Genomic DNA, 260,241 nt, shown 5'->3' with positions numbered 1-260,241 from the left:
CAGGGCACAATCATTTCTCACCCCCAAAGCAACCCCTCACCCCTGTGTGTGCATCTTGTTAACCAAATGAAGTAGACCAGGAAGGCGCTTGGGCAGCAGAATTCCTAGTTCCGTAGAGAATCACTGTGCAGACAGAGATGCTGGGGTGTGTGTGTGCGTGCGTGTGTGTGTGTGTGTGTGTATGCGCATCAAGCCAAACTGCGGAGAGGAGCATAGCTTTACCGACAGCAAGAGGAGCCTTCAGAATGCGAGTGAGCCCCGGGCTGCACCTGCCACACCTGGGCTGAGGTGTGACGCTGGCCCTCGTCCCCAGCTCCCCACAGTGGAGGCAGGGGGCCCTGGACGGTGCCCCTGCTCTGTCTGGGTCCCAGCGTCAAGGGCAAAGATGAGTGAGGGAGGCAACAGGTCAGAATGACTGGAATTTTCCATCTCGATTTGCTTTGACCACATGCATTGAGCCACCGCCTCTGATACTAGATCACGTTTCCAAAATGGTACCGATTGGGATGGGAGGGGAACGGAGCCGCAGCGGTGCCCACCGGCACCTGCCCGTGACTTAGGACACTCTGGATGGAAGACTCACTCCCCAGGATGAGGGAGGGAAGAGGAGACCAGGTGATGCTCCGTCACCAGTCCAAGGGACATGGCTCCCTCCCCACGGTCATCTCGTCTAGATCTTTCTCTACCAGGTCATCTCAGCTCAGTGACCCTATGAAAGTCCTGGTCTGTTGTGTCCCTTCACTGTACGGTTTCTGTAATAAAAAGTGTTAATCCACGTTAATCTTTGTGAAAATTATTGAGTGTGACAGTATTTTCTCGTGTGCCTCTTTCTCCTGTGCGACTTGTCCCTCTCTGCTTTTTATTTATAAATGTACTTTTTTTAATGACGAGCCAGTGTGTCGTAGACCTCTATGTAACCGACTCCTTAGTCTCATATTATAGGTATGTTATAAGAATGGATATTTTACTTGGCTTTAGAATGTTTTACAAGAAAAATCTTAACTGATCGAGTCCTTGCTACTAAAATGCTTGTGTTTTTTCATCATGACGTCGTGTGCTTCTAAATTAATAATCATTTTCGTTGTAGAAAAATGGAGTGAATTTATATTAGTCTTGGAAACTAATAATAGCATTGTAAATTTATGAGATGATTTTAACAGAAAAAAAATTATAGAAGAATATAGTTATTTTAATTGTAATATTACTAACTGTAGGGTGAGAAGGGGGGTCCCGTGTGGTGAACTATGTTATAGCTTGTTACTCACAGTTTCTTTTTGATCATTTTTTCGGTCTCTGAGGTGAAACGAGTTATTATTAAAATTTGTAAACTCACATATGCATATTGTATATGTGTGGCAGTGCGATCACGCTTTGTCTTGGAATTACATTAAACTGTCTGGAATCCCTGTGCATTCGCCCGGCTCTTTTGTTCCAGCACCTGACCGGGTACGGGACCAAAGAGGTTATCGTTCCGAGTAGCATCTTACGGTTACTGAGCCCTTCAGAAATGATTCCCAAGGTCTGCAACCCACCGCTGCGAGCCAGCCGAGATGCCCGAGGCGCTGGCTGTCGCTGCAGAGGGGGCTTGGTGGCCTCCCAGCCCCTCCCCCTCCCACCCGCTGCCCAACTCCGGCTCTGAGGCCTGAGCCTGGCTGTCGTCTGCCTACAGGAGCTTCCCAGCATGCGCTCGGACCTGGGTGCGAGGTGCGGCCTTCCTCTGCCCCAGTCCTGCCCCTCACCGGGCTTCCGGCTCCCTGGGACCCCCGCCCCCGCTTGAGCCGTGAGCTCCACAGCACCCCGCCCGAGCCCCCACCCACAGCCGCCACCTCCCCGCGGCTTCCCAGCTCTCTTTACAGTAACAGACATTACAGGAGATGGATCCTTTTAGCCGCTGTAAAGTGTACAGTTGGTGGCTAAACCTTTCAGTGCTGTGCGACCATCACCACTATTTCTAGAACTTTCATGGTCCCAGACAGAAGCTTCGGGCCCACTGAACAGTAACTCCCCTTCCCAGCCCTTGGCGGACACCTTTCTGTTTTCTGTGTCTGCATTGGCCTGTTCCGGCCACTCATGTACGTGGAATGGTGCACGCTGCCCTTTGCTGGCTTATTCCACTGACCAGTGTCTCACGTTCATCTGTGTTACAGCCTGTATCAGAGTTTCCTTTTTAAGACTGAATAACCCCTGGCTGGTGTGGCTCAGTTGTATGAATGTCGTCCTGTGCACCAAAAGGTCGCTGGTTCTCTTCCCCGTCAGGTCACATGTCCAGGTTGCAGGTTCGATCCCAGTCGGGGCACATGCGGGAGGCAACCAATCAATGTTTCTCTCTCTCTAAAAATCAATAAAAACCTATTTTAAGAAAACAAAGACTGAGGAGCATTCCGTTGTGTGTCTAGACCACATTTTGTTTATCCGTTCATCTGTTGATGGGTAAGTTAGTCTCTACCTTTTGGCTTGTGCGAATAAGGCGCTGTGAACACTGGTGTACAAGGACCCAAGTCCTTGCCTCCAGTTCGTTCAATCACATACAGGAGTGGAATTGCTGGATTACAGGAGCCGCCAGACTTCCCCACAGCTCTGCACCATTTTCCATTCCCCCCAGCAGCACCCAAGGGCTCCTCACCCCACACTCACCACGGCTCCCAGTGCCAGTGTTCCGGGGCCTCAGGACCGCCAGGCTCCTGGTCTCATGCTTCCCAGCCAGCCTAAAGCCCACCCACCTTCTCACCTGGACCCTCAGCTCCCGGCTGTACCCACCTGCTGTGGATGGAGTCAGCCACCTACATCTCTGCTCCCACACCAAGCTCCCGGGCATCTGGAGGCCTCCCAGCCCTGTGGACCTGGGCCAGCCTTTCTCCTGCTCCTCGGCTCCCTCTGTGGCTCAGGAGAAATCAGGTCCCCGCAGAGCTCCCGCAACCCCACGCCCTCCCACAAAGCTGTCTGCCTCGCGTGTCTCTCCCTTCAGCCTCAGGAAGGAGGACCCCATGCCCACCTCGTGCCTTCCTGTCCAGAGCTCGCTCTTGTCTAGCTCCTCTCCTTGTTTTGGACCCTCAGGCTTGCTCACGCCTATGCCCTACAGGAACCAACCTGCGTCGTCTCCCGGAAGCTTACCCTCCTGCTCCCGAGGAGGTAGGTGTCCTTTGTCCCGGGTCCTAACTCCTCATGCAGGATTGTCATCATCCTTCCCCGCAAAACCAAAAAATCCTTGCAGGTAAGGATTTCTCTTTCGTCTCTGTTTCTAGGGCATCTACTACAATGCCAGGCACAGAGTGGGTGATGAATAAATATTTGGATAAGTGGACAAACTTCTCAGCCTGTTTTCATCACCCAATCAACCCCTGTTTCTACTCTCCACATTCTGTGTCTCTCAGCGTTCAGGTAAGACCAATGAAATCCTAAACATGGGCAATACTCGAACGTGGGTTAAAATCAACTGAGCCAAAATTCAAGTTCCATAAAAATCCATGCAAAAGGTTTGGATAAAACTGTTCTATCATACTTCTTTTTATTTTATTTTATTTTATTTTTCTTTAGTGATTTTAGAGAGGGAGAGAGAGAAACATCGATGAGAGAGAACATCGATTGGCCACCTTCTGCATGCCCCCCACTGGGGATCAGGCCCACAACCTGGGCATGTGCCCTGCCCGGGAATCGAACCAGCGACCTCTTGGTGCATGGGTCGACGCTCAACCACTGAGCCACATTGGCCGGGCATATCATATTTCTTTTTCTTTTAATCCTCACCAGAGGATATTTTTCTGATTATCTTTAGATAGAGTGGGAGGGAGGGAGAGAGAGAGAAACATCGACGTGAGAGGGACACATCTATAGGTTGCCTCCTGCACGACCCCGATCAGGGCCGGGGACAAACTGCAACCGAGGCACATGCCCTTGGCTGGAATCGAACCTGTGACTCATTGGTCCACAGGCTGACCCTCTAACCGCTGAGCCAAACTGGCCAGGGCTCATACTTCTTTTTAAATTATAAATGTACTTCTGGGGATCAGCCCATGGTACCCTTGTAAAGAAACCACTAACATCCACTTTTTGTCTTTTTATGTTCTGTTTCAATGTCTGCTTACATTTTATTGCACCAGCTCTCTCAGAATCTTTAGTCGTGGCAGACCAAGCCCATGGATGGGGCTGCTTGGCAGACAATGAATTACCCATTGGTGGACAAAGGGCCAAAACCAGAGGAAAGAATGGATGCTTGGAGGAGGGCTTTCTGAGGGGGGAAGACTGTCGTGGACAGTGAGGCAGGAAAGAAGGGAAGTTCAGAGCTGGGCTTGGAAGTCAGCCATGTTCCAGTTCAGTCCCAGGAACCGAACTGTGAAAAGTGGGAAGTCGCTTAACCTCCCAAGCCTCAGCTTTCTTATCTGTGAAATGGCAAAAACTAGCTGGATATTCCCCAAAGTCATCTCCTCTAGCACACAGCAAGCTTATATTTCCTAGATTTCTTTGCAGATAAATATGGCCAGAGCCGACCCCTAAAAAAACTGTCGCGTACTGACCCTCTCGTTCCTCGATTTCTAGCCAGATGTGGAAAATCCGAAGAACTCAGAGCCTAGAGAACGGAGGGGCCCCCAGATGGCAGAAGCCCAGGTCACTGAATGACTGACTTCCTGTCTCCTAATAAAACCACACTGGACAAAAACCACAAAAGAGCAAGAGGTAAACCTTTCTATTATATTTAAGCCACTGTAATGTTGGGATTGTTTACTGTAGCAGTGAGCCCATCTTATTATTCGTTTCTTTGACGCTGATGTAGGCGGGCCGGGCATTGGAGTATGCTGGCTTCTGGAGCAGAGCCCACGTTCCCGAGGCTCTGGCCCCGCACCGAGGGCTGCAGGTCGGGGATGGGCCAGCGGGGCCCCGTCCAGGGCTCCGAACGGGAGGCGTCCACAGAACGTGGCTCGGGACTACCGTGCACCCCGATTTTTTCACTTTTTACTTCCGGCACACGGAAGGACTGCATTTCCTGGTCTCCTGGAAGCGCCGTGTTCAGTGACTTGCTTTAACCAAGGAAAGGTTTCCCGAGGCATTTCCAGGTGAAAGCACATGGGGCGCATGCTCGCTCCGTGTGTTCCCGCCCCGCATCGTGATTGGTGGGATCGGAGGACCGCGTCCTGACCGCTCCCGCCCCGCATCGTGATTGGTGGGATCGGAGGACCGCGTCCTGACCGCTCCCGCCCCGCATCGTGATTGGTGGGATCAGAGGACCGCCTGACGGCTCCCGCCCCGCATCGTGATTGGTGGGATCGGAGGACCGCGTCCTGACCGCTCCCGCCCCGCATCGTGATTGGTGGGATCAGAGGATCGTGTCCTGACCGCTCCTGCCCTGCATCGTGATTGGTGGGATCGGAGGACCGCGTCCTGACCGCTCCCGACCTGCATCGTGATTGGTGGGATCAGAGGATCGTGTCCTGACCGCTCCTGCCCTGCATCGTGATTGGTGGGATCGGAGGACCGCGTCCTGACCGCTCCCGCCCCGCATCGTGATTGGTGGGATCGGAGGACCGCGTCCTGACCGCTCCCGCCCCGCATCATGATTGGTGGGATCAGAAGACCACATCCTGACCACTCCCGACCTGCATCGTGATTGGTGGGATCAGAGGATCGTGTCCTAACCGCTCCTGCCCTGCATCGTGATTGGTGGGATCAGAGGACCGCGTCCTGACCGCTCTGCTGGGAGCCAGGCCGGTTCCCTGGGCGCCTTCTGAATGCAGCTCACAGAGCGGGCAAGAAATCAGCCTCGAGAACGTGATTTCTGTTCAGCACTTATGAGGACCAGGCACTGTGCTAAGTGAGCACCCCGTTGTGAACCACACGGCGCAGTGCCCGGCCCTCACAGGCCCTTTTCAGTGTTCATTGTCATTGTTCCCCTTTTGCCTTAGAAGTGTATGTATTTGCTCAGATAGGTCCTGTGCTCTAGACGACGATTCCCCAATGGATGTCACCAGACTGGTGAGCATCTTGTTTACTTTTTTCTCGAAAACACCTGGAAGTTTTCATAGTCTGTGGGCAGCTGAACTGGAAATGGAATTCCAGGACCAAAGGCAGCATGGTGTGGAGGAGAGAGCACTTGAACTAGGAGTCGAGATCACTTTAGTTCAGCACACATTTATTGAGCACCTTCTGCATGTACCAGGCGCTAGAGAAACCAGTGTGTGCGGGGATCCCGGCCCTCTAGGAGCTTACATTTCCACAGGGCTGGCGCACAAGTAAACAAAGCATGATCCGTGCAGTAATAAGAGAATAAACAGGAGAGCCAGAGCTCTGTGACCACTAGCTGTGTGACCTTGGACATGTTACTTAACCTCTCTGGGCCTCATGGGGAGTGAAAATGGGGTCACTCATTTCTAACCCCTGAAATGCTAACATCTACAATTCTCAAAACCCTGTTAGGTTCTACGTTACAGAGGTGAAGCCTGGGGTGAGAGAGGTTCAGCACAGCAGGCTGAGCTACACAACTGCTTGTTGGGAAGAGCTAGCCCCCAACTAGCCCAGGGCAGGTCTTTGGAGTCAGGCTGCCTTAGCAGAGAGATGGGATCTCGGATGGGGTGGCAGGAGGCTTCCTGGATGCCCCTGTTTCAGTCTCATACTCACTCCCAGCTTGGGGCTGGCTACAGACCAGGAAGAGGAAAGAGGCAGCTACCTCCTCCACCTCCACCCCTCCTGCTGTAAGCACTCAGCAGACGGTGGGCATTTCTGGAAACCAGGCCTCGGCTGTCACGAAACAACACAGTGATGTTAGCATAACCCTGGGATCCCAGGACCCTTCAGCAGCCAGCCCCATTCACTGGTGGAAACCCTCCCTGAGCCTGGTTCCCACTCACAGCCGTCTCCTCATCAGCTGGGCTGCGTGGATGATGCAGAGGATGTTTTGGAGATGGAGGCAGCTCGCCCTTATCACCTTTGTTCTTCCAGGCCATCCCCACCCAGCCGCCCAGTATGTGCATGAGCTCATTTAATTGAAGCAGAACAAATTCAAGAGTTTATCTTTACTGTACCTCTAAAAATCAGGCCATGCCCACCAAGGCCAAAAAGAAAAGTCTTCTGACGATGGCGTCCACCACGCTCTCCCACTGTGACAAACGGTGACGTTCTGTGCAATCTCATTGTCACGTACAACGATCTTTGAGTGCGTGTTGTGTGCCCAAGAGGCCAACAACACACCATCCCTGCTCACCAGGGGTTTATAATCAGATGACAGGCGCGGTCAGGTGACATGAAGAAACCAGTCACAGGTGACAGACGGGCCATGTGAAAGGCTCAGTGTTAAGTGCCGGAGGTGCTGGGGAAAGAGTGGTCACTGAGGGCTGCTGCTGTCCCGAAGGCATTGCAGGGAGGCTCCAGCTGGGTCCTGAAGGGACAGAAAGACAGAAGTCACGACTAGCAATACCTGCTCTGCGGGTAATTCACGTGAAACCATAGGAAGAAGATAAGTGTCCAGAAAAAGAATCGCCTGTGGGCATGCAGAGGTCCTTCCCAGGGCGGCCCTTCTCCGTCACGGCACACATGGACACCCTCCCCTCCCTCTTCGGAGCTGGCCGGGGAGGGGGCTGGGTTCAAACTCTGACTCCACCACCTCCAAGCTGTGTGCTATGGAGTAAGTCCCTTAACCTCTCTGAGCCTGTCTCCTCATCTGTAAGAACAGCGGATGGCGCTGACTTTTCAGGGTTGTGGATCAACGAAGCAAACACTAATTAACTCACTAGCACAGCACCAACCACTACCGCCCCAATGTGCCCTCCTTACAAAGTCCTCCCTGTCACCCTCCATCTTCACAAAGGATGTCTGAGGATGGCCTGCTCCATCCTTCCCCAGGCACCCTGCCGGCTCCAAGGGTTACACCACCGCAGAACTGGACTTCAGGTTCAAACTGCACCCTGGGAGGACACGGCAGCCTGGGCTTCCAGCTAACCGTGCTCAGTGCTTCCCCCTGTGGCTGCGGAGAGCACAGCACCCGGCTCCGCAGCCCAGCAGCCCAGCGGACCCAGCCCACGTGAGAGAGGGGATGCTTGGCTGGTTTACAACCTTTGGCAGGATTTTCTACAGTTCTGAAGATTGACGTGCCAGTGTTTTGTTTCTGCCTTGTGTTTCCTCCCCCCTGTAGGAACCAGACAGGAAAACTTAAAACACTGGTGACCCCGAGTCAGGGTTCCTGTACTAAACTGATTAAACTCGTCCTGTGTTCCCAGACAGACCCGAGCCCACGTCACGGGTGTGCCTCGAAAGCTCCAGGCCTCGGAGAGTGAATAGAAATAAGATCTGAATGGGCTCACGGGTCTCTGTCACACTGCTTCCTTCCCAGCTCCCCTGTGGCTGCTTCTCTGAGTCGGAACCCTCAGGGCAGGACGAGAGCACCCCTCAACTCTTCCTCCTGGCCCTGGGACCCTGCCAAGGCACAGCTTGGTCCCCTGTGGAGCATCACCTGCCTCGGGCATTTCTGTGAGTTAAATGAAGAGCCACACCTAAGGCAAGACTGTGGCTTTTCAGCCTCACTGTCCCTGCAGGGAGGACATGTGAGAGCCCGCGGGCCTGAGATAACAGGTGTGAGTGAGGGCTCCGCCCACTCAGCCCCACCCCACCCCAGAGCAGCTGGCCCTTCCTCAGCCCCCAGCCTCTCCACACACTTCCCCGGGTGCTGGGAGGGTGCTGGGCTTCCTGCCACCCCCACAGGCCCAGCACCACCACACTGAATTCCCTGGCCCCCCTCTGGCGCCCCAGTAAAGACAAGGTTAAGAAACTACAACATACCCATATTTTACTAAAAGTCTAGAAAGCATGCAAAAAGGGCACCAAAACCAAGTTGACAGTTTTGTCTGAAACCCAAGCGAGCAGAGCAGAGCAGAGCTGGACCTGGTTTCCCTCTGACCTATTTTCTGAAAATGGGCCAGGACCCAAATTCACACAGGGAGCTCCCAGGCAGGCTGCCCACAGGACACCCAGCCGGCCCGAGGGGAGGCTGGGCGGGCCTGGGCTGTGTGCTGATGGGGTGGGGCACCTGCTCAGGCCCAGGGGTACTGCCACACCCCTCTCCCCCCTCGGGCAGACCAAGGGCCCTGGGAAGAGGCCCTAGGACCAGCACAAACATGGTCTCTTCCCCATGGCTAACCTCCCCTGAGGCAGAATAAACCACCCTCGGCTATGTTCCAGAACATTCTCTGCTTTCCAAGCTGTTTCCTCTGCTCCCTGTGTGCTCCTTGGGGGATAAAGCTGTTGATCCCGTGCCTGGCATGGTGTCTGGCGCATGGCGGGTGTGAATAAACGTTTGAATAAACATTTGAGTTGAATGGTAATGAAGGAGCCAGATGGAACACACCCCCTAGACATCTAAGAATAACTCGGGGCCTAGCAAAGTTCAGTGGTGCCCTGAGGCCACAGAATGTGTTTTTGTCCTGGGTTCCTGCATTCTGCCACCTGCCAAGCTAGATCAAGTAGGTCTTGGGGTGCCCCTCACAGACTGGCACCCAGAGTTATGCCCCTGGAACAGATGGCAGCCAGCTTCTCTGGATGCCTCCTCTCTCTTCCATCAGTAACCAACCCAACAGCACGGGCCCCGAAAGCCCCCGCCCAGGAGGGCAGATGTGGGGGTCCAGGTAAGGGGAAGCCTTGCTCCCTGCCTCCCAGCAACCGGGAGAGAAGGGACGGGGGTGGGCTGTGTGCCACCAGTAATGCCATGTCTGTCAGTACCAGGGCCGCATGAGGAAGGGATGCTCCAGCACGGGACTTCAGGTGGCTAACCGTGGGCTGTGTGTGCATGTGCATGTGCATGTGTTGGGGGCCAGGCGCCTACCCTGCTGAGCCGCAGGACCTGCTGGGCCGAGGAGACCAGGACCCGGGGCTGATGGGCCTGCGGGAAGCCTGGGGCAGGCAGGTCTGGCCAGCGGCCGCGCCTGGCCGACTCACCTCACGTGTAGGCCATCTTGCTGCACACCCACGGCCGGGTCATCAGACACTCCGTGGACACCAGCCTGGTGGGCTCCACGAACACGCACTCGCCCAGGCCCGCGACGGAGAATCTGTGGCCGCGAGAGGAGAGATCAGGCCCTCAGGCCCTGTGGTGACTGCCCCTCCCTCAGGGTCACCTTCCAGGACATTCGGCCCCAAGACCTTTGTGACAGGACTTCCCACTGCCTCCCTTCTGCACCGCGGCCCCAGCCACCCCGCAGGTGCCTGTGTCTGTCTGTCCCCAGCCCCCGGCAGCCAGCGCCTGGACACCGGGCTCCCCCATGGCACGGTGACTGGCACGGGAGGGGCTGCATTAAATGGCCTCACAGATGAGGTGTGGGCCTGAACGACCCAATGCTTCGCACTGGGACTGTGTGGCCCAGGACACCACTGACGTCATTCACGGACCTGCGGGGGAAGGGTTCTCCGTGCCTAAAATCCGGCCTTTGGAGTCTCACGGTTTCTTCTGTTCACCTTGATCTGAGGCCCCTGCCAAGGCCAGAGCTGGGGTCTCATAAGAGTCAGCATCAGAATGACCCCGAGAGGGAGTGTGGGGACAGGACCACCTCAGTGTCAGGAAAACACCTGGTTGCCAGGTGGTCAGCACAATGGGGACCCCAGTCTCCAGGGCCCTCCCGGGCTCTGGGAGCAGGAAGCTTCCAGAAGGGGGGAAAAGGGGAGAGAAAGTGCAAGACTTCCTCAGCCACGCTAAGAACTGATCTGAGATGGGAGCAGGAAGGGGGAAGAGGCAGTGGGGAGGGGGAGAGAAGTGTAAAAACGGGAAGGAGAGGGGAGGGACTGTCCGCTGGGCTGCTTGCCCCCTGGAGGCTGCTGGGGACACAGGGGACCTAACTGAGCCTGGGTGGGAAGGAGGGCTGGTGGCCCTAGGGACAGGCATGGTCCCCATCAGGTCAGCAGCGGTGCCCTGCCCACCTCCTGGCCGGTTCTTCCAGCCACAGCGCCTGGACTGAAAGCCCAGGTTCATTCCCTGCATTCCTCTAACCTAGACCGCCCCCGACACCTATCACCACCCCCACTGCCACCATCGCCTCCCACAAACCAGTCCCTGGCACCGCACAGCCGCCACTCCCTTGGCACGCTCACTTCCACAACGTGGGTCTCACAAATAATACCCCCAGCAGAGGTTCTCTGACGCTCATGGTGCCAGGGCTCAGATCCCATGTCCTCACAGTACCAGTGTTTAGGGGGCACGTGTCTGCCTGGCATAGAGGCCCCATCTCCTCCCTCCCTTGTGGCCAGGTGTCCCGTGGCTGTGCTCTGGCCAACGCACAGGGGCGGCACAGACCTTTCCCTCTTGCCCCGTGACTGAGCCACACTGAGCCACGCAGACAGGCCACTGTGCAGACAGAGGAGTCACAGGATGGAAAGAGCCTGGGCCCTGGCAGCAGGAAGCTCTGATGACATGGGGCGGAGCCACCAAACCAGGGAGACCAAAGTAACACCACTGTCATGGATGGGTCCGCTGAGCCTAGGGGCTGAAGCTCTCGCTAGCACAGAGCCAGGCGGCTCCCGGGAGGTGTCGGGCGGCTAGGCCTTGCCCTGTCTAAGCTGGTGGCCAGAAGAGGAAGCCTCAGCTCACGTGTCCGGGTCAAACGGTTCCCCGTTGACCCAGTGGAATTCGTCTCCCACTCTGCGCAGGCCAATCCAGGGCTCCCTCCGCGTGAACTTGAACAAAAATTCCTGCGCCAAGAAAGAGGGAAGGCTGATCAGACGTGGTCCCCTGACCACTGGCACTTCCCAGACCCTCAGCTTGGAGGATCAGCTCCCAAACTACACCCCATAAGTGAGGCGCGGGGTCCCAGAGTGCCCTGCACTCACACTGACCGCCCAGCAGTCGCCTGCAATGGCCCCGAAGGGACCCGGCTCTGGGTTTGTGCCCCTGGCCCAGCAGCCCTGATTCACAGGAAGCCTGGGTTCGCCTGCTTGGTAGACGACCTGGGACAACTCTCAACGTGGAGGTTGACAGTCCCTCCGCCTACATACTTCTGGGCCTTTCTCTGAAGAAGGGGCGATGACACTGTGTATCAGAGACAGAAGTGACTGCTACATTGTCTGCCGGTTCCATTGCCACTCTGTAAGCAGCAGCAGCAGACTCTGCTTCCGTCCCATTTCTGTGGATGTTACACGCGCGCTCGCGTCCTGGCTGGGAGAGGGCGCCAGTGTGTTTTCACATCTCCCGAGGGCACCGGTCATTTGTGATTCTTACACGGGGCAAAACCGAGCTGAGCTCAGCTGACCAGCCTGGAACGACAGCCGTGGAAACGGCCACGGGTGGGCCCGCTCGGACCCCGAGGGACCCACCTGCACACGTGGCTGTGCGTGTGCAGTGGCTGCCCCGGAAACACGAGGCGGGGGCACGGGCCCCGGGGTGGGCTCCCTGGAGAGGCCCGCGGGCACTCACCAGCTCCTTGGGGCTCTGAATCACGGCCAGGGCGGCCTCGTGGCTGTAGCAGTACTGCCGGCCCGTGTTCCAGTCCCTCGGCTCCTCGGAGAAGTAGTAGCACGTCCTCCCGTAGAGCAGCCAGTCCTCGGGGCAGGGCGCTTCGCACTTGATGCAGCCCTTGGAGGCTGCAGGGAGGGGGCCCAGCATCACGGGGCGCCCGGCCCCACCACCCCGCGCTGCCCTCGGCCGCTCTGCCCTGCCCTTCCCTTCATGCGCCGCCTTGTCAGGTGAGCCCTTCTCAAGGGCTGGGCAGGTAGAGGGTGGGGACTGGACGCACCCGCAGGAGGAATGCGGGGGGCTCGCAGAGGCACCAGGGCACGGGGCAGGTTAGCCGCTGGGTTAAGATCTCTCCCTCCGAACTCTTCAAGGCATGGAACCCCAGAAACTCGGATCTGGAAGGGACTCTCCAGCCAGGGTGGGACCCTTCTGCAGGCTCAATGGGCCCACTCTCGCTGGCCACGCCCCACTGGCTGATAAGGCAGCCACCCCACCACTGAACCGCTGGAAGATCCTTTTCAGTTCCGAGTTCCAGTGTGCCCTCCTGGCCTGGACCTGCTGCCCCGGGACAGCCACTAGAGTGACCCAGAGCAAATCCAGTCTGCCCTCTAGCGCCTGCTTGAGGAAGGACAACAGCCCACCCCCTACCCCCACCTTATCCAGGCTTAAACAGTCTCTTTCATGATTCCTAAGGGGTTGCTCTCCAGACCCTTCTCCAGCCTGCGTGGCTCACTGCAGGGTGCCCTCATCACCACGACAACCCTGCCACCAATCAGCCACCGGCAGATGGGGCCCAGCAGCAGCAGCAGGGGTCACACACCACCTTCCAGCGACTATGGGCTTCCCAGCCTGCAGGCATCAGAGTCTCAGAGGGCCTCCTTCTGAAAGGAATTCAGCCACACTCTTCCACATGACCTCTCTCCACGCCAGGTCTCCCCCGCGGCCAAAGCATGTATACATCAATTTCAAATCCAAATGAAGGATCTTATATTTATTTCTTCCACATTTATCTCCATCATGTTGGCTCATCTGAGTTGTTAAAGATACATTTTCATCTTGATTTTATTTTCATCAGTCACATTAAACATCCCTCTTTGGGGGATACTTCTTGTCTGTTTCTATACATGTGATTGATTAAATGGAGACCAGGACAGAGCCAAGAACAGGCCCCGTAAGGACCCCCAGCCATACTGACACCAATGAATAGGTAGACACTGTGCGTATCTGTTCAACAAGCTATAGATCCACTTGGCAGTCTCGATGTGGTGTGGCTACATTTCAACTGCTTTTCCATAAGGATCTCCGAGGACACTGCTGTCCTTGACTGAAGTCACAATACGCTACCTTTACACACATTGTCCTGACCTCCCAGCCTAGCAACAGACAAAGGAAACCGATCTCATTCGTGGTAATTATTCTCGGTGAACCCAAGCTGGCGCCATTGGTCACTAGGTTTTTCTCTAAACACTCAAACTCCCTGTAGGTGAGGCCTTGGCAGGGACTGATATTATCAGTGGACTTTTTGCCCATTTGGAGGTGCCCAGCTCTGGTCTTAAGGCGCTTCTCAAAGATTAAAGACAGAGGCTCTGAAATCACTTTGCAGACCCTTCGGATCCCACGACATACTCTGCCTTCAATCCATCCAAAGCAGCCAAACTCCCCAGTGACTGCCCTTAGTGATGATGTCCTCCAATGTCATTCCTCCCCTCTTCCAGGCCCTCCTCGCTCTCCCTGTCACTCAGACCCCGCCCTTTGGACTGTTCCACTCCCTCTGCTTCCTGGTCTCCAGGAAGCTCCTATTCATTCTTCAGAGCCTGGCACCTGTGTCTCCCTCGGGAGCCCAGCGGGGCAGCACACCTCCCTATGTCACACCTGTCTTCTCTCTCTTTTTTTTTTTCTTTACTGATTTTAGAGAGAGAGGAAGGGAGAGGGAAAGAGAGATAGAAACATCTATGAGAGAGAACATCGATTGGCCGCCTCCTGCATGCCCCCCACTGGGGATCGGGCCCACAACCTGGGCATGTTCCCTGACCAGGAATCGAACCGGCGACCTCTTGATGCATGGGTTGATGCTCAACCACTGAGCCACACCAGCCGGACCCACCTGTCTTTTTTTACTTTTTAAATCCTTAGCCCAGGGCCTAACACACAGCAGGCCTCAGTAACTACTTGTTGAATGGATGGATGTGATCCTAAATGCCCACATCCCAGACTCATCTCCTCTGGGAAGCGGTGTCTGCCTGACCTGCCTGGAGTCCGTTCTGAGCTCTCATGGCCTCTCTGTAGGAGGACCAAAGCCCCATTTCCAGTCTCCCTGCACAGCTCAGTAAAGGGGACTTGGAGAGTTGATGTGTGGAAAGATTATTTTAAGCTAAAACCTCCTCTGGAACTAATACAGAATCCGTGGCGCGTCTGGAACTCTTCTTGACCTAATTCGACAAGGTGGTACACGCTGAACTACGTAAACAGTCTGACATCCATGCTCACCCAAGATGCTCATCACCACCAGGATGGCGAACAGAAGGACGGCAATGGCCCCGAGCAGGAGACGGGTGGTGGTGTCTGAGGAGAAGAGAAACGGTTCAATTCCTGGCCACCCACCCACCACCAATACCCACAGCCAGCCCCACATCCCAGTCAGGAAAGACTCTGGGGTGGGGCCGGCCGTCTGCGTTGTAACAAGAGCTGGGAGTCGCTGTACCAGAGCACACACCTGATTCTGAGGTCCCTGCTCCATCACCTCCCCTCCAGGGCTACACACGTGTCCTCCTGTGGCCCAGAACCCCCTCTTTAACCTCCTGCGGCTTCTCTGCCTGTGTGGTTCAGCCACACAGACTCTTGAAACAGCCCAGCCCACCCCCAGCCCTGCGGCTGGATCTCTGCTCCCAAAGCTCTGCTCCCCGACGCTGCCTCTGGAAATCCGCCGCGTCTGTACCCGCCACCCTTTCATGAGACCTTCCCTGATCCTCTGGCTTCTCTCTTCTTTATAATTTTTTTTTTTGTTACCAGTTAAATTTTTGTTTTATATTTAATAAAAGAACCATTTTAGACTTTAGACATTGGGTCATTTGAAGTTTTTTTTATTGTGATAAGAAATATAAAAATTGCCATTTTAACCATTTTTAAGTGTGCAATTAGTGGCATTAATTACATACCCAATATTGTGCAACCATCCCCACTGTCAGTTTGTAAAACTTCATCACCCCAAACAGAAACTCTGCTCCAATAAGTATTTGCTCCCCTTTCCCACCTCCCCCCAGCGCCTGGTAACCCCTAACTTTCCATCTCTATGAATTTGCCTCCTCTAGATATTTCATACAAAGGGAAACACGCAATCCTAGTCTTTTTGTGTCCGATTTATTTCACGCAATATAATGTTTTCAAGATTCATCCGTGTGTAGAATGTATCAGAATTCCATTCCTTTCATGGCTGAATACTTTTCTATTGTATGAATATATACACTTTGTTTATCCATTCCTGCTGATGGACGGTTGGGTGGTGTCCCCTTTGTGGCTATGATGAATAATGCTGCAGGTTGGCATACAGGTGTCTGTCTGAGTCCCTGTTTTCAGTTCTTTGGGGTAAATACCTAGGAGCGGAATTGCCAGCTATCACGGTGAATTTATGATTCACTTTTTGAGGACCCGCCACACTGTTTTCCACAGCGGCTGCACCCTCCGACATCCCCTCCAGCAGCCACAAGTGTTCTCGTTTCTCCGCCACCTTGCCGATACTTTTTAGTGTCCACCATTTATCACAGCCATCTCGTAGTGGACATTCCCTTCTCTAAGTCCCTTTTTGAAAACGAAGTTATGCATGAACATAGATGGAAGCAGCCCCTCCACAGGCCGGGGCTGGGCTGTGCATGAGCCCCAACACTGAGGAGGGATCCACAAGTGCACCGCAGTTCATCATGCGTGACATCCAAGTGCACGGTGGTGCTTCTAGCAATTCGCTTGTATTGTCCTTTACAAAGGATTGGGAAGTGCTGGCCCTCTTAGATTGGTCCTCCGATTGGTTCTCTATCCCTTACCCAATATCTCTTTGCCTTCTTGCCTTATTTCCTGGAAGATTTTTTCAACTTTACCTTCTTACCCTTCTGTTGAATTTTTCATTTCTATGATTATTTTCTATCTCCAAGGTTTTTTTGTTTGTTTTGTTTTGTTTTGTTTTAGCTCAGTGGCTGCTATTCTCTGAATAGTCCCCCTTATTTTAATAATGTAATCCTTCTTCTCATCTGTCTGAGGGTATTACTGATAGTTTTGGGGGGAGGGGGACAGAAAGTTTATTCCTCCCTGTACAGTCTCTGTATCCTCCAACTTGTTTTTTTTCTGTTCCTTTGTTTGGGTCTCTAACTTCCAATAGTAGAGACTTTCCTTGGATTCTGGAGAGCCTTGGTCACTCGGTCCTGATTAAGCCAGGACCACAGAGTTCACCGGGGTCTCTGAGACCCTGGGAGGGGCTGGTTAACGCTGGGGGCAGGGGTCACAGCAGACTGACCCAGCTGGGCTGACCCTCCGGATCTCTGCGTGTTGACCTCCTTGGGCTTTTTCTCTCTTGGGTGCGTCAGTCCCTGGAGAAGGCTCTTCCGTTCCCTCTCCTGGAGAGGCTTGGCCAGGAGGCGAGGGGAGGCCACCTTCAGCAGCTGATATGTAAATGTCACCATAACTGCTTATTCTCTAACACATTGGTGTCAAGAGGCCCTCTTCCCCAGATTCCCCCTCGGGCTCCTGCAGGCCTGGGAAGAAGCTGTACAGAAGGGGCCAGGATCTGGGGTCTGAATCTTCTTAAGAAATGTCCGACCAGTCCTCTTGTTTCAACTGTCACGATGACCCGTGCCCCCGCCCTGTGCCGCCAGGGGAGGTCCTCTGTTGGTGGAGTCAGTTACCTCCCACTGCTCCCTAGTTCCCAACTGAGTGCTGCTGTTGCCTCTCCTGTTCTTGGGGTCCATGTGGCCCTTTAAATGCCCCCTTCCTGCTGTATTAGTGGGCTTCGGAAGGGAAAGAGAATAATTGCAAGCGTTCAGTCTGCCACCTTTCCTGAAAGTCCGACCCACAAACATTTTGGAGTCCATCCTGGGAGCAAGTTTGATGCCAGCAGGTGACCAGGAGCCCAGAGGCGGGCGGCTCCAGACTGAGTAGGAGCAGAGGCTCACACCTGCCCTCCGAGGCTGGGCTCTCTGTCTGCTGTCCCCGCTGGCCAGCTGTCGTGGGCGCATCCCCTGAGAGGCCAACTGCCGGCTGCAGCCAGGCTGCTGGATGTCTCCCGCTGCCTTCCTCCCTCGCCTCGCCATCCTCGTCTGCCGCACGCTCTGCAGCCCTTGCGTGTGGAGGACAAGAGCGTAGTGTCTTAACCCGCCTCGCCCGGGTTCGAATTCCAGCTCTGCCACTTTCCAGACGACTTGGTTGGCAAAGTCACTTAGCTTCTATTTTATTTCATTTTCCTCTTCTTTAAAATGAAGTAATAGTAGTATCTGCCTCTTAAAATTTAATGAAAATTCAATGTATGGTACTTAGACCAGTGTCTGGTATGGACATTTTACTTCGGTGTTAAGAGATATAATGATGATGATGATCATGATCATAATCATGACGATAATGATGGCGATGATGGTGATGGTTGTGGTGGTGATGGTGATTGATGGTGGTTGATGGTGGTGATGATGATAGTAGTGATGGTGATGATGGTGATGGTGATGATGGGGATGACAGTGATAATGATGATGGTAATGATGGTGATGGTGATGGTGATGGTGATGATGATGGTGATAATGATGGTGATGGTGTTGATGGTGGTGATGGTGATGACAATGGTGATGGTGATGGTGGTGATGATGATGGTGATGATGGTGGTGATGATGGTGATGGTGATGATGACAATGGCAATGATGATGATGATGGTGATGATGGTGGTGATGATGGTGATGGTGATGATGACAATGACAGTGATGATGATGATGGTGGTGGTGATGGTAATGACAGTGATGATGATGGTGATAATGATGGTGATGGTGACGATGATGGTGATGGTGGTGGTGGTGACGATGATAGTGACAGTGGTGGTGGTGATGATGATGGTGATGATGGTGGTGACGATGATGGTGACAATGACAGTGATGATGATGGTGGTGATGGTGGTGGTACTAAGCCCACAGGTGCCTTTATGGTAAGAGCCATGCTCTACTCACCTATGGAGCCCCTGTGACAGGGCTAAGCCACTGCCTTGCCTGCCACAGAGCACCCACTGGCACTAAAAACACAGGGGACTTAGCTACACTGAATGACAATGTCCTTGGTCAGCCTTAAACTGAACTGAGCTTGTAGGAAAGGGCACTTGGGTACATCTGCTCTCCGGGTAAAGAGGCATTGGTGTGTGTCTCCAACATCACCAGAACCGAGAGGCCCCTTCATTCTCTCACGGGGATAACCGCTCTGACGCTGCACTGGGAAGACAGAGGACAAGCGAGGGAACCCAGTCATTGTTCACCGCCTGCCCTCACACAGGACGGCTGTGGGCTGGACAATCCAAAACAATGCTGTGTTCATTTCCTACGGCTGGTGTCACAAAGTACCAAACACTAGGTGGCTTAAAACACCAGAAAGGTATTGTGGCACAGTCCTAGAGGCAGAAGCCCACAGTCAAGGTGTCTTCAGGGCCACGCTCCCTCTGAAACCCACAGGAAACCCTTCTTTGCTTCGCCTTGTTTTGGGGGCTCGCTGGTGGCCTGGTGTTCCCTGGCTTGTAGATGGGTGTCTCCCATCTCTGCCTTCACTGTCACATGGCCTTCTCCAGTTGTGTCTTTGTCTTCATGTGACTGTCTTCTTAGAAATACACCTGTCATATTAGATTAGGAGACTACCCTGGCCCAGTATGTGCCATGTTTTTTGTTTGTTTGTTTGTTAATCCTCACCTGAGGGCTTTGGCTGGTTTGGCTCAGCGGTTAGAGCCTCGGCCTGTGGACCAAAGAGTCACGGGTTCGATTCTGGTCAAGGGCACATTCCTTGGTTGCAGTTCAGCCCCTAGCCCTGGGCGGGGTCGTGTGGGAGGCAACCAGTCGATGTGACTCTCTCATGTAGATGTTTCTCTATATATCTATCTTTCCCTCCCACGTTATCTGAAAATAAATGGAGAAAAAATATCCTTGAGTGAGGGTTTAAAAAAAAAAATCCTCACCTGGGGGGGGTATTTTATCCATTGATTTTTTTGGAGAGTGTGGAAGAGAGGGAGAGGAGAGAGGAAAAGAGAGAGAGAGAGAAACATCCATGTGAGAGAGACACATCGATTGACTGCCTCTTGCACGTGCCCCAACCAGGGCAAGGGATCGAACCTGCAACCCAGGTACCTTCAGCAGGAATCAAAACCACAACCCTTTAGCTTATGGACTGATGCTCTAACCACTGAGAAACACTGGCCAGGGCTTTTATGCCCTCTTCTTATCTAATTACATCTGCAATGCCCATATTTCCAAATAAAGTCATATTCTGAGGTTCTGGGGGATTAGATGGTAATATATCTCTTTTTTTTTTTAATCCTCACCTGAGGATATTTTTCCATTTATCTTTAGAGAGAGCAGGAGGGAGAGAGGAACAAAGAGAGAGAGAGAGAGAAACATTGATGTGAGAGAGACACATCAACTGGTTGCCACCCACAGGACTCCAACCAGGGCCAGGGACGAAACGCAACCAAGGTCCATGCCCTTGGCCGGAATCAAACTGGGACTCCTTGGTCCGCAGGCTGACACTCTAACCGCTGAGCCAAACCAGCCAGGGCAGTAACATCTCTCTTTAGGGGGACACAATTCAAGTCATAAACAAATGTCTAAGTCGGCAATCCTTCCTTTTATGCAGTGGTCTTAATTAGGGTGCAGTTTATCTACATTTATGAATGTCTATGACTTAGCCTAATGTTAAAGGAACAGCTGATAAAGCTGGCCCCCAAGCCCAGACAATCTCCCGTCCCCCTCATACCCACAGCCCCAAAGAGACTCACAGCGACATCTCGAGTGGCCAGGCCACAGCCTGGAGCGCATCATCTGCCCTGTGCAAAACTATCCACCGCAGAGTCTGGTCATTTTTTAAGTTTTTAAGAGGCTTTGCTAAATGCATGTGTGGTTTTGATCAGGAAGTTGTGGGTTTATGCCTCATCAAGGAACTTTCAACATTAAAAATTCAGAATCGGTGAGGACTGAAAAATCTATAGCCTGAGATACGCAGAATCACGCTGCCCCTCTCCCATGCTCTCAGGTTCCTTTCCCCACTGCCCCCCAAAGCCAGAAACATCCCATCTCAAATCACCTCGTCCTTCCAGAACCCGGCAGGCGTTCTGGGTCACCTCCAGCCTCCCCCCGAGGCCGGTGTGGAAGGACAAGTTAACGTCCACGGGGAGACAAGACGATCTAGAAGTTCTGACTGGCTTTCTATTTATAAAGCTAATCGTTGGTCTAAGGAAAGTCTTAAAGACCTGGGCTCTATTCCCGGCTGGGTGATTTAAGCAGCTCTCCGTGTCACTTAACCCGTCTGTGCTGGGGGTGGCAGGGTTGTCTGAGGAGCATGAGGAGGACAGTGACCTGCACCCAAAGCACAGCTCAGCCTGTCCGTTCGCCTCACCAAGCCCGAGATCCCCCGTCCACGCGGGACAGTAAGAGCTTTCACTGGGTCAAAGGGCCCTGCAGCAACCCCAACAGGTGTGTCCTTGGGCAGGACACTCAGCCTCTCCGAGTCTCAGTCTCCTCCTCTATAAACGACACAACACTCACCGACCCCTGCGAGGGCAGATGTGAGGACTGAGCGAGGCAGCTGCTGGGCGAGCCCCCGGCACGGGTCCAGCACACAGCAGGTGCGTGTGATCGATGTTTAGCTCGTGGTGACAGAGGAGCACAGGCCCCCTGAGTGTTCAGCTTGGTCAAGTCAAAGTCTCCTGTTTCTCTCCAGACGTGCTTGGCTACGGAGAGGATGCAAACCCCTTGGCCCCCCGCAGGGGCAGCCCGTCATCCACCATGGTGTCCTCAGTGTCCATGGCGGGCCCATCACAGGGACTCCAGTTGGCAGTGAGGAGTGGACTCAAGGTAGGCAGACCGGCAGTCAAAGGATTTCACCTGAGCTCCCCCGTCAGGAGGAGGCCACGCTTAGGGAGCAGGGGAGGAGTCACCCACACAGCCCCACCCCAGCATCTGTCGGTGTGCTGAGGCAGAAACTCATCTAGCGTGGCAGATGAGGAAACGGGGGCTCACACGAGTTCAAAAACCCGGTAACTTAGGGCTGGGTTTACCCAGCTCCAGACTCATCGGGCTGCCTCAGCCCCGTCCTGTGACTGTTCAAGGGCAGGGGTGTTCCCAGTGCCCAGGGCTGTGTCTGGACAAGGCGGCACCCCCTCAATGCAAGGAGAGGAAGAGGGCATGGATGTGGGAGAGCAGCCCAAAGGCTGGCCCTGGGCCCGCTCAGCAACACCCTGGAGAGCACCCATCCTGACCCGCCAGCTCCCCTCTTCTGACAGAAGATGGGTGCCCAGGGGACACCCAGGGGACACTCAGGGGACTGGCAGAGGGGCGGCCTCTCACAGGGACTCAGACAGCAGACCCTAAGACACCTGTGGGGAAAGCCCATAGGCCCCAGACGCTGAGCTCCCAAGGACCACAGGCCCCGAGGCTGGGACTGAGGCCAGGTGAACCCGCAGAGCCACAGGGAGCAGGAGACAGAGAGGCCAGGCAGGGACCCGGACACGGAGACAGGCTGGGCCAGACGTAAGGCACTAAGCAGAGTGGTCTCTCCAGGGGCTGGAAGACCCAGTGTCCCAAGGGAGACCCGGGCCATCTCCTGCCTCACTCAGGGTGGCTGGCCCAGCCATGCCTGGAGTAGGAAACAAGTAACCTGGACGCTCTGAAAGAGACCACACTACCCTAAACATCAGGGTTAGAGTCAGCTCCCTGCAGACCCTGCAGAAATCTTACAAAGGAATGAGTGAGTGAATGAAGAAATGCAGGGAAGAGGAGTAAACACCTTCAGGAAATAACGTGAGCAGGAGGGAAGCGGGCGGGGGGAGGGCAACGGGAAATCCCGCAATGCACCTGGAGAGTGTGGGAGAGTCGGGGGCTGGTCTGCCCTTTTCCACTCAACTCTTCTCATCCTGGGGCCCCTCAGCAGGCTCTCTGCCCAAGATCCAACATCTTTGCCTCCTTTGTCTTAAGTCACCACCCAGGCATCCGACCTCCCCTCGAGTCCACACAGGCCCCCTCAGGCAGCCCACACTCCTGGCCCACCAGCCTTCAGGCCAAATCCTGACATGCTGGTCCCCACCTCTCTCTCCTCCGCAAGGTTCCTGCCCTGCCAGGGCTGCTTCTATCCCTCGCTGACCACTGCCCCACCTTCCTCACTGACCTGCCTCGGTGTGACTCCTGCAAGCCCACCACTTTTCCGAGGACAAACCCACTGTCTCATTCTACGCTTCAGATCTCAGTGACTCCTTCAGACAAAGGCCAAACTCTTTGGCAAGGCCTGGGGGCCATCCGCCAGGGGCCCTCCAGACTCACCAATCCCCCCACCCCCCGATCCTTGTATCAAGTTCGGTTCTCCACAAGGGACAGGCTGGCTCTGGCCACTTAACCCCTAAACATCACTCCTTAAGCCTGGTGCATCCTTCCTCTCCTCTCCAAGTCTACGAAGAGGTCACCTATTCCAGGAAGTCCTCCTTTTCTGACACGCCCTCCCTAGGAGCTGGGTGATCCAGACTCTGGGCTTCCCTAGATTATGCTGCCCCGGTCCTTGGCCTTTGGACTGGGGGTGCCAGGACTATAGAGAAGCCTCCAGAGGACTGGCCCTCTGTGCTGCCAACTCCAGCATCTCTCACGCCACACGCCACCAGTGGCCAACACAAGTTTTCCAAAAGAACTCATGAACTTGACATCTGTTTTCCACTTTGCTTACTGCCCCCTTGGCCAGCCAGGGGTCGTCGCCTCTCCCCTAAGCGGCCCCATCCCCACCAGGTGCCCCCATCCCCTTCTCCTGCACACTGGTAACCTCGGTCTACAGCTTTCCGCACTTTGCCCAACGCATTTCTGCTGCCACAACGAGTCCCGCCAGCCCTCAGCACGCCCATCGGTGAGCATCAGACAGTAACTGTCCCCTCCGCTCCTGAGGAAACTGAGCTCAGGGTGTGGAACCTGCTCCCAAGGTCAGAGTGAATTAGCTGCAGAGGTAGGGCCAAGGCTGTAACTATACGTGGTCCCCAGTTACATCCTTCTGCCCCCAAAGGTGTCATCTAATTACCCTGAAATCAATCCTCCGGATTCCAGAGCCGCGCTCCCCGCCCTCCCCTCCGGGAGACGGGCCAAGGTGACTCTGACCCGCCTCCCGGTCCCGGGCCGGAGAACGGAGGGCCGCTCCAGCTTACCCTCCAAGGCCGCCTTCCAGCTGGTGCTGCCCTCGTAGCCGGAGCCCGACCGCCGCAGCAGCCCCTCGGGGCCGCGGGCCTCCGCCTCCGCGGGCGAGCGCGGCCTGGGCGCGGCGGGGGCGGCGGCGGGCGCGGGGCGGGCGGCGGGCGGCGGCGGCCGGACCCGCGCGGGGGGCTCTCGGGCCGGCTCCATGCCCGGCGCTCAGCCGCGCCCGCGCTCCTGCCGGATGCAGGGCCCGGCGCCACGCGCACTGGGCGCTCCGCGCGCCCGGCGCACCCCAGGCCGAGCTGGTGGGCGAGCCCCGCGGCTCACGCAGGCCCGGGCTGAGCCCGGCTCCCCGCGCCCGACCGCTGCGCCCGGTCGCCGCCGCCTCGCGCGCCACGCCTGCCCGGCCTCGCCGCAGCCCGGGGAGGAGCCGGGCGGGCGGGCGGGGCGGAGGAGGCGCCGGGGCGCGGTGACACGCACGGTGACACGCGGCGGGGGCCGGACGCTGCAGAGCGAGGAGCGCGGTCGGGGCCCAGGACACCTGGCTCCCGAGCCAGCCCCACCTCCCCGCCTCCGGTGCGGCTCCGTTCACAGGAAACCAAGTTTCCCCCGCGCTCCTGCGCCAGGGCAGAGCTCCGGGGCTGGGACTTGGCCCCCAGCGTGCAGGGCTCTGGGGGGACGCGTGGAGCACATTTTGGATTCAGTTAACACTGCACATCCGCCAAGCGCCGGGGACGTTGGTATATCAGCTGACACCAGCTGCAGCTGGGGTTGAGAGCTGGAATTAACGAGGTCAAGGGCAGTTCTGAAGGCGGCACCATCAACTGAGTGCTGGCCGGGGTCCGACTCCAGGCCGGGGCTCGGTCCGTGGCCCGCACCCGCCTGCACGCTTTCTTTCCCCAGCTGACCTGGTCACCCCAAGCTCCAGGTGTCCGGCCCTGAACTTCTCACCTGTTTCCAGTCTCACCTCTGGCTCCTCCGCCTCAGCTCCTCCTGCTCTGTCCCCCCACAGCCAATCGCCATCCACCCCTAAGAATTGTCCCTTTTAAAGTCTGGGTCTCTGCCCCACCGGTATGGCTCAGTGGTTGAGTGTCGACCTATGACCTATGGCCACCAGTTTGATTCCCAGTCAGGGCACACGCCTCAATAGGGGGCGTGCAGGAGGCAGCCAATGGCCAATGACCTCGATATTCTCTCTCCTTCTCCCTTCCTGTCTCTCTAAAAATCAATAAAAGTATATTTTTAAAAAATAAAAATAAGGTCTGGATCTGGGTCTGGCCTGTTTGTCTAAACAGTTAGTGCATTGGTGTGTGGACCCAAGGGCTGTGGGTTCGATTCCTGGGCTGCAGGTCCGATCCCCAGCCCAGCTGGGGTCATGCGGAAGGCCAGCCAATTGATGTATCTCTCTCACATCTCACATCTCTCTCTCTCTCTCTCTCTCTCTCTCTCTCTCTCTCTCTCTGTCTCCCCCTCTCTCCCCCCACCCTGCCTCCCTCCCTTCCACTCTAAAAAAATCAATGGAAAATGGAAAAATGTCCTCCCGTGAGGATGAACAACAAGCAAGTCTGGGTCTGCCCATTTCTCTCTGTTCCTATGGCCACTGACCAAGCACAGACCAGTTTCATCTCTCTTCTGATCACAGTGGCAGCCTCATGAGGTCCCAGCAACTCTTTTTCCATTAAATCCAGCCCCTCTGTCTCGCACCAGAGGCTTCTTCCTCAAGAGAAACCTCACCAGTGGCCCAGGGCTCCTGTGGGTTAAGTGCAGCGTTTTCACCAGCTCTTATTTCAGGCTTCATCCCCTCTACCCCGCTCTGCTGGCCCCAGACACACTCATCTCTGCCTGTCTTTCCTCCAGGCCTTGGAACACTCTCTCCTCTCTGCCTGACACACGTTTCATCCTTGGCCTTTTTTTTAAAAGATTTTTAAAGAGAGAAACATCAATGTGAGAGCAATACGTCGGTCAGCTGCCTCCTGCACACCCCCTGCTGGGGACCAAGCCGGCCACCCTGGCATGTGCCCTTGACTGGAATCAAACCAGCAAGCTTTCAGCGCATGGGCCGATGCCCAACCAATGAGCCACACCAGCCGGGGCCTCCGCAGCCTTTCGAGCCCTCCTTGCAGCCCCCTGCAGCACCAGTTTGCCCATCGAACTGCTAATGCTTCCGCTGCACACCCTCTGGGCACTGCATTCGTTCAGATTAGGTTCGGCAGACAGTAAGAGAAAACCCCAATAACAGTGGCTTAAAGTTCAAAGAAGTGTATTTTTTCTCTTATTAAAGAAGTCTGGAGGTGGTCAGTCCAGGGCTGGGTTGAGAGCTCCAAGGTCTTCGGAGACCCAGGCTCCTTCTCTTTGTGGCCGCCACGTGACCATCTCCAGGAGGCTGGCATGGAGTGGTGTGGGCTCTGCTGCCCCTGAGGAGCCCGCAGACCTCTCTGCCCTTCCCAGGCAGGTCACCCTCTCACCTCCTCATTTCCCCCAGGCCCTCTCCCATCTCCCTCTGTCTCCAGGACACCCTGTCATGTCTTCAGTGGCCTTCGGTTTTTAGTCGAGGTCAGCTCCATGTTCAGGCCGCTGTGCTCCCCGCCCCACCAAAGTCCTTTCGGCGAGGTGAGCTGCTTACAGCTAGGAAATATGTAGAGAGACAAACCCAAATTTTATGACAATACATTATCCTGCCACCTGCCGGAGTCTGATGGGTAGACCCAACTTCTTCGTCTTTTCCAGATGGGCCCTGAGCAATTCCGGAAGGTTGGTGTAACCTGAACTTGGAGGGCGCAGAGTTGCGTTGCGAACTCGGGGCTCCAGGGACCGGCAGGTCACAGGAAGGCGTGAATCCCACGAGTGGGGGCTGTGGCGGAGCCCTCACTGAGGTCGGCGTCACGCCGAGTGGGGTGCCGCTCCACCCTTAGCAGCACTTCCTCGTTTTCCAAAGGAGTTACAAACCTGCGTCATATGAAACTTTGTAATATTTAACCCTGGCAAAATAATTCGCTTTTGTTTGTTTGTTCATCCTCACCGGGGGATATTTTTTCCATTAATTTTTAGAGAGAGTGGAAAGAGGCAGGGAGAGAGAGAGAAGCATCGATGTGAGAGAGACACATCGATTGGCTGCCTCCCGCACACACCCCAACTGGGGCAGGAATCGAACCTGCAACCCAGATATGTGCCCTTGACGGAAATCAAGCCTGTAAGCCTCTGGTGCCAGTACCAAGGCTCCAACCACTGGGCCATGCCAGCCAGGCCTAATTCACATTTTTAATAGAAAACACCATGTAACACCCCAAAAAAGCAACAACCACACATGCAGCTACCTGCATGGTTTATTCCGTCTCTGAGTTACCAGCTAAGAACACATTTGATGCCAGAGTGTTGGGGACCCAGCACAGCACAAGATGTCACAAGCCCTTAGGAAAAATGATCCTATTTCCCCCACCTGGAGGGAGGCTGTCTCACTGCTTATTAGGGGGGGGAGGGGGGTTGTTCTGGTGATGAGCAGGCGCTGAGCTGGGAGGGTATCAGGAAAGGTATTTCCATATGGATGAGGGCTTAACCCACATACGGTTTAGACGTTTCTCAGTTTATTCCTTTGGACTGGGCTTAAGAAGTCACATTGCCTCATACTGGCACATACCGGCACACCCCCAGAAATCAATGACATCACCTGAAATCTGCAACCAGCCTGCTCATGACCGTGGGGCACCAGGAGGTCTTAGCTCTTGGCAGAAGAGGGCTAGAAACAGATCGTTTGTAATAACAACGATAAATAATTTATTTTACTGCCTATAAGTTAATAAAGTAGAAAAATTATGAAACCAAAGCAAGGAGAAGAAAACCTGGGTACTGGTAGTAGAACATATTTTATTACATAGTCGTAGTTTGGCATAGTCTCCTTCACAGAGCCTATTATTGGCTTTCTTTTTTTTTTTTTTTATCCTCACCCGAGGACATTTTTCCATTTTTTGTTCAGATAGAGTGGGAGGGAGAGAGAGGAAGGGAGGGAGAGAGAGAAACATCGATGTGAAAGGGACACATCGAGTGGTTGCCATCCACACAACCCAACCAGAACCGGGGACAAATCACAACCAAGGTACGTGCCCTTAGCGGGAACCGAACCCGGGTCTCCCCGGCAGGTAGGACCATTTCTCTGTCCTGTCCCTTTGCCACGCGTTCCTGGTGGTGTGATACGCCCTCTGCTGGTCCCTATCAGCCCCTTCTGGGGCCAGGTGATGACAGTCTTTCTCACGCACAGCCTGACCTTAATACACAGCCCATATTTGCGACCCCAAGTAGCGCACACAATTAGATTGTTCACAGCAGAAATAGGGAGTATCATCAAAGACCTTGGCCAAGAGATGGTCCGTCTCAGAGCCAACCGTGAGACTCGCTGCCACTAACACTGGGAGATGAGCAGGGCTTGGTCCATTCCCGGACTTGTGCACATCAAAAGAGGACTGTGTAGTCCGGCTGGTGTGGCTCAGTGGTTGAGCAATGACCCATGCACCAAGAGGTCACCGGTTTGATTCCTGGTCAGGGCACATGCCCAGGTCGTGGGCCAATTCCCAGGAGGCGGCCAATTGATGTTTTCTCTCATCGAAGTTTCTATCTCTCCCTCTCACTTCCTCTCTCTCTAAAATCAATAAAGGAAAAAAAGAGGATTGTGGTGAATAAATCTTCAAAGCAGCAAATAGTTTTGCATAGCCAGTGGTTTCTCCAAACTGCTTCAAAGATTGTCCTTGAGAAGGGAGTGCATGGGAGTTAAAGGATGAGAGCCTTGGCTGGTTTGGCTCAGTGGTTAGAGCGTCGGCCCTTGGACCAGAGTCCCGGGTTCAATTCCGGCCAAGGGCACGTACCTTGGTTGCAGTTTGGTCCCCGGCTCCCGTTGGGGTCATGTAGGAGGCAACAATTGATGTGTCTCTCGCATCAATGTTTTGCTCCCTCTCTCCCTCCCGCTCTATCTGAAAAGAAACAGAAAAATATCCTTGGTGAGAATTAAAAAAAAAATGAGAGAGTGAAGATACGGGAGTGCGAGGTGGCAGCTTTTAAATCCCCATGTGCACTCCCTGCACCCGGCTCGGAGGCACAGCCCACGCCTGGTTGGCGCAGCGGAATCTCTGGGTGACGGCACCAGCCCTGGGAGCCCGATGCCCGCGTCTCTAACTGCACAGTTCCCTTAGGGTTCCAGGGGGGCGTCCAAGGTTTTTGCTCCCCGATGCAGTGGCCCAGTAACAAAGCCAATGACTGCCCAGGTCACAGTCCTGGCCGTGCCCCTCACTTCGTCAGGGTTTAGTTAAGTAACTTCCCAGGCCTTTCTTTTCATGCGTGAATCAGCACCTTCCTCAGAGGGTGTCAGGAGTGGATAAGCTCGTATAGGGAGAGTTCCGACATGGAGAACATTGTCCTCCTGAGTTCCCACTTTCTCTCTCGCTGGTTTCTGCCCCTCAGCCTTTGCTCACAGGAACTTGAGCTCATTGAAGATAATTCAGCTTTTACAGGACCTCTTTTTTTTTTTTTTAAGTGAAAATTAAGTTTGGTTTTGTGTTTTTTTTTGCAATTTTGATTAATTTATTTTTGTTACACATGTTTCTTCTCCCCACCCCCGACACCCTCCTCCCGATCCTGCCACACACTAGCACTGCTGTCCATGTCCACGGTTGCGCACACATGCATGTAAGTTCTGTGGTTTACCGCATCCCTCCCCCTCCCGCCCCTCCTCTGAGGTTTGTCCATCTGAACCGTACTCCTTTCTATGTCTCTGGGTCTACTTTGTTCATCAGCTTATTTTGTTCACTATATTCCACAGATAAGTGAGGTCATGTGGTATTTGTCTGTCTCTGATTGGCTTATTTCACTTAGCATAATCCTCTCCAGGTGCCTCCACGTCATCTCAAAGGATATGAGATCTTTCAGAAAAGACATCTCTTAATAAAGCTATATTTTCTTCCTTCTGTGTGTGGTGCTTTTTATTTTTTATTTTATTTAAAAAATTTTTTTTTCTTTATTGATTTTACAGAGAGAGGAAGTGAGAGGGAGAGAGAGATAGAAACATCGATGAGAGAGAATATCGACTGGCTGCCTCCTGCATGCTCCCCACTGGGGATTGGACCCACAATCTGGGCATGTGTCCTGACCAGGGATCGAACCGGCGACCTCTTGGTGCATGGGTTGATGCTCAACCACTGAGCCACACTGGCCAGTCTGTGTGGTGCTTTTTAAATTGTGGGAAGTTATACAAACCATAAAATTTACCACCTTAACCATGTTTAAGTGTACAGTTCAGTGGTACTCAGTACAGTCACATTGTTGTACAACCATCACCACCATCCATCTCCTGAACTTTCCTCTTGCAAACAGAAACTCATTAAACAACAACTCCCTATTCCCGCCTCCCCCAGCCCCTGGCCACCACTGCCCTACTTTTCCCCCTATGAATTTGACTGGTACCACATATAAGTAGAATAATCCAGTATTTGTCTTCTTGTGACTGACTTATTTCACTTAGCATAATGTCTTCAAGTTCCACCCACATCACAGGGTGTGTCAGAATCTCCCGTAGGTTTGTTTCTTTCCTGCACGATCTTACTGAAAATGGCAGGAAGAGCTCATCACCTTTTACTGAGGCCCTTCATTCCCCGCATGGTAAACGCCTAGTCGGAGAAACAATATAATTAGTTGCTTCAATACTGCATAACAAGAATGGCCAACTTGTAGCCAAGAAGAGACAGGACTCCACCTTGACTTGGCTCAGTCAAATTTTTTTAATTGATTTGAGAGAGAGAGAGAGAGAAGTGTCGCTCCACTTATTTATGCGTGCACTGGTTGATTCTTGTATGTGCCCTGACCGGGTTCCTGACCCTGGTTCCTGACCGGGGATTGAACCTGCAGCCTTGGTGTATGGGGATGACGCTCTTCAGTCAATTCTGCATTCCATCGTCACTAACCATCCCCCATTCTTGATGCCAGTTTCTATAGCAGGACTCTTCCCAAGGTACTGACAGAAAGCCCTACCCACACGGGCTCAGGCAAAAACAGAAATCTGCTGGATCATGTCACTGAAAATCCAGGGTGGAGAGGGGGGGCTCCAGGTACAACCTGAACTGGACTCAAACTATGTCATCAAGACAGGCACCAGCTCTCTCGTATTTTGTCTCTGTTCTCCAATTTGGCTTTATTCTCGGGCTCCAGAAACGGAAAGTGCCCAGGACTACACCTTCCCACAAGCAAGGCCAGCAGAGAAAAGAGCTTCCCTTCCCTTAATAGTTCAGATAAGTCCTGGCCCTGACTGGCATTGTCCCCGCCCCATTCATGTGTCTACCCCTGAACCAGGGACTGTGATAAAGGTCTGGGTCGTATGTCCATGCCTGGAGGTGGCTCAGGGTCCCCCCCGCCCCCAAATCATGGGAATGTGAGTGGAGAAGAGACAAAGAAAATATAGGCTACTGCCCTGGCTGGTTGCTCAGGGTCTTGGGTTCAATTCCTGGTCAAGAGCACATACCTGGGTTGCAGGTTTGATCCCTGGCCCTGGTCAGGGTCACACGGGAGGAAATGTTGCCATTTAAAAACAATAAGATAGCCCTGGCTGGAGTGGCTCAGTGGCTGGGCATTGTACCCTGCACCAAAAGTTTGCTGGTTCCATTCCTGGTCAGGACACATGCCGGGGTTGCGAGCTCCATCCCCAGTAGGGGGCATGCAGGAGGCAGCCAATCAATGTTCTTCTGCTCTCACATCAATGTCTCTCTCTCTCTAAAAAATCAATAAAAATAATATATTTTAAAATAAAAAGAATAAGGTAAATGCGTACCTGCTGATTTGGAACACCTCCAGGATACATGAATCAGGAAGAAAGCAAGGTGCCAAAGGGGTGCAGAGTGCGCCTGTAGTGTCTACCAAAGGTGTGCATGGAGGCGGAGCCTTTGGTGGCCCCTCTTTCCCTGTAGAAGTCCCTGCGTGTGGGACCACAAAGGTGAGTGCCTGGGCACCAGCTCTGAGTGCAAGGGCAACCATGGTTAGCTGTCCTGATGGAACAAAACCCGCAGTCAGGAAAAGCCTGTCCCGGCCAAAAGACTGGCTTTAGATGAGAATGACGGCTCAACACGAACCCTGCCAAAACCACCGTCTCCTGCATTAGCCCTCTCCCTGAAGGGTAACAGGACCTGCAAAAAAAACTCAGCTCACAGCCGCGGAGGAAAAAACCCAAATAGACAGAAATACACACGGGTTGTTCTTATTACAAAACGAATGCATAGGCTGTTTTCATGCAAACAATATATACATTGTAAAAGCAACTCTTCTTTAGAATTCGTTACACTGTATGTGCTTCCAAGAACTTTTAAAGTATAATCAAAGACTTATTTTTGTCAACAAAAGTGGAGTTAATACATGGAATTCAATAGGTGTCCAATGTTGTAAGAATAAGCACTGTTTCCTGTAGGACTAAAGCAATTTTCACTGTGAAGGGAATAGAAATGCAGCCTTTTGAAACATCCTTCTGTCCCCTTGGTTTGGCTTCGGAAGCGACAGGCGTGCGGTGGGGCGGGGGCTCTCTGGGTCCCCGCCCTCATTCCCTCGCGGTCCGCACCCCACAGGTGACCCCGACGGCCCCCCTGACGTCCTGGGCACACGCCGAGCACCTGAGCCGCATCCTCGCCGGCCGAGCGCACGACAGCAGCCTGAGGCCGTCGCGTGGCCGCGAATCCGCTCGCAAGGCGCGTTGGGGCCCCCGCAGGCTCGGAACCGTGGGTGCTGGAGCCGTGACGCGCAGGACTGGGAAGCAATTCCACGAGCTCCCCAACACGTCGCAGAGCTGCCGCCGTGGTGGTGGCGACATTGTACAAGCTGTGACCACACCGAGACACTGGTTTTTGGTCAAGACACTGAACTGCGGGTCGGATTGCGCGTGCGGCGGGCGCGCTGCCCCCCGCGCCCCGGCGCCACCTCGGCGGTGGCCATGAGCCCGGGGCCTGTGCTCCGAGGTCCCGAGCCTCCGGAGCGCGTCCTCGCCCCTCCCTTAGGGCTGGCGTCCGCGCCCTGGTAGTGCTTCACCCAAAACAGAATCGGGGCGGGGTAGTCCCGTGGCGAAGTGCCCCTCGCCCTGCGCACAGCCCGGGCCCAGGGAGGCTGCCCGGTGGCTGCCCGGTGGCTGCCCGCGGCCAGGGGAGAGCTGCCCCCCAGAACCGCGCTCCCAGGGCCTGGGGGAAAGCAGCGCCTCCTTTACCCAGCTCGCCAGCCCTGAGCCCCTCGAGGGACCCCCCCCCGGGGGGAGAAGGTCCGGGGTTCCCCTTCGGCCTCCGGCCGGCTGACTCGCTGCCGGCGGCCCGTTGCTCTACCTGTACACAGGTCGCCATCTAGCGACAAGGACAGACTGCAACGTTCTGACAAGAAGGCATCGGGCGCAGAAGACTCTGGTTGGGGTGGAGGGGCTCTATGGTGGGAAGTGGACCCCAGACCCTGTCCAGGGAGGGGGTGGTGGCGGCCCTCCACGCCCTTGGGGCCATGGCCACAGAGTTAGGGCGTTCTGGTCCAAACCTCAAGTTAGAACTCCTGTTGACAGTCCCCTCGTTCTCTCAAAGGGGGAGGCCTGCAGCCCCCCGAGGTTGGTTCTGGGAGCCCCCACTAGCCTAAGACCTGTCTGGAAGGAGTGCTGGCTTAGGAAACCCCACTATTTGCGGGGGTCGGAAAGGTGTCTGGGAGGCAAGGGTGTCAGAAAGAGCTCCACCACAGAGCCCAGAGCGGGCCTGCCTCCTGCCCTGTGGGGTGCACCTGTTACAGCCTCTGAAGACTCCCGGGTTCTGCACAGTCTCCCCAAGCCCTGCCCCCACTCCCACTAGCTCCAGACATAGACCCAAGGAGCAGGTACGTCCTGCAGCTCCGCGAACGTTCTGGAGGGGTGAGACTCCACTCTCCTTTCTAGACAGCCCTCACCTTTGCTAGGGGGTTTCTTGAAGCCCCCACATTAGCTTCATGGAGGGAAAGCATCCACCCCTTCTAAGGGGATAACGTCTCCCCACAAGCACTAGACTGCCAAAGGCTGGTGACCTCTTTCCTCCTGAGGTGTGACACTGAGGTGGGGGAGGCAATGGATGTGAACAACGCTCCGTAAGCCCTGGGCTAGGCGGGCCTGCATGCTCTGCTCCTCCTGAGAATGGGGGCACTCAGCACCTCTCAGCCGCAGCTCTGGGCCTTCGCTGCCATTCCTGGGCCACAGGACAAATCCGCCAGCCATACGGGTAAGAGTGTTAATAGAGGCAGAAGCAGATGCGTCTGAGGACAGAGAGAACATCAAAGCTGCCCTGTGTGTTTGCGGGAGTCGCTCACTGCCCAGGGATCTGGAACTCAACCCTTGCCTGATCACAAAGCCACGCCACCTGGCACGGGGCTGTGTCTGCTGGAGGAAGGGACACATTTTTCTTTTTAATGTTTTTTCTTTATTGATTTTAGAGAGAGAAGTGAGAGGGAGAGAGAGATAGAAACATCAATAAGTGAGAACATCAATTGGCTGCCTCCTGCATGCTCCCCACTGGGGATCAGACCCACAACCTGGGCAGGTGCCCTGACCGGGAATCGAACCTGTGATCTCTTGATGCATGGGGTCAATGCTCAACCACTGAGCCATGCCAGCCGGGCAGGGGCATGCCTTTCAAATTCACCTGCTCTCTATGAGCCGGGCCATGAGTCCCGCGGGCCATGCCTGTGTACGGAGGCTCCCTTTCCTGGCTGCTCAGAGGCACAGATGAGGGCCGGTTGCTGCCTGTGGGGAGTTAGCGGACTCTCCCGGAGAAAAGGCCCCTGCACACAGCCCAGCCCAGCCCAGCACTCCCCCACCCCCCGCCTCTGGGGGCCCTGACTCACCTCTGTGTTCCTTTGCTCAGTTGCTGAAGCACAGTGCCACCAACTCGGGGCTCAAACAGCAGAAGTGTATCGTCCCACAGTTCTGGAGTCTGAGGTTCAGGCCCAGGCAGAACTGACTGCTCCCCAAGCTTCTGGTAGTCGAGGGGCCATCTTTGGAGTTCTTTGTCTTGCAGACACATCACCCCAATCTGCCTTCATTCACATGGTGTTCTCCCTGTGTGTGTCTAAATTTCTCCTTTGTATACGGACCCAGTTATGTTGGATTAGGGCCCACCCTAATGACCTCACCTTAATGAATTACATCTGCAAATGTAATGATCCTATCGCCAAATAAGGTCGCGTTCTTGGGTGCTAAGGGTTCAGACGTCAACGTATAAATGGGGAGGGAGTTACAAAATTCAACCTACACCAAAAGATCCCCAAACACGATAGCACTAAAACCCTCATCTGCCCTGGCCGGTTTGCTCAGTGGTTAGAGCATTGGCCGGGGGTCCAAAGAGACCTGGGTTTGGTTCCCGCTAAGGGCATGTAACTCAATTGCAGTTTGTCCCCGGCCCTGGTTGGGTCGTGCGGGTGGCAGCCACTCAATGTGTCCCTTCCGTGTCGATGTTTCTCTCTCTCTTCCTCTCTCTCCCTCCCACTCTATCTGAACAAAAAAAACAAAAACAAAAAAATGTCCTTGGGTGAGGTTAAAAAAATAAATAAATAAAACCCTCATCTTCGACCCACTGCATGGTGACCAGAGGAGATGCGGGAGGGACGGGGAAGTTCAGCTCATACATGTTATTAGAAAGCATTTTTTTCTGTGTCAGGTTTGTCTCAGGACTGTGTCTGATCCCCAGATAACCAGTAAAATCTCTGCGAGACAAACAAGCCAGACCGTCCTGATGTATGCGCCCCCAGACCACAAAGGAGAGGGGGGTTTCAATAGCCCAAACAGACCCTGAGATACCTCAGGGGCCAGAGAAACACGGCCGACCCCTGTAGAAAGCCTGGCCGACCCCCTGAGCATGAGCCACAGACCTGGCAGGAGGTTGCCCTTCAGCTTTGAAATTATAAGCTTTCGCCATCATCATGGTGAAAGTCTCCTTAAAATTAACAATCGCTTCAACGCCTGTTTTAGTCGATATATTTTACTTGCAGGAATGTCATAGCTCTGGCTGAAAATCAATGTTTAATTCTGGAGCAACATGGCCAGAGGGTTCTCGTGCTATTTGAGCCATGGCGTTTAAATCTGTTGCATATAACCGTCTTCCAGAATCCCAGTTCGGGGACCAGACGAGACAGGTGGAAACCTGCCCTTGAATGGCCTGTAAGGCTTCGTGGACAAAAGCGCAGTGGAATCAATGAGCCAGCTGGTCAGAGCCTCCCCTGTAGACCAGGAATCTGTGACCCTCTAACCTGAAATCTGCGAAGGTGTGTCTTTCACTAGGGAGAGGGCTGCCTGCTTCCACCGGAGTCACAAAGGGATCTATACACACAACAGTTACGAATCACTACCCTGAAAACTCCCATCCACTCACGCGTTCTTATAGTCAAACAGTTAATTCAATATTCTTCCAAAGTGTAGAAGTTCATCATGAAATTTAGAATTGGTAGCAATGGGAACAAGACCTTGCAACTTGACAATGGTTAATCTCCCAATCTTGACCTTGACACTCCCATCAAGGTTATGTATGTGGATTTTTTTTTTCTTTTCTTTTCTTTTCTTTTTTTTCTTATCCTCACCCGAGGACATTTTTGCATTTATTTTCAGATAGAGCAGGAGGGGAGAGGGAGGAAGAGAGAGAGAGAGAAACATTGACTGGCTGCCACCCACATGACCCCACCTGGGGCCGGGGACAAACTGCAACCGAGGTACGTGCCCTTAGCGGGAGCGGAACCAGAAACTCTCTGGTCCACGGGCTGACGTTCTAACCACTGAGCCAAACTGGCCAAGGCTGTATGTGGATTTTTTATTGAGAATGTGCAGACTAGGTTCTCATGGTCACAAAAGAGCATATAATGTGGTCTCTGGTGGCCTGGGGTCTCTAAATAGAGGCCCCCGGGATTAGAAGTGTCTATTTCTTTATGGAGAAGGACGGACCTTGATGGAGTCCATGAACTTGGTGCAAGATTGTAAGAGATGTAAGACTCTTCCTCCGGAGTTTGCCTTTACAGAGGTTTTTGTTTTGGCAGCCAGAGCTGAGTGGCAGACAACTTCCACTTGACTTCCACTTGGCCAAAGGATACACAATGTGTATAATTAGGACAAAAATTGATCCAACTCACTCTCCCCCCCCCCCCCATTCTCCTATCTGTTTGGCCCTCCTCCACCGGGGTCCTGCAGGCGACACCTGACCAGGGTATGCACTCAGTAGTGTAGGCTGCAAACTGCTGAGCCCAAGGAGTGCCATTCACCGAGGCTCTGGGCGCTGAGCGTCCCTGAGCAGAGCACCGCACCATCCCTCGCCTGACAGCAGTAAAGTAACAAACTGGATGTGTAGGATTACTCTGATTTAAAGTTAAGCCTCTTTATGACATGATACTACACTCGGAGAATCCTAAAGATTGCACCAAAAAGTACTAAAATGAATAAATGAATTCAGTAAAGTACCAGGATACAAAATTAATATTCAGAAATTGGTTGCATTTTTATACATCAATAATGAACTACCAGAAAGAGAAATTTTTTTAAAAATCCCATTTACAATTGCATCAGAAAAATGAAATACCTAGGAATAAATTTAACCAAGGAGGAAAAAGACCTGTCCTCAGAAAATTATAAAACATTGAAAAAAGAAACTGAAGAAGATACAAACAAATGGAAGTATATACCAGGAAGAATTAACATCGTTAAAGTGTCAGCACTATTCAAAGCAATCTATAGATTCAATGCAATCCCTATGACAATGCAATGTCATTTTCTACAGAACTACAACAAATAATCCTAAAATGTATATGGAACCACAAAAGACCATGAATTGCCCCAGCAATCTTGAGAAAGAAGAACAAAGTTGGAAGTATCATGCTACCTGATATCAAGCTACGGTACAAGGCTATCATAATCAAAACAGCATGGTGCCGGCATAAAAACAGACACATAGATCAATGGAGTAGAATAGAGTCCAGAAATAAACCCACACCTATATGATCAATTACTATATGACCAATAAGGCAAGAATATACACTGGGGTAAAGACAGTCTGTTCAATAAATAGTGTTGGGAAAATTGGACAGATACATTAAAAAAAAAAAGAGAAGAAACGAAACTAGACCACCTTCTTACATCACATACAATAAACTCAAATGGATTAAAGGCTTACATGTAAGACCTGAAACCATAAAACTCCTAGAAGAAAACATAAGCAGTAAACTCTGTGACACTTCTCTTAGTAATAATTTTTCTGATACATCTCCTCAGGCAAGGGAAACAAGAAAAAAATAAATAAATGGGACTACAGCAAACTAAAAAGTTTTTGCACAGCAAAGGAAACTATCAACAATATGAAAAGACAGCCTACAGAATGGGAGAAGATATTTACTAATGAAAAGGGGTTAATGCCCAAAGTTTTTAAAGAATTCATGTAACTCAATACCAAAAAAAATCCAATTAAAAATTGAGATGATGCTCAGTGTCACTAGTCATTGAGAAATGCATTAAAACTGCAATGAGGTACAGTCTCATACCTGTTGATGCCTATCACCAATAAATCAACAAACAAGTGTTGCAGAGGATGTGAAGAAATGGGAACCCGTGTGCTCTGTTGGTGGGATTGCAAATTGATGCACCACTGTGAAAAACGGTACGAAGTTTCCTCAAAAAATTAAAAATAAAACTACCTAATGACTCAGCAATTTCACATCTGGGTATATATCCAAAGAAATCCAAAACACTCATTCAAAAAGATACATGCACCCATGTACATTGCCGCGTTATTTACAACAGCCAAGACATAAAAGCAATGGGAGTGGCCATCCCTAGACGACTGAATAAAGAAGATGTGGTACATATATACAATGGAATATTACTTGGCCATAATAAGATAAAATTTTACCATTTGCAATAACATAGATGGACCTAGAGGGTACTATGCTAAGTGAAATAAGTCACACAAAGACAAATCTTATATTATTTTATTTATATGTGGAATCAAAAGAACAAAATAAACAAAACAGAAACAGACTCATGGACACAGAGAACATACTGAGGGTTGCCAGAGAGAGGGTGGGGGGGCTGGTTGAAAAAGGTGAAATGAATAAGAAGTACAGATCGGTAGTTACAGAACAGTCACAGGGATATAAAGTGCAGCACAGAGAATATAGTCAATAATATTGTAACAATTAACTATGGGGCCAGCTGGGCACCAGACTTACTGGGGGGATCACTTTGTAAATTATATAATTGTCTGATTATTATGTTGTACACATGAAACTAATATAAAATAATATTGAATGTCAATCGTAATTGAAAAAGAAAAATAAATATAGAAACAAGCCAAAAAAAAAAAAAAAGGTAGTTAGCCATCTTGCTTTCCTGTAAACTCATTACCACAAAAAGAGAGGTATTTTCTGCTTCTTCCTCTCTAGAGGACAGTTGGACCTTTTGTCCTGAAAACCGAAGTGTTTCTAGCCCCAGGAGAGAGTTGAGTGTTTTATTTTTAAAAGCCTAGACTCATCAAATAATCATATACAGGAAGTCGGGGGTAGCCCACGTGTTACTGTGTCAGCCGGGCAATCTGTTCACTCTCGGTAGTTACACTCACAACCCTAGCACACTGCAGTCCGCAGGAACTATTCTAGGGGTGGGGCTCCCCGCCAGGGGGATCTGTGTTTTGACTTGCAGAGAGCAAGTAGCTGATGACTCAGGGAGATGTTTTTCTGCTCTGTTCCTTACTCCTTCCTGGGTGAATGTTTCTCCATCCCTGTCGCAGCCTTACCTACAGCCCTGACAAAAGCCACCGCTGAAGCCGCTTGTCCCCCCTGCGAGTGGGTCCTCCCCTAACTAAGCGAAGCAGAAACAGGACCCCGGTTCACTCCCCATCCCTGGCGAACGTCTCAGGAAGCAGCAGGGCTAAGGTTGGGGGAGGGTGGGTGTGGCTGAAGAAACTTGAAAGTGAAGCCCAGTTGGCTGGGTAACCGGGGTGGCACCTTCACCTTGGCCCCAGCCCATGGCCTGCATGGACCAGACCAGCCAGAATCTGGGACTGAGACCCCCAGGAACCAAGATGCAGGAAAGGCGGAGAAAAGGTGTTTGGGAGTCAGAGACACCGGAGGGCATCTTGACTTTCCCACCTTGGAGTCACCTGAGCCGCCCAGTCCCGCTGCCTCCCTGGCTCACTTTCATCACCTGCAACGTAGGCGTTTTCGTGCCTCCCTCCCAATTACTAGGAAAAGGGAACAGACGTGACAGCCAAATGCAGTGCGAGAAAAAGAATTGCGGAACTTTAAATATGACCTCTATATATCATCTAGCATGGAGTAATTGTTCGTTCCTGGGTGTGAGGAGGACACTGTACTTGGGTAGATACAAGTACTCATAGGATATACATGCTGAGTATTTAAGGGTGAAGTTTCTCCAGGTCTTCAGTCCACGACACTGTTTTATGGAGATAACCACAAAAGTATGTTTTTGTGGAGATAAAGACAAAGGAAATACGGTGAAATGCTAACTGCTGAATCTAGGTCGAAGGCATTCAAGTGTTCTCTATTTTCATTTTACTCAATGCTTACAATCTGTTCAATAAAAATTGAGGGAGAAAAATAAGAAGGAGAAGGTATGTCAAGCACCCCTATAGTGCCCTGTTCAGCAGTTTTTATTTCACGAATATCCTCTAAACCGCTGGGGGTGGTATCAGCCCAGAACCAGGGATGGGTATGCCAGAGACGGCTGTTAATGATTTCTAGAGGCCGGAGGAGAACATTGAACAAGACAAGTATGTGAACAGGTTGGCCAAAAACAAAGCTCAGTGCTCCGAAGACAGTCCACGGGTGAGGCGCGGGGAGCTGGCGGGAGAGTGCCACCCTGGCTTGGGTGCCCCTGAGCCTCTGAGCAGGTGGAATGTGAGCTGAGGATGAACCGGCTGTGCCAGGGAGCTGGCCATGCGGAAACCCCCCTCCTCCCCTCATCTGCATGTCCAGGTGCCCTAGAAGGACCCAAGATGCCAGACGGGTGACATCAGTGGGGAGCCAGGGGTGGGCATGTTTGTTTCCTCTTTGGAGAACCCAGCCATGCTTTCATTTATGCTCGTAAAACTCTCTGGTCTGTTTAGACCGGCCAGATACCATCAGCCTCCCTGAGCCAGTGAACTCGGGTTCCTACTGAACCGCTCCTTGGAACCCGCTGGGGCGCCGGAGCACAGACCCTGAGAACGGCAAAGAGCCTGCTCACAACACCATTTACAAGGGAAAAGACTTTACAACTAAACAAATGCAAGCCGAAATGGCATATTTTCACCCAGCGGGTTGGTAAAGACGAGGAGATGGATAATTTCAGGTGCTTGAGGCCGTGGGCACCACCCCCTCACCCACTGCCCGTTTGGCTTTAGCGTCGGTGAGCAATTGGGTCGCTGTGGCACTCCATCAGGGCAGCCTGCGGCGCAGCAGCTCCATTTTAATGATCTATGCTGAAAATATCATCAGAGATGTGCTTTTTTAAAAACAGTGTGCAGGATGGTCATCGAATTATAACTGTGGCTTTTTCGGCATTGCAGTAAGTATGTCACCCACGTGGAAATGACTTGAATGTGCGCCAGAAGGAGGCAGCTTAAATGAATTAGGTATAGGTTACATTTAATGATAAGCAAGGTTTTGGAAATAAAAAATATATACATATCATAACAAAGGAGTTTAGGGTATGCATAGAAAGAAAGCCAGAAGAGTGTATACCTAAATGTTAATAACGGAGATCTCTGGGCATGAAATCCTGGGGACTTTTACTTTCTACAGTACGCATTTCTGTAATATTTAAATTTTATATCACAAGCATGCATCGCTGTTGTAAATAGAAAAAAAAAAAGATTTTACAGCCAGAGAGAAGGATGGAAGAAAGGACAGCAGTACATACTTGTTTCTTTTGGCCAGCCAGGATCTGAGCCTGCTTGAAACATTTGGGTAATTCACCTGCCATAGGGTTTTCCACAAGGGAAGTTGTAAATGGCCTTTTGATGCCAGGGCCACTGTGACTCTGCCATGGAAAGCAATGGAGACTGCTCCAAAGCCTGGTGCTCACCCTGAGAGCCCCACGGAGCCCCAGGCAGTCCTGGGTTGGACTTGGGTTTCTTTTCCACTAGCAATCAGAGTGGTGAATGTCATGCTAACTTAAAGCACAAAAGCCCTGGTTGGGTAGTTCATTTGGTTCCAATATACCAAGGTTGCAGGTTCGATCCCTGGTCAGGGCATACACAAAAATAAACCAATAAATGCATAAATAAGTGGAACGACAAATTGATGTCTCTGTTTCTTTCTCTCTCTCTAAAAATCAATCAATAAAGAAAAAAAAGAGGTAGAGAAGGTGGGGTCCCAGAAATCTACAGACTTGAACAAGCAAGCTTTAGGAAACTTCAGAGGAACTCCAGGCACCTGAAGACAGTTTTTGGGTCACCTCTCTAGAGAGCTGTCCTATTGAGAGTTGTGACAACTCCCACCTCTGGGTATCTCGGATGAAGTGCCAAATTCTCATGAGGCAGAATCTGAACGGCCCAGCTGAGTCAGTGATGGTGAAGGGTGGGTGTGCAGAGACCACCGAGTCTGGAGAGTGGTCCCCAGGGCAGGCAGCCATCTGGACAGGAGACTTGTGTTGATTTGCTAGGGCTCCCATAACAAAGTACCACAAACTGAATGACTTAAAAGATGGAAATCTATTTTCTGACAGTGCTGGAGGCCGGAAGTCCAAAACCAAGGTGTTGGCAGGATTGTTCTTTCTGAGGGCTGTGAGGAAGAATCAGTTCCATGCCCCTCCGCTCCACTCCAGCAGAGGCTCCTGGGGTAGAGTTAGCAAATAAAAATACAGGCCCTGGCCCGTCTTCTCGGTGGTTAGAGCACCAGCCCTCAGACCAGAGAGACCGGGTTCGGTTCCTGCTAGGGGCGCATATGCCTGGTTGCAGTTTGTCCCCGGCTCTGGTTGGGGTCGTGTGGGTGGCAACCAGTCAATGTGTCTCTCTCACATCCATGTTTCTCTCTCTCTCCCTCCCTCTCTCCCTCCCGCTCCATCTGAAGATAGGTGCAAAAATGTCCTCGGGTGAAGATAAAAAATATCTGTATCTATATCATCTATATCTATATCTATATCTATATCTATATCTATATCTATATCTATATCTATATCTATATCTATATAGCGGGTTAAATTCTAGATGACAAGTTTAAAATATAAGTATATTCCACACAACACTTAGGATATACTTACACCAAAAAACACACCTCTCTTGTTTACTTGAAATTCAGATTTAAGGGATTGGTCTGTATTTTATCTGCCAATCCTAGCGCAGGAATTTGTTTTGTTGTTGTTTTGTTTTTGCTTGTTTTATTTTAAATCTTCATCTGAGGATTTTTTTCCCATTGATTTTTACATAGAGTGAAAGGGAAGGAGAGAGAGAAACATCCACAGTGTGTCTCTCACATCAACTGGTTGCCACCCTCGCACCCCCAACCGGAGCCAGGGATTTTATCTGCAACCCAGGTATGCAACCTTGACCAGGAATCGGACCTGCGACCCTTCGGGCCGCGGGTACACGCTTTAACCGCTGAGCCACAGGGCATGTATATTTCTTTTAATGGCATCCGGTTCACTGACCAAGGTTGGGAAACCTATATTCCAGTACACCAAGCTGGCTGGGGACCAGGCTCCTGTCACCACGAAAAGAGACATTTTCAAGTTTTTTCACCTCTCGGTCTTTAACGAGCTAGGCTAGTAGGAGTCAGGCCTCCAGAGTAGCTGGGTTTGGGGAGTCCTCGCAGGGGTGGCGCCCCTTTTCCCACTCCATTGCCGGAACAACCTGCTCTGCTACTCTCCCGCCGGCCGCCCCGTTTCTTTCGGACCCACTGGTTTTTCTGAGGTCCAAGGATCTCTACAAGACTTGGCCCACCGCTCTCCGCCAAGCTGTAACCCTCCCAACTAGCCCAGGGGCAGAGGGCTTGGGAGGGAGGGAAAGTGAGTGGGACCAGGGACAAAGAAGAGGGAAGAGTCAGGCCCGGCGCTGGGTTCTCCCTTGTGCTGTTTTTCTGGGTAACCACTCATCCAGGACCTTCCGCTCTTCTTGTCCCCCGGTGCCCTGCGAAGGCTGGGCTGGGGGCCTGAAGGGGCGTGGCCAACCCTAGCTACAGCCAATCCCAGCGAGGAACTTGTTTGGAGGGTGGGGCACCACGTAGAGGGGCGTGGCCCGACGACATCAGCAGCCTCGCTGGACCAATTCCGGCCCCAGAGGCGAAGCTGACTCCCTACCTGGGCCCAGGTGAGCTCCCCTCTGCATCTCTCGGTTGCTCCTCGCCCGGGATGGAGAGGGCCCGGGCGGAATCCAGGGAAGACCTAGCCGGGCCCGAGTTGCCAACGCAGGACTTGGAAAACCAGGTCCCGGGAGTGGAGCAGCCGCAGGCCCCTGCGGAGGAGCAACGACCTGACAGTCCCGAGAGCGGCCCGGCGGCAGCCGTGCCGGAGGCGACCGGCGCGGGCCCGGACCTCTCCGGCGAAAAGAAGCTGCCGTCGCCTGCCTCGGTGCGCCTGCGAGTGCTGCCACCCAGCCTGGGCTATGGCGCCTTCCGCCGCCAGGCGTCCTCCGGCCCCGAGCCGCCGTCGCCGGGCCCCGCGGCGGCCGAGCAGTCCCGGGACGGCGAGGCGGAGGGGGCCGAGCTGGTGCCCGGGGCCGAGCCGAGGGAGCCGCCGCCCGGCACCTGGGCGCCCGTGGGACTGCAGGTGGACGTGCGCGTGAAGCCCGTGAGCGCGGCCGGCAGCAGCGGCGCGCCCTCGCCCGCGCCCTCCAGGCGCTTCATCACCGTGCCGGTGCCCGAGTCCCCGGCCTCCTCCCGCCACGCCTCCCCGGTGTTCCCGCTCCTGCCGCGGACCGCGTCCTTGGGCAGCACGTGGGGCCGGGGCTCGCCGCTGGCTGCAGCCCGGGCGGAGCACGGCCTCGATGCCGAGGAGGGCGTGGAGCCCCCGGGGTCCCCCCGCTGCCGCTGCCGCTGCCAGGAGCAGGCGCGGGAGAAGGAGGACGCCGTGCTGCTGCGCCGCGCCCAGGCGGACGGCTACGAGAAGCTGCACCCGGCCACGAAGCTCCTAGGTAAGCGCGCGCCGCCCGGGCGGGGCCGGGCAGCCTGAGGTCCCCCAACACCCGCGCAGCCCTGGGCCTCTGTTCTGGAGGGACTAGGGGACCCAGACGACCACCCCAATGTCCGATCCCACCTGCGCTCTCTCTGGCTTGGAGCTAATAGCATTCTGCTCCACGAAACTGATTCATATGGTTTGCGATGGAAGAGTAAAACCACTCCTCCCCGCTGCGCTCTCCCGACAACTTTCGCGTTCCTCTTAGTGTGCGCAGCAGCTCTGAGATTCCTTCGCGGTGGAAGGAATTCCCGAGTGAGGGGAAGCCTTTCAGGATCACGTGACGGTGGTGGCAGCCCGGCGGGAACGCGGGTCCCGGGACTCCTGGCTCCAAGCCCGCCGGGACCGCCACGCTGTGCTGAGCCAACCTCTCGCAGGCTCAGGCTCTGTCCTGCTCCATATATGGAGGAACATTTGGCCCCGCACGCTCATCCATCAGCGGCTTCTGAGGACTACAGGCCAGACTGCTAGGGTGTGTGTGGATTTTTCTTGGGGGTGGGGCGCGATTGGGAGGGAAGAAGAAAGAGCCTGAAAAAATACAAACAATTAAGCTATCCTGCACAGGGAACCAGGAGGGTGTGGTTGGTGACCTTGGAGTCATGGGAAAGGTTTCTGGAGCTAAGCCTTGAAAGATAAGTAGGAGTTGAGGGGAAGGGGAAGCTTCTTTTCTTTTTTCTTTTTTTTTTTTACAAGGAGAATCTATTTGTTACTTGTATGATTAAGAATTGCTTTCTAGCCCCGCCAGTGTGGCTCAGTGGTTGAGCATTGACCCATGCACCAGGAGGTAGCAGGTTGGATTCCAGGTCAGGGCACATGCCCAGGCTGTGGGCCCCATCCCCAGTGGGAGGCAGCCAGTCGATGTTCTCTCTCATCGAAGTTTCTATCTCTCTCTCCCTCTCCCTTCCTCTTTCTCTAAAATCAATAAGGAAAAATATATTTCAAAAAAGGAAAAAAAAAAAAAAAAAAAGCTGTATCTTCTAGCTATCAGCCCCAGCCACTAGTCTACTTTCTGTCTTGATGGGTTTGCCTATTTTGGATATTTCATTAAAATGGACTCATAATACATGTCCTTTTGTGTCTGGCCTCTTTCACTTAGCATAGTGTTTTCAAGGTCATCCACGCTGCAGCAGGTGTCAGTATTTAATTCCTCCTGTCTTCAGAGTTCCTCATCCCTCTGCAACCCTATCCCAGCCATCTGGTCCCCAGGTCCTGAGCTGCTGACATCTCACACTTCTATAGCCTGCAAAATGCTCTCTGGACCCAAGATGCTTCCTTGGCGGCCTCCAGACCTGGCGAGATTAAAGAAGCAGGTGTGATTTCAGTGTTAAAACCAGGAAACATTCAGAACACTTGAGTCAGAACTTGAACCCAGGTCTGTTGAACTCCAAATCTAGTCTTCGTTCCTCTCTTGTTTGCAGTTTGATCTTCTGCTGCCTTTGCCCAATCTGTTAGCTGCTTGAGTGCAGGGGCCTTACCCAATCTTGGCATGTTTGTACCCTGTGTCTGATCGATTTATTTATTTATTTATTTTTAATTGTTTTAGAGCAATAGGTAGGGGGAAAGAGAGAGGCATCAATTTGTTGTTGTTCCATTTATTTATGCATTCACTGGTTGACTCCTGTACACTGACGGGGCCTGGAGCCCTCACCCTTGACCTTGGCATATCGGGACAATGCTCTAACCAGCTGAGCTACCCTGGCCGGGGCTTGTTCTCTTTCTTGAATAGAATCTTCGGGCTTGCAGTTATTTAAGAAGTAAAACATCTAGCATCTCTCTCTCAAATAGGAAGTTCTAACCTAAATCGAGTGGTTTATCCTGATGTCTGGACCCAGGAGGTGGGTGCTGGCATGGTGTGATGCTGTATGTTAGTGGTTCTAACCTGTCTGTCCTGGTTGTCCCCTTCCCTCCCCAGGGCTGCCCATGTACATGAAGTCCCTGCGCTGGGCCCTGGTGGTCATGGCCGTGCTCCTGGCGGTGTCCACGGTCGCCAATGTGGTCCTGGCCTCCAGAACAGGTATGGTGCCTCCTCCCAGCAGGTTCTGACAAGCAGTTGGTGTCAGCCCCCGCCTGGGGGGCTTTGTGCCTGCACAAACTGTGCAGCTTTCCGGGGTGCCACCCCCCCCCCCCCGGCTTGCTGCTCAAAGGCCTGCCAGTTCCATGCTCTAGGTTTGCCCCTCAGTCGAGGCGCGGCCAAGTTTGACTTTTTAATGAACATGCCTTCAGCTCATTACAGTTGACCCTGCCACTCACCCACGGTCTGTGCTTGCAGGGGCGGGGTGCCAGCCATGCCCCGAGGGCTGGCTGTGGTCCGGGGAAAACTGTTACTTCCTCTCAGCCGAAGCTCAAGCCTGGGAGGCCAGCCAGGCTTTCTGTTCAGCCCACCATGCCACCCTCCCCCTGCTGAGCCACACCCAGGTGAGAAGGGAAGGAGGGTGGGCACGGACGGGTGTGCAGATCATTACAGGTCACAGGTTGCTGGCTCAAAGGAATCACAAGGATGTGGTCTAACTCCACATTACAGAAAAGGTCACCAAGGCTTGAAGAGATAAAACAACATGCAGGGGGACTAGAGCTCAGGTCGCCAAGGTCTTCGATTTGCTCGTCATTCTAAGAAGTGGAGGTGAAGCTGCATGGCTGGAGCAGGGCTTCTCCCGTCCAGCCTGGTGGCCACGCAGTTAACAGGGATCTCAGGAGCAGGTCTGTGCTGGCAGGTCTGTGGGGGAGACACACGTTTACTCTTGGAGGGTCATATGGAAAATAAACTGCATTTAGTGGGTACGCTAGTCAGGTCTTGCTATAACAATGCAGGGTGACCACTCACTGCTCAAGTCAGTGACGTAAGACCGCAAGCATTTCTTTCTTGATCTGTGGGAGGACTGTCGATAGGCTGATCTTGGCTGGGTTTGGCAGACAGCTCAGCTTCAGGATGCAGACTGGCTTAAGCCTATGGGCTGGGTTTACTCTGTGAGTCTCTGGTCCTCCTACTTGAGAGAAAGTCTTCATAAGAAAAATGGCAGATGGGCAAGAATCAAGCACCATTTAAGGCTTCTGCTAACATTCCAGTGGCCAAAGCAAATAACACGGCCACGCCCGACATCAAGGGGACAGGATAGTATCCTCCATCCCCAGGGGAGGGGGAGAAAAGAGTGACAATTTGCTGAATAAAAATCCAACCAATGGGTTTGAGAGTGGCCACAAAAGAGGACCTTGACTTGATTTTATCTAATTTAGGGCAGGTGCCAAGAATTTATGTTAGCGGTTCTGATACGCATAAAAATGCAGCATTCCTTTAGATAGTGCTTTAATAAATCTTTATTGAGCACTTTCTCTATGTGGGGATGCTGAGCCTGAATAGCACAGCCTCCACCTTTAACAACTGAGAGAGCGGTGAGTGAGGCAGACATTATTCAAGAAATTTTACTTAAGATTTTTGCATACATGAAATTTTGTTTTCTTGAATAGCTCCTGTCCAGTCCTGAAATAAAGGAATTCTTTTTTTTCCTCTCTCCAATTTTTATTAATTTATTTTTGTTACAGATGTTTCTCCTCCCCTCCCCAGACCCCCTCCTCCCCATCACACCCCCCCCCCCCAGCAATGTGAAATGAAGGAATTCTGCCCCATACAACAGAGAGGGCAATTTCTGTCTTTTTCTTTTCTCTGGAAGAGCTCCTAGAAGTAGACATAAAAATCTGCTAGAGAAAATGTTTTACAGTGAACATGGATTATTATATTAGTAGGAATAACATTTATTTTTCAAAAACACATTGGGAACTAAAGAAGGTACAATGGAGACTAAAAAAAAAAAATCAAATCTGTGGTCCCAATATGGTAAATATATGTGTGAAGAAAAAACAATAATATTTTAATGGTGGTTACCGTGTGGAGGCAAGATTTTTCTTTCAAGTTTTTAAAAATTCTCCTAACATTCTACAAATACTACGAGCTAGGATTTGGGGAAACAGCAGAAGAAAGGTAGCCCGTGGAGGCAAGAGATGGGTGTGTAGCAGTGTCGCCCGGGGCCTGGGCTGGGCCCTGGGTTTTTCTCTTTGCGAGAAGAGATTACACTGGGCAGAGAAACCAGGCCCTGGCATCGCGAACCTGCCCCATCACATCTGCAAATTGAAGACGGGGGAACCCAGCTGGGTGCCCACAGAGTGCTTGAGGCTGGGGAGGGGACTAGCGGGGCTGGGACCTAGCAGCCCAGCCTAATCTTACCATTTCCTGAGACCGACCCACTGAGCACAGGGCATCAGAAAGCCAGTGATAAAGGGTCCCTGCCTCCCAACCCCTCATCAGACAGTTTCAATCCAGAATGACCTTGGACCTTGGACCTCGGCAGAGCAAATGGCCCCCTCCTGGCTGGTGGGTCCTCAAAAGGAGAGCCCGGTTTAACTATCCGAATTGCAAATGAAGCTCGAGATCAAGATAAAAAAAAAAAACAACTAAGCGCACAGGATCAACCAACTGAAACACAAGTTAATATTCAGCAAACATATCGCAGAGCCTGGATAAGCTCTTTCCACAAAAGGAGCTTCTGCCCCTGACTGGTGTGGTTCAGTGGTTAGAGCGCTGGGCCGAGGACCACAGGGTCTCGGGTTTGATTCGCAGTCAAGGGCATGTACCTGGGCTGCAGGTTCAATCCCTGGCCCCAGTCAGTGTGTCTCTCTTTCTCTCTCTCTCCCCCTCCCCCTCCCTTCTACCCTCTCTAAAAATCAATGGAGCCCTGGCCGGTTTGGCTCAGCAGTTGGAGCATCGGCCTGCAGACCAGAGAGTCCCAGGTTCGGTTCCCGCTAAGGGCACGTACCAAAAAAAATAAATAGATAAATGAAAAAAATATCCTCTGGTGAGCATTAACAACAACAAAAAGCTTCTTAAGAGCTCCTTGCAAAAAGACCCAAGCGAAGATTTGGGTCCCAGACAGTTAAAGCCGGCATATGACGGCTGTGGAGCTCTGGAATCCTCCCCAGGCCTGGACCAGGGAGCTCCAGGAGGCGCCAGGCCAGGGGTGGGGACAGGACAGGTGCGCGGACCCCAGGGACATCCACGGTGCAGGGAGCGCGGCGGCAGGAGAAACTGCTCGTCCTCGGGAACTGGCCTGGCTCTCAGGGAGGAGAGGAGGGAAGGTGGAGGACCACCGGTGCCATCTCAGAGTCACTCGCCATCGGTGCAGTAGCCACTTTTTGCAGGGCGGAGGGAAGAAGCTCCCTCACATGTATCCATCGACTGTACATTTTACCCCAACTTAGAAAAACATATGAAGGCATAGAAAATAATCTGCCTGGCTTTTAGAATGTAAAATAGAAGATTCAAGTAAAATGCTGCTCAGGATTAGAATTTCCCTCCCCACGCTGGTGGGAAAGTCAGAGACGCACCCTCACCCTCAAGAGGAGGTGAGGCCCCGAGATCACTGTGTGGTCATTACAGAGCTGTCCTTTCCATTGGAAGTTTCTGGAATTTATTTATAACTTTTATTTTTTCCATCCTCACCCACGTACATTTTTTGCATTTCTCTTCAGATAGAGCAGGAGGGAGAGAAGGGGGAAGAGAGAGAGAGAGAGACACCGATGTGAGAGAGAGACATCGATTAGCTGCCACCCACACGACCCCAACCAGGGCCGGGGACAAACTGCAACCGAGGTACATGCCCTTAGCGGGAACCGAACTGGAACTCTGGTCCGCAGGCCGACGCTCTAACCGCTGAGCTGAACCGGCCAGGGCTATGATAACTCTTGACAATGTTTTTCTCACACCATCATTTTTGCTAACAGTGAGAACCGGTTAATGGGGTCTACAGGTTAATGAAGAGCCGAACGAAGTGGGTATTGCTGGGTGGGGACAGGCCATGACTCCTGTCACCAGGAGGCTCAGAGGGCTAGGACAGAAAGGACAGGGTCCTCTTGGCATTGCCATAAGCATCAGATGAGGTCGTGTGGGGGCAGGGCACAAAGCTTTGCACACCACCCAGCAGAGACGGGCTTTCTCAGCCCACGGGCTACTTAATGAGTGTGTACTCTATGCCCCGGGCTTTATACACACTATCTCAAACCTCATTACAAATGTCCCCATTTTCCAGAGGACCATGCTGAAGCTCTGAAGGTTGGGTAATCGGACTTAGGTCATAGACCTTATAAGTTACAGAACCAGAATTTGAATATGGGGCAGCCTGGCCCCAAAGCTCTATTCTCTGCAGGGACAGCCCCCCTCTGAGCCCTGGTGCACCTCCCCCAGCCAGCAGCTGATGGCTCCCAGGAGGACGGTGCACGGCCAGATCCATGCGCCCATGCAGCGGTCTGACTCACACGTCAGGGCCAGCCCAGGTTCCTTCTCGCCTCCAGCGCGTCCCACCCAGCCCTGCCCGCCGGCACCGGCCAGTGGCATGGAGCCAGAGAGAACATGGCCACCACTCTCCGCTTTCATATGCAGTCTGATCTTTGGGCTCTCAGAAGGGTAAGGTTAGCAAGGTTACTTGGAGGTTGCTTCTGGCTTCTTTCAGCTGTTGACTGTCTGGTGCTTCCCTGGGGAGAAGATGGATGTGTGCTCACACCGCTGGGGCGCATGGCTGGCACGGTGGCCCCAATGTTACCCGGGGCCCTTGGTGGTTACTGGCAGGATCACAGGGAGGCAGTTTCGCTGAGCTGGCCCACCGTGTGCTGGGCTCTCGTGGTCCATGTGAATAAGTCTGGCTTACCAAGTTCACAGTGTCCCCACAGGAAAGGACCTTTGGGAGTGGCACCAAGGGATGGTCATCACTCCAGTGCTTACTTGCTAATTCCCAGGGTTAAATACAGAGGTTTTGTCTTTTATCATTTTCCTTAAATTCATGTATACCATCCCGCTGCACTGACGTGAATACAGGCCTCTTGGCATTGTGAACGAGGTGCACTTGCTGTGATCTGCCTTTTTTACTTGGCGTGATTTTGTATGTGCATCTTCTTGCATAACTACATTTTCTATGTACTTGTCATCTTTAACAGCCCTGCACTTTCCCATCCTGTTCATATCCCATCATTGGTCTAGGTACTTCCTGACTGCTGGGCGTGTGAGTGACTTCCGCTTTTTCTTTATGAATGGTACTGTGTTACCTTTGAGTAAATTCCCCACCCCACCCCCATGCTCTTGGATTTACTCCCCAGAGTGGAATCACCCATCCAAGGGACAGGACCAGTGTCATTACGTTGCAGTAAGACTAGCGGGTGTGGACTGGCTGCATCGCACCGGGAGTTACAATGTTGAAACACCTTTTAAACACACTTGAGCTGCCCTGGCCGGTTTGGCTCAGCGGTTGGAGCATCAGCATGCAGATCAGATAGTCCCAGATTCAGTTCCCGCTAGGGGCACGTACCAAAAAAGAAAAAAAAAAAATACATTTGAACTGCAATTTATTTTGTTTTATTTTTCTTTGAACTGGCTGTATTTATTTATTTGCAATTTTTATTAATTTATTTTTGTTACAGATGCCCCCCCCCACCCGCTGTGAACTGCAACTTAAAAACAAGTTGAAATTTTTAAAATACTTTTTGCTTTACTTCATTGTTTAAAAGATGACATCAAGGATACATAGTTAAAAGAAATAATCATCCTAAAAGCTAACACACTTGTTTTCATTCCGGCTGTTCTTCATGCTTGTGTACATGTACGTACATATTTTTTCATTATTATAATCAAGCCACAACCGTGATTCAGCTTTTCCACTTACTGTGACCCTGCACATACTACCTTCACGGGCTATAGCTTTCCCCCACAGTGCTCCACGGCTTCCTACTTTTTTTCTAATGGCCTTAATAATATTGCACTGAACTGATACAATGTAACTGAGGCTCTTGCTGGCAATTGTGTTGTTGACCATCTGCTCCCAGGCGGCCCCTGCAGCCTAATCCACACTCCCCGCCTCCGCACTGGCTGCTCTCTGTGCAGCCTCCCAGCCTTGCGCATGCCGCCCCCCCTCCTTGAACCCTCTTTGTTCCTCTGTCCACTCCATACCGATACCCACCGCGCTTGCTCCATGGGGATTGGCATTCACATCGCCTTGCCTTGAGGGCTGAGAACGGATCGCCCCGTTTCTGGTCCCCACCCTGAGCGCAGTGCCTGGCAGCCAGCAAGCATCTGATGGCGTTTGGGCGAGCTGGGTTGAGTGGAGTTGCTTCTCTGGCCTAGCGAGCTGGGAACTTGAAGAAGCCCAGGTGAGGCGAGCCAGGGTCCAGAGAAGAGTGACCAGCTGCTTCTCCCCTCAGGACTTCCTGGGTAGATACCCCATCACCAAGCACTCCTGGGTGGGGGCCCGGCAAGACCCCCAGGGCTGGCGCTGGATCGACGGGGCCCCCCTGCCATCCCAGCTGTGAGTGACTGTGGGCCTGGGTGGGTGGGGTCCCCTTCTGTCCCCAGTATGACCAGAGTGACATCTCAGCAGGGACCAGAGCAGGGCTAGAGGCCTTCCCCCCGTAGATGCCCCCCCCCCACCGCTGTCCTGGACCCACCATCTCCCCAAACTCAGTCCCCTGCTCCACCCCAGCCTGGGCACCTCGCGGCTGACCCCACCCCCATGCGCGGCCTGGTTTTGTTTAGTCCCTGTCACCCCGTCCCTTGTTTGGGAGCCCTAGCACATTCACCCAAGCAGGACTGTCACCCCATTCTACAGACAGGGGATGTGCCACTCAGAGAGGTTTGGTGGTTCACCCACTGCTACACAGCTGACGAGCCAGGGGCATCCATACGACTCCTGCCCCAGGGCTCTTGCCAGACCCTGGGCCTGGCCAGTGGGTAGCCGAAGCCAGTCACCCTGAGCACCTCTCCTTCTGTCGTCCTTCCCCAGACTCCTAGAGGAAGACAAGGACCAGCCAGGTTTCAAGTGCGGGGGCCTGGAAGGAGGCAAGCTCGTGGCTTTGGACTGCACCTCTTCACGACCCTGGGTCTGTGCCAAGGGGACCAAGTGACAGGTTCTGCCCATTCTGAGCCTGTTGGGGACATGCAGCCGTCCCCGCTCCCCAGAAGAGGCCAAGGGGGAGCTGGGGCAGCCTCTTTCTGGGTGCTCCCTGCTGCAGGCGCCCTGCCTGAGTGGACCTGGAGCTGGACCTGTCGTGGGAAGATCACTCTGGGGGACAGGCCTTTTGTGGCCCATTTTCATCTCCGGCTGCTGAAGAGGACTTATTGAGACCTTGAGGTTTTGTTTCTGTTTCAGCATTTCTGAGCCTCGGTCTCTCCCTTCTTGAAATGGCCCTCTGCCATTCTATCCCCTTCCTGCAGTCACAACGCACCCCTGCCCTAGAGGAGCGGAAAGGGTTAGTGGTCACGGGTGAGCCCTACCTGGGTTCTCATCCAGCCACGAAGTGACTGTCCCCCTGTTTTGGGGCCAGAGGGTTTGTCAGCAGTGACATCATTGCCACAAGTGCCGTTTCCAGGCAGCTGGGCACACAGCCAGCAGGCTGACCAGTGCCACAGCAGTGAGGCGGGGCCCGGGGGAGAGGGAGGCTGCACTGACGGCCGTGGCTGGGACGATGCAGAGAGGCCGCCGTGGTGCGTGGAGGTTCCTGCAAAGCCTGGGGTCCGAGTGAGAAAGGTCGGAGAAACGCGGGGAGGTTTGGGGCAGCTCTCCCACGGCTGTGGGGGTGCCAGCCTGTGCTGAGTCCAGTGAAGACCTCTCCAACGACAGACTACCTGCGTCTCACCTTGGTGCTGAGCATTCAGCACAACTGTCCTATGCAAAGCAACTTCCCTTTCTAAAGCCAAACCATGCCGCCAAATCCCCCTTGGAGAAACCTGTCCAGTCCATTTAAAACAGGAGCCTGTGCACACGGGCGTCGGGGAGAGAGATGGAGAGTCCTAAAGGGTGCACACCTGACAAGTAATAAAAGTCCCAGAAGCACTCTCTTCTCGTGGCTTCTCATTCCAACTGCAGATGAGCCCAGAGCTTGATAGCGTGTTTGACTGTAACCTACTCCAAAGCCCTCAGCAGACGTCCTGTGCCTGGTGCGTCAGGCTGGCTTAACATCAGGAGTGCTCGGGCGCCTCCCAGCTGCAGGGTCAAGCACCATGGCGTGGGGATCCTGGAGGTGCCCAGAGTGGTGGTGAGGGGTGGACATCAGCAAGTTACTTAGCTTTTCTTGGTGAAGAAGGGAAAAGGAGAGTGAAGTTATTAGAACGTTACTAGCTACTGTCCAAAGTTGGCAAACCAAAAATTCCAAGTGTAAGCTTACTGTTTAGAAATAACGAGATAAGTACCAGAAGAAACAGCAAAAATAATTATAAATGGTGGCCTTAAAACTAATCGATGGTGACGCAAGTCAGAATAGTGACCAATGACTGGGAAGGGGCTCCAGGGAACATCTAGGTGCTGGAAATAGTCTAGATCTTGATCTGGGTGGGGCTGAGTATACCCAGGTAAAAAGTCACTGACCTGTTGAAACGTAACCTGTCTCCAAAGAAAAGGAATCAAGTTGTCAGGTGACTGATTTTTTTTTCTTTATTGGTTTTGAGAGAGAGGAAGGGAGAGAGAGGTAGAAACATCGATGAGAGAGAACATCAATTGGCCACTTGCATGCCCCCCACTGGGGATCTGGCCCCAAACCTGGGCATGTGCCCTGATCGGGAATGGAACCAACGACCTTCTGGTGCATGCGTTGACGCTCAACCACTGAGCCACACCAGCTAGGTGGGAAGACTGGTTTTTTTAAATAATTGATTCTTTGAGAGGAAGGGAGAAGGAAACATCAATGAGAGAAACATGGATCGGCGCCTCCAGCACGCCCCCTACTGGAGATCAAGTCGGCAACCCGGGCATGTGCCCTGACCGGGAACTGAACCAGCAACCTTTCCGCGCATGGAAGTATGCCCAACCGAGCCACACAGGTCAGGGCAGGGCTGACCTTTTAAACGAAAACTGGTCACTGGGTATGCAGTAATCAGGGGGCTAATGGGTTATCTGGGGGCTGTATTAGGAAACGCTGGCCTCCCCTTCAGAGCGTGTCTTTCCCTCGCTATGAAACAGAAGCTGGAAAAGTTACACAGCAGGTTGGTCTGCACGGAATTCCTCTGAGTAATTCCTCTAGTCTCCTTCCCCACGGGGCACTGCCAGCTGCTATGGTTTGAAAGTCACATCTAGTAATGTTGCCACCAGCACTGGCTCGTTCCGCAGAGCTTTGGAGACCAGACTCCGACACGGCCGGCCCAGAGCCCGCGGCAGCCCCCGGGGACACAGCCGACCCAGAGCCCGCGGCGGCCCCCGGGGACACAGCCGGCCCAGAGCCCGCGGCAGCCCCCGGGGACACGGCCGGCCCAGAGCCCGCGGCGGCCTCCAGGGACACGGCCGGCCCAGAGCCCGCGGCGGCCCCCGGGGACACGGCCGACCCAGAGCCCGCGGCGGCCTCCGAGGAACAGCCCTGGACATCTGGTCTGTCGGGGTCACCCGTACAGAGCACGTGGAACTCACTGCCCCCTGCCCCCAAGTACTGAGTTTCTGATTCAGTGGGTCAGGGCCTCCACGTGAGTTTCTTGGTGATGCTCACGCAGAGGGGCCAGAGACCACCTTTTGAGAAATCCTGTCTAAAAGAGCCCATCCTGTGACTAAAATAAAAAAGTATCGATATTTTGTAATTTGCACCAAAGAAAGTGTACCCATCTCAGGAGTACCTGTTGACAAATGTAGGCACTTGTGTAACCATTGCCCATCAAGATACGGAATAGCGCCAACACTCTAAAGGTCCCCTCGTTTCCCTTTGCAGCCAACCCTCTCTCCTCCCGCACCCGCGACCCCGAGCAAATCTGCATTGTCTCTCCAGGTTGTTTAGCTTGTTCTAGGATTTAATATAAAAGAGAACCACACAGCACATACTCTGGTATCTGCTTTTCAGCTGAGTGTAAGGTTTTAAAGACTTATCCATGTTGCTGCATTTATGGTAGGTCTTTGCTTTGTAGTGACGCATCAGGATTTGTTCATCTTCTCTCTAGTTGGTGATATTAGTCATCTCCAGTTTGGGGCTGTTACGAATATAGCTGCTTTGAACGTTTCAATACAAGTTTTTGTGTGGACATAGGTTTTCATTTCTTTTCGGTACCTTGGGGGTAGCATTACCTTGGGGTTGTATGGTACAGATATGTTTAAGCTGTAAGAAACTGCCAACCTGTTTTCTGGAACAGCCATTGTACAGTGCCGCCAGAATGCAAGCATTGCAGCGGCTCTGGGTCCTCATCAGCACTGGGTGCTGCCCGTCTTCCGCTCAGCGGTCCTGGTCACTGTCGTGGGATCTGTGTGGTTTTCATTTGCATTTTCCTGATGACTGATAATGTTGAGCTTCTTGCAGAACTCACAGACCATTCGTGTATTTTCTTTTGTGATTCTGACACCAATGGTCCACAGACTGTATTCAGAGAAACCCCACCTAAAACACCCATGCCCGTAGGGCGGATTTTTTTTTTCCTTTATTGATTTTGAAAGAGAGAGGAAAGGAGAGGGAGAGAGAGAAACAACAATGAGAGAGAGCATCGACTGGCCCCAAAACCTGGGCATGTGTCCTGACTGGGAATTGAACCGGTGACCTCTTGGTGCATGGGTCATTGCTCAACCACTGAGCCACACTGGCTGGGCCCAGGACAGACTATTTTTTAAGTGATGATTTAAATGGAAAAATCTATCTCCCAACTTTGTGAAACAGGGTGTTTCAATATACAGAATTTATAAAGTGATGCAACACCCATCCGCTCTCTACTAGGATCCAACAACTGTTAACCTTTTGCCACATTTATTCTACTTACGTGTAAATATCAAGTTGGACCATTTCAAATGCTACCGACATCAAGACATTTCACCCGTAAATACCTAACAAGCATCTCCTCAAAATAAGGATATTCTACGAGACTGCAATTCCACCATTACACTTAGTAAATTAGCATTAACTTTATTTTCAATCCGTGTTCCAACTCCCTGTTGTTCTGCTATTTTAAATTAAGTCAGGGTTTAAGCATTGTTATTGGTTCTTTCATGTCTTTTTTTTTTTTTTTTTTTTTATCCTCACCAGAGGATATTTTCCCATTTTTTGTACAGATAGAGTGGGAGGGAGAGAGAGAGAGAAACATCGACGTGAAGGGACACATTGAGTGGCTGCCACCCGTACGACCAACCAGGGCCGGGGACAAACTGCAACCGAAGTACGTGCCCTTAGCGGGAACCGAACCCGGGTCTCTCCGGACCGCAGGCCGACGCTCTAACCGCTGAGCCAAACTGGCCAGGGCGGTTCTTTCATGTCTTTTAACTTAGAACTTTTTTCTGTAACATTTATTTTTTAATCCTCACCCAAGAATATGTTTTTAGTGATTTGAGAGAGGAGAGAAACATCAATGAGAGAAATGGCTTTGGGTTGCCTCCCGTATGCACCCCAACAGGGGATCCAACCTGCAACCCTGATATATGCCCTGACCAGGAATCAAACCCAGGACCCTTCAGTGCAAGAGCCAATGCTCTAAACCACTGTGCAACTTTGGCACTGGCTATAACACTCCCCCCCCTTTTTCCCTCACCCAAGGACATTTTTCCTTTGTTGTTGTTGTTGTTGTTGAGATAGAGTCGGAGGGAGAGAGACGGAGAGAGAGAAACATTGACATGAAAGGGACACATGGAGTGGCTGCTACCCACACGACCAACCAGGGCCGGGGACAAACTGCAACCGAGGTACGCGCCCTTAGCGGGAACTGAACCCGGGTCTCTCTGGACCGCAGGCCGATGCTCTAACCGCTGAGGCAAACCGGCCAGGGCAACACTCCCTTTTTGAAGAGACCAGGACGGCTGTCTTGTAGAAGCACAATTATGCTGGGCTTGCCTCATCTCCTGGAAACTGGAAGTCAGACTTGATTCAGTTAAACCTTTTTGACAGGAATACTTCATGACACCGGATACTTCATATTTTATCACCTCATACATTTGAACATTGGTTTCAAGTAAGTTGTATCAAACTCTCTAAAAGAAAAATCAGCCCTGGCCGGTTAGAGCTTCGGCCTGCAGATGAAAGGGCCAAAAATTTGATTCCCAGTCAAAGGCATGTACCTGGGTTGCAGGTTCAATCCCTGGCTGGGCTTGTGCAGGAGGCAACCAATCCATGAGGATTAACAAAAATAAAGAAAAGCCAAGGAACTAAAACATGTAATTCATATATCCCAGTTTGGGTAAATACGGGCTTTTTATCTGTTATTCTCTGCCTCAGAGGCAGAGGACAAGTGAGGCTATGTGGTACAGTGCTATGTAGTGACCATTCCACCTTCACTTGGGCCTTCTTTGTTCCCTCCTCTTGGGACATTCCTGTCTGTCCCATCTCATCTCTCCCAGCCCAGGACACACCTGTCACACTGTTATGCCAGAAAGAGCCTCAGGCTCAGAATCAAAAAGATGTTGGCCACCCTGGCCGGTTTGGCTCAGCGGTTAGAGTGTCAGCCTGCGGTAGAGAGAGACCCAGGTTCGGTTCCCGCTAAGGGCACGTACCTCGGTTGTAGTTTGTCCCTGGCCCTGGATGGTCGTGCGGGTGGCAGCCCCTCAATGTGTCCCTTCACGTCGATGTTTCTCTCTCTCCCTCCCGCTCTATCTGAACAAAAAATGGAAGAATGTCCTCGGGTGAGGATTAAAAAAAAAAAAAAAAATGTTGGCCAACTCTGTTGTGAGTTTGATCAATACTCTCGGCTCCCTCCCGTGTACAATGGGTGTGAAATAGGAATCGAATGAGATCACGTAGATGAATGCACACAGGAAACAATGAGGCACTTCAGTAACTCATTCCATAGTTGTTGAACACAGGCCGTTTCCACACCAAGCTCCTACTCATAGGATGCAGAAAACAAGGCCCGGTCTCCACCCCAGCACTCGGCCTAGCTCCCAACATTCAAGTGTGTCCAGGCAAAGGAATCCCTGGGGACACTGGGGTTCTCTCCCTCATCTGCCCCACCATCCTGCCTCCAACCCGTGGAGCAGCCATGTGGTCTGGTCGTGGCCTGTTTGGGGCTGTGGATGAGCACCTGACACACCGAAGCCAATCGGGCCAATCTTGCAATCTGAGCCTCCTGGGTCAATGTTTGGTTCAGGGGCCCAGGCCTGAGCCAATCAGGAATGTCATTACTCTGCCCACTTTAGCTGGTTCCCAAGTGAGAGCAAAACCAAATTTGGGTCACAGAGATGTGAGAACAAGGTTGCCAGAGGCCTTGCTCTTTAGACACACAGTATACAAACAATGCTAAAAGTTTCCAATCATGTCTTGGGAGTCTGGTATCTAACTTAGATATATCACTAGCCATAATGGGTCAGGTCCCAGACAGTCTTTCTTGAACCTACCAACTTAAACTTGATCTTACTCCACATCCCAAGGTACTAAATCCAACGTGCTTGTAAGGATTTAAAAGAACAGTGCAGACCACTAGGAACAAAGTAGATACAAAACAATTCCTCAGCAATCAATGATGCAAACAGGTCTCAGATGTACATTCGATAAATTCATTGTGAGGCCCACGGTCCTCTGGAACATCCACCTGTCACACTTAGGGGAACAAATGAAGACTAATTCTTGAAAGGTGGTCTTAGTTAACTATACTCACAGACACTAAACTTCCTTATTTAATGTATTTTTGTTCCTCAGACTTTCTAGAATCACAAGTGATACCTATTTAAATTGTAATGGGTATATATAGCTTGTTTGTTTATTGGTTAACCCTCATCTGAAGATATTTTTTCCATTGATTTTTGGAGAGAAGGGAGGAAGAAAGAAAGGGAGGGAGAGGCAGAGAGAAACATGGATGTGAAGGAAGCAATCAATCAATTGGTTGCCTCTTGCAAGCACCCCAACCAGGGCCAGGGATCAAACCTGCAACCCCGGTACATGACTCTGACTGGGAAGCGAACCCGAGACGCTTCGATTCTTGGGTCTGTGCTATAATCACTGAGCCACACTGGCCAGGGCTATATAAGCTTTTCAATGCAGAAATCGTTAGTCTCATTACATTGGTTATACCATGTTTTTATTTCAGTTTGCTGAATGAGAAGAAATACAAAACAAAAACAAATGAAAACCCCAATTTCTTCTGGAGGTCCAGTCCGTCTCGATAGCGGTTGTTATAGGCAGCCCTGAAGCAGCTGGAATACAGTCAGCAAGGACCCAGGTAGAACAGTTCATCTTGAATCTTCGCAAGTATATACTGATTTCCTTTGGTGCCTTGCACAGTAAGGCACTATTAATGATATAACAGAATAGAAGAAATGCCCACAGCAAATAGTTTTAGTGACAATTTACTAGACAAGTTACAGTTTAATGATGGTGGTGGTGATTGTTTCTTTCATTTTATTATTATTTTTTACAATAAGGGTGTAGCCTTTATATTCCACACACACAAAATAAAACAAGAAGTGCTTATGAAAAAGTCCCTGCCCCCACCCCCTTTTCAAAACACCCTGAACGCAGCAATTCAATACAACAGAAAAATCAAGACTTGTTTGATTTCAAATTGTCAATAAAAAAGCAAAGTATGTAATGCAACAGCTGTTCAACTTTCAACTCTAAAACAAACAAAAACCCACCCAGTATTTAAATTTCTCCAGCACACATTCCAGTATAAATGCTCTGAACTGTAATCAGCTAGTAATTAATGGGAACAGAACCTTAGAACAGAAGTTATATCGCCCCCCCACACTTCTCTTATAATTAGAGAATGGGAGATATTAGGGGATACAAAAGTCAGAGGAAGAAGAATTAAAAAGGAAAACTCCCAAAGCTGCGCTGTTTGGACTAGAAAGGAAGACAGCATTTTACAAATGTTCAAAAAACCCAAGGCAAATTACACAATCCGTCCACTATCACTCCTACTAATAAGAATAAAGACGTTCGCATCTTATATAAAACTGTACTTTCAGAATTGTATCACAGGTTCACCAGAAACTATGGATGTAGTCTAGGCTTCATCAAGGAAAACCAGTTCGGTTCAGATCAAGTTAGATCCTGTACATCTAGCCTAGCTGGATCGGTGTCTGGAACTGCTCCCTGTGTCACCCCGAACAGCTGTAAACTAAACAACAGTATGTAACTCCATAGGAAGCTTAAGGATTGAGGATATGTACACAGCTAATTATATCTCCCCTGCTTCGTGCTCTTCAGAGCTCCTCCTGTCTTCTGATCTGCCATTAGCGCTCTCATAGGACCGCTTCTTATCTTTTCGATCTCTGTCACGAGGTGATCTGTCTCTTGAATTCCTGTCTCTGTCACGTGATGCTAAGTCTTGGTCTCTGAATCTTTCTTTTGAGGATCTGAAAAATATTAATTTGAGGAGCAAAATGTGTTGGGAAACCCAAAATCCAAGTGAAAGAATCGGATCAATATTAAGGTATTGATAGCTGAAGATATACAGAATACACCCAAGAAAGACAGGAGTCAGTTTTCTGACAGAAAAGAGCACTACCATATTTGATAAGGGTCTAAAACAAGGACATGGGTGAAAACAAACAGCTAAGGGTCAAAAAACCATATGCTACAATAATAATGATGATTACTTCTCACTGTCTCAGAAGTAACCAGGGAAGCTTCTCCAATTCATAGCAATGCATTTAATGTAAGAATTATAGACAATACCTTAAACAAGCAAAAGGTATTATCTAATTTTAAAATAGAAATGTAGATCCCAAATAGGATGAAAAATCAATGTCTTAAACAGGGGGTCTGCAAACTGTTTTTTTTGCTGTCTGGTCAGAGAATAAATATTTTAGGTGCTGAGGTCACATACAGTCTCTGTGGTATATTCTTCTTCCTTTTCTTTTTATCAACCCTCTATCAATGTAAAAACCACCCATAGCTTGATGCCTAAACAAAAACAGGCTAAGGGTCCAGATTTGGCGGGCAGGCAACTTAGATAAGAGAACTACTCATTTAATAACATAGTAACCATTTATTATTTTAAAAATATGCTTCACTCCTCCTGAGTTAGCTCATTCAACCAACAGAAAAAAATCAGAATGGAAGACAGAGGAAGATAATCACACTATAGTAAGTCTTGATTAACCATGATTGTTTCTTAATACCGCCTCTCTGTTCCCACACCCAACTTCAGTAAGGTAAATAATAACAAAACAAGTTCATATCAGAGATTCAGTAGCAGAAAAACCAAAGAACATTACGGAATCAGACTTAATATGAAATATTCTATACTTTCAACATCTAGAATGAATCAGTAACACATATTATGTTTATTTTATTCTTTACAGGTGACATGATACTTTTACATCAATTATCTCACTTAACCCATGTTCAGAATTTGGATCTGAGGCCTGATTAATACTTTCAACTTCTAAGGCAGGAAAAATTTACTGCTTTACTTGGTTTTAGAGATATAGTTTAGGAGGATTAAACCAAAAAGATTAAAAGATAGAGTAATGTCAACTTTGAGCATTCTGCTTAATTAAGGTTTTAATAAGCTAAATTTAAAAATGATGTGTTTAAAAAAAAAAAGTAAACACCACACAGTGCACATCTGGTTACACTAATCCTATCTATAAATCTTTGTAAGAATGGACTATGAAGAGAGATGATGACGAAGAGGTCAGTAATAATAACTGAAAATCAACTATGAGATGAGCATAAACTAATGCTTTGTGAGACTACAATGTCTATACACAATCAGTTTCATTCACTATTTCACTAAAACTACCAATAATCCTAATAAAGCAGGTACTCTTACTATTTCTACCTAGTAGATGGGGAAAGAAAAGTAGGATAATCAGATTACGTGGCCCAGGCCACTGAACCCAAGTAGCCTGACTCTGGGATCTGCACTATCTGTTAGAAAAGAGCAGGAAGCTAAAATAATGATATAGGACATAAAATGCAAATTGTATAGGACATAGAAAACAAATGGCCCTCATTTGCCAAGGGTAACTGTTGCAAGGGAAAGGTCACAAACAGAATCCTCTCATGCCAGAGACCAGTACTTCGGCAGGGGCAGGAGAACAACTAATCATTAAAGACTCTTAACTGAGACTTTTACCTTGAAAATTCAACTCAAATATGTAGCAATAACCTTGTTATCATATATATAACAACATGTAGGTTTTAATAACAACTGTCTGATCATTTTTGGTAAAAACAAAGACTGTTGCTTTGAAAGAGTGTAATCTGAATTTCAAGATTTGAAGTGCTCTAGAGAAAAACAAAACTTTTAATAGTTTTACAAAAATAATCTTCTTCAGGAACATGCTGAAAATGTAGTAGAGGTATCATGTACATGGTGGGAAATTTTCCTATACAACCTCACAAATGCAGGAAGCATTAGGGACTAGGACAACAATCTCAGATGAGTGTCCCTTCCATCCCCACCGCCAGTAAAGACATTTAAGAGGTGAGAGACACCAGAAACAATAAAAGGTGAGCAGGCTCTCCAGAGAAATTTTCTAGACCTTCCATCAACCAGCAGAATGACTCCCAAAATTTACAGTGCAGTTAAGACTCATGGAAAAAAAATTTTAAATGCATTTTTCTGGGTATTGCACTGTTCCTACAGTTTTAAGAATCTGAGATAAGAGGCTATAAATTACACTATCAGGAATTGTCCCTCATAAATTCCCTGCTCATTCTCTGCATTTGCCTGATATTGTATACTCCATCTTTTTCCTACCTGGTTTAATCTATTCAAATGATACCCACTTTATTCCAGTTTTATCCACTACCTGAAGCCATTTTTTATTGCTCTGGAACTTCCCACATCTAAACTCCTGTATTAGTTACTCTGTGATATACAGTTTAGCACTTGGTGAGGGACAACTGTATGCTAGGTTTTATATCAGACTATTGTCGAAGATGTTAGTTCTGTGTTCTAACTCACTTGAATAAAGTTGCTCAATTACCTTGTATTCATTTTACTAGACCTGCAGTAGAAAGTATATAATTCTTCCTAATTAAAATCACCTTAAGAACTGCTTGGTTTGCTAAGAGAGTAGAACTTAAATGTTCTCACACAAACACACACAGAGAGAGAAATATGTGAGGTGATGAAATTAACTAATGGTGGGAATCCTTTCATAATGTATATGTACATCAAATCACCACATTGTACGCTTGAAATATCTCAGAATTTTATTTGTCAATTATACCTCCATAAAGCTTGGGGGAAAGACCTACTTGGAACAAGGCAAGAACATAATAAATATTGATTGATAGCCTATTAACTAATTCAGCTTGTGAGTGGATCCAGGGAATGGCTGGTTATGGGGATTAAAATCAAAAACAAAAAAACCCCAGAAAGTTTAAACAGTTTGCTGTGGATTGTGTTATGGGCTTTATGTGAAGTAATCCATACACAATTTAAGACTAGTAAGGGCCCAGCCAGTGTGGCTCCGTGGTTGAGTGTCAACCCATGCATCAAGAGGTCGCCAGTTCGATTCCCGGTCAGGGCATATGCCCAGTTGTGGGCCCAATCCCCAGTGGGGGGCATGCAGGAGGTGGCTGATCGATGTTCTCTCTCTCCCTATCTCTTCCCCTCTCTAAAAATCAAAAGAGAAAAAAAAAAGACTAGACTAGCAAGGACTAGGCACTCAAAAAATCATATATATACTTAAGAAGAGTCGTCAAGAAAAAAAAACAACCTGAAACATGGTTTATGTTCCATAGAAATTAACTAGCTTAAGGGCCATCATTTGACCTGAGAGGCTTTGGGAGTTTGGTCTACAAAGACTTGAGTGCTAAGGCTCCACTCACTACATTCTAATTATTTGTCCCAATTAACTATCCAGGTCCTTAAACTTACTTTACCTGGGTCTGCAGTCCTTGTACCTTTTGAATTTTCATGCCAAGAAGTCTTAAATTCCTTAAGATTCTGAATCTGCCCTGTCAAACTAACGGTACATAACAATGCATACCTATTGTGCAGATTAAAGAAGAATACATTAGAAATGTGTCTGCTCTGCAGAAGTGCACCAGCTCAAAGAAGTATGGAAAAGAATGTAAAACAAAGCTGAACAACTCTTAATTAAAGGACTTCTCAGAGCCCCCAATTCATCAATACATACAGAAAAATTCTAAGACTCTTGGTACCTAAAATTATTTGCCCATAAAGTACTTTCCCCCCGCCCCCACAAGACACACTACGCAGAGAAAAGCAATAACCTCTGCACATATTTGTTCCAAATTTCTTACTCTGGCTCATCAGTATATTCTTTCTGAACTACCCATACAATCAGGGGAAAAACTGTTACACACCCACACACAAATGTGTACATATTACCAGATGCAAGTTTCAATCCAATAGTATTCCAATTCTAAACCATAAAGGTAGTTAGTTCCATGTCCTCTTATGGACACCTCAGTACCTCCTCCTGGATCGCTCTCTGCTCCTGTCTCTAGAACTGTGCCCACTTCTCTGGTGGCTGCGGCTGCGGCTTCGGCTGCTTGAGCGAGATCTGTGGCGATGGCGTTTCTCCCGAGATTTGGATCGAGTTCTCCTCTTCCGTTCCCGTGACATGGAGCGAGATCGATGTCGGCGATGCTCTCTGGACCTGGATCTACAAAAAACATTTGATTTAGTTTCTAGCTTTGTCAACACTACATTGCTCATTCACTAAAACCTCTTCTTTTTTTATTTTTTTAAACCCTCGTCTTTAAACAGAAACTATCCCTCATTAGCTTTGCTTGATGCCAATTCTATTTCAAGTCACCTAAATCTACACTGAAATAAACTGGCATATTAAATAACTACACACTAAAGTTTCATAACAAAAATTAATAGCTCTCAGAGGTCAATCAAGATTGTAAAATTTACATCAGAAATATAAAAAAGGAAGGAAACAATCTATACCACTACCACTCACCAGGGATTTTATTATCTAGATTCTTTATGGAATTAATTTTATTTAAATTTCTAAGACCTTAGTATATTTTAGACAAAATGTACCTGATGGACATGGATAGAAGGGAGGAGAGGCATAAAAAATAATATTGTTTAGAGTAAGTTACAACTCTGAATTAGAGAGCTTTTATATGACCATCAAAATAAGTTTGAACGTCCACTATATGCCTAGTCACAGCCTAATCAAAACCCCGTAAGTCAGTTCTCTATTCAAGTAATAAGTACATAATTTAGTTGGAAGAAAAAACATGCAAAAATAATTAGACAACTTAAAATTGCAAAAAGAAACGTATTTACAAGTATATGAGTATAGAGAAAGAAAAACATTTTGAAGCTAGAAGTAAAAACATTTCTGTAGCCTCCACTGGGTCACAAAACGAGGTGTTGTGTGTGGTGAGGGCGGGAATGGCATACGCAGAAGACAGAGAACTGAGGGAAAACAATAAAGGTATGCAACTTAATTTGATAGAGTGAGTTCAAAAGCACATTATTCAGGTGATACACTCTACAAACTGAGTTTATTTTCAAAGTATTGCTTTGTTAAGTTTAAAAGTATTCAGTGCATGTCAACATTACAGTCAAAGAAAGGCATGTACTGTGAACATAACATCAACCACAGCTGAATAGAATATTTCCACAAATGAAAAAATATTTCTGATAAGAAGGAAACAAAATTCATTCAATACAAGCTTTACCAAGTGATATTATGTTTAATTACTCATTTTGAGCTATTATAATAAATCTATTTCTTCCAATGTGTAATTTCATTTCTCTTTTCTTTTTTTTTTTTTTGTTTTTTTTTTTTATCCTCACCCGAGGACATTTTTCCACTTTTTGTTCAGGTAGAGTGGGAGGGAGAGAGAGGAACAGAAAGAGAGAGAGAGAAACATCTATGTGAAAGGAACACATCGAGTGGCTGCCACCCACACAACCGACCAGGGCCGGGGACAAACTGCAACCGAGGTACATGCCCTTAGCGGGAACCGAACCCGGGTCTCTCAGGACCGCAGGCCGACGCTCTAACCGCTGAGCCAAACCGGCCAGGGCTCATTTCTCTTTTCAAAGTTATCCATTCAGCACTGCTCGGTTTGGATCAGTGGTCAGAGTATCGGCCCTTGGACTGAATGAAGTGTTGCAGATTTGATTCCTGGTCAAGGGCATGTACCTGGGTTGCAGGTTCAATACTGGGTCCTGATTGGGATCATTCGAGAGGCAACCAATCGATGTGTCTCTCTCTCTCTCCCCACCCCACCCCTCCCTTCAACTTTAAAAAAGTCAATGGAAAAATATCCTCAGGTGAGGATTAACAAAGAATAAATAAACAAATAAATAAAAGTTATCCATTCATTCAAAAAAATATTTACTGGGTACCTACTGCACTGTTCTGGGTAGTGGTGAGATTTAGCAGTAATTCAACTCCTTAACCAAATGGAGCATACGGGGTGGGCAAGAGTAGGTTTACAGTTGTGAGTACAGGAAACACAGTTTATTCTTCTATTACTATTTACTGTGTTTTCCATACAAACAACAGTAAACCTACTTTTGCCTACCCCATATACTCCAGAAAGATGTCTATACAGATTGGTAGCCAGTAAATAAAAATAGGTTAGGTAGTAAAAAAAGACTTGTAGTCCTTTGGAGGACTTGAACAAAACTGACATGATTTATTTCACTTTCTAAAAAGCTCAAAAGCTCATTTTGGTTGACATGTGAAAAACAGACTGATGTAGAGAGGTAGAGTAGGCAAGAATAGAAATTAGAGACCAGTTAAGATGCTATCATAATACCAAGTTAAGAAGTGGCTTAAACTAGAGTGGTAAAAATTAAATTTCTGGTCTGCATATCTATTTTTTTTTCCCCTCATCTGAGGATATTTTTCCATTTATCATCAGACAGAGTGAGAGGGACGGGGGAGGGGGGGGCGGAGAGAGAAACATTAATGAGAGAGCGCCACATCGACTGGTTGCCTCCCATATGACCTGACTGGGAATAAACCGCAACCAAAGTACATGCCCTAGACTGAAATTGAAACCGAGACTCATTGGTCCACGGGCCGACGCTCTAAATACTGAGCCAAACCGGCCAGGGCTGGTCTGCATATCTAAAGATGTACTATATGCAGCCCTAGCCAATGTGGCTCATTTGACTGAGCATTGTCCCGTTCAATGAAAGGTCGCTGGTTCCATTCCCAGTCAGGGCACATGCCTAGGTTGTGGGTTCAATCCCTGGTTGGGGTGTATGCGAGAGGCAGCCAAGTGATGTTTCTCTCTTACTCGCTCCCTCTCCCTTCCCCTAAGATCAATTAATAAAAATAAAAAAAAGATACTATAAACAAACAGTTTAAATATCTTTATCAACAAGGGTAACCAGCTTGCATAATTAATCAGTAAACAGAACTGTATCATCATTTAATGTTTATACTTCTCATTCTGGATTTGAGAAACTCAATATAAATTAGCTAACCCAATTGGTACTGTTTTTTAGTGTTTTAAGCAGAAAAATGTAAGATTCTAAAAAGCACTATGGGACACCTAACAGAAACATAAGGTTTGTCTTTTATAATGACAAATGCTCCACTTTACAGGGAAAAGTTCTTGGGAAATGGTTACTTTTCAGAGTTAAGACTACTCAGAATGCTTCAAAGATGTGGTCCACACAAAGAGGAATAGTAAGATTTGGAAAATAACAAGAAAGGGTATTCTAAGAGAAAACAGATTTATGAGAAAGGTTCAAGGACAAGAATGAGAATGGCAGTGAAGATTTAAGAATGAAATACACCATGTTTTCTACCTTTTTCAGATAGACGAAAATTACCAGTACCTAGTAAAAATTATTTTTAAAAGGCTTCAAAAAAGCCCCCAAATATGAAATCCAAAAGTCGAAGAAAAGTATATCATGTCCTGTTTCTTTTTAAGGCTGGAAGTGCCCTTTAAAGCTTTTTGTGATCAGTTACAAAGGGAAAGTAAAAACTCATATAAAGTCAAAATGGAGGCATAAACTAAACATCTTGTTTATTTTTAATGTGTTTTTGATTTTTTTAGAGAGAGACGAAGGAAGAGGGGGAGAAAAAATCATCAATGTGAGATAGAATCATTGATCAGCTGCTTCCCACACCGCAACAGGGAATCAAATGTACAACCTGGGTATGTGCCCTGACCAGGAATTGAACTGTCAACCTTTTGGTGCATGGGCCAACACCCAACCAACCGAGTCACACTGGCCAAGGCTAAACTATTTTCATTTCCCTTACTAACCCACCATGAACCCCTCATTCAAAAATGTATCCAACCCTGGCCAATTGGCTCAGCAGTTAAGAGTGTCTTCCCTGAGACCAAAGGGTCTTGGGTTTGATTCAGTCAAGGACACGAACCTCAGTTGTGGTGCAATCCCTGGCCCTGGCTGGGGTCATGTGGGAGGCAAACAATTTGTCTTTCTCTCACATCAATGTGTCTCTCTCACATTAATGTTTTTCTCCTGCGACCCCTCCTTCCTCCCTCCCACTCTGTCTGAAAAAAAACAAAACAAAAAACAATGGAAAAATATCCTCAGATGAAGATTAAAAAAAACATTAACACCATGTCTGACAAGTGTTCAGTAAATATTAAAAAATGTATCCAACTATTTAACCTACTTACATTTTTAACAGGTATACCTCGTAGAATGTGTTCCTTTCCACACACATTCACCCTGAGCCTCTAAAGATTTTAAAGAAATATTCTGAAATATATTTAGCTTTCCCTCCAACTCCAGGGCACTGTATATAATGTTACTCTGACAAAACTAAACTAGCCCTGGCCGGTTTGGCTCAGCGGTTGCAGTGTTGGCCTGCGAACCAGAGTCCCGGGTTCGGTTTCCGCTAGGGGCACATACCAAAAAAAGAAAAAAAAAACAAAAAACTAAACTATAGTGCATGAGTATTCTCAAAAAATATGGCTCAAACATGAACTACAAAAAATTTAAATGTACTAATCTATTAATTCTCATTCATTTAAAAAAGATATTTATTTAATCTATAACAACTATCTGAAAAACAAAGCTTTATTACTTAAACTTGTATTATACCTACCTTTTGGGATTCTTGCTATGTGATCGAGACCTAAAAAAAAGAAATCTATTTTTAGAAGAGTAACTATAAATGATAGCAATTGCACTGTGTTGTTAAAATTACATTCCTCCTGATTTCTAATTTTTATATTAATCTTATAAATATAAAGCATGTGTGCATACACACTACAGACTTCCCCACCTTGGCATATGAACTCTCTTAACTAGGATATCTGGCTCTTAAAAACATAGTACATTACAATCTACTAATTCTCCAGAAACTACTCTCCAACCCTGGAAAAAATACTTTGTTATTTTTATCTCTGTCATTTCTTCTTTCCCTCTGGGAACAGAGTAAAATTTCTATGATCTGAGATGTGTACACTTTGGATCTACAACCTCATACTATAATCCCTAGAATGCCCAAATCAATCTTACAACGTGTTTCTTCATTTCTTTCTTTTTTTAAAATTCTTACACCCGAGGATATGTTTTACTGATTTTTTAGAGAGGAAGGGGGAGAGGAGAGAGAGAGAATGGGAGAGAAACATCAATGAGAGAGAAACACTGATTGGCAGCCACCTGCACACACCCTGACCAGGATTAAACCTGAAACCTTTGGTGTATGGGATGACACTCCAACCAAGCACCCCGACCAGGGCATGTTTCTTAACATGACAACTGACACATAAAACACTCTGCATTTCCTAGCACACAATTAACAATAGATACTAATAGGCAATATTATGATTACTAGGAAGCCATAGGGATGTTTTTGTGGAGACTATATAGATGGCTGAAGCATGGTTTTGGGTGTAGCCTGATGTAAGCCTCAACTCTGATTCCATCCCCCACCATTTGTGTAATGTTGGCAGATAATATATATTCCCCTTCAGCTTAGTCTGTCATTTGTGAAAGAGGAATAGTAATTAATATAAATGCCACAGGGGGGTTGTTAAGGATTACATGAACTACTAGAGGTAAGTTCTTAGCAGTGCCTGGGAAACAGCACTCGATAAGTGATCATTTTTATCATTACCCTTTTTTAATACCATAGCTGGAATCCTATCTTGTGTAGCTTAAAACAAAAAATTTTTTTTTCCTTACTGATTTGAGAGAAAGAGGGAGAGGGAGGGAGAGAGAGAAACATCGATGTGAGAGAGAACATCGATTGACTGCCTCCTGCATGCCTCCCACTGGGGATTTGGCCCACAACTTGGGCATGTGCCCTGACCAGGAATCAAACTGGTGACCTCTTCTTGGTGCATGGGTCAATGCTCAACCACTGATCCATTTTTTTTAAAAAATCCTCACCTGAGGATATTTGTCCATTTATTTTCAGATAGAATGGGATGGAGAAGAGGGACTGGGGGTGGAGAAACATCAATGTGAGAAAAACACATTGATCGGTTGCCTCCTGAATGACCCTGACCAGGGTTGGGGACCGAACCCCAACTGAGGTACGTGCCCTTGACCGGAATCGAACCTGTGACTCTAGTCTGAAGGCCGACACTCTAACTGCTGGGCTAAACCAGCCAGGGCCCTATCTTGTGTAATTTTGAACTCACTTGAAATCTCCTCATCTTCCATACTTACAATATTTCTTCAATTCACATATAGATTAAAAAAAATTTTTTAAACATTACTAAAATACATTACATTTTATAAAAATTTGCCAGGCAGCAACAAAGATGTGATGTACTTTCTTGTCATCTACAAATGTGAAGTTAGTCCTGCAAAGCATTTTTTTCTCATTTGACTTACCTCAGTTGAATCATTTACATTAGTGGCACTACATTCAGTTGAACTTTGAGATTTCAATATAAACATTTATATTGTTTTAAATATTACAATATTGGGTAATATCACCATCTGAGTGTACACACAAGAGAACACATGAAGTTCTGGGTTGAAATTTATGGTAAATGAAGAACAAAAACATCAATGGAGGAAGGACAGCATTTCCCTAGAGAGGAAGCTGTCCACAAGACACAGCTATGTTTCATTTTGTCAGTCAGTGCTGTAAGCCAGGAAATACAGATGAAGTCAGTTCAAACGTTTTGAAATGACTGAGTATATAATGCTCAAAGCTTGGAGGAAGTTGACATAACCTATCACATCTAATAAAGGGTGATCCAGAACATTTAAACATTGTAAATATAAACATTTTTTATTCTATAAACTCATAAATACCAGTATAAAAATAACTATATATTTATCTACTATTAAATAAAAATGTTAATAGTTTATAGGTCCCAGAATTGAAGAAATATTGAACAAAAGTACAATACAATCAATAAAACAAAAAACCCAAACCTTTTATCAAGTATAGAATATTAAAAAAATAAATAGAGTTCTGTCCTGGCCAGTTTGGCTCAGTGGTTGAGTGTCGGCCTGCAGACCAGAGTCCCAGGTTCAGTTCCTGCAACGGGCATGCACCACAAAAAAAAAAAAAAAAAAAGAAAAAAAAAGAGTTCTGGCCCAGCTGGTGTGGCTCAGTGGTTGAATGTCAACCCATGCACCAAGAGGCAACGATATGATTCCCAGTTGGGGCACTTGCCCAGGTTGCAGGCTGGATCTCCAGAAGGGGGCATACAGGAGGCAGCCAACTGATGTTCTGCTCTCATATCAATGTTTCTCTCTCTCCCCCTCTCTAAACATCGATTAAAATATGTATTTTTTTAATTGTTGAAAAAAATTAAAAAGTTCTGTGCTAACCTGGTACACATCTAGCTCATTATGAAAATCAGAGGGCTAAAAAAGGTTTTTATATAGCTTACAAAACAAAGATGCAAGGCACTCTGCATTACCTCCTCAATACATTTTGAAGGAAAAAACTTCGACTTAAATGACCATTAAGTAACATACTTGCATAACTACTGTTTTGCAGAGTAACATTTTAAAGAGTAAACAAAAATTTTACATGTCCATATTTGTTAACAAATAAAATCTTGTACCAATCACATCTCCCTGTAGAACCAGGGATATTCAACTTCAGATACTTGGACTATTCGATTCATTACTCCATACCTCCTCAACTTCTCCCTTTCTTCTCTCTCTCTTTCTTCTCTTCGCTTCAGGCGTTCCTGGTTTCTTTTCTCCTGCTTTTCAGCTACAACTCTCTTAAAAAAAAAAAAAAAGAAAGAAAAGAAAGCAATGAGAGTTTAAATAGAATAAATGAGGAATGTTATTTACTGGGTCCATTCTTAGTAATAAGCATCATCCTAAACTTTATCATATCTGGTTTCCAATATTTATAAGTAACATCAAAATCTGATAATAATAATTCAATTTGGTAAGTAAAGTCATTAGTCTTACAAGTCTGGTTTCCAAATTCTTTCCTTTTTTTGTAAAATTTCATAGTCCTCCATGATTTCTATTTTTTAAAAAAATTTAGTTATTGCTTTTTTAGAGAAAGAGAAGAGAAAGGGAGGGAAAGAGAAATATCAATAGTGATTGCCCTTTTTAAAAAAATAGGTTTTATTCTAACTCCTTTCTGCAATGGGGGCAGGAGTGTAACATAAAACTAGAGGTCCTGCAGGCTTGCTATCTAGTGAATAACTGCAAAATATTTCAAATAAACATTGAATTCATTTTCTCAAACTTCTTTTAAATATTGTATTATTAATTTCATAAAAAACAAAAGAAGACCTTAGGGGACTTCTATAAAATAATTAGTTTAGAACCAGTTTGCAAGATTACTACTTCAATGCCATATTCAACTACTACCTCCAAGAATAAGGACAGTATTTAAAGGCCTCTCTCTCAAACATTATCCATTAAGTCAGCTGTTATCTCCATATAAAATCCTACACTATTCAGTATGAATTGTTAAGAGAATCACAGTCAAGAATACTATACAAAAAGACAACTAAGATAAAACGAATGAGTGGCTAAATAGGATCAAGTGAAAGATATTAATTTACCAATATACCTTTAATTCTTCAAGCTTCTCTCTTATTTCAATAAATCCCAGATGCAGTTTACCCCCAAAATGATCAGCCAATCGTCTGTCATTATCATGAAGACCTAAATAGGCAGAGCAGACTTCACAGACTCGAAGTTTCTGCTGTTGGAAACTGGAAGCTGGCATAGAATTCCGATAAACTTCCTAAACAAAAGTGAAAAACAATGTTCATATTAACTTATTGGATGTCATAAAATTAAAATATATTTTTCTAATGAACAGAATGTTTTCTAATGCATACACAAAAGCATGGCAAATTTGTTAAGAAAATTATAGATTCCCCTTTACCCCATCCTCTATACTGGAGATAAAAAAATTAGAGTCCGGCTGGTGTGGCTCAGTGGTTGAGCGTCAACCATGCACGAAGAGGTTGCCAGTTTGATTCCCAATTGGGACACATGCCCAGGTTGTGGGCCTGATCCCCATTGGGGGGCATGCAGGAGCCGGCCAATTGATGTTCTCTCTCATCGATGTTTCTGTCTCTCTCTCCCTCTCCCTTCTTCTTTCTCTAAAATCAATGAAGGAAATAAATAAATAAAAAAAGAAACCAGCACATTTCTTTAATAAAAAAAAAAAAGAGGAGCCACAAATACTTTTTTGCCAAAAACTACCATGTATCTATCATAAGAACACAACTTTCTGAAAAGGTTTTGCTCAGCGTTTTCTATAATTTTTTATTTTTTTTCTTTATTGATGTAAGGGGGAGGGGGGATAGAAGCATTGATGAGACAGAACAATGACTGGCAGTCTCCTGCATGCCTCCCACTGAGGATTGGGCCGAAAACCTGGGCATATGCCCTGACTGGGAATCAAACCAGCACCTCTTGGTACATAGGTCGTTGCTCAACCACTCAACCACTGTGCCACACTGGTCGAGCTCTATTAATTTTTGTTTAAAATGAGACGTAGCAACCCCAAAATGATGTATCAGTGAAGGTCAAGGAAGTAGAAGTTGCTTTTGCTTGCAGAGAAGGAATGCACATCTTCTGTATCGTTACAGCTTCCTTCAATTACCTTCTTTGCTACAGATCATTTTCCCCCTTTGGATATGTGGATGGGGCATACAAATAATAAACTTCCAACTAAAAGTAGTACTTCTATAAGACAAGAGATGAAAGGTGTCTTACTGAAATGTAGATGTCTTGCACTGAACCATTTTACTTATATTAAGTTCATTAATGAAATAATTAGTGGGTTTGTATATCTACTGTATCCTTTTTTTCTTTACTGACAGAATTCTGGTTTTTATTTGAGGTAGCAGCATACACAGCTAAAAACATTACCTTTCCAAGCTTCTGTGTAGCTTTGGCTAAGGAGATATAGATATAAGTGGATACTGCTGGATAGAATCTATAGGAAAGTTCTTTAAAATGGAGTCAATAGATTCAAACAAAAGTCACCAATAACCTGTGAATCAAAAAGTGACAGTTTCAAAAGTGTCAATATCGAAATATTTATTAACCCAGTAACATCACAGTTATGGGACAAACCACTAACATGTGCATTCTGACAGGATGTAACATTACTTCAGGGGTATTCCTGACAAACATCTAAAAAAAAAAAAAATCAAACAAACCCAAACTGAAGAATGTTTTACAAAACAAATGCCTGAGTTGTCCCTCCAGTACACTGGGTATCACAGTCAAGTGATCTCTTGAGGTCCTTGTGTATTTTTCACTGTGTTTAGTGCAATACCATAACCCTTAAATAACACCAGGGCATCCATACAAAGTGCCACTAGAGATGCAGGCAGTGCCCCGAAAAAGCAGAGAAAATTCATGTCTTTACAAGAAAAAGTTGAAGTGCTCGACATGTGTTGTAGACTGAGGTCTGCAGCTGTGGGAATCTGTCATTTTGAGGTAAATGAATTCAGTGTAAGATCCAGTTTTATTTTGTTTTTGTTTTTTTGTTGTTGTTTTTTTTTTATCCTCATCCAAGGACATTTTTCCATTTTCTACTCAGATAGAGCGGGAAGGAGAGAGAGGAAGAGAGAGAAACATCGATGTGAAAGGGACACATCGAGTGGCTGCCACCCACACGACCCAACCAGGGCCAGGGACAAACTGCAGCCGAGGTACATGCCCTTAGCGGGAACCGAACCCGGGTCTCTCTGGACCACAGGCTGATGCTCTAACCGCTAAGCCAAACCGGCCAGGGCTGTTTTTGTTTTTTTTATCCTCACCCGAGGACATTTTTCCATTTTTTGTTCAGATAGAGCGGGAGGGAGAGAGAGGAAGAGAGAGAGAGAGAAACATCGATGTGAAGGGACATATCGAGTGGCTGCCACCCTCATGAGCAACCAGGGCCGGGGACAAACTGCAACCGAGGTATGTGCCCTTAGCGGGAACCGAACCCAGGTCTCTCTGGACCACAGGCCGACGCTCCAACCGCTGAGCCAAACCGGCCAGGGCTGTTTTTGTTTTTTAAAGAAATTCATGAAGCTGTCACTGCAGCTACACCAGCAAAAACCTTGAGCTTTTTATAAAATACCTTTTTTTTCCCCCTCACGCGAGGACATTTTTTCATATTTTGTTCAGATAGAGTGGGAGGGAGAGAGAGAGACAGAGAGAGAAACATCTACATGAAAGAAACACATCGAATGGCTGCCACCCGCATGACCCAACCAGGGCCGGAGACAAACTGCAACCAAGGCGCGTGCCCTTAGGGGGAACTGAACCCGGGTCTCTCTGGACCACAGGCCAATGCTCTAACTGCTGACCCAAACCGGCCAGGGCAAAATACCTTTTTATCTCACACTGAAAAAGCAGCTTTTATGTGGGTACAGGGTTGCTATAAGAAAGGCATACCTATAGACTCTAATGATTCAAGAAAAAGCAAAGTCATTATATGACAACATAAAGCAAAAGAAAGGTGAAAGATGTCATACTGGAGAATTTAATACCAACAAAAAATAGTTTTAAAAGTTTAAAAAGAGGCCTGGCTTTAAAAAATGTCAAGAGACAGTCCGGCCAGTGTAGTTCAGTGGTTGAGCGTCAACCTGTGCACCAAGAGGTCACCGGTTCTATTGTCAGGACACATGCCCAGGTTGTGGGCCAAATCCCCAGGGGGAGGCATGCAGGAGGCAGCCAACAGATGTTCTCTCTCGTTGATGTTTTTCTCTCCCTCTCCCTTAATTCAAGATAACAGAATCAGCCCTGGCCAGTTTTGCTCAGTGGTTAGAGTGTCAGCCCGCGGACTGGAGAGTCCCTGGTTTGGTTCCCATAAGGGCACGCACGTACCTTGGTTGCAGTTTGTCACCTTCCCTGGTTGGGATCATGTGGGTGGCAACCACTTGATGGGTCTCTCACATCAATGTTTCTCTCCCTCCCTCCCTTTCTCCCTCCCACTCTACCTGTGGATAAATGCAAAAATATTCTCGGGTTAGGATTAAAAATAAAAAAGATAACAGAATCAGGTTCTACTGACCAAGAGGCAACAGCCAAATTCCTAAAGGCCATTAAGAAAATCATTGAAGAGCAAGGATATCTGCCTGAACAAGTTTTTAATGCACACAAAAGTTCCCTATTCTGGGGGAAAATGCCACAAAGGACATTTGTTAGTAAGGCAGAGAAGCAAACACCAGGATTTAAGGTAGTAAGTGGTAGGTTAACTCTATTGTTTTGTACAAATGCAATCAAGTATATGATCAGGAATGCCCTTAACTACAAAGCTGCTAATCCAGAGCCTTTAAGGGAAAAGACAAATACCAGCTGCCAGTGATTTAGTTGTTCACTGAGGCCTGGACAATGAGAACCCCTTAAAAAGGATTGGTATTGTACAGAAAGAGTTTTAGAGAAATGAAAATGTAAAAAAGCCAGATAGAAATTACGATGTATTTCAATAAAGTTACACTGAGGGTGCCTGCCTCTCCTTCCATCTCTTCTACCTCTGCAACTCCTGAGAAAGCAAGACTGACTCCTCCTCTTCTCTTCCTCCTACTCAGTGTGAAGGTGATGAGGATTAAGGACTCTTAATAATCCACTTCCATTTATGAATAGTAAATAATCCTCATGCCGTACAGTCAATAAACTTCTCTGCTGTCTTCATGTGAAAAATCTAATATATGTACAACCAATATGGCAGTATGAAACATTTTTGTGTTGTGATCATTGTGTAGGACATTGTGCACAAGACTTGCATGGAAGTGAATAGCCTATTCTTACATAGGCATAAAGTGAGTGATGTTTAACATAAAATTAATGTTAGTTTTGTTGCTGTTTTATAATTACGCTTTCAAGGAATTACATTATTGTACAGTATTCCTCTTTCATAATTAAAGAAACTGCATTTTAGACTACCATCACAGGTTAAGTTGTTCTTTTCAATATATAACAATGTTGCCAATACTGTATTATGAAGATTAATAGAATACTGTATGCCATTAAAATTTTATGATGATTCATTAGTGTATAGGCTAGGCTAATGTGAAGTAATCTTACTGATTACACTAAGCCAGTAATTTTCAACCCATTTTAGGAGAATTTTTAAAACATGCAACACCTGACTAAGATGGGGCACTTTCCTCTTTTGCCTTAAATTATCAAATAAAAATTGACAACAGCCCTGCTGGTGTGGCTCAATGGATTGAGTGTCCTACCATGGACTGAGAGGTCCTGGTTCGATTCCCAGTCAGGGCAAATGCTTGGGTTGCAGGCTCGATCCCCAGTAGGGAGCATGCAGGAGGCACTCAATTGACATATCTCTGTATCTCTCTCACACTGATGTTTCTCTCCCTAAAAAAATCAATAAAAACGTAAAAAAAAAAAAAAAAAAAAAAAAGAGCCCAGCCAGTGTTGCTCAGTGGTTGAGTGTTGACCCATGCACCAAGAGGTCATTGGTTCGATTCCTGATCTAGGCCCAATCTCCAGTGGGGGCATGCAGGAGGCAGCCAATCAATGTTCTCTCTCTCTCTCTCTCTCTCTCTCTCTCTCTCTCTCTCTCTCAAATCAATTAAAAACAATTATTAAAAAAAGAAAAAATGAAACAGCCCTGGCAGGTGTTGCTCTGTTGTCTGGAGTGTTGTGTCATTTACCAAAAGATGGTGGGTTCGATTCCTGGTCAGGGCACATAGCCAGGTTGGGGGTTTGATCCCCAGTTGGGGCACATACAGGAGGCAACTGGTCACATCAATGTTTCTCTCTCTCCCGCTCACTTCTTCTCTCTTAAAAAAAAAAAAAAAAAAAGCCCTGGCCGGTTTGGCTCAGCGGTTAGAGCGTCGACCTGCGGTCCTGAGAGACCCGGGTTCGGTTCCCGCTAAGGGCACGTACCTCGGTGGTAGTTTGTCCCCGGCCCTGGTTGGTTGTGCGGGTGGCAGCCACTCGATGTGTTCCTTTCACATCGATGTTTTTCTCTCTCTCTCTGTTCCTCTCTCTCCCTCCCACTCTACCTGAACAAAAAATGGAAAAATGTCCTCTGGTGAGGATAAAAAAGAAAAGCAACAGCCCTGGCTGGTTTGGCTGAGCGGTTAGAACATTGGCCTACGGACCAAGGAGTCCCGGGTTGAATTCCGGCCAAGGGCACATATCTCAGTTGTGGTTCATCCCTGCCCCGGTTGGGGTTGTGTGAGTGACAATCAATCAATGTGTCTCTCTCACATCGATGTTTCTCTCTCTCCTTCCCTCCCACTTTGTCCAAAGATAAATGTAAAAAAATAAAAAATATCCTCAGGTGAGAATTAAAAACAAAACAAAACAATAAGAGACTTTAAAAAATAGAGCCAACACAAAAGCTATTCAGTGTGAATAAACTGAAATTATGCCTATTTTTAATTTTGTCAGATGAACAAAAAACATATTTCTGGGGGCACTGTAGAATTTTAGTAATTAGTTTGTGTGTCATGAGATGAAACAGGTTGAAAATAGATAACTAGGAAGCTATCATAAAACAATCATATTACCACTTCATTTTTAGCATGAACTGTTATATCTACAAGGAAATACAAATTTTTTTTCACATTCTCTTTTCATTGTTATCTAGTATTAGTGATATGTTAAACATCTATAGTGTTGTGTATCATAAGACAGTATTGATGTAGGTACTGAAGATGGTTCACATTATAAACAGATGTCAAACTTATAATATCAATACAGTATATCACTATAAATGTATTTTCATTTCCCCAGCTTGCTTTATTGTAAGAATACCATATATAATACATATAAACATATAAAATCTGTGTTAATCAACTGTTTTATGTTACCAGTAAAACTTCCAGTCAACAGTAGGCTACTTGTAATTAAGTTTTTGGGGATTCAAAAATTATAAGCAGCCCTGGCCGGTTTGGCTCAGCGGTTAGAGCGTCGGCCTGCGGTCCTGTGAGACCCGGGTTCGGTTCCCGCTAAGGGCGCGTACCTTGGTTGCAGTTTGTCTGCGGCCCTGGTCGGTTGTGCGGGTGGCAGCCACTCGATGTGTCCCTTTCACATCGATGTTTCTCTCTCTCTCTCTGTTCCTCTCTCTCCCTCCCACTCTACCTGAACAAAAAATGGAAAAATGTCCTCGGGTGAGGATTAAAAAAAAAAAAAAAAAAATTATAAGCAGATTATTTTGTTCAGACAGAGTGGGAGGGAGAGAGAGGAAGAGAGAGAGAGAGAGAGAGAGAGAGAGAGAGAGAGAGAGAGAGAGAGAGAACCATTGACGTGAAAGGGACACATCGAGAGGCTGCCACCCGCACGATCCAACTGGGGCCGGGGACAAACTGAGGTACAAAATACAACCGAGGTACGTGCCCCCAGCGGGAACCAAACCGGGGTCTCTCCAGACCGCAGGCCAATGCTCTAACTGCTGAGCCAAACAGGCCAGGGCATAAGCAGATTTTTTTACTGCGTTGTTCAAGGGTCAACTATAAATCTTCAGATATATATATATGGTTTTATGAAAACTGCAAAAACAGTCACACAATGCATGACGTTTTGGTCAGTGATGGACCACATATATAGTGGTAGTCCCATAAGCTTATAATGGAGCTAAAAAAACTCCTATTGTGTAACACATTACACAAATACCACTGTGTTACAATTTCCTACAGTATTCGGTACAGTAACATGCTGTACAGGTTTGTAGCCTAGGAGCTGTAGGGGAACAGACTTGTCGCCCCCAATATATGTGTATTTCACATAAGGATTATTTTAGGCTGGATACTTTTAAGAAACAGCAGACATGGGAAAAGCTCTAAAAACCAATTAGAAGTCACGCTTTTGTAAAGACATATTTGTGAGGGAAATCTCCACTTACAAGGGTGTACCAGGAAGAGGAGGATGACCTTAGTAACCTTACATCTAGAACTCAATGCAAAAGAGGACTTAAATCTGCATAACAACCTTGCCCTTGTTTACTGTGCTTTTCCTGGTAACCTCCCATAACTGACTCCCCCCAATCCAACATCTACCTTCATTTGTCTTCAGCTGAGTGGCTTCAGCCATTTTGAGTTACTCAGTTTTCCTAGGACTCTCCCACGTATACAGGAGGTACACATGCTACTAAACTTCTGTTTGTTTTTTGCTGGTGAGCTGGACCCCTTGGCTAAGGCATCTAAGTGACTCCCATTCTTATCTAGGTCCCTTAGCTAAGGCGACTGAGGACTAGGCAATTCCATCCTTATCTAGACCCTAGGCTAAGGTGACTAAGCAACGCCATCTTTTTCGGCAGTGGACCTTCCTTAGTATTTTTCCAGTAATAGGTTAATTACCCCTAAAAGTAAAGAAACTTTGCCTAAGGTTATGGTTGCCCTACTTAACGGGATGTATCTTGCAGTTTCTGAGTATCAGGAACTGAAAATCATGAGCCCAGTGACTAATGCTTATTTTGACTTCTGTTATAACCGCTTTTGCACCTACTATTGTACTGGCTGCCTGAGGGGGAACAAAAAGGGAATGTGGCTTCTGTCTTTAAAAGCAGATGAGCAAGAACAATGGGGCTGTTGATTTGGGAAGACTATGCCCCCCACTGCCCGCTGGTGAATAAAGCGCTCCTTTCATTTACAATTTGGCTGTGCATCTCTGGTTGTCTCGTTGACACGTCATAACACTGGTTAATCTGTCTTTTATTACAAGGATATCTCAGCCAAAAACCCAGTAGGGATGAGGAAAAATTATTTCTTCCCCTACAAAGCAAAAGGCTATACTATATAGCCTAGATGTGCAGTAGGCTTTACCATCTAGGTTTGTTTCAGTGTACTCTATGATATTCACAGAGTAATGAAATCACCTAACAAACATCTCAGAAAACACCCACATTGTTAAGCAAGTGTATACAAAGGAAAGCAAAAATGCTCACTGGCTTCATTACCCAATTTATTTGGGGAAATTAACTATAAAATACTTCACATTTTAAAATTCATAATCTTTAATTTCTGGATTGATAAATTACATTTAAAGGTATCCTAAACATTTAGACATTAAAATGATCAAGAATGGCTACACAATATATATTTTTCCACACTATTACCTTTAATCTGTGTCTTTATATTTAAAGTAGATTTCTTAGAACTAGCATATAATATAACCAAATTCTGCTTTTAAAAAAAATTCAGTCTCACAATCTCTACCTTTTAAATGGAATGTTTAGACCATTTACAGTTAATGTAATTAATGGTACACCAGGTTTAAATTTCCCGTCCTCTGTATTTTCTGTATGTCCAATCTGTTTGTTCCTTTCTTCCTGTCTTCTTTTTGGTTAAGTATTTTTTAGGATTCCATTTTATTTCTATGAGTTATACCTTTTTTTCTCTAGTGGTTTCTCTAGGGTCACAGTATATAACTTTCACTTAAAATCTAGAGTGGTTTTATTAATATCAGACTAAGAAAATATCAGAATAAGGGGTATTATCAGGAATAAGAAATAACATTTCAAAACATAAATAAATAAAGGGTTTGCCCTGGCTGTTTTTGTTCAGCGGTTAGAGCCTCAGCTCATGGACTGAAGAGTCACAGGTTCAATTCCGGTCAAGGGCACGTACTTCGGTTGTGGTTCATCCCTGGCCCTAGTTGGGGTCTAGTGGGAGGCAGCCAATCGATATGGCTCTCTCACACTGATGTTTCTTTCTCTCTCTCTGTCTCTTTCCCTCTCTCCCACTCTATCTGAAGATAAATGGAAAAATATCCTTAAGAGAGGATTAAAACACAAGAATAATAAAAGAGTTCAATTGATAAAAAAGACATAATAATCCTAAATGTATATTAACCCAACATCAGCTTCAAAATACACGAAACAAAAAATTGACAACATGGAAAGCACAAAATCCACAATTATAGTCGGGATACTCCAACACTAGTCAGTAAATAAAACAAGTAGACAGAAAATCAATTGGATACAGAAAACTTGAACAAATCAATCAACTATTTTGACTCAACTGACAATTACAGACATTTAGCAAGGTAGAATATCTTTTTTTTCAAGTGCAGATGAAATATTCACCAGACAGACCATATGCAGGACCATAAAACAAGCACAGTAAATCCTCAATTTTGGAAACTTTCATTTAACAGAATTTGGATTTAAGGACAAAATTTCCAGTCTGTATGTCATATGTGAAAATTAACACCCTGTTATTTTAAAATGCTCTTAACCAAGATTTGCTTATAATTAAACTAACAGGTTTGTGTGTGTGTGTGTGTGTGTGTGTTTAAATTCACTGTTAAACAGATTTTAATGAATAGGCCATATGTTGGAAAAACACTGTGGTAATTCCACTGACATAAATATTACATATCTACAATGTTCAGCAAATGATTAGCACGTGATCATACTGCACTGTGTGGTAACTGGTTCTGTTGTTGAACGGCGTGACTTTCTGCAGCAGTTATAATGCTTGCCTGCAATATTCCAATGTTCTGACATGCGCTGAGCCACACCCCAGCCATCACATTCGTTTACCGGTGGTGACTGGTGAACGCACAAATTTACTAGACCTAATTCAGTATAAATTTAATTTTTTTTTCTTTATTGATTTGAGAGAGAGAGGAAAAGACAGTGAGAGAGGGATGGAAACAATGATGAGAAAGAACAACTGGCCACCTTCTGCATGCCCCTGACCCTGGGGATTTGGCCCACAACCTGGGCATGTGCCCTGACCAGGAATCGAACTGGCGACCTCTTGGTGCATGGGTCAACACTCAACCACTGAGTCATATCGGCCAGGCTCAGTATAAATTTAAAATTAAAGTAACACATACAAAAAACTTTTCTGTGAAATTAAACTTTTCATACATACTTAATTTTAATTACATAAACATGTCTACTAAGTAAAAACAGGTAAACTAATCTGTCAATTTTTTAACATATGCGTTAGAAAAACCTATTTTATTATATAATGGACTTTCGGCTTTAACAGACACCCCTTGCCTGAATTAGGCCGTAATATTGACGTTATACTGTGTCAACATATTTAAGATGACATATTTAAAAGAACTGAAATCACACAAATGTTCTCTAACCATAATAAAATTAAAGTCAGTAACAGAACAAAATATGGAAAAAACACCAAAAATATAAAAACTAAACATACTCCTAAATAAACCACAGGTCAAAGAAAAAATCACAAGCAATACTAGCAAATACTTTGAATTGGATTAAAATGAAAACACAACAGGAAAATCCGTGGGATGCAGCTATAGTTGTGCTTCGAAAAAGGAAACTTGTAACATTAAATGGTCTAAAATCAATTACCTAAAAGCTTCTGCCTTAAGGCCATAATAATAAATTAAACCCAAGTGTGATTCAGTTAGAAGCAATGGAGACTACTGCAAAAGTGGAGAATATAATCCCATATGAAGGTATTCAATTTTCTAAAAAACAAAATACAATTTTGGCCAAATAAAATAGAGCTCTAGCCCTGGCCAATTTGACTCAGCGGTTAGAGCGTTGGCCCGTGGACCAGAGAGTCCTGGGTTCGGTTCCCACTAGGGGCACATACCTCGGTTGCAGTTTGTCCCCGGCCCTGGTCGGTCGTGTGGGTGGCAGCCACTCGATGTGTCCCTTTCACATCAATGTTTCTCTCTCTCTCTCTCTCTCCCTCCCATTCTACCTGAATAAAAAATGGAAAAATGTCCTCGGGTGAGGATAAAAAAAATAAATAAATAAACTCTATTTGTAGGATATCAGATTTTAACCTGTGCTGTAGAGGAAGAGAGGAGGCTCCCAAGGTGCTAGCAGACTGTACTGAGGTGGGAAGAGAAGGGAGAATGCTATAGTTGCATGGGTGCAGAACGGGGGACAGGGTATGCTGTGTGTGTGTTGTATGACTAGCTAGCTTAATTAATTTTATGTTATACATTTCATCATATCAATGGTTCTAAATTCTAAAATCCACTAATTTTGATACATAACCCATTAATATGCCTGGACTAATTAAATATTTTAAACTTATGTAACTTCCTCTTAGTAGTAATAACTTTCCAATAATTTCATCAAATATATGTTCTTTAAAAAGTACAGACACTATGGCTCTACAAACCAACAATTAAGAATTTAGTTACCTCTGCTTCTCTTTTCTTTGCTCGTGCTTTCTCTACTTCATCCATTACTTTCTGGGATTCTTCCACATTCCCTTCAGCTCCTAGTTGTTCCACCTTAGCCAACAATTTACCAATTTCTTCATTTAACTCATGAACACGTTCCGCCTAGAAAGAAACAGAAAAGATCATGAAAAAAAAGCAGATAAAGTATCAAGTTCAAATTATTTCAGAAATGCTCAGCAAATACTTGAAGTTATCTAAGGCAATATGAGTATAAAGAATGCTTCCTGAGCACATCATAAATGAATTGATGAAGTATTAGGAAGTTTTGAGCTTACCTGCATTCACTTCAGTGAGATCAGGGATACATCTGATCTCTATATAATTATTACTTCCCAAACTCTGCTTTGGTAGTGTATTCCAAGTATAAAATACCTTTTCTTGCCCTGGCCTGTTTAGCTCAGCGGTTGAGCATCGGCCCATGGACCAGAGTCTCGGGTTCGATTCCAGTCAGCTGCGGCTCAGTCCCCGGCCTTGGTCGGGGCCATGCAGGAGCCAGCCAGTAGATGGGTCTCTCTCACATCAATGTTTCTCCCACCCCACCCCCACCCTCCCACTCCATCTGAAGCTAAACAGAATATCCTTGGATGAGGATTTAAAAAACAAAATCTATAGTTATATTTTATTTCCCAAACTTGCCATGTTGCTTTCTGCCTCTGTTCCCTCTTCCTGGGATGTCATCCCTTACCTCCCTTGTGAATGTCTATTCAGTCAACAAAATCCAATTTGACTCTATTTTGTAAAGCGTTCTTAATCAATCATCCTATTTAACCTCCACTTAAAGAGAAAAGCAGGGAGAGCCATACACTCAGATTGCTATCTGCATTTCCCATCTTTGTATTTCCAATGCCCAACAAACAGCATAAGCTCAAATAAGAGTTGAAATAAATTGCTGAATACTTTTTCAAGCAAAGCTATGGCTTTAGAGATCTGGGTTATGGCCAAACCAGTTAACCAGATGTGCAATTCTGGCCACATTACTTCACCTGAATCTACTTCCTTATGTGAGGAGAAATTAATGTCTCACAAAGCTGTGAGAAATGAGAAAATGTGCCTTGTACGTACACTGCGCAGCACATTGATTTTTAGTATATTAGTGTGTCAACCCTTCTCCCTTAGATCCTGTCTTTCTACTGGAATTCTTGCCTTGGGATTTGATATGCCTCAGCAGCAGCAGCACCACTATCACCATCCTGGGAATCAATCTCATTCCTTTTCTTTTAATGGCACTTGATACATATAAATGGTCTTTATTTTGGTCACAATTAAGTAATTATCCTGTATGGCCAATTATATTAGCAAAGAAGGTTCTAATTTGATACGGATATCTAGTCCCAACAAACTAGTGTGCCAATAATCTTTACTTCTCAGATGTCCCCCAATCTAAGATATTTCTCGTCAAAGAAATTCCCAACCCTATTATCATTACCTGTAACAAAATGGTATTTTTCTTTAAATATCTGTCATGGAATGATTGCATTAATGCCCAAATCTCTTCACTCTTCCCTGTATCCATGCACTTTGCTATTATACTGAGTATCATTTTACTCTGAATCTGAACTTGGCCACATAAACGGCTCTGGTTAATAGGACAGTAGCAAACATGATACAAGGGCTGGCTTGAAAAGTGCTTATATGACTGAGATTGACTGCTTTTGCACCTCTACTACCACCATGAGGTATTAGTTCAGTAATCTGCACCTGACTGGAAGACCCGGGAGTGAGCCCAACTGAGGCAGGAATAACTGCCCAGTCAAGTACAACCTAAATCACTGACTGTAGACTCATGAGGTAAATAAACACTTACTGTTTTCAGTCCTTGAGTTTTGAGATAGTCTGTTAAACAGCATTTTTGTAGTGATTTATAACCAATAGTTTGAGGTCTAGCCAGCACTTGTAGATTCCTTTCAACCATGAGACAGTAGATCCCTTGTACTTTAGGATGCCCATTTTTATAATCCCCACCTTCAGAGAACTTTTCAGGAAAAGTTGGGTTAAGTAACCTTTTCTCAAATAAGGGCACCCATTTCCTTTTGTATGTATGTATCTAAGCACTACAGTATAAAAAGGAGTAGCTCAGCCAGTGTGGCTCAGTGGTTGAGTGTCAACCCACACACCAAGAGGTAACCGGTTCAATTCCTGGTCAGGACACATGCCCAAGTTGTAGGCCAAATCTCCACTGGGTGGCATGCAGGAGGCGGCCCATCCATGTTCTCTCTCATCAATGTTTCTATCTCTTTCTCCCTCTCCCTTCCTCTCTCTCTAAAAATCAATAAAGAAATAAAAATAAAAAAAGTAGTGAGTAAAGCAGACAAAACACAACATTTACAAAATGAACATTCCATTTGGAAAATGAGCCTAAGACACACACAGATATTTCACTAAAGAGGATGTACAGATGGCAAATAACCATATGAAAAAAATGCTCAAAGTCATTACACTCATTAGGGAAATGCGAATTGAAACCACAAAGAGATAAAACAACACACCTCTCAGAATAGATAAAATAAAAGTGACATCATCAAATGTGTAACATATTGCTGGTAGGAACATAAAATGGTTCAGCCACTCTAGGAAAAAGTCTGGCACTTTGATTTCAAAAACAAAAATGGCCTAGCCCTGGCCGGTTTTTCTGAGTGGTTAGAGCATCGGCCTGCGGTCCGGAGAGAGCCAGGATCGGTTCCCGCTAAGGGCATGTACCTCGGTTGCAGTTTGTCCCCGGCCCTAGTTGGTTGTGCGGGTGGCAGTCACTAGATGTGTCCCTTTCACGTCGATGTTTTTCTCTCTCTCTTCCTTTCTCTCCCTCCCACTCTATCTGAACAGAAAATGGAAAAATGTCCTCGGGTGAGGATTAAAAACAAAAATGGCCTAGCAACTGCACTCTTGGGTATTTATCCCAGAGAAATAAAAACTTATGTCCACCCAAAAATCTGTATACAAATGCAGCTTTATTGGTATTAGCCAATAAACAACACAACCCAATATTCCCTTCAGTATATGAATGGTTCAATTGTGGTATATTCACACCATGGAATACGAGTCAGAAATAAAAAGAAATGCCCTACAGGTACAACGACTTGTATGAATGTCAAGTTGTACTGAGTAAAAAAAGCCAATCTTAGAAGGATACATACTTGTGGGGGTTGAGGAGGATGGGTTGTTGTGGAAGAAGGTATAGAGGGGATAAGTAGTGATGGAATAAATTTTTTTTAAAAAGGATACATACCGCATGATTCCATTTATGTCATTTAGGTGAAATAATGTAATTATAAAGATAGAAAATAGATTAGTGGTTGCCAGGGGCTAGGGGAAAGGAGGGTGTAGCTATAAGAAAGATAACATGAGGGAGTCCTGTGATGATGCTACAGTTATTACGGTAGTAGTTATCCAAGTTACATGTGATAAAATTACAGAGCTACACACATACACACATGGGCGCACACATAAGTGCACATATATGGTGAAATCTGAATAAAATGCAAGGACTGGACCAATATTAATTTCTTGGCTTCGATACCATACTCTAGTTGTGTAAGAGATGTTAACATAAGGAGGAGCTAAAGGAACAGCACATACAATTCCCTGTGTGTCTTTGCAAGCTCTTGTGAATGTAAGTTTTCAAAATAAAAAAGTAAAAGTAAGTTGAAACGATATTTTGTACTACTGGAAAAACTGAAATTCTTACCTTTGCTGCCACTTCAGCACTAATCTCTTTTTGAGTTTCTGCTAATCTTTTCTTAGCCACTTCTGTTCTTCTATCACAATCTGCAATGAATGACTGAAGATGATCCATAGCCTACAAAGTTTAATTAAAAGACAATTATTGCCAGAAAAATCAACTTTCTTCAGAAATATCTTTACTCAAAAATTACACTTTTTAAAAATGCTTCTATGGAAGTAAAAATATAGTAAAAGCAGGTTTAATTATAAATCAAAAATACTATTCATCAACTATCAAATTGGGAAAGAGTAAACGAAAATAATTCTCAAGAAAGGTAAGACTATAAGGAAACTGCCACTCTCATACTCACTAAAGGAAACACAAACCAGTGCAGTCCTCATAAAAAGGCAATGCGGTAATTGGTATAAAATGCCTTAAAAATGTCCCCCAATTGAACAATTTTACTTCCAGAAACTAGTTTTAAGAAACTAATCAGAGATATATGCAAAAATTAATATTCAGCCCTGGCCGGTTTGGCTCAGCGGTTAGAGCGTCGGCCTGCGGTCCGGAGAGACCCGGGTTCGGTTCCCACTAAGGGCACGTACTTCGGTTGCAGTTTGTCGCCGGCCCTGGTTGGTCGTGCGGGTGGCAGCCACTCGATGTGTCCCTTTCACGTCGATGTTTCTCTCTCTCTCTCCCTTCCTCTCTCTCCCTCCCACTCTATCTGTACAAAAAATGGAAAAATATCCTTGGGTGAGGATAAAAAAAAATATATATATATATATTCAAAGATGCTCTTCAGTGTTACTTTTAAAGGTCCCAGAAGTTGTAATTACCCTAAATATCCAAATAACATGTAAAAATTTTAATCTTTAGCCATTAAAGAAAGGTGGTTTTTTTTTAATCCGCACCCAAGGACATTTTTTTTTTTTTTGCATTTATCTTCAGATAGAGCGTGGTGGGGGGGGAGGAAAACATCAATGTGAGAAAGACACATCAAGTGGTTGCCACCCACAAGACCCCAACTGGGGCAAGGGACAAACTGCAACCAAGGTAAGTGCCCTTAGCGGGAACCAAACCCAGGTTTCTGCGGTCGGCGGGCCAATGCTCTAACTGCTGAGCCAAACGGGCCAGGGCTAAATAAAGGTTTTAATAAAACATTGTAGGGCACAAGAAAATGTTCATGATTCAGTTATAAAGAGTTACAAAATATTATATGTAGTAAGATCCCAACTTTATAAAATAAAGACTAAAAAGTGAAAGAACACACGTTAATAATTATTTCTGAAGATATGGGTACTTAATACTTTTTCTAAATGTTCACAATGTAAGTGTTACAAGAAAGCCCTGGCCAGTGTGGCTCAGCTGGCTGGGCATTGTCCCACAAACCAGGAGGTTGCCAGTTCCATTCCTGGTCAAGGGTACATGCCCAGGAAATTTTGTTACATTTCCAGTAACAAAAAAAGTTACAGGAACACTTGCCCTTTCTTCAAATAAACAATTAAGAATTTTAACAGTGTCTTCATTGCAAAAATCCAATTCAATATTTATATAAAATTCATTGATACATTTGTCAGGCATATATTAATATGTCTATTATTAAATAATAGTCCATTTAAAAGAAACTTAAGATTTATTCCCAAGTAAAGTAATTTGGACTTTCATCTTACTGTACAAAAATATAGCTAATTTGGCCCTGGTTGAGTGGCTCAGTAGGTTGAAGCATCATCCCGAACACCAAAAGGTTTCAGGCAGTTCCAGGTCAGGACATATACCCAGGGTGTAGGTTTGATCCCCAGTTGGGGTGCGTGAGGGGGGCACATGGGGCAACAATCCATGTCTCTCTTGCTCCCTCTTCCTCTCTTAAAAAACACACACACACACAAAAAAAACAAGAATTTCATTTCCTTCCCTTTTCAGCTGACAGCTAGGGCTGATATTTCCATTCCAAAAAATATATATATATAAAAAACTTAAAACATGTTTTAATTAAAAATATAAATTTTTGCCCTGGCTGGTTTGGTTCAATGGTTAGAGAATCAGCCCACGACCGAAGGGTCTCAGGTTCAATTTTGGTCAAGTGCACATGCCTGGGTTGTAGGTTAACCTGACCAGGCTGTGTGGGAGGCAACCAATCGATCTCTCTCAACGTTGATGTCTTTCTCTCTCTCTGGCTCCCTCCCTTCCATTCTAAAATATAAAAAGTTAATGGGGAAAAAAAAATTTTTAAATACAAATTTACTAAGCACATACTGAATTCTAGAAATGGTTGGCTAACCCAAGAATTTCTTGAAAATGAAAAGCAGAAAAGCTCATTTAGAGGTTTTTATTTGTGATAATGATAATAATAAAAGCTACTAAACTCTTTTAATTAAAATTTTATCTTTAAAATTACAACAGAAATCTATGAAAATTTCCTTATAGGAAGATATAAAAGTGGCATCTCAAAGAACTGACAGAGTAAAAATGGACTAATCAAAAAAGATACTGGGTCAAATAAGTAGCTATCTGGAAAAAGAAAGCTGGATCTATACTGCAATTCCTTAGACCAGAATAAATTGAAGTTGGATCAAAGATTTATGTGTATAAAATGAAGCCATAAAAATAACAGAATAAACCATAGGAAAGAAATCATCACCCCAGAACAGGAAAAGCGTTTCAAATTAATCCAACAGAGATTTTTAAGATTAATAAATTAGACAACAATAAAAATATTCTGCAAGGCCCATAGCCACCATAAGAAAAATGGGGGGGTGGGGGGGGATGCAAAGTATTATCTGAGGGAAGGGACTAACTTTCATAATATGTAAAGTTAGTACAAATCAACTAGAAAAATGTTAGCATCCAAAAATAACAGTCAAAAAATAATTGTATACTGATAGTTTCATTGAAAAGGAACTATAAACAGATCTTAAATATATGAAATGTTCAAACTCACATAGAAGAGAAATGCAAATTAAAACTACACTTATATTCCACATTTCATCTACCAAAGTTGCAAAGAAATCTTGACAACACACTATATGGCCATATGGAAAATATATAATCTCATATATTACTGGTGGGAGTATAAATTGATAATTCTGATGGAGAGCAATTTGGCAAAATTACTCTTTTACTCAGCTATTTATTTCTAGAAACGTATCCTATACACTTATGTAAAAATACATTATCATACTAGAATTTAAAAAGGCTAAAAATAACCTAAATACCCATACCTTACATCTCTAGACAATAGTAAATTTCTGTTGTATTTTATGCCCAGTGTATATAAACCATAATCCAATAACTTAAAGTGTTTTCCCCCAATTGTTCCAATCCCATGTTAAATTACACTTACATAGATGGCTTTCATTTCCATTAACGGAAATTCACAGAAGTAGATTGGGGGTGGGGGGGTGATTGCTTCTTTATCTCGCAAGCCAAATAAAACACCTATTACTTCACTGATAAAAAGCAGCATATGCCTGGCCAGTGTAGCTCAGTGGATGAGCGTCGACCCATGCACCAAGAGGGCACCGGTTTTGTTCCCGATCAGGACACATGCCCAGGTTGTGGGCCAGATCCCCAGTGGGGGGCATGCAGGAGGCAGCTGATCGATGTTCTCTCTCATTGATGTTTCTATCTTTCTCTCCCTCTCTAGAGTCAATAAAGGAAAAAAGGGGAAAAAAAGGCAGCATATGCTTTATGCTCATCATGCCGTGGCCCATGTGGCCCAGTAGATTAGAGCATCGGCCCATGCACCAAGTAGTCTTGGGTTAGAGTCCCAATCAAGTGCAGGTACCTGGACAGCAGGTTCAATTGAGTGCCCAAGTCAGGGCCTGTGGGGAAGACAACCAATCGATGTCTCTTTCACACGACGATGTTTCTTTCTACCCCCCCTTCCTTCTCCCTTCTACTCTCTCTTAAAAAAAAAAAAATCAATAGAAAAATTATCCTTGGGTGAGGATTAAAAACAACAAAAAGATTTATGATCACCAGTATGTTATATATAATGTTGACTTGTGTATTTTATGTAAATATAAAAAATAGTTTTTTATTTTAATACAGTTCTCATGTTTGTATTAAAAAAATAGTGCTCACTTTAACAGTCCATATACTATAACTGGAACAATACAGAGAAGATTAGCATGACCCTGTGCAAAGATGACACACAAATTCATGAAGTGTTCCATATTTTTAAAAAAGAAAAAAGATTGCCCGGCTGGTGTGGCTCTGTGGATTGAGCATTGTCCCATAAACTGAGAGGTCCTAGTTTGATTCCCAGTCAAGGCACATGCCCCAGTTGAAGGCTTGATCCCCAGTGGGGGGCATGTAGGAGGCAGTCAATCGATGTTTCTCTCTGACATCGATGTTTCAATCTCGCTCTCTCTAAAGAAATCAATAAAAATATTCTTTTAAAAAACAATATATTTTCTCTAATATTTCTTCTGTTAGTTTAACATAAAAAACAACACTGCCCTTAATATCCTTCCTATGTGTATATTTACAGAAACAAAAATATGAGTGTAAAAATTAAGTACATTATTTTTAAAAGGCCTTGCGTGCACTAAAAACTGGTTGTTTATATCTCTTTAAATTGATGTGCTCTAGCCCTGGCCGGTTTGGCTCAGCGGTTAGAGCGTCCGCCTGCAGTCCGGAGAGACCCAGGTTCCGTTCCCGCTGGCATGTACCTCGGTTGCAGTTTGTCCCCGGCCCTGGTTGGTTGTGCGGGTGGCAGCCACTCGATGTTTCCCTCTCTCTCTTCCTCTCTCTCCCTCCCACTCTGTCTGTACCAAAAAAAAAAAAAAGGAAAAATGTCCTCGGATGAGGATTAAAAAAATAAATAAATTGATGTGCTCTTAATCATTAATACTTTATTGAGAAAAATATGCTTTTCGCCTAGCTGGTGTGGCTCAGTGGACTGAGCGTCATGCCCACTCGATCTGCAGTAGGGGGCGTGCAGGAGGCAGCCAATCAATGTTTCTCACATAGATGTTTCTCTCTAATCAATAAAAAATATATATTTAAAAAATGAGAAAAATATGCTTTTCAAAATAATATACTGCATTACTTTTAGATATTAAAATACCTAGTTACACGTTATATTCTCCAAAAATGTTAATCAAGAAGTACATGATCTTACTTAAGTTTAGTACTACCCTTCATATAACCACAGAGTATTTTCCTATTAAAGAGAAATTGATCCATATTCAAAATGTTTTACTGTGAAAGATAATCTAACCCATTAAAGCAAAATCACGTACATCAAGTTCAAAGAAAAAATCTTGTTCTTTGGATGCAATTTCATAATCCGCTCTTAAAGCCAGGTCATGGACTTTCAGACATTCTCCAAGATCCATTCTCTATGAGGGAAAAAAAAGGGCACATATTAAACAGAAAATACATTTTTCAAAAATTCATTAATTACCACAGTACTCTCCAGAATATATAGTTAGTCATACAGATGGTTCATTTATAAACTTTCAAATTACAAAATTTCACAACTTTTAAAACTTGGTGCCAGAAAAAGCAGCATCAAATCTATCTACAAACAGACAAGGAAAAGCCTGTCAGAATCTGAACAAAGCTGGAATAAAAGCTCCTAGAAACACATGCATATGTATATAGCAAAGGATACAATCATCAATTCTGTACACTATCTCTTACTAAAAGGGATAGTGAACACTGGATTAAGATTCACAAAGACTGATAAAACCAGACAAAAAGAAATATGAAGTCCTATAGTTATATCTAAGACAAATTTATAAATAACTAGGTATGAGCAGAAAATAAAACAAGTTTTAAAATTTACTTATCAAGAGTTAGGGTTGCAGTATGGCAATGAGATAAATTAACTTACAGGGTATATAGTAGGAACAAAGTGACAAATCTTACTAAAGGCTGGTTTTAAAAGCAAACCCCTTCTCCTCCAAAAGATATATTCTTACTAACTCATTTCAAAATAAATATAAATAAACCAGACAAAATGTCTCAAAACCAAGCTATACAAAAAGCCGGAGAACAGAAGTAATCAGCGAGAAGAATCAAGATGTGAAGAATTTTTCAATATGAAATAGAAACAGATTTTATTATGGCCCCAAGGGACTCCAAGAGTCAGATTTTTAACTCTCTCAATGTAAGAAAACACTTTCCAATGAATGATCAGAGCTTTCCAAAGATGAAATAAGCTTCCTCAGGAGTTATTGAGTTACCAAATAAATGAGAGATTCAAACACAGTTTAGACAACCATTTTTCTAGGATACTCAGGAGAGAATTCAACTATCAGGTAGCTTCTATTTTTTTAACTCTGAGATTTTTATGGCTATATTTTTAAAAAGTGGCTTTGGCACGTTTGGCTCAGCGGTTAGAGCATTGGCCCGTGGTCCAGAGAGATCAGGGTTTGGTTCCCGCTAAGGGCACATACCTTGGTTGCAGTTTGTACCTGGCCCTGACTGGGTCGTGTAAGTGGCAACCACTCGATGTGTCCCCCTCACGTTGATGTTTCTCTCTCTCCCTCCCACTCTATCTGAACAATAACAACAACAAAAATGGAAGAAAAAAAAAGTGGCTCTGTAGCCCTGGTTGTTTGACTCAGCAGTTAGAGCGCTGGTCTGTGGATCAAAGAGTCATGGGTTCGATTCTGGTCAAGGGCACATGCTTCAGTTGCAGTTCTGTCCCCTGTCCTGGCCTGGTTGTGCAAAGAGGCAACCAGTAGATAGGTCTCCCTCCCACTCTACCTGAAAATAAATGAAAAAATATTCTCAGGTGAAGATTAAAAAAAAAAAAGTAGCTCTGTAGAACTATGTATCGTAGTTGTTAATCACATAAAGGAACAAAAGTGAAAACATAAGTAAAAAATGTCCTCAAAATTATCCTTTGGGAAATTGTAAGGAATATTCCCCATATCAAAGAAGTCCTCATCACAATAATGCCTCTACAAATTGTGTTGATGAGCATTTGGTGTTTTCCAGGCCCCACTGCTTAGTCTATAGGTTAACATACTAAAGAGTTTTCCAGTATCAAAAAACAGCAACGAAAACTTCCTATAGACATGTAGAAATTCAAAGCTGCTTATTAAGCAACATTTATTAAGAAAACGCTGTAGAAGAAAAGTTTAATACTCTTTTAAAAATGAAGGAAAATAAGACAGGAATGAAAGAGATTAATAGCAAAAGAAATGTCATTACCATCTTCGCTACAACGGCTAATAGATTTTGTAATTAATATCTTAACATTAGTCACTCCAAAAACTCCCTTTGCATCTATCTGTATGTATTTCCACAGCTATAGTTACTCAGGAGAGGCTATATTCATTTCATAAAAGGTTAAGATGTCACAGTTGGAAATGCCTTTGATCCAGTGCAGTGATTTTCAACATGGACCCAGGGGCTTTTAAATAATACTGATAAAAGCTTCTGAAAAGAAGCCCAAGCCCTACTTTCCCTAAAGACTGAATTGTAAAAGCCTCAGTGCACTTATTAGAAAATCTGGTTAGGCTGATTTCTAGTCCAATAGCCACCCTTCCACTTTATCATGCAAATTCCAATTATTTCACTAGCACATCTTTTACTGATTTTAGATAACAATTATCCCATGTCTACAAGAGCTCTGCATACAGCAGATATTCTCAAAGCACCTGTCTACTGCCCCTCCTCCAGCTATCTCCCATATCTTTATCCTCTAACTGTATTTCCAATCTGTTCTCAACAAAAATGTAAAAGTACCATACATATTTTGCCTCACTGCGTTTAACTTAAAATTTTCTGTTGCCTACCGATACTACCCTTTGGCAGGAATTCTAGGCTTTCCCCTCCACTTTCTTTTTTATAAATGTGATTTTAATGATTTTCTAGAGAGAGGAAGGGGGAGAAACATCAATGTGAGAGAGAAACTTCAATCGGCCATCTCTTGCATGTCCCCTACTGGGAATCGAGCCCACAACCTGGGCATGTGCCCTGACCAGGACCTCTCAGTCCATGGAACGACACTCAATCCACTGAGTCACACCTGCCAGGCTCCCCAACTTTATCTTTAAATTTACATCACATACCAACCAAAAGAAGAAAAGCAACTATGTGGGTCAAGAACAAAATTATACCACTGTGATAAGAGTCAAATTTTGCTTTGAGGAGTTAAAGCAAATGTATATGCTGGGGGAAGGGGGTGTTATAGAAGGGGGAAAGATATATTAACTGACTAGAATGTGAACTCCACAAGGACAAGAATTTTGTTTTGTTTTATCCATTACATGCATATGCCTGGTATAGAAGAATACTTAATATTTGTTGAATGAACCAATCTGGGAAAAGAGGACTGAAAAGAAAACTGGCACAGGGGACCCTGGGCTTAGTAAGCAAGGGTGGTCAGGATGCACCCACCCCAGGACAAAGCTGGTCTGAGTTCTAGAAGGTCTTCTCATCTTGGGTTATCTCCTTTGTTTAGACGACTTTCCTTAAGTGTTCCCAGCTACTTCCTTTCCCCCCAAGTGCACCTTGGGCTTTTCACGTTTCTGGGCCATGAGCAACTGTAACTTGACAGTCTCGCCTGGCTCACCACACTAGATTTTGGGGCTGAAGTCCTAGAATAAAAGAGCCTACCTATAATAAAGTTTCTTTTTTTGGGGGGGGGGGAGCTTGGAACAGCCCCAGTGCTTATTTTTCAGAGCAAGCAGGATAAGTGTAGCAAGGGAGATTTTCAGAATTCTAGATATTAGTCATTTATTTTCCCCGTCCATTCTGTTACAACTAAGTATCTACTGTGGTACTGTGCCATGCACACCAGAAATATTTAAAATAAAAAACAGCCCTAGCCGATTTGGCTAAACGATTAGAGCATCAGCCTTTGAACGAATGAGTCCCAGGTTCAGTTCCAGTCAAGGGCACATACCTTGGTTGTTGTTCGTCCCCGGCCCTGGTCAGGGTTATGTGGGAGACAACCAGTCGATGCCCCCCCTCCCACTCTATCTGAAGACGAATGGAAAAATATCCTAGGGTTAGGATTAAATAAAATAAAAAAACAGCTCTGGCCAGTATTGCTCAGTGGTTGGGACATCAGCCCATGGACCAAAAGATCTCGGGTTCGATTCCATTCAAGGTTGTGCAAGTATCTCGTTGCAGTTCGGTCCCCAGCCCTGGTCATGGTCATGAGGCAACCGATTGATGTGTCTCTCTCCCTCCCTCCAACTGTATCTGAAGATAAATGGAAAATATCCTAGGGTGAGGATTTAAAACAAACAAACCAGGCAAATAAAACCCAAAAATTACCTGCCATTATAAAAGTAAAAGTGAGTGAAGGAACATATGCCTATGTTAATGCGCTCCACGACATTAGTCATCTAATTTAAAAGCCATCAGAGAGGAAGTCATGATAGAACCACACCAGGACTAACTCTGGACCTCTCCAATACCAAATCAATTCTGACTTCATCACTGATGTGCAACAATGCTTTTCAACACTAAGTGCACAGATATTTGCTGCTCTTCTGAAATAAGTAAACTTCAAACTGAACAAAATAAAATGTCTGGTTATTTTCACCTAAATTGTCTTCGTGATAAAAGCCACATGAAGATTTTTATATTTCTAAATTTAACAAGTAATTTACTTTATAATTAAGTTCTTTCCATAAGTTTATTCTTGGTGTTTTATTTTTTAATCCTCACCTGAGGACATTTTTCCATTTATCTTCAGATAGAGAAGGAGGGAGAGAGAGAGAAATATCGACGTGATTAAGACATGTTGACTGGTTGCCTCAGGCCTGATCCCAACCAGGGCAGGGGAAGAACCACAACCGAGGTATGCACCCCTTGACCAAAATCTCACTCAAGACTCTTTGGTCCAAGGGCCGACACGCTGAGCCAAACCAGCCAGGGTTAAAAAAATGTGTTGTTGTTGTTTTTACACTAAGTCTATATAACGGCTTGCCTCATGGAAGAGAGAGCATTGCAATAGGTTAGACTTTGTTGCTATAGCAAGCTCAGATTGTGTCAGACAGTTTTGATTATCTGCCACAGAGTGTTGCTTGCACAAAATGTGTTTTCTTAAATTAATTTTTGTTACAGATGTTTCTCCTTTTTCCCCCATTGACACCCTCCTCCCTGCTTCCACTCTCTCCCTTCACAGTACTGTCTATGTCTATTGGTTATGCATATATGTATATAAGTTCTTTGGTTTACCTGTTCCCACACCCTCCCCCACCAAAATGATTATTTTTAAATGGATAAATTCCATTCTGCATTTTTTTAAAATCCTCACCTGAGGACATTTTTGCATTTATCTTCAGACAGAGCAGGAGGGAGAGAGGGGGAAGAAAGAGGGAGAGAGGGGGAAGAGAGAGAGAGAGAACCATCGACGTGAGAGAGACACATCGACTGGCTGCCACCCACACAACCCAAACCAGGGCCGGGGACAAACTGCAACTGAGGTACATGTTCTTAGTGGGAACCGAACCTGGGACTCTGGTCCGTGGGCCGACGCTCTACCGCTGAGCCAAAATGGCCAGGGCCATTCTGCATTTTAAATCCATTTCCTTAAGTCTTGACCAACTAGTTATACCTGATACTGATAACTTCTAACTTTACAGCACTTTAACTGTTTTAAACAGTTGATTCTGTTAAGTGATTTTTAATTATTCTTTTGAAATTCCAAAAGTGAATGAATGTTATCTCCCCAAATGACTCTAAACTTTCTGAAAGAAAATGTTTCTCTTTTACCACCCTACATTAAAGACTGGGTTTTGCACAACCTATGATTATTAAAGAAACATGGCAATTTGACTAAAGAACTGTCCTTCTAAGAACGTGAGGAAACAAAATAAGTATAGACAAACAGACAATAAAATTTAACAATGGTGTTTTTGGTCTAAAAAATCAGAAACATGTAACAGCCTAGCAACAGGGTTTTGACTAACTGAATTATGAAATAGCCTTATGAGCCCTGGCTGGTTTGGCTCAGCGGTTAGAGCGTCGGCCTGTGGTGCGGAGAGACCCGGGTTCGGTTCCCACTAAGGGCACGTACCTTGGTTGCAGTTTGTCCCCAGCCCTGGGTGGCAAACCACTCGATGTGTCCCTTTCACCTCCATGTTTTTCTCTCTCTCCCCCCCACCCCACTCTATCTAAACAAAATGTCGAAAAATGTCCTCGGGTGAGGATAAAAAAAGAAAGAAAGAAATAGCCTTATGACACATTATATAGCCATTAGAAAAGTGTTCCTGATGCAAAGAGGAAAAAAGATGGCAGCCCTGGCCAGTTTGGCTCAGCGGTTAGAGCGTCGGCCTGCAGTCCAGAGAGAACGTTCAGTTCCCGCTAAGGGCATGTACCTCGGTTGTAGTTTGTCCCCGGCCCTGGTTGGGTTGTGCGGGTGGCAACCACTTGACGTGTCCCTTTCACGTTGATGTTTCTCTCTCTCTCCCTCTCTCCCTCCCACTCTATCTGAACAAAAAATGAAAAAATGTCCTCAGGTGAGGATAAAAAAAAGAAAAAAGATGGCAAAGACAGAAAATTTTTAAATGCCATTTTTGTAAATTCAGATACAGACACTGCTACGAGGTTGGTTTGTATGAATTTTTAATAGTGGTTGAATTAAATGCAGTGAGCATGTATTATTCTTATAGTCAGAAAGCCAAGCCCTAGCCAGTTTAGGCTCAGCAGTTAGAGCATCAGCTCGCGGACCAGAGACCCGGGTTCAGTTCCTGCTAAGGGCACGCACCTTGGATGCAATCTGTCCCTGGCCCCAGTTGGGATCATGTGGGTGGAAGCCAGTCGATGTGTCTTTCTCACATCAATGCTTCTCTCTCTCTTCCTCCCTCTCTCCCTCCTGCTCTATCTAAGGATAAATGAAAAAATGTCCTCAGGTGAGGATAAAAAAAAAAGAGAGAGCCAATAAAACCACTTTAATTTGGGAGAAAAATATTGAAGTAACAGGAACAGAGGCATGTGAAAATTATACATTCAATCAACAACAAAAAATCTCAGTAGAGCAAATCAAAGGATTGACTTACGTGTTTGAGCATACTGCCAAGTGTAAACAATGGCAGTAATATGTCAATGAATGTACCAGTGATAGAAACCAGACATAGTAATAGTTCCGAGTATTTGCAAATACTCCTACTTTGTTACATGTTAATACATTTGCATGGTTCTATAAGCTAAATCCTACATGGAATAATACAGTATGAGAATATAATACCTATATCAAGAAAATTATATTCTCAATAAAAAAGATATTAAACTTAATTCACAGTTGCAAATGTACACAAAAACATACACACAAGGACTTCATTGCAACACTGTACACCAAAAACAGATGCAAACAATATTAACATATTAATAGTCATTGAATAAATAATTTAGGGAACAGCCATCTTATGAAATTTTATGCAGGCATTTTTAAAAACATATAGACTAATGATAGAGAAACTTCTCTAACACAACTGAGAATAATTCAAACAATATAATGCCTTTTGTTAAAATATACACATGCACACCTGCAAATGCACACAAAAAAGTGAAAGATGTACATTAATTGTTGACAAAGCATAGGTCTGGGTAAGGGGATGATATTAATAGGAAATATTCATGTTTTATGCTTTATCTTTTTATACTTAAAGATTATACAGCCTAAGCTCAGTTGGTTAGAGCATCATCCTGATACACCAAGGTTGTGGGTTTTTATCTCTGGTCAGGACACATACCAGAGTCAACCAATTAATGCATAGATAAGTGAAACACCACACTGATGTTTCTTTCTCTCCCTTTTTCTCAAAAAAAAAAAAAAAAAAAGCCTATATTGCCTAATAAACAAAAAAGACTGGACACTGACATACTTAGAAGACTCCTCCATTACCTATTTTTTTAAGTTAAATTAGGGTAACACTGGTTAATAATACTATAACAATTTCAGGTGTACAACTTTACAATACATACTGTGCATTCACAACCCACAATCTAGTCTCCTTCTGTCACCTTGTATTTGACCCCCTTGAACCTCTTCATCCTCCCTGCCCATTACCCTTTGGTAACCACCATTCTGTTGTCTGTATTACAAGTTTTTTGTTTCATTTCTTGCTTAACTGTTTTATATCCCACGAGTAAAATCATATGATTCTTATCATTTTCCATCTGACTTATCTCACTTAAAAAACAAAACAAAAATAGCCCTGTCAGGTTTTCTCAGTGGTTAGAGCATCAGCCCGAGGACCAATGAGTCTAGGTGGGGTTCAATTCCAGTCAAGGGCGCGTATCTCAGTTGCGGTTCGTCCCCAGCCCTGGTCGGGGTGGTGTGGAAGGCAACCAGTCGATATGTCTCTCTCACATTGATGTTTCTCTCACTCTCCCTTTCTCTCCCTCTCTCTCTCCACCACTCTATCTGAAGATAAATAGAAAAATATCCTTGGGTGAGGATTAAAAGAAAAAGAAGTCACTGGTTCGATTCCTGGTCAGGGCACATGTCCGGGTTTGGGGCTCAATCCCTGGTAGGGGGTGTGCAGGAGGCAGCTATTAATGTTTCTTTCTCACTGCTGTTTTTTATCTCTCTCTCCTTCTCCCTTCCTCTCTCTTAAAAATCAATAAAAATAATAAATAAATGAATGGAAGTACATCAAACTTAATGTTTCTGCACAGAAAAAGAAACCATCAACAAAACAAAAATGAACCAATCAAATAGAAAAAGATTTGCAAGCGATACTTCTGACAGGGAGCTAATATCCAAAATACATAAAGAAATCATACAACTCAACTACCAAAAAAAAATCCAATTAAAAAATGGGTAGAGAACCTGAATAAATAAGTTTCCAAAGAGGACAGGAGATACATGAAAAGATGCTCAAGAGAAATAGTTATAAGAGAAATACAAACCAAAAAAATCTGAGACACCACCTAATAGCTGTTAGAAAGGCTATTATCAATAAGACAAGAAATGACAGTCCAGCCAGTGTGGCTCAGTGGACTGAGAATTGTCCCATGGACTGAGAGGTCCTGATTCAATTCCTGATTAGGGCATATGCCCAGGTTGGGGTTCGATTCCCAGCAGGGGGTGTGCAGGAGGCAGCCGATTGAAGTTTCTCTCTCATATCAATGTTTCTATCTCTCTCTCTAAAAAAAAAAAATCAATAAAAACATTAAAAAAAAAGATATAACAAATGTTGGAGAGGATGTGGAGAAAAAGGACCCCTTGTACACTGCTGGTGGGAATGTAAATTCATACAGCCACCACAGAACACAGTATGGAGGTGCCTTTAAAAATTAAAAATAGAACCCTGGCCAGTTTGGCTCAGCAGTTAGAGCATCGGCCCGCAGACCAATGAGTCACAGGTTCGATTCCAGCCAGGGGCATGTACCTCGGTTGCATTCCACCCCCAGCTCTGCTCAGGTCGTGCGGGAGGCAGACAGTCAGTGTGACTTTATCACATCGATGTTTCTCTGTGTGTCTCTCTCTCCTCCCTCCCACTCTATCCTCCACTCTATCTGATGCTAAATGGAAAAGTATCCTGGGGCGAGGAATAAAAAAAAAAAAAAAAATGGAGCAAACAAATGACCCAGCAACCACTCTTCTGTGCATCTACCTGAATAATTTAAAAATACTTATTCATAAATATACATGTATCCTTATGTTCACTGCAACATTATTCACGGTGGCCAAGACATGGAAACAACCGAAGAGTCCTTCAACAGATGACTGACAAAAAAAATGACTTGGTACCTATATACAATGAAATACTACTCAGCCATATAAGATAAAATACCACCATTTGAGACAACATGGATGGATCTTGAAAGTATTATTCTAAGTAAAATAAGTCAATGAAAAAGAACTTAGACTTTTTTTTTTTAATCCTCACCCGAGGATATTTTTACATTTATCTTCAGACAGAGTGGGAGAGAGGGAGGGGGGAGAAAGAGAGAAACATAATGTGAGAGAGACACACCAACTGGCTGCCACCCACATGAACCCAACTGGGGCCGGGGACTAATTGCAACCGAGGTATGTGCCCTTGGCCAGAATCAAACCCAGGACTCCCTGGGCCGCAGGTCGACACTCTAACTGCTAAGCCAAACTGGCCAGGGCAAACTTTTACTTATTATCAATTTAACTCTGAGATATCCATTTAATCTCCCAGAACATCTGTTTTCCCAAGTACTTCAGGACTGCTGCATGAAATGGATCGCATTACAGACTCTGACTAGATTGTGGAAGATTTTGAGTGTGCATCAACACGTGCAGAATTTATTTTATTTTATTTATTTATTTTTTGGTACATGCCCTTAGCGGAAACTGAACCCGGGACTCTGGTCCGCAGGCCAACAACGCTCCAACCGCTGAGCCAAACCGGCCAGGGCAACACGTGCAGAATTTAAACAAAGAAAAATACTTGCCTACTTGCACAGAACGACAAATGTTATGGCATAATAAAAATCTGTTTTAGAATTATTAACACCATACTACTGAATGGACTGATAAAAAGAAACAGACCAAGGGCAGAAGAGGCTATTATGATAAACCAGAACTAAAACCGTAAGAGTCAAATTAGAAGAGGAAAGAAAAACAGAGTGATGAAGGAAAAATACTGCCAAAAGCATTTTGAAGATGGGAAGGATCTCTGAAATTATCAATTCCATCACCACCTTCCTATAAATATGGAAATTGAGGCTCAGAGAAGTCACAAAATTATAAGTTAGTAGTGAGAGCACAGTAAAAATCTGCATCCAGTATTAATATAGCTCAATCCTCTTTCAATAACACAATGATGCCCTGGCCGGTTTGGCTCAGCGGTTAGAGCATCGGCCCACAGACTAGAGGGTACCGGGTTTGGTTCCCACTAAGGGCACATACCTCGGTTGCAGTTTGTCCCTGGCCATGGTTGGGGTAGTGTGGGTGGCAACCACTCGATGTGTCTCTCTCATATCGATGTTTCTCTCTCTCTCCCTTCTACTCTATCTGAAGATAAATGCAAGAATGGCCTCAGGTGAGGATAAAAAAATAACACTTTCAATCAACAAGTTTTAACTAAATGAAAATAAAGTGGGGAGAAAAAGGTCAAGAGTGTTATCAAGACTTCAAGTATTTCAAATATAAGCAAACAATGATGCCACCAAGTGAACTGATTTAATCAAATGGGAGATTTGATCTATGAAGTAAAATGTTTGATTTTGGACATGTTAAATTTGATGTAACATATTCCTCCTTGGAATTGCAGCTCATGTATTTTTCTACGAGATCCTCATTGACAAATCATATAAGAACCCCAACTTTTACCTCCCTCATCAATTTATTAACAATGGAGATACTGAAAAGTATTTTGAAAGAACGGTATCACATGCAAGATCACAGTACATCACCAAAGAAAAATAATGGGTGAAAAGGTAAGAAAGAATGGGAGTAACAGTATAAATTTCCATAAAATGTGTCTTAACAATATAAGAATTTATAGCATACTTAAGATTTTATTTTTTAATCCTCATCCAAGGATATTTTTCCATTTATTTTCAAATAGAGAGAGAGAGCGCGCGCGCTCACACAAGCGAGAAACATCTACTGGTTGCCTCCTGCACTACCCCAATCAGGGCTGAGGACTGTGCCCTTGACCAGAATCGAACCTGCCACTCATTGGTTCCCGGGCCGACGCTCTAACCACTTAGCAAACTGGCCAGGGCATCATACTGTTGATTTTAAAACAAATCTCATTCTCCTTGGTAATTTTATTTAACAACATTTTTTAAAAACCACCTTCATTAGAGCAATAGTTGTCTTTTTACCTAAGCTGACTTTAATTCTTCCATTTATGTACTCTTTACTTTGTTTCAAGTAACAATTCTTCCCATTTGTCTTTTTATTACTTTCCTTACATTTACTTGAAGAGACTCAAGTAAAAGAAAACAGTGAAGGACAAAAAAATATGAAATATGATAATTTTGATACAGTAGAAAGACAGCAAGGAATATAAAAAAGATAGTAATATTAATAAAGTACTAAAAGGAATACATACTAACTGGAGAAAAAGTGAAACAAAACTATGACACAGAAAGTACAAATCCCTGGCCTAGCATCTGCATCCTTCCATATACACTCCAATGCCAATGCTATTCTCTAAAACACAATAATCTCTATACTTTAATCTACACTTTTTTTTGTTTGTTAATCCTCAGCCAAGGACATGTTTTCCATTGAGTTTTAAACACTGGATGGCACTGGAGGGGGCAGAGAAAGAAACATCGATTGGCTGCCTCCCACACGTGCCCTGACTGGGGCCAGGACCCAACCTGCAACCCAGGTATGTGCCCTTGATCTGGAATTGAACCCTCAACCCTTCAGTACATAGGCTGATGCTCTATCTACTGAGTTACACTGGCCAGGGCGTATCTTCACTTCTTGAATCCTCATACTTGTAAAATCTCTTTTCTATATAGGTTATTATTTTTTTTCTCTTTTTGATTTTAGAGAGGGAGGGAGAGAAATACTGATGAGAGAGAACCTGAACTGGTTGCCTCCTGCATGCCCCCCACTGGGGATTTGGCCCACAACCCAGGCATGTGCCCTGATAGGGAATCAAACCAGTGACCTCCTCCTAGTGCATGGGTTGATGCTCAACCACTGAGCCACACCAGCCAGGCACTCAATGCTTGCTTTAAAACCCAGCCCAAGAACAACAGAAAGCCTAGTATAATGTGAGAAAAGCCTTGAAAGGAGTTTCAGCCATGCCGCTATGGTCTTAGAATAGAAATTAAGATTTTTCTTTCTAATTACAATCCTAATGCTCAAAACAAGTCAAACATGATGCATGAAGAGGAATGAGGCACCTATGCATGCAGACAGTAGTTCCTGCTTTTCTACCACTTCCCAAATTTTTAACTGCTCATTCTCAAGTGTATTTTCCAACCCAACTCCATTTCCCCTGGGTGGATAAAGAAAAATAAAGTTTTGTTTGCTTTTTTTAATCCTCACCCGAGGACATTTTTCCATTTTTTTATTTAGAGCAAGAGGGAGAGAGAGGAAGAAAGAGAGAGACATTGACGTGAAAGAAACACATCGAGTGGCTGCCACCCGCACGACCCAACCAGGGCCAGGGACAAACATGCAACTGAGGTACATGCCCTTGGCGAAAACCGAATCCGGGACTCTCTGGACCGCAGGCCAATGCTCTAACTGCTGAGCCAAACCGGCCAGGCCTTCTATTTTTTATTAACATATGTATCTTTTTAATATAGCAGGGAAAACCTCGTACACTGTTGGTGGAATGAAGATTGGTGTAGCCACTGTAGAAAACTGTATGGAGTTTCCTCAAAAAATAAAAAATGGAATTGTCTTATGACCCAGCCAATTCCACCTCTGGGAATATATCCAAAGAAACCCAAAACACTACTTCGAAAGAACATATGCACCTCTTTGCTCACTGCAGCATTACTTACAATAGCCAAGATTTGGAAGCAGCGCAAGTACCCATCAGTGGATGAGTGGATAAAAGAGCTGTGGTACATCTACATAACAGAGTACTAACTACTTGGCCATGGAAAAGAAGGAAATCTTACTTTTGTGAAAGCATGGATGGATCTAGAGAGTATTATGCTAAGTGAAATAAGCCAGTCGTAGAACGACAAATACCACATGATTTCACTTATATGTGGAACCTAATAAACAAAATAAACAAAATAGAAAAGAACACAATAGGAAATGCTTTGTTATTCATTTCAAGCCCTGGATATGCAAAGATATATAGATAAAATTAAAATAAAAGGCCTTGCCATGGCCATTTTGGCTCAGCAGTTAGAGCGTTAGCCTGCGGACCAATGAGTTGCTGGTTCAATTCTGGTCAAGGGCATGTACCTTGGTTGGGCTTGGAGGCAGCCAGTCGATGCATCTCTTTCACATCAACTTACTTTCTTTCTTTCTCTCTCTCTCTCTCTCTCTCTCTCTCTTCCCCTCTCTCCCTCCCTCCCTATCTGAGGGTAAATAGAAAAATATCCTTAGGTGAGGATTAAAAATAAATAAGTAAATAAATAAAATAAAAGGCCTGGCCTCACAAAGATTATACTATCTGAGGGGAGAGAGAGAGAGAGAGAGAGACAGACAGACAGACAGACAGACAGACACATACATAAACAAAATAAAGTAACAAGTGCCTATTCAGTTATTATGAAGAGCAGGTGCTACACTGGGTTTCAGAGGCTAAAAACTGATGTAGGCTCTGATGATTATGTGCAGTAAGCCAGACAGGAGTTACATCTGTAGAGAAGATAGTGTATTCCAGGCAGAGATAAAGAGGTAGGCAAAAATGAGAAACGTGTTGGGGAAGGAAAGTAGTGAGACAACAAGAAATATTTCAGTCTGATCAAAAGAGAGGACCAAACTGATTTATTCATTCAAGACAGAGGAAGACTGGGCTAAAGGTTTTAGATTTTTTTTTATCCTATATATAAAATAAGAAACCACCAAAAATTTCTATGGGGAAGCAAAATATGGTAAATTCATTCCCACTCAGGAATGACATGCTTCTTTTAACATTTAGACCTCTTTAAATAACATTTTTATTTTTTTTTCTTTATTGATTTGAGAGGAAGGGAGAGGGAGAGAGAGAAAAACATCGATGAGAGAGAACATTGACTGGCTGCCTCCAGCATGCCCTCCACTAGGGATTTGGCCCACAACCTGGGCATGTGCCCTGACCAGGAATCAAACCAGCAACCTCTTGATGCATGGGTTGACGCTCAACCACTGAGCCACACAAGCTGGGCTCTTTATATAACATTTTATCACAAGTTCTCTCCAACCACCCTGTTAAGGTAGCTGCTTGCCCACTGTCTCAAACAATCTAAATTACCCAGCCATGCTTTTTTGTCATAACTAAATTCACATTATTTTTTCTCACACTTGGTTGTATATCTCTCACATCCTTGGACTGAGAGGTCCCAGTTCGATGCCCGGTCAGGGCACATGCCTGGGTTGCAGGCTCGATCCCCAGTAGGGGGTGCAGGGGCAGCCGATTGATGTTTCTCTCACATCAATGTTTCTTTTTTTTTTTTTATCATCCTCACCCGAGGACATATTTCCATTCTTTGTTCAGATAGAGTGGGAGGGAGAGAGAGGAACAGAGAGAGAGAAACATCGATGTGAAAGGGACACATCGAGTGGTCGCCACCCGCACAACCAACCAGGGCAGGGGAGAAACTGCAACCGAGGTACGTGCCCTTAGCGGGAACCGAACCCGGGTCTTTCCGGACCGCAGGCCGATGCTCTAACCGCTGAGCCAAACCGGCCAGGGCCACATCAATGTTTCTATCTCTCTACAATAATCAATAAAAACATTTAAAAAAATAAAGAAAAAAAAAGAATGTAAGCTCCCATCACTAACACAGAAACCTGTGTCCATTTCTGTATTCCCAGCATAGCACATGGGACAAGCATTCATTCATCATATTTCCTTGAGAAGTACTTGAGTGAATGAATGAATGAATGCTGATAGCACCAATCAGCACCGCTCCCAGACAAATGAAAAAATAAATCATTTCTTGAAGGGCAATTTTTTTGTTCATTTTTACTGTGAATTCTCTTTACTTTCTCCATCCAACCCTCATTAAATTAACATTTCTCTCACCCTTTTCTATTTCTTCCTGTTTAATTCCAGTATTACTTAAATTTAATTACTCCAAATACTATTAAACTAACAGTATAAAAACCTATCTAAATTTGGCAAATTTACAAATTATATTATCTAAGTATATCAACATATATATCTATATTTTTTATGTTACAGACCTAAAAATGTCTATGGGATGGTATATAATTCAATATGTTTTATTCTATATAGAGCAAAGTAAAACACCAAATGTTTTTTAAAGTTCCCTTAATGAGTAAAAATCATTAAACTAGAGAGGATTATACTAGGTCATTTGGTCTTGTCACCTACACATCAGAGACGAACTCATCACCCTAAAAAAATTTCCAGTCACAGAGAATCCATGTTTGTACAATAAAAATATTTGTTTCAAGTTTTCATTTATTACCATGTGCTTGCTCTTCCCTGTGGTCATTATCTACATCTCCAATAGATGCATTTGTAACTCCAATCTCCCTTTTCAATGAATAACCTTAGAGAACACACTAGTTTCTTCAGACTTGTTAAAATACAGTTTACAAAACTGTACATTTCCCTATAAAAGATCTGAAGCATTCAGAGAATACTAAAAGGGTGACTCTTGATTCTCAGGTAACAAATACTTACTGAAAATCATAAAAACAAATGTGACAGTGAAATATGTTAACCAACTACCAAACTATGAGAAGCAATCTACTTCAACAATGACTTCCAGACCTCATTCTACTTGCCTGGGAATAAGTTGGTCTTTGCTGCTCTATATTATTTCAAGAGTCATCGTAAATGATAGGACCAAGATTTTTTTAAGTGTTTTTATTGATTATGGGGGAGGGGGGGCATTGATGAGAAACATCTATCAGCTGCCTCCTGCACACCCTCTAATGGGCATTGAGCCCACCACCAGGGCACGTGCCCTGACTGGAAATCAACCAGGACCGAATGGGTCAAGATTTTTAAAAAAAATTTTTTTAGAGAGAGAAACATCTATGTGAGAGTTAAACATCAATCAGGTGTCTCCTGCACACTCCCTGCTGGGGATCGAGCCTGAAACTGGGGCATGTGCCCTGACCAGGAATTGAACCGGGACCTCTTAGTCCACGGGACAATGCTCAATCCACTGAGCCACAATGGCTGGGCTTAAGGGGTTATTATTATCTTTTCTTTATTGATTTGAGAGAGAGGAAAGGAGAAAGACATATGAGAGAAAGAACATCGACTGACAGCCTCCTGCATGCCCCACACTGGGGATTGGACCCACAACCTGGGCATGTGCTGAGACCCAGAATCGAACGAGTGACCACTTGGTGCATGGGTCAATGCTCAACCAGTGAGCCACACCAGCCGGGTTTAAAGGGTTGTCTTTAATCCTCACTCAAGAATATTTTTTTCATTGATTTTTTTAGACAGAGTGGAGGGGAGCGAAGGAGGGAGAGAGAGAAACATTAATGTGAGAGATACTCCTACACAACACTGACAGGGGCTGGGGATGAACAAGGTTCATGCCCTTAACCAGGAATCGAACCCCCAACTCTTTGGTCCATGGGCCGATGCTCTAACCACTGAGCAAAACTGGCCAGGGCAAAGATTTAATATTTACTTCTAGAAACAAACAAAAGAATGAAAAGAACATAAGTGATTACAAATGAAATAAGGTAGCTATGTTTAAAATATTTACTGAAGTTGATGTGTGGGTACACAAAGGTCATTATACAATTTCTCACTTTTATTTACAGTTGAAATTTTCTGTTGAAGAAGTTAAAAAAGATTCTTCCCTCAGACTGACTCTTTAATAATAAAATATATTATAGAATACTATATTATGGAATAAAAATTTTAAATAAAATTAATTTGTATTCGACTTATAAAGAATGGACAATCAGCACTACAGTTCATCATATCTATATGCATATATATTTTTATTTAACCATTAAGCCAAGTAATAAACAAATATGCTGATCAACACAAGATTCTAAAATTCATGGTCTCTGGGACACCTTAAAAAAAAAAAAAAAAAAAAATCACCCATCTACGTCTGAAGTATACTAAGTCATCGTAAGTATATAAAATGAATGATAGCAAGAATGTCCAGAATGATAGAAAAAGGTTATTTCAGAAGAGCATATATGTACCCCAAGCTAACAGTTCAGGGCATTAATGTACCAATTTCCCAACAATGCTCCAAACTATATTCAGGAGTTGGTGTTTCAAGTTTAACAGTAGTTTTAATTATTCACTGGGAAGCTTTTATTGCACCTCTGATTTTCTAGGCATTAAATGTGATTTTAATTTAGGCAATCTCTAGAAATATTTGTTAAATAAATACATATTTTTGTAAAAGACTGAGAAGAATAAAATACAAATAGCAAAACTGCTTAATATAAGAACATAATACATTTCAAAAGCCAAATCTTATAAAACCTGGGTTAACTGGTATTATGCAGATTGGGAAACTCCAGAAATTGGTTCTGATATCAATATTTTTTTTAAAAATCATTCCGGTGATTTGGGGTAATGTAGCCCTGGCCAGTGCGGCTCAGTTTTGGAGGGTCATCCCATAAACCAAAAGGTTGTGGGGTTAAGTTCCCAGTCAGTGCACATGCCTAGGTTGCATGTACTAGAGGCAACCTGTCAATGTTTCTCTCTCTCAATGATGTTTCTCTCTCTATCTGTCCCTTCTTCTATCTCTAAAATCAATCAAAATATCCTCGGGTGAGGATTAAAAAAACAAAGTGGCCCAAAACAAACTATTTCTGAGGAAGAGAAAGTTTAAAACATCTACAGACTAATTTTTTCACATCTGCTTGTGAAAACACTGCAGTCATAATTTGATAAGCAACTCAATAAAACAAAAATACTCTCCAGCTCCTTATCTGTTAAAAGGTAACACATTTCCCACTAACAGTGATCAATTTTTGAAACTCAAAGTTAGTTTTTGAAACAGATTTATTTATTGAGCATTCTACTTTTGGGTGGATCGATTATTCATTCAACACAATGGAGGGACACTGTTCTATATGCTGGGGATATAGCACTGAACAAAACAATGTCCCTGCCCTTATAATGAAACTTACATTCTAGTGGCTGGTTGAGAAAATTTTGTGCAGGTTTACTTCTTATCACTTATTCTGCTTCTCCATACTTTCATGGCTCTTTTACATATGTACTATCAAAGAGACTTCAGCAGTTTTAAAGTTCAGGTTTGAATGCACCCAAGTAACTGATTTTAGACCAGGCCTTAAAAGAAAGAGTTAGAGAAGCAATAAAGGAGTTTCAATTAGTAAAAATTGCACTTCAGATAAAACCCACAACCTATTAGGGCACCATAAAATGAACTCAATCAGAATTTTTGACAATAACTCTCATCCAATCACTTCAAAAAGGCAGATTAAATTTTACTTTATCCCTGTCCTTAAGTATTTCTCAATATCAGTTCTTTAAATTTAAATTCTATTTCTGAGCAGAATTTATGTATTTAAACAAAATTTCAAGAAAATTTTCTATATTTAAAATGTGAAAAATTCTACTTGAAATAGGAAAGACTGGCCTATGCCCATATCCTTAGTACATGCAAAGCCTCCAAGGACATTTCAAAAACACCTAAAAGTCACGACGCTAGGTAACTTTGTTATCTAAAAACACTAACAACAAAAAACATTTTTAAAAGTATTTAAATTACTCTGAGATTCCCATGTGGCATAATATACTGTGATTCTTTAATTAAGAGACATCTGGCTAGCACTTCTCTGAGCCTTAATTTTTTCCCACCTAGGAAATGACCTTATGCAAGAAGATATGATGAACTGTCAACACTAAAATTATACTATGATGAAGGCTATAATAAAATCAGTAGTGGCATTTCTGAACTTAGGCCAGGTACATTATGAGAGTATACATTCCCATCTCTGCAGATCTTAACTTCAAGCCCTTGTTACTATCTCTGCTTTAGATTTAATACCTTCTGTAAATTATTACTATCACATACCTTTTTCTCAGATCACTAGAAACCAAATGGGAAGATTAAAAAAAAAACAAAAAAAAAAAACACTTCAATATATACTTATCTTTCCTCAGGGAAGCTATGTACCAGAATTAATGTGCTGGGGGCAGGGGAGGACAACTCTGCTTTGGTGTTTTGTTTTGCCTAAATCTGAAGGAGGATGAACAGAACAGGGAGAAACCAAGTGTGCCAAGGGGAAGAAAGAACTAAAACAAGAAAATATTCTAGATGAATAGGAAAACAACCCAAGCCTTTGGAAAACAATAACTTCCTAAGTTATAAGAAATATTCATGCTCCTTATAAAAATCATAATCCAAAGATACACACACACACACACACACACACACACACAAATTGTTTTCTTTGCTCTACATTTTTCCTCCTCTGAATAATTAGCTAAAGAATTAGTTGTAACAGAGTATCAGATTAATCAAAGGTAAAATGTTACGGGGGCATTTTCATCAAACTGAATTCCAAAAATATTCCATACTAATAGTCAGTTGAGTACATTTTTAGAAATCACACTCTCCATCTCCAAGTGTTTGATATAAAGTTCAACCGCTTATAATGAATAAAGCCAGAGAATACATTTCTATGTATTCTTCTGCTAAATAATACAAAATATTGGTGAATCATATTCTGTTGGAAGTGACAGATCTGAGGAACAAGGTCATGAAAACTAAAGGGCATCCTTTAGTTATACAAGAAAGAAAAGGCATTATAAAAATCAACAGTTACAATTCCTTTCTTTGCATTCTTTATCTAATTATGTAAAGAAAAAAAAAGGAATAAACACCTTCAACATAAAGAAGTATGAACTGTGCCAGAAAAGCATTTGTTCTACCGAGGTGGGTTGTTAAAGAAGTTATAGCTCTGTAATTACAAACCATTTCTACATAGGATGAACTGTTACAAATAGCCCCTTTTAGTAATAAGGGTCATGGGAAAGTCACACTATAGATGGTTTTAAGTTCTCAAGGACACTACGCTAGGACAACTCTGGAATTTCACAAAGTCCTATATAGCCAATCCTTAAAACTGTTTAAATTCTGAAAGAGGTTCACAACTACTAAACCACATTCCTACATATGACAATATCTTCTATATTTCACTGACAAAAGGAAAACATTTCTTGTCCAGAGTTTCACTGGCAAGTGCCTTTAGGAGGGCTTTCCTTAGTAACTGTTTTTCATATAATCCAAGATATCAATTTTAAGCCTCATCCTTAAATTCTGCACTGGAAAAAAAGTTAAAAAATAAAAATAAATAAATAAATTCTGCACTGTGAGGAAAATGTTACCAATTAAGATAGTATTTTTCTTCCAACAACTTTGAGATGCATTATTTCAGAGATGTTAAATTTTGGAAAAACTGTGCATCTTATACATCCAACAGAAAGAATTTTATAAGAAAAGTCCAAGACCAACCACTCACCCTTTTTATTTAACATGATGAAGAACATTCCCTACAAAATAGAAAACATGTTGAATAAGACTACACCTCAGAAAATTTGGGTTTGGTCCCATTGTACTTTAAATCAATAGAACTGAATGATTTTGAATAAGTAGATCATATACCTCACAGAATTGTTTTAAGAAATAAATGAGCATAACTACAATATGTACACCTAAAATGTAAAGCACAACTGTGGTGTCACATTTTATTCATGCCATACTTGAAGAATATAATATGTCAAAGTCTTGCAATGGTTGGTCTTTATTAAAAAACAAACAAAAAAACCCCACAAAATTCTGCTACTTTGTTAATTTTGTTCTCAAAATTTAGTTGAAGTGATAATTGAGCCAGTAAATAAAATGGCTTTAACTGTTGATTTTAATAGTAAATGTGCAGAATCAAAGTATACTACAGATAATTATAGATTTTATAGATTTCTATTATAACACAGTACAAAATACTTTATGGAAATTCTGAAGAGTAGATACCAGGGTTAATTATCTGTCATAGCACCAACTCTAGTGCTCAGAAACTGGCTTTCATTGTGGTATTCTCCTTTTTAAAAAATTAGTATTATGCCCTGGCCGGTTTGGCTCAGCGGTTAGAGCGTCAGCCTGCGGTCCAGAGAGACCCGGGTTCGGTTCCCGCTAAGGGCGCATACCTTGGTTGCAGTTTGTCCCCGGCCCTGGTTGGGTCGTGTGGGTGGCAGCCACTCGATGTGTCGCTTTCATGTCGATGTTTCTCTCTCTCTCTCTCCCTCCCACTCTATCTGAACAAAATATCGAAGAATGTCCTCGGGTGAGGATAAAAAATAAAAAAAATAAAAAATTAGTATTATATACACATTTCTTTAATGTAAGCTCCCCTTTTTTTTTCATTTTAGCATAATACAATTTCAGTAATCTTTCCTACTGAAAAAAGAGGTGCTTCCTAGTTTATATGCCTCGATACCTATCTGTTTGGGCATTTAACTCTTTCTATCATGAATTAACCACTCATCTGGACATTTTTAAGGGAATTCATCACTTCTGAAAATCTAAGTCAGAAATCTATTCATTTCAGTCATTTCTGGCAAATGAGAAATAAAATCAACTAAATGTTCAGCCCCACTAGTCTTCCCCCACCATCAGATGCAGCCTGTTCAGGGAAGCTCTTGCAGTGAGTAAGTATTTCAAACAAATAAAAACCAAAGGGAATCAAATCCTTTGTCCCATTTAAATAAGTCCATCATCGCCCTGGCCGGCTTGGCTTAGCGGTTAGAGCATCAGCCTGCGGTCCAGGGAAACCGGGGTTCGGTTCCCGCTAAGGGCATGTACCTCGGTTGCAATTTGTCCCCGGCCCTGGTTGGGTTGTGTGGGTGGCAACCACTCGATGTGTCCCTTTCAGGGTGATGTTTCTCTCTCTCCCCGACTCTATCTGAACAAAAAATGGATCCTCGGGTGAGGATAAAAATAAATAAATGGATCCAAAGTCTTTCTCATTTAAATAAATAAATAAATAAATAAATAAGTTCATCATCATGTGGATTGTCTTCGAAATTAAAATGATGATACTCTAAGATCTACCAACATCATTACACATAGAACCTAAATTAAGTAACTGAGTCAGCAATATAAATGAAGTTTAAGTGACAACACTAATTACAATTAAGCTATGTGAATTTATTTACTAATATATTTTCCCCACAATAATTTCCACAATATAAATATGCACAAATTTTAATAAAAATATATGGTGTTTTGTATAAAAGTCTACTCTGCTCAAGAGTAAAGAAAACTAATAAAATCATTTGTATTATTTCTGAACTAAAATTGCAACTGCTATTTAACAAGTGTGTCTGCATTTTCAAAAAGAAATAATTTTTTAAAAACCTGCCCTGAGGAATGGAAAAAATTATAAACCAAAGCATAGTAATTAATTTTGTGAGAAATACCATTATTGCAAATTAAATCACTAACCTAAATAAATACGGGATGAAAATCCCACCTTTAACAGCAGTATGTGTTTTTTTAAATCATGTATAATAATTCAACAAGGAATTAACTTTATTAAGTAGTAAAGTAAAAAAAGAAAAAACAAAAAGATTAAGAAAAAAAACTTTATCAAGTAGTTCAATTTTTAGAATGCAATTATCAAATAATAGATTTGATAAATACGTACAGTCCCAGAGAGGACATCATGGGGGCAACAGTTGAGAAGGTGACTCTTGCATACTCTGTCATCACTGAATTTGATTCGTTGACGAGTAGTATCTCCTGTAATATAGGAAAGTTAATAACATTCAAGGTTAGACATCTGGAAAATGTTTATTATCTGAAAGCCCTACTATCACTAGCTTTTAATGTGTGGCTAGACACACATTTATAAATCAGCTCAAGAGGGATTAGTTTTTTATATAATATCTTACAGAAAAACTATTTTAGACAACATGCAGTTGCAGTATGTGTACTGCACATGTAATTCAAATAGTCAAAGTGGGAAAGCAATGCATTCTGTTAAAGTAATTCAGAAAAGCATAGGATTTAGAGCAGGAATGGACCTTAACAATTATTGAGTCCAACTCCTTCACACTGCAGATGAGAAACTGTGGCCTGGAGAGGTTAAGCGACTTGCAGCAGACCCACTAGGAGAGTTCTATTGGTATACAATGTTCCCTACTTGATACTAAGCATTGATTTATTTTGTAATTATTTACATTAATTGAAAAACATAAAAAGTAATCTTGCAAACATTGCATACACACTGCGAATCCCCACTGAACCCCAGACGCCATTTCTTCCACTATTTTGTTCCAGCTGAAGTGTCTCCCTTTTGCTGCTGGGAGGAGTTAGAGAGGGTAGAATAACGTGTTTAAGAGCGTACAAACCTGGAAGAAGGACTTACACACCAGTCAAACAAAGGCACATTGCCTAAATGAAAAGTTAACTGTAATGCCTCCAAAGGTCCCACACCTCCAAGTTTTATGTAGCCTGTGCTATATATGGCCTAACTGGGTACATTTAAATTTACTCTGTCTTCATATAACACAATACAACTCCTAAGCAACAGAAGCATCCAACCTACTAATGATGCCTATCCACTAAAAAGTTTACAGATTCTAAGAAAAAAATGGTAACTAACTCTAATAACAAAATATAGATGACAGTTACTTTTTTTTTTTTTTGCTTAGAATCTATTTGGGGGGAAAAAAGAAAAAAACTCTTAATGACGATTCCTTTATGTAGAGTGATAGCCCTAAAAAATGTAGTGCTTTTATTTTAGCCTTAAATTGATATCATCATTGATGAATGAAAACCTACTGGTGAATTACTGAAGCGAGAACTGTTGGTACCAAAATAGATTGTAAATACTGCTGTACTTCACATGATGCCTGGAGCACTCCAGAAACTTTCACCTAGGAAGTAATCCAAATATTTGAATTTCTATTTTTTCACATGTGAATTACAAAAAAGGTTAAAACATTACCCCTTTTACATGGTTTTATTTTGAAGAGCTTAACTCAAAGTCAACTAAACACTATCATTTTTAGGTGGGGTAAGATTTTGTTCAAATTGTTTTAATGTAGTCAAAAAGATTTAAAGAACGTTCTGATTTGTAACCAGGATATATTTTTAAGAACAGTAATTTAGAGCTAAAATAATAGCTTCAGAGCATTTCAACAATAGGTTTTCTAGAAGCTAGTCTCTAGTTAAAGTAGGTTATTTTTGACACCACAATTTGGGATAATTCATTTAGTGTTCACGCCTGCTACTATAATAAAGGTAATTTTGATGATCCTTTTTTCCTTTTAAACACAACTGCTTTTGTTCCACATTCATTAACACATCTGAAAAGTTAGCAATAACTCACGGCTCGGCGAATGCGGGGCCTTTCTGACACTCCCTTGCAGATTGAAGTAGGCAGGCATAGATACATTGAACCTTTACAAATAAAACAAGGGGCCAGATTGTTCAGTTTGTATAGAATAGACTCTGCCAGCAATTTCAATACAGCATCTAGAGTACACGTTGACTGTAAAGATTCTTGTATATGAAAACAAAAGTGAACAAAATCAGGGTGTTTTATTTTTTTAAATATTGACTTAACAAGTGTGTAACCCTAGAAAAGAATATGACCAACGATAGGTAAAAGTCCAAGGCTGGAGCTCTTGAAAGTGGTCGTTGGGCCAACTGGGGTTTTAAAAATGTTTTTTTAAAACGTATATTTCATTCAGACTTTAGTGAGGGACTTAAGCTCCTGTAAAAATGATACTATGATAGGCACACACCAGAATGGCAATGAATTAGAGGCTGTTTGCTTCTTGGCATATAAAAAAAGAAAGTTTTATTTTAAATCTGTACCCAAATTATGCTAAGAAATTTAAAGATGATGTGCGTATTTTTAAGCAGAGAAAAAAAGTATCTTCCATAACTAGGAGTCCCCCTGCTACAAGTATCTGAGCTTTTCAGTAATACAACAGCAGTATCTTTTCTGTGCTCTGTCAAACTAATGGCTCAAGACTATAAGCCAGGCCTTAGAATGAAATCAAAATTCACAGTTTTACCAATCAGACATTTCATCAAGTAGGGCGACTGTTTTTGCTTCAGAAATCACAACATTAAATCTAATGTTAAGACATGTGTGTCCTGAAGACACAGCTGTCAGATAAAATATAAACAATTCCAAATATCAATTTAGCAAACATCCCTGATGAGCTTTAAAAGAAATCAGTTTCTATAAATGCCAGAAAGTATATAAGATACCTTCTCACTGTATATAAATGGTTGCTCTATATACATTTGATAACTGTAGTAAACACAATATACACAGCTATCAAAAATCAGCCTATACTTTATAGAAACTTTTAAAACAATGAAATAAGAAAACCCCTAATAATTTGTGATACAGAAATACCCTGAGAGGGACTAACAACTGAGTATCTGCTTACTGGTATTTTTTAAGTTTTATACTTCAGAGAGAAAGAAAATAATTGTCTACATTACCATGTCCATGTAGCATTTAATAAATTTGGGCTTATGCCATGTTAGTATAATTTGACTAAACCAACAAAAAAATTTTAAATAAAAATACCGGTAAATTTGGTTTCTGTCAAGATATCTGGCCCAAACCATGTTTTTCAAAACTAGGTAAAACAGCGCCCATTTGAAAAAAAAAGGGGGGGGGGCAGGGGAATTACAGTCCAGAGGGAATATAAACCAAATCTTCTTATAATACAAGGAATTATTTCATACATTCAATGTACTTTATCTTTGTGTTTTTTGGGCATATATTCATATAAAAATAACCTAAATTAATAAAAACAATTGCCCTGTTACACTAACACTGGATGGAAATCATCGAATCAAACCCATGAGTGAACACATCCTCTGTGGTAAACAATGAGGTTACAAAGAGGCATAGAAGATAAGCTCTCCACCCTCAAGAAGCCCGTGATTTTGCTAGAAAAATAGGACATTCAAATGAAGTAGCAAGTAATAATACAATGTAGCATGATCCAAGTGCCAAATGGATGTTTCAAATAGTAGTACTTACAAATTCTAAGAGGAGAATGACCACCAAGGACTGGAAGGGTTAGAAAAGGCGTCATATAAGTAAGTACAAGCCAAAATTTGAAGGAAAGATAGGACTTAGACCAAAGGAGAAAAAAGAATATTCCAAACAGGAGTAGTATCTTTGACAAAGTTTATAGAGGTAGGAAGTTTTGAGGAATAGTAAGTAAATCATATTTGGCTTTGGCAAATGGCTTCATGTAGGGGAAACAGCAAAGTTGGAGCTAGAATATTTTACGGATAAAATCTGATTAATTCAATAATTTTTCCATTTTTTTCTTCAATCCAGATTTTGGGTGTAAACAAAGTAAAAAAAAAAAAATTAAAGTTAAAAAAGTAATGGGGCAAAGATTAGGCTAAGTTATTTGAGTTAACAACAACAAAATGTCCTACCCATAAAAACATGAATGTCTCTCTGCCCTATAACCTCCACAATAATTTATCACAGACTGTACATAACTACAATGTCAAGTTTTTAGAATTAGAAACTTGATTTAGAACTTTGGCAGGCAAAGTGTTCTTCATTTAAATGGAAGCATCAAATTTTCTATTTTTATTTTCTACCAAGCAGCTCACTGTAGAGTAACAACTCTCTTCATCTCTATCTTTTTATTTAACCCCTTCATGAGTTTCATGAATTATAACTTCTATTTGGGAACACCTGAATCACAGGTGTACAATAAAAACTGGAATGCATATTATTCCTCTCGAGGTCTTTCAGTAATGCAACAGAGCCTAAGGTGGTACTGAGGCAGTTTCACTCAGGGAATATGAACACTCTAAAAAAAAAAAAAGTCCTGTCCAAACTGTACTCAAATACTGCTATTCTCCAATTCCCTTCAATCGGTTGGGAGGGAAAATTTAAGCACACTATAAATCTCAACAACCATTTTATGGTCCTGCCTTTTCTGAAACTGACTTAGTATGAAACTATAGTAGTAACACTTAAAACCTCAGCCTAGATGGTATGCAACATCATTTTACATGGTGCATGCTATTTTCCCAATATCCACCCCCAGCCCTCTAGTGCCACCACCCTCTCCCACCCATACAAACAATAATTCAAATCAACTTTCACAGATTTAGGTGCTATTTTAAAAACATCAAAATTTTACTTTACCCATTCTCTCCGATGCTCCCTGTATTTTTTTAAGCTGTGAGTGGATGACCATGCTATGTGATCAACAACTGTGAAGGCTAAGCAAAAGTGAACTGAGTTTAGTATTATAATTTCAAAAGAACCTTAAAGTTTGTAATATTTGACATACATAATGGTATGCAGAAACCTTATTTTACTGCGTATTATCAGGCATTAATCGCAAGCAATTTATAAAAACAACTAATTAGTATTTCTTTTGTACAGAATTAGCTTAGAGCTTAGCTTAGGGAAAATAGGAGAAAACCCAACAGCACAGCACATAAAGCAAATAGACGCAACCCCTAGTTTATAAATGGGGGGAAGCCCTCCCATATTCTCCAATGTGCCAACCAAAGCTTTCCCCACAGGTATACTTGTTAGGGGCCATGTATCACTGTTGACTTGGGATACAATACGCACATTTCCTCTAAAATAAAATCCATACTCCTTCAGTGAAAGAAAAGCCAGAGCTAGAAAGAGAGGTATCTAACTAAAAGCTTGAAGTTTCTCATTTCCCTTTGCCCCTGAGTCCCCAAATGCAGAGAAGTGTTCCACCCTCTTATGAGCATTTCTTACAATAAGCTACTGATCCACATGAGGTGAGGACTACGTAAAGACCCATGGCCAATTTCTAGTCTGGTACAGGGCAGGGCAGAAGACCTGCCCTGTACTAGTAAACCCTTGTCTTCATGTGGAACCAAGGTAGAAGCAGGTGGCTACGACTGCACAGTGACTACTAAAGAACCAATTTGATCACTTTTACATCCTCCTCAAATTTCCTCACCAACTCTAACTTCACCCACCTACCTTTATTGTTCCTTTAGAATTCAACCTAAAATTCACTTATACGAACCCTTTTGTAATTAACCTAAAAAAAAAAAAAAATTACCCCATGTTCCCTTGTTAATACATTCATTGCATATTTATTTTTTATTAATAAATTAAATAAATTTAATTTATTGCATATTTGTACAAAGTATATGATTCATTAATAAAAGGACTCACTACCATGTCTTAACTTAAAATGATTATAAATGTTTTGAAAACAATGTAACTCAATACATGTCAAACTTTTCAGGAATATGTTTATTACGTAAGGAAAGGAAAGGAAGTGTACTCAGCCAAAGACGGCAGTGGGAAACACCAGTTATGGCATTCTCCCTTCCTAATGTAACAGCAAGTCACTTCTTCCTAATACAACTTATAATCATACTGGGGAGTAGTAGCAGCTCTTCTTTAATCCAGAAAAATGCAAAAATAAGGGTACTAATACAGTTCAGAAAGGCTATCCCTCCTTAATACTTTTATACGGTCCTATAGGTTTATAATTACAAACAGGTACTAATAACACCCCCAACCACAATCTCTATGACAAGCCCAACATTTTAAAAATGCAATGCCCAATGCAGAAGAAATTTTCAGAACAAATTCATTCTTGCTGAATATGATCATAATTAATAATGCTAAGATAATTTTTTAAATCTATCAGCCTTCTTGTCTATGAAAATCCAAATAACAGTATTGTAAGGAATGAGAGTAGGAAACAGCCTGGGTAGTAGGAGAAAGAGCTTATAGAATCTTTAAGTGCTAACAGAATGGTAATGTAAATGTGGGAACAAAATAGCTACATTCAAAGGGCTTTTTTCCACCCCTTGCCACAATCTTCTCTTCTCTCATTATACAAACATTAAATCTTGGCCACTGGCAGGAATTAATGCCATCACATTTCTAGGATGATACATACTTTAGGATATCTATCTACATATTTCTCCTTTTAGATTTAAGAAATACATTAGAAAAGTGTAAACAGTTTCCTAAAAATTAAGTTCTAAAAGTGAATTATATAGATTTTGTTTTATGGATATACACCATAAAGTCAGTCATTAAAAAGTTGCAGCCTGCTAAATTTATATTTTGATACTTACTTGCAAAGCTGCAATTCTGATTCAGTAACACTTGTACTCTGGATACCTGGTGCCTCTATCATCCAGAACTTTCTATACATAAAATTAGAAGTAGCAAAAGCTATATCTAGCTATGAAGAAATAGCTGATAAAACACAAGGAAAAGGCGACTGGCTGATTTATCTATTAAAAAGAGAAGTTCTGCTCTTGCTGGTGTGGCTCAGTTGGTTAAGCACCATTCCATGTTCCGAAAGGTCACCAGTTTGATTCCCAGTCAGGGCATATGCCCAAATTGCAGGCTCAATCTCTGGTAGGGGTGCGTGCAGAAGGCAAACTATCAATGTTTTTCTCTAACATCAATGTTTGTTTATCTCTCTCTCTAAAAATCAATTAGAACTTATTTTTTTAAAAAAAGACAAGTTCTCATTGGTTGATGATAGCTATAAAAGCGAAGCAGAGGCTCCTCAAATCTAAAATCAATGACAAAAATAAAAAGGGTAAAGAAATGTGAATATGAAAGGACAGAAGACAGGCAACTCAATGACAAAAGAAGTTAAAATGAAAACAGATAATCATGAAGGAGACTGAGCCTTAAAACTACTGAAACATAGCAGAAATAATGTGTTAAATATACACCAAATATGTTCTTTAAATTAAGTATTACAAATGAAGTCCCTGATGTTCCCCTACATAGTCCCCCACACTGCGTAGGGGAAAATACACAAAATAATATCTGTTCATTCTTAAAGGTATCTGATTGTCTTTGTATTTTTTAAACACTTTTTTCAAAATTAGACACCTATACTCAATATCACAGAATTCATCACTTAAAAATAAACACAATTGTTCATGGGTAAATTCTTCACTCCCCAATGGACTTTCAGTTCCCCTAGGATTAGAGTCCTATTACCACTACTTTACTGCAGAGTCAAAAAACAATAAAAACAAATATATCCATAATCTCTAAGGAAAAGAAAAGAAGAAATAACTACAGCAACTCAGCAATCTGGGGATACTCAGGAAAAGTAAGATTATATTACTGTTAGCAATTACAATAAGCTAAAGCATGTCAGCCAATAAATATGCAGAAGACCATGTCTGGGGAAGTATCCCCTGTAACATTATTAGGCAAATTAAACTGTAACAAACTAACTTCTCAAAATACAAATACATGGTTTCTAGAATGTGAGGTGGATCAACTGTTTACCTAGTAAGCATGCCCTGCTATTTCCCGTTCATAATGTAGAATCACAACCACTCCTGCCCCCTCCCCCACCGGTTTCTAGGCCAGGGGTTATCTTTGATAAGCAGCTTTTCCCATAACCAGACACCTTTCCACAGTCCTACTATGGGAACAGGTTGGTGAAATCCTCCAGAACTGCTGACCACCACACCAAAACACTAATAGAGAGGTGAAAAATCAAGCTGAGAAGTAACTTCACCCAAGAAGTTTAGATGGACCTAGGGACTCCTAGAGCTCTCCATCTCACAGGTGTATGTTTCTAGCCTCATTTCTACTTAAGGGCTTTATTATACACAGTTCAAGCAACTTTCCTTTCACATGAATAAACCAGTATTTTTCAAGTATGAGATGTGTCCAAAGGATGATTTTAGGTGTTACTTGATTTCAACCAACATGACATTTTAAACACTACTCAATCACTTAGCAGCGATTATTTGTTATAAGTCAAGAAAAAAAGCTTCCATTGGTGTTCAGTATGTGCTTAACACATTTTAAAATTTCTGATTTTTAGCACAGGGTGAGTAACAACAGAGTCTAGTTATTTCTTATAACACCACGTTGTTTTCACTGTATTTATTTTTCTGGGGGCATAAACTTTAAAATTAAATTTTTAGAAAGTGAGTTGATATAAAGAAAAAAGTATCAAACAGAAAACAGGGTAAAAAACAATAAATGTGTTATGTGTGACTAACATTTGGGAAACATTTACATAGAACAAGGTTTCTCAAACTTTTAATGTGTATCAAAGTCATATGAAAGGCTTCTTAAAACAGATTGCTGGCCCCACCCCCCAAATTTCTGAGGCCTGGGGTGGGACCAAGAATTTACGCTTTTAACAAGTTCCCATGTGATGCTAAGGTGGTTGGTCTGAGGATCACACTTTGAGAACCACTGATCTAGAGCAATGATCAAAAAGTTCATTCTTAAAGAACAAGACAGCAAATATTTTAAGCTCACCAGCCATAAAGTCTGTTGCAACTACTCAACTCTGCTGTTGTAAGGCAAAGCAGCCATAGACATTTTGTACAAAAATGGGCATGATTATATTCCAATAAAACTTTTTTGCAAAAGCAGGTGGGCTGTAATGCCATCCCTGACCTAAAATATATCCTCAAGTAATTGAAAAGGGTATATGTGTAACCTAATAGTTGGACAGAATACAGAGGCAGCTGAACAGCTAGATATACTATAGATAACATCCAATAAATATCCAACCTATTTTATTGAAAGGCAAAGCTTTGAAAAGTTTAACTTTCAAAGAGAACACAGCTCTGGGCAGTTTAGCTCAGCGGTTAGAGCATCACCCTCCAGACCAAAAAGTCGCCGGTTTGATTCTGGTCAAGGGTACCTTGGTTGTGGTTTGGTCCCCGGCCCTGATCGGGGTTGTGCGGGTTGTGCGGAAGGCAACTAGTCAATGTGTCTCTTTCACACTGATTTTTTTTTTTTTCTCTCTCTCTCTTCCCCCTCCCTGCCACTCTGTCTGAAAACAGGTGAAAAAATATCCTCAAGTGAGAATTAAAAATATATATACATATATATAAAAGAAGACAGGTCTGTAGAAAACTGAGGTCTTTAAAAGATAGCAATTTACCATGCATTCAGGAGACAAAAAACTTAGCAAGGGTAACTGGTTAAATTATTTTCATGTTGAACCACACAGATCAAACATCATTGCAGAGGATTCACAACTACATTAGAATGTATGAATCAATAGCTAGAGTGTTTTTATAGGGGAAAAAAAAAATCAGACCCTTTTCTCAAGCCCATTTTAAATAGCAAAATATGACATTCAGTTGACTGAGCTACATGTTACTTAATGGTAGTGGCTTTGACATTTTGAAGTCATAAGTTATTCCGTTAGAACAAAAACACTGAAGCTGTAGCCAATTTCAGAGTTTTTACAAACTACTTTTCTTTACAGCCTCAATAACCTTACAAAATTGATAAACTCTATTTTGTTCTTGTCTTCCAATTTCTGCCCTAGTGCTGCTAGTGCCTGAGACTTTTTTTTAATCCTCACCTGAGGATATTTTTACATTTATCTTTAGACAGAGTTGGGGGCTGGGGAAGAAAAACATCCATGTGAGAAAGACACATTGATTGGTTGCCACCCACACGACCCCAACCAGGGCTGGAGGAACCGCAACTGAGGCACATGCTCTTGGCCAGAATCAAACCTGGGACTCCTTGGTCCGCAGGCTGATTCTCTAATCAACGAGCCAAACCGGCCAGGGCATGCCTGATTCTTTAATCCAAAAAGGGATCAGAATGACTTTTCTGCAGGTACTGAACCCACAAGACCTCCTCTCTCAGAAACATACCCTCTCTCTTGCTCCCTTATTCTTTCTCCAGCAAAATGTTTCAACTTTTCTCATCTTCTTAGTCTACAGTTTCTTAGTAGTTAGTTGAGCAACAGAATTACTTATGTTTCTACTATAGTAACAGCTCTAGGCTTTTAGGATTCAGTCCATTTCAAGCACCTTCCTGGAATTCCATTCTTGAAGAGCATCTGCCTATTTCTGCAACCCCACTGCTTGTCTGAACCCTTAGCAACTTCAAGCTTTACACCTGGTACTGAACACTATCTGCCTCACCAAACTTAACTGTGATCCATGATACCTATTTGCCCTTGAGTTCCAGATACTCATCTTGAACATGCAGCTTACTACTATTTATGCTTATTTCATATTTTACCCAGACCAAATCAAAGCATTTATTTGCTGCTTATAGAGCTTATGCAATGACAAACAAAATGATTTTTCTTTAGTTTCAATTTATTTTAACTAAAGTAAAATGTCTCAAAATCATAAGGCTTTCTTGAGAAGAGCTAAACAACTCTTCCAAGGACAGTCCAGCCAGTGTGGATTAGTGGTTGAGCGTTGACCCATGCACCAAGAGGTCGCTGGTTTGATTCCTGGTCAGAACACATGGCCAAGTTGTGGGCCCAGTCCCCAGTGGGGGGCATGCAGAAGGCAGCCAATCAATATTCTCTCCCTTTGATGTTTCTGTCTCTCTCTCCCTCTCCCTTCCTCATTCTCTAAAATCAATAAAAGAAAAAAAAATTTTTTAAAGAATCCAAGGATAATTCAGGGTTATGTGAGGTAATACTATTATTGTTTTCTGGCTGTTCTGTATGAACAGTATTCAGAATTCAAAATGCAAAATGGGTTAGTAGTTTTGTTTTTTTAATAAATTTACTATGTGGGTGTCAACAAAGCTTTCAGTGTTTTGTTATGCCTGGACCTCTAATTAAGTCAAATATTTACTAAAACTCTGTTAAACCTTTTTATGTTTAACTACTGTTCAGCCTTATGTTTGCTAAAATTTCTCATAGTGTTAAAGAATTTACAAGATCTAGAGTAAGAAATACCCTATTATTATTATTTTTAAATGTTTGTACATTAAAGGCTACGCCTCCTTCACTTAAAATGAACAACTCAAGTGGAATACAAAAATGGCTTACAACTGACCAAGAAATAAGTATGGTTCATTATGTTAATGAAAAAAATAAATAAATAAAATGCTCTCAATGTTGATGACAAGTCAAGGAACACAGATTACAATAGAGATGATTTTATGAAGAAAATCTGTCCTATAGGTTCAACAGTTATGTATCACTAACTTAGATTAGGAACAAGTAAATGATACTCTGAACTGTATTTTCCTGGGTATGTCCTAGGATAAGTATCCTTTAATTTTATATCCCATAAACTATAACTACCATACAATACACAGATCAACAAAAATATTAATTCTGATCAATGTACTGTATTATTAACTAAGGAAGTACAGAATCATATGTTTAGGGAAAATGACCACCAAAAGTTAAAGAGTATTTAACTTGCTCCAAATACTCACTAACCATAACAAACAACTAATGATGTTATAAAATTCTATTCTATATGCTACATTCTATTAGTCTACTGGTTATTTTTCAGGACAGATTTTCATTCCTGGGCTATTTTAACCTTCAGAGATGGTCTCTGATTCCATTTAAAGGTTATAACAACTAAGAGGTATGAAATCCTCAAAACTACCTTCTGTCACTTCCTTAGTTTCTAAACTAAGAATGTAATCTAGCCAGGCCGGTGTGGCTCAGTGGTTAAGCGTCAATCCATGCACTATGAGGTCACCAGTTTGATTCCCTGTCAGGGCACATGCCCAGGTTGTGGGCCCAATCCCCAGTAGGGGACATACAGGGGGGCAGTCAATCAATGTCCTCTCTCATCGATGTTTCTCTCTCTCTCTCCCTCTCCCTTCCTCTCTAAAATGAATAAAGAAAAAATATTTTTTTTAAAAAGAACGTAATCTAAATTCACACCCTCAATTTTGTTTAATCTCTATCCCTGCACCCTGCCAGGCCAGTCTGGGATCAGAACCAGAGACTTAATCATAACCAAACTGTATCTGTTGGCAAAAGGGCTTTAACTAAGGGACATCCTTGCAGCTAACCCAACTCAGCACAAATGACCATAGTCTGTGTGAGGACACTGGGTTCCTCCAAGTGTCACATAGACAAGTCTCAAACTGCTGCTTGAATTTTCCTGGGCTGCTTTCCTGCTCCTTGCTTTGTAATGGAATATGTTTCAGACAAAGAAGTTATCCCTCTTCCTTATTTTAATGCTAACAACTAAAAAAAAATATTTATAAAATTTAACATATTTTACACTTTAGATAAAATGATACTGACATATATCTACTTATGGTTCCTCCCTTCTAAAAAACTTTAAATATATTTTTCCAACATTTTTTAGTATAACACAGGAAATTGTTCGGTTTCCCACTTAACAAATTATAGATTTAACTTGAGGCAAAAAAGGTTAAGTGACTTACCCAAGGTTACAATTAGAGGTACAGCTGGGGCTAGAAACCAGGTCTCCTGAGTCTCAGCCCAGTGCTCTTTTCCTTAGCCCATGATTCCTTATCAGAAAAATCCAAATACAGTCAGACCCCCAGTTACATGGGTATGAGTTACACTGATTCACATATACAAACTTTATATAGTGTGACCAATGTTTCAACTCACGCGGTACCCTGCTTCCATTTATGCAGTATGCCAGGCATCGGCACGATTTTCAGTGGCACACAGGCGGTTGCCACCACCAGGGCCCTAGGCAAAATTGCAAAGAAAGCAAAGTTTGTCTTTGGCCCTCCCACCTCCCTTATACATTCCTTTCCCACCTCCTGGTCATCCCCCTGCCCAGCCTCCCAGCGCCATCATGCTGCCCTCTGGTTGTCCAAAGCCCCCCACTGCCACCACTCACCCAGGACTGTCCTTTCTGGAAGTGCCCAGTGATGAAAAATTAGCTCTCCATTTTCCTGCCACTAAAATTCCTATTCTTGATTATTTCAGTGAAATTTATTTTTTTTATCATCTAAATTATTAATTTATTTAAGTAATTCAAAATACAGTACATTTAACAGACTTAAATCTCCAAGGACTTTAAAAAGGAACTAATTAAAAAGATTTGGGGGGACAGCACGAAGGAATAAATCTATTTTGGGGGGAGGGGGAGGTGCAAGGTATTCTCAGTGCCCTGAGACTTCTATGCCACTTCAGATTCCCTCACAGACAGGACACTAAGGGTTGAGGGAGTTATTGTCACCTTGAGTCCCACTATCCTAGAAGACAGTGGTTGCTTTATAGTCTTTAAGATTAAAAGAAATTAAAAAACAAAAAACAAAAAATGAACAGGGCTGCCTTAAATACCTCCTACCTACCTTTTCCATCTCTCTCCCACCTCTTGGATCCCCAATTCCACCTCTTAGTGCCAAAGACAATCAACAGCAGTCCCTGTAAGCTGTTCCTGTGTCCAATACAAAGCTTCCCATTCATTATACGGTTTCAAATTACATGGTGTTATTGAGGAACGTATACATGTTTCCCTATTCCTGGATAACTTAAGTTGACTATACACTCTAAAAAAAGAACAATCCTAATTATTTAAAGATCCTGAATCATAAAATAAAATATGTAAACTCATTAACTATCTGGTATCTGGTAAGAAGGAAAAGAATGTTCTAATTATCTTGTACACATGAAAAGAACTTATGTATCTAAAAAAAAACATTCTTTTCCTTGAAAGTAGTATATTTCTTGCTTCTAGCCCAACACAGCAGTGAATATCCAGTCATTTCAGCTAAATAATATTGTGGACTCATAAACATGAATTCATTGGTAAATCCTCTTAGTCTGGAGGCAAAAATAAAAAATAAAAAAAAAAATCCCGTAATACACACAAAAAAATATAAATTTATTTGTATACGAACAGAATGGATTTTAAGAAATTTCTATTATACTGACTACATACACAGGAAAAAATAATACATATTTTTGGTTTAGCTTTACAATACTAGATTAGCTGCCTAGTTCAGAAATTTATCAGGTGATAGTAATGTACTTTGATAGTAATGTAGTTGTACCCTCCCAGTAAAATTAGGAAATTCAATCCATGCAGAAGGTACCAAAAAATGGTATCCATCTAGGATTAAAAAGATCATGTAAAGTAAATCTTTAAAAATCTCTATAATTTTATTACAAAGATTATTCTGTCAGCTAAAATCCTGGATTAAGTCCCTTCACAATCCTGTCTTCATAATGAAAAAGGAGCAATGTTAAGACATGCTGCAGATATAAAATGACCATTCTTATCTAAAGGTGAAATATAACATATAAGTTTCCCCAGTGGCATTTTAAATTAATGTTAACTTTCAAGGGTTTACTACACAAATAAAATTCATTTCCTTCCCAATCTTCCCCTCCTCTCTACACAACCACAAATATGTTTGCCATCTACACCTATTTGTCTATGTGTTCTACAAAGAAAAGTTCCCAATATGGGTTTTTATTAAAATTGAACTGTGAATACTGAAAAGCCATTCTAAATATGCATTGCCAAAAATATTTGAATTCAAATTTTTTTAAATCTACTCACATATTTTGCTGCAAAGCACTCAAGAAAATTATAAGAACGACTGAAAAATTTAGAAGTGTCTTTTCTCTTATGTCAAGCAATTTAAATAACTTGTTAAGAAAAAAAAGCATTTCTTCAACGGCTAAGAAACTATGTGCCAGGACAAGCAACATATGAAAATAAACAAGTGTTTTATTTTTAATAAATTATTGAACTACACCTTTCCTCCACATTAGCATGGATTTGTGCTGAATTTGAAAGAGTACATTACTAATTATCATCAACAAAAAAAGCAACAGCATTTCATCTTTTTATTCAGAATTCTCTTTATGACAGAAATATCCAGCAATTAGTGGTTTTCTATACAAAATTTACCCTAAATACCTAAAAGAATCGTTTCCTTCAATTCTACTTCACTGGGCACCACATTTTCAAAATGGCTCTATTTGGGGCACATGCAAGATTTGTCAATATTTACTGAACAAAGCCTCTATTAAATTGTCTAACAAAATGGAGGTCTTTCGGAAAAAACAGGCCATAACATTTTTTTCACAAAATGGGGCCAAACACACCCACTCAAAAAAACATGGTTTGGGTCAGATTTTTCCATAAGAATGGTTGTTTCTGCGGGGGTCGAGAGTGCATTTCTGGGACTGGGTTCACAGTAAAGGTTTCCTTCAGACCCAGGTAAAAGGGGTGGAAGGGGTGGCGGGGGGCAGTTCTCTCTGGATGCTCTGGAGGGCGACGGCGAGGGATGATCATGATCCCACAACTCTGGGTTAGGGATTAGTTCAAGGGGCGGAAGCTCTAGCGGTCCGCAGGTACCTAATTCGACCACAAAACGGACCGCCCGACTACGCAAGAGAGACGTGGGCTCTCTTGTCCCAGCCAAGTCAACACTGAATGCTCAAACTCTCCTTTCAGCCTCCAGGCCCCGCCTGACCCCATTGGCAGCAGTTCCCGCCAATCCGCTCGGACACCGCCCCCCCAGCCCGCCTGCCCAGCCCTGATTGGATGGGACCGGAGCCGGGACCTCGTGTTACCAATCTGGGAGCCCCTTACTCAGCCACACACACAAGCCCAGGTGCGCCCGCAGAGCCCCTTTCCCTCGCCTTTCCCATCCCCTCCCCCACCCCCAGGGCACTGGCAGAGACTTACCGTCCCGGGAGGTGCCCATCAACTGGTCCAGCATCGCGCGCATCTGGGCCTGCGCCGACATGGCGGCGGCGTAGCGGGCGGGCGGACAGGCGGGGGTGGGGCGCAGATCGGGCCCTTTCGGGCGGGGGGGACAAGGGGAAGGGCTGAGGGAAGGTGAGACGCTCTCTCGGTTGCCGCCGCCGCCACCGCCGCCTCGAGGCGTGCGGGAAAGGAGCCGCAGTGTTTACAGCAGAGTCCGGGCTGCGCTCCTGACGACGTCGCGTACGCGGAAGGCAGCAGCCCCCGAAAGCGACCCTCGTTCCCTCACTCTCTGTCCGAGTCCTGGGACAGAAGCGATAAGGGCTAAGCAAGCTCTCGCCTTCAACACCGCCACCCGCCAGCAGTCGTCAGCCCCCCCTTCAAGCTCTGACGCCGCTCGCCACCGCCGTCGCTACGACGTGAGCGCGCACGCTGCTCGCGCCTAGTCGTTTTCTGCGGGGACTCCACCAACTGGCGTCCAACCGTACTTGCTCCGCCCGCGCCGCCTAGGAGGGGTTCCACCCTAACGGCTCTCGTGCGCGTGCACGCGAGTTCTCCCTTCCCGGCCCCTCCTCCAAATATCGCGAGACTGGTGTTTCCACAGCCCCTCGGAGCGGCTTACGCCTGAGGCGCCAAACCTTAGGCTCCCGGCTACGGGTCGAATAGGGCTGGGCGGCACCATGTGCTGGGAGTCCAAACCCAGATTAGTAAATGTGTCCGAGGGCTAGCCCGAATCCGGAGGGAGCAGAGGCCATGCGAGTCGGTCCGACTGAGGTTACCAGTCCGAATGGCTACTATGGGCGTATTCCTGACGAATACTTAGGATTAACTCGTTCTCAGGGGCCCACCCGGAGTCGTGTGGACTCAACCTTGTTCTCACTGCTGCCCAGCCCCCTACAAAAGAAGCCCTGCGCTCCTGACATCTGGATCCTTTTCCTTCATTTTCATGGAGACCAAGCCGCCCGAACTGGAATAAGTCAAATTCAGGAAATAACACCTGAAATTAATACACTAGGAAACAGATGTAGCCCATTTCGGATTCATCGTCATTACGTACAGTAACAGCAGGAAGCTGTTATTCCAAATTAGGAACCATAAAGATTAAGCAGTCTTCTGAGAAAGGGGAAGAAGTGCTCTTGCAGAGAATTTCTTTCCTGCTTGAGAGAGAGCTGAAGGGTGCGGCCTTTCTTTCCATTGTGTCTGCAGGGACGGAAACGAGCCTGTGGGTTCCCAGCGTGCTGTCACCTTGGAGTCAGATCCCTCGGTGGGACCTTCAGCAACTTCTTTCTTAACCTCGTGTTTAATGAGATAGACGCCTCAAAGCTCTGTTGTGAGGGCGAAATGAGCTCACCGAAAATGCTCAGCCCAGAGCCTTGCCCCGATGCACTAACTTTTTTATGTAAAAACAGTAATTCCGTAAGACATAGGTACTTCTAGATACTTTGAAAGAAAAGAATGGAAAATAAAAATAAGAAAGAAAAGAATGGTCAAATTTTGTTTCTTTAAAATTGTATATGGCCCTGGCCGGTGTGCGCAGCGGTTAGAGCGTGGGCCGGTGGACAGAGACCGGTTCGGTCCGCTAAGGGCGCGTACCTCCGTGGCAGTTTGTCCCCGGCCCTATTTGTCTCTCTCCCATTGACGTTTCTCTCTCTTTCTTTTCCTCCCGTGCTCCCTCCCACTCTATCTGAAGATAAAATTCAAAAAAATGTTCTCAGATGAGGATAAAAAAAATTGTCTATGCAACGACTTGGAACTTAATTAGTACGAGCAATAAAAAATTAACATGAAATAGTGATCATAGTCCCTGGATCCTTTTAAATGCGTATTGGGCCAACAAAAATTTTAGAATCTCATTGCCTTTAGTGATTCACAAAATATTTTTTTCCATTCAGTTATTCAGATAACTAAAAATTCAAACAACTCCAAATAGTAGGAACATCATCTTTTGAAAACTATTTACAATAAAAGTGTTCAAGTTGCCCTGGCCAGTTTGGCTCAGCGGTTAGAGCGTCGGCCTGCGGTCCGGAGAGACCCTGGTTCGGTTCCCGCTAAGGGCACGTACTTCGGTTGCAGTTTGTCCCCGGCCCTGGTTGGTCGTGCGGGTGGCAGCCACTCGATGTGTCCCTTCACGTCGATGTTTCTCTCTCTCTCTCCCTTCCTCTCCCTCCCTCCCACTCTATCTGTACAAAATATGGAAAAATATCCTCAGGTGAGGATTAAAAAAATAAAATAAAATAAAAAATAAAAATTCAAACAACTCCAAATAGTAGGAACATCATCTTTTGAAAACTATTTACAATAAAAGTGTTCAAGTTGCCCTGGCCAGTTTGGCTCAGCGGTTAGAGCGTGGGCCTGCGGTCTTGAGAGACCCGGGTTCGGTTCCTGCTAAGGGCACGTACCTCGGTTGCAGTTTGTCCCCGGCCCTGGTCGGTTGTGCGGGTGGCAGCCTCTCGATGTGTTCCTTTCACATCGATATTTCTCTCTCTCTCTGTTCCTCTCTCTCCCTCCCACTCTACCTGAACAAAAAATGGAAAAATGTCCTCTGGTGAGGATTAAAAAAAAAAAAAAAGTGTTCAAGTTAATATCTCCTAAAGGGATGCATATATACATATACATATACATATACATATACATATACATATACATATACATACATATATTCCTTAGGAAGGAAATAGCACTAAAATGTTGAATAATTATGTTACTAAAGAGATTTTAGTCTTAATTTTGTCTACCTTTCTGTTTGGTTACATCTCTTATAAACAGCATCTAGTTTGTTTGGTACATGCCCCTAGCGGAAACCGAACCCAGGACTCTGGTCTGCAGGCTGATGCTCCAACTGCTGACCAAACCTGCCAGGGCTATTCTCTGTCTTTTCATTGAAGCATTTAATCATAATCATTTATATTTATGTAATTAGTCATATTTTGGTTTTAAATCTCTAATTTTGTCTGTCTCGAATGATTTGTTTGCTTTTTCTCTTCTTTCTTGCTTGTCTTTGTTGTTGTTAATCCTCAGCAGAGGATTTTTTTTTTCCATTGATTTTTATGGAGTGGAAAGGAAGGAAAGTGGGGAAGAGAGAAACATCAATGTGTCTCTCACATGCGCCCCAACCAGGCCGGGGATTGAACCTGAAACCCAGGTATGTGCCCTTGACCTGGAATCGAACCGGAGAAGCTTTGGTGCACAGCTGATACTTTAACCACTGAACCACACTGGCCAGGGCTTGCTTGCATTTTAATCATTTCATTGTTTCCCTTTCTCGTAGTTTGGAAGTTTTATTCTGTTTTTATTCTTTTAATGGTTAACCTAGAAGATATTTATAACAGGCATCTTTAACTTATCAAAGTCTAATTTCATCAATACCTTTACACTTTTTAAAAATGTTTTTTATTGATTTTTTGAGAGGGAGAGAGGAAGGGAGAGATAGAAACACTGATTTGAGAGAGAAAACATCGATTGCCTGCCTCCTGCATGCCCCCTGCTGGGGATGGAGCCCAAAACCCAGGCATGTGCCCTGATCAGAAATGGAACCAGGACCTCTCAATGTGTGGGTGGATGTTCAGTCCACTGAACCACACCAGCCAGGCCACTTACCCCAATTTCATCAATACCTTTACCCTTTCCCCAGAGAGATAACACAAGAGCCTAGAAAACCAACTCCATTTAACTTCTTGTTATATGCTCTTATTATCATATCTTTTAGTTCTATGTTGTTGTTTTTTAAAACAAAGTTTCATATAATTGATGTTTATTTACCACTCTGCTCTTCCTTCCTTCTGGAATCTCTGCCTTTCCATCTGGGATCAGTTCCCTTTGGTCTGAAGTTTAAACTTTAGGACAGGAGTCAGCAATCTACAGTCCACAGGCCAAATCTAGCCTACTGCCTATTTTTGTGAATAGTTTCATTGGAATACTGCCAGACTCATTCATCTACTATTGTCTATGGTTTTTTTTTCTCTACAACAGCAGAGTTGAGTGGTTGTGACAGATACCATACCGTATGGTCTGCAAGACTAAAATATGTCCTACTTGGCTCTTTACAGAAGTTTGCTTACCTTGCTTGTTTGCTTTTGTGCTTGTTTGTGAGAAACTCTCCCATTTTTGTTTTGATCTGAAGAGATCTTTTTTTTGCCTTTCTTAATTCCAGATAAATATTTTTATTGGATATAGAAGTCTTAGTTGGAAGTTACTTTCTTTTGAGACACAGATTCTATCTTTCTTGATGCCTTTTACCTTCCAGTCCCTCCTTTGAAGGTAGCTGGCTGCTTTCCAATTCTTTTCTTTTTGCCCTTGGTTTTCTATAATTTACTGTGATGTATCTAGGTGTGGATTTTTTAATTTATTGTGCTTGAAATTCATTGAGCCTTTGGAATCTGTGAACTGACGTCCCTTCAGCTGTGTCTAATCTTCTGTTAAATCCATCAATTGAATTCTTTCTTGTTTCAATTCTAGAATCTTTATTGGCTTTTCAAATATACTGTTATTTTTCTAGTTTCTGGTCCTTTGATGAAATTCCCAACTTTGGCTGTTCTTTGACCCCAGTGAACATAATTGTTTTGTAATCTGAGTTGCTAGTAGTAATATCTGAAGTTTTTTTGTGGTTGTTTCCAGTATCTGTTGTTTGCTGGTTTTTACTTATGAGGTCTTATGTGTCTAGTTATCTTTGTGTGCTGAACATGTATTTGAAAAGATACGTAGAGAAATTATACTTACATATGTATATAATTTATACATTCTAGAAACTAGGTAATTAAAAATTAGAATAGGCCCTGGCTGGGTAGCTCAGTTGTTTACAGCATCATCCCAATACCCCAAGGTTGTGGGTTTGATCTCCTGTCAGGGCACATACAAGAATCAACCAATGGCCCTGGCCAGTTTGGCTTAGCGGTTAGAGTGTCGGCCTGTGGTTCAGAGACCTGGGTTCGGTTCCCGCTAAGGGCACATACCTCGGGTGCAGTTTGTCCCTGGCCCTGGTTGGGTCGTGCGGGTGCCAACCATTCGATGTGTCCCTTTCACATCAATGTTTCTCTCTCTCTCTCTCCCTTCCTCCCTCGCTCTCCCTCCCACTCTATCTGAACAAAAAATGGAAAAGATGTCCTTGGGTGAGGATTGATTAAATAAATAAATATCAACGGCAAAAATATCCTCCAGTGAGGATTAACAAAAACACAAACCAAAAAATAAAATAGGTACAAGTAATATATAGTTTGCTAGGCATCCAGAGCAGACAATTCTTCATTTTATTGTAATTTATTTTATTTTTTATTTTAGAGAGGAAAGGAGACGGATAAAGAGAAACATCAATGTGAAAGAGAAACATCAGCTGCATCCCACACGCCCCCTACTGGAATAAGCCCCCAAATGGTGACCTTTTGGTGCACAGGACAACACTTAACTAACTGAGTCACACCACTGGCCAGGGCCATTTTATTGTAATTTATAAACTAAATATAGTAAATAATTAAAGGCTGTATATTAATTTAATATTGTAGTTCTTCCTGGGCATCAGTACATATCTACTATCAAATTTTATAGCCTGGCTGGTGTGGCTCAGTGGTTGAGAGTCAACCAATGCACCAAGAGGTTGCCGGTTTGATTCCCGGTCAGGGCACATACCTATGTTGAGGGTCAAATCCCCAATGGGGGGCATGCAGGAGGTGGCCAGTCAATGTTCTCTCTCATCGATGTTTCCATCTCTCTCTCTCCCTCTTCCTTCCTGTCTCTGTAAACAAGAAAAAAAATTTTTTTTTAAGTTTATAAACATGTTTCCTATTAATTTAAATGTAGATTTAAAAATTCAAATTCTGTGTAAATCATGTCTCTTAGTTAAGTGAATTAAAAACTTACAAATAGAATGTGCTTTGAATTAGCTCACCTTTAGTTCGAAACTACAGATTACACACACACATAATCCTAATATGGGAATCTTTTATTCTTTTTTTGTTGTTGTTAAACCTTACCTGAGGATATATTTTTCCATTGAGTTTTTAGATAGAGTGGAAGGGAAGGAGGTAGAGAGAGACAGAAACATCAATGTGAGGAGACAACACATTAATTGGTTGCCCTCTGCATGACCCTGACTGGGGCTGGGGGTTAAACCCTCAACCCAGGTAAATGCCCTTGATCAAGAATCGAACCCACAACCCCTAGGTCTAACCGCTGAACCAAACTGGCTAGGGCAGAACCTTTTATTCTTATCATCATTTCTGTATTTGTATCTGTAACACTTACCCAGACATGGGATAAGCAAAGTACTAATAACTCAATACCTTATAGCCAGAAACAGTTCTAGTCAAAATGCATAAACATCGTAAGGATATGGTGAGGAGAAATAGCAAGAGCCAAACCTGAACTGAGAGCTAGTCTATTAAAGACAGTGAAATTCAAAGCAATAAGCATAGTTTTGGCCGTGTAGCTCAACGGTTAGAGCGTCAGCTCATGCACCAAAGGGTCACAGGTTCAATTCCCAGTCAAGGGCATATACGTGGGTTGCAGGTTTGATCCTCAGCCCTGGTCAGGTCGCGTGCGAGAGGCAACCAGTTGACATGTCTCTCTCACGTGGATGTTTCTCTCTCTCTATTCCTCCCTTGCACTCTCCAAAAATCAATGGGGAAAAAATATCCTCGGGTCCTTGCTGGTTTGGCTCAGCAGTAGAGCATCAGCCTGTGGACCAATGAGTCCCAGGTTTGATTCCAGCCAAGGGCACATACCTCAGTTGCAATTCATCACTGGCCCTGGTCGGCGTCGTGGGGGAGGCAACTAGTCAATGTGTCCCTCTCACGTCGATGTTTCTCTTCCCCTTTCGCTTTCTCTCTACCTGCATCTAAATAGAAAAATATCCTTGGGTGAGGATTTAAAAAACAAAAATCCTCAGGTGAGGATTGACAACCAACTAAAAAGCAATAAGCATAGCCCTGGCCAGTTTGGCTCTGGTTAGAACGTCAGCCTGCGGTCCAGGGAGACCCGGGTTTGGTTCCCGCTAAGGGCACGTACCTCGGTTGCAGTTTGTCTCCGGCCCTGGTTGGGTGGCCCTGGTTGGGTGGTGTGGGTGGTCACCACTCGATGTGTCCCTTTCACATCGATGTTTCTCTCTCTCCCTCCCCCTCCCACTCTGAACAAAATATCGAAAAGTGTCCTCGGGTGAGGATTAAAAAAAAAAGCAATAAGCATATATAAACCTATTGCTTGAAAAAGGGCACCTTCTTTTTTTTAATATTTTTCCTTTATTGATTTTTTTGGAGAGAGAGAAACATCGATGAGAGAGAACATCGATTGGCCGCCTCCTGCATGCCCCCCACTGGGGATCAGGCCCACAACCTGGGCATGTGCCCTGACCGGAAATTGAACCTCTTGGTGCATGGGTCGACACTCAACCACTGAGCCACACTGGCTGGGCAGCACCTTCATCTTTTAAGAGTAAAAATGATACCTAAGCCAGTGTGAAACACATAGAAAGCATTCAAAAATGCTTCTTGAAAAAAAACAAAAAAAATGCTTGTTGAAGGAAGAAATAGGGAAAGTGAAATTTAACTTGAGATCTGAAGAATGAATAGGAAGTAGCTAGTAAGGGGGTTATGATTAAGGGAAAGAGCTTTCCATGAACAAGGAACAGTGAAATGTTGAAAGACCATAGTTCCTAGAACTGGATTTCAGTATGACTAGGCTGTCATTTATAAGAATAGAGATGAGGCTGAAGAAATTTGGCAATGGCCAGATCCTGGAGGCCCTTTTTAAAGTTTAACTTGAAGGGTTGTAAGCCAGAGGGGTAAGATGAGGTCTGTGCATAATGGAAAATGGATTGATTGAGGAGAGCAGTTTGGAGTTAGAGACCAAGTAGGGAGGGCAGTGGTTCAAGGAAGAGATTTGAGAATAAAAGGTCTGGACAAGTGTAGTAAAAGAGATTCAAGAGACTCTTAGGAGGTAGAATCTAATTAATGATTTCTTAACTGGGATGTGAAGGAAAGACACAGTCTATAAGAACTTAAGATTTCTGGGGTGGGCCCTGGCCGGTATGGTTCAGCGGTTAGAGCGTCGGCCTGCGGTCCTGAGAGACCTGGGTTCGGTTCCCGCTAAGGGCACATACCACGGTTGCAGTTTGTCCCCGGCCCTGGTCGGTTGTGCGGGTGGCAGCCACTCGATGTGTTCCTTTCACATCGATGTTTCTCTCTCTCTCTGTTTCTCTCTCCCCCTCCCACTCTACCTGAACAAAAAATGGAAAAATGTCCTCGGGTGAGGATAAAAAAAAAAAAAAGATTTCTGGGGTGGGAGGGGAGAGATAAACCACAGAACTTACATGCATGTATGCATGAACAATGGACATGGACAACAAAGCTGGAGACAGGGTGGGGAGGGAGGGGGCGGGGGGTATCAATGGAAAAAGGAGAAACATCTGTAACAAAAAATTAATTAATGCCCTGGCCAGTTTGGCTCAGCGGTTAGAGCGTCGGCCTGCGGTCCGGAGAGACCCGGGTTCGGTTCCCGCTAAGGGCACGTACTTCGGTTGCAGTTTGTCCCCGGCCCTGGTTGGTCGTGCGGGTGGCAGCCACTCGATGTGTCCCTTCACGTCGATGTTTCTGTCTGTCTCTCCCTTCCTCTCCCTCCCTCCCACTCTATCTGTACAAAAAATGGAAAAATATCCTCGGGTGAGGATTAAAAAAAAAAAAATTAATTAATTAATTAAATAAAATTTAAAAAAAAAAAATTTCTGACCCGAGTGACTGAGTGAAAGTGTCCATGAACTGATAGAGAACACCAGAGAGGAGATTAGGAAGAGAAGATGATAAGGTTCCATTTTGGAAGCACTGAATTTGAGATGCTTTTGAGGCATCTGTGGTGCTGTCTGCTGGGCCGCTGGACATACAGGTTTACAGCTTGGCAGGGGGGCCTGGACTGGAGTTAGCCTGTTGATGATAATTGAAGCCTTGGGAGAGGTGATCACCCAGGGAAAGCACATAAAGTATAAGGTAAGAACTTAGGTCCAAACCCGAGGAACACCAACATGTAAGGGACACATAGAAGAGGAAAATGAAGACAAATGGCCAGAGTGACAGAAGAAAACAGAGGAATGTGGTATCATGAAAGCTAAGGGAAAAGGAAAGAATGGTCACTAGTGCCTAACACCATCTAGAGATCAAACAAGATAAGTAGTTATCCACTGGGTTTAGTGGCCTAAAGGTTACTTGTAACCTTGTAAGACAGTTCTGTTAGAGCAGAGGGGCAGAAACCAGGCCTCAGCGGATTGAGGATAAATGGGCAATGAAAAATACAGAAAATGGATATATGCAACAACATGGATTATTAACCTCAAAATCAGTATGCTGAGCAAAAGAAGCCAACTCAAAAGAGCACATACTGTATGACTGCATTAGGATGAAATACTTGAACAGGCCAAACAGGTCAGTGGTTGCCTGGGACTAGGTGAAGAGAACTTTTGGGGGCAGTGGAAATGTTCTATAGCTTTATTGGGGTGGTTATTACACAGGTGCATTCATTGACTTGTATACTTAAAATGGGATAATTATTATATCTAAATTATACCTCAATACAACTTATAAGTTTAAAAAACATAGAAAAATGGAAATAATTCATTCAATTCACTGAATTGACACATTCATTCATCTGTGAAGAGGAATGAGAAGATAGCTGAAAGGTATTTGAGTTAGAGGCTAAGTTGTTGTTTTTAGATGGAAGAACCTTGAGTTATGCTAAATATGAATTCTCTATGCTAAATGCTAATAGAAATCTGTGAGAGGAAGCAGTTGAAGATAACAGAGAAAAGGTAAGAGACAATGAAGACAAAGAATGTGGTAAAGTAGGTACTACATCAAAAACTCAAGTAGTAAGTTAATACTGTGCCAAAACCTCAGAATTCCCTAGTTCTGGGACCTTCCCAGTATGAAAGACTATCACTAAAACAGTTCAAGTTCCAGAATCAATTCCTTTTATTCCTAACACCGAGTTCAGCTAATTCTTGATAAGAGGTACAGATTGATTGCATCTAAATAGAAATGTCCTGAGTAGATTTTTTTTTCCTTTATTGATTTTAGAGAGAAAGGAAGGGAGAGGGAGACATAAAAACATTGATGAGGAAGAACACTGATTGGCTGTCTCCTACATGCCCCCCCACCACCACACACACACACTGGGGATTGGGCCCACAACCTGGGCATGTGCCCTGACCAGGAATCAAACCAGCGACCTCATGGGTTGACCCTCAGCTACTGAGGCACACTGGTCAGGCCTGAGTGAATTTTTTAAATCATAAGAAATAACTTGTCTATACTCCAGAAGACCGGTGGCTATAGGACTTAGAGAAGAGTTCATGATAAAAGAGAGACAGTGTAGTAAAAAGATGAAAATAAGATATTCTTTTGGTCAGGCACTCATACACTGTGCAAATGTTGTTTTTCTCCCTCACTGGTACTGTGCAAATGTGTTATTTAAACATTATTCTCATTTATTACAACCACCTTGTTGGCATTTCCATTTTACAAAAGAGGGAACAAGCTCAAGTCAACTAACCTGCCCAGGATTACACAGCTGGTAAATTATAAAGGTGAAATTAGGCCTAGGTCTCAATGAGTTCAAACCCATAATAAGTATTTCTTACCTTGTTAGGCAGTTCAATTTTCTTTCTATAAAATATGATTGTGTATATAATATCTTAACAAAAGAAATCAAAACATCAACCTATCCTAATCCTTTTGCTTCCTTCTTTTTATTTTAGGCAAATTTATATTTATTGTTGAAAATATTACAGATGTTCCCTTTTTTTCGCCATTGACACCTTCCTTCCCACTCCCACCCCCCTCCTGCCTTCCCCAGCCTAGTGTCCTTGTGGATTAGTTGTGCATATATGCATATAAGTTCTTTGGTTTATCTCTTCCGTCTCCTCCCACCCCCATCTCTCTGAGTTTTATCAGTCTGTTCCCTGCTTCCATGATTCTTGATCTCTTTTGGTTGATAGTCTATTTTGCTTATTATTACCACAAATAAGTGAGATCATGTACTTGTGGTACTAGTCTTTCTCTGATTGGCTTATTTTGCTTAGCATTAATACTCTCCAGGTCCCACCATGTCATTTCAAAGGGTAAGAGATCTTTCTTTCTTATAGCTGCATAGTATTCCATTGTGTAAATGTACCACAGCTTTTTTATCCACTCATCTATTGATGGGCACTTGGGCTGTTTCTAGATCTTAGCTATTGTAAATAGCACTGCTATGAACATAGGGGTGCATGTATTCTTTCTGATAAGTATTTTATTTTATTTTAAATTTTTCTTTATTGATTTGCGAGAGAGAGGAAGGGAGAGGGAGAGAGAGATACAAACATCAATTGGCTGCCTCCTGCATGCCCTCCACTGGGGATCGGGCCCACAACCTGGGCATGTGCCCTGACCGGAAATTGAACCAGCGACTTCTTGGTGCATGGGTCAATGCTCAACCACTGAGCCACATTTGCTGGGTGAGTGTTCTATTTTTTAAAATATGTTTTTAGCCCAGCTGGTGTGGCTAAGTGGATTGAGTGTTGTCCCATGGACTGAGAGAACTGGGTTCAATTCCTGGTCAGGGCACATGTCCAGGTTGCAGGCTTGATCTCCAGTAGGGGGCATGCAGGAGGTAGCCAATCCATATTTCTCTCACGTCGATATTTCTATCTCTTTCTAAAAAAAAAATCAGTTAAGAAAAACACACGTGTTAAATATGTTTTTATTGATTTTCTTAGAGAGAGAGAGGAAAGGGAGGGGGAGAGAGAGAAACACCCTTGGCTGCCTCCTACACACCTCCTACTGGGGACTGAGCCTGAAACCCAGGAATGTGCCCTACTCAGGAATAGAACAGATGACCTCTTGGTGCATGGGAAGACGCTCAACTGAACCACAGGAACCAGGGCTTGCTGCTGCTGCTGCTGCTGCTGCTGCTTCTTTTTTTTTTTTTTTTGGCACATGCCCCTAGCAGGAACTGAACCCAGGACTCTCTGGTCCAAAGGCCAATGCTACAACTGCTGAGCCAAACTGGCCAGGGCTTGCTTTTTTCTTTTTAGCAAAACATCTTTAGATAATATACCCATGTCAGAAAACAAAGCAGGGGGTAGAAAAGTATGTTAAACATTTCCAGTGTTTGATCTGTTCAATTGAATAAATGCTGTTTGATCTTTTAACACGATTATTTTTTAATATTAATTTTTTTTATTTATTTATTTATTTTTTTATCCTCACCCGAGGACATTTTTCCATTTTTTACTCAGATAGAGCAGGAAGGAGAGAGAGAAACATCGATGTGAAAGGGACACATCGAGTGGCCGCCACCCACACGACCCAACCAGGGCCGGGGACAAACTGCAGCCAAGGTACGTGCCCTTAGCGGGAACCGAACCCGGGTCTCTGTGGACCGCAGGCTGATGCTCTAACCGCTGAGCCAAACCGGCCAGGGCTTTTAATATTAATTTAGAAGAGATAGTGCAATGCTTTATAAATAGTTCTGTTCAGCCCTGGCCAGTTTGGCTTAGCAGTTGAGCGTCGGCCTGCACACCTGAGAGTCCTGGGTTCGATTCCCACTAGGGGCATGTACCACAAAAAAAAGAAACTAACAGAATATAGTTCTGTTCAGATTGTATTCATAGTGAACGGAGCTGAATCATGCATTCAAAACACTGATTAAATAATGCTATGTGTAAGTCACTGTGGAAGGTGCTTTCAAGACAACAAAAAATGGCCCTGGCCGGTTTGGCTCAGCGGTTAGAGCGTGGGCCTGTGGACCACAGAGTACTAGGTTCGGCTTATGCTAACGGCACCTACTTTGGTTGCGGTTTGTCCCCGGTCCCGGTTGGGGTCATGTGGGTGGCAACCAGTTGATGCATCTCTCTCATGTCGATGTTTCTCTCTCTCTCCCCCCCCCCCTCTCCCTCCTGCTCTATCTGAAGATAAATGCAAAAAAATGTCCTCGGGTGAGGATAAAAAAAAAAAGACAACAAAAAATAAATGACACATGATCCTCACTCTTTTTTATTTATTTATTTATTTGTTCTGGTACGTGCCCCTAGCGGGAACAGAACCCAGGTCTCTCTGGACCACAGGCCAATGCTCTAACTGCTGAGCCAAACTGGCCAGGGCTGATCCTCACTTTTAAGGACCTTAAAGTCTAGGGAGGGAAAAAGAGGTTATAAGATATGTCTACAGTTATATAATACCAGAAGAAACTGACATATACCACAAATAGCACTGATAAAGAACTGTTGATAGCCCTGGCCGGTTTGGCTCAGTGGTTAGAGCGTCCACCTGCGGTCCGGAGAGACCCGGGTTTGGTTCCCACTAAGGGCATGTACCTCAGTTGCAGTTTGTCCCCGGCCCTTGTTGGTCGTGCGGGTGGCAGCCACTCGATGTGTCCCTTTCACATCGATGTTTCCCTCTCTCTCTCTTCCTCCCACTCTGTCTGTACAAAAAATGGAAAAATGTCCTCGAATGAGAAAAAAAAAAAAAAAGAACTGTTGATAGTTCACAGAAAGAATAATTTTTTATTTGAGAAGTTTAGGATGTAAGAAGCAAGGGGGCCATATAGGAGACTAGTTTAATAGTTCAACCAAAAGATTTATCAGTGCTTGAACTAGGACAGAGGCAGTGATGACTGAGGGGAGAAGGGGGTTACAGCCATTGCAGAAATTGCTGACTGATCAGATGAGGAGAGAGGAATGCAGAATGAAGCCCCAAATTTATAACTTGGTTGGTCAAGTGCACTGTGGAGCCCTTCACCCTGATAGAGAATTCAGGAGGAAGAGCCATTTGACATGAAGATTAGAAGGCAGAAGGAGAGCGAAGTCAGTGCATTCCTTCTCCCTCTCTCTGGTTTTCCTCCCTGAGGCCTGTAGTTGAGTGGTGGCCATGTTCTTATACCTAAGGGTCACCTCTGTCTGGCCTAGGGAGGTAATACAGGGGTTGGGAAAACAGGTTTCCAGTTGTGAGTATGCAAAACAGTTTATTTCTGTATTATTATTTATTAATTCTTATATTATTTATTATTATCCACCTACTTTTTGCCCATCCCATAATGACACCACACTGTTGTTAGCCCATCCTGTTGACCTTAATTCAGGCCATGTCTTTTTTTTTTTTTATCCTCACCTGAGGACATTTTTTCTTTTTCTTTTTTTGTTCAGATAGAGTGGGAAGGAGAGAAAGGAAGAGAGAGAGAGAAACACCGATACGAAAGGGACACATCGAGTGGCCGCCACCCGCATGACCAACCAGGGCCGGGGACAAACCACAACAGAGGTACATGCCCTTAGCGGGAACTGAACCTGGGTCTTTCTGGACCACAGGCCGACACTCTAACCGCTGAGCCAAACCAGCCAGGGCCAGGCCATGTCTTTTTATATCTCTTCATTAACTCTCCTATTTGAGTGTGCCATCTGTTTCCTACCAGGATATGAACACATGATATTTATATATTTTTTCAAAAGTTTATATGTGTAATTATATGTTTGTATATGTATAAAAAATATCTGGAAAGATGCACAATAAACTATTAGTAATAGACACCACCTGGAGTGGGCATGGGAGAAGTGAGGAGCAAAGGGGAAAAAAAGAAGGCTTTTATTTTGTCTGTAACATTTGACTTTCTTAACAATAGGCTTGTATTACTTTAAAATAAAAATGCTAATAAAGAGTTTTAGAAGTAAATCCAGAACATCAATCAGTCTAGTGTACGAAGTTCAATAAATTCACTGAGAGTAAAGAAACCTCCCTAAGAAACACTTGGCCAATAAAATTAGAGAAAACCCCTAAACTTTAAATAAAATTTAATGATAAATACATATCGACAGAAATAATTAAATTCTTGTATGAAGGCAGCATCAAAGGAATCTCCTTTTTCATGGCTCCCAGCCCTTCCCTCCGGGCTGATGGGGCAACTTGAGACCCACTAGGCCAGCTGACTCCTCCACTGAGCGCTCACCCTTGCCATGAAATTCCTGATGAAGGGCCACGTGTTCACGGACGCTGCGGAGGAGGCAGAGATAGGTGGCAGCTTGGAAATGAAGCTCATGTTGGGCTCTGCACAGCTTCTCACTGGTCACCTAGAGAAGTAGCAAAGTAACAATAGCTCAGCTAAAGGCCACAGGGTAAGATTTAATAAACATTCTCTAGAATGTTTCTAGTAGGAAAATTGCATAGAGGAAACAGAAACATATATTTGTGTATACTTAATACATATATAGAGGAACTCTGTAATTGTTGACGATTAGGAAAGCTGACCTCCAGTTAACTGGAGTTTTTACACCTGGCAGCTTAGTTGGTTAGAGCATCACCCCAATATGCCAAGATTTCGGGTTTGATCCCCGGGCAGGGCACATATAAGAAACAGCCAATGAATACATAAATAAGTGGATATTTCTCTCTAAAATCAATAAATACAAATTTTTAAAAGGTGGAAAAAAAAGTTTTACAAAGTTTCACTGGGGTGTTTCACTGAGTGACCACACATTTTAATACTGGAAGAAAGTCATCTGGTTTCAACTCTCATTTTACAAACGAGGAAACTAAAGCCTAGAGAGGCTGGGTGGTTGGCTAATGGCAGAAGTGGGGAGCCATAATCAGATCACTGATCATTAAGGTCACCTCAGAAATATAATGTTGAACTTTCTCCTTCAAACAAATGAAGGGCTGCTTCGTATGACTGTGGACTTTGGTTAATATGTCATATGCCTTTCATTTCAATGAAAATTTAAAACTTGTCTGTAAAATAATAGCTTTGTCCTCAATAGTAATAGTAAATGTTTTCCATATAAAATATGCATATATTCATATTACTTATACTCACTCTTACGATTTACTTATCCATCTGAAAAATCTGCATTCTGATAACCTTAATAAGCTGGAAACTTTATAGCCATTCTGAAGTCCTCGGTAACTCTAAACCATTTTTTCTTCATCATAATTAATTTCCAGATGAAGGAAGTTAGTTCACTGTTCTTCACTTGATTAGGTTTGTGTTCTGAGGTTGTGAGAAAGGAGCAGGAAGGTTGAGATAGAGATGTGTACACAGCCTCAAGGGACTTAAGGAGCCCTGTCGTGTGGGTTAATTCTGGCACCACTGTCTATAGAATCCCCTTTTTTTGACCTTTTTTTATTTAAATATCTAGGGTTGGAATCTGAAAACTAGAGTGTGGTTCAAGATCTGCAAATCACATATGTGAAAATGCCACTCATTCATAAGCTGCTCAAAAATATGACTCATTTGCTTTAGTCAACTTATTTTTTTAATTTTAGAGAGGGAGAAAGGGAGAGAAACATTGATGTGAGAGAGAAACATCAATTGGTTCATCCCGTACACACCCCAACATGGGATTGAACCTGCCACCTAGGTATGTGTCCTGACTGGGAATCAAACCCTCGACCTTCCAGTGCACTGGCCGATGCTCCAACCAACTAAGCCACACCAGCCAGGGAAATCAATTTAATTTTTTATAATTAAAAATTTATGAGATCAATACCAATGTCAAACATCAGTAAAAGGTAATATCCACTTGTATAAACCTAACTTGATAGGATTTGAAACAGAAATTCTATGTTAGCATAGGGAACAAGAGAAGACTGACTTGATTTAACTAGATCTAAACCATGAGGAGTCTGGAGAGAAGGATCAATCAAGAATATATTGCCCGGCCGGTGTGGCTCAGTGGTTGAGTATTGACCTATGCATCAAGAAGAGGTCACTGGTTCGATTCCCGGTCAGGGCACATGCCCAGGTTGTGGGCCAAACCCCCAGTGAGGGGCATACAGGAGGCGGCCAACTGATGTTCTCTCTCATCAATGTTTCTATCTCTCTCTCCCTCTCCCTTCCTCTCTAAAAATCAATAAAGAAAAAAAAAATTTTTTTTAAAGAATATAATATAGTAGCCCCGGCCAGTTTGGCTTAGCAGTTAGTGCATCAGCCCTTTGACCAAAGGGTCTCAGTTTGATTCCCAGCCAAAGGCACATACCTGGGGCTACAGGTTTGATCCCCAGCTCTGGTAGGCGACCAATCAATGTGTCTCTATCACATCGATGTTCCTCTCTCTACCCCTCCCTTCCTTCCATGCTATCTAAAAATCAATGGAAAAATATCCTCGGGTGAGGACTAACAACAACAAAAATAATATAACATAGTAAATGAATCACAAGAGACCAAAAGAGATAAAATAAAATAGAATACTGTACTTTCCCGAAGGAGAAAGAGGTTCCTCCTTAATTGAACCCCTTCAGCCTAGGAAAAGGATAGAGAAATGGGCAGAGATGATTACTGAATTAGCTCTGAGCCAGCAAGAAATAGAAACCATTCCCCATATCCTTATGTGCACTCCACAGAGTGCTGTTTCTGGAATCTATAGCATGAATTTCTGACTTACTGCTGAGGAATTTTATAGCCATTACCAAGCCTCTCTTAAGGACAATAATATTGCTTCCAAAAGGAATAATTATAAACATGTCACCTTCTTAAAAATCTTAGAATGACCTCCCAAAAATTTACAATAACCATTAAATTCCTATCTACTACCCCGAAGGTGTGGCTCAGTGGTTGAGCATGGACCTATACACCAGGTCAGCAGTGTGGGGCATGCAGGAGGCAGTCTATTGATGACTGATGTTGATATTTCTCTCTCATCAATGTTTCTCCCTCTCCCTCCCTCTCTCTATAAAATCAATACAAACATATATATTTTTATTTTTTTGCATTTATCTACAGATAGAGTGGGAGGGAGGGAGGGAGGAAGAGAGAGAAACATTGATGCGAGAGACTCACATCGACTGGTTGCCACCCACACGACCCCAACCAGGGCCCAGGACAAACTGCAACCCTAGTGGGTCTCTCTGGTCCGCGGGCCAACGCACTAACCTCTGAGCCAAACTGGCCAGGGCCAAACATATATTTTTTTAAATTATCTTTAAAAAAAAAATTCCTATCTACCATCTACCGCATCTTCCACTTCATTCCCCACATGCTAGGTTTGAACCATTGTCAGCTGCCAGTTCTCACCTCTGGGCTTTTGGTTGTGCAGCTTCTTTACTTGGACATCATCTGCCCCAGACCCCATTGTTTGCTAACAACAAATTATCCCAAGTCCCTGCTTAATGAATTTCCTCCTGAAAGCCTACCCCTTCTTTATATTAGGAATCCCTGTTGTCTACTCCACAGCACTTATTTATTCTAAGTGCTTGGTCACATGTATGACCCTCAGGCAGACTGTAAACTTCTTATAAGACAGGACCCATCTGCATCTCATTTGTTGTTTCTAGCCAAGTACCTAGATGTCCCTAATATTGTGGCCATTTACTATTTTTTGTTGTTGTTGTTGTTTTTTCTTTTCTTTATTGATTTTAGAGAGAGAGAGGAAGGGACAGGGAGAGACAGTAACATCGATGAGAGAGAACATTGATTGGCTGCCTCCTGCATGCCCCTCACTGGGGATTTAGCTCACAACCAGGGCATGTGCCCTGACCAGAAATTGAACTGGCGACCTCTTGGTGCATGGGTCCACACTCAGCCACTGAGCCACACTCTGTACCGCAGGCCGACACTCTAACCGCTGAGCCAAACTGGCCAGGGCTGAGCCACACTCACTGGGCCTAATATTGTGGCCTTTTAACAACTAGCTAAATTTTAGTTCCAACATTTTACAGTCTAACTTGCACGGCTCAGAAATTCAACATTTAGGTTAATGGTCTCCCTTTCCCCACATTGTTCAAAGGATGATGGTAAGTTTCCTTCTGTAGAGCCCAAGCTGACTCCAATTTATTACTTCTGAGATAGGCTGCAACCTCGCTCCCAGCTAGACCCATACCTTCAAAGGCGGTAATTAATGGAAGGCTCTTACTTGGGAACTAGGTAACCAAGATTTTAGTTATTCTTATACATGGGGTTGAAAGGGTCACTATCCCTGAGTCTCAGCTGCCTCCTTTGAAAAATGAAACGATCTTCCATTGCTCTTGCCTGAAGGGGACATGGAGTGTGGCTTTCACAAAGGAATTTCTCAAGTATGTGTTCCCAAGGGTTCATAATGATCAGCTACAGAAGAAAAAATGTACCTGGTCATGTATCGCGTTAGTGTCCTAACCGAGCACAAGCTCTTCACAAGTTTCCAGCTCCGCTCTACACGGCATCATTTGTCTAAGTGGTGTGGGGGATACGGCGTAAGGGAAACAGTCCTGCCCTTCAGGACGCTCCGTGTTCCACACTCGTTTCCCTCTGTGCCTCAGGAGCTGCTTCTGAGGACAGCTTTACCAGGGAGCGGGAGGGCAGCGGCCGGACGCTGTGGCCAGTGACCCTACATCTGCACCGCTACACCCTCTGTCCCCTGCATTTCCTCCTGCCGCCTCCCTCGGCCTTGCTCCTCCGTTCAGGCACAAGGCAGCCAATGAGATCCTCGGGCCGGCTCCACCCCGGGCGACTCGGCCCTCGCGCGGTCCCGGGTCCGTGGGCTTAGGACACTGACCAGAGCCTAGGGAGGGCCTGGGGTGTTTTGGCCGGAACCCGGCCTGGGTGGGAGGGTCGAGCTCAGCAGCGCAGACGCTCGGGCCCGGTGCTCCCCCCGCCCGCCTAGACCCTCTCCCTCCCACCCCGGGAAGGGACGCGGAGCACGCGGACACGGGCTTCCGTACCCGATGTGCCCGGAAAGCTTTCACGAGGTACCGATAGGCCGCGGTGTCGCGATAGGAGCGGCCAGTGCCCGCGTTCATGTAGCGCAACTCCCGGAGAAGACCTCGGAAGGTGCGCGCCGGGGACCCGAGGGCGGCCATTTTCCCGTCCTCCGAGCCCGGTGCCCCGCGGCGCCCTGCGCCCCGCTCACCGCCGCACCCCCAGCCCGCCGCTGGATGGTACGGTCCGCCCACACTGCCGGCTCCCCTCCTCCACGGCCGAGCAGTGGGCTGTCTCGCTTCCCTGCCCTGCGGAGCCTTACTAATCGAACGTCGAGCGGCGCCCTCGGGAGCTAAGGGTCAAGCAAAGAAGGCCGAGTAACCGACGAGCTAGGAGAAAAGCCGGGCGAGGGAAGAGCCCTTCCCTGACTGCGGCTTTGGAGATGCAGTCGCTAACCGACCTCCTGAGCCTCGAGAAAATGGAAGCCTGGCGGGAACGAGTGCCGATTGAAACAGAACACGCTGAGAAGATACTATTTGTAGAGGGGATGACAAAAGTCAGTGTATTGACTTTCCAAAATCAGAGGAAGAAAATGGGAGTATGCTGATTCTCGAAGGCAATAACCTAACACCTACGAAAACTACAATACGTTTCTCATTTTTTAAAAGTAAAATTTGCAAGCTTCGGTTAAGGGCCAAAAAGAGCCTCGTCACCCCAGATGGGACTCGAACCCACAATCCCTGGCTTAGGAGGCCAATGCCTTATCCATTAGGCCACTGGGGCTCCTGTGAGTGACGCCCTGAAAAAACGTATTCAATGTTTTTTTTTCTTCGGTACGTCATTATCACTTAGGTTTCTTTTTAACCTATCCTGGGAGACCACACCTAGTACCAATATGAAGGGCGAGGCATGCCGGGAGTTGTAGTTAAGAGAATAAATGGCCGCGTTACGGCTCCAAGAGTTTTACCCCCGAAACAGCACCGTTGCGCCCAACGGAAGACGGGCACGCGCACGGTTTTTGCCTACGCGTTTCCTGCGTAATAGTCCCCGCGCCTGCGCAGAAGCCGGCTTGCGACGTCGCGCAGCCGAGCACGCTGAGCACACTGGCCGAATCTCGGAGAATCCCCCTTTTAGCCCAGGCTCCGCGGGGCTTTTACCGGAAACAACTGGCCCCTTCCGGTGTGGGCGGCTTTCCCGACTTACTTTGCCGCGAGCCCACCGTTAGGGGGCGTTCGAAGCGGTCATTTTGTGTTTCCGGTTGAAGGGCTGAGGCCATTTCCGTGCGGGGTTAGACATGTGTACCTTTTCTTCTGAATTGGCTGCTCAGTGATAAATATGGGACAGCGGAAAATTAGTTCTTAATGCATTCGGAATCAGTTAGTTAGAGATAATTAGGAGCTAGTTCATTTTCTGGTTCTGTCCCTAATTGTATAACTTGGACGAGTCACTTCTCTGAGTCTTGGTGACCTTAACCCTTGATTACAGTCTTGCAGGCTTCCTAAGGCCATTAAATAAAGTTTAGACTACTGGACCCTGCCTAAATTGACACTTATTTCAACCTTAATATCTGTTATGTTTCCTCTTACCCTCTGAGCCAGGTATCTGAACTTCTCATTGTCTGCCTCTCCACCCATCATTCTTTCTGCCTGAAACTTGACAGTTTGTATTAATATTCCTATTTATCGGTATTTTGGGCTTCAAGTTTCTTTGGGAAGTCTTCGTCAGACCCTTCTCTAGGCCCTTGTAGTCAATATGGCAAGCTTAAAATTATTCACTTCACCTCTGGGCTCCTAGATTACCTATGTAATTTATTTTATTATTTTATTTTATATTTTATTTTATTTTATTTTATTTTACAATTAGGTTACCTATGTCTCAGCTCCATCACCTTCCACATGAGCCAAGATGCAATTCCTCAGACTCAGGGATTCCCACTCTAACAGGTCTCTCCTAGGTCCCTGTTCACCGCTCCAGCTGTGGCTGTTATGTAACCTTTCATATTTTGGCTGGAATTCGGACACTTCCAGAATCAACAGATGAAACTGGTATGACTTAATATGAATGAATGAATCTCTCCCTGTTGCACTAATAAAGCTTTCATTTTGTCAACTTGTAATTCACAAGTATCTGATTTTTAAAGGCAAATATGCATGCAGGAGGGGTTAGGGAGAATGCAATCATGTATTATTCTCCTAATACAAATTTGTTAGAAATGGATTTGATGAATTGAAGCTAGCTCTGAGTGTGAGAATTTATAGGAAGTAGGTCTTCAAAAACTGTTGATCTGTTGTAGTAAGAGGCAATTAGAACTAATTTTGAATTCCTTTTTACTGAGCTGCCAAAAGACTTTTCTTCCACCCTAAGACATTCTTACACTAAGGTAAATACTCTTAAAATGTTAACTCTAAAAATAAAAAGTTAGCTCTGTGTAGCCAATACTCTCCATAGATGCCTCCCCCCTCCCCCACATTCTCCTCTGTGAGTGTGTGTATTGTTCCTTTTATCAAGGGTAGACACTTATTTCGCATCCCACCCTTCCCCCCTTCTTTTGAGTCTCAGGCCAGGCTTGTGACTAGCTTTGACCAGCAGAATGTAGCAAAAGTGACATTCTGAAACTTCTCTGGAATGCCAGGCCTTAAAACTGGCAACTGCACTTCCTGCTTCTTATCTAGTTACCATGCTGTGAAAGAAGCCTCAAGGCACAGTGGAGTACTGAGACAGGCCCAGCTGAACCCTCGGCTGACAGCACCAGCTACCCTCCTCCATGTGAGTGAGCCATCTTAAACGTCCCAGTCCACGGGCACCTCCAGATGACCACAGTCTCAGTCAACATTATATGGAGCAGAGAACTGCCCAGCTAAACCTAGTCAATTAAAATAAAAAAAAATTTTTTTAAAGATAATAAAATGGGCCCTGGCCAGTTTGGCTCAGCAGTCGGAGTGTCGGCCTGCAGACCAGAGAGTCCCGGGGTCAGTTCCTGCTAAGGGCATGTACCCCAGTTGCAGTTTGTCCCCGGCCCTGGTTGGGGTCGTGTGGGTGGCAACCACTCCATGTGTCTCTCTCACGTGGATGTTTCTCTCTCTCTCCCCCTCCCTCTCCTGCTCCCCCTCTATCTGAAGATAAATGAAAAAAAAAAAAAAAAAGTCCTTGGGTGAGGATTAAAATAAATAAATAAAATAAAGATAATAAAATGGTCCGGCCAGTGTGGCTCAGTGGTTGAGCGTCTACCAGTGCACCAAGAGGTCCCCAGTAAGATTCCGGGTCAGAGCACATGCCCAGGTGGTGGGCCTGATCCCCAGTGGAGGGCATGCAGGAGGTGACCAATCAATGTTCTCTCTCATCAATGTTTCTATCTCTCCCTCTCACTTCCTATCAATCAATAAAAAATAAATAAAGATAATAAAATGGCTGTTGTTTAGGAATAATCCCACCATGTTTTGGAATTACTGTGCAGCAATCGAAAAACAAATCAGTCTGAAAAGTTCTTAAGAGACAATTTAGCCAAACTTTTAAATTTTGAAGCTTTAGAAAATCTTTAAATTCCTAGTACAGGGCTACAAACTCAAACCCTACAGCAGGGACCAGGCAGGTAACAGTGAATCTGGCAGACCAAATGGGTTCCTACCTCCTCCACAGGAGTAGACAGCTTCATGGCAATCTCATTGTGTTGCAAAGTAGGAGTGTGTTCTCAGTGTTGCCAGAGCTTCTGTTTTTTTCAAGAGAAATCGTAAATCCAGAATTTTTATGAAATGCTATAACTTTTCAATGTTAGCAGCGTTAAAAACAACAGTTTGTCAAAACACTTCTGTAGGCCGTAAATAACCTAGGGGGGCTGCAAGTGTGGGAACTGTTTGTCCCAGAACTTTTTACAGGTAATGTCTCATTTGACCTCACCACAATCCTATGAGGTAGTACTCTGATTTTACCCACTTACAAATGAGGGAACAATCTCAGAGAAGCTTCATGGTTTAGCCAACTGGTCAATAGTGCAGCTGCATTTGACCCAATACAATCTAACTAAAACCCCCCCCCCCTTTTTTTTCTTCAAATTATAAGTTTGTTTAGAAAGTCACAGAGGTAGAAAAGGTGAGCCAGCTGGGTTGCATGGGATCAGGAAATGGGTTACAGAGGCAAAAGAAGGGCCCTTGGAGTTTAGAAAAAAGAGAATATGTCTGGGGGGAAGAAAGGAGGAAAAGTGTCAGCGTGCTCCGAGAGAGAAAAAAAAGCATGCTCAAAGCTTTTTTTTTTAATGTTAAAATTTTATAGCAGAGCCAGGGCTGGTGTGGCTCAGTGGTTGAGCATCGACCCATGTACTAAGAGGTCACTGGTTTGATTCCTGGTCAGGGCACATGCCCAGGTTGTAGGCACAATCCCTAGTGGGGGGCATGCAGGAGGCGGCCAATCGATGTTCTCTCTCATAGATGTTTCTCTCTCTCTCTCCGTCTCCCTTCCACTCTAAAATCAATAAAGAAAAAAAATAAAATTTTATAGCAGAGCCCAGCCAGTGTGGCTCAGTGAATTGGGTATCATCCCATGCACCAAGGAGTCACCAGTTTGATTCCCATTTGGGGCACATGCCTGGGTTTTGGGCTTGATCCCCATTGGGGGAGTGTTGGGGGCATCTGATTGATGATTTTCACATTGATGTTTTTCTCTCTCCCTCCCTCTCCTTCTAAAAAAAAAAAATCAATAAAAATATATTTTTAGCCCTGGCCAGTTTGGCTCAGCGGTTAGAGCATCGGCCTGAGGTCCGGAGAGACCCGGGTTCGGTTCCCGCTAAGGGCACGTACTTCGGTTGCAGTTTGTCCCCGGCCCTGGTTGGTCGTGCGGGTGGCAGCACGTGTCCCTTCACGTCGATGCTTCTCTCTCTCTCTCCCTTCCTCTCTCCCCCTCCCACTCTATCTGTACAAAAAATGGAAAAATATCCTCAGGTGAGGATAAAATATATATATATATATATATATATATATATATATATATATATATATTTTTTTTTTTTTTTTTTTTTTTTAAATTTATAGCAGAGTCCAGCCGGTGTGGCTCACTGGTTGAGCATCGACCCATGCACCAAGAGGTCGCCAGTTCAATTCCCAGTCAGGACACGTGCCCAGGTTGTAGGCCTGATCCCCAGTGGGGGGCATGCCGGAGGCAGCCAATCGATGTTCTCTCTCATTGATGTTTCTATTTCTCTCTCCCTCTCACTTCCTCTCTCTCTAAAATCAATAAAAGAAAAAAAAATTTATAGCAGAAAAGGAATTTTAATTTAAAAGATGCTGGATGAGCCCTGGGCGGTTTGACTCAGTGCTAAGAGTGTCAGCCCGAGGACTGAAGGGTCTCAAGTTTGATTGTCAGTCAAGGGCAAGTACCTGGGTTGCAGGTTTGATCCCCAGCTCTGGTCCTGGTCAGGGTCATGTGGGAGGGAACAGATTGATGTGTCTGTCTCACAGCGATGTTTCTCTCTCTCCCTTCCACTCAGGTGAGGATTAACAAAAAAAAAAGAAGGTGCTGGGTGATTCTCAGAATGTCCTGGTAAAGTTAGAGATCAGGCTTGGAATCTACACAGCCAGAACCTCACTTAAAATCCTGCCCCAGATCTGCTCCAGGGAAAACACTACCAGGCACAGTCACTACAGTTTGCAAGGCTGACACAGTGACACTGGACAGGGACTGGACACCAACACCAAAGCTGCTACTCCAGGACACTGCCTATAGCTGTGCCCGAATGGATTAAGTCATTACCTAAGACTCATGTTCTGGGGTGAGTACTTCTAATTAGCATGGCCTGGGCCATGCAATAGTCAAGGGAGGCTGAGAAAGCAAATATTTTATCATTCAGGGAATTTTTAATTGGTCATCTGCTGTGAGTCAGGCACTCTTCAATATGCTAGGGAGACAAAAGCAAGCAGAGTAGGTGAAACTTCCTATACTCATGAAACTTCCATTCTAGGAAGGTGGACAGACAATATTCAAATAAGCAAGTTAAACATAACATTTGTCAAATGGTGATGAGTGCTACAGAGAAAAAGAAGGGGGCAGGGAATTGAGACCTGCTGTTTTGTCATGTCTTCAGGGAGGTCCTTACTGATAAGGTGACGTTTGAGCAGAGACCCAAATGATGTGAAGGCATCTTCAGCTTATGTGTGTGCAAGTGTCGAGGTGGGGCAATGCCCATACCTTTAAGTAGAAAGACCGTACCTCCATTCCCCAGCCATTGTGAGGCCACCATTATGCCACCATTATTTTGTCCTTTAAGCTGTCTGAGGGGAAAGTTGTTGTTTTGGGACAAGTTTTCTATGCCCAGTGAAACTGGGGGAACAGACCTCCGGGGATCCAGTCTTAACTCTGCAACGACAACAGTGACTGGCTACCTGGCCATGCAGATAAGAATTTGGGGGAGATTTTGGTGGGAAAGAGCCAGGACTAATCAAAGAGGGTATATCTGGGAGAGTATAATTCTGTAGGCACTCATTTCCATCAACTGTGACACTACAGATGTGTGTCCTAGAGCACTGATTTTGTAGCTCAGAGCAAATCAATGTTCAGTAATCGGCGAAAGTGTTGTCCTTATCTCGATATTGCACAGCCATCCTTGCAAAATGGTAGCCAATCCCACTGGAGGCCAGAAGACTGACACAAGTGATGGCATCTTAGGGTCTTCTCGCAGGGGTTTTCTGGGCTCCTTCCTTCGTTGATGGGCTTTTGGGTCTGTGCAGTGATTCCTGTCTGGGCACTGGTTGTTGGGTTTTTGACTCTATTGTGGCAGTTCATTTTATGCCTTTGTTCTTAAGAAATAGGGGCTTTTGCACAGCCGGTGTGGCTCAGTGGTTGAGCATCGACCCATGCACCAAGAGGTTGCCGGTTCAGTTCCTGATCAGGGCACATGCCCAGGTTGTGGGCCAAATCCCCAGTGAGGGGCATGCAGGAGGTGGCCAATCGATGTTCTCTCTCATCGATGTTTCTATTTCTCTCTCCTTCTCCCTTCCTCTCTAAAATCAATAAAGAGAAAAAAAAAATAGGGGCTTTTCTTGTTTTGTTCTTTTTTTTTTTCATTATTGATATTTAGAGAGGGGGGGGAGGGAAAGGGAGAGATAGAAATATCCATGGGAGAAAACATCGATTGGCCGCCTCCTGCATGGCCCCCCACTGGGGATTGGGCCCATAAGCTGGGCATGTGCCCTGAATGGGAATCGAACTGGTGACCTCTTGGTGTGTGGGTTAATGCTCAACCACTGAGCCACACCGGCTGGGCCTCTTGTTCTGTTCTTATTTATTTTTGTTTAGTTTTTATATCAAAAGGGATCTTAGTGGATTGCTCCTGTGTTTTTGTGCTGAGGATCCAAGGATCAGTTAGCACTGTCAAAGATCACCCTGTTATGAATCATAAGTAATTGTACTGCCCTGATTACCTATTACCATAACCATGTCTTCCTTGTCTCGTTTTTAAAAACAACTAATTTTCCTTTTTATTGAATACATTGGGGTGACTGTTTAACAAAATTATACAGGGTTCTGGTGCATGATTCTACAACACGTCATCTGTACACTGTGTTGTGTTCACCACCCCAAGCCTCGATCCATCACCATTAATCTAAACCAATGATTTGCAAACTTTTTTTTTTTGTAAACTTTTTGATTGTATGTATTCATTGCAGTAAACATCTTGTGCCTCTGTCATAATCTTTGTATCTATTCTTTTTTTGGTATGTGCCCCTAGCAGGAACCGAACCCAGGACTCACTGGTCCGCAGGCCGATGCTCCAACCGCTGAGCCAAACCGGCCAGGGCTTTGTATCTGTTTTTAAATCACATACATGTACTACTGGATCAATGTGGCATAAATATTTAAAACATACACAAAATAGAAATAATTATGTTTTTAAAATGAAACAAACAGTTCAAATCCCAGACAAGCCCCCCCAAAACAAACAAAAAATAAAATAAACAATATTTTGAAAATATTTTTATTTTCTTTTTTAACAGTAAAAATGTCCTAATTTCTCTCAGTAAAGAAAGATGATTATTGTTTATTTTAATGAAAACAATGTAACTCAGTGTTTCATTCTTTTTAAAATCTCAGTTTAACACATTATTTTGAGCAACAAAATCACATAGTGATAAACATTTCTAAACATTCATTTTCAAATTTATCTCTTCATCACATGAGTTTCTTTTAAAAAGGCAGTTAATGCCTCACTTACAGATTTTAAAAATTACTTTTAACTTAAAGAGACCCATTAAGTATGTCCATTTCTTTCCAAGTATCAGCAGGCAGCTGTATCCATCAGGGCTCAGTCAGAAAGAGAAACCACTGGAGGCTTTTCAGGCCGGAAAGGGTTGACTGCAGGGCACTGAGGTGCTCATGGTACTCTCAGAAGGACTTGCAGGAGTTAGGGGACGTTGCCATTAACGTTCAGAAATTCAGAGTACCAGGAGGTTTCTGCTGTTACCCAGATCAGAAAAATGCAGGGAACCCCCAACGCCGAGCAGAGCTGCCCCCAAGTACTGAAACGGGGGCTGACAGGTCACCTGGAGGCTACGGCAGAATTTTACGTCTACCGTGGCCTGTGTTTTGCTAGGTGCTGCCAGAGAGAAAGTAATGCCACTTTTTCCTCCCACCTAGGAAAATCACATCCAGAAGGAAATCACATCCAGACCCGTGAAGGCAAAGGCGTTTGGGAAACGCGGTTTCCATCATTCTAGTCCCTGTAACACAGAGAAGCATGGAGAGATGTGGGAATGAGTGCTGGCTGCCACAGAGCAGACTCCATCGCACACTGCATCCTCCCCGTAGCCTCTTGTCATCACAGAGGAGGGCGGACAAGGAGAAACACTTGCCTGCTTTGTATAAGAAAAACAGGTGATTAATTTTTAAGTGTGACAACTCTTGTAAATACTTTCTGGCAATATAATCACTCAATCTCTGTGGTTTACAGGATTTCCATGGGTACTTCCCATTACATAGTAGTTCCTACTATGTAAAGGTCTTACTTTTAATCGCATTAACCTTATTCACAACATCTGTAGCATACAAACTGCAGTACATTGTAATACTCGGAAGTAAACGTGACTATTAACAAACAAGCTGGACTTGGTGGATGCAAGCAGAGAGCAATTTCTTCTCCTCACCACGGCTGCTTGCAAACCTGTTCTTTCTCTCAAACGTGAAACTGGGGGTGGTCCACGAAGCGTTTCCAGGAAATAAGAGGACAAGTAGTAGCCTTTTTTCTTTGGTTTTAAAAAAAATTCCAGTCTGTATAACAGTAAAACTCCAAACTTCATCCATAAAACGTCTCCCCGTGGTCAGCAGAGGCTGGTGGCCAGGGGGGAATGGGCGGGGCGGGCTGGAGGACACCGCCAACCTCTCCACTGCCCTCATCTGCTCTTCCGCCCTCCAAAGGCAACCTGCTTGTGGAACAAGCTAGGCTTGTGAGGTATGAACAGAAAGCAACTTCGTTTTCTCATGAGTGCCCCCTAGAAACCTGCTATAGTGACTTGTTCTTAATTCTGGATGACATTGGTAGCTTTTCCAGTCTCTTTCAGGTAACAAACAGGATAAAATCATCATCATCATCATCATCATCATCATCATATTTTAAATAGTATTTTTTTTTTTTCTAGTTATTAACAAGTCTCATCAGTGTCATATCAAAACTTCAAATGTCAGTTCATTAAAAGCTTCTCCCCTCCTCCAGCCTGGAAATCTGAACAGAATGGGGTCCCAGTCCCGGTCAGTTCTGTGTGTCACGCACCACCTCCTCCCGCGTCAGCCGCTGTCCTGGCACAGCAAGGGGAGGAGGGAAGGTCGTACTTGATGGGCAGAGCTGTGAACTGGCGTCAGTGTCCTCTGGGAGGAGCAGGTTCCAGCGCTGCTTCGTTTCTCACAGGTGCCTGCCTGGGTCCTGCGTCGCAGGCTCTCTCACCTATGGTGCCCGCTAGGCCGTGCCTTCTCTAGTCATGTAGGGTTCCTGCCCCAGCCCTAGTTTCCAGCAGCCTCCCCTCCACTGAGGTCACTTCATCCCTCTGGGTGTTCCCTTGGCTGGATTCCTTCTTAAACTGACCCAGTCTGGCTCCCTTTCTTGAGAACCACATTGGGCCCACAGGAACTCAGGAACATGAGCGCAAGCCGTTCCGAACGCAGACTTCTCTCTTCTGTCTTCCCCAGGAGCTAGCCACCTCTAATTTGTCTTTAGACTTTTAGGAGTGAGTCAGACACCAGTCCCGGTGTCCCTCAAACTCCACAGGACGTGTCAAGCTCTCCAAATGGTCCTCTTGAAGTGCCCCCCTCATTTGGCATGAGGCGAAGAGGAAGCACCCCCTCTCCTGCTTGGGGAGAAGGGACATGTCCAGCATACTCTTACATAGCCTGGAGGTGGCAGCCGAGCTAATCCTTCCCAGTCTGAAGCTAGTGCTTCCCAGGCTCACAATCTCTTACATGCTGTGCATAGGTGATCTAGCTCCTCCTCCCTTTAGACTGTGGATGGACTCGGCACCTACTGTTTTGTTCTCAGCCTTTGGGGTTTCTGGTGAAACTGACACAGAAAGAGTCCCATTTTAGTGAATGAAATTACCATTGTCAACCCCTCCTCCTTATGGAACTCCTGTTCTTCATCAGGACACCTGATGCCCTGGAGGTGACATGGGACAGCCTGACTTGTGAATTGGATGGAGTGAATATATACGGTTAATACAGCACTATTACATATTTACATATCAATGATAATTCTAGTTTCACAGTAATTACCTTAATACTTATGTATTACCTGTGTTCAGATGTAATTGTTTTTACACAAAAATATATAGGACTTTTGTTTCTGGCATTGTGGAAGGTTAGATGGACAGAGAAATCTCTCTCAATATATAAAACACCTCTGAGCCCGACTGGTGTGGCTCAGTGATTGAGCGTCAACCCAAGCACCAAGAGGTCGCCAGTTCGATTCCAGGTCAGGGCACATGCCCAGGTTGTGGGCCCGATCCCTAGTGTGGGGCATGCAGGAGGTGGCCAATCGATGTTCTCTCTCTCTCATCGATGTTTCTATCTCTCCCCCTCTCTCTTATTCTCTCTCTAAAATCAATAAATAAAATAAAATAAAATAATAAAATAAAAAACACCTTAGAGTGCTGGGCGAAATTTTAGCAAATACACGAAAGTACTTTTTCAAAGCATGACTGAGCTGCCAGGAAAGTAAAGGAGCCAGAATAACAAGTCAGAGAGGAGGAGGAACGGCTAGGACAGCACTAAACACGTTTGCTGTGAGGACATCTGTGGATTCCTGGCGGCCTTGAGTCTGGATTTTCATTTGCAGTCGTAAGGAAAGAAAGCCTGAGGAGCATGGTCGGAGGTCAGGTCACAAACTCTTGCAAAATAATGGAATGCCCGATGACTGGCCTCATGGCTGGGAATGAAAAAAATAGATATCCTTGACCTCACCAGGAAGAGACTTTTCTAAGCCAACCTCAGCTCAGGCTGGGTGGCCGTTGGGGAACCTTCTACAGGAGTTCTTCACCACCAGCAATAACCACTCCCATGTATTTGTGGCTCAAATTCATCCTATCTCTGTGGCCCCGAAATCCTTAAGCTGAACATTTAGTTTGAATTGGTCCTGGTTGGTAACATTTCTGAGAGTCTGGAAGAAGCAAACTCAAATGCTCTTTAGAGAAAAATACTTTAAATCCAGGTCTCAAAGAATGTCCACAGCTAAAGTTTCCAAGTGCAGGGATATCATAAAGAAACCACCAAGTGATTTTTTTAATTATATAGAAATGAGAAATAAGCCACTGTGAGCAAGTGAGTGGAAAACAAGAAGCTGCAGGACTGGACGTACAGTTTGGTTCAAGGTCTGAGTCTGGGGCCGGGGGCCTCACGATGGGAAATGCCCCCTGACACCAGAGTCCTTGGCCTCTCCTCGTAGTGTACATCACCAGCTGAGAAAGCTGGTAACCTCAGGAAAACACAGTTCACAGGTGAAAATAATCAGATATATGAGCAGTACCGTCACAGTCAGAGACAGTGAATGGAACAAACTGTACTAGACAAACCAGATGGAACAAGACAGATCAAGAACTCTAGCACAGTAAAGATCCTCAGAGATAAGAGGATAAAAACAGGGAACGCGCTGTTAGACAGAACCCAATGGAAATACTGGGTATGAAACATGGACCAGTGTAACAAAACTCATAGATTGAATTAACAAAAGACTGGCTACACGGCTGCGAAATGAATAACGATCTGGATCTGTTCAAGGAATTTCCCAGAAGGTACTACTAGAAAGAGAAAATATGAACATATAACAAATAATAATAATAATAATAATGTCAAGACCTATAACTATGAACCCCAGAAAGAGAAAATGGATTTAGGGAAGAGAATATTTAAAGAAAATGTAAGTAAGGAACTTCCAAAAATTAAAGATTAAAGGACTCCAGAGTTCAAAGGTCTCATGGATATAGTAAATGCAAAACTTTGACCCATTATAGTGAAATTTAAGTTCATTAAATACAAAATGAAATTCTAAAAGCTTCTAGAGAGAAGAGGCAGTCCACAGAAGAATAAGAATTACATTGAAATTAGTTTTCCTAATAGAAACACCTGAGACCAAAAAAACCAATGAAGTTTATTTTCTAAAGAAAAGTAACTTAGAATATTATATCCAGCCCTGGCTGGTTTGGCTCAGCGGCTGGAGCGTTGGCCTGTGGACCAGAGAGTCCCGGGTTCGGTTCCTGCTAAGGGCATATACAAAAAAATAAAATAAAATCAATAAAATCAATAAAAAAGTTAAAAAAAAAAAAAAAGAATATTATATCCAGATAAACTAGTATTTAAATGTGAAGAATCAAAGATGATATGTTCAGACATGCAAAGCCTTAGAAAGTTTACAGCACAAAGAGTCTCTTTGAAAATTCTCCTGAAAGAAGTTCTTTTAAACTTATACTAATATAAGTAAATTATACTTACTATACTAAGCATTTAACATGCACATGGAAACATGTCTCAATACTATTAGTGGTTTACACCTACCAGGACAGCTGCTGATAAAAAACATGGAACCTGGTCAGTGTGGCTCAGTGGACTAAGCATCGTCCCATGGACTGAGGTGTCTGGGTTCGATTCCCAGTCAGGACATATGTTTGGGTTTCAGGCTCGATCCCCAGTAGGGGGCGTGTAGGAGGCAGCCAATTAATGTTTCTCTCACATCGATGTTTCTCTCTCTCTCTCTCCCTCTAAAAAAATCAAAAACATATTAAAAAAAAAATAAAAAATTTTTAAATGGAAAATAGTACATTGGTGAGAATGTTAAATGGTTCATTTACTGTGGGAAACAATTTGATGCTTCCTCTAACATTAATCATAGTTACCATAGAGATACAGCAATTCCACCCCTAGGCATATACCCAAGAGAACTGAAAACATACATTCACACAAAAATTTGTACACAAATGTTCATAGCAGCATTATCCATAGTACAGAGGTGAGCAAAAGTAGGTTTACACTTATAATACAATAATAAATAATACAAGAATAAACCGTTTCATGTACTCACAACTGTAGACCTATTTTTGCCCACCCATGTATTCAGTGGTAACAGCCCAAGTGTCTATCAGCTGATAAATGGGTAAATAAAAATGCGATATATTCATACAATAAAATCTTATTCAGGATATAGACAGCTGGGATATCAAATGTATTATAAATTTATCATAAAGAATATCATAAAGAAAAATGAGGAACATTATAATAGTTAAAAATAGGTCAAAATATATAACTACGATGAACATATATGTACCAAATAAAATTCATGGTTCCTTGAGAAATTAATAAGAACAAATCTCTGACAAATATCACATGATTTCACTCATATGTGGAATCTAATGAACAAAATAAACTGACAAACAAACAGGTTCAGAGGCATGGACGCAGGGAACAGATGGACAGATCTCAGAGGGATGGAGGAGCGGGAGGGGATTAACCAAAGAATTTACTGCATATATGCATAGTAAATAGAAAAAGAAAAAGAAAAACACTATGATACTGGCATGAATACTGGAATGACCCAGCCAGTGTGGCTCAGTGGATTGAGCGTTGTCCCATGGATTGAGAGGTCCTGGTTCGATTCCCGGTCAGGGCACATGCCCGGGTTGCGGGCTCGATCCCCAGTAGGGGGTGTACAGGAGGCAGCTGATCAATGTTTCCCTCACATTGATGTTTCTACCTCTCTCTCCCTTCCTCTTGTTCTAAAAATTCAATAAAAACATATTTAAAAAAAGACAGAAAAGAACAATGGAACAGAATAAAGCTCAGAAATAGACCCCTGCATATATGAGCGCTTGACATATGATGAAAATTAATGGAGAAGTACTGGCTTACTAGATGGCGCTGGGAAAACTGCCTCACCGAATGAAGAAAAATAGAGCTGGACCCTGTGTTACACCACATACAAAGGGGGACAAGAGCTGGATCCTAAGGGAAAAAGTGAAAGGCAAACCTAGAAGGCCAACAGACGAAAATGTAGGGGTATATCTTTGTGACCTACAGGTAGGCAACTATTTCAGAATAAACCTTTCAAAACATAAATGTAGAAAAAAAGTAGATTGATTTGACCATTAAAAAAGTAAGGTTTTCGGTTCAATAAAGGATGCCATAGACAAAGTTAGAAGACAGGTGACACTCTAAAATATCGGACACATCTAAAACTGGTAAGATGTCATCTGTAACAAAAAGATGGAAATGTAATTGAATGACGAGCCCAGATGAACAGGCACTTCACGGAAGACCAGAGCCTTTCTAGTGGTAATAAGGAATTGGAGGCAACCTAGGTACCCGCCTCTAGGGGGCAGATATGTAGAATGTGGTGGATGCAGTGTGGAATACGAGGCAGAGATAAGTAACACACAGGATGGGACATACAGCATCACGGATACATTTAAGAAAAGCGAGAAAGGCAGGAAAAAGCAAAATTTATTGCACAGGACCATGTGTATAACTTTGAACTGCATACACATACAATGACACTACTTACTTTAGAAGAATGCATACATAACAAGGGGCACCTACTGAAAGAGTAAGAGTGGGCGCCTATGGGACTGGGAGTGGACACTAAGAAAGGAGATACCTAACTGATAGTAAAAAGAGGGAATGAGTCCTTGTACTGAGTGATGATGACCATGTCCTATGAATTGAAGCACATGATTCATCCATTGCTTTCCATTTCAGGTACAATAAAGCAAAAATACACCAGTACAACACATACAAACAGTTTGTAATTGTATCGGCCATTTGGCGATGAAGGGAGAGCCTGAAGTTGTCAGAGGGCTACCTGTGAAACCTGACACTCTGGATGCCAGAGACACAGGGCAGGATCTTGGCGACATTAAGTCACTGGATAAAGATTTACCTGAACTAGGTTTACCACGAGACTACTCAGTTACATGAACCGAAAGATTCCCTTTACCATTTTGTTTAATAAACTACTTTTTAGGGTGGTTTCCTTTTACTTTGATACCTGCAGTAAAACAATTTTCATTCCCATATATCCATGCCTGTACTTTAAATATATAAAAAACAGATTTTAAAAAACACTGTGGCTTCTCTTAGACATGTGGGAAATTAGGAGAGCAAGAGGAAGCACAGATTTAAGAAGAAGGCAGAAGAGAGAAGAGCAGTAGCCACCATTTATTATTAGCTCTATGTGCTAGGCACTATGCTAGGTGCTTTCCATACATCTCTAATTCAACAACAAACCCCGCCATTGAGTATTATCCCTGCAGAAATGAGGAAACAGGCTGACACCTTGTCTAAAGTGCCACAGCATCATGTGAACTCGTCTTTAATGTCAGCCTATTCTCCTTCACGCCATGCACCCTACTGGAAAAGACAATGGGGAAACGGTGGAGGGACAGACACAGGGACGCAGCAGAGGTAAATAGAGACAGAAAAAGCAAGCCATGTCAAGGCACAAATTGATGAGGAAGAGCAATTGTTTTTGAGGTAAGGACACTCATGCCATACCAGGGTCTACCTGTCACTGTCCTTTGTGAAGCTTATGATCTCCATGTATAACCAATGGACACCAACAACAGTGCGGTGCTGAAGGTGGGGCAGGGGCGGGAGGGGATATCAATGGGGGAAAAACAGAGGGACACCTGTAATCTTTCAACAATAATGAAATAAAGCTTAATTTAAGACTTGCCGAGCAAAAAAAAAGGAAAAGCTCATGATCTCAGTTGCTCTTATGCTTTATTTCCAATTCTCAAAATTCTCTTAAATAAAAGATTTATTTTCTCATATATTTCTCAAAGCTTTTAGAGATATGAAGCAATCACAGATTCTAGATGGACTTTCAAATCTATAATGTTAGGTCATTATTATCTATGCCAAAACGAACTTTTGACTGTCCGCTTGATAAGCATTCAGATTGTAAATACGTCAAGGATATTAGTTTGGCCCGTGAGAGTAATCTAAATGGACGTCAATGAAGAATGAATACAATAAATCGTCATGACACCTCAACCATGGAATACCATGAGCTGTAAAAGAGGACCGACTTCTATGTGCTGATGTGGAATAATCTCCAAGAAAACCGGAAGAATTTTCTAGGTATAGTACAGCAGATATGTATACAAATTTATGTTAAAAAGTCACATACATATTTATACTTAGAAATGGAGAAGGTGGTAACTGGTGGCTCTGGGGAGAGAAAACTGGGACCATGGGTAGGAAAGAGAGGCTTTGTATTCACTGCCCATGGACTTGGTACGTTTTTAAAAAACCAAATGCGAGAATCATCTTTTGCAAAAATTCAATATTTTATTTACTTGTTTTGGGTGGTACGTGCCCCTAGCGGGAACTGAACCCAGGACTCTCTGGTCCGCAGGCCAATGCTCCAACCGCTGAGCCAAACCGACCAGGGCCAAAAATTCAGTATTTTAAATCAAGCAGTTCATTGTGTCTTCCCTCCAAGCCAGATCCAACTTTGGGATCCAGTAGGGCCTGAGTGGAACAAATACTTTCTTCCCTTCTCCCAGTGATGAGACAAGAATTTCCTTCCCATTTCTTTCTCCCCTTCTTCAACCAAATCCACCTGTCTCTTAAACACACAAAAAACCCCGAAGAACTTACTCATGGTGCCCACATTCACTGGAAACACATTTAAGTAAAAGAATAAAGAAAAAGCACTCCTAATACAACTGTATTTTGGAGTCTATGCTCTAAATATTTTCTTGTGCCTAGGTGCATTTCCACTTCTAACTGCTCTTTAGTATGTGTACATCTTGGTCATACCTTTTAACATTTTTATTTAGTATTATTTTTACTCACTTAACCAATCCCTTCTAATATGGCATGAGATTGTTTCAAATTTTTACCATGAGGAGCAACACCGAGATGAATATCCTTATACAGAAACCCCTGTGCAAGTCCGTTTTCCCCTTAGAATAACTTGTGAAAGCAAAGCAGCCACATCACTCTGTTAATTTTGCTTTCATCTCCGTCTGTACAGTTGCTGCTCCACCCACCCTTTGTGTCACCAGCCCCAGACACTTCCCTGTGCTGCAGCTCAGGTCTGAGACCATTTGCTGCCTGTGTGGTCAAGTGTAAAACATACTTCCTACTTCATGTATTTTTCTATACTCCCTTCAACAGCTCCACCTTTTGGACACGTGACTCTCCTTCAACTCTATAGAATTGGGTGCATTTCTCTACCTGCTTACTTCTTGAAACCCGTAACTCCTTGGGCCATGGTTTTCCTCTTAAAAACTTCTTTTAAAATGAATATAATAAAACAGAACTAGTATGGGTGATAATAACAAAACATCCCAGGGTTAAATAAAGAAAAATTATGTGTTTAAAAAAATCTTGTTTACCAATGGCTCCTTTAAAATGTTAATATACATTTACAAGATGGCGACACCATAGTTAAGTGTAGTCAAATTATTTAAGCACACTTTTCTTTAGGGGCTACGACTCCTGAGAATACACTTACGCAAAAGTGTCCTATGTTATTAGTTTTTCTAATAAAGGTCTCGGTAGTCTAGCCTTTTCCCCCATGCACGAGGACCATGCCTTTCCAAAATTCTTCCTCTTCATGCCAAAGCACTGAAAATACACTTACATCAAAGGAAAAATAAAAAGCACACGTAGCACCACATTATATTTGGGGGCATGTCCTTTTCTATGTACACTTATAAATGACAGACTGTTCCATTTCTGACCAGCTGCTTTCTAGCTCTTCGTCCTCTTCCCATTCCCTACTTAGATTTCTAAGGTTGAGTTCTCTTTCTATTCTTTTCTCTTCATAAGACTTTTCCTAGAAGTGCTCTACAAGTAAGGCATTAAAAGGTCACTTCTGCAGCTAGTTCCTGTGTCCACATTCCAAACACTGACCCTGGCAGCACCCTGGAGTACACACACACAACCTGTAACTCGAAGGAAGAACAGTGACCTGCATTCCACGACACCCACTACCTGGCTTCTGCTAATCCCTATGCACACCTCGCACAGTCTGGTCTGCCTCCTGCTTCATCCTTGCACTCAGGACACTCCCTTTTCCTCCTTCCTCGCCAAGCCCCACCATCTTTGGAGGCCCAGCCCCACTGCCATCCACCTGACAAAGTCTCTTCAGATATCTCCAGTCTCATTTCTCTGTTGCTCTGAACTAATGGCAGGTGGCAATGGACCACACCTTTGCGACACATTTTGAACGGTTATCTTTTAACCTGTTATGTGATTGCAAACTGTTTGTCAATATACTGAGGGTGAGGACTGTGTCCTTTGCTTCTGTATCCCACAGTGCCTAGCGCAGTGAGACACAGACAACACTCAACCACTAGAGAAAGAAGGAGATGTTAAAATCCAAGGTAACCCAATAATACAACAGACACGAGAATAATATGTACATTCCTCTTTATTTAATACAACAAACACGTAACACATACAAAAAGAAAAAAAACACTCATGTAAAAGGCCCTGTCACAAAGAATAGACAGGAAACACCTACACTAAATCAAATAAGGCTCCTGCTCTAAAACGGAGGTTCGCTCACTACACTCGGAATATGAGCAAGGCTGTTGCAAAAAAAGAAAACAAAAGAAGAAAATTCCCTGCACTGAAGGAGTGTATCCACGGGGTTAGTTACCAAATTCACAGATCCACATTTAGGAATGTTTAAGCCCTCTCACAGATCCAAAATTCATCAAGGTTTTAGAAAAATGTGTGATTTTGGTTAAAAAATTTACCTGTCCTTCTTTCTTCTTAGAAAATCATGACCAGAGTCCTCTAAAAACTACAGCCCAGCGAACCACCCAAAGATGGGAAAACTTTACCATCAAACGTCAAAGGGTGTGCAGAACTCAGAACACAAAAGCAAGATGGCAGTGGGAAGGATTTAAGTTCGTAACCATTCCCTGGTGGCTGGTGTTTCATCAACCACTGGGAAAGACAAAAGGAAACACCTCGGCTCAGTGCAGGGCACAGTAGCAGCAGTTTGTCCATATTCCTGCTCTGATTAGAGCCAGAAATTAAACAAGCACCAGTTCATCTCAAAGAGCCTTATACAAACACACACATACATACCCACACCCATTCACATGTCATCACCACCCCCTTTTATTTAAATTTATTATTATTTTTTTTACTAAAATAATACAAAAAAGGGAGACAGGTATATTTACAAAAATCCATGGCTGGTACAGTACATAATTTTTAAGACACACTAAATGCTACAATCTTTCAGGTCCTGAGATTATTACAAATATTAACTCAAAGCTGTGTTCAGGTCCAGTTTAAAGGAAGAAAAATAATCCCAAATATTAAGTCACACACTTATTTAAAATACAGTATATCCCTTCAAGTTGGCATGAACGCACCTCCCTATAAATAAATGCGAGCCAGTAGCAGTGCCTGTCACCCAGAGGAGACCATCACTCAGGCCCTTCCTTCAAGATCAGCTGTGAAACGTGCTGGCATCTCCGACAAGTGGGGAGGTGGCTACAGTAAGAGGAGGATGTGTAACTGGAGGGAAGTTCCTCTACAGAGTGAACACTGTATAAATAAGTCCTGTTTTTCCTTCTGTTACCAAAGAAAAGTCTTTTCCTTATCAAGTTTATACTGGAAAGGTCGGAAATATGTGCTTAGCCAGAATGAAAATCAGAATCCTTATTTCCAATCACTTACAGCAAATAGGTCTGCAGTCCCACAATAATTTTTACAACTGCAAATAAACTTTCTTGCTTGTAAAAAGGGGAGAAAACACCCATCACTTATTTACCTTGGTAGACTTTGGTTAACATTACATGGGGCACAAATTTGTCGCCCACCAGACATTTCTTTTCCTCTTCTTTTAAGCTTGACAATGTTTAGCAAGCAAAACACAGTGGCAAGCCTCAGATTTGCCTAGTCTCCTTAAGAACAATTTGTATTTTTGGCAGTTTACTTTTTATAAAAACCTTTTCAGTGACTGCCAACAAAGGGCAGTACAAAGCTTGAGTCTTTCTCTGGAGGCTGGCCATGGAACCCACCTCCACTGGTGGAAGAGCCCCTTGTTTATCTGAAGGTCTCAGAAGGTATATGCAATTATGTAGGCAGAGCCAGGACTTTAAAGGTTGGTCGAAGTTGGCCAACTTTCCAACTAACTATATAAAACAGTAATACCTTTGTTAATGTTAATTGAGAATAACTTCTTTCTCTTTTACTGCCTCTAGCCCAAAGTGGGGTGATCCTTGGTAATTCTGCAAGTATGAGAAAGAAAAACTCCATGTGCTGGCAGAGAGCACACTAACCTTGCGAGCAGCAGAAATAAGCAAAAAACGAGGAAAGGTTATGGCTACAAGGACAGAAAATACAAGACAGCTGAGGCCTGACAAATTAAGGGCAGGTTGTCATAGAGAAAAACATGCCAACTAGCTGGTCTTGGTTACTGCTAACTCCTAAATGTGCTCAGAGGCTAACGGAGCTGTTGACTTCAAAAATAGAAGTATTTCCAAGTATCTTGGGTAATAGTCATCTTGTTGGAATTTAACTAAGTTTCCATTAGTGATCCATTATAAAATATTTTAAAATCAGATTTAAGATAAAATAGAATTATATTATTAGAAAAAAGGGAGCCAATAATGTCCAGAGAGTTTTTTGAGAAATGTAAAATTGATACTAAGGATTCAAATGGCCTGTTTGACTTAAACCTTTGCAAAGCAGGTTTTTCCAGGGAAGTATGAAGAAGAGCAAATAGAGAATTATGAGCCACACGAGTCCCTAACGAAAGCCTGCGCCTCTTCTGAACAACCTCGAAAGCATTAAGGGGAGGCCATGAGAAGCAGCTACTACATGACATAGTAGAGAAATCTAATTTTTAATACAAAGGAGAAAAAAAAAATCTGGTCACCAGTGATGATTCTAAGTCCTAGAAATATAGACCCTGTTAATCATACTAGTGAAATTTCTGAAAGTATTCTTGACCTGTTTGGTTAACAGTTCGGAAAAGTGTCAGAAACTTTATTAACCTGCTATGAACTGAAAATATGTAAGAAAGACTGACAGGTAGAAGTATTTCAGTACAAAAAAAAAAGATCACAAATAGCTACTTTCAAGCAAATGGTATTTTGGGAGTATCTCAGAAGAAACAACAACAATTTAATATCAAGTTATTCAAAGGCAGTCTGATGGAAACCCTAGAGTCCCTCTGAGTCTGCGCTGGGCAGGGAACAGTCTCCTGGAACATGATCCTAGTCTTTACTAGCGAATTCAGTGGGACACAGGATGGATGGCCAAGAGGTGGGAAAAGGAGGTGAAGAACAGGTTAAACTTTCCTCCCCAGACTCTTTGCAACACACAACTTACATTCCAGTGTAGCAACTGGTTGACGAAATGGTTAACTTAAGAGCTCAAATTACAGGGAAGAAGAATGAAAACTACGGGAATAAAGAAGAATTCAACATTAATATTCAAAGCTATTTTTGCTCAGTCGGACAATGTGTTCAGCTTTACAAACCTGAACACTGTGCCACAGAATCTAAAACTTGCTCAGAATTGAGCACAGGGATGAATGTATCTTAACAACCCATGAGATTCCACGATGCTGACGACAGTTCTGCACCAGTGAAAGGTCTGCACTTTATTCTCAAATAGAAGGTTCACATTTCAGGGTAGAAGAACACATAAGATATCTCTATTTTATGCTTCTGTTCATTTTCCCTAGAGGAACAGACACACATTTATGCCTTATTTCTTTGGGTAGAAGTCTTAACATCTGCTATTTAAAGAATGGAAAAGAAAGAAAAATGTGGAAAATAAAGAGTATACCTATCTGCATAGTTGATACTTAGAGGCTACTAACTAAGGCCTTATCTGGAAAAAGTAATTAAAAAAACAAAAAGTGATTTTTTAAAAAAATCTTTATTGTTGAATGTATTAAAAAAGTGATTTTTAAGAAAAAAACGTCTTATCACTAGAGACTAAACGAACCTTGGCCAATTCTGGGCATTAGCCAATGCTCTGTCTGCTTGGGCCTGCTGCCTTCTCCTGACTCATTTGAGCTGATGATTTGTTCCTCAACCTACATGTTCTTTCCTGATCCTCACTGTGCTACCATCAAAATCTGCACTCAGCCCCTAACAACTGCTGCTAAGCATTTGCTCCTAATTGGAATGCAGCATCCGTTTTTCCCTTTTTGTTGTTTCAAAAGACAAGTGGGAAGTTCTATGCATTACCACCAAATACGCTGGGATGGAAGGTGGAACAAAATGATCTTCCTTTCCTCCTCAAAGCTGAGCAAACCACGTTTCCTTCTGCCCTCAGCCTCCCCAGCCCTGCCCAAGAGAGGGAGTGATCCTGCCCCTCCTCCCACTCTCCTACAACCTGAGCAGTTGACGGCTCCGACTCTTTCATGGGTCAGAGAAGCAGAAATTACACAGGTATACTGGCTGGAAGGGTACCTTGCGACTGTGCATATGCTAGCTCCTGTGCTGCAAAGATGGATAAACCTATAGTTATAGGAGTAGTACACAAACTCCAATTTATAAGAATGAGGAGATTCCCATTCTTTCTTGTTAAAAGTTTAGCTATCCATCACCAAACAACAAATTCAAGAAAATTAGATGGAGACGATGGAAAAGTGAGGCAGATAAAACTTTTGGGATCATTAATCAATTCCAATGACCAACCATCATCCAAACTTTACCTAGCTTCAGCCCTGCAACCATGGCAAAAATCACACCTGTAATAAGTAACACCAGAAAAGGATAAAAAAAAAAAAAATCTATGTATGATTAAGAAACGCCATGTTACTTCCCCCCTCCTACTTATTAATCTGAAAGTAACCATTTTACCCCACCACAAATATAATATGCTTAAATAACAAATATGTATCTCAATTAGAATTCCAGTGATTGTTTTTAAACTAAAAAAAATCATATGGTGCTTTTTATACCCATTCTTTAGCCTCTGCAGGACGATGATAATACTTTTTAAACTATATAGGACATTTTAGAAAAACTCGAAGATTTTTGAAATAGTAAAGTCTCTGATATCCCTGGGAGGTAGGTGAATGTTATACCCAACATGTTAATGGGTAGTCTGAGGCACGAAGGTTAAATGATATCCCCCGAATAGAGAAATCCAAGAGTGGCGACTGCACGCGGCTGCCCAACAGCGGGGCTCAGGCATCAGACCAGCAGTCTCTGCTTCCTCCTTCTCGCCACCAGTCTCCTCTTCCCTATTAAAATGTATTTAAAAGGGGGCACTTACTAGATATTTGTATTGAAATTTGAGGATTGGTTTAATTTAGTCTCCCTTAACATGTCACATCTGTTTTCAACAAAAAAAGGATGACTCTTAAATACTGAAAATTATGTTATTTTGCTCAAGGGAGGAATCTAAATAACCATAAAAGCAGATTAAGCCAAATGTAATTATTTGGCAATGAAAACTGAAGATCTCTCAATAATGCTATAGGTTATATGAGTGTTTTCCCTAGTATCTGAAGTCTTTCCACTTCTAAATTTATTAACCTTTGACGGCTATGAAATGCAGCCATATGAATTCTCCAAAAATCATTTCCCCTCCCAAAACATGATGCATTTTCAATGCTGACAAAGTTGCTAGCTTCCTTGAAAAAGTATTCAGATACAATACCATGACTCTAACTCCAGCTCCCCCGTGTCTGCCTGCCCGCCGTAGTGCACCTTATTGACCTGACCCACAAACGACTTGTTATTCCAGCGCTTTCCCCAGTATTACTCACGCCCAGTCTGAAGGGCACAGAGCAATGGGTTAAATCCAGGAATTGTCAACGAGTCTGCTAAATTTATTTTGCTCGTAACAGGTGACTTATTTTTTATATATAGTTTGTTAACGTCTCCAGACAGACATTCCGGGGGTTGGGTGGGTGGGGGGACACAATTTCCCAGGCCATCCATTTGAATTGATTAAAAGCAGTGGAATCAACAAGGCAGAAGCCTTACAAACACTGACAGGGGAGTGTTCAGAAAGGATGCAATGGTATAGCAGCTACTAGTTTTATATATATATTACATATGTATACATGTATATGTATACATATATGTATGTATGTATCTTACACATATATCCATATACATATATAAAAAAAGAATATTACAGCATGACATGACGTTGGCAAGTTTGAGATTCTTCCTCCTGAATCCCCTGACTTATTAGCCTGTACTTCAGGATATCTGAGAACAGTTTCAAAAGAGGGGGGAAAAGAAAGAAAAAAGGCACTTAAAAAAGACAAAGGCCTGAATTGAGCATGTTTTAGAGGAGCAATATAAGCATTTTACCAGAGCTAAGAAATGATTTACAGAGAGTTAAACTTTTCCCCTTAGATTTTATAAAATAAAATTGCATAAGATGTTTGTAATCAGTCATTGACCTACTACTGCATTTTCCTTCTGCTTCATTATTACAAAAACAAAAGCCCCCAAAAGCAAAATAAGGAGTGAAACAAATACAATCACACGTGCACAATCCAAAGGGAAAGTGCCCACCTGAGAATGCGGGTGGGCAGACGACAGTGCTGCAGCACAGGGACATTCCCCAGCTGGGCCTGATTACAGGTTTTCTCCCTCTATTTCTAATTCAAAACAAAACGAAACAAATCCCAACCAACAAAACAAGCAAACACAAACTCAAAAACTAAACGAAGATATAAAGAATACAGGGACCAGTGTGCTTTTATGGTACACTCCTAAAATAAAGTATCACAATTCTATACATGGGTCAAGTGATATGACAAAACCTTCTAGAAATAAAGAACTGTAAATTAGGTTCAAGTCGACCAATACAGGCAAAGTTCATTTTACAAATGTAGCAGCAAATATGATAGATAACTGGAGTTCTAAGAGATGATCCCAAGGGACAAAGAGTTCTCATAATCAATGGCAGTTTGAAAAACAGTAGAATTTCCATTTCAGAAAATGTCTGGAACCAAGTAGAGGTGGAAAGGGGTGTGGTAGAGGGCAACCAGAGGAGAAAGACTAGAGGTGTCTGCCCTTTCCAACCCTGGGTAGTAAACAATTTAGATCTGCTTTGGGGGAAAAAAAATTCTGGGTTAAAAACATTTTCCAATAAGTTGTTTTCAAACAGATGTCAAACCCACAGTATTCAAACATGTACATGCCCGGTTCTTCATCCTGCCTTGGTGATACAGTAAATCCTATTCAACTTCTATGATACAAAATGTTATTTGGGCTAACAACATCCATCAGAGGGGTGTGGTAGGCATGAAAGAATGTACTGACACAATCTTTGGATTTCCTCAGAATATCAGGACTCTGTGACTTCAAATTAACCCCACACTTCTTTTCCCAAAACCTTTTCCTTCAGACTGTTTAAAACCATTTCTTTTACCCTCTGATCTCAGAAGCTCAGGAGAAAGAATTCTAATCGACTTGTAATGGAATTATTGCTTGCATTGATTTTGGAGGCTCTGAATGAGCTTGACACTTTGCTCCCAAACAGTCTCCAACTGGGGCTCAGCACTGCTATCTCTGAAGACAACTCTGCCGACCATTATTGCTTGTGAATACTGAGGATTAACTTGTATGTACAGTAACAGCTTATACATCAGTGAAGGCAATTTAAAATACAAGACAGTTGAAAACAAAGCTTAATTCTCCTGAATCAAGAATCCCGCTGAATGGGATGTAATTAAATGTGCTGATTATTTTTGCATTGGGATGTTAATGCTCTTCAGAAATACACATTGCTCTTTATCCTTTTCAATTACTCACCATTTTAAAAAATAAGTGCAAAAATACAGTATGAGTCACAAGTCTCTGTACTAAAAAATAACCAATTTATATGTTTGTTTTTAAGTAAGAAAAAATGTAAAGATAGGTGACCATAAAGTATGGACATCATTTTCAATGTTATGATCTAGAAAAGCAATAGTTCTGTATTTACATGTAGGAATTTGCTGATCATACTTATCTATTAAGAAATATAAGAATGTTTGTTTCATTTATGTATAACATAAAAAAGGATAGTCTTAACTGAAATGGATGTAATTAGTGAAAATGTGGTGGTGTGGGGTTGAGGTGGGGATCTGGCAGCAGTTCCCAAGGTATCAAGACTGAAGGAAACAGAACACAATCTCTACGTATATGAACTTCTCAGCGTCAAGGTCCTTCAGATTACTTGTTATGTTTTTTTTGTTTTGTTTTGTTTTTTTGGTACGTGCCCCTAGTGGGAACCGAACCCGGGACTCTCTGGTCCACAGGCCGACGCTCCAACCGCTGAGCCAAACTGGCCAGGGCCAGATTACTTTTAATGGTTAGTTATAAAGTGATACCAGGGGAAGAACTGATAATCCTGTTCTTCTCTAAAGACCTGCAGAACACTAGGGATCTTCACATGGCATGATTCTGAACTGATGGACTTATTAAAAATTAAAACTATTATCCCTTGATTTAAACTAGTACTGAAGTTATATATGAATAAATATATGTATACACACACACACACACACACAAATACATGCACAATTATCAGCAGGAAGAGATTAACATGCACTCTGACTTTTCTCCTGGTATGGGAAGTAAAACAAATGCTAGCTTCCCAAAGGAAAACTCCTACATAGCATTAGCAAAGACTCCCCCCGCCCCCAAATTAGATAAAAGCAAGAGGTATGCTACTGGAATAATTCAAGAATTGGGTAAGCTTGCCTAATTAAAAAACCTGAACACTCAATTCAAGTCAAACCTCTTTATAACATCCCAATATCCTACCCCCAAAATCTACCAGGGTCAATGCAATATTCTTATTTGTTTTACTGGTAATCTAAATTCTTAGCGGCTAGTAATTATATCAATGATTCCTTTGAAATAATCTTCTGCCCTTACTGTGAAGTTTTGGGAACTACAGTTTCAGTTATCTATTCACTTTGCTATGAAACAAGCCAACGTGACTTTGAAGTCCAAGTACAGGTCTACAGATCCCAACAGATCTGTGTAGTTTATTCACAGTCCTACAGGCTACTCGGGACTTTTTCTTATAAAAGAAAAAAAGGGCCTGGTTAATACTCTTATTTGAATCAACTTAAGGGTATAGGGGGATCTGTAAGATCTGTAAGGGTGATCTGATAGAAATCTTGCATCTATCAATCTAATGCAGTTTTTTAGGTTAGTTTGTCATTATAAATGAACCAAGCTTACACCATTCTTGGGTACAATTTGAAAACATTCAGAAGCCTAAAAAGGAAGGGATTAAAAAAAAAAAGAGAAAGACTAGACTCATGAGGTGTAAAAAAAAAAAATGTATCCAGACAAAACCATAAGTTTCTCCCCTAATATCCTTTGTTGAATATCTTATTTGCATAAGGAAGCCCTAATAACTAAGGAGTCTTATCTACAGGTTTACTCACTCATCAATATTCTGAGTAAATAACAGGAAATGTTCCAAATCAGTTTCACTACACTGGATATAGGGAGTAAAAATACACTGTTTTTTATAAAAAATAATCCCTTGTACACATCATGATTCTAATGTAATTTCTCCCTTTAAAATATTATCTTGAAAATTCCAAAAATATATATATGTATATATATATGCTATTTGAACGACCAATGCAGAAGCATATGTAGTACACACTTATACCTGTTTATATCAATATTTACTGGTCACCTGAAGTGCCACTAGCCAACAGAACAGAAGTTGTGAACTGAGGTGAAGCTGGGTAAAGTTAGTTCATAGTGTCGGCCTGCAAGGGCTAAGAGCACCAAAGCTGCAGCCCTACATCAAAGATCCCCACTTCTCGAGAGAAAATGTGAACACAGTCACACTGCAACATCAAGAATGGAAATGAGAATTAACCAGTCAATTCCAGATGCACAAATCACCTGAAGAAGAGAGTTAAATACCTGCTTCTGAATGGAAGATGAAATTGACCCTTTTACAAAAAGGGGACATCTACGTTTTGTCTGTTAAGAGCAAATAGGCTCAATTTCTTGACTTTTAAAAACCCCAATGACTTACTAATACATATCACTGTGCTAAAATAACTTTCCTGAAGCATCTTTAGTCCACTAATTCACATGGGAAGTTGCTACACAGTGGGGAAGATTCAAGTTTGTTCAGGATTTTTGAGGGTATGGTATTTTCTCAGGTATGGTCTGTATCAGACATTGAGTCCTTAATTTTTTTGTAGCAAATTTGCTCCACAGTCCACTCAAATAGACATGATCCTTATTCCTGACAAACTGGCCTACTTCCAGATATACTGCCTTTTATTATGCAATTCTGTCTACACATGTTCAAATCCAACACCCAGGATGGATGGAGTTTACCCAAATCCTCAATTTCCTTCTTCCTGCCCGGGGGGGGGGAAAAAAACCAAATTTGTACTTCTGTGGGTTTGACAACTGAGTCTCTTTCAAGTCAGTTAATATGGTAACTTTGTCTTTCTTTAGAAGAGACCAAAGGTCACTAACTTTGCAAGAAAGCATTTCTTACTCCTGCACCTGGCTTTAACTCAAGTAATGTTTTCTTTCCTTTTTCCTCCTCACCACAGTGCTTGGGACGAGAGAATGTAAACATCGACAGAACAGCAGCCCTATGACCACATGAGTACTTTCCCATCAGGTAGATTCCATCAGCCAGCTGAGTGTCTCATCTCCTTTGCTTGTTGGGAAGTCACTGAGATTTCCGTGGTAATTTAGTGTCCCCTTTACTTTGGCCTCCATCTAAGAAAAGAGATGTTTAATTGGTATGGGAAGGCATGGTATAAAAAAAAAAAAAAGATTTAAAAAGCAAAGCAAAAAGAATAATTAACTTAATTTTCATATGGATGACATTGCTAAAGAGATAACCTTTAATATCTAACACGCTATATATAGCATTATAGGGGTTGAGAAAACATGAAAGAGATAAAAACTCAACAAGAATGATTCTCTTATCTCAAATGACTATGGTTCAATTGGTTTTCAGTGTCCCACAAATACTACTTCAACAAGAATTTATTAGATCTAACTCATAGCCAATTATGCTAAATGCTGTGAGGATTATAAAGGAACATAAAAGACATAATCCCTACCTTCAAGGGATGTACCACATCTTTTGATTCCTTTAGAAGACAAGGTCAATTTCATTCTTTTGCAAGTAAAATTAAATTTCTTGCCATGACATAGCATTTGACAATTAATTCTGTTATTTATGTCAATGAATGGGGCACACTGGTAGTGGAAAATCTAGCTAAGCCTTTGCTTTGGTCTTAAACTGCAAAAATTTAAGTGACAGGAAAGGCTGCTGCTAGAAACAAGGGTTTCTAGTTCTACACATGGCTACTTAACTTTTACTAGAAAAATGTCACTCACTCTGTTTAAGCTGGGCAAGAGTTGAGACCCAGTGACTCTGAAAGCCAAAAAAATATAGGAGGGAGTCCCTAATGGGCCATTGCCTTAACAAGGAACACAAGCCCCCACCCACCTGGCAGCCAGGTCTAACAGAAAAAGATGGGGAGGCATGGTAGAAACACCTAAGTGAAAAGAACAAAATATTGTACTACAATAACAACCCTAAGGCTGGAGGAAAGCACAAAGGTCACACTGCTAGGTCTGATACTCATGTAATGATACCTAAATTACTCTGGTAAAAAATAAACAAAAAACTGCCTCTACTAAAGAAAAGATTTATTAACGAAATCGGATGAATGTTTTAAAAAGCTGTATAAACAGAATATTATTAAGATAAGTTTGGTGACAACATCTAAGGAAGTAGCTTTTCCATTGATAATAAGATATTATATACTTGCATTTGTAAAAAGAAATGATTCAACTTGAGGCATAATTCAATTTATAAAATGGCAAGGTAGAATTTTGCTCAAAGTAGCTTTGGTTAATTCTCAAAATAAAATACTCATATTAAGTGGACTGTGAGAATCTTTAGACCAAGGTCTGCCCCAAAGACCCAATCTGGCCATCTCTTTTTTATAAATAAAGTTTTATTGGAACTTAGCCATATTCATGTTACATATTATTAATTGGTATTTTCATTACACTACAGAGACAGAGTTGAGTAGTAGTGATAGAATTTAAATGACAGCAAAGCCTAAAATATTTACTATTTGGGCTTTTTATAGAAAAAGTTTACTGACCTCTGTCTTTAGATAAAGTCAGAGAATAACATTAATTGAACTCTTACTATGTATGAGGCACCATGCTAGAAGTTTTAAATAAATTATTTTCATTAAATTCGCCTAAGAATCCTATTAAAAACACCTGGTTGTCCTAAGTTACAAGCAAGAGAAAGTGATGGTCAAACAAAGTAAGAAATTTGCTCCAAGTGGCAGTCTTGGAATTTGAAAAGCCTAATTCTTAAATGCGGTGTCTTATACTTTTAAATGTCTTTAAAATTAAAAACAAAATTTTTCATTTCAACTACTTGGAAAATACTGAAAGTCATAGTTCCTTTCTCCCTCTGGAACAACAGTGCTGTCCAGACAACAGAGTTATACAACAGCTGGACTACTGGGGTCATGCTGAACCACAAGATTCCCACTGGTCTCATTCCTTACAGGTCCACCCCAGCCCGCCCATGAGCACACATTCCTAAGCCAGCAACTGCCTCAATCACAGGGCCATTTTCCTTAAGCATTAAAACCTATTTCAGGAAGATTAGGACTGATGACATTTGTGTCTACTTTGTGTCCCCCATTTGCACAACTGGTTTTATATTTATTCTTACCACTTAGGTCTGTTACAGGATTCATTACAACTTGTTGCCTCGAGATTACTACATAGCTCCCATTTCCTCATAGTGGCCAACTATAAACGTGTTCAAAGGTAATTTGAAATGCAGTGGCCAAAAAGAACAGTGAGGCCCCAGTCAACTTCCAAAGTTAAGAAGGCAGATGAGCAGTTATTTCTGCTCAAAAGATCCTGAAAATGGCCTTTGGAATACTATTAGCAGTCTACTGAGGTCGAATCCTGGTGAGAGCCAGCAGAACCTGGAGGCTGATGTGCATGTCCAGTGTCCACTATCTAATTTCAGAGAGATGTGCCTGGGCTGCAAGTATATAATGTATAGAGTTTAGATGATACTAATGTAATGACTGCAAAGTTTAATGGTTAAGCCTGGCTGGTGTGGTTCAGTGGTTAAGCGTCGACCCATGCACCAAGAAGTTGCCGGTTCGATTCCTGGTCAGGGCACATGCCCAGGTTGTGGGTCCGATCCCCAGTGGGAAGCATGCAGGAGGCAGCCAATCAATGTTCTCTCTCATCACTGTTTCTATCTCTTGCCCTCTCCTTTCCTTTCTAAAATCAACAAAGGGGGAAAAAAAGTTTAATGGTTAAGAATATAGTCTGTGGAGTCAGACTTCCTGGGTCTGTACCTCAGATGGAACACATTAGTGTACCATCTTGGGCAAGCTGCTTGCCTCTGGTTCAGTTTCCTGATCTATACCATGGGGATTATTATCTCATTCACAGGCTTGTTGTAAAGGTTAAATTAGTTAATACCTGTAACTAGCCAGAAGACTATCTGGCACTTAGTAAGCTTTCCATAAACAAACTATTACAATTACTGGATATGACTTCTGTGCTTTGCCTTATGAATCCTCTCCTTTGTCTTCACTTCCATATAACACTTCAAAACCACTCTCTTCACATGTAACAAAAGATTTCATTTTACCTATTTCCTTTCTCTTAAAAGGAGTTTGCTGCTAACGAGGATTTAGGCATATAAAAACCTGTTTTTCCCAACCTTTGTCATTATTCACACTGTTTTCAGAAGACATTTCCAGTCTGATCTATACAGCCATATAACGACAGAGAGATGAAGAAAGAGGGCTTTCTTACCATTAAATGTCTGCGGTAAATGTGTAGGCAGAAGTGAGTGGGAAAGTGTTGCTGCATGCCGAGCTCCTGGCTGTAAACCCTTTAGTAAATCTGAGAGGAAAACAGACTTGTCAGTGATCTTGTTAAACCTGGTTTGAGCCCTCTGAGATAAAAAATGAAAATAGTTTAATTCATCTAATGCAAGCACAGACCCTGACTTTAAAGACCTTCTTAAACTAGAGTACATACATGTTTAAAAATTTACATATATAAATGTATATGTGTATTCAAATACTCAGTAAATCTGACTTCCTCTTATTATAAATTTCATTTAGAAACGTGGTATAATGGTTCATTTGAAAATTATATATAAAATCTCCTAGTCCTGTAATTTGACTACATACATAGACAAAATAAATTGCATTTAAAAAAAAAATTCTATAACCTGCACAAGTCCAACTGGACTACTTTCAATTAGTATAAATGTTGTTTCCTGTTCTGTCAAACTAGGTAGCCAAGCAAATAAAGGTGCCCCACTTACTCTGAGTTAGGCTATGGTGGAAAGCGGCTGAGGTAGATCCCGAGGTGGTTGTCACTCCAGCTGTGTCCGTTCCAAAGCCAAGTAGCTCCAAGGGAAACTGGAAGGGCATGGTCACTGGAACAAGGCCACCCAGCATCCCAAAAGGAGTCACATTTTGATTTGTTACAGACAAAGGTGATGTCATGAGAGTCAGAGGTGAGGCATTAGCCAATAATGATGCTCCTGCTGTGGACTGCAGAAACCAGGGGTCAAAATACATCAGAAATCAAATCTTTAACCTGAATTGATTTATTTAATATCCTCATGGGCACAAGACTGTGTTTTGTATTTGCTCTAACAGAAACTTTGAGATAGAAATGCAGACGGAGGTAAACAATATATTTCAAAGAGCTACCAATATTAGTTTGGGAGACAATTCTGTACTCAGCTCTTTATCACATGTTTAGACTCTTCCTTAACTTATTTTATTGCCTATATTAACACCCATCCACCCTCTTAATCCACTCATTTCTAACTTTAGATTCCCATGTTTGCTCCTAACCCCTAGATCTGAACCACTAGTAATTAATCCCATACAATTTCAATGTGGTCTCTGAAAATGTTCGGTCACTCTTTCCTGGCACAGTCCCTGCACTTGTTGCTCCAGATTGTCACTCTCTCAGAGCCCCTAACTCAGTGTCCTTTACTTTCACAAAACACCTTAAAGAGGAGAGGCTACAGGGATGTTCCTCATCAACATCAGCCTTACCTGCCTCTTCTCCAAAAGCTACAACCTATCACCTGGCCTATGCCATGAGTCCCATCTATGTAGAACTTACTGGTACTTTTCCCATGTTTCCTCTGTCTTCTCACATACAGAAAGCTCACCTCTTTTTACCACCTGCTATCCCTAGCTATTACTCAACCTCTAGAAACCAACTTAACTTACTTGTATTCCTTTTATCCTCAAACTTACAGAATGATGGCCCCCTTTTCCACATTATCTGGTCTGTCTTTAACCCCTGAAAGCTGGTTTCCATTTCTCCTATTTTTCTGAACTTAGACTCCCAAAGGTAAAGGTAAATTAGAGGGTGTTTTGACACACTCCATTACCTGGGGGTTTTTTTTTTGGTACATGCCCCTAGCGGGAACTGAACCTGGGACTCTCTGGTCCGCAGGCTGACGCTCCAACCACTGACCCAAACCAGCCAGGGCCATTACCTGGGTTTTAATGTTATGTTTACAAATAAAAACAATGAAATCAGAAATATGCCAATACTGATCAACTTTAATTGAGAAATTACTTAAACATACTTCATGAAGCTAATTTAACTACTTGAACGATATTCTATAGAGCAATTAAATAGTTTTTCCCATTTTGACTTATTTCTCCTCTATGTTAATTTATCAACAAAGATTACAACAAGCTTTCCTCAGTGTTAGATATTATCTATTATCGTTTCTGCAACTGTTGAGTTTTCTTTTGTAGCCTTATCTTACCAACTTTAAATTTCCCTGGCCAAAAATATTACATATTAGCTACTGTCAGGCTTATTTTGTGTGTTGATTATTTGACCAGTAAACACTGTTAGTTAATAAAGGGTGATCAATTACTTAGTTAATGTATAAGAAGAATGTAGGTGATCTTCCTATCTATATATGACACATTACATATTATATACTTAGTGGTCCATGCGGAACAAAAACTGAAGAACATCTTCAAGAAGCTTTCCACTCTCTCTCACAGCCTCCCCTCCTATTATCTGCTTTATTTTTATTAAAAAAAATTTTTTTTATTGATTTTAGAGAAAGAGAAGGAAGAGGGAGAGAGAGACAGAAACACTGATTGGCCGCCTCCTGCACGCCCCCCACTGGGGATTTGGTCCACAACCTGGGCATGTGCTCTGACCAGGAATCAAACCGGCAACCTCTTGGTGCCTGGGTTGATGCTCAACCACTGAGCCACACCGGCCGGGCTCTCTGCTTTATTTTTAATCTCTCAAATTTATATCCACACTCCTGACCTCTCATTTCAGCTTCAATCCTGTATCTCTAGAAGTTCAGCGAGGAACCTGACTTAGATGGATATCTACACTCATCTATCTGGCACGTCCACAACTGAACTCATCATCTCTGGCAATGTTAATTGCTATCATCAACAGGCTGGTCCTTACCTGCCACTCAGGCTTGACACCTTAGTTTTTAAGCATCAAAAAGTGAAGAACAAGGTGGGCTCATGGGCAACATACCCAATTCTTTCTCTTTTTACCACAACTTCCTCCAACACTTAAGTATACATCTTTATCACTTTATGCTTGGACTTGACTATTTTTCTTATTTTCCAGGCTTTCTCTCTATTGTGCCAATGTGATATATAAAATGGGTGCATTAAGGAAAGAATTACTAAGTTAAAAAATAATAATGCATTTAAGCTATTTGGATAGAAAGAATCCCGCATCAATTTGAGAATTAACAAGAGTTCTTTCTTCCTTTTAATCATAATTCTACTGTAGTCTCAGGATAATATGAGGCACACACTAAATAGAGCCCCCCTAGTGAGAAACAGTAAAGACTGCTAATAAGGAGAACTCTTTTCTGGAGAAGGCTAATCGAAATGTTAAAATAGATAGTAAATGCCTTGGCCAGTGTGGCTCAGTTAGTTGGAGCATCGTTCCATATACCAAAAGACTGCAGGTTTGATTCCTTGTTGGGGCACATACTTAGGTTGTGGGTTAGATACCCAGTTGGGTACATATGGTAGACAACTGATCGATGTTTCTCTCATTCATGCTCTTTCTCTCTCTTAAAAAACAAAATATTAATAAACATAGATAGAAAATGTAAATTACGGCAACTTCCAAAATTAAGTAACTGAATTTAGCAAAAAAAGTGGCATCATGCCATACGTGTCTATCTAATGTTTTTGTACTGTCAAAATTTTGTACTGTCTATCTAATTTTGTTTATAAAACTAAAATATCAGATTATCTATATGTTACACGGGTATAAACTTCTCTCTCCTGGAAGATGGAGACCTTTCAAAAGTGGGCATCCCACCATTAATATCATTCAGAAGCATACAGGAAACGCTGTCAACATGAAGTAGACAAAGAGCACAGGATAATGCCCCCTAATCAAAAATACTTTCTATGACCTCTATATTTCATTCCCATGGGACAACATGAAGGGAATCCTTGCTCTCTCTTCCTGTGGTTGGCATTACTTTATTTATTTTTATCCTCACCCGAGGATATTTTTCCATTTTTTGTACAGATAGAGTGGGAGGGAGAGAGAGGAAGGGAGAGAGAGACAGAAACATCGATGTGAAGGGACACATCGAGAGGCTGCCACCCGCACGACCAACCAGGGCCGGGGACAAACTGCAACCGAAGTACATGCCCTTAGAGGGAACCGAACCCGGGTCTCTCCGGACCGCAGGCCGACGCTCTAACCGCTGAGCCAAACCAGCCAGGGCACATTACTTTATTTTTTTAAACCATGTTTTATTTTGGTGAGTGCATCTGTCCCCCACCCCCAACATCCAGAGTGATCTTTAGAAATATCAATCAGACCATATCACTCCCCTGTAAAAGACCCGCCAATAGCTCCCTACTGCACAGAGAATAAATACCCAAGCCTTTAATCATGGCCCAGAAGGTCCTTCATCACATGGTACTGGTTGAGCTCTGACCTCACCATCTACCCATCTCTCCCCTAGTCTCTCCACAAAGGTCTACACATCAGGCTCCTTCCTGTTTACACACCCACCATCCATTTGGCCTCAATCGTTTGCTCCCTCTTATTTCCAAAGGCTGGATCCTGCTCACTCAATTCTTAGCTTAAATGCTGCCTCCTCAAAGAGGCCTCCCCAACTCCCTAATCTATGTTAGCAACAATCATACATTATCATATTAATTTTATTTGTTCATAGCACTTAACACACTTTTAAATTTTGTGTTTTGCTTATCTTCCTACCTAAAATATATGCTCCATAAGAGGAGGGAGCTTGACTGTGATGTTCACCCTATTTCCCCAGCACCTAGAACAGTGCCTGGCACATAGTAAACACTTAATAAACATTTGCTTAATAAGTAAATTATTTTTGGAATTATAAAGTGGCAAAGACAGGAGTCATAATAATAAGTTGAAGGGCAAGAAAGAAGAGGAACACCTTGAGTGGAAAATTATTACAGAAAGCAAGTAGAGGTAATAATCTGAACCCAGAAAGATTTTAACTTCTGTTAAACTCAAGACCTGTCACTTTCACTCTGCAAAAGTAGACAGCTGATGATGTATTTCAGACAGGGGTTAAATGTTTTAAAGGTATAGATAGGAAATCTGTTTTTAATGTTGGAGTATTTGACAGATAGGATCTACAGGCCACATAGTAGCTGATAAGACTTCAATCAGATGCTAGTTAAAAAACAACAAAAACCCTTAGATTCACCAAAACCTAGAAACAACCTTATTCAATTATTGACCTTTTCTTCAGTCAAACCAGTAAGATAGAACAAAAAGGATCAGATATAAAGGCAGGAACACTAAGGTCTCCAAATCATAAAGCCATTTCTGAGAGGAAGAAAACCAGGAGGGAGAACATTTTAGAAACACATATTTTGCTATGTAGGTTCATGCTGACAAAATAACTGATAAACAACTGGTATACCAAGCATCTATGTTCTTTTGGCATAATGATCAAATACAAGAAGGTTTCCTGGAAAAAAATAAAACTGCCAGATTCTGGAAATGACAAAGGATAAAGATTTAACATTAAAAAAAAAAAAAAAAAAGCAAAAAAAAATTTAACTTCAAAGAAAAAGCCAAAATTTTATAAGCAAATGAAACCATAGTGTACAATATTTAGCTTAACAGAGACAATATTTTACATAGTCATGAATTAACCAAAAGTTGTCATTTTACTCTTTCTTGAGAATGGGAGAAATATAAGGGAGCTAAAAGCCTCCTTTATCATAATGAGAAGGCAAAGAAAACACTAAACAAATAAATTAAGAGTCTTCCATTCATTCTTATTTAAAAACAGAGAAAAGGCTGAGAGAGCACAAAGCGGTAGGCACTAAGGAGGAGGATATGGGTAGGGGACTGCCATTTCTATTATAATCCTCTCAAATACTCCTCTGATCAAATTAAAGATTTTTAAAAAGTCAACAGTTTAATAAAGGTAATACAAACAAAAATGTGAACTAACTCCCAGATTTCAGTTATAACTTCAATTTTAACACACAATCCCAGTTAGTTTTTTGTTACTTTTGTGTTTCTGATAAAAGTAAAATTATATAGATAAAATATCAATTAATCCTAGAGTCCAATGAATAAAGTATCAGTTAAATGAATTTTGTTCTATATTAGAATTCTGGAGTAAATTAATTCCTAAGCCTACAGTAATGGTAGAGGGATGATTTAGGTTTTGGTATACACTGAATACCAATGCTTAGCTTCTACTGAATAGCAGAGAACCTCCATGGACACCAAGGGGAAATTGTTTCATTAAATGTTCATGTTCCACATAAACAGGACGCAGTATAAAGTTAGAGCACTTTGTTAAAGAATTCCATAAATCAATAAAAGTCATGTTTTCAAAATATTTAAGAACCTAGAACACATCATAAAATGTTATATATTTTTTAAAAGCTTGTTATAAAATAAAATATGCAAAACTCACTTTCTTGAAAAAGGCTATGAAAGTACCAGGAAAATATACACAGTGGTGAAATAATGGGTGATTATTATTTTATTTTTTTGAATTTGCCTACAGTGAACATGTATTTCTTTTCGGGCGGGGGTGGGGGGGGGCGGGCACACATTAAAGAAACCGAATCAGTAATGTGAAAGTCTCAGAATGCAAAGTGGGAGAGAGATGAAAACAATAGAGAAGATGGTATGGAAGGCAGAGAGATGAAACACATGAGTAATAGAGAGTTCTCAAAAATCCTAGGCCAAATGGATCAGAAATAATAACCACACGTAATCAAGTGACATATTCTTAAGCCGAGAAAAAAAATAGCCAGGTCTGAGACTGAAAAGAGTTACTATGTTCTAGGTAAAGAATTGTGGAAAACAAGATAAACCAAGCCAAAGTCTGAAAACACTTGAATTTCAACAAAAAAAGAGAAAATCTTACTAGCATTTAGGCAGAGAAAACACATTACTGATAAGTGAACAAAAAATCATAATGGCCTCAGACTCCTCTATAATCCTAAATACAAAGGATCAGTATTTACAAATTTGGAGTGAGCTATTAGTAACCCAAGAAATCTAGAACTACTTGACTATGACAGCACAGAAATGATCAGGTATGTAAGAGTTAAGGTAAAAGAGCTTGCATTTTAGCCTTTCTGAAGAGTCCTTGCATGAGGTGCTCCTATTAACTGAGAGATAAATGTAAACTGAAATTTCACAAACGGGGAAACTGTGGTATAAAAGGATTACTGATACTAATTTGACAAAGAGAATTATACATGAATAATTGCAAAATTCATGTGAAATAAAAATTTTATTAGAAAAGACAAGTGGTTAAAGGAAAAAATAATACGAATATATGAGTTTGATTAAATAAGAAAGCTGGCAGGAGAAAGAGGACCAGAGTGGGAAGAGGAGACAAGTGAAAGTATGTTAAATTCTCATTACTACTTTGTTCTGGACTTTTAATAAGACAGTTTTAAATATGCATTTTAGTTATGTCTCAAAATTTTTGAAAGTGAGCATGTGATCCTTTCATGAAAAAAAAAAAAAATCCACCTTCCAATAAAAACCACATCCCCAAGTATTCCCATCACTGGGATGTCAACATCAGGAACATTCCTTGGCCATAAGCTACAAGCTATTAAAAACAACCTATATATTATAACAAAGAAAGAAAAAGTACACAATCTTACATTTTATCCCACAAACGTATATAACATACATACCTGCACACTGGCTGTTACCACTGAAGACCCTGAGGCAGAGGATGGTCTATGGGGAGTAGACAACGGTTTAGTAGCACCCTGTGTTCCACTTCCTGTTCCCCCAGATAGACTAGTCCTATTAGCTCCACTTGAGTTAAGGTTGCTACCTCTGCTGGCAGGTACATTCATTGCAATTCCACTCAAGCTATTCTTCCCAACAGTTCCAGTGGATGATGAGTTTGGTAGCTTTGATGAGGCCTGAAGATTTTTTGTAGATGAAAGGCTTGAAGTGCGATTAGAGGGCAATAAATTCAAGGTGGGAGACTGCCGGCTGATATTTATTCCACTGGGCTGTTTATGGACTGGGTTGTTACCGCTGGAGTGGCTACTCTGGGCTACTAGTGCACTTGGACTGGAAGAACTGGAGGATACAGTAGGCTTGGGAGTTGGGTTGGATTTAGAAATAAGTTTAGTTGATACTGAAGGCTTAGCTGACAAAGAGGGCTTGGGGGAGGCAGAAGGCTTAGGTGTGGGTAAGGGTTTAGGGGATGTGGCAGGTTTTGGAGATGCGGCAAGTTTTGGGGATGCAGCCATTGAGAAGGGAGATTTGAAACCCTGCGTGGAGATTTGTGACACCATAGCCTTGGCTAAATAGTTACTGGAGGTAGTGGTGCTAGGTACTGTCCTAGAAACCAGGGAGTGGGACCCTTGAGAACCATTCCCAGGTGAGGGAGTAGGTAAGGGAAGGCGGTACATAAGAGACTTATCTGAAGTCTTAACAAGTGGGGATGAACAGGAAAGCTGGGGATTATTACTTAATTTCACCACTGGGTTGGTCTGTGATTTACTAATGGTTGCTTGTAATGGAGACACATAATTCTGTTGGACAGCTGAATGCTGGTGCACCTTTGTTACTTGTGTTAACGAAGAAGCATCTTGGGCCTCTGATGTTCCCAGAGCATGAGAGGAGGCAGCAACTTGGGCTTGGGAAGAGGAGACATGGGTCTGTGAAGAGGAAGAAGCATGAATCTGGCTTGACCTCTGTAGTCCTTGTTGAAGTAGCCTCGCTGGCAAAGGTTCTAAGGAAACTTTAGGGTTCTGAATTGAAGAACCAGCAATAAGGCCTGAAGAGATGCCAGTATGAGCTAAATCCTGGGGTTTCTTTGGTACTGGTCCCGTGTGACCAGCAATAAGACTTGATGAATGTGCAGTCTGAGTAGAATCTAGTTTTTTGGGAGTAGCCAGTGGCAGCTTACTCATGATACTTGCTAATTTTTCTTCTCTCAGTCCTGGACGAGGTTTTGCTGTTGGCATGCTTATCCTTGAGCCAGCTGGAGGGCCCTTGTTCCCATTGTTGATAGCAGCTAAAGCTTCAGAAACAAGATCCAGTGCAGGTGGGTGGAAAGAAAGGTCTTCATCTAGTGAGTCATCAAGGCAGATCGTCTCCTGGGCTGGAGTAGAGCTAGAGCTGGTGGAGGCCACGGCGGATGTGCTGGAACTTGAAGGACCACCAACTGAAGCCACCAAGGATGCAGGAGTTTTCTGGTCCTTTTTTGGACTACACTCCTAGCATAGACAGCATTATAGTAGAAAAAATAAAACGATTAATAAAAAATTACAGAGTATTGGGTTTTAAAAGACTAAGAAGTTCTCATGATGATTAAAATTTTTCTACAACTCTTCTGTAGAGATTGTAAAAACGAAATAATTTTTTCGAGGACAGCGCTCCTGATTGAACTGTCCTCACAAGACTAACAATCTGATACACTGCACACAGCTACCATACCTTAGTAAGCCATTCTAAGAGGGCTTCAGACCAAGTTGAAGAAGCACCGATACCCCAGGCACATTGTTGATGAAACTCCCCTCCCCCTACCCACCTGTGTCAGATCTTCAGCTACTATTCCAAATCCACCTGATTCTCCTTGCATCTAGGAGAAATTCTGCCTTTATCTTAAGACTCTACCCCTCTTGTGTAGTTATGTTTTGCTAGGATACCAACCCTCACATTCTGCTTCCTTGCATGCCCAGTCCTGTAGCTATCCCTAGCCAGTATATAGAGAAAATGGTACATCAAGCTAAGCACACTTAAATTATGTTTTCTTCTCATTATAGAAGTCATTTATAATTTTATTCCATATATATATATATATATAAGCATCCCCTATGCTAAGTGCCCACTGTGCCAAGAAAATAAGGGAATTAGGAATTAAAACTATGACTACCTAAGAGAATATTGTTTTATTTTTTTAATTAACTTTCTTGAAATTCAAAAAAAGATAAGAGCCCAGCCTGTGTGGCTCAGTGGATTGAGCGTCGACCCAGGGAATGAGAGGTCCCGGTTCAGTTCCCAGTCAGGGCACATGTGTGGGTTTCAGGCTCAATCACTAGTTGGGGTGGGGGGGGGAGTGCAGGAGGCAGCCGATCGATGTATCTCTGTTTCTCTCTCTCTAAAAAATCAATAAAAACATATTTTTAAAAAAAGAGGTAAAAGAATTACGGTACAGATGAAGTTATTCAAAGAGCAAAAGAATTAAAAAGTAACTTTCCCTTAAAAGAGAAATATAAAGTGTTTACTTGTATCATTTTAAAGATTAAGAATAAAACTATTACATAAAAATCATTTCAAAGTCACGATCAGTTTCTTCAAACAAACAAATAAACCAACTCAAATAAACCCAAGCCCGAAGTCTTACATTATACACTGATTCACAGGACCACAGCACTTACTTACCTTAACATAGTGGGAAAGAATGGAGAGGAAGGGTCTTTACCATCACCTTCTAAGGTACTACAGTAAACGAGGTGTTAAGAATACTGTTACACCCTAATGCTCCTAGCAATTTTTCTAAGCGACTGTTCTACAAGCCCTGACTGTCATTGCCTCTCAGAAGTCTGCACTCTCACTGCATTAGGGTCCAAATTGTCTGCCAGCATGCATGGCTGATGAATGTAAGACGTTCACTTTCACACAGCATGAAATCACATGATCAGTAAAAATTCCATTATAATAAGAAATGTAAAATCTGAGGGTGGGGGAGTGTATCAGAATAACATTGGCAGTGTTACCAGTATAAAATTAAGTAATCTTTTTATTAATTATTTTTTCTTTATAAAAAAAACAAATGAGCCCTGGCCGGTTTGGCTCGGCAGTTGGAGCGTTGGCCTGTGGTCCAGAGAGACCCGGGTTCGGTTCCCACTAAGGGCATGTACCTCGGTTGCAATTTGTCCCCGGCCCTGGTTGGATTGTGCGGGTGGCGGCCACACGATGTGTCCCTTTTACACTGATGTTTCTCTCTCTTCCTCTCTTTCCCTCCCACTCTATCTGAACAAAAAATGGAAAAATGTCCTCCAGTGAGGATTAAAAAAAGAACAAATGAGCCCAGTTGGTGTGGCTCAGTGGATTGAGTGTTGTCCCATGCACCAAGAGGCTGTCAGTTCAATTCTCCATCAGGGTACATGCCCAGGTTTCAGGCTTAATCCCCAGTATGGGGCATGCAGGAGGTAGCTGATCGATGTTTCTCTCACATCGTCGTTTCTAGCTCTCTCCCCTCTCCCTTCCTTTCTATCTAAAAGAAAATCAAAATACATTAAAAAAAAAACAACAACACAACAATTCAGGCCCAGGTCAGCATGGCTCAGGTGGTGGGAGCATCGTCCCGTACACTGAAAGGTCTTGAGTTTGATTCTGGTCAGGGCACATATCCAGGTTTCTGGTTTGGTCCTGGGTTGGGGCACATGCATGAAGAGGCAACCCAATCGATGTTTCTCTCTCACATCGATGTTTTTTCCCTCTCTCCTTCTAAGATCAGTAAATATATCCTTGGGTAAGGATTAAAAAACAAACAAAAACGAAAACAAATCGGGCCCTGGGTGGGCAGCTCAGATGGTTTTGGATTCAGTCCCCTGTCAGGCCACGTACAAGAAGCAACCAAATCAATGTTTCTTTCTCTCTCTCTCAAATCAATAAGTAAAAATTAAAAACAAATCCGCTATACTGAATAGATTTACATTAGCAGAAAAAATTGTTCAGGACATATATTTGAGTAAAAAAAAGCAGGTTATTGCACATATATAAAATGTTAACTCAATCTGGATAAATGAATGGTTGGTTGGATGGATGGATGGAAGGTGGAGGGGTAGGGACAAAGATCCAGAAGAAGGGAGGGCAGATAAGTACCAGAAAAATTAAGGGCTTTTTTCTCTGAGTGAGCAGAAATTTCTAGATACTTTTACTTTTCTCCTTCTTACTTTTCTCTGTTGTTTGCAAGTTCTACTGTAAGCATTTCCTTATATCACCTCTCTAACTATAATAGATATTTGAGGGATGGCAGGATGGAAAAAATACAAGTCAGCAATCCGGTTTTTCCATTTTGGAAAAAGGAAAAAGTAATTTAATCACAAAACCCAAACAAAACGGGTAACTCCCCTACAGTATCCCAACACTTCCATTATTAGAATTCTGATAAACTAATCACATTTGAATAGCTGTTTCAAAATTTAACCAACCTTCAATGAAGGTACTAGAAGTTTAAAAATAGGGTGTGAAAATAAAGCATGAACTCAACAGATTTAATAAAATATTGACTTAATATTATTTAGATTAGATTAGAAGACAAAGTAGGTTACTAAGAAAAAAGGAGTTTTACTCTGTATTCAAAGAGACTCTAAAATTAAAGAAGGCCACAGAGCAATAAATATTCTAATCTTCTGCTATAACCTCACATGCAAAGAAACTCATCTATTCAAACAGATGAAGGCTATGGGAAAAGTCTAAAACATAAAGTTGGTAGGCTTTCATTATAATTTTAATTTCAAATGATTCTAGTTTTTACTTCTAGATTTTATATTTGGTTCTTTTTCAACTCTGTTTCATCTTTTTTTTTTTAAAGTATGTTTCTATTATTTTTTTTTAAAGAGAGATGAAGGGAAAGAGAGATAGAAACATCAATGTGAGAGAGAGACATCAATCAGCTGCTTCCTGCACACCCCCTGCAGGGGATCAAGCCTGCAACCTGGACCTGTGCCTTAACTAGGAGTCAAACAGGGACCTCTCAGTCCATGAGACATGCTTAATCCACTGAGTCACACTGGCCGCTTCATCTTTTTTTTTTTTTTTTTATCCTCACCCAAGAATATTTTTCCATTTTTTGTATAGATAGAGTGGGAGGGAGAGAGAGGAAGGGAGAGAGAGAGAGAGAAAGAGAGAAACATCGACGTGAAGGGACACATCGAGGGGCGGCCACCTGCACGACCAACCAGGGCCGGGGACAAACTGCAACCGAAGTACCTGCCCTTAGCAGGAACCGAACCCGGGTCTCTCCGGACCGCAGGCCAACGCTCTAACCGCTGAGCCAAACTGGCCAGGGCTGCTTCATCTATTTTAATAGGATAGTTTTTATCCCCTCTTCTACTTTTTCAAATATAAAAAAAAATTTAAGTTAAATTACTTTATGTTATAAATCCATCACTTTGTAGGGATCTAATTCTGTTGGTTGTTTCTGCTGATTCTCACTCATAGTAATTATTTCCTCACATATTCTGTATTTTCAGATTGTGAGCTCAGACTTGACACAGTATGTATGTGGTAAACTGTTGAGGCCTGAGATGAGGATATAGTCTTCCAGAGAGAATTTGATTGGTCAATTGCCCTGGGTTAATATTAATCTAGTAATTTCAGGTTATTTTTCAGTTTGAGATTTCCCCAGATCACACAGGTAGTGTAAATTAAACCCTTAAGCCCAGAGAAATGTTCAAGGAAGACTTTCTTCCCCTAATCCAGAACCCAGGCCAAGACATGCAAGCTCCTTAACCTTTCTGCAGGTGAGTGGATTTCTTTTCTAGTCCTTTACTAAAGATGTTATCCTTTGAGGTCCCAGGTTTATGCAGAGTTCCATTCTAACTGTAAACCTGCACTAGTCTAAGAAAACCCAGGCTGCTGTGCTCTGAGAGGAAATTTAAAAATAAACCATAAGGCAATGGATAAAAATCAGCAAATGCCCATAAAGGAAAGCAAAGCTTCAATAGCAGATGAATATTTTGGCAGTTTCTTTGGGGCCTTCGGATTTCTCTTATACATCTGCAACCTCTCAGCTATGCTTTTAGGGGATATTTGTTATATTTTACCCAGTATGTCTGAGTATTCGGTTAAGCCTTACAATGTAATTAATATATGCAAATTATCCCATGCATCGGAAGGTTGTGGGGTCGATTCCTAGTCAGAGCACATAACTAGGTTGCGGGTTCAATTCCTGGTTGAGGCACGTACCAAAGCAACTGATGACTGATGTGTCTCTCTCACATCCATGTTTCTTTCTCTCTCCCTTCCTCTCTCTCTAAAACCAATTAAAACAAAACAAAAAAACCTTCTATATATACCTGGTGGGAAGCCCAAATCTGTCAGAGTGGCTCTGCCCCTCCTTTAAAAAACTAAAATTAAAAAGATGCATTTCAGTCTGGCCGGTGTGGCTTAGTGGTTGAGTGTCAACCCATGCACTAAGAGGTCACTGGTTGATTCCCGGTCAGGGCACATGCCCAGGTTGTGGGCATGCCGGAGGCAGCCAACTGATGTTCTCTTTCATCGATGTTTCTATCTCTCTCTCCCTCTCACTTCCTCTCTCTCTAAAATCAATAAAGAAAAAAAATATTTTTTTAAAAGATGTATTTCAGCTATCATTATGACTAATACAAGATTTGATTTAATACTTACCTTTACCTTGGGTTTAGGTGCAGGAATCACCTTTTTCTTTGCCCTAAGACAAAAAGATTAAAAAGGAGGGCATATCAGTAGCAGTTAGGTCAGTCATTAGGAAATTATAACGTAATCTTGTAATCAACCACATGGGTAAACAATTTCTTCTGCCATTTGGAAAAATCTACGAAGGAAGGAACTATATGTAAGTGTTCAATTTATATGTGACTAGACAGCAATATTTCCCCCAATTTTGATTAACTCGATGAAAGGCCAAACCAAAATATGAAATGTAGATGATAAAGTTCTTTTAAAAATTCAATGTAAATATTCGAAATAAAATAAAATAACTCAAAATAGGCTAATAAAGCTGCCTGAGGATTCTTACTTCAAAAAACTGGTAAGAATTTATAATTATTTATAAGAAAACAGCTTTGAAAAACTTCCAGCTCAAATTAAATCATGCCAAGAAGTTGTAAATGAGACAATATTTAAAAAACAAAACAAAGCCCTTGCTGAGTAAGTAGTTCAGTTGGTTAGTGTCGACCCAATATACCAAGGTTTCGGGCTCAGTCCCGGGTCAGGGCACATCTAGCGTCAACCAATGAATGCACAAATACGTGGGGCCACAATTCGCTGTCTCTCCTACTATCTCTCAAACAGACAAAAAAACAAAATAAAACAAAACAAAATTTTCAAGAATTTAAAAAAAATTTTTTTGCAGAAAATTTGCTTTTCTTTTTCAATGACAGTTGACATAGCATATTATTTTATTTTAGTTTCAGGTTTTCTTTCCTTTAAAAATTTTTTTAAAGAAAATTATTTTTAACATAAAAATGTTGAAATAACAGGAATGAAAGGCAAGAAAAATACCATGGAACCTTTGGAAACTAGTGTGAAAAAGTTTGAAGATTAAAAAACTCTTATAAGTTCCATAGTAGGAGAGCATACTCAAACAATTATTGAATAATTAAAGGATTGACAAGCTAAAATACCTCACATTGTCTGAACATTTGTATTTTCACTAAGCATTGTCTGACTATTTGTATTTCACTTAGTTAAATGTCATCAATTAAATTAACAAATATCTTAATTAAAACTGTACATCTACGGCTTCACTAAGGCAACAGTAATTTTCAAAGTTTTTTTGATGAAGAGCACTTTGGGCAAGACTTCCAGGCTCACCTACCCCATTGATTCCTACTTTCTGGTACAAAACAAAACACAAAATTAGTCCTATGTATCCCTCCACTGAAGGATAACTAAACCACCTGCAACAAAGTACACCTATAATATGCAAAACCAAACTAACTCCACATTTATACTTAAAAAATACAAATAGTAAGAACTGAAAACCACAACCAACTCAATGCATCTCTGATGGTGTACTAACAAAGTGTCCTTCCTGATAGCTGTAAACAATCCCATCAGTTGTAACTTATACAAGGAGAGGGGGAATTCTGTGATGTTACCCAGACAGCCTAGCAGAATACTGAATTACAGTGCTCAGTAAATTCTCAGGAATTTGTTAATTTTTATACTTTAAGCCCCTAATACTACACTTTTAGACTACAGGGCATTTTACCTGTAGGTAAAAATAAAATTCTTGTTGATTTAACCAGTATTCACTCAAAAATGTAATCATGGCCCTGGCTGGTTGGGCTCAGTGGTTAGAGCATCAGCCCGCGGACAAATGAGTCCTGGGTTCGATTTTGAACAAGGGCATGTACCTTGGTTGCGATTTGTCCCCAGCCCTGGTTGGTGTCATGCGGGAGGCAGCCACTTAATGTGTCCCTTTCATGTCGATGTTTCTCTCTCTCTCTGTCCCTCCCACTCTATCTGAACAAAAGTAGAAGAATGTCCTTGGGTGAGGATAAAAAAATAAAATAAATGAAATAAAATAAAATTTAAAAATGTAACCATGCCTTTTTACTACTGCCTGTCAGGAGGGCAAGAGACCTTTCTTTAGTAATCACATCACTAAGGAAATATCCAGTTTTAAACAGAAGAAAGGACATGAAGAGTAGGTTAATTTTGTGGAATAAAACACTCTGCAAGACAAGGAAGTGCAGAAAATGTACCCAGAACCGTCTTGGAAAGCATAAGAAATAGGGTTACCTATGTAGATGGTCACCATTAAGAGAGGAAGAAAAAGGGCACAAAGAACTGAAGGGCAGAAGGCCCAAGAACAAAGGAAACCATCAGAGTCTTGCTGTTTACACGGCTCCTCGCTACCCACTCTCAGGCCAACACGTTACATTATAGATTCAGGTTTTTGGAGACTAGCCTGAGAACCATTTAACAGATAAGTGTGTTCTGACATCTATATAATCAACAGTAAAAATAATTGTTTTTAAACAGGCAGCGGGACTTCCAGTCAACATGGCAGGTAGGTAAACGCAGTGTCACGTCCTCCCACAACCACATCAAAGTTACAACTAAACTACAGAACAACCATCATTCAAAACCGCCTGAAATCAAGCTGAATGGAAGTCCTACAACTACGGAATTAAAGCAGCAGCCACATCCAGACTGGTAGGAGGGGCGGAGGGGCTGGTCCCACACCCACGTGTGGCAGATAAAAATCAGAAGGACACCTCGGCTGGGAAGGTCCTTCCTGAGGACTGAGGGGTCCCCGTCCCACACCAGGTGCCCTGCTCAGGGTTCCAGTGCCAGGAAGAGAATCCCCATCACTTCTGGCTGGAAAAACCAGCGGGAACTGAGGCTCGGGGAAGCTGAGGCGGCTGGAGCCCCAGGCAGCTCCTTAAAGGGCCCGCGCACGAACTTATCGGACTCTCTCCCTTTAAGCTTGGAGGGGAGGCAGCTCGAGGGGCACCAGAGACATACAGGGGAGAACTGAGCTGTTTGGCACTGGAGCGAGGGCTGGAGAGGGGGCTTTCTCCAGGACAAACGTGCTGTCAGAGGCCTTTGTTCCTTTGGTGAGCCCTGCCCTGGGGCGGCAGACAGTCTCCATATCTGGGGCTCCAGCAACCTGGCTCACACTGGTAGCCCCGCCCTGGTGACTCCCTGAGGCCCCGCCCCACCCCACCCCAAAAAACTTTCAAGTCAACCCAAGCTGTTGCCACTTGCTTAATCATAGGATTGGCCTGTCTTGGATCCTGCTTCAGGTTTTTCCTAAATTCTTTCAAACGAGCAGCATCGGGTCTCAGTGAGCCCCATACCTCTCATTAAGTAATACACAGAAACAAACAGGGAGGCAGCCAAAATGAGGAGACAAAGAAATAGGTCCCAAATGAAAGAACAGAACAAAACCCCAATAAAAGAACTAAGCGAAAGGGAGATAAGCAACCTAACCGATACTGAGTTCAAAATACTGCTTATAAGGATGCTCAATGAACTCAGTGAGAACCTCAGTGAACTTAGGGAGGGCCTCAAGAGCATAAAAAAGAACCAGTTGGAAGTCATGGATACACAGTTAGAATTGAAGGAGGCATTAAATGAAATAAAGAATAATTTATACAGCTTCAATAATAGAGCATGTAAATCCAAGGAGCAAACCATCGATTTGGAATATAAGGAAGCAAAAAATTCCCAATCAGAAGTAAAAAGAAAAAAGAATCCAAAAAAATGAGGATAGTGTAAGGAGCCTCTGGGACAACCTCAAGCGTGCCAACATTCGCATCTTGGAGGTGCCGGAAGGAGAAGAGCGAGAACAAGAAATCGAAAACCTGTTTGAAACAATAATGGCAGAAAACTTGCCTAACTTGGTGAAGGAAACAGACATACAAGTCCAGGAAGTAGAGAGAGTCCCAAACAAGATGAACCCCAAGAGGCCCACACCAAGACACATCATCATCAAAATGCAAAAGGTTCAAGACAAAGAGAGAATCTTAAAAGCAGCAAGAGAAAGGCAGCTAGTTACCTACAAGGGAGCTCCCATTAGGCTGTCAGCTGATTTCTCAAAAGAAACTTTGCAGGCCAGAAGGGAGTGGCAAGAAATATTCAGAGTGATGAAAACCAAGAACCTACAACCAAAATTACTCTATCCTGCAAAGCTGTCATTTAGAATCGATGGCCATATAAAGACTTTCCCAGACAAGAAAAAGTTAAAGGAGTTCATCACTACCAAACCGTTATTATATGAAATGATGAAGGGTCTTTTTGAAGAAAAAGATAAAATGTATGAACAAACAAAATGGTAATGAATACATATCTATCAACAATGGAATCTACAAACAAAATGAACAGGTAGAACAGAAACATTCTCATAGATACAGAGAACATTTTGTTGGTTGCCAGTTGGGAGGGGGGTTGGGGGAATGGGTGAGAAAGGTGAAGAGATTAAGAAGCACAAATTCATTGCTAGACTGACAAACCTCAAAGGGAAAGGGGTTGGGGGGGTGGGAAGAAATAAACCAAAGAACTTATATGCATAACCAATGGACACAGACAATAGTGTGGGAAAAGGTGGGAGGGGGGATGGGAGTGGGGAGGAGGAGGTCAATGGGGGGAAAATGTGGAACATCTGTAATACATTTTACATCCAACAATAAAGATTTGAAAAAAAGCCCTGGCCGGTTTGGCTCAGCGGTTAGAGCGTCAGCCTGTGGTCCCGAGAGACCCGGGTTCGGTTCCCGCTAAGGGCACGTACCTTGGTTGTAGTTTGTCCCCGGCCCTGGTTGGGTCGTGCGGGTGGCAGCCACTCGATGTGTCCCTTTCACATCGATGTTTCTCTCTCTCTCTCTTCCTCTCTCCCCCTCCCACTCTACCTGAACAAAAAATAGAAAAATGTCCTCAGGTGAGGATAAAAAAAAAAAAAAAAAAAAATTTGAAAAAAAAAAAAGTAAATAATAAAGATCATAGCAGAAAAATAAAAATAAAAAATAAATAAAAAGGCAGCGGTAACATGGAGATTGTCTAAATGTACATTTAAGTCAGATTTCAACTAGCATTTAATAAATAATACTTTAGTTTACTAAAGCACATAATTTGAATAAAAATAAAGTTTGAATTTACTCACGGGGCAGAAGTAAGATGATTATGTACACTCCGACTTTCCTTAAAAAGCATTCTGGAGAAATTCAAAGGACAATTACTTTTTTATAGTACATAATTAATGATAATCACTTTATCATTTTAATCATTTGATTTTCAACAGGCTATTATTTGCTTATTTACCAAGTAAAAGTTATAATGGCACAGTAAATTCAATAATATATCTTACAGGGAGTTTATATTACCTCTGTTTAAATCTTTAACAGATCAACAGATATTTTCTGTTGAATTAAGATGGAACACTTTAAGGTGACAGGTTGAGATAGCCAAGTCTATTAGTTATTTCTTTAAACTTTAAATTGGGCTTTTAAACTTGAAATTAATTTTTGAGATACCACTCTATATTGACTACTTTCAACAGAACCTAAGGCTGTGTCTCTTTTTCTATACTAAAAATCTGTATTTAATTCCCCTCCCAAAGTTCATAACCATCTCCCCCCACCACCACTTTTTTCCTACTAGCAAATTCAGTTACAAAAACTAAAAAGTGGTCAGTTAAAAAGTCACCTTTATGGTCTGGGCTAGTTTGGCTCAGCGGTTAGAGAGTCAGCCCATGTACCAAAGGGTCACGGGTTCAATTCCCTAGTAAGGGCACATACCTAGGTTGTAGGTTCCAATCCCTGGCCCCAGTCAAGGTCATGTGGGAGGCAACCAATCAATGTGTCTTTTCACATCGATGTTTCTCTCTCTCCCCTACTCCCTCTCTTCTACTCTATCTAAAAATTAATAAAAAAATATGCTCAGGTGAGGATTAACAATAAAAAAAATCACCTTTCCGTATATTTCTGTATCTCTATGTTCATGTAACCCACTGTTTAGTCTTTTGAGTGCTTAAGTTTTCAAAGCAGAGTCCATCTGAGATGACTATACAGAATTTTGAACACATTAAGCTCTTAGCAAAATGTTATGTATATGTGTGTGTGTATATCTGTATCTTTAGTAACAGCAATAATAATAAAGTAAATAAGTAAAATCTAGGATGTCGTATTTCTTACCTTGCCTGCATCCAGCCCTTAGGCCACAATGGTTTCACCTCTGTCTCCATAAAGGATTTAAGATAATCCTCAGCAGACTGGCTTTTATTTGGCTCTAACTCATAGCATCCCAATTTGATTTCAACAAGGTTACATAACAAAGTTCTAAACAGATTAAAAATATATATTTATATATAAATCTGACTGCAAATTTGTAGAAAATTAAGCTTGAAACAGGTTTTTTTTAAAACACATAAATCTGAGAGTAATAGTAAAGAATATTATCTGAAGAAATGACATGAAGATCTGTAATCTCTAACATATATCACTCATTACACTGCAGCCAAATCCCAAGAGAAACAATTTCCTCTGATACCTTTAATCCAGGTACCAAAGATCGAGAGAGGTAGTCCTACAACTAAATCCTTACTTGGGATACTGAATTACTGGTAAGAAAGATGACTGACTACACAAGTATATTGAGTCCTTCACCTTCTGAAATCAGGACATGGCTTACTTAATAATTAAACAATTAACTTAAAAAGTCATTATATGAAAATAAAAGCGATTAACACTCTACAAATGTTAGGACCATATCAATCTTCTCTTGAATAAATTTTTCCTATATACTTATCTCTGATAGCTCCCAATCTAGTTTTTACTTACTACAGATTCTTTTTATGAAAACCTTACATTCCATTACCTACTTAGTTAAAAGTGAAGGCTTTGGTTAAATCTTACCTAATGGTGTCATCCCAGTGGAATTTCTTTCTTGGTCCTATGACACGTTTCCCTGGTTTCTCATCATCATCTTCCTCGGACCCATTTTTTTCTCGTTCTTCATCTGTTTGCAACCTAACAATGAAAAAGATTTTATGAAGCAGAGTTTTAACTCAACACTGCCTATAATATATGCCCTAGAAACTTGTTGAATTGCTTAACTGGATATTAACTCAAAAGACAAGGTAAATAGAGAATCTACCTTTCTATATAATACTTTGCATTTCAAATGTGTTATAAAGTCTTTTGGTAAATAAGGTCTTCAAACTATAATATAAAGGCTTGAACACTTATTTTTTTAGTTCAGAATGTATTTGTGTCAAATGACAGTCAAGTTGGTCAACATGTGAAATGTCTGATCAGTGTCAGCCCTTGCTTTGACCACACCCATACACTAAATCAACAGACCTTTCGCCTTTGAAATCAAAACACTGAGTGGGAAGAGATGTGTCATTTAGAATATATTTAATAAATAAGTTTTAAATATTTTGCTAAAGACCCACCTATTGGTATAATATCATTTCAGTGGTATATGTGGATGTCTCCTTGGTGATGAGGTCCACTTAAGACCAACCCCTAACATCTAAAAATATTTTTCAAATGCAAAAGCTAGTCCAAACAGAATAAGTACATACTTGGCACACTTCGCTTGACTACGAGCCTGGCAGTCCTCCTGGTATTTAAATAGCTGTTCAGGCATGACATTGCTAACAGCCAGTTTCAGTTTTTGTAGAGGTTCTCTTAAACGATCATCCTGAGAGAGAAAAAAAGAACAAAACCAAAATTTTCAAAACATATTTACAAAACTTATATTGCAAGCAGATCCTCAAATGATGAAATTTATGTTTTTAGACATTGATTATAGATATGAAATTTTAACGTATTTAAATATGGACATTTCTCCTACAACACTGACTTTTCATAATGCATACTGGATATGAAATTAGCATGACCATACTTCCCAGGTAGTCAATGAGAGTCTCAGTTTCACCTGCTGCCCCAGCATAATTATTACTAGTGCTCCTTTACACTCTTAAAAATGCCTCATGTTTAGCCAACAAATTATATGAACACTTTAACTGTAATACTAATGATTAAATACACAACAAAATCTACACTGTGCAGACCACTACTGGTTAACCCCCCAATATGATGGGGAACCAGTACCACAAGGAGAGACACTGCCTTGGAACATTGCAACGCGAGATATAGTTTGGAAGACTACCAGGAGGATGTTCACATCCTGTTCTCTTGTTTAGTTAGTAATCATGACTTATGTTGCAAGCAAAAATGCAAGGTAAGGCCAAAATGGAAAAAGGAAACTGGGAGACTCTTATTCATGTGGGTTCAGGGCAAAAGAAAAGCAAGTAAATTTGTATGTATCAGCTTTAACTAACCCATTTATTATTTTAATCTTGCAAGTAACAATATATGTAACTATTTAAAACACTTAAAACAAATATTTTTTTCCCCTTTATTGATTCTTAGAGAGGAAGTGAGAGGGAGAGAGAGAGAGAGAAACATCAATTGGCTGCCTCCTGCATGCCCCACACTGGGGACTGGGCTCACAACCTGGGCATGTGACCTGACCAGGAATCAAACCGGCGACCTCTTGGTACATGGGTCGATGCTCAACCACTGAGCCACACCAGCCGGACTTTATTACTCTCATAAGTGCAGAAATATTATATAACTTTGCTTTTCTTCACTGACACACTATTTTTAAGATTTTTTTTTATCCTTACCCGAGGACATATTTTCATTTATCTTGAGACAGAGTGGGAGGGAGAGAGGGAGGAAGAGAGAGAGAGAAACATCGATGGGAGAGAGACACATCAAGTAGTCGCCACCCACACAACCCCAACTGGGGCCAGGGACAAACTGCAACCAGGTACGTGCTCTTAGCAGAACCGAATCTGGGCCCCTTTGGTCCGTGGGCCAATGCTTTAACCGCTGAACCAAACCGGCCAGGGCCTGATACACTATTTTTAAAATGTGATTTCTGGTACAGAGAGGATTTTTAAGAATGCAGTTACCATGTATGGCAGGTATATTTTACAAATTAAAACATTTTATTTTATTAATAACATCTTATTAATAAAAACACAAATATTATTACTAATAAGCATTTACCTCTTTCAGTCATAACAGTGAATAAATATTACTGCAATATGAATAGCGTCTGCTATAAAATCCAAATTTTCAAAATGTGAACATCTAGTATCACATTGAATTTAGAGAGGAAGGGAGAGAGGGAGGAAGGGAGGAAGGGAGGGAGCGAGGGGAGGGGAGAGAAACATTGATTTGTTGTTTCACTTATTTATACATTCACTGATTGAGTCTTGTATTTGTCCTGACTGGATTTCAAACCCCAAACCTTGGCGTATTGGGACAACACTCTAACCAACTGAGCTACCCGGCCAGGGCTTTTTTTTTTTTTTTTTTTTAATTTTTTATTAATTGATTTAGAGAAAGGAAGGGAGGGAGGAAGAGCAAGAAAGAAAGACACACGAAGAGATCACTTTTTCAGAATTATGTAGCTGAGATTATTTTCCTGGGAGCAACCCAAATATCCATTAACAGTAAAATGGATAAATTAATTGGGATATGCTAACACAATGGAACACTGTTCACACAGCAGTGAAACTGTATGGAGGCACGCTCTCCCTCCCACAGCACACACGTCTTTCTTACCTCTCAGGCTCTCATCTCCTAGATGCTAAGGATCCCCACGAGACTTGCACCAGGGCAGCAATGGGCAGTGGCAGCTTGTCCTGGGCTAGCCCCCTGAACCCATCTCCAAGGTCCCTCAAGCAGCCCCGCCTAGGCTCGTTTTTCCCTGTAACATTTCCCGAGAGCCACAGCAGCCCCGCCTGGGCTCTCCTGTTACTTCTCTACCCTAAGCCCTTCCTTGTTTCACTGTCCCCAGCTTTAATAAACGTACCCTCAAAAAAACACATAAACAAAAAACAGTACTGAGTTCCACCACATGTAAAGACAGATAAATCTGAACTGCATAATGTTGGGTGTAAAAAATCATATTGCAGAAGAAAACAAGGCAGTATGGCTCAATTTATATGAAGCTCAAAAACATGTAAAACCAAACAGTATTATGTTTACAAACGTGTGATAAAACCATATAAAGAAAAGCAAGGGAAAGATAAATGCCTTTCTTCCATAGCCAATAGAGAGATTAAATAACTTCAAATATCGAAGCTGAAATATCCCTTAGAAAATATTTTACAATGGGCAAAAAGTTGTTTCCCTACTTCCAGTTCTTTTTTTATTGGTACACATTTATGTCATTTGAACTTATGGCTATAAGCTCCAACTGTCAATGCCTGAAGGAGCCAGGCAGAGACACAAAATCTGAGATGTCAGGTAAATTTCATTTGTTCATTAAACTATTTTGAATTGAGAAAGAACTATAGTTTCTCAATTCAAAGAAGTACTTTATTAACAGAAGTATAGTACCTAGAGCAAAGAATCCTGTGCCTGTCAGACCACATCTAATACACTGAACCAGGACATAACATGGATTCTCCCATTCACCCACAGCAGACCTTGAATGGCCATGTTGTGCTATGTGACCCCCATCCCCTGGCCAGAAAAGTTCAGGTTGACCCAAGATATTATAGTTAGATTTTTTGATGCAGGAATTTGGATTGGGATGAGAGAGCTGAGTCAGTCTCTGTGTGGCTTTTCTGTAATGTAAAACCTTGAGAATCAAATAATCTAGTCTGCAGATACATAAAGGGATAAAAATGAAGTGGGGAGAGAGGCAGAAAGACAGTGATTCTATATGATCAGTTCCCGTCCTTCCTGGCTACATTCTTGCCATTCATTCCATGAAATACCTTTATTCATAGAAAAAAATGTCCTTTTATTGTCATATTATATTCAAGTTTTCTATTTCTTGTGAGTTATAAATATTTTTTAACTATATAGGCAAACAAATCATTAAGGGACAAGTAATCAGAACAATGAAGGTATGAAAAACCATCTTATATGAAGTAAAAAAGGGGACATAATAAATGTTTTAAAAAATACAAAAGCAATGAAGTGAATGAATTAGATCTGTGAATGAACTCAAAGGTAGAATTAGGACCAACAGGGTAAAAAGCATCTGGATATGGCTTAAAGCATGGAAGAACTTTCTGACGTTATAGAAATAAGTTTCTGACCACTGGAAGCATTCAACTTGGACAATCACTTAGCGGGATGGAGTCGAGGAGAATCTAGCATAACACGGATGATTACACTAGTAATTTTTAAATTTACACACAACCTTGTGATTCTTCCCATTGGTCTGCATAATGTTTGTAGAGATCCATTTCAGGAATAAGAAAACAGAATTATAAATATGTCAGATTATTTGTTGAAGGCAAAACTGTGTTAGCTGTGAAACAGGTTAACTTACCAGCCTAAGAATCTACGCCTTAGAAAATGTTATTTCTCACCTAAACCTATCAATTACTGAGAAGTAATTTTTTTCAAGGGATCCAACATGCCTTTAACATACATAACACATGACTATAGAGCGATTAATATGCAAAAGCCCCAAAAGAAATCAGCCTCTTTACAAGTTATAAACCCCAAATGCAGATATTATTGTTTTCCCCCCTTACCTGAACATTGAGATGTAACTTCTTTAGACGTTTTACCAGTGTTTCTTTATTGCATGGCACAAAAGCTTCAAGATGGGAGTAGACACCACTACGAATGACAGGGCCTAGCTCCTGCAGCTGTAACTCAATGCTGACCAAAAACAACAACAAATAAATAGCACAGAATTTCTTCCAGGTAGCAACAGACAAGCAAGGAGGCAACAGGAAGTGATTCTTTTCTCATTTTACATTTCCATGATCTCCTAGACAGTATTTTTCAAGGGGAAAAAAATAATAAATAGTGATGCTATAGAAAAGTTCAATGAGCATAGTTTAAGATAATTTATATAAGCCCAAACAAGTGAGCAAGTGATGTTTTTCATGACTGCAGCAAAGTCTACATTTTTTGGGTAAAGCACAGAAACTCCATTATTAACCAAAAGCTTATTTCCTCAAAGAAATATGCTCCCCATCAACCCTTGCAATTATATACTAGTGAATTACATGGTTTCAATGACTTGTTAGAGTACTTGTTTGAAAATTTCAGATTCAAAAGAGGGAAAACTTTTCTGGCTGCATATACAGACTATTTTATCCACCTATGTTTCCTTTATTGCGCCTGCATTACTAACTAAAATATTTGCACAAAGAAGAAATCGTTTAACAATGAATTTCCCAGAACGTATCCCCATAGTTACACAGTAAATGACTATTTTAAGCACACATCCTTCACATGTCTACTTTAATATTTTTTCCCTAAGAATTCCAATCTCCTAAGGTCTAAGACAGTCTTCTCAACCTGTGAGTCGCGACCCCTTTGGGGGTCAAATGACCCTTTCACAGGGGTTGCATAAGACGTAACAGTAGCAAAATTACAGTTATAAAGTAGCTACAAAAATAATTTTATGGTTGGGGGTCACCACAACATGAGGAACTGTATTAAAGGGTTGTGGCATTAGGAAGGTTGAGAACCACTGCTCTAAGAACTATCTGGAGACAACTAAAAACACATGGCAATGAATATGTGAATTTCAGATATTTTTACATTTATTTCACAGAGAATCATAGATGGTCTTGAAATGGTGAACATTCTTGAGACCTGCCTGCTACTTTCCACCAGGCTCCTTTTCCTCAAGTGAAATCTACCCAAATGCAGATTTCTATGCATGAAAGTTACTATGAATGGGCCTCAAACCTGATAATAAATTATGAGCATGAGATCACTACAGGTTCTAAATGAATGAAAATATACTGACACCATCTGCTATTAATGCACTAGAGAACAAATATTGGGTTTTGTTGAGTAAATAGACAGAAAACTCACTTTAAAAAAATTTTTTTTCTTTATTGATTCGAGAGAGAGAGGGAGGGAGAGAGAGAAAGAAACATCGATGAGAGAGAACATCGACTGGCCACCTACTGCATGCCCTGCACTGGGGATCGGGCCCACAATCTGGGCATGTGCCCTGACCTGGAATCGAACTGGCGACCTCTTGGTGCATGGGTCGATGCTCAACCACTGAGACACATCAGCCAGGCGGGAAACTCACTTTTATATCCCTGTCTACACAAGGCTCTCCTTTGCCTCTGGAGAAGCTTCAAACAAATGCAACATGGAAATCCATAGCAGAAGCAACAGCCATCTTTGTAAACAAGATTCTCCTACTATGGTATTATCCTTTTCACACGTGGTTCTAGAAACAGTGATTTTCCCATAGGTGATATATGACATATCTTCCTACCTGTCAACTCCCTCTTTTTTAAAAAAAAAAAAAAATTTCTTCTTTTATCAGTTTAAAACACTAGTTAAAGAAAAACTCTAAGTCCAAGTAATTTCTTCAATCTACTGACTTTCCTAGAGTTTTTCTTAAGTATTCCAATATTGTCCAAACAATACAAGCACTAAAAACTATAACTGAAGAAAGTCTTAGGGAGCAATAACCCAAACTCAAAATCCCAAATAGCTCTTAATCTTATAGCAAGAATTCAAAAGATAATTGATGTGTTAACTAATAGTAGACAACAGGTGTGTTTATCACTCTTGTCCCTGAATAACTACTTTATTCAGATGGGCTAATTCTAGTGTTAACTAAAGAAGACTTGGTGTGGAACAGGTTAGAAATGTGGTTGAAAAGTTGTCCGGGATTCTTCCAATTGCAAAGTAAGCCCTCAAGAAAGTGAGGAAAAACTGTGCCTTCCAATAAACCCTTTCACTTTGTTAATCTTCCTTTATTTCAAAGAGAACAGACTGACAGACCAACTGATAAGTCCATTCATATTGAGATTCAAGTCACTACTCACAAGTTCCTTAAAGGAGCATCTAATAATGGGGGCAGACAGGTCTCACTGCCAAGTGTCCAATAGGATTGGTTTTACCAGCCTGGAGCATATGTTGAGCAGAATTGTCAGGCTGAATTGTAGTAATAGACAAAGTGTCAAGATTTTATTAGCAAGTCTGCTTGAGGTAAAGGAGGAAATAGGGGATGAAATCAAGCCAGCATATTATATATCTGTTGATCCAGGTCAAATCCAATTAGACAAAAAGTAAAAGGGTACTCTATTCCAACAAACTCATCTCTTTTTCTCTCCAGCATAAGGAAGCAATGATGAGGCAGAGCCAATACACCTGGATGACTTCATGGGAACAGCTACCCTAAATAATCATTTACCATATGCCCTTAGAAGATCAACTCAGTGCAGAGAAATAAGGGATGCTGTATAGTGGAAAAAGAGGCCACGGGGCATAAGAAAGTGACTAAAAGAGAAAAAAATTCAACTAAACACTAAGGCCTGTAGAATTGGAGGCACACTTCCAATGAAATAAAAAGATGGGCCCTGGCAGAGTAGCTCAGTTGGTTGGAGTGTCATTCCGATATGCCAAGGTTGTGAATTCAATCCCTGGTCAGGGCACATAAAAGAATCAACCAGCCCTGGCCGGTTTGGCTCAGCGGTTAGAGCATCAGCCTGCAGTCCACAGAGACCCGGGTTCGGTTCCCGCTAAGGGCATGTACCTTGGCTGCAGTTTGTCCCCGGCCCTGGTTGGGTTGTGTGGGTGGCGGCCACTCGATGTGTCCCTTTCACATCAATGTTTCTCTCTCTTCCTCTCTCTCCTTCCCACTCTATCTGAGTAAAAAGTGGAAAAATGTCCTCGGGTGAGGATAAAAAAAAAAAAAGAATCAACCAATTTGCTCGGCAGGTGTGGCTCAGTGGTTAAGCATCAACCCATACAACAAGAGGTCGCTGGTTTGATTCCCAGTCAGGGAATATGCTCAGGTTTTGGGCCAAATCCCCAGTGGGGGGCATACAGGAGGCAGCCAACCAATATTCTCTCTCATTGATGTTTCTATCTCTCTCTCCCTCTCCCTTCCTCTGTCTCTAAAATCAACAAAGTTAAAAAAAAAATTTTTTTTTAAAGAATCAACCAGTGAGTGGTTGGAATGGGTAGAAAAACAAACTGATGTTGTTTCTCTCTAAAAATAAAAAAATTAAGAAAAATAAAAGAAGCAGATGGGCTCCAAAGATCTAGAGGATTTGTTTTAGTATAGACACAAGACAAATTAGCAGAGAAACCTGTTAATGGAATACTGATATTCTGCTTATTTGAGTTGTTATATTCCAAGGAAGGTCTTTTGATTCTCCCTAATAGTAAAATAAAAAATTGTCTCAGTCTCAGGAAAAGGACCTGATCTAGTAAACTTAGGGCTTTCAAGTGGAAAGAAAAAGAAGAGCTAGTCAGATCCCTGATTATGGAATCTGGGACAAGTCTGGTAAGTAATGGTTATACTATTTGTTGAATCTAAGGTGTTAAGGAAGCTAGGTAAAAGAAGCTGGTGCAAACAGGAAGCATTTGCCTTGCTTTCAGGCAGACAGAATCAATCTGAAAATCCCTGGCTAAAATAAATAAGAATGGGAACAAAAAATGCACCATACTAGTAGCATACTGGGTTACATGTTTCATGAAGCCCATAAGACTTAAAACATTTTAAGTCCTCCAGCATTAGAGACTGCGATGAATTAGTTATCAGAATCAACAAACCAATCCAGCCTTTATATCTTGAGAAACTATTTTCGTTCTATATTTAAAAGAGAAATCACAGTATTAGAAACATTGCTTTTCAGTTTCTTTCTATATGATGCTACTGAACCAAGAATACATTCTTTTCATCAGAGGAGTAAATTTTGATGCCTTCCCCAGAATCACTTTTTTTGGCCCAGCCCTGCTTGTAACCAACTATATACTCAATTTCTATAATCAATGGTCAAAGTTTATGAGCCAATAGGTTTGTAAGAACATCTTATGAGATCATAATCTTAGAATCTGCAGCTTTATTAGTATCAAACTCTAACTAAGAGTGAAAATTATCACTACTTTAAATATAATCTATATCATGTATCAGCCTTCACCCTCTCTTTCCCAATCTGACTTCTGTCTTTTCCATATTGGACTCAATCCTATCCCACAATCATGATTTCTTCATTAAACATATTTTCCACTTGGCTTTAAGAGTTCATATGTCTTTTTCCCAAGTCTGAAAAGTAGATAGAAAATTATACCAAATTTAATATAAACAGAGTTATCCCAGGATGTTTTCATGTAAGTTGATAAAAAATACATATAAATCTAGAATACTACTCAACCTGTACAGTGGTCACTTGCTCTGGCAGTTGTAATATTGGAAGCTTTGATTACCATAGGCGTCCTGGAGAACCAATATTTGCAAAAGCATAATTTTGCTAAGAAACAAATGCTCATCATTCATGCTGGGAGGCTGAAAGGGAAGAGCTCATACACGAGACTAGCCACCCACTCAGTAGCTGTATCTCAAAGGCCTACCTTTGAGAGAGAGAGAGACACACACACACACACACACACACGTATATGTGTATATATATATATTTTTTTTATCCTCACCCAAGGATATTTTTTTATTTCTCATCAGATAGAGTGGGAGGAAGGGAAAGAGAGGGAGAGAAAGAAACATCGACATGAGAGAGACACATCAACTGGCTGCCTGCCACACGACCCGACCAGGGCCGGGGATGAACCGCAAGGTACGTGCCCTTGACCAGACTCAAACCCAGAAATCATTGGTCCGCGGGCCAACACTCTAACCACTGAGCGAAACCAGCCAGGGCTAATTTTTTATTAAAAAAAAAAAGTTTTTATTGATTGAGAGAGAGAGAAGAAAGGAGAGGAAGGGAGGAAGAGAAAGGAAAAAGAGAGGGAGAGACAGAAATATCAATGTGAGAGAGACACATTGACTGGTTGCCTCCCGCACGACCTGATCAGCTGCTTTGAGCCCACATCCTGGGTATGACTGGGAGTCAAACCATCAACATTTTGGCACGTGGAACAATGCCCAACCGAGCCACACCAGCCAGGGCAAGGCCTACTGTATTTTTAAATAAATTCTTAAGATTTAAATAGTTTTTAAAATTTTTTAATTAAAAAAAAAAAAAGAAAATTACTTACTCCAGAAGAATATTATTCATATCCTGTGTAAAGAATTTTTTCCTTCCTTCTTCATCAAAAAGTTTGGCAGCCTAGAGAAACATAAGATTGACAATATAATCCTTAATAAACACATTATTTGTTTCCATATTTATTTACTAAAAAATCAGCTCTTTGAAGGTGAGGCTATAATTTTCTTCTCTTTGTACCCTCCACACCCAATTCAGTACCTGGCATAAGGAGGCAATTAAAGAGTGCTAGAACAATTTTAGCATATATACCATTCTTTCCCATTATGTTTGTATTTGGTTTCTCTCAATCTTCCTAAGTTCACATAATTTTCATACACGATATTTTAGTGTTTTGGGTGTCTTGTGTATTTTTTTTTATTAATTCTTGCTGTGGTCTTCAAGACAACAAAAAGCAAATGACTCACTTTCTACAGACATTACTGTCTACAATGAGTCTCATATTCTATACTTTATATCCATTACCATGTTAAATACTCATAACTGCTGATGACACTGGTATTATACCCCCATTTTACAAACAAGGAACCTAAATCTTAAATGGGTTACATATGTCCTCAAATCACATTGCTAGTAAGGACTCAGATCAGAAGCTTTCTAACTTCAACTGAGTTCTACCTAATTACACACCAACAACAAAATATTAGCCAAGACTATTATCAAGGTATAAGCAGAAATTAATGAGCTTAAGGATAATATTTTCACCATTATGTTTGTCACCCTAACCAGCTTACCAGAAATAAAAAATGTACAAACCAAGACACTCTACTATAAGAAAACTTTACTGGGGAAATCACAAAGGATAATTTACCCTGACTTCCAGATATGTAAAGTAGCAAGCTAGATCCAATAATCTGAGCAAGTCACATGCTGACTCTGTCAATCTACCAAGTTATCTGACAATTTTACAGGCTGTAAACAGAAGACAATTTCTGAGATGAGCTTTAATGCTTCTTAGAAAAGATGAAGACTGGTATGTGTAGTGAGCAGAAATACAGAAAAAAAGCCAGAATGAAAACTAAACTTCAAGAAAGAGAAACAAAAACATCAAGAGGTTGAACACTAGAAGAATGCTACAAATGAGAAAAGAGCAACAAGAACACACTCCTTGTCAGAATTCTCATCTCCTGAAGAAAACACACCATCTCATGTTTCAAAGAAAAATTACAGAGAATTCATAGACATCAGCAAATGAAATTAATCTTCTTAATGATAATTTCCTACTAAGAGGTTAGGAAGCCACTGTATTAATCCTGGCATGACTACTACAGAGAAAGATGGCAGTTTTTGGTATTTGAAATATGACAGAGTTTTACAAGACTGAAACAAACTCATTACTAACAAGTTTTGTTTGTTAAATGAGGATGAATGCCATATAACACAGGACAGGGAGGGCAAACTATGCAGCTCAATGGTCCTGTCTTTAAATCCTCACTTTGAAATATGTCTCAGCCACTTAAAAGTTATGTGGCTGTGGGCAAATCACTTACAGTACAAGTATTTGCTAAATAAACAATAGCAATTATTATCAATTACACGTTGAAAAACCTGGATCACATCACCAGCACTTTTTTAAATCTAGAAAGATTTCAGGAATGGAGCAACATGGGAATAGCAAAAAGGACATACTTGGGAGTCTGGTGAAGCCTTGTTTTAAGTTCTGGCTCCACCACTTACAGGACCCACCTTTGTTCTGCTTGGACTTGACCAAACTATTTCACCTAACACTTAAGTTTCGCAACCACAAAAAGGAAACAATACCTATACTTCATACTTGGAATAGTTGAGAAGATCAAATAAAAAATCTTTCTGATTACCAAAACTGTAGATTATACTCTCTCTTTGATTATATGGTTAATTTTCTCAATGTCAAACAATATGCCACATGATGGGACAAATTCAATAAACAGGAAAACTTGTCTGTATTAGTATAGACATCTTTAGTGCTGTTTTGTTTTTAGAACTTTTCTGTTGGATTAAGAATGTAATTCCCATGCCCTGGCTGGTTTGGCTCAGCGGTTGGAGCATCGGCCCACAGTCCAGAGAGACCTGGATTTGGTTCCTGCTAAGGGCACACACCTCAATTGCAGTCTGTCCCTGGCCCTGGTTGGGGTGGTGTGGGTGGCAACCACTCAATGTGTTTCTTTCACATCGATGCTTCTTCCTCTCTCTCTCTTCCTTCCTTTCTCTCTCTTCCTCCCTCTTTCCCTCCTACTTTAACTGAAGATAAATGCAAAAATGTCCTCAGGTGAGGATACAAAAAAAAAAAAATGTAGTTCCCATTGCCTTGGCTGGGTAGCTCAGTTGGTTAAAGGGTCTTCCTCATGTAGAGAAGAAAAGGTCAAAACAAGAAATAACAAAAGAGAAGGAAAAAAAAATTTTGTGTGTGTGGCATGTGCCCCTAGCGGGAACCGAACCCGGGACTCTCTGGTCCGCAGACTGAAGCTCAACCGCTGAGCCAAACTAGCCAGGGCAGAAGAAAAAAACTTTTTCACAGTTAAAGCCAAATACAGAATTAGCACAGCCACTTAAAAAGCCATTATGGCCCTGGCCAGTTTGCTCAGTGGTTAGAGCATCAGCCCATGGACCGAGGAGTAGTGGGTTCGGCGATTCCAAGTCCATATACCTGTGTTGCAGGTTCAACCCCCAGCCCCAGTGGGAGTCGTATAGAAGGCAGCCAATCCATTGTCTCTCTCATATTGATGTTTCTTTCTTTCTCCCTCCTTCCCTTCCATTCTATCTAGAAACCAATGGAAAAATATCCTCGGGTGAAGATTAACCCCCCCCAAAAAAGCCATTATAAAGGTTAAAAGACAAAAGTAACAAAATTAACTATAACTATAATAATCATGAGCTAAACAAAAGGATATAAAATATAAAAATTGGGTAGCAATACTTATATATGACAAAACAGACTTTAAAATAAGGACTGTAAAAAGAGACATAATGATAAATGGGTCAACCCAAGAAGATATAACAATTGCAAATATCTATTCACCTAATATAGAAGTGCCTAAATATATAAAGCAACAGTCACAAAGGGAGAAATGAACAGCAATACAAGTATTAGTGGACTATATACTCCTCTAACATCATTGGGTAGATAATAGAGACAGAAAATTAATAGAAAATAATAACATTAAAAGTTAGATCAGATCTACTGAGTAGATAATTCTAGAACATTTAAGGCAAACACTGCAGAGTAGACATATTTTTCAAGTGCACATGGAATATTCTCTAAGACTGATCACATATTAGGCCACAGGACAAGTCTCAAAAAATTCAAGAAGATGGAAATCATATCAAAGCATTTCTTCTGATCACAATGGCACGAAACTAGAAATAAACTACAAAAAAAAAAATGGGTCCAGCCAGTGTGGCTCAGTAGATTAAGTGTCCTGGTTCAATTCCCAGTCAGGACACATGCCTGGGTTTCAGGCTCAATCCCCAGTAGGAGGTGTGCAGGAGGCAACTGACCAATGATTCTCTCTCTCTCTAAAAAAAATCAATAAAAACATATTTTTTTAAAAATGGAAAAAATAGAAACACATGGAGACTAAACTACATACTACTAAAAAAAACAATGGATTAAAGAGAAAATTTAAAATACCTTGAGATAAATGAAAATGAAAACACAACTCCCTAAAACTTGTGGGATGCAGCAAAAGCAATTCTAAGATGGAATGTTAATAGCCATACAGGCCTACCTCAAGAAAGAAGAAAAATCCCAAATAAACAACTTAACTTTATACCTAAACTAGGAAAATAAGAACAAACAAACCCAAAGTAAGCAGCAGAAAGGAAATAATAAAGATCATAGCAGAAATACATGATTTAGAGACTAAAAATAAATAACAGGAAAGATCAATGAAGTAAGAGCTGTTTCTTTGAGAGGATAAACAAAATTGACAGACCTTTAGCCAGACTGATTCATCAAGGAAAAAAGAGACCAAATCATAAATGAAAGAGGAGAGGTTACAACCAACACCACGAAAATATGGAGGATGAAATAGTATGCTAACAAACTGGACAATCTAGAAGAAATGGATAAATTCCTAGAAATACACAACCTTTCAAAACTGAACCAAGAAGAAACAGAGACTCTGAACAGACTGATTACTAGTAATGAAACTGAAGCAGTAATCAAAACACCCTAGCAAACAGAGGTCCAAGACCAATAGCATTACAAGTAAATTTTACCAAACATTTAAAGAAGAATTAATACCTACCCCTATTCATTATTGATTTTAGAGAGACAGGAAGTAAGAGGGAAAGAGAGATAGAAACATCAAGGAGAGAGAACATCGATTTGCCGCCTCCTGCATGCCCCTCACTGGGGATCAGGCCCACAACCTGGGCGTGTACCCTGACCAGGAATCAAACCAGCGACCTCTTGGTGCATGGGTCAACGCCCAGCCACTGAGCCATACCAGCCAGACCCTACCCTTAAACTATTCAAAAATTTTGAAAAAAAAAAAAAGAAACACTTTCAAACTCATTCTACATGGCCAGCTTTATCTTAATACCAAAACCAGACAGGCACTACAAAAAACAAAAAATGCAAACCGGTATCCATGATGAACACAGATGTAAAAATCGTTAACAAAATACTAGCAAACCAAATTCAGCAATATATTAAAAATATTACATACTGTGAACAAGTGGGATGGGTATATACCAGAAATCCAAGGATAAATATCATATGATAATCTCAACAGATGTAGAAAAAGCATTTTTATAAAATTTAACATCCATTTGATAAAAATTGTCAGAAAAGTATAGAGAGGGAATGTACCACAACATAATAAAGACTATATATGACAAACTCATAGCTAAACTTAATGGTGAAAAGCTGAAAGCTTTTCCTCTAAAATCAGGAACAAGACAAGAATGCCCACTCTCACCACTATTATTCAATATAGTATTGAAAGTCTTAGTCACAGCAATCAGCCAAGAAATATAAGGCATTCAACTTGTAAAGGAAGTAAAACTGTCACTATATGCAGATGACATAATACTATATATAAAAAACTCTAAAGATTCCACCAAAATATTATTAAAATAAATGAATTCAGTAAAATAGCAGGATACAAAACTAATATGCAAAAATCTGTCACATTTCTATACATTAATAATGAATAATCAGAAGGAAAAATTAAGAAAACAATCCTATTCACAATTGCATCAAAAAGAAAAAAATACTCTGGAATAAATTTAACCAATGATGTAAAGGACCTGTACTCTGAAAACTGTAACATATTGAAGAAAGAAATTAAAGAGGATAGAAATAAATCAAAGGATATACCATGCTCACAAATTGGAAGAATATCATTAAAATGTCCATACTAGTCAAATCAATCTACAGATTCAATGCAATCTCTATCAAAATAGCAATGACATTCTTCTCAACTCTAGAAAACATAATCCTAAAATTTATATTGAACCAGAGACCATAAATAGCCAAAGCAATCTTGAGAAAGAAGAATAAACATAGAGATAACACATTCCCGATTTCAAACAATATTATAAAGCTACAAAAACCAAACAGTATGGTACTACCACGAAAACAGACATAATAAAGATCAATGAAACACAACAGAGAATCCAAAAATAAACTCTCAATTACATGGTCAGTTAATCTATGACAAAGGAGGCAAGAATATACAATGGAGGAATGACAATGTCTTCAATAAGTGGTGCTGGCAAAACCAGATAGATATGTGCCAAAAAAAAAAAAAAAAAGAAAGAAAGAAAGAAACTGGACCACTCCCTCATACCACACACAAAAATAATAATACACTAAAGATTTAAATGCAAGACCTAAAACCATAAAACTCCTAGAGGAAAACAGAGGCAGCAAATTTTGACATAAGCCATAGTAATATCTTTTGGCCTGTGTCCTCTCAAGCAAGGGAAACAAAAAAATAAATAAATAAACAAATGGGACTATATCAAACAATAAAAGACTTCTTCACAATGAAGGACACCGCCAACAAAATGAAAAGACAACCTACTGACTGGCAGAATATATTTGCAAATGATATATCCAATAAGGAGTTAATATCCAATATATAAAGAACTTACACAACTCAAAACAACAAAAATAATCCCATTAAAATGGGCAGATAACATAAACAGATATTTATTTCTCCAAGGAAGACATACAAATGGTCAACAGACATATGTAAAGTGCTCAACATCATTAATCATCAAGAAAATGCAAAGCAAAACCACACAGAAATACCACCTCACTCCAGTCATAATGGACATTATCAAAAAGTAAAAAAATAACAAGTGTTGGTGAGGATATTGAGATGAGGGAACCCTTGTGCACTCTTGGTAGGAGTGTAAACTGGTGCAACCCCTATATACAAAGAGTATGGAGATTCCTCAAAAAACTAAAAACAGAAATACCACATCACCCAGCAATTCCACTTTTGGGTATTTATCTGAAAAATATCAAAACATTAATTCAAAAGGACAAATGCATCCTTATGTTCACTGTAGCATTATTTACAATAGCCAAGATATGAAAACAACCTAGGTGTACATAGAAAGGATAAAAAAAATGTGACACATATATACAATGGAATGTTATTTAGCAATAAAAAAGGATGAAATCTTGCCATCTGTGACAAAACAGATGAACCTAGAGGTTATTACGCTAAGTGAAGTAAGTCAAAGTCAAATAGCATATGATTTCACTTATATGGAGAATCTAAACAAAACAAAACAGAAAAAGATTCACAGAAATAGAGATCAAACTGTGGGTTGTCAGAGGGGAGGGAGGTCAGGGGACAGGTGGAAAAGGTGAAGGTGAATATAGTCAATAACATTATAACTTTGCACGGTGATAGATGATTACTAGACTTAGTTTAGTGTGATCACATTGTTAGGTATATAAATGTCAGATCACTATATTGTAGACCTGAAACTAATATATTATTGTATATCAACTATACTTAAATAAATATATAATGTAATAAATAAATAAATAAAACCAAAGGCCTATGCACACAGCCAAAGACCAAAAGGAAATTATATGTTGTTTATATGTGTATTGGGATTGTCAGTTATTATTCTTGTCTTAAAAATACATTTATTGATACATTTGTGCAACGAATAAAAAAAAAGAGAAAATTATTCCACTTACTACACGGAGGTCTTCAATACGCTTTTCAAGAAGGACAGGTAAACCCTCTGGGAGTGTAGGTACCACCTTGGGCATAACCTGAGAGGCATAGGTTGGCTGGGTGGTGTTTCCATTCTCTCCCCCTGACTCAGAGAGGGGGCTACCATCAGAAGTAGCATCCAGTAATCTGTCAAAGTCAATATCATCTAGTATCTTTAGGGCACTTTCAGCTTCCTGAAACAGTTCATGTTCATTTGTGCTAACAAAAATGGGGAGGTCCGGATCAGCATTGTTCATGTTTAAGTCCGAGACATCATTTCCCAATGCTACAGCAGCGGAGGGGGGTTTATTCAGAGAGGTGGTCACTAAGTTCACTGGGACTTTGGGGTGAGACTCCTTTTCTAATGCATCCTTCTCTTTCTGAAATTTTCGTATCATGGCAGCTAGAGAAAGAGAATCTTTATAACGTTTCTTCTTTTTTTCAGACTTGTGTGAATTAAGAGCCACAACTCTGTGAAGAAAAAGTAATCGGTTAGGCTATGTATAATTTTAAAGGTTAAAGCCCCGTGTAAATAAGCAGGCATAGATTACCATTTTACAGGAAGGAGAACAAATTTCTTATTAAATTTTACTATTATAATAGCATCTTCATCATCATCTGGATTGTCACTTAGGAAAGATAGGTGGGTAAATGGATATTTGAGTGAAGAAAAAGAAAGGAATAAAGTTAACAGAAACAAACAAATGAATGCAGCTCAGGTTTATTAAAGTATACTAAGTTTAACTTACCACTCTTTTTGGAATATTCACATTCTTTAGCACATCTACAAAGTAGTCATCTAAAGAATTAACCAAGTGAAAAATGTACTTTTGCTGAAAAGAGAGTTGCCTTACAACCAGAGAAGCCCACATAGTACACCTTCAAACTTGTAACCCAGGTGGCTTTGTACTATAAGCTGCCCAAGAAATACAAAATCCTCTGTATCAATCTCTGAGCCTTCAACTATCACCATGCTGTCTGTCTAGACTCTATTCGATCTGCTACTACCTTGTGATCATTTTTCCATTCCAGGAGCAGCCCTGTGAGGCAATCAGATAAATAAGAAATCTTTTCTAAATTCTATGACTTACATGTTTCTATGTGAACTACAGAATCCGAAAGATTCTTAGCACCTTGAAGGCAAGACCATGTTTCATTTACTGTTATATACACCCACAACCAGAACAGTGCCTGGTACACATGTACTTTAAAAATATTTGTTGAATAAATAGGTTATAAATTTGAGAAAATGATAAATTCAATAAAAGGCATTGCGTATAGTTTTTATTCCCAAAGAAGCTTACTTGTAAATAATAAACATTTAAAACCACTGTGATATATCTATGCTTTTTGTTAACAATTTCTTAATAACTGGAGTGTCACTATAATCTCATATTCAGGAAGGGATAAATACCTTCCTACATCAAATTTTTGGATACTGACAGCCCAAGATTCAGGTGCACCTCCCCTGGTAAGGAGGGGATATCCAGCCTCTCACAAGTTTCTGTACCTTAGCTTTTCAACAAAGCCATAGAGAGGTAAGGGGCTATTGGTAATTTTATGACTACATGGTACAAACATTCTATTCTAATGACTTAAAGTTTCTGAGAAACTCTACTTGGTTTTTAAAAGCAATATCATTAGCTAAAGTCACAAGTGTTAATGATAGCTAAATAAAATGACATTTTTCTTTTTAATCCTTACCTGAGGATATTTTTTCCATTGATTTTTTTCAGATGGAGTGGGAGGGAGGGAGAGAGAGAAAGAGAAACATCGATGTGAGAGAGACACATCGATTAGTTGCTTCCCACATGACCCCGACTGGGGCTGGAGATCAAACATGCAACTGAGGTACTGCCCTTGGCCAGAAACCGAACCCGTGACTCTTCAGTCTTCAGGCCAATGCTCTAACTGCTGAGCCAAACTAGCCAGGGCTAAAATGACTTTTGTATATTAAAATAACCATAACTCGTTTACACACAAACTACTGCCAATCCTCAATCCCAGGCATCTAAGTTTAGTTTGAGTACAAAAATATTAAAATAATTTGTTCAATGTTTATACCATCTTTTCAAACTGGTTCTTACTGGTAAAAAGTATTAATAAGCAAAATACTTAATGAACCATTTTCTTTTTTAAAAATATTTTATTGATTTTTAGAGAGAGAGAAAGGGAGAGGGAAAGAGAGAAAAAAACATAAATGTGAAAAGTGAAACATTGTTTGGCTGCCTCTTGCATGCCCCTTACCAAGGATGGAGCCTGAAACCCAGCATGTGCCCTGATTGGGAATCAAACCAACATTTCAGTGCATGGGACGACATCCAGCCAACTAAGTCACACTGGCCAGGTCAATGAACCAGTTTCTAAATCTGATCTAATACACTGTGAATCTCAAAGATGACAAAGCCTCCTACTTACTAATAACTGCAATATTATCAAAATATTCATTGATATTCATAAACACTGTATTAAATTAGACCCAGCTAAGCTACATTATTTAATGCTAAATATATTTTTCTAAAAAGAGAGCTAGTCATGCTATGATACTGGTTCTCTTATGTTTAATTTCACATACCCTAGTTGTTTGGGTACTTTTTTCCTTGGCTTCTTCTCCTTTTCCCCTTCTTCTTTCCTCTTGCGCTTCTTTATCTCAATATCATCTTCTTTTATTTTGGGAATCTGAAAAATGATGAAAAGAATGCATCAATTATCTAAGTATCAAAGCTTTTCTCTGATGCTAGCAATCCAGCACCTACAGCAGTGTTTTTTCTCAAATTTCAGTCTGCATTAGAATTGCCTGCTGAAAATGCAGGTTCTTGGGGTCCAGTTTGGATTCAGTTATATGCAGCAGGGCCTTATAATCTGTAGATTTAGCAAATATTTTAGTGATTCTGGTACATCTTTGGACCACACTTCAAACAAAGACCACTTAAGGAAACTCTCTCCCAAATACAATATACATATTGTATAGAATTTGCTTTACAAATTACATCTTAGGAAAAACAATGGCTGTTAATAGTCATTTCTATACTAAGTCTTAACATATCCTGGAAAATTTTTCTGTGGGGTAGGGGGATATTTAACCTGCCTTTTTTTTTTTTTTTTTTTTAATCATTGAGATATCCTGGAAATTTAACCATTTCCCAGAAACAACAGATTAGACAACATAGAGAGAAATTTTAAAAATATAATTCCACTATGATATAAATATCACTTCCTCATATCTACTTAAATTTTACTTTAAAGCATGGAATTAACTATAGATTCATTAAGCAATGGTTAGCACTTTACTTTTCCTTATATTCACAGTGTGTGCACAAGTAAAATTCAGAAAGTATATCCTATTTATTTAATGCTCTCATTGCTGTTGTAATTTTGAATAAACTCACTTTGGGTGGTTTGTGCTTTTCTGTAATATCTTCCTCTTCAGTATCTGAAGCTTGGCGAAACTGTAGAGTACCAGTGTTGATATAAAAGCCTCCATATTTTGTTGTTAGAGAAGCAGGAACTAATTCATCATACTAGATTAAAAAAAAAAGTTTCAGATACATCCTATTATCTTTAATTTTATAAATATGTCAAAAAAATTCAATCACCATCTCAGCATCTTTCTTAAGTCCTAACCATAAAACTGATGACAATGAGGATGTTTGTGAAACAAATTTAGAAATACTGTCTGGAAAAAAATGAGCTCTCATCATTCAGCATTTATTAGAAAGGCACTAATAGAATAATAGAACAAATTCTAAATATCATATGCTGAAGAAAATTTAAGGATCACTGCTATTACTCTTAATAATGCTTCTGATGAGAAATTGAAACAAATTAGAACAGATGGCTAAAAGTTCAGACAAGTAATAAGTTTCATTTCCTACCACATCAATGTAGAATTTTATTCATAAGGATATTATAAAAAAGAACAGTTAAAAAGAAATCCTTCTGCCCTGGCCAGTTTGGTTCAGCGGTTAGAGCATTGGCCTGTGGTCCCGAGAGACCCGGGTTCGGTTCCCGCTAAGGGCACGTACCTCGGTTGCAGTTTGTCCCCGGCCCTGGTTGGTCGTGTGGGTGGCAGCCACTCGATGTGTCCCTTTCACGTCGATGTTTCTCTCTCTCTGTTCCTCTCTCTCCCTCCCACTCTACCTGAACAAAAAAATGGGAAAATGTTCTCAGGTGAAGATAAAAAAAAAAAAAAAAAAAAAAGAAAGAAATGCTTCTATAACATGAATAAAATGTTTAAGAAAAAAAAGAATAAAGTTAGCCCTGGCCAGTTTGGCTCAGTGGTTAGAGCATCAGCCCGAGGACCAGAGAAGCCCAGGTTCAGTTTCCACTAAGGGCACGTACCTTGGTTGCAGTTTATCCCCAGCCCTGGTTGGGGTTGTGTGGGTGGCAACCACTCGATGTGTCTCTCTCACATCGATGCTTCTCTCTCTCTTCCCCCCTCTCCCTCTCGCTCTATCTGAAGATAAATGCAAAAATGTTCTCAGGTGAGGAATGAAAAAAAAAAAAAAAGAATAAAGTTATTTCTTTTATCTTAGTGATAAGCTTTTAAGGGGAGAAAACTTTTTATTTTTATTGTATTTTTTCTTTATAGATGTTAGAGAGGAAGAGGAGAGAGATAGAAACATAGATGTGAGAGAACATCGACTGACCGCCTCCTGCATGCCCCGCACTTGGGATCAGGCCCACAACCTAGGCATGTGCCCTGACCAGGAATCCAACAGGTGACCTCTTGATGCAAGGATAAATGTTCAACCACTGAGCCACACCGGTCGGGTGAGAAAAATGTTTAAGCATTTAAAAGAAAAATAGCATGTATGTGCTGTGAAGGGAAGCAGAGCCCTGGACAGTATGGCTCAGTTTGCTGAGTGTTGTCCCATGCACCAAGAGGTGGCTGGTTTAATTCCCAGTCCGGGCACATGCCTAGGTTTAGGGCTAGATCCTCTGTAGGGGGATGCAGGAGGCAGCCAATCAATGTTTCTCTCATTGAAGTTTCTCTCTCCCTCTTCCTACCCCACTCTCTAAACTCACTAAAAACATGTTTTTTAAAAAAAGGAATTGCCCAATTCAGTAAGTGTACACTGGGGCCCAAGGAGCCAGGCACTTTGCTTGGAGCAAGAGACTCAAATTGCCTAAAGCAGACAGAAGGTCTGACCTAGAATATCTTGAAAGCTGATGTTCTCTAAGCCTGGATTTTAAAGTTTATCATTATCTCACTTGATAAAGATGGACAAAATGCAACCATTAAATGAAGGTCAATCTTAACCAAATTAAGATGTTTATAGTGGGAGAGAAAAAAGGAACTACTTATCTAATAGAAACAAGATATCTGCTATCTGGGGTCTCCAGCACTCTACTTAAGGGTTCTTATTATATAAGTAGTCTCTAAGAAAATCACAATTTTAAAGAAAATTCTTTGCCGTGGGAAATATAATTTACTAGCTACTATAAGAATATTAAGGCTACATATAAAAGTTGTGAGTTTAACCTGTATTCTTTTAAATTATATGGGAAATTGAAAAAGAAAAACATGTCTAGTTTAATTATGTAGCATCAGAAACAAAGTGAGAAGAAAAAGAAAAATAGCCATAAACTCCCTTCTTGCTGCTCCATTCCATGGGTTACTATAAAGATCTACAGGTAAATACTTGCAACAATAAAGATATATTTAAAAAAACAATCTATAGGTAAAACCTTCACAGAAGTGGTCCAGTATTATCTATAAGTAAAGGAATTACGGGAAGAGTAAAGGATTAAAAGTGAAAAGACTTTATTTTGTAGTTATTTTGGAAATGTGTAACTGTGATCAGATAAATACACCTGTATGTTTTGCTTACATATACTTGTACACTGTTATATAACGTTCACTGCTTCTTCATGTACATTATTTCACTTGGTTTTCCTGATGCCCTTGTGAGGCAAGGGGAGGCAAATATTTTCCCATTTTATAAAGTGAAAACCAGATTCAGAGGTCACCTTGCCAGAGTAATTTTATTAGTTTATGGCAGTCACTGGCTGACTCCCCACCCATCCCCTACACCCAGCAGCTGCTCACATGGCAAACACCCGCATCACCAGGTCATGGGGCAAGTGGACGTGCTCCATGTGTGCCTTCTGCTGAGCTTTCCCTACAGGGCACTCTTCAGGACAGCAAACCCTCTATGCAAATGAGATTTCTCCTTTCAGGTGGAATGTGTTGAGAGGCAATGGAACATAAACTTGAAGGCTTGGATTTAGATCCTTTGCCAATGGCTAGCCATTGGGACCCAGAGCAAATCACTGAACATCAATATATTGGGATTGCAAAACAGGAGAAAGTTCTAGTGAAATATAGAGAGACAACCTAAGTAAAAGTGTTATTTGTGCCTGATATTATTAATTTTTTGAAAGTTGTCGTTTTAAAATTTGGCAGCATTTAATGTGAGACTAAAAATATCTTCAAAATCATTTATTTTTAGTAAGTAGTACACAATTCTGAAAATTAACTATAACCAGATTTTCATTCTCTATCAAGTAATATAAGAACAATAAACGCTGACTGGCAATATAATCAATGAAAAGAACAGAGAATCATTTGGTTGGATTACAACTGTTTTAAACATGTCTGAATTATCTCATAAAAAGAACCAAATAATCTGTTCAAGGCAACAATACACAATTAGTTTGCAAGTCAATAAACAACCTAAATTTTAAGTTCAATTTCCTCTTATAAAACAGTGAGGTACCTTGTCCAATAATGTAACTAACTGTATAACTTTTATACAACGTATACCTACAAAATTTATCCTTATTTATTAAAGCAGTGGCTTTAATATTTTCTTCACCACAACCGCGTGGAAAATATGTTCCACATCAAAATTCAGTGCGCGCATGCGCACACACGCACATGACCGAACACCAGCCTGTCAGCGGTTTAATACGACAGCTCCCAGTCTCTTATGTTTTCCTTTTTTAAAAATGCTGGCCACTCTCTAAATTGACACATAATCCAATTATGGGCTGCTGAAGTCAATTTGAAAAACACTTTATTTGAAAATTCTGAATACCACAAAATAAGATATTTAAAATGCTATTTACGAAAAGAGTAGTGGTTGCCAGGGTATATGGAGGCACAAATAGGCAGGACAGAGATTGTTTAGGGTAGTGCAACTATTCTGTATGGTACTGTAACAGTGGATACGTCGTTATACATTTGTCAAAACCCAATGAACATACACCACCAAGAGTGACCCTAGAGTGAACTATGGACTCTGGGTGACTATGATGTGATAATGCAGGTTCATCAATTGTAACAACGTCCCACTCTGGTGGGGAATGTTGATAATGGGGAGGCTGTGTATGTGGGGGACAGGGAGTATATGGGAAATCTCTGCACATTCTGCTCCATTTTTCTGTGAACCTATAACAGCTCTTAAGTTTATTAATTTTAAAGAATGCTATTTATATAAGCTTCAGTACATGAAATGTCCATTTATATATGGCTAAATTCCTTCTTGGGTTATTTAAAAATATACTTTACATACAATGTTAACTTTAATACTAATGCTTTATGCTTTTCAACATGTCATTATCTTATTTGAGTCTCAGAGTAATTCTGCTGGGTAAGTAAATCATAGCAAAGTGGATAATGCTAAAAGACTTGCTCCTGGTCTATGACAGATTAGACACTGAGTTGGGTCTAGAATCTAGGACTTTTTTTTTCCTTTATTGAATTTAGAGAGAGAGGAAGGGAGAGAGAGAGAGAGAGAGAGAGAGAGAAAGAGAAACATCAGTGACAGAGAACATCGACTGGCTGCCTCCTGCATGACCCTCCACTGGGGATCAGGCTCACAACCTAGGCATGTGCCCTGACCGGGAATTGAATCAGCAACCTCTTGGTGCATGGGTCGACGCTTGATCACTGAGCCATACCAGCTCGGTTTGAATCTAGGACGTTTTTTTTTTTTTTTTTTGTGGTATGTGCCCCTAGCGATAGCCGAACTCGGGACTCTCTGTTCCGCAGGCCGATGCTCAACCGCTGAGCCAAACTGGCCAGGGCAGAATCTAGGACCTTTGAGTTGAGTTACAAATCAAAGTCAAGACTCTTGAAAAAAGCCCTGGGCAGCGTGGTTCAGTTGGCTGGGTGTCACCCCATGCATCAGGAGGTTGCCAGTTTGATTCCTAGTGAGGGGTCCATGCCTGGGTTGTTACTCCATCCCCTGTAGGGGGCGTGCAGGAGGCAGCAGATGGATGTGCTCTCACATCAACATTTCTCTCTCTGGGAAAAAAAAAAAAAAAAAATCAATAAACTTCTTAAAAAAAAAAATTCTTAAAAATATGCTATCCCCTAACCTACTTGTTGACAACCTCTAAAGGGCATTGTCAGTATTTTACTTCTACAAACCAGGTTGCCTGGTAGGGTTAACCATTTTATGTGAGGACACAAAAGTAATCTAGAAGTATGACTGGTTAACCAGTATGCCTCATGCTGTAAGTCCTTCCTATCACTTTCCTACCAGGATATACCTTGTCATCATCTATGTAACCAAGCGCTACAGTAACAGGAAAAATATTAATTTGTGGGTAGTATAATAATTACCTCATGTCACTTTCTATATATCCTATGTAATCAGCAAGGGCTGAAGAGACTATCACAATCCCAGCATTTAGACTACTCTAGTACACTGAGAAGAATGTAAGAACATATACCTTAACTGCCCAAAACAGAACATGCCCTCCTTCATTTGCTATGGGAGCAACAGACTGCCAACAGTCCTTAAATGCTCTCAAATTCCTCTTCCTTCTATAAGAGAACGAGGATTCCAAGGGAAAGGACATACAGGGTTTGATCAAAACAGGCTGGTGATAAAGGCTGGTATTTAATTATAGCCACTGTAGGAAGTCTTGGCAGCAATAAAAGAAGTATGCACATTTTAAAGATGTCTGCCAGCTTAACTTTAACCCAGTAGCTCCGATCTTCAAGATCACATGATTCTTATATGGAAGTCATTTCAAAACACATCTGGCCCAAGTTTGGGAGTATCAATAAAAATTCAAGATGTAAATACCCTTTTGATCAATAAATTCCACTGCCAGAATTTGTCTTACACACATATTTGCACTCTGTAATTATCCTATGTACATATTTACTCAAGTATGCAAAGGTAAGTGTAAACAGATGCTCAACTGTTTGTAAGTGCATAAAACTGGAAACAATTTAGACATGCATCAGTAGGGGATTAGTTGGTAAAAACATTCACTGAGCTATTTTACTTTCTTTACCCTTGACTTCTACTATCCCAAACAAAGAATTACCACTATATTAAAGATACATTACTCACAGCCTCTGAGTTATCAATAAATGGATCTGTCTCATCATAGCCAAAGCCTATATCAATTAAATCTTGTAGCCGATCCTTCCGGTGTTTACGGGGTTTCCCACCCTGCAAAGAACAAATATGTTAGACTGATTCAGTACTCAAGCTATTTCCATGAAGTTAAAAAATACATGTCGGAAGGATCCCAAATAACCTCCCCTCCCCCAGGAGGTTGGATTTAAGTTCCCCCAATACCTTGAATGTAAATTGTGCTTAGGGACTTGCTCCCAAAAAGCAGAGTATGAAAAAGGGGAGCCAAAGTAACCTCACAAATAACCTGGCCAACGTTACCTAGCCAGGTGATCAAGGTCAACATCAACAGTGGTAAGTCAGTCATATTGATAGTACATACCTTGATATCATGCAATAAAAACGGCACTTTACCTTTGACCTCTTCCTCTCAAAAACCTATAATCTCAGTTATAAGTTAACAATGAGAAAAACATCATGACAAACTAATTTGAGGGACATTCTATAAATAACTGACCAATATTCCTCAAAGCTATCAAGATTACGAAAAACAAGGAAAACATGAAAAACTGTCACAGTCTAGATGAGCCTAAGGAGAGACATAGTGACTAAATGTGATGTAACCTGGATGGCATCCAGCAACTAAAAAAGAACATTAATGGAAAACTAGTAAAATCTGAAGAAAGCATGCAGTTTAATTAATAATAATGTACCAATGCTGGTTTGTTAGAGGTAACAAATGTCCTACACAAATGAAAGATGTTCTAGGGGAGAGTGGGTGAGGACTACATAGGAACTCTATTATTTTTGCAACTTACCTATAAATCCAAATTATTCTTACTTTTTAAACTGTCACAGAATTATACTTGGACAAACAAGAACACAAAAAATGAGTGCATGCAAAGCTAGTGAGATCTGAATAAGGTCTGTAGTCTAGTTAATTGTACTGTGCCAGTAACAATTTCCTAGTTTGATAACTATACTTACGTGAAGGATATTACCACTGAGAGAAACTGGGTGACGGGTATAAGGGACCTCTCTATACTATTATCTGCAGCTTCTTGTGAGTCGATAGTTCTTTCTAAATAAAATTTTTTTTAAAATTTATTTTTCTTCATTGATTTTTAGAGAGAGAGGAAGGGAGAGGGACAGAGAGAGAGATAGAAACATCCGTGAGAGAGAAAATAGACCGGCCGCCTCCTACATGCCCCACACTGGGGATTTGGCCCACAACCTGGGCATGTGCCTTGACTGGGAATCGAACCAGCGACCTCTTGGTGCATGGGTCAATGCTCAAACACTGAGCCACACTGGCCGGGCTAAATAAAAAGTTTTTAAAAAAGTAAAATAAAAACAAAAACAAAAAGAACCAGTTAGTGTAGATTTCACTTTCCACGTCACACTTTATGGAGCCTTTTAACTCTGGCTGATTACAGTATAAAGAACTCATTCTAGCCCGAGCCGGTGTGGCGCAGTGGACTGAGCATCGTCCCACGGACTGAAAGGTCCTTGTTCGCTTCCCAGTCAGGGCACATGCCTGGATTGCAGGCTCGATCTCTAGTAGGGGGCGTGCAGGAAGCAATCAATCTATGTATCTCTCTCACGTCGATGTTTCTCTCTCTCTACCCCCCTTCCCCTCTCTCTTTAAAAAAAAAAAAAAAAATCAATAAAAACATATTTAAAAAAAAAGAACTCATTCTATCTTAGGTATAAAATGTTACACATGGCCCTGGCCAGTTTGGTGCAATCGTTGAGATCTTGAGCATCAACCCGAGGACTGGAGAGTCTCAGGTTTGGTTCCCGGTACCTCGGGTTGCCGGTTCGTTCCCCAGTCCTGGTTGGGGTCCTGCAGGAGGCAGCCAATCCATGTGTCTCTCTCTCTTTCTCTTTCTACCTCTCTCCTTCCCTCCCCCTCTATTAAAAAAAAAAAAAATCATTGGAAAAATATCCTCCTGTGAGGATTAAAACAAAGTTATATGTATTCTAAAGGTTACATACTATAAGCTTGTTATAAGTAGTTTAAGTGAGCAGGAAGCCTAAAATTATTGTGGCACTACACTACTAAAAAAAGTATTTAAAAGACATTCAAATTTACTCACTTAAATTCAACTATACTTTCTGAACATCTAACACCTCCCGCCCCTGCTTTGGTGCAGGAGTGGGTGTGAGGGAGAGGTGCTGAGAGAGAGAAGGGAAAACTCTTAGTGCTAAGGATTCTGCCTACCAACATGTCAGCACTGAGCCACAGCAGGTCCTACAGACAGAAGATCCAAGATGTGAATTTCTCATTCAGTTTCAATTCTTACAGTGCATTTCTCTCAATAAAAAGTGGATTCTAATGGTGAAAGATGGATACTTTTTGTGTAATGTGGCTCTTAAATATAAAAAAATTGCTTCACCTTATTTCTAAAAGTAAAGAAATAGTGATGTTTTCTGGTGTTCAATAGAGAAAATGGTTATGCCAAACTTACTGAGCGGTGTCTCTGACATAATGTCATCCTTTTCTAAATACTTTACAAACATATTTCTGACTATATGCTATGTTTGTACATCTTACATTCCGATGTTTAAAAACCTAACCCCTAGACTGGCTGGCGTGGCTCAGTGGACTGAGCACTGTCCCATGGACTGAAAGGTTCTGGCTGGATTCCAGGTCAGGGCACATGCCTGGGTTGTGGGCTTGATCCCCAGTAGGGGGCGTGCAGGAGGCAGCCAATCGATGTTTCTCTCTCACATTGATGTTTCTGTCTCTCTAAAAAAATAAAATCAATAAAAATATATTTTAAAAATAATCAATAAAAATGTATTTTAAAAAAGAACTTATGCTACAGAAAGCAACAGATTAAATGTCAGAAAGAGTTTAAATTTAAGTACTAAAAGTCTTGTCCTGAAGGAATTTAAAACAAGATAATCTACACAAATTTACTGCACATATCAAGTGCCAGTCTTCATGGATTTTATAGTATTGCAGGGAGGAGAAAAATTAAACAAATAATTACAGTTGTGATAAAGGGTAGAAAGAAAAATGTAACTGGTACTTTTTTAACAGAGGACCTAATCAAGGCTTCCCTGAAATATTTATGCTCAGACAAGGATGAGTGGAAGTAACAGCTAGTAGAGGCCACTGGAAGGATTAGAACAGGAAAGTAACCTGACAAGATTAGTGCTTAATAAAATCATTCTGGCTACAGTGGTGGGGAATGAACACAGTTGGGGAGGAGATCAGTTAGGAGACAGAAACATGCAGATATTTATAAGAAAGTCACAAGTAATGGGGCACAAAATTATATTTAAGTACTGATGATGATGATGATGATGATGATAGTTACCATTCACTGAATGCTAACTTTGCATTAGCACCTATACTAACTACAACTATCCATTATTTCACATTTGACAAATGGGGAAAAACTAAAGCTTGGAAAGGACAAATAACTTGTCTAGGTTCACACAGAAAGTAACAGAGCCAATCTTCAAACTAATGACTGTCTGACTCCCAAGTGCCATTCCATTAAAAATTCTATTAGAGAAGTTGTAGAAACTCTGGGGTCATTCTTCCACTTGGAGACACCTTATACTCAATACCCAAACTGCAAGCCGTCTTCACTGTCATTCACCTACAAATTAACTTCTCCCACTTGACATGCTCATTTTATTCATTCTATTTTTCTGTCTCAAAACATTATTATTTGCTAAAAAAAAAAAAATGACTGGTGATACCAAGTGTTAACAAGAAAGGGCAGGAACTGAAACTCTCCTGCATAGCTGACACAAAATGATACACCCACTTTGAGTCTGTTTCTGTTTTATTAGTTCACTGATTTTGTTCTTTAGATTCCACATATTAAATGAAACATATACTACTTGTCTTTCTCTCTCCAACTTATTTCACTCAGCATAATACCCTCCAGGTCCATTCATGTTGTCCCAAATGTAAGATTTCTTTCTTTTTTTTACAGTCAAGTAACATTCCATTTTATATATGTACCCAGAGCAGCTTTATTCACACCAATCAAAAATGGAAGACAACCCATCCTCCAGTGAATGTCCGGATTACTACACAACAACAAAGAGGAAGAAACTACTGATACACGCAACACATGGATGAGTTTCAGAAGCATTATGCTAAGTGAAAGAAGTATAAAACTTAAGATTCCATTTACAGGAAACTCTAGAAAAGGCAAAAAAAAAAATTACAAAAGCTACAGTGACAGGAAGTAGATCAGTAGTTGCCAGAAGTCAGAGCTGGAGGGAGAGGATTACCTGTAGAGAAATAAAAGGGAACTTTCTGGGGTGATGAAATTGTTCTTATCATGGTTGTGATAGTGGTTACAGGGCTGTGTGCATTTGTCAAAACACATCAAACTGCACACTTAAAATAGATAAATTGTGTTTATTTTAATTATAGTCAATAATGCTGCTTTTTAAAATCCCTTGTCATTATTTACACTTCAATTCTCTCCTTCCACAAAGTTTTGTTCCTATGGTTATTCGCACCCACAGCTTTCTTTCCACTCTGCCATGGCTATAATGCTGTTGTTTTCCACTTAAACGTGATGAATGCCTTCATCAGCCTCTCCTTCCTTAGCCTCAATTTATCCTACATAATATCATGTGATTAATGTTTCTAAAATACCATTCATATCATCTCCCTGCTCAAAGTGCTTCAGAAGCATCCTACCTATTATAAGATAAATCCAAAACCCTTACTATGGCATTAATAAAATGCTTTCTCCATGTTGACTCAAACTAACTTTCCAACTTTTTTCTTACAATTTTCCATCTTGGACACTTTGATCCATTCAATCTGTCTATACACTCTCCCCAAACACATTGCTTACCTTTCCTCATTCTTTCCCTTTACTTGGAATAATCTCTTAATCCTCTCTAAATTCTCCCACCTTCACAGCTCAGCCCAAGTTTTAAATCTTTTCTCCATGATGCTTTCTACTTAAAATCACAATGATCTGTTTCTGCTGTACCAACATATTTTTTTTATCTAGGCACTAGCTGCCTATAAGATTTACCTAGGGAAAACTAAAAAAAAAACGAATATGTTCTGTTGTAATAGGCAGATTCAGACATAGGCATAAGTACAAATAACTTATATAATTTATATATAATTAGAGATTTAGGAACATTTAAGTCTAGTCAAGGTGACCAGTAGTTACCACAGGAAACTTTGGCTGTTAATAGTTCTGAGTCCATAATCTAATGTATGCAGTAAATGATTAAATAAGTAAATGTGAATCTTATCAATGATAAACAAAATGTCTAAAGCTTTACTTATTTATAATATCCTTGGGTGAGGATTTAAAAAAATAAAAGTTAAAAAAAAAAAAAGCCCGCTGGTGTGGCTCAATGGCTGAGCATTGACCCATGCACCAAGAGGTCACCGGTTCGATTCCTGGTCAGAGCACATGCCCATGTTGTGGGACCGAACCCGGGGCGGGGCATGTAGGAGGTGGCCAATCGATGTTCTCTCTCATCGATGCTCCTGTCTCTCTCTCTCCTTCTCCCTTCCCCTCTCTCTAAACAAATCAACAAAGAAAAAGAAAAATTTTTTAATAAATAAATAAAAAGAAAAGTTCTGAAAGGATAATTACCAAACCATTAACAGTGGTTTTACCTGGCAGTGGGCTTATAAATGATCAGGGGATTTTTATTTTCTTCTCTTTGTTTATCTGCATTTATACATTCTTTTTCTGTTGCTGTTAATCCTCACCCAAGGATATTTTTTCCACTGATTTTTAGAGAAAGTAGGAGGGAGGTGGGGAAGGGAGCGAGAGAGAAACATCGATGTGTCTCACATTGAATGATTGTCTCCCGCATGTGCCCTGACAGGGCTAGGAAAGAACCTGAGACCCTTTGTGTGCAGGCCAATGCTCTAACCACTGAGCAACAGCTGTCAGGGCAATGTCTACACCCTTTACAGTACGTTGAAATATGTAAATAGGTCTCTGGGACAGAAACCTCAAACAGTGATTATTTCTGAGGACACCAGTGATTATTTCTAAGGGGTAGGAAGAAGATTTACTTTTCATCATATTACCTTTTGTATCTTGAATTTTTATCAAGTACATGTATCACCCACTCAAGAAACTTTATTTTCTTGCTCTGGCACACCACATGTTTAATAACGTTCAGTTACTGACTCCAATCCCACTATGGGGCAAGAGCTCTGGATAACCTGTATTTGACACACCCATGTCTGAGCAGCTCTTCCTTAAATCCCTGTGCAATAGACAGGGTTACACAGCCTTTGCTCTACCTGCTAATGGCTTTCTGCCAAAGCATTTACTGTCGGGCACATCCAGCTACTTCCTTCAACACACAGGCCACCAGTTTTCTGGCCTCAGTTTACTTTTCCTCACCTTTGGGCCTTACCTGAAAAAACTTCTCCCCTGGCCTGCCTCCTGCCTTCCCCCTCCCCTTCTACATTCTCTAATTTCAATTCTCTAGTTCTCCAATTATGTAAAACACCAGTGACATGCAATGGTATAAAACTGGAACCAACTTCTGACAGTTGCCAAAAAAGCACAAACCAGTTAATTCACAAATATTAAAGTTTCACCTAAAGGAACTCAAAATAGATCGGCAAAGGGTTATTGTATAGTGTCTTCTCCATAGGCTTATTTTGAAGTGTTCCCTTTTTCAGCATCTTTAGAAAGAATATTCCTTGCAGCAGAATCAAAGTCTTACTTGATAAATTATCTGGATCTCTGCAGTTGATGTTAAAAGTTTACACAATAAATACATCTTATAAAAATAAAAAACTTGTTGCATCTAAAATGAAGAAACCCCTTTAATTCTATTCCCTTAGGGCATTAGTTCACTATGACTCAGAAGAAAATTACTTACTGAGTCATTAATACCTGTTTAACTTGATATTCAGTGTTTCAAACTAATGTATTCTGATTACACTGTAACACTAAGCTGGAAAACATACAAATAAACAAGATATTCTTGGTACAGGACCCCTTATTGCCTTCAGGAAATAAGAAATTTAACTAGTAACCAACATTCACTGATCACCTACAAAAAACAGAGCACACATGACACTAATTGCTAAGACTCCAGTCTCATAATTAAGAAGAAAATATACCCTGATCACAAAGCTTCCCGATTTGTCCTAGTCCTGTCACAACCTAATCTTTCTCCACTTCTGCTGATTTTCTTAACCTGCCAATAGAAAAGGGTAGAGATTTAAGTCAGTGGAAAGACAGCCAAGAGCTGATTTCACAGCACAGAAATAGTATACCCAGATTTCTATAATCACCACTTACAGACACGGGGCCTTCCCCCAATACTCTAAAACTGCTGGTTCTCAATTGTTCCTAAGGGATTTAAGGAAGCTAAAAAGAGTTGTTCGGCTCAAAGAGGCCAAGGAATTAAAAGGGCAAGTCATGGCAAGTGATTATAATCAGTAACTGCAATAAAGAAACTATTATTTCAGTTCAGAATTCTTCCCTGCCCTCTTTAACATCCCCCTCAGTTTGTTTTAAAATGTTACTATTTTAGCCCTGGCCAGTTTGGCTCAGCAGTTAGAGCGTCCGCCTGCGGTCCAGAGAGACCCGGGTTCGGTTCCCGCTAAGGGCATGTACTTCGGTTGCAGTTTGTCCCCGGCCCTGGTTGGTCGTGCGGGTGGCAGCCACTCGATGTGTCCCTTCACATCGATGATTCTCTCTCTCTCTCCCTTCCTCTCTCTCCCTCCCATTCTATCTGTACAAAAAATGGAAAAATACCCTCGGGTGAGGATTAAAAAAAAAAAAAAAGTTACTATTTTATGTTTTTATTGTATATGTAATACCATACTGTCCTTGGTCTATAGAAACTAAATACACTGTTATTTGTGCTTTGTAAATAGAATTTATTTTGTGGTAGTGGTAACAAGTTTGTCCAAACTTCTTTACTCAAAGCCCTACCAAGTTGATCCTAGTGACCAGACACAACATAGGCCAAAACAAACAGGAAAACCAGCCAAGGAAGTTCCAAAAAAAGCTGTAACCCCTTGGCACATGTGGATGATCAACTAATAATGTGAGTAACTGACAGAATTCTTAAAACTCCCAGAAAGAGTACATAAGTGCTTTCTAACACCCACTTATGTCAGTCTTTTATTTGAGGACACTTTCTAAACAACCCATAATTATTTTAAGTATAAAAATATATATCCTTTCCACTCAGTTGAGTAGTACTTACTATGAAGGAGTCACTCATTGGAAATTGTATAGTTATTCCAAGATACTGCCATTCTTTAAAACCTGTCTGAACAACATCAGTTTTAAAGCCACACCCAAAAAAGAAAAAAGAAAAATCAAGATTTTTTACAAATATGCTTTGTTTTTCTAAAATATGTTTTTATTGCCCTGGTCGGTTTGGCTCAGTGGTTAGAGCATCGGCCTGTGGTCCAGAAAGACCCGGGTTCGGTTCCTGCTAAGGGCATGTACCTCGGTTGCAGTTTGTCCCCGGCCCTGGTTGGGTCGTGCAGGTGGCAGCCACTTGATGTGTCCCTTTCACATAGAAGTTTCAATCTCTCTCTCTCTCTCTCTCTCTCCCCCTCCCACTCTATCTGAACAAAAAACGAAGGAATGTCCTCGGGTGAGGATTAAAAAAAAAAAAGATATGTTTTTATTAATTTTTTAGACAGACAGAAACATTGATCAGCTGCCTCCTGTGCTCTCCCCACTGGGGATTGAGCCCACAACCCAGGCATGTTCCCTGACTGGGAATCGAACCTCTCATTCCATGAGACAATGTTCAACCACTGAGCACACTGGCCAGGCTATACTTCAAGTAAAAACAATGTTACTTCCATTTGCTCAACTGTTTTACTTATAAGACGACTCAAAAATTACTTTCATAGCATCAAATATACCCTTATCCTTCCCTTTAAAATAAATACAAGCCCGACGAGTGTGGCTCAGTGGTTGAGCACAGACCCATGTACCAAGAGGTCGTTAGTTTGATTCCTGGTCAGGGCACATGTCCAGGTTATGGGCCAAATCCCCAGAGAGGGGCATGCAGGAGTCAGCCAATGTTCTCTCTCATTGATGTTTTTATCTCTCCCTCTCCCTATCTCTCTCTCTAAAATCAATAAAAAGAGTAGAGGAAAAAAGTCTACACAGTATAATAAGTAGATTTTAAAGTCATGTGATTTCATAAATGCTAATAAATGCCTGACAGAATATATATCTTCCTATTCAGTCATTCAGATTCAAATAGTCTTAACTCAGCCCCTGCTAGACACCAGGTAGTGTGCTAAGCCCTTTCATTTAGATTACTGAATTTATGTCCAATTCTAGGATAACATGATCTTTCAAGATGGCTGAGGTAACAGTGAGGAAAAAAAACACAAAACACTACAAGAAATCTTCCAATCATCTGTCCTAGAAGGCTTAGAAAATAAATCTACACCCACCAAACCCAACTTCATTCCCTGTTCTAGAATTCATTCCCTGTTCCAGAACATATATGGCCTTAGAAAAGGCATACTCGACCTAGAAACCATTTAAACTAGGATATGTAGCCTAAATATCTGGAACCTTCAAACTGGGAATAAGGAAAGGCAGGGGGCCTATTTAAAGTGTATCCTGCTCTGGCTGGTTTGGCTCAGCGGTTAGAGCATCAGCCTGCAGACCAGAGAGGCCTGGGTCCAGTTCCCACTAAGGGCATGTACCTCAGCTACAGTTTGTCCCCGGCCCGGCTGGGGTCGTGTGGGTGGCAACCAGTCGATGTGTCTCTCTCACATCAATGTCTCTCTTCTTCCCTCTCTCACTCCCGCTCTGTCTCAAGATAAATGCAGCCCTGGCCGGTTTGGCTCAGCGGTTAGAGCGTCAGCCTGCGGTCCAGAGAGACCCGGGTTCGGTTCCCGCTAAGGGCACGTACCTCAGTTGCAGTTTGCCCTCGGCCCTAGTTGGGTCGTGCGGGTGGCAACCACTCGATGTGTCCCTTTCATGTCGATGTTTCTCTCTCTGCCTCTCTCTCCCTCTCACTCTAACTGAACAAAATAAAAACAAAACAAAAAAAATGCCCTCAGGTGAGGATTAAAAAAAAAAAAAAAAAAGATAAATGCAAATATGTCCTCGGGTGAGAATAAAAAATAAAATACTAATAATAAAAACAAATAGACAAAGTGTATCCTGTTTACCTCCTACAGTTACTAAGACAAATTTGGAGCCCACAGAGTAGTAGAAATGCCAAAACTTGGACCTACCTATTTAATAAGATTTATGTATAACAACCAATTTAGCAAACACTAGTAGTATCCTTTCCTCCCCCCAAAATTTAGCAACTGATGTTGAATATGCACTGTCACATCACCTAAAAAGCAACATAACAGGAAATAGGACATAGGTAATAAAATTAGGACAGGATGGGGAAAGAAAACCCAACCATTTAATACAGGGTACTCCTTTTACAAGTTTATACTCCCTGTAATTTTTGTTATCACTGCTTTTCAACTAACAGATCTGTCTCAATCCTTCTAACCCGAGCAACTGCTACAAGAGAAAGGACACATCCCACACGCTAGTTATCCTTCTCTTCTCCTGTAAGTGGTAGCCTCCACGCAAATCCTCTCCAGCACAGGCAACAACTACACATGCGAAAGACCACAGAAAGCTCATAAACTTGCCACTCGGGCCTTCCACCAACCACCGAATTCATCACGAACATCCCCCGTTATCTTTGCTCAAATCTGGAAACTCCCAATTGAATTAACTTGCTCAGTTCTCTGCAACTTCTTACAAACACATTCTCCTCCACAGTGGAAATTGCATTTCCTCCCACATATACCACCAACCACTCTGCTCACAGAGAAGAAAAGGGAAAATGTAAAAGTAGATGGACTGATGAGTTAAATATATCAGGAAAAAAGCAGTAAAGTAAGTTCACTAAGGTCTCAAACAAGGTCTTGAGAATTTGGCCCAAAGATGTATTTTGTTTGGCCCACTAGGTGTTCTAATTAGAAACCAACATTTAAAATGAAGAAAAAATGGGAGAAAACGGGAGACATCTGTAATACTGTCAATAATAAATTAAAACTAAAAAAAGATGTTAAGGAAACTTGGCTTGGGGTAGTGAACACACAATATAATATACAGATGATGTATTCTGGAACTGTACACCTGAAATCCATTGGTTAATAATTTTATTAACCAATGTCACCCCAATGCATTCAATAAAGAGGTTAAAAATAATAAATAAATAAAAGAAAAGAGATGTTAAAGGAACCTCAGCCCACATTCTGGGAAAGTAACAAAGGGATGGAGCTGAGTAGCAGCTGGCCCCCTAGACAGGGCACATGCTATCTGCTGTTTGGGACAATTGCCCATATTTATTGTCCATCTGGTCTACTTTACTTGAGCAGCAAAAATCTTGGAGACGTGAACTGGCTACTCCTGAACTACAGGACAGTAAACCAAGTCAATAAGAATTTTCCTTTGTTGTTTAAGAGTGATCTTTTGGCCCTGGCTGGTTTCGCTCAGCGGTTAGACCGTCCGCCTGCGGTCCAGAGAGGCCCGGGTTCGGTTCCCGCTAAGGGCATGTACCTCGGTTGCAGTTTTTCCCCGGCCCTGGTTGGTTGTGTGGGTGGCAGCCACTCGATGTGTCCCTTTCACATCGATGTTTCCCTCTCTCTCTCTCACTCTCTCTCCCTCCCACTCTTGTCTGTACAAAAAATGGAAAAATGTCCTCGGATGAGGATAAAAATAAATAAATAAATAAATAAATAAAGAGTGATCTTTTGTAATAGCCTACACTGGACAAGGTATCTTCTCCCAGGTCACTTTTGGCCTGATGATTTTCTTAAAAGGTTCCAAATAACTTCTTGTGGTCATTAAGAAGACCACAACCAGCCCTGACTAGGTTTGGCTCAGCGGTTAGAGCGTTGGCCTGTGGTCCAGAGAGACCCGGGTTCGGTTCCCGATAAGGGAGTGTACCTCGGTTGCAGTTTGTCCCCGGCCCTGGTTGGTCGTGTGGGTGGCGGCCACTCGATGTGTCCCTTTCACATCGATGTTTCTTTCTCTCTCTCTCTCTCTCTCTCTGTCTTCCTCTCTCTGTACAAAAAATGGAAAAATGTCCTCGGGTGAGGATAAAAAAAAAAAAAAAGAAGAAGACCACCAATAGTTAAGAAGAATCAGTTAGCCCTGGCCAGTTTGGCTCAGCGATTAGAGTGTCAGCCTGCAGTCCAGAGAGACCCGGGTTTGTTTCCCGCTAAGGGCACGTACCTCAATTGTAGTTTTTGTTCTCGGCCCTGGTTGGGTTGTGCAGATGGCAACCAATCGATATGTCCCTTTCACACTGATGTTTCTCTCTCTCTTCCTCTCTCTCTCTCCCACTCTATCTGAACAAAAAATGAAAAAATGTCCTTGGGTGAGGATAAAAAAAAAAGAATCGGTTAGATGTGGCTTAAGGACGAAAGATATAAAGGTCATTTGGAATAGAATGCCTGAGCTAAAAGATCAAAATCAGTGGAGTATTCCATAGATACTTATGTTAAAAAGAATTTATGACACGTACAGAATAAGACAGAGTAGTTCTCCAGAAGAGTGGTATGTTCAAGTGACTAAACAGTATTTCACAATTAGATAGCACTTTCAATATTTCAAGCACTTTCAATATTCAAAATATTGTTTTTTTCATCTGATGTTGATACAACTCTTATGCTATAAGATTGGCTAAGCAGCTCTTATTGCATCTCACAGGTACCAAAGCATAAAAAAGCCAAGAGCCTTCACTAAGGTCACCCTAGTTAATATGGCAAAGATAGGATCAGAATCAAGTCCTGTGCTCCTTCCACTACAATACACTACCATTACTGCCTCTTGTCCACTGCTATCCTACAAAGGGTAGAAAAGCTATCCCAGAGATTGCACACATGTGGTTCAACAGGAGACTGGAAGTATCCATTCAACGACTCTGCACCAAAGTCTCCAAAATTCATTCTGATTTCAAGAACAGAACTGGCCCTTCAATCACTTTCAAATCCCCAAAGGAGAGTCATTCATTTCCATAGGAACTGCTTGGCACTGCATTTGTGTATCATACATATCTCTTGTGTTACCAATTATTTTGAAAGTTTTCCCAGGAGAGGACAACTGTTATGCCCTTTTTTATGTCCAGTGTAAATGCTCAAATACTTTATTATTTATACACAAAATTAAACAAATAACTCATCTCTCATTCCAAGAAACAAAGGCTAGAAGCAACCTTCAGTAATTTTAAGATATAATAAAAAAAAGACATCTTAATTATAATATGAAGGAAACAAAGATAAGAAGAAAAGGTAGTTAGGGAATACAAGTTTGATTTGCGTTTTATAAATCTCAAAAAAACTGCACCCTCTTTTTTCTCATCAACTAAAAAAAATTAGAAAAAGAACAATCTCGCTTTGGTGGGTTAACATTTTGCAAGATTTTATAAATAATATTTTTAAAACTTTCTTTTACTTAAAAATATAAATATTTCGTATATGTATAAGCATACATATAGACATCTAGATTTGCTACCCCTAAACACCAATAAAAATCTTTGTTTTAGCCTAATGATTTTTTTTTTTTTCAATCCTCACCCAAGGATATGTTTATTGATTTTAGAGAAGAAGGGAGGAAGAGAGAGAGAAACATCAGTGTGTGAAGAGAAACACTGATTGGTTGTCTCCCATATGCTCCCTGACTGGGGACAGAACCCACAACCTAGGTAGAATGTGCCCTGATTGGGAATTGAACCAGCAACCTTTTGGTATACAGAACCACGCTCCAATCAACTGAACCACCGGGCCACGGCCCTAATGATTTTCATAAAAGGTTCCAAATAATTTGTTATATATATTTAATACTCATAATATTCATGGCATTCTTTTAGGTTTATGAGGCAGGACATTTTAAATCTTAGAATGAAAATAAACTAAAATTTAAATCTAGAGAATAAATACAGTCCCTTAATTTGGATTAGAACAATAGTAACATTATCCCTGCACAATGACAGTACCTGGATATATACCAGTTATTTGGAACTCAATTTTACACATCAACCAATTTCATAACACTGGATTTTCTATGTCAAGCACTATCTAAGGACTCTCAGCAAGACTCATACCATACTACTAATAATTTACTACAGCACTATTTACAAGAGCAAATTTTTGAAAACCTAAATCATTGGGGTCTGGTTAAACAAACTGTGATATGTCCATACAATGGAATACCATGCAACCTTAAAGAGAGAGAGAGAGAGAGCGAGCAAGCTCTTTGTATGTTGTATTTGTTTTTAATCCTTGATTTAAAAATGATTCATGGTTTTAACGTTGCTTAGTTTCAGTTTGAAGTGTAACTTTCACTAATAACAAATAAAAAGAAAAGATTTACTCCAAAAAAGAAACAAATAAATAAACACAATCTACTATGGCATAGAATATTAAAAGTACATAAATTTTTAAGGTACGACACTTTCAAAGAAATTTCATGCTGCTCTAATTCTGATCCCTGGGGCCTAGAAGTACACACATTCATTCTTTTAAACTCTTAAAAGGCAGGAAGGGTTAAGAACTACTACATCAAGTGCACTGAAGTAGCATTCTCAATGGCAGTGGAAAGGGCAAAGAATTAGAGCCAGACAGACCTGAATATGCAGCCTAGTTCTTGCCACTGTGTGACCTTAGATCAGTTATTTAACCTTAAGCTCAGAGCCTCAGATTCTTGATCTGCAAAATGTGGTCAATACCACTTACCTTGTAGTTGTGTTACAAGGATTGGAGATAATATATGTTAAGCAAACTGCCTGACTCTAGAAGGAATAAAATAATGACGGCTATCATTATAGCCATCATACACCTAGCAGAATCTTTATTTGACTATTTATAACCATTTATTTGAATTCAATTTGTGAGAACAAGGTGGGCAATGGGTATTATACACATTCTCAACCACTCACAGAAAGAAAATAGGCCAACAGGATCAAATTACCTAAGCGAATACTTTATTATACTTACATATTTCATTTCAAACTTCTTAGCCAACATTTCCACTTCTTGCCTCTCTTGATGCTCATCATTAAATGGGCCTTCTGTGTGAATGGGCTTCTTCTGATTCAAAGTGAGTGGGAAAAGAAATAGAAGTATTAGACTAATTCAGAGTTGAATATATCCTTAAATTTAATGAGAATCAATTTTTCCAAATGTTAACAAATAAGTTAGAATAACTAGAAAGAAATGGCTTGTTTTGTTTTTTTCTTAGTAAAAAATATTTAATTTTAATGGACTCTTATGCATTCTATAGTTTTTTAGTGGTTAAGAATTTAACAATGCAAACTGTCTCCACTGTAAAATGATCATATGATCATCCCATCCAATGGAAGGCAAAAGAACCCCAAGAAAATAGATAAAAATAAAAATCCCACTTTTAAGTCTAGTTTGAGATTGTCCCAACAAAGATTAACTGCTCTGGTCAGGAAATGCTTCTAAAGGGATCTCTATGTTATTAATTTTGAGTCAGCATTTAATCATCTGCACTGTGTTATCACTAAATTATCTATTGCTGCTTTGACTTTCTGCTAAGGCCTAGCATCAACCTCTACATCCTGTCAATGGATGTCCATTCAGGGAATTCTTTCTACTTTTAAACAAAGCTAGAAAAGTGAAATTGTTGCAAATAAAAAACATTACATGTTTACTTCTAGCAGGGGAAAATGAAAATTTATTATATTACATGTTTTTTAAAAAACACACACACAGCTAGGATCCCACATTTTCCATCTTTACCAAAATAAAATATAAACAAATAAAACAAACAAAAAGATAAATCACATCCTTTACTCAAGTTTACTATTTTAGCAGACAGATTTCATATATATGGTTTTTCAATATACAAAAAAGCCACAACAAGGAGCTGCAAGACAATTGACTAGAAAGTTATTTTTTTTTTTAAGGAGGCTAGATGTTTTTACTTAAGTAGCATCTTCAAGTAATTAAAAATTAAAGTATGTAACAGCTGAAATAATGGATACAGATTTGATTGACCCTGAAGGGCAAGAAAGAAAAAAATGCAAAAAGGACAAATATTTGCACACTTTGGAATTGAGACACTTCATTCTGGATACAAAGGCTGAGATATAATCAGTCTAAAAAATATGACAGAAAAAATGGACAAATGAATACAAAACAACTCATCATACCTAGGGCATTTAGAATAAAGGGATACTCCTTAAAGTTTAAAAAATAATTTTAGAATCAATTTTTTAAATTATTATAATATGTAATAAATTTATAGAATCCTTTATCCCCATAGGAGTTACCAATGGAAACTATAAACATGATCTGAAAGGAAATAAATTATCCAGAACAGACTGATAATAAAATAAGAAATGCTAGGTATGTTCAGGGTACAGCCTAATGTTGAGACTAAAATTAAGGACAGTGAGCAACCACCATGCCTTGCCATTATATAGGAATCGAACATGCGACCTCTTGGTGCATGGGTTGACACACAACCATTGAGCCACACTGGGCGAGCTGGATATATATATATTTTTAATAAGAACACCTTATATGCCATTCTACAATATTTCATGTAGACTTTTCATAGGCATCAAAGTAAATCTCATATTTACTCGACAAGTGTAACTTTACAAAAACTGACTCACTTCTTTCACACTTAAGGCTCTTAAGAAAGCTGTATGCTTTTCAGGTGAAAAAGATATGGAAATTAGTAAATATCAAAATTACCAATTGCCAGCAGGCAAAATTGAGGCAATATTTTTGTTCTTTGACCTTAACTCAAAACCATTTTCAGGAGATCTTTCTATGTTATTCAAAATACAAAATATAAAAAGCAATGGGCCCTGAAGGATGTGGCTCAGTTGGCTGAGCATCCTCCCATTCACTGGTAGGTGGGGGTTTGATTCCCAGCAAGGGCACAAGTGGGGGTTGCAGGCTCAATGTCCAGTAGGGGGTGTGCAGGAGGCAGTAAATCGATGTTTCTCTCTCCCTCTCCCTTCCTCTCTCTCTCAAAGCAATAATAATAATAATATATTTTATTTATTTATTTACTTATTTATTTATTTTTATCCTCACCTGAGGACATTTGTTTTCCATTTTTTGTTCGGGTAGAGTGGGGGGGGAGAGAGCGGAAGAGAGAGAGAGAAACATCGACATAAAAGGGACACACTGAGTGGCTACCACCTGCATGACCCAACCAGGGCCAGAGACAAACTGCAACCGAGGTACATGCCCTTAGCAGGAACCGAACCCGGGTCTCTCTGGACCACAGGTCGAAGCTCTAACCGCTGAGCCAAACGGGTCAGGGCTGTTATTTATTTTTTAAATAATATGTTTTATTGATTTTTTTAGAGAGAGAGAAAGGGAGAGGGAAAGAGAAATAGAAACATCGATGAGAGAGATACATTGATTGGCCGCCTCCTGTATGTCCCACAATGGGGATCAAGCCCGCAACCTGGGCATGTGCCCTGACCAGGAATCGAACTGATGACTTCTTGGTGCATGGGTCAACGCTCAATCACTGAGCCACACCGGCTGGACATAATAATATATTAAAAAAACAAAACAATGGAATACAACAGAATTCTGTAACAGTATAATCACATTAACACTATTATCATTTATTTTTCCTTTCATAGCAAACGTTCAATTAATCATTCTGGATATACAAAAAAAGCCCAAATATTTGGATGGTCTAGTTAACTGATTTTCTGATTTATTAAGAGTTAAAAAAAGAATTTGTGTATCAATTACTGCCAAAATGTATTTCTCAATTGTACAATTTCCCTTTAGCCAGAAATGCTGAACAAATTAATCTTTCAGAATAGAGATGGTTGCAATGCCTCAGTCCTCACCCTGAACCACCTCAATCAGGACTCAATACTCTACAGAGATAATAAAGGTTAAGGGTTTAGCTAACCTGTGTCCTGACAACCTGAAAGGAAGTTCTGATTTTCACATTTTGCCAACATATGCTCATTTAATTGTGCTTTTCCTTATTAATAAAAAATATGAAAAAAATTCTATATTGTATTCAGTTAATCAGGGTTTTACTGTTCATTGTGCATTAATGAAGGAGGATGATTTAAATGCACCCCAATATAGATGGTGTTCACAGGTAATATTTTTTTTTATAACTACATCTATCAACTTAAAGATCTGAGGCTAAAATCTTCTTATTCAATAATAGATGGCTATTTCAAAATTTTATAATCTCTTCTCTTAATTTTACAAGCTCTCTTCCTCCTCTTTCTACTCTTAACCTGCTATGTTCAATTACAGTAACTCAAAATTAAAGCTATTTAGAAAATATTACAACATCCCTAAAAATAATTGGACTCCCCCTGAGGGAAAGAAAAAACAAATTTGGGAATTGTCATTTTCCAGACCAGTTCTAATGTCCATACTTTGGGTTTGGGGCGGGCGGGGGGGGGGGGGTAATCCTCATCTGAGGATATTTTTCCACTGACTTTCAGATAGAGTGGAAGGGAGGGAGGGAGGGAGGGAGGGAGGGAGGGAGGGAGGGAGGGAAACATTGATATGAGAGAGACATATCAATTGGCTGCCTCCTGCAGGACCCTGACTCAGGCCAGGGATTAAACCTGCAATCCAGGTATGTGCCTTTACCGGCAATCGAACCCAAGACCCTTTGGTCCTCGGGCCAACACTCTAATTGCTGAGCCAAACCGGCCAGGGCCACACTTTGTTCTCTTCATTTCCTTTCATGGGTTTACGATAACTTTATTTTAGAAAAGTGTTTCTACAATTGTGTAATGAATGTGTTCATTGGGAGCAATCATAGGAAAATCTGACACATCCTTGTTACAAAGATGGATTAACTTCCTCCTTTGAAAAGTGGAGATAATGGTTCCTATCGCATGGAGCTCTAATGTGCGAACCTCTGTAAATCATGCATGTGCCATACTTAGAACTGTGCCTAGCACATTGTAAGAACTCAGTAAATGTTAGCCATTCTCATGTATTTTTACCCAAAAGAGATGCTTCTCACCTGCGATTTATGAAACAGATTAAGGCATAAAACTGTAAACCAATCCAATATTTCCAAAAAAATTTGGGAGGGAAAAATGACATCACATTTCTAAATAATAGGGGCACTAAAATAAGTCTGAAGGCCTGGCCGCTGTGGCTCAGTGGCTGAATGTTGACCCATGCACCAAGAGGTCACCGGTTCGATTCCTGGACAGGGCACATGCCCAGCTTGTGGGCTGATCCCCAGTGGGGAGCATGCAGGATGTTCTCTCTCATCAATGTTTCTAACTCTCTCTCCCTCTCCCTTCCCCTCTCTCTAAAATCAATAAAAGGAAAAACATATTGAAATGAGTCTGAGGGGCAAACTGTTATGAGGTGGTGACCAAAACGATCTCTACCTTAAATTCATTTAGATTGAAAACATTTAGTAATGATTAAACCGCACAACATTTGTAAATAATGATCAAAAGATTAGTTGGCCATAAAATACAATCTAGTGGAATTGTTTAAAACGACAATTTAAAACTAAGAAGTCATTTATTTCAACTATAAAGATAGTTCAGGAATAAAACAAAATAAATGACGTCTGGAGTCCACTAGATCTGTGCTAAAGCAAAACCTAACTTCTAAACAGAGAAAAAAAGAGTTCTTATTACTGTTCCTCTATCGTTTCCCTTTTTAGTTTACTTCTGAAAATCACAAATGCATGACAATAAAAATTACAATTACCAACAAACCTCTCTTCTATCTCCATTGTTCACCAGTTCCAAAGGCAACTGATACATATTTTCAATAAAGTTTTTAAAAATTCAAAGCTAAGATTTTTTTCATCATTCTCCAAAAATAACAATGGCCAAGTGCAATACCCTCCAACTCGAATCTATGAACTAATTATATGCATTCAAATAAGAAAATGATAGTAGGCGCCAAATAAAACAGGAGAGTCACCTTCCCATTCAATTACAGTATGAACAAACCCCAGAGAAAACAAAGGTAAAAATGTTTACCAATACCAACACGAGAGAGAAAAACAAGTAACCAGGTAACTAACTTCTCCTTCATTCTTCAAGTGAAATTCTTAGTCTGAAAATGTTTAGATTACTTTTAAATCCCCTTCCATTAAGAAAAATCCTCCACGCTCACAAGCGTATCTCAGCAGCCACAGCGCCAAGCCTAACAAATAGAGATGAAGATGAGGATAATACTGGAGGGGTTACACAATTTCCCTGCTTGATCGGGGGGCGTGTCACCCAAGGTTTTCTCTTCCTTTCCACTGGAAAGGACAGCTGGAGCTCCACACAGAAAACCCGCCCACACAACTTGCAGGACCCTCAGGTTTTGTGTGGAAAGCAGAAAGAAAGGAGGACAATCTGATGTTTCCAAAGGTGCAGAGGAAAACCGGCTCGGAGCGGCTTTGGGCGCACGATGGGGGTCGGTGGAAGCCGGTGGGAGCCTCGGCTAACCCTGGGGAGCAGAGGAGAGCAGGACCAACCCCACGTCTACCCACTCGGCTCCTGCCCCCTCCAGCCCACCCTCCAGCCCACCCTCAGGGGCGACCCGAGACGCGCAGGGTGGGCGTCGGAAAGTGCAAACCACTGGGCAGGTCCGGAGGCTCCCGGGGTCTGGGGGATGAGGGAGGAACCTTCTGTACCCGTTGTTCTCCGCACAAGAGCAGCTCCGGGTAACTGAACTCCACGCAGCTCTCGTCGGTGGGATCCTTGAGCACCAGCTCCAGGCGCACCGTCTCCCTCGGCGGCCTCAGCTGCGGCTCGGGCCGGGAAGCCGACTCCCGCGGCGGGGGCGGCTGCAAGTGCAGCTGCGGGAGCGGCGGCGGCGGCGGCGGCGGCTCGGGCCGCGGGGGCTCGCGCTGCAGCGACATGGGCGGCTCGGCGCGGCTGACCTCGCGCTGGGGGAGCGGCTTCTCCCGCGGCGGGGGCTGCGCGTCCGACCGGGGGACAGCCTCCCGCGGGACCGGCTGCTCCGCCCGGACCGGCTCGCGATGCGGCTGCGGCTCCAGCCGGGGGGGCTCGCGAGGGTACTCGGGCTCGCTTTCGGGCCCCGGGTACTCGGCCTCGCGCCGCCTCACCGGTGACAGGCTAATAAACGCTACTCTGCGCGGCTCCGCCATCCCTACTGTTCTGGCCCTCTGCCCTCGCTCGCGCCGGCGCTCGGTTCTACGCCGAGTTGTTTGCCTGCCCGCCCTTCCTCTTGCTCTCCGTCGCTTTTCTTCCCTCCACCACCCTCAGCCGTCTCCGCCGACGCCACCGTGAGTGCGGACCGTGCCCCCTTCCCCGCCACTATGTTCTGATGGGCTCCACCGCCATCGCCAGGGTCGCCGCAGCCGCCATGTTGGATCCCCCACATAAATAGAAGCAGGCCGCTGAGCGGGCGCATGCGCAGTCCGAAGACGCTCGCGTCCACCGTCGTGGCTGTGGCTCAGTTTTCCTCTTTTCCTCCCAACAGTCTGGGAGTCCAGACAGGTCAGCGGAAGTGACGTCGTGGCAGGGCCGGTTTCCTTGGAAACGGAGACGCCGTCTGCGCCCTTTCTAAAAGGGAGGGGTCCGGGGGTTCCAGAGAAGCTTCCTATTCGCATCCGGAAACCCGAGGCGCTTGCCCAGGGCGAGCATCGGGAGGTGCCCAGGACCGACGTCGTCATGGCGCTGGGTCCCGCCCGGAACATGCCTCCCGCACTCGGCTCCAGAGAGTTGGGTTGTCAGCCGGTGGTTCGAGGCGGACTCGGGGAAAGCGTAGAGGGACGCCAGGACCAGCCCGTGTACCTGCCCGCCCTGCGCCCCCGCAGCCCCACGGGAGAAAGGAAATGGCGAACTCCGGCGGGATCGCCTGTGACTTCCCTCCGCGGAGCGCGACACAGGCCCTTTCCTAGAACGACCGTTTCCTCTCCGGGCCGCGGGGGCGGACCGTGTGTGGCACGGTTGTAAAATGTCCAATAACGTTTTGCTGTTGGGAAATGGAACAAGCAAGTGAATACTTGTGGGCTCGTTCGTAAAGCCTAAGCTGTTGCTATTAATCTCAGACTTAAGAGGGTTTGGTGGTATTTTAGGGGACGTACTCTCTGAAAGTAGATGCTAAAGGATCCATTTCAGGGGGAGAAACCTGCATTGGGCACTCCTCGTAGGGCGCACCTTGATAAACTAATTAGGATACATATGAAATGGATGACGATTAGTATTCGTTTTAACTCATTCAGTAGGAAGTAAATGTCAGGGCTTGCCCTCCACATCCTGAAGGAAATCCTGTTAATTCCATTAACTGGATAAGAACAATGACATGTATTGACGACTCTTTGAGTCAGTGTGACGTCACAGACACATTCTGAACAGGTTCAGTTTTTTGCTCCTCTATTTTCATATTTGTCTGAAGATGGTGATGGACTACATGGTTCCAGAAGTCCCTCGCAGCTCTAAAATGCTGTCATTTTTCCTTGGCACTCTTTTACCTACAGTATCCTCTTTCCCCTTGCTCCTCTCTGCTTCTTCATTAGTCTCATTTCTGGGTTGTCTTAGTAGCCTTCACTCTCTTTTCCTGCCAGTCTTGCAGTGGGGCTTCATTAATGCATCTAAAACACTGTTGTATAGTATTATATCACTCTCTGTCCTAGCCGCAACTTAGCTGCAAAGTAAGATGGTTTGCCCTCTGGAATTGAACATTAGGATACACTTAATTGGCAATAGCAGAGACAAACAGAATCAACATAAATAGGTAGAATGGACCACAGTTCATGACTTATGTTAGTCTTCTCTGAGGAAGACACATTTAGGTTAAGACCAGAATGCCTTGAGAAGATCATAAGGAAGGGAGGGTATCACAGAGAAAGAAAAGCAAGCGTCAAGTCTGCATAAGGAGTGAGCTTGGAGAATTGGAAGATAGGTCAGAATGGCAGGAGCACAGCAAACAAGAAGGGGAGAGAGAGAGGAGAAAAATCCCAGCAAGAGGTAGGGGCCAGGTCATGAGGACAGGGCGGTGATTCCTGCATTTGGCAAATGGAGACTTGGTGACATCGAGGAGATTTTTTAGTTTGTGGCACATTATCACTGGTCTATGCAAGGCCATTCTCAATCTCTCTCTCTCTTTCTCTGTCTGACTTTCTCTTATCATCCCAAATCTCCAACAGAAATTTTACAGGTAACTTTTTTTGGTATGTGAGCGTGTAAAGATGTGTATTATTTTATATGCATATGTATATTTAATATTTTTTATTGTTTTTTTAGAGAGAGAGGAAGGGAGAGAAAGAAAGAAACATTGATGAGAGATACATTGATCAGCTGCTGAATTGGGACCTCTTAGTCCATGGGACGATACTCAGTCCACTGAGTCACACCAGTTTATATGCATATATTTTAAATTTGTGAATTTAGTGTTATATATCTCATTTTGTTTCTTTTTTTTACTCAACACCATGTTTTTAAGATCCACTCATGTTGCTGTTTTTTGTTTAATCCTCACCCAAGGATATTTTTTCCATTTATCTTCAGATAGAGTAGGAGGGGGAGAGAAGGAGAGAGAGAAACATGGACATGAGAGAGACATCAATTGGCTGCCTCCCACATGACCCCAATCAGGGCCAGGGCCCAAACCGAAACTGAGGTACATGCCCTTGACTGGAATTGAACCCGAGACTCTTTGGTCCTAGGGTCAATGCTCTAACCTCTGAGCCAAACTGGCCAGGGCGAGATCCACTCATGTTGCTGTTTATACTATATTTGGTTTATAACTTTTGAGTAGTAATCTGCAATAGTATGTTTTGTCTATTCACTTAGTGATGGATACTCAAAGTGCCTCCTGCACCCACCCTACCACCACCACCACAGTGCAGCTATGAACACACTCATTCTTGTGCCCTTTGGATCCCTGAGAAAATGTATTTGGGACAAATACTCAGGTGAGAACTGTTGGGTCCTAGGATACACATACACATTAAAGGGTCCTAGGATACACATACACATTAAAGGGCTGCTGTCCAGAATGGCTGCACCAGTGCGTGCCAGTTCCTGCCCTCCACTGCATTGTCACCACCAAGTCCAGTTTAATTTTGGCCAGTTATTATTTTAATTTGCATTTCTCTAATGACTAAGGAATTTGAACATCTCTTTATATACTTGGTCGTCCTTTAAGTTTCCTCTTTGAAATTTCATTATCTCTTTTTCTATTTGTCTGTCTTCCATTTCCTGTCTTTATCTTGTTGAATATACAATCATTTCAAATCAGTGAGGAAAGAATGAATTATTAAATAAACAGTTTAAGATAACTACATAGGTATATGGACAAGAATAAAATATCACACCTTATGAAGGGATACATTTCTAGTGAAACAAAGTTTTAAATGTAAAAAAATAAAACCATAAAAACTCTGTAAGAAATCAGCTGGGATTTTAAATAATCTCACATTAGGGAAGGCATTTATAAGTATTATTGATAATTTCAACTGTTTAAAGTGTCTGCTGACAGGAAAACAGTCTTGACTAATAGACATATGACAAACTAAACAAAATTTGCAACATATTTTACAAATGGTAAATTTCCCCAATCCATAAAGAATTGCTATAGATCAAGGAGAAGGAACAATAATAACCTAATGGGAAAATATGTGAACAAATAGTTCACAGGAAAGGAAATAAAACAGCTCTTCAGCAAATGAAATATGCTCAACCAGGCTCAATTGCTGTATCAAAAAATATATGCATTTCTAACTTTGATAAATTGCCCTCCATAGAAACTATCCATTTATATTCCACCAACAGTGTATCAGGGTCTCTGTGTCTCTATGCCATGGCAACATGTTATCAAACATTTTTATCTTTGCCAAGTTGATATATTTTATTTAAATGATTTTGGTATCTATCTCTCATGATGAATCAATTCATACAATGGAATTCTATGCAACCTTTAAAAAATCTCATCACTAAGCTCTATCCTTAAGGGAAAAAAGCAATATGCAAAAAATATTTAGTATACTACCATTTATACAAAAAGAGGAAGAACACACCCTGGCCGGTTTGGCAGTGGTTACAGCATCGGCCCGTGGACCAATGAGTCTCAGGTTCAATTCCGGCCAAGGGCATGTACCTCGGTTGCGGTTCATCCCTGGCCTCGGTCGGGGTCGTGTGAGAGGCAGCCAGTGTGTGTCTCACATCGATGATTCTCTCCCCCCCCGCCCCACTGACACACACACTCTATCTGAAGATAAATGAAAAAATATCCTCGGGTGAGGATAAAAAAAGAGGAAGAACGGTGTGTTAAAAGAGAGAAATAATGTATGTTTATATGTACATAAAAGATCACCATGTATATTTGCAAAACTGGAAATCGATTTGGGGAGGGACACTGTGTGGCCAGTTTTAGGAACAGGAGAGGTTTAACTATCAGCTGGAGACAATCTAGCTGTGCTAGCTTTGATCCCAGAGGCAGGCAGTGGGAGAGAAGGAGAGAAACATCTATTGGTTGTTTACGTTTGCACATCGACCTGAATCAAACCCACAACCTGGGTATGTGCCCTGACTGGGAATCCAATCTGCAACCTTTCAGTGTATGGGAGGATGCTCTAACTAACAGAGCCACATTGGCCAGGGTGCAGTCACCTTTATTGAATGTTTTAAAAGTCCTTGAAAAGGAAGTCTGTTTTCTGTTTTCAAACTATATCTATATTAACAATATATTCCTCAGTAGTTGTGATATTTGTTATCTATACGCTTTACTTACATTTTTTTTCCCATTTCAATTGCCACAAACTGTAATCTACTCCTACTGTCACCCGGTAACTCTTATCTTTTTTGTTTTTTGAATATTGATGCTATTTCCTTTGCTACATATTCATAACTGTTATATCTTCATTGAGAAATGGACCCTTTATCATTCAAAGTGTGTTTCTTTGACTAGCTTAATGATTTTGACCTGGATTCAACCCTATTTGATTGTGACACCTGCTCTCTTTTTATTTGCACTTGCCTGATTGTACTATTGCCCATCTTTTATTGTCAACATTTATGTGTAAACAGCACAGAGTTAGGTTTTTCTTTGTGATTCAATCTGCCAATTCTTTTCATTTAATAGGTGAGTTAAACCCGTTTACATTTTTGACCTGAGAGGTATGTCTGAGCATAGATCTGCCACATTATCTTATGTCCTAATTCCTCCTTTCAACCTTTTAAAAAAATTCTCCATGAACTGATGTTTGCTTTGTTTTATGTATGTTACTTCTGTTAATTTGGAAGGTTTATATTTTTGTTCTAATGGGATGATTTTATAATGTGCTTAATTCTTAATTTATTTGGACATTGTTCTTAAGTCCATACCATGATCAATGATAAAATGTATTTTCTACACTTTAACTTGGCATTGTAAAATACACTTATATACTTTGATTTATCAGCTTTAATGATACCTTAAAGATAAAATATCAATGAACTACCTTTTTTTTTTTTTTTTTTTTTTTTAATCCTCACCCGAGGACATTTTTCCATTTTTTGTTCAGACAGAGCGGGAGGGAGAGAGAGGAAGAGAGAGAGAGAGAAACATCGATATGAAGGGACACATCGAGTGGTTGCCACCCGCACGACCAACCAGGGCCGGGGACAAACTGCAACCGAGGTACGTGCCCTTAGCGGGAACCGAACCCGGGTCTCTCTGTACCGCAGGCCGACGCTCTAACCGCTGAGCCAAACTGGCCAGGGCATGAACTACCTTTTTTTATACTTTTCTGTCAGAGTTTATATTTGGTTACAGCTTTCACTTACACATCACCAATTTTTCTAGTGATATTTTCATCCACCATTTGTCTTCTTTCCTTCCTTTTTTTTCTCTTGTATTAATTTTCTTTTTTAATATATGTTTTTATTGATATTTTTGAGAGAGAGAGAAACATGGATCAATTGCCTCCTGCTGAAACTACAACCTGGGCATGTGCCCTGACCAGGAATCCAACCAGCGACCTCTTGGTGCATGGGTCAACACTCAACCACTGAGCCACACTGGCTGGGGCTGTATTAATGTTCTA

The 260,241-nt window shown here is 42.3% G+C and overlaps 5 protein-coding genes, 1 long non-coding RNA gene and 3 other non-coding genes across 15 annotated transcripts; 3 read left to right on the top strand and 6 right to left on the bottom strand.

The window, feature by feature from the left end:
* Positions 1-6,117: 6,117 nt before the first annotated feature.
* CLEC2L (C-type lectin domain family 2 member L) lies at positions 6,118-24,207 on the bottom strand. 2 transcript variants are annotated; one of them, XR_004957414.1, is made up of 7 exons: positions 23,802-24,207; positions 14,903-14,977; positions 12,377-12,543; positions 11,555-11,655; positions 9,913-10,025; positions 7,011-7,363; positions 6,118-6,726 (listed from the first exon to the last, which is right to left on the bottom strand). XR_004957414.1 is itself a non-coding variant. In XM_036247626.1 (6 exons), the coding sequence occupies exons 1-5, from the start codon at positions 23,992-23,994 to the stop codon at positions 9,914-9,916; spliced, it is 648 nt and encodes a 215-aa protein (XP_036103519.1). In that variant the 5' UTR covers positions 23,995-24,207; the 3' UTR covers positions 6,728-7,363; position 9,913. The 2 variants fall into 2 exon arrangements, 1 of the variants encoding a protein (XP_036103519.1); XM_036247626.1 differs by lacking the exon at positions 6,118-6,726 and having other exon boundaries at positions 6,728-7,363.
* Positions 24,208-44,102: 19,895 nt separating this feature from the next.
* On the top strand, positions 44,103-53,860 carry KLRG2 (killer cell lectin like receptor G2). The gene is made up of 5 exons (XM_036247575.1): positions 44,103-44,888; positions 46,842-46,943; positions 47,199-47,344; positions 53,162-53,265; positions 53,740-53,860. Exons 1-5 carry the CDS (start codon positions 44,108-44,110, stop codon positions 53,858-53,860), a joined length of 1,254 nt encoding a protein of 417 aa, XP_036103468.1. The 5' UTR covers positions 44,103-44,107.
* Positions 53,861-60,889: 7,029 nt separating this feature from the next.
* Positions 60,890-134,321, bottom strand: LOC118619544 (putative RNA-binding protein Luc7-like 2). 6 transcript variants are annotated; one of them, XM_036246156.1, is made up of 12 exons: positions 119,822-119,843; positions 118,133-118,227; positions 115,952-115,982; positions 113,591-113,753; positions 95,202-95,300; positions 89,980-90,090; positions 86,256-86,399; positions 74,752-74,928; positions 73,848-73,939; positions 70,840-70,869; positions 66,238-66,429; positions 61,630-62,190 (listed from the first exon to the last, which is right to left on the bottom strand). In XM_036246156.1, the coding sequence occupies exons 5-12, from the start codon at positions 95,295-95,297 to the stop codon at positions 62,013-62,015; spliced, it is 1,020 nt and encodes a 339-aa protein (XP_036102049.1). In that variant the 5' UTR covers positions 95,298-95,300; positions 113,591-113,753; positions 115,952-115,982; positions 118,133-118,227; positions 119,822-119,843; the 3' UTR covers positions 61,630-62,012. The 6 variants fall into 6 exon arrangements, with proteins under 6 accessions (XP_036102045.1, XP_036102047.1, XP_036102046.1 ...); XM_036246154.1 differs by lacking the exons at positions 113,591-113,753; positions 115,952-115,982; positions 119,822-119,843 and adding exons at positions 122,642-122,718; positions 123,467-123,510 and having other exon boundaries at positions 60,895-62,190; XM_036246153.1 differs by lacking the exons at positions 113,591-113,753; positions 115,952-115,982 and adding an exon at positions 122,642-122,718 and having other exon boundaries at positions 61,215-62,190; positions 119,822-119,892.
* LOC118620549 lies at positions 94,031-94,136 on the top strand. Its single transcript, XR_004957463.1, has one exon. It is a non-coding gene; the product is annotated as a U6 spliceosomal RNA (small nuclear RNA).
* Positions 99,833-99,958, bottom strand: LOC118620585. The gene has a single exon (XR_004957488.1). It is a non-coding gene; the product is annotated as a small nucleolar RNA SNORA28 (small nucleolar RNA).
* A 14,151-nt stretch (positions 134,322-148,472) lies between the features above and the next one.
* Positions 148,473-153,726, bottom strand: FMC1 (formation of mitochondrial complex V assembly factor 1 homolog). The gene is made up of 2 exons (XM_036246158.1): positions 153,531-153,726; positions 148,473-148,969 (listed from the first exon to the last, which is right to left on the bottom strand). Exons 1-2 carry the CDS (start codon positions 153,666-153,668, stop codon positions 148,766-148,768), a joined length of 342 nt encoding a protein of 113 aa, XP_036102051.1. The 5' UTR covers positions 153,669-153,726; the 3' UTR covers positions 148,473-148,765.
* Positions 153,727-154,217: 491 nt separating this feature from the next.
* TRNAR-CCU lies at positions 154,218-154,290 on the bottom strand. The gene has a single exon. It is a non-coding gene; the product is annotated as a tRNA-Arg (tRNA).
* A 1,190-nt stretch (positions 154,291-155,480) lies between these two features.
* LOC118620484 lies at positions 155,481-162,223 on the top strand. Its single transcript, XR_004957411.1, has 3 exons — positions 155,481-155,552; positions 158,984-159,265; positions 162,127-162,223. It is a non-coding gene; the product is annotated as an uncharacterized LOC118620484 (long non-coding RNA).
* Positions 162,224-182,500: 20,277 nt separating this feature from the next.
* Positions 182,501-248,348, bottom strand: UBN2 (ubinuclein 2). Its single transcript, XM_036246263.1, has 17 exons — positions 248,238-248,348; positions 241,448-241,513; positions 233,240-233,341; positions 227,312-227,443; positions 226,498-226,601; positions 223,904-224,393; positions 216,743-216,813; positions 211,291-211,420; positions 207,298-207,416; positions 206,624-206,737; positions 205,904-206,047; positions 204,874-204,924; positions 199,911-199,953; positions 193,223-194,767; positions 186,319-186,550; positions 185,799-185,888; positions 182,501-182,687 (listed from the first exon to the last, which is right to left on the bottom strand). The coding sequence occupies exons 1-17, from the start codon at positions 248,265-248,267 to the stop codon at positions 182,638-182,640; spliced, it is 3,513 nt and encodes a 1,170-aa protein (XP_036102156.1). The 5' UTR covers positions 248,268-248,348; the 3' UTR covers positions 182,501-182,637.
* Between the last annotated feature and the right edge of the window lie 11,893 nt (positions 248,349-260,241).

The sequence above is a fragment of the Molossus molossus genome, unplaced genomic scaffold, assembly GCF_014108415.1.
Source record: "Molossus molossus isolate mMolMol1 unplaced genomic scaffold, mMolMol1.p scaffold_m16_p_7, whole genome shotgun sequence".
Taxonomy (NCBI): Eukaryota; Metazoa; Chordata; class Mammalia; order Chiroptera; family Molossidae; genus Molossus; species Molossus molossus.
The sequence above is the reverse complement of the archived record's forward strand: the minus strand, read 5'-3'. Positions and strand labels throughout refer to the sequence as shown.

Excerpts from the sequence above, each read along its gene's own strand:
- UBN2 (XM_036246263.1), bottom strand. The coding sequence starts at position 248,267 with ATGTTGGCTAAGAAGTTTGAAATGAAATAT. Across the intron at positions 233,342-241,447 it reads CAATGAGTGACTCCTTCATA|GGTGGGAAACCCCGTAAACA; the intron begins GTAAGTACTACT and ends TGTTCTTTGCAG. Across the intron at positions 224,394-226,497 it reads AAAGTACCCAAACAACTAGG|AGTTGTGGCTCTTAATTCAC; the intron begins GTATGTGAAATT and ends TTTTCTTCACAG.
- LOC118619544 (XM_036246152.1), bottom strand. The coding sequence starts at position 133,939 with ATGTCGGCGCAGGCCCAGATGCGCGCGATGCTGGACCAGTTGATGGGC. Across the intron at positions 74,929-86,255 it reads CAAAGAAAAGAGAAGCAGAG|GAAGTTTATCGGAATTCTAT; the intron begins GTAACTAAATTC and ends ACTTTTGTTTAG. Across the intron at positions 73,940-74,751 it reads AGAAGCTTGAAGAATTAAAG|AGAGTTGTAGCTGAAAAGCA; the intron begins GTATATTGGTAA and ends TTTTTTTTTAAG.
- KLRG2 (XM_036247575.1), top strand. The coding sequence starts at position 44,108 with ATGGAGAGGGCCCGGGCGGAATCCAGGGAAGACCTAGCCGGGCCCGAG. Across the intron at positions 47,345-53,161 it reads CCCTGCTGAGCCACACCCAG|GACTTCCTGGGTAGATACCC; the intron begins GTGAGAAGGGAA and ends TTCTCCCCTCAG. Across the intron at positions 53,266-53,739 it reads GCCCCCCTGCCATCCCAGCT|ACTCCTAGAGGAAGACAAGG; the intron begins GTGAGTGACTGT and ends GTCCTTCCCCAG.
- FMC1 (XM_036246158.1), bottom strand. The coding sequence starts at position 153,668 with ATGGCCGCCCTCGGGTCCCCGGCGCGCACCTTCCGAGGTCTTCTCCGG. Across the intron at positions 148,970-153,530 it reads AAGCTTTCCGGGCACATCGG|GTGACCAGTGAGAAGCTGTG; the intron begins GTACGGAAGCCC and ends CTACTTCTCTAG.
- CLEC2L (XM_036247626.1), bottom strand. The coding sequence starts at position 23,994 with ATGGAGCCGGCCCGAGAGCCCCCCGCGCGGGTCCGGCCGCCGCCGCCC. Across the intron at positions 12,544-14,902 it reads GGTGGTGATGAGCATCTTGG|CCTCCAAGGGCTGCATCAAG; the intron begins GTGAGCATGGAT and ends CCCTCCCTGCAG. Across the intron at positions 10,026-11,554 it reads GAACCGTTTGACCCGGACAC|ATTCTCCGTCGCGGGCCTGG; the intron begins GTGAGCTGAGGC and ends TCGCGGCCACAG.